The 215,275-nt window shown below is 39.9% G+C and overlaps 1 protein-coding gene across 4 annotated transcripts; it reads left to right on the forward strand.

Moving 5' to 3' along the window:
• The first annotated feature begins 31,365 nt into the window (after positions 1-31,365).
• Positions 31,366-183,346, forward strand: ELOVL6 (ELOVL fatty acid elongase 6). 4 transcript variants are annotated; one of them, XM_017676120.3, is made up of 4 exons: positions 31,374-31,872; positions 135,927-136,058; positions 171,456-171,607; positions 178,036-183,345. In XM_017676120.3, exons 1-4 carry the CDS (start codon positions 31,784-31,786, stop codon positions 178,458-178,460), a joined length of 798 nt encoding a protein of 265 aa, XP_017531609.1. In that variant the 5' UTR covers positions 31,374-31,783; the 3' UTR covers positions 178,461-183,345. The 4 variants fall into 4 exon arrangements, with proteins under 4 accessions (XP_073093277.1, XP_017531609.1, XP_017531610.1 ...); XM_017676121.3 differs by lacking the exon at positions 31,374-31,872 and adding an exon at positions 31,904-33,139; XM_017676122.3 differs by lacking the exon at positions 31,374-31,872 and adding an exon at positions 33,421-33,926.
• The last annotated feature ends 31,929 nt before the right edge of the window (positions 183,347-215,275 follow it).

The raw sequence follows: 215,275 nt of genomic DNA on the forward strand, positions 1-215,275 counted from the left end.
CTTGGTCTTGGACTATACTAGGGTTTCATATCTCCTACCTGAACCCACAGCTCCCACAAAGGCACTTTTGTCCATAGATGGATGCCAAATTATTGTTTAGGAGATACAAGCATGAAGATATCTTCTTTAGCCACCTTGACCACACCATAATTCTTGATAGTTCGTCCCATGAAGGCACATAGAAGAAAGGAAAGCTGAGACGAAATGCAATATAACCAGTTAATATTGACAGTTGCACACTCTTAGGGCCAGAACAACTATGGAGAAGAATGTGTGGCCCAAATACTGGGCTTTTTAAAAGAGAAAACTGAGAACAAGGAAAAGTTATATTTGTATAGGATTTAAGAATCCTTTAATCATTTTAACATTCCTTTGTTGATTGCAGAATGTCCCTGCTTCCATAGCACAGAAACTACCCTTTGTTGGTAAGAATGGGATAAAGAGGTAAAGAAAGAGGAAGTATGAACTGTTTTATTATCAAACATAGATGTCTATTGGTAAGGGGAAAATATGCGATGGAGTTCTGAATGATCATTATTATTTTCTGTATACTTTGCCACAGATTTTTTTATATGTGAAAATTCTTTTTACACTAAAGAGAGGAAACAAAGACTTAATAAATTAATTTTTAATTACTGATTATTTATTCCTCAAAGTTTATCACCAATTTTTTATTACAATAATATACATCTTTGCAAAGTAAAAAGCCTGATGAACTAAAGTAACTTCAATGTGATACATGTGAGTTCCTTTTCTTTCTTTCTGCTTCTCTGTGTTTCCCAAGTTTTCTATAATAATATGCATTTTTTATACAAAAAAAGCCATTATTTTAAAAGAAAAAATCCTAAATGCATATTCTGAAATATACAGATGACAATGTCTATTTGCCCTAGCAAAATTCTCAAAATAGGGTGGGGGGAGCAGGTGTTGTACTATATGAATAGGATAAAAAACTGGGTAAGAATAAACATACCATTTTTTTTCAAGTAAATAAAAATACAGAACCCATGTTCTTGTGACTCCGATGTAGTATAGAGCATCAAGATCAAGTCATAATCTGAGAGTAATCAATAACCTGAGGCTTTCTAACCCATCCTTCCCTTCCACGGAGAAGTCACTTTCTGCTCAAAACCTCTGTTTCCTTGTCTTTCTTTACGAGGAAACTGAGGCTTGGGAGAAGTTAAGTGACCTGCCTAAGATCATCACAGCCACTAAGCTTCCAAAGGAGGAAAAAACCTCAGCTGGCCTAACTCTAACATCTGACCAGGCTCTTTCTAGTGTACCCCGGGGACCTCAACAAGGCAGAAGAGTTAACAATGATACTTTCTTTTGACATTCTGTGATCTTGTCTTTAAAGACGTTGATAACCCCTTAAAATTAAAATGATTATAGCTCTGAAAATAACCTATTCATGGTACCATAAAGGAAACAATTTACACAGGGCTGTTAACATGGGGCAGCATTGCCTTTCAAGTGGGGAACACAGGTATGAAATATAAGCTTTGACAGCAGATGTAAAAAAAAAAAGTGGTTTGGAACAACATCCACTTCTTTTTTTATATCAACCAATTAAACTCTGCCCTCTGTATCTGCCCATGCTATCAAAGTGACATCAAATCTTGTACATACCTCTCATGCCTCAAGAAACATTCCGAAGATAACCGATCTTCAAACGTAGGAGCTAAATCACCTCACTCGCATGAAATAAGAAGTTCGAGATCTCCTTTGTCAATCAAAGGTGATATAGAGAGGCCCTTTTTCATTTCCCAACCAGCCCCTGATAATTCCTTGCCAAAGGCTGTTTCTTTCACCTAAAGTAGTCTGCTGTGAGGAAACCCATTCAAAGGCATTAGAAAACTGGGATGGAGGCCAGTATTGGTTTTAGAAAGGGACATTTGAACCTAACAAAAAAATAGCAGAGTAAACATTTCTGGTACTAATATTGATATTCCTCCCCTGGCCTCTATTTCATCTTTTTGTTTAATATGATTTTTTAAGGTATAAAATAATGCTATTATAGTCTACCATATTGTGAATCCAGAGAAGAAAGAACATTACATAATTTCAACACCATTACACAAGATTTTGAAATGTTGAGGGTGAAATCTTTAACTATATATGAAAGAACACTTCATGGAGATGACTCACTGTTGTAAAACTCACCACCTCTTTAGATTTATTCATCTCATTTTAATGCAGATGAGATGAAAAATCTGCATTAGGAGAATTTTAAGAAAGGGCCTCAGTATTGAAAGAGAAAACTTTAATGAGATATGGGATATCGCAAAAAGAAGTCCAATCTCAAGTTTCCCAGTTGCAACGGACTAGATTAATCCTACTGGACTTAATTATGATATTTTATTGTTCGAAGGAAATAGGAAAATAATCTAGTTCAAATTTGCAAACCTAAAAGTTAACAAACATTACCTGTCCCAGGTCTGAGCATATAGAACTCCTAAGTCCATAGATCGAAAGAAAGGAGAGATACTTACAACTGTGAATGGTGTGCAATTTGCTGTCCAGGCATGTTAGGGGGCAGTTGACTTTATCATCATCAACTGACAAGAAAATGTGGTTATTTCTGTAATGTGTCACAGTTTAATAATCTGAAGCTTAGTTTTATTCATTTGACAATGCTTCCCAAGTAATTATATATTAAATGTATAAGCCAAGTTAGCTAAAATGTTCTCCTGTATGAGGAGAAAATCTTCTGACATGTTTCAGGGGCCCTCTGTAAAATCTCAGAGTTAGCTAGTGGTAAAAGTACCTTTTGAATTTGATTTTGAGAAGTTGTCAAAAGAAAGGTTTTAAAGCACTTGCCTAAATGGATTACAGGTCACCATGAAATAATACTTATTATTTTAACTAGAATGACAACAGAGATTTTAAAGTTAGATACAGGAGGTTAGTTACATAGTTATTAGCAAACCATAGCTCTTGTAATATTAAGATTTTGTTTTCTTAAGTATGCAAACACCTTACTGAGACATTAACACAATGAATTGATAAAACAACTAGGAAAACCTTTTACAATCTCTTAATATTAAGAACAGACTAATAGCTTATGAAAACTTCATCTTCTTAACAAAAAGAAAATAAAAATTCTAATTTTATGGTGTACTTGATATTAAACCTTAGAAACCTTAATTTTCAGTGAAAACTAAGAAGCAATTGTGAAATTTTCCATTAGCATTCTTTAGACCTGCCTTTATGCACAGAAAGAAGAGGTTTCTTTCCCCCAGAGCATCTTTATTCTTTGAATTTCAGTTGGGGCCTACTGAGGGAACAGCAGTCTCTCTAATGGGAAACTTAGTATCAGACAAGTGAAGGCTGCTAGTAAACTTACAAACCTGTTTAATAACTTTTTGCTCAGCTAAGGTCAGTTTCAAGTTGACACTGGGACAGAGGTAAAGTAGGATAGGAACAGAGAGGGCTATATCAAGTTTGCAAGCTTGGCAGAGTTCTTTCTGGTTTCTGAAACAGAAAAAAAACTAAACGTAAGGGACCTCTGTCCAACTGCCCACCTGCTTACAGTTTGAGTCTCAGGGTCAAACTGGGTTTAATGGGAGAGAATGCAGCCCAATGATGTGGCCCACCTGTGAAGGAATGTGTTAGAGGTCTTGGAGTCCTGAGACCTGAAACTTAACTCTTCCAATCCCTGACGTCTCAGAGAGCAGCACAGAAGACTGTAGTCCTGAGGGATAGCATCCCAGGGCCTATCCCAGAGGCCTTGGCACAGCTGGCTGCCCAGGACCTTAACGTATCCCCCCGCAGATATCTCTAAGTGGGATGCAGAGGACTAGAGTCTTGTGGCTTCCTAGTGAATGGTTGAAGGGTACTTACCACAGGTGGTCCCATGCAACGTGGTGGGTGAGACAGGCTAACAGGGAGGTCCTTATGGGAGCCTGTAGGAGGCTCACTCAAGCCAGGCACATAGCTAGAGAGCTGAAAGGCATGATAAACTTAAGACTCCCAGGATACTGGCTTCTATTAAAAGCATCTCAGAAGTTTAGAAATTCCTTTTCCAGTTCTGTCTCAGTGGCCAGAAGTGTGTGTGCCATGGAGATACAGCAAAGGAGAAAGAGCGGAGTCACAGGCAATGGAGCCTTGGTCTGGGATGAAAAGGGAGATAAGCATCGAAGGATGAAAAGACCTTAAGTGGACTTGTAATAAGCAGGCAAGGAGGAAAGGCTTATGAGAAGGGGGCAGTTAAGGAGGTGCAAGTACAGAGGAAATGAGAGAATAGGATCCTAGGGGAGTGATCTTCAAGGAAACTCTGTGCTCTCTGTACTTGCCAGGTCTCAATTGGTCAAGGTTTCATCAGTAACTACAGATGCCAGGTGTGGGTAAAATTGTAATATTTCCAGAATATCTTGCCTGGCTTTAGTGCATTTGCATGTCCTCAGGGATGGAGAGAAGTTCATCTCTATATCAACGGGTAATTACCTGGTCAACCGAGTGTGTGTCTGAACCTGAAAGTTTAAAGGGAGGGGCTGGCTGGCTTGCTGGCTTGCTTCTTCTGGAGCAGAGGAGAGAGATGGCTCTGGACTGCAGTTTGTAGGTGAAGGGGAGGGCTGGTTTTGCTTCTGCTGGAGCAGGAAAGAGAGAAGGCCCATGACTGCAGTTTGTAAGCAGTAAATGGATTTTAAACTTTATTTCTCCCTTTGACTGATCTGGGTTTTTATAGGTATTTTGCCCCAGGATTTCCTCTCCCTGGACTTACACCAGGGTAAAGGTGGAAGAAGGGGAGGGAGGCAGCTCTCAACTGAGCTCTTAAGAGTCAGCAAAAGGCATAAGGGAAGCGTTGTGGCCAGGAAAGCCTCCCAGAGATCCAAGAGCCTCATCAGGAAAAACAGGAAGTCAAGGTCCCTGGAGAGACAACCAAACTACTTAGGAAAGATCATCTCCAGTTGACTGAGCTGAAGCAGACAGTTGTGAGGGGAAAAAATACTGCTGTGTTGAAGAAGTGGTTCTGACCCTAGGCTGTGTTACTCTTGCAGGCTACATGCTAGGCAAGGGAGGTGGGTTCTCAATGGGAGGTCAGAGTTAAGAGGAAACTGCAGATCCCATCATAGTAAAAGTCTATGTTTCCCTCTAAATGGAAAATAGACCAAATAGAGCAGACATGCCCATAGAAAAAACTCAGTGCAAAAGGGAAAAAGGGTTATAGAATCAAGGTGAGTGAGAAGGCTCTTAACTCCTATAGGGAGCCACTGGAGAAGAGAGTAAAGGGAGAAATCTCCAAGCTGCTCTGGGTTACATTCTCTAGGACCCAGCCATGACCTGCCTCCTAGGGAGGAGTTCCCTGCAAGGTGAAAACAAGAGCGTACTGCCTCTGGCCTGATCTGGTGGACATCTCATGGCCAAGGAGATCATGAGATGGGGGTACCTAGGAGTTGCCCCAATTAGCTGTCCAGCAGATAACACAAAAAGCTTGGAGGAGGGAAGAAAAGAAATGCAGCAGTAGGAGAAATCTGAGAACACAGGAAAGGAAGTCACTGCGTGGACATATTTAACACTGTTTTGGGATTTGCTGTCGAGTTGGAACTGGGTGCTTTTACAGTGTGCCCTTATTGCACAGACATTGTCTTGCAGTCAGCGGGGTGCCTAATGCAAACTCCCCCAGTCCATGACCAAATTATCCTATCGTGGGAGTCTTCTGGCAAGCACCTTGTGGTCTTTACTGCTGAACTTGTGCCCAGGGTGCAGCTTTTTTTTTTTAAGTATCATTGATATACACTATTATGAAGGTTTCACATGAAAAACATTGTGGTTACTATATTCACCCCTATTATCAAGTCCCCCCATACCCCACTGAAGTCCCCATCCATCACTGTAGTAAGATGCCACAGAGTCACTACTTGTCTTCTCTGTGCTACACAGTCTTCCCTGTGACTCCCCCTATACCATGTGTACTAATCATAATACCCCTCAATCCACTTCTCCCTCCCTCCACACCCTCCCTCCCCTTTGGTAACCACTAGTCCCTTAGAGTCTGTGAGTCTGCTGTTGTTTTGTTCCTCCAGTTTTTTTTCACTGTTAAACTCCACAAATGAGTGAAATTATTTGGTACTTGTCTTTCTCTGCCTGGCTTATTTCACTGAGTATAATACCCTCTAGCTCCATGCATGTTGTTGCAAATGATAGGATTTGTTTTCTTCTTACGGCTGAATAATATTCCATTGTGTATATGTACCACCTCTTCTTTATCCATTCATCTACTGATGAACACTTAGGTTGCTTCCATTTCTTGACTACTGTAAATAGGGCAGTGATAAACATAGGGGTGCATATGTCTTTTTGAATCTTTGAACTTGTTTTCTTTGGGTAAATTCCTAGGAGTGGAATGGCTGGGTCAAATGGTATTCTATTATCAGTTTTTTGAGGAACCTCCATATTGCTTTCCACAATGGTTAAACTAATTCACATTCCCACCAGCAGTGTAGGAGGTTTACCCTTTCTCCACATCATCACCAACATTTGTTGTTCCTAGTCTTTTCAATGTTGGCCATCCTAACCAGTGTGAGGCTATATCTCACTGTGGTTTTAATTTGCATTTCCCTGATAATTAGTGATGTTGAGAATCTTTTCATGTGCCTGTTGGCCATCTGAATTTCTTCTTTGGAGAAGTGTCTGTTCAGATCCTCTGCCCATGTTTTAATAGGGTTATTTGCTTTTTGAGTGTTGAGATGTGAATTCTTTTTATATTTTGGATGTTAACCCCTTGTCAGAGATGTCATTTGCAAATATATTCTCATACACTGTAGGATGCTTTTTTGTTCTACTGATGGTGTCCTTTGCTGTACAGAAGCTTTTTATCTTGATGTAATCCCATTTCTTCATTTTTGCTTTTTTTCCCTTGCCCAAGGAAATGCATTCAGGAAAAAGTTGCTCATGTTTATGTGCAAGAGATTTTTGCCTATGTTTTCTTCTAATAGTTTTATGGTTTCATGACTTACATTCAGATCTTTTATCCATTTTCAGTTTACTTTTGTGTTTGGAGTTAGACAGTAATCCAGTTTCATTATCTTACATGTAGCTGTCCAGTTTTGCCAACACTAGTTGTTGAAGAGGCTGTCATTTCCTGATTGTATATCCATGGCTCCTTTATCATATATTATTTTACCATATATGCTTGGGTTTATATCTGGGCTCTCTATTCTGTTCCATTGATCTATGGGTCTGTTCTTGTGCCAGTTCCAAATTGTCTTGATTACTGTGGCTTTGTAGTGGAGCTTGAAGTTGGGAAGCATAATCCCCCCCAGCTTTTTTCTTCCTTCTCAGGATTGCTTTGGCTATTCTGAGTCTTTTGTGCTTCCATATGAATTTTAGAACTATTTGCTCTAGTTTGTGGAAGAATGCCATTGGTATTTTGATAGGGATTGCATTGGATCTTTAGATTGCTTTAGACAAAATGGCCATTTTGACCATATTAATTCTTCCTATCCATGAGCACAGGATATATTTCTACTTACTAATATCTTCTCTAATGTCTCTCATGAGTGTCTTGTAGTTTTCAGGGTATAGGTCTTTCACTTCATTGGTTAGATTTATTCCTAGGTATTGTATTCTTTTTGTTGCAGTTGTGAAGGGAGTTGTTTTCCTGATTTCTCTTTCTGCTAGTTCATCATTAGTGTATAGGAATGCAACAGATTTCTGTGTATTAATTTTGTATCCTGCAACTTTGCTGAATTCAGTTATTAGTTCTTGTAGTTTTGGGGTGGATTCTTTAGGGTTTTCTATGTGCATTATCATGTCATCTGCAAACAGTGACAGTTTAACTTCTTCCTTACCAATGTGGATGCCTTTTATTTCTTTGTGTTGTCTGATTACCGTGGCTAGGACCTTCAGAACTATGTTGAATAAAAGTGGGGAGAGGGCACATCCTTGTCTTGTTCCTGATCTTAAAGGAAAAGCTTTCAGCTTCTCACTGTTAAGTACTATGCTGGCTGTAGGTTTGTCATATATGGCCTTTATTATGTTGAGGTACTTGCCCTCTATACCCATTTTGTTGAGAGTTTTTATCATGAATGGATGCTGAATTTTGTCAAATTATTTTTCAGCATCTATGGAGATGATCATGTGGTTTTTGTCTGTTTTGTTGATGTGGTGGATGATGTTGATGGATTTTCGAATATTGCACCATCCTTGCATCTCTGGAATATATCCTACTTGATCAGGATGGATGATCTTTCTGATGTATTTCTGAATTTGGTTTGCTAATATTTTGTTGAATATTTTTGCATACATGTTTATCAGTGATATTGGTCTGAAATTTTCTTTTTTTGTTGTTTTTGCCTGGTTTTTGGTATTAGAGTGATGCTGACCTCCTAGAATGAATTTGGAAGTATTCCCTCCTCTTCTACTTTTTGAAAAACTTTAAGGAGGATTGGTATTAGGTCTTCACTAACTGTTTGATAAAATTCAGTGGTGAAGCCATCTGGCCCAGGGGTTTTGTTCTTAGGTAGTTTTTTGATTACCAATTCGATTTCATTGCTAGTAACTGGTCTGTTCAGATTTTCTGTTTCTTCCTGGGTCAGTCTTGGAAGGTTGTATTTTTCTAGAAGATTTTTCATTTCTTCTATGTTATCCAATTTGTTGCATACAATTTTTCTAAAACTCTCTAATAATTTTTTTATATTTCTGTGGTGCCTGTAGTGATTTTTCCTTTCTCATTTCTGTTTCTGTTTATGTGTGCACACTCTCTTTTTCTCTTAATAAGTCTGGCTAGGGGCTTATCAATTTTGTTTATTTTCTCGAAGAACCAGCTTCAGCTTTCATTGATTCTTTTGGGTGCAGCTTTTTTGGTTTTCCTGAGACAGAAAAGGAAGGGAAGGATTCCTGGATAAGAGGTAGATACTGAGTTAGTGCCTCCAGCCACGGGGTGAGGCACATGCAGCTTACCAGGAGTGGAAATCCAAGCCATGGCAGTAAATATGTTCGGGGGCAGTTGAGTTTATTTTCCTTGGTTCTTGTCCCCACTGCAACAAAGAATTGAAAGGCAGAGACACTGTAGTGAAGCAGAGTAAAAGTCATATTTGAAGTTATGCACTTAAAGAGAGGAAAAGTATGGGTGTCCTCAGAGAGGAGGCACACTGAAAGGTTGGGAGTTTCTTCTTCTAAGGAGTTTTTAAAGGGCCAGTGTATATAAACTTGTAGAGTGGTCTCAAAGTGCTTATTCTGGTGATAGACACTAAGTCTTCCCTCCTCTATTATCAGTCCTCCAGGTAATTCTGCAAAATTAACACAAGCAATTTGCTGATCCAGTTCCTCCCCAGGATAGCAGATTCCCTCTGCGAACATATGATCAAGACCACACCTTGCTCACAAGATGGGCTGAGTTACTGTCTGTTTGCTAAAGAATATGTTAGGAATCTTACTTCCTAACTTCCTGGCTTTTAAAACCGAATCTTAGCTTTAAGATGGAATCTTTCCTGTTTTTACTATACTGTTTATCTCTGGGCTTTTTTCATTATAAGCAGGAAAAGTTAACCATGATGCTTGTCTCCCACCCTGGTTACAAATTATTTCATGAGTGGCTGGATGAGGAGGGAAAAAACAGCATATAAATTAAGTTAAAGAATCAGCTGGGTCTTTTAGCAGGCTGAAGTAAATTGTGCAATGGCATGATCTAATTGACACATGAAGACATGGGCTGTGCTCAGACACTTTTCTTTATCTGGGGAATATCCGAACGTTCCAAGTTACTCCTGGCTTTTGGAGCTTCAACTCATTAACTCATTAACTCTGTGAGTCTTTTCTGGCTCTCTAGTTTTATCTGGTTAACTCTTTGAGTCCCTTCCAGTGGGCTTTATTGGCCTTATTCTCTCTCTACCCCGCTCATCTCTCTTTTTCTGCCTAACAGTCATATTTTGCACATCAACAAAAACCCAAAAATAGACATAACGCAATCTCCAGTTTACAGATGAGGAAACTGAGGTAGAAAAGAGCAAATGGAGAAATTAACCGGCCAGCTCAAATATCTCTTCTTTATTTATTTATTTATTTTTAGATTATACCACACTTTTTGTTTACTCTACTTTAAGCATGTTGACTGCTACAGGCCAAACAGGATTTGTTCACATTTCACTTGAATTAAGGTAAAAAGCTAAATTTAAATTTGATTAAATATATAATCTTCTCTAAACTATTCGGTTTGTAACAGTTCAAAAATTTACTTATCAGAAATCCCAAGGACTGCATTAGTTATATAAATGGATATATTTGAGTAACATTACTTTGTTCCAAGTAACGTAAATACTTCCCTAACATATTTTCAGTCCCTTTTCTTACCATAATGCAGCTCATGATAACTCACAGTCCCAGGGCCCTGAGATTTGCAAAGGGGTTCACCAGCACAGATCTGAGCTCAACATCACCTTTATAATTTCCACCTAAATGTGTTCATCTATCTTTGGAGACTTTGTGTCTTTTTCTTTTTCTCACCTGTGAAATTAATGTACAAGGCATTATTCGTTCCAGCAGGATTGATAACTTGTTTTGCAGTATGACCTCCTTCACCAATGGCTTTCCACAGTCCACTGGAGAGGACCACCATGGCCTCAGTGTCAGCTCTGGTCTTACTACCATGCAGGCTGCTCTAGTTCTTACTTCTCTCAAACCATTTCAACTTGCTGTAAAACAGTCCCTTCACCTCGCTTGTGATAGATGGCCTCAATGGGCCCAAGTTTTCAGTCCTCCCAGTTTTCACACCTTTTGTCATGGGACTTTACAGTTCCTCTCCTCACTAATGCAAAGTATATTTCTCTCCTGACTTTGGGGTCAGCATGTGACTTGCTTAGGCCTATGTGATGTTAGTGGATGGGACACGTCCACAGGCATGAAAGTCATATGAGTGAATTGGCTTGCCCTCTTGCACCTAAGATAAAAACATACCTGGAGTAGCCTGCTGGTCTGGGGGGAGAAGGAGAAAGACGCAAGGCAGACTCCTAGCTTAGCCCAGCTGCAAAAGCAAGCTTCACTGAGACGAACAGATCTAGTTGAGCCCAGCCCAGATCAACTGAACTCCAGTTGGCCCCAAATAAATGCTAATGTGCATGCCACTGAGATTTTGTAATTGTTACACAGCATTATGGTGGCTATATTTAACTGGTACATCAGTCTTATAACATTGTATTTGTTTTCTATTGCTGTGTAACAAATTATCCCTAAACTTAACAGCTTAAAATGACAACTATTTATTATCTTGTAATTTTGATGGTTCAGGATTTGAAGAGGCTTAGCTGGGTGGTTCTAACTCAAGATCCTTCATGTGGCAGCAGTAAGGATGCTGTCCAAGGGCTGCAGTAAGAAGGCTTGAAGACCTGCTCCATAGACGGCACTCACAGTGGTACTGGCAGAGGGCGCCAGCTCCTCACATGCTGTCTACAGGATGCCTCAGTGCCTAACCACATGGACCTTTCAACAGGCCGCCTGAGTATCCTCACGGCCTTGCAGCTAACTGCCCTCTGAGGGAGACAGAGCACAAAGGAAGCCTCAGTGCCTTTATGACCTCAACTCCAAACTGAACACTGTCACTTCTGCTTTATCATATTTATTAGAGGAGAGCTGCTGAGTCCAGACCATTCAAGAAGGAAATTAAGCTCTACTCTTGAAAGGAGGAGTAGCTAAGACTTTGTGAACGTATTTTAAAACCACCACAGAATACCTTCTAACGTATACAATTTTTCCTATATTTAACATGCACTCACTCCTTCCCAAGGCTTCTAGAAGTCTCATCCCATTATAACATCAACTCAAAGTCCTAAATCTTTTCATTTAAATCAGGTCCAGGTGCACAAGAGGCACTTCCATTCGAGGGTGTTTTGCACAGCTGCTGGAGGCCTGTTCCTTTCCACCCACCTTTGGTGCACTAATGAGAGTTAACCTGCTCCCACACCCACACCCAACATAAGATGGTGGCACAGGCATAGGAAAAAGACATAATCATCCTCAGATTTTCAAAAATATTTAGCAGCATAACTTTTACAGTTTTTTTCCTCATAAAAGCTCTAGGAGAGTTATTGTTCCTCTTTAACAAAAGAGTAAATAGATTTATGATTTCATATTTAGTGATGAAAGATAACCTCCAGTGAAAGGACAAAATGATCATAAAGAAAAATAAATAATCAAGTCACTGGAAAGTTGGATAAAATTATTAGTTAATAGTGATGGTGGGAAACCCAGGATGATTAGATTCTAAAAGGCTTAATTAGTCTTATATCACCATTACTAAAAAGACCTTCCAGATAAACAGCTGTGAGCTATAAGAATATATCTATTTCTACTTTACTGGTATTACCTACTAGAACAATGTTTTTACAGTATAGAATTTCTGCGTGGAATTCTGCGGGATTCAAAACCATCAACAGGCCAGGTGTGAAACCAAGTATCATATTTTTAAATCATGTAGAAAGATATACCATCGTATATCCACTCACAGTGAAAAAATGGTATGCAGGTAGAAAGGAACTGGAGAAGAACTTTTATTAAATAAAAGTATATTTATATGACTTATAAATACATTAAATAAGTGCTGACATATTAAATAAGTACTCTATTTACACTGGGAGATAAAAAGGCAGAATAGTATACATTTTATGTGTTTAAAATTCTCCAGGTACAGAAATTCTTCTGAATCATATACATAACATTGAATATGTCTGAATTGATAAAAGCAAATTATCAAGTCAAGTATACTCATAGAAATGGATCTTTCATGTAAGCCAACAAAACAGGTTTATTTTTCCATTGCTTTTGGATTTTTCTCCTATATGGAGAGCAATTCCTGTATTTAATTAAAAAGAACCAACACAGCCTAAAAACAGCTTAGTGAAAGTTAAGGTGATGATAACTAGGAAAATGTTTGTACTATATATGACCAAAAGTGGTTAATACTCAATACATAAAGATCTCTTCTATAAATAAGAAAAAGACATAAGCTCGAAAATCTGTAATACTGTTTTACATCAGTTCCACTTCACTTTTTTATCCCACATAAGTGTTTCTTTTTTGCATGCATCTATCCATGTAGTCAACAGTGTTCGTCTGTAGAATTCCTATCCAACCTTTCCTATGGGAGGAGATGCTATTATTGCCCCACCTACATCCCTCAGCACCTTATGACTGTTGGACCACAGAAGTGTGCCCAGCGTGAGGGCAGGCCAGATGTATGAGTTAATACTTCCAGAAGCAACCCTCAGTCAATGATGAACAGAGCTGGTGAATGAATGCCACGACTCTGATGAAGGCCTATGTGAGGACTGGGGGGGTACCTGGTTCAGTCTCTCACTACTCCCCTGTGGAGCTGGGCCCTTCTACACACTGCTCCTTATACATGTCTTACTGGCTTCCCCCATTCTCTGACTCTTTTCCCATTCCCCTACCAGTGCTTCCTAACATTCCTCCTCAAATCCTTGATTCAGTCTGCTGTGGGGAAAGCCCAGCCTTAGGAAAAGTTTAACTCAGCTTTTCCCCCACAAATGAGGGACTGCTCTCCCCTCTGTGCTCTCAGAGGACATTTCATTTGTCGACTTGTATTTTAAAGGCTCTTTTCTCTCTACGATTTTAGATAATAAACTTCTTGAGAACAAGAATTCTTGTTTATCCCTCACTGAATGGCATATTTTTCTATAAAATTTTTCTATTTCTTTTGGAGGTTTTCTATAGGCTATAGGATGTCTATTTTTTTAAATAAATTATTGTGTCGACCTTGTCATCTTTCCTTGAACATATTCTTCTTCATGTCCTTCATGTCCTCCTGAGTATTCCTTGGAAGCCTAATATGCTCTGTGACTTTGTTATGGGGATTTGTAATTCTCTAGTTTCAATATCTATCAATCAAATCCACATTACTGATATATTTAAGTATTTTATATCCTTACTTATTTTTGGCCTAATTGTTGTTTTGAACTGAGAGAGGCTAATTAACATCTATCATCGTTAACATATTTCTGTCCTGTTCTTTCTTCCCCATAACATGGCTTAGTGAGTATTGTGCCTCTTCTGTTATATGCATAGATACTCAGACCTTATGTATCTCCATTAAACTCCTTAGCATTATAAAGTCCACTACTTGTTTCTTAATCTCAATTGTATTGCCTGACATTAAGCTCACAGCCTCCATTCTCTTTTTGTTCACATTTCTATATTAGAATTTTACACATTCTTTTATTTTTAATCTTTCAAAATTATTCTGTGGTAGTTACATTCATTGTATACAGCATTTAGTTGTGTTTGATTTTTGTGATCCAGTCCATTTTTAAGTGGTATAATATATTATTGTTATGTCTTCTTAATGAATTGACCCTTCTATCATTATGGAATCTCCTTCTTTATTTCAGATTATACTCTTCACCTTGAAGCCTATCATAGCCAATATTAATATAATCATTCCATGAATGGTGTACCTTTTTCTGTGCATTTAATTTCAACTTATCTGTATCTTTATATTTACAGTGTATCTGTAGAAAGCAGCACACAGTTGGGTTCTTGCTTTTTAATCTATTCAGAAAATTTCTACTTTTTAATTGGATTGTTTGCACTATTAACACTTAATATAATTCTTAACATGGTTGAATTTAGGAAGACCATTTTATTGTTTTCTGTTTTTGTTTTTTTTGTTGTTTGTTTCCTGCCTTCTTTCGAATTCTTTGACTATTTTTTAGAAGTCCACCTATGGGCTTATAAAGTATATCTTTGCATTTTTAGTGGTTATGGTTAGCACATACTACTATTTAAGATGTCCACCTACCTCTAGAACTCTTGCTCTGCTTTGACAGTTAGCTTTTGCATCCAACCTTAGTTTCAATTAGATACAGAATCATATTAGTTATTAGTTCTGAGTTTAGTCTTACCTGAACTGAACAATTACTAGCATCTGAACATAAGTCTACAAAATTACCCATTCTGCTACCTTGCCCCATATTCCAGCATGATTCCTAAAGCCTAAGGCTTAGCATAAAGTAATTAATTATTAATGGTGATGTTTCTGCAAAATTTTAATGAAGAATATTGTAGTAGAGAAAACTTTCTAGAAGCACGCCACATATTTCAAAGCCAATTCTGATTAAAATCAGGTTTTAAAGTCTTCTGCTTGTTTATTAGGCTATAGAATATTTTTAATATTTGATCAAATGATCTACTATATCCTAGCACAATCAGAAAATTATAACATTTTTATTAGTAAACACATATAATTAAGGCCAGCCATTACTATTTCAAGCATCAGATGGTACTTTAAATCAAATTACTGAACAAGCTATCTTAGCTTTATTAAACTGAACATTTGGCGAAACTTTAACACATAAAACCACATGGAATACATAATAACCGTAATACACATTTTCTTCTTTATTGTGTACTTTCTTTTTTCTTGAGAATTCTTTTACTCTATGTTTTGGAGAAGGACCACCAAGGATTTTACTCTTGGGAAGTTAGCAATTATATATCACATACTTACAACTTGCATTTTAACTGAAGGTTTGTAAATAAAAAGAAAATGGGGGACATACTATGGGAGGGAATGAAACCATGTTTCCCAAAAATTAGAATTAGGTTTGCAGAATCCTGTAGTAAGATTGATCTCTGTCCATTTCCACATCCTTTGCCAACTGTATCAGTTAGTGTTCAGTGGAACACATTCAAACCACTGTAGGTATTTTAAGCAGAAAAGAGTTGAATACAGGGAATTAGGTCCTGACAAAATTTTTGGAATGGCACTGACAGAGGGCTCTAGGCCTTCCTAAGAATGAGTCCTAGAACATTAGAGAATGAATCTGCTGGAGGAGCTATTGTCTCTGAGCCCACCACTGGAATAACAGATCCAAGAACACACCACTAACAGCTGAGACCCAGGCACAGAGACACTGGAATCAAGTCGCCGCTGCCACAGATGGGAACACACCCTAGAAGCCAAAGACTAGACCCTGGAAAATTGCTGCAGAAAAATCTACAAGTTATAAGAAAAGAGCAGGAAAATGGCTTTCAACTACCTTTGCAATATTACAAAGTGATTTATAAGAAAATTTATAATAAGAAATACGTGGTTTTGGTCCTCATTCCTTGTTCACAGCTCCTATAACCTAGGAATTTCCTTAGTGATAAAGGTATCTTCATTGCTCGTAACAAACCTCTTTCAATCATGACGGAGTTTATATTAATGTGACTTTTTATGAGGGCTGGTTGCGGTGGGGTGGGGGGAATCCACCACGTGACTAGAGAGCGGGAACTTTCCGCCCCACCCCCACCCCAACCTCTGGGAGGCTCAGTACCCTTCCCCATCCCTTGCCCTGTGTATTTCTTCCACCCTACTGAGTTGAATTCTTAATCAGAAAGCAGTGATCTAGTAAGTAAACTGCTTCTTCAGTTCTATGAGCCTCTTCAACATACTGTTGAACCTAAGGAGGGGGTTGTGGTGACCTCCAATTTACAGCTGTTAGGTCAGCCCAGGTGATAACCTGGACTTAACTGGCATCCAAACTTGGGGGTGGGAGGTAGTGTTGTGGGACTGAGCCTGTGGGATCTGACACTTTCTCCAGGTAGGCACTGTGTCAAAGTTGAGTTAAATTTTAGGACACCCAGTAGGTGTCTACAAAATTGGAAAATTGCTCAGTATAGAAAAACCCACACATCTGGTATCAGACCTACTGAGAATTAAAGTGTAGAGTAGGGAGAAACAATTTTTCTTGACAACATCCTCCTTCCAAATGTGTCATAACTGTATCTACTAGAAGCTAATTTACACCTAGATTATAGATGCAAAGGAGAGTGGCCAATGTAGTTTTCAGCTTTCCAGCCTCAAGTTTACATAAAGTAGTCTAAACAGAGAGCCAGCTGAAACTGAGCAGGCCATTCACTCCCCCATCACAGATACTGTGTCACAGTCTTAATAAATTTTTCTGTACCTCCTGAAATTATACAGTGCCATGATAGAAGTTAACCCCTTTGGGAAATAAGCTATTTTAAGGAAAGCTTTTCTATTGAAAGGAGAGGAAATGCAATGTTACCTGGCAACTTTGCATATCAATGAAATGATTAACCAGAGTTTTCATTTATTCATGAGCTATGGCTACACAATGCCAAATTTCCAACTGCTTGATACAGGGAAGGAAAAGAAAAAAGAAATCTGGCATGTGGTACCATTTGGGGTCTGCTCCCCCAATCTGCCTTTCCCACGTCCTGCTCTTGGACACCACAACGTAGTGAAAAGGCTTGTCAGCCTGTTCATAACTTTAGTTAATGGCACCATGCAGAAAAGAAATCTGGATTTCTCACCCTCCTTTCTTTTAAAGAGTCACAAGTCAAAATTTTACCTCAGATTTTTCCATTAAGTTCATACTCTCCTTTCCAAATTGTCATGAACTCGTTTGCCTTTCAGCATTTTTCTCTTCAACTATATAGACCCTGTCCGGCCAGTCTCTAATCTGTGGTCTCTGTGCTTCTTCAGAAAAGCAAATCTGGTCCTGCGACTGCCCCCCTCAAGCTGTGTCAGTTACTTCTGTCCACTGCACACGGGTTGCAAACCGCTGGCCCTTGCAATCTGGACCAGACAGGTTTTGTTTTGCATGAACAATGATTTGTTAAAAGGGGAAAATTAATTTCTGGCCAATGCTTAAAAACCTCAGCATGTTGCACACAATTCATATTTTAGTTTTTCTTAAGAAATTAAAGATCTGGCAACACTGGGTGTGCATTCAAACAAGGCCACCGTTGGCCACCACTGCTGCCTTTTTTAGATGGGACCTACTTCTCCAGTTCAGCATAATCCCCGCAACCCGACCGCTGCCCCCACCCCCACCCCCGTGCTTCTCTGTCTTTCCACACGGAGGCCAAGTGTTGCCTTTTATTACTACTTCTGTGGTGTTGTCATACTGTTTTCGCTGTGTTATTGCCCAGCAGGAGGAAGGAGGATTTCTGCCTTCCACGTGCCTGGAACAGCCCAGCCAATGACAGAGGGTCGCAACTACGCAGATGAGAAGCCGCTACAGAAGAACTACATTTGGATCCGGATGAAGCCGCTCACAGCTGCTTAATGCTGACAGATTACCTTTTGATTCCCTGTGACAATTTAAAGGAAACTTCCCCAACCAATGCAGATAGTTCATGGTTTACTGATGATTTTTAATTTAAAAGATGAAAATGGTAGTATCGTGTTGGGTATGCGGTTGCAACTACTTTTGAAATCATGGAGGCAGCACCTCTCCCTTTGGACACTTTGGCCCAATAAACTGAATTATACACCCTTACTTGAGCTTGCACCTTAAGCCGAGGGCAAAACTGCAAACATTTTTACCGACAGTTGATATGCCTTTGGTGATGCTCATGATTTTGGAATATTATCAGGATTCTAAGTTTGCCTCTTTCAATCTCTATCCTTTTTGACACTGGAGCTACATTTCCTGCAGCAATTCTCTGCTATTCCCGGGTAAACCCATCTTTGCAGGCAAAATAATTTTCATTTTTGAGGTTAACAATCCCCTATTACAGCTGCGGACAGTGAATCAAGAGGAGTTTAAGAATTCCAGGGATAACATGGTTAGTGAGAGGCTCAATCAAGAATTGAATTTACGTTTATTTTATACCAACCCTGACCTCAGTTCCTCCCCCAAAGCATCCTTCCGTCTACAGTGAACATCTCTGCCATTATTTACATTAAACTTTTACCAGTTCTCAGTGATTCAGTTCAAGTATCCTCTTCTACATAAAGTCATCCATGAATCTCCCTCCAGTTCAAATACAAAATTCATATTTCCCCAAATACTTCTCAGTATTTATTGAGTTCCTGAGGTAATATGGGTAAAGAGATTAGAGGCTGGCACATAGTAAGTGAAGGAGCAATCTTTGTTAACCCCTACCCATTATTGCTGCCTTGTAATTATTTCACCTCTGATGGCATTCATAATATGGAAGGAAAGAAGTGTGATCAATCAAAGAACTCTGAGCAACAGAAAGTTATTTCACAAACTGTAAGAAAATGAGCAAACCAAAACTTTTTTTAGCAGAGTATCGGAGGGTTTCATCTAGCTTTGAACACTAAAGTCTGAATGAATATATTGAAATTCTTTGAATGGAGTAATGCCCTAGAAAAGAGCCTGCAGTCACCACTGAAAACATCTACTAGTTAGAATAGGAACAGAAAAGAGCAATAAATAAGAACCTAACAGAGGATTTCAAAAACGAAAGAAAAAAAACAAAAGATCCTCCATAGGAAGGATCCACTTGGAGGCATTATGTTGCAGAAAATGCCCAGGGCAAAGGTTTTGAAACCACAATGAGCCAATCTGTACTTTCATGAACTGAAGTTTTTAAAAAATAGTATTGAAATTCCATTTAACTGCATGAAAATGGAATTAAACTAAATGAGATAACCTATGTGAAAAGGCTTATTCTCTGCCTGTCATTTAATGAGTCCGTCCAAAATGTTTATTACCTGCTTCTCAATACCCCATAGCCCCCTTATGAATGCTGGTAACCAGCTTGTCTGTTTTTTATTTCTTTTTTTTGTAATAGCTTTATTGAGATATAATTCACATACATTACAACTCACTCACTTAAAAGTGTACAATGCAGTGGTTTTTAATTTATCACAGAGTTGTATAACCATCACTACAATCAATAGGACATTTCCATCACCCCCAAAAAGAAACCCCTTATCTTTTAGCTATTACCCTGACATGTATGCTTCCTAGCACTAGGCAACCGTCAGTCCAGTTTCTGCCTCTACAGATTTGCCCATTGTGGACATGTAATAGAGATAGAATCATATAATATGAGATCTTTTGTGACTAGCTTCTTGTAGTTAGCCTAGTGTTTTCAAAATTCACCCATGTTGTAGCACATATCAGTACTTCATTCCTCTTTCTGACTGAATAATATTCCATCCCATGGAATTTGTTTACACATTCATCAGTCAATGGACATTTGGGGTGTTTCCACCTTTGCGCTATTGTGAATAGTGCTGCTACAAATATTTATGTACAAATTTTTGTTTGGACGCTTTTCATTTCATTACTATTGGTTTAATTGGTGGAATTGTTCAGTCAAACAAGCCTATTGTTTTAAAAACCCATTATCCATGATGCATTCTTGACTTTATAATTGTTCAAAAATGCAAAACTTTTCTTGCTCATAAGTGGAAAAATTCCTTAGTAGCTCCTTGTTACATAAAAAATGAGGTCCACTCCCTTAAATCAAAATGACCCACCTTCTAGTTTATCTGCCTCCTGCACCCAAGGCTTAAAAGAAACAAATTCTCCAACCATGGGAAAAATCTTTAGTCAGCTTTGAATTGCATGCCTGCTTCTGACTCACCATTTTATCTGATCCTCAGCTTCCTTAACTATATTATGAGATAATAAAGCCTACATTACAGAGTTGTTGACAAAGTTAAATGAGATCCAGTACATAAAGGGTGTGGTACATTGTCTACATTTAATAGATGGTTATTTATCATCATCATCATACTCTCCACATCTTTGAAAGTGATTTTCCTTCCAAATAGAAACTGGAATGTCTTCCCACCTTTTTTGCAAAATTAATTTCTTCAAGTCTCAGCTGTAATGCCACTCTACATTAGAAAGTTGGTGCATTTTATTTTTCTTTATTTAACAACCATATATATGATGCTTCCTATATTTCTGGTCCCTAGCACTTTCATAAATATTAGTTCATTTAATCCTCATAACAATCCTATGAAATACCTATTGTTACTCACTTTATAGGAGGAGAACACTGAGGTACAGAGAGATAAATAACTTCCCAAATCACCCAGCTAGTAAGTGGCAAATGCAGACTCTGTTAGTAGGGAGACCTTACTAGAGGTATCCTCAGCCATTTTTTTTTTTACATTTTCTTTAATAATGTTATCTTGTTTTACAGTAAAATCAGAGTGGGAGGGGGGTCTTTTTTTTTTTAAAGAATGTGATGTTTGTGGAGCTCATGGATCTAAATATACTGAATGGCTCCTGAGGCCATGAAAGTTGAGAGGGTGGCAGTTGCTCTCCCAGATCATAGGTGAAGCTCAATCTACTGTTCTCTTGGTGGAAACTTCACTGAGTCACCAGCACCAGTGATACCCAGGTTGGGCTTGCAGCATTTCTAAATGACAGGCTCTGAGAACAAATGCCTTTGCAAAAGCCACTCAACTGTCTAGGCCTCAATATTTTCTTCATTTCTAGCATGGGGGTGGGTGGCATGGATCATCTTTTGTCCCAGGCACTGTGCTAGTCACATACATAAATTTTCCATTTAAGCCTTTTACTATATTTCATCCTCATCTCCAGAGAAGAAAACAGAGGTAAGAGAATTGTTTGTTGGTTAACAGTATCATCTCTTATCACAGATTACCTGTGTTCCTCATCCCAAACACTCCCCTTACTAACTGCAAGCATTGGAAGACATCTTTTCCTCTTGCTGCTCCTTATATGTAAACTGGGAATATGCTAACAGAACCTAGACTGCTGGGTTGTTGCAAGGATTGAAAAAGACCATGCGTGCAAGGCATTAAGCCCAAGTTGGGGATATAGTAAACTATTATCTGAAGAAACAGTATCAGAAAGTGGTGCCACCAGGATAAAGCTTGAAGCCCCAAATCATGTTCTTTCCATGGCATCATATACCTCCCTGAAAAGGGGTTTCTGAACCAAGGGCTGTTACTTGCCCTTCACATCTCAACAATGTTACTTTCTCTGGGAACCTTTCCCAAAGCTCACAGCCTGTCCTAGACCCCTACTCTGCCCTCAAGTAAAGGCCACAATAACAACTCTCAGAGACCTTCCTTCACTATGTTATATTAGTCGAGTAAACTGTCCATCTCTCCACCAAAGACTGGGTCTTTGAGAGAATCTTTAGCATTTCACCCAGTGTCTGGTATGAATGAATGAATGAGTGAGTTTATGAATGAATGAATGGTGATGTTAAGTGGAAAGACAATAATGATGTTACTCCTTTTTAAGACCAATTCTAGTAGCACAAAAAGACAGGACGTTGTCTGATAGGGAACTATGAGGTTCTTAAGCCTAGGAGCTATAGATACAGGGGGCAAAATAAGAAATGATATCACTTATTTGTTTCTCAAATTGCACATTTTAAAATGGAAATCATAGTGCAGAAGAAATTTATGTAAGTTGTCATTTCACACTATCAACCATCTTTACAGCACACTTTTTTATTTGTGATTAGATTAATCCATATTTTCCCCTTCTTTCAACATGGCAGATCTTTGAAGGAAAGATCGAGGAAATGGTGATAATTAAACTAAAGGAGAAGTCAGACTAATGGAGAGAGAGAAGCTCCCTCAGGAAACAGGAGCCTTCTCCTTTGGGAGCAGCTCAGGCTCAGGCAAGTTCTAGCTGCTACTTCACTGATTCTGCTTGTCCCTCTCTCATTTCATCCAATGTTGGGAATGAGGTGATTTCTCAAGCAATTTGTGACAATAGTTTCATATTCAGGTGCCCTGAAGAGAGAATCTTAGGAGAAGTTAGGGTATCGCTCCTAACCAGTCTATAATTTGATCATCAATATTTTGAAAAAACTTCTTTTGTGTTTGGCAACATTTTTCTTTCATAGGCAGTAACTCTTTGCCCTTCACTTTCTCTCTAATGCATACATCTTACCCCTTTTCCTTTTTCAAAGCTCTCCTAAGTCTAAGAAAACTGAATGGTCCCTGAGAGTTATGTCGGAGGGCCTGTAGCCTGACTTAAAAACTATGGGGTCATTTAACTTAGCTTTGAGCATCAGACTGGCTATTTAGGAACTAATACCCAGTGAATGGCTGTATGTCCAACAGAAATGAGTCATTCATCATGTACAGGTCAGCAGGGCTAGGCCAACTCGATCTTATCTTTAAAGAGTAGTCATGAAGGTCACTGATGCTCACTGGATCAGTTATAATGCAACACCAAGGAAAACTCTGATTGTTCTGTTTGGGTCACGTATCCACCTCTAAAACAAAAACTAGGCCCAGGGACTGGGCACTGTGATTGCCCCAGCCTGGGTCGAAAGCTGACTCTGTCCCTGGTTGAAGAGGAGAGGGACAGAGGGAAGGCTGCCCCTTGACTGACAGGTCCACGTGGAATTCAGGGCTTTCCCAAAGTTCCCCCAGGTAGCAGTGAGATGTAGTCACCAGAAGAAAGGCAAAAACAGTAAATGCCCATGTCAATATAGGAAGAAATAATTCTAAGCTGTTTTTCTGAAACTTTTCCTACTGATGCTGCAAACTAAAAACTAAATCCTTTGCTATCACTGATTTTCTGACCTCCTCAAATCTTTCTCTGGCTTTGGAAAGTTTTACTTTCGGTGGCATTTATGTTCAAATCTCTTTTCAAGCCAATGTTGCATCTCTTGCTTATATCGACTCTTATGCTTATTGTCTTATCGCCAATAATTTCATTTTTTCCTTTCTCACATCCTGATTGAAATGTCAATTTTGAAAACTCAAAGAATGATGAAAAAGTGCACTCAAATTCACGATGCCTCATTAATCATTAGACTTTATAACAGGTATTAGATGGTATTAATAAAAGAAAAAGTATGGTTCACAGGTTCAAAAGCCTGAAGTATAACACTTCAAACAGAGTCAGACATTAACACAGCAGCATGATTTGGGAAAACCCGTGTTTTGAGAACTCTTACTCCTTTGGCTCTTTGGGAACTCTTTTGTTTTGTGGATGGTATTTTTTCAAGGTCAACTTAAACACCCTCTAACCTCTTGTAAGGTTTTTTTCAAGATCCTTGAGTAAGTGTAAGACATGGTCTACTTGACAAAGGCTCCAGGCTCCACCCTGAACTGGCTGAAAAGAATCTGCTCCTAGGAGTGCCTGCTGCACTCAGAGCACAGGAGCTGCAGGCAGACAGGCCAGCTGTGGCGTGGTGCCAGTCTGCAGGGTGGCCGCTTTGCCAGTCATCTTTTCCCCTCCTCCTTTGCCAGCTAAGAACCATAAAACATTAGAACTGGAGGACATCTCACTGACCACATTGTCCCCTTTCCTCACTTCACACAGGTCCAGAAAAGTGAAGGGACCTGCCCAGGACTACCCCGTGTGTTAATGGCAGGGTTGGGGAAGACTTCAGGCTTTCCGACAGCAGATCTAGCATTCTCCACTGTGCCACAACCCCTTTCAAGATACCCTTCGCCTAACAGGCAGCAGAAATGACTTCTCTAGTCAAGTATTGCCATGTCTTCTTCTGCCTTCATTTGAGGTTGGAAAATCTCTCTTCTTCTCATCTTCCCTGTGCCCTTCTCTCCCTCCCTCTTCCTCCTTTCTTTCTCTCCTTCTTTTCCTACCCTGTTGTATACAGAATACAGCAAAAGGATGCATAAAATACCTTAAGATCATAAAATGAGTGAAAGAAGAAAAAATAAGGGTAAGATTATAAGAAAGAGAGGGAATGAGGTTTAAACTGTGTATTCTATTAAGCTAAATACTCGCTACCAGGACAAGTCCAATATTTGCCTCCCAGTGTTCTAATAGTGAAGACACGATTCACAGTGTAATAGATCAGCCAATTAAGAGGACACAATGATTCTTAGTACTGAGACGAGATGAAAATATTCTTCAGAAGTTCCTTGTAATACAAATATTTGAAACATTTTTTTTTCCTTAAGGTTATCTGGCCTGAAACAGGCGAAACGGAAAGTCTTTATGAGTGTAATTGGTATTCATTGTCTTAAGTCCCAGCCCAAGTCCCCATGTCATGAAAGGCCCTCCTAAACCCTGCATGGGAGTAACCTCCCCACTCATGTGAAGACCCAGTCACGGCCTGCTGCTCTGCCAGCATGTCTCCAACAGGTGAAGACTGGGGCGAGGTGGGAACAGGACCACTGAGACATGTGCCTTTCTTGAGGTGTGGCTCAGTTTATAGCAGAGGGCTAGCAGGAGAGGTTCTAAATATTTCTCTGTAATTCAAGGAAGTTTATCATCATTAGATACTTTTCATTTATCTTCTCTTTTCTACTAACACAGGTAATAAGTAAATGCAAATTCCTAACAGCCAGGTCATTAATACATATATATTCATAGAGAGAGAGAAAGATCTTAACTTAAAACTCACTCTCTAGGTTTCTCTTCACATGCAGGTTGTCCAATTTTCCTCCAGGGATGCTATGATCTAAACAGCAATGATGAGACATCCTCTTTCATTATCAAACAGTCCTCTTTAAGTTTTCATTTATATCTCAAATATATTTTATACTACTGAAAAATTCTGTGTGTTGAACGTATATAGAGGAAGTGTATCAGTGTATCTAAAATAAAGAAAGTATAAGAGAGGTGGAAGCTCATCACCTCATTGATCTCCTTTCTCAGAGAGGCCCTGAGTCCCCGAGGCCCTGAGTCCCCGAGGGCTGAAACAAACCCATTCCTTGAACCTGCTATGCGCCACCAAAGGGTGAAGTCTTGACTTGCAAACTCAGAGGGTTGCAGTCAGAAACTATCATCAGTGTGGAAACTCCAGGGTAAAAGTGAACTTGAGCAGCTATCCCGTTCTCTAATCACATTTTCTTCCATCAAATAGCTTTCTCTGAACGCTATGAGCAAGTGGTTAACTACACTTTTGTAGATAGTATTTTGGACTGTGAGTTTATTTTTACATAATTATTTGCACTTCCCTTATTTACATAAAACATTTTATGTCTTTTTTATATTTACCTCAATCCTCTCCAACATCAATGGGGAATGCTTGTCAGTATGATGAGATCTTTTCGGACAGGTCTGTTTGGAATGGGGGTCTGAGGTGGCCACCCAAACTGGGGAGCCGAGGGAAGGAGATATTCCAGAACTCTAGCTGGGCACTGTGATGGGGGAGATCAGAGATACCACCCTGGGTATCCCGGAGTGTCACAGGAGGGCAGTGGGTAGCAGGAGCAGAAGGGGGGTGTCCAGCTCAGCCTGCTTCTCCCAGTGCCTAGAGGAAGGCTCTACCCTGCCAGAGTCTTTAAGGAGTTCCTAAGTTCCAACTTCCTTCACTGTTTGTTCCAACACAAAACCTTGTGTGAGGAGGTGGAAAGCCATCTCTGTTCTGTCAGTTTTTGCTCAGGAAGGGGTTGGGGTAGTCTAAAAGCCTCTTTGGTTTGTAAATAAACTGTGTCATTGAGAAAAAAAAATTCTTCCTAGAATTGATAATTTTCATAGAGGCCTAAAGTGAAAATGGTCAGGAAGTGAATATTGATTCTTCTTCTCTGTGGCAGTTATTAGTTTGTGGATGAGTTTTTATTTGCAAAATCAAGAATGTGAAAAAGCATTTCTTTTTTACAAAACAACAGTGTCCAATTTTTGAAAATATCTCTACTTAGGTGAGGAGCAAAGTTCAGTGAGAGAAAAGAAAAACAGATGTGGTCCATGTATTGCCAACCCCTGTAGGTGGGGCCAGAATGAAACTGAGACTTGCAACTGCATTCAGATAAAGGCGTTCCCTTTCCACCTGTGCCCTTTGCCCAGAGGTAACATCAGCTTTGGCATAGAAGAAGGTACATGAAGAAACTGTCATTTGGATCGCTGCATTTCCCAAAGGGTATAATGGAGCAGCTGAATCAGAATACAGGGAAAAAAGGGTTACCTGCCCGAGGCTATTTTGCAGTTTAGAAACCTCTAGATCTGTCACAGGACTATGCAATTCTGGGGTGATGTATGGTAATTTGTTACAGCAGTCATAAGAAATTAATATACTCAATAAACATTGTCCCTGACCTTAAGGACATTTGTAATTTACCTGTGAAAGGATTGCTAAGGGCCTTATAAACTGTATTAATAAGCACTTCAAGAGATTAGGAGGCAAGAAAGCAAACGATCATCTGATTATCTCTATGAACAAAAAAGGCCTCAAGTAAGGGGTAGTTTGTGAATACCCAGAGTAGACTGAATTTAACAGATAGAAATTGGGGGTTGGGAGGTTTGGGGAGAGAAGGGTATTCCAGGCAATGGAATTATGGGAGAAAAGAAGCCAAATCTTAAGATGCTCAGAGAATGTCAAATGGTTCAGCTTGGCTAAACTCCACCTATGAAATAGAGATCTAGAAAAACAGGTTTGTGTTAGAAGGGCCCAGAAACAATGTGTGTATTTTAACATATTTCTATGCCAAAGAAATTGTGAGCTGGTATCAAGATTATCCAGCCTCGTATTTTATATATAGAAAAGGAAGTGAAAGGATCGATTTACTTTCCCTAAGATCGGATAGGCAGATCTGGAGAAGAGTCAGGACTAAAATCCAGATCTTTGTTTAGGAATCAAGTTATCTTTGCAGTATATTTCTGTCTTTTAAATGCTCCTTACTCTCTGGCCTAATTTTTAAAAATATGACTACTAAATATCAATTAACTTAATTTTTCAGCCCCAGTTATTTGTATTCAATATTAACTACCTATCTGGTTATGGATTAGAAACACACAACAAATCTTTTCATAAAAATTCCTAGTGGTGTTGCTGGGCACCCTCTGAAAATCCCTCTCCATTTTCCTAGCCTTCTATGCCTCTCTGCAGAATATCTAAGCGCAGAGCTGGGACTTATGTAATACTTCATAATTTAAATCTAGAAAAATCGCCATTTAAAATGTTCTATTGCTATGCTACATATTAAGTTTTTTTATATAGAAAACTAAAATAGAAAAGTAACCTATTATCTTACTACTCAGCTAACTCCTGCTGACATTTTTTTTAATGAAGTACAAGAAAATTCAAATACTGCAGAGAAATAAACAGTGTAAATAGTAAGTAGGAACTTGTCTTAGTTCGCTCCCAGGTGTTTCCCTTAATACACGTCACCTATAAATTCTTGTCAGTCTTGCCCAGAAAAAAAATCTGTACAATTGTAGATGTGTTTCTTAGTGTAACACTATACACAATGTTCTGTGCCTTGCTTTTTTATTTTCCTTAAAAATCTGGAAGCTCTTTTGATATTATAACCCACAGAACCATTTCTTATTAAAAGGCTAAATAATATTTCTTTATAAAGGTGTGCCTTCATTTAGTTAACCAGCCCCCTATTATTTCCAGTGTTTTCTTATTACAAATAGTGCAAACAATATAGTACACATATATCTAGATTGTTTGTGTGAGTACATCCATGGAGTAAGTTTCTAGTAATGGAATTACTGGGAATTATGCTGTTCCCCAGCTAAAAACTCTTTAATATTCCCCACCCCAATGCAGTTAGAATCAAATCCAGATATCTTGTCTTGACTTACTAGGCTGCCAAGATCTGAACCCTGCAGACCTTTTCAACCTGTGAGTTTACTCAGAATGTATAAACATTTGCCTTTTGCCCTTAATCCTACAATTTTTTCCCTTACCTCAGGGCCTTTGTACTTCCTTACTTCTAGTGACATCAGCAAGAGGCTGCCAGTTCTTTACTATTGTGGTTTCAAATCAGTCACCTTCTCAGTGACGCCTAAAGGGTTTAAGCAAGCACTCCTACCCATTCAATTCATGCTGTTAAATTTTAATCTCAGCACTTCCTTATATGAAATTGTTTTGTCTTCCTCTCTGGAATGTGAGCTCCAAAAGAGCAGGAGTACGGTCTTGTCTTCTTCTCTACTGAATCCCAAGAGCCTAGAAGAGCACAGGCTCAAGGAATATCTGGTGAATGAATGGACAAAGGATAGGTGGATTTAAAATGACCAAATAGGCAGCCAAATTGCTTTCCAAATAGTCATGAGTTCTCACTGCAACCAACAGTGTCTGTTCTTAACAACCTGGGCTGCACTTAGTGTCACCAAGTATTTATCATTTTTGTAATTGTCTACTTTAAAGATCAAGAATAGGGATTTGGAGAATTTGATTAAGAGAAAATCAACCTGCTCAAGTGATTACCTGACTTTGAGTTTCATTTTTCTTTTTATCTTAAAAATAAACATTAGAAAGGTTCATTGGGAAACCTGTTTGTTTTACGCAGTTCGGCACATCTTTTGGGTGGAATTCCTCAAAGGATAAAAATTTCACATACCGAAAAGAGAAGAAGACTCTTTCAGGGTCACATTATACTTGTTACAACTCTATGTTGTAAGCAGGAGAGGAAAGCATGTTCAAGATTTGTCTTAAATATAGTATTGTGTTAAAAAGGACAATGATCATATTGATTTGTTTGACATATTTTCATAAGGCCATACTCAACATTCAATTAATTATCACAGTATAGTGCAAAGGACATGGATTTGTGCTCCTCAGGCACCTGGATTATAATTCTGGTTCTTTTGCCACCTACTAGCTGGGTGATTTTGAACAATTTACTGACTTCACTGAGCCTCAGTTTCCTCATTTCTAAGCTAGAGTTAATACCTCTGCAAAAGGTTGGTGTATGTGTGGGGGACAACAGGTAAAGCACTTTAGTAATATCTGAAAGGTATTCAATGTTAGTCTCCCCTTTCCCTTCCAGTATCCACTCTAAACATTATCTTACAAGCCAGTGAATCATAAAATTTTCTTGAGCCAACTGGTATTCTTTCCTCTCTACATCAAAGCATAGACCCTTATAGGAGAATTACTGGGTTCTCTGTGAGTATCAGGAAAGAAATTCAATGAAGTATCCACATTTATTCTTGGAGTTCCTTGGGTTACTGTTAGTTTGTTTCTCCACTAGTCATGTTTTATGTAAAAAAAAATTGTAATGTTCTCGGTAGAGATGTCATGCATTAAGTAAGAAAGAAAGAGGGTAAGAAGGAAAGAAGGGAAGGAAGGAAGGGAGGAAGGGAGGGGGAGGGACGGAGGAAGGAAGGAAGGAAAGTTGGACTTATCTCCCATTTTGGAGTAATTTTTCCTCAGACACTGTTAACAGATCAGATGTTCACTTTTAACATAACCCCAAATCCATCTTCAGAAAATAAATGGAATAATAGACATTATTTGCATATGAAATAAAATAAATAAATGAGAATTTCTCATACGAGTTTGAAATTGATGTAAGAATACAGAATTTAAAAATAAAATCCTTTTAAGACAAAAGTAGTACTTTACAACATACAGTAAAATGCTTGCTGGATTTTCTCACACGTGATTCCTTTCTCACTTCCCTCCCATCTTTCATTTACTTAATCACTCATTCACTTTACAAATATTTATTGATTGCTCACAGGTCTAGGTGTTGTGCTAAAACCCTTCTCCCCCATCTGGCCATATCCACCTTCCAGCCCAATCCGACAAATCTTTTGGCCTGGGCTTTTCCTTCAAATTCACTTCCACTTGCACTGCAGTAGTCTCTAGAATGATAACCCTTAAATGGAGAAATGAGGAAAGTCCACACATGGACTTTTGGGGAATACAAATTTACACATTAATTTGTTAATCTTCAACCAGTCTATCCTTTTGATTTATATAATGTTGTATTGGATATTTCATATCCTTTCTTACTTCCTTATTATACCTTCCTCCTTTACAGAGGTCTTTTCCCGAACCTTTTTAATGGTTCCTGGCACCTGACTTTGAATGAAAATACTCTCTCTTTGGGCTACCAGGGTGGTGGGGAGAGGCACCCAAGAGGAAGGGAATTTTCTTCTGGTCCTAATGTCCACCTAATTTTTAAAGAATAGGTTCCTTATTATTATTGTATTTTAAACTTACAGTTACATCCATAGATTAGATTATTAAATGCATCCATGTCTCACTTTTAATTTTCCCTAACGTGGGTAAATGAGTGGAGCGTCAAACAGAGCCGAAAATACTTCTACCTCTAGAGAAACGGGTGTAGAGAGAAGCTGAGGTTAAAATGTTGCTGTGAGACTGGGGGTTCAGCAGGGTTCAACATTACATTTAGCTCTCTCCTCAAATATAATTCTGTTCCACCTCCCCGTACAATATATTAAGCGAGATTTCTCATGTATACAAATAAGGTTCTTGCATTGGACCAGTTGGTTCAGTACTCCTATCTGCAAACTCCCTTTCCCTCTTTGTCCCAGTTCAGTACCTATCCCCATACCCAAACCCACCATCTAGCCTCTCCCCTCTGCCGGCTACCAGTCACTCGATTTTCCACCATCCTCATCTTCAGCATCTCCAGCCAGCATGGGATTAAGGAGCTGTGCGGGCCATCGACCCCAGGTTTCCGTAAATCAAAGACATACCTCTGGGGAGAGGGCCCCGGAGGGTACAGCGGGAGCAAGCAGGTGGGAAAACGTGTTCCCTTCACATGCGATCTCAGCGCAAATTTGCCTGGAGTTCTTGAGAGGGAGAGAGCGAGCAGGTAGGTTTTACTACTTCCCTATAGCCTACCCGCCAAAATCGCGGGTCCACGCGCCTAGGAATTGCGCCCCGCACGCCGAAACTACTTTCAAAGGCAAAGCTAGATGGCCCATGAGGTTGGGATTGGTAGTTGTGGATGACCTCGAGGCCACTTCCTCCTTCTCCGCGCCCTTCCTCCACTCCTCTAGTCGCCTTCGCGTAAGCTAAACTGACCCCCAGGGCTAGAGAGGTCTCGCGCTCTCTGGCTCTCCCACGCAAAGGGTTAATTTTTCCGATCGCACGAGGGGGAGGAGATTTCCCTATAGACGAGTAAAGAGGGTGATGGACAAACGTGCGGGCACTAAGACCGCAAGGCATTCATTTCCTCCTACGGTGGATGCGGACGCCGGGAGGAGGAGAGCCCCAGAGCGAGGAGCTGGGAGCCGAGGCACAGGCAATGCTCAGCCCTGGATGTAGCTGAGAGGCTGGGAGAGACCCACCGCCGGAGACCGAGCGGCGAGGGGAAGACCTAGGGGGGGTGGGTGGGGGAAGCGGACCCGAGAGCACTCGAAAACGAGCGCTTTACAGATTATTTATATTTCGTGTAGAAAACACGTAGCGACACCGAAGACCAGCCCCAATGAACATGTCAGTGTTGACTTTACAAGAATATGAATTCGAAAAGCAGTTCAACGAGAATGAAGCCATCCAGTGGATGCAGGAAAACTGGTAGGTGATGCTTTCGCCCGATACTCCTCCCAGGAGCCCTGTGCGGCTTCCCGGTGTGCCTTAATGTCGGTGTTCGCTTTCTGGGGCGTGAATGGAGCGATGAATTGCGGGCAGCAGGGTGCCGGTCGCTGAGTTCCAGGGTCTACCGGGTGCAGGAGACACTAGGGCTGCATGAAGCGCGTGGGTCGGTGTGCCCCTGAGTGAACCGCGGCTACACATGCATCTTTAACACAGATTATATAACGTGGAACATAGATATGTACGTGGAGTAGATGTCTGCGCGACAGGGAAGGCGGGAGAGATGCCCCAGCCCAGATCCTACCTGTGCTACCTTCTGTTTGGCATCTAGATTTGTTTTTTTTCGCTTGGTCTCCCGCAAGCGTAGTGTGAAAGGCAGTGAAGGGAGGACCCAGTCTCTTGCTGCGTTTAACCCTCTCTCCCCCGCCGTCCTGGGCTCTTTGGTCCTTGCCCTGTCCCCATCCCTCGCGTCCTTCCTTTCTCCTTGCAGCTCGCCTACTTCGCTGCTTTCCTCTGCCGCTCCCCAGCCCGATTCCTCCTTTACTGGACCCCTTTCCCCACGCGGTTCCCTTTCCGGTTTCATAAAGAGGCGGGGGCCGGGAGGGGAGAGGAGGGGACAATGAAAACAGGAATAAAAATGAATGAACCCAAGCGGTGGAGCCACGCCGTAAGTTTCTGTTTTACGGAAACGCCTTTTGGACACACTGTTCTAATTCAGTGGGAAGCAGCTGATTGGAGTTGAGACAGATTAAAGAACCCTCGGACTGCAGGGTCCTTGGGGGCTCTTTTCCAGACAAACTTCTAAAGGGGAACGCATCTTTTCTTGTTTATTGCGCCCCTCCGCCAGTCCTTTTGAAAATCCCTGTGTAGGAGGCGATCCTGTATCACCTTGCAATATTTAACAGCGAAGGGTGTGCTCATTTTGCTTCTTGCTTGTGGTCCGCTGTGGCAGGCATTCACTTCCTCCCCTCAACCCCGGGTCTGGCAGTCAGTAAACTGCAAGCCCAATGCATCCCCGAGCCGGGTGGCGGCCCCCAGCCTCCCCGGGGCCCGAAGGCAGAGTCAGGCCGAAGGGACTCGCGGGCCTGCTAAGGGGTCCTGCCTGCCGCGTGTGCGAGCGCGCGTGCTCCCGCACGGTCACGACTGGCCTTCCCTCCCCCATCTCATCACTGGGAAACTAGAGACGCTAGCACGCCGGGGACTCTGGCTGGTTGGTGCCGTAGGAGGGGTGCCCTGGGCCGGAGCGGAGGTAGGAGGTTCAACTTCCCTTCCTCCAGCTCTCACGAGTCGCGACTAGCCTCGGTTGATTCGGCCGCCGCTCCCGCCTGCTGCTGCCCTGGGCCCGCCTGGCGCCCGCTGGCCATTTGCGGCTGCAGCCGGGCCGAGCCCGCCCCCAGCGCCGCGCGCCGGCTGGGCCCGGCGCCCGGCGCGCTGGGGCGGGCGCGGCCGGTTTGGCGCGCTCCCACCCGCTGCGGCGAGGCTGTAGACCGGAGGGTGTGGGGCGCGGAGGGGTTCGAGCCGGAAACTAGGAGGGGAGCGCAACTGCCTGGAAGGCCGGGAAGTGCGGCCGGCACTTGGGGCGTGGGGCTGGGCACCTCCAGCGCCGCCCAGGCCCAGCGCACCGAGGGCGGGTCGGGAAGGTAGTGGTACACCGCGAGTCTTCATCCCGTAGTTTAGACCAGGAAAGGCGTCGGGGCGCCGCCGCTGGGGACCTTCTGCGGGTGCGCTTCCTCCACCTCCTACGGGGTGGGGTGGCGGGCGCGGCGCGGCGGGCCCGCCGAGGGCTCTGGTCTCTGCAGCTGTTTGTCAAATCCTCTAGCCACACAATACGAACCCATCTTCCTCCACCATTAGCCGCGTGCTCTTTTCTAAGGTCAGCCGTGTCGCCAACTTGCTGCACGCTTGTGGAACCTGCCTCTCTGGAGCCGTCTTCCGCGCCCGCCGGCGGCCCCCATTCCCTGTCTGCCAGCCTTTCCTTTCTCTCCCGCGGTCGGTACTGCCTCTTGATGCCATTTCTCTGAGGCAGTCTCCTCCAGGTACTGTTTCCCGCCTGTTTTCTCCGTTCAAGTGCACACTGAGCCAGACAGGGCCTACCCCACACGGGACTGAAATGGTAAAAATGGGCCAACCTATCTCGGCCTTTGGGCTCTGTCCACTGTTTCTTCCTAGTTTTTTATGTGTACCTTTCTTCTGGCAATAATTTTGCTGGCTTTTATTCATATACATGAATACTTATTCATGCCTCTTAACAGACCCTCAGCTTTTTAGGACGTGATTCTTGACTCATTCCACTCCTGAGTACTCTTAGCACCTGGGAGAACACTTCATGGTAGATGCTGGGGGAAATGGTTGTGCAGTGAGTTAAAGTAATGATTGGTGCCAGGTTGATGGCCAGTACTACCTGTTAACACCCGGAGCTTCACATACTTGGCTCCCTCCTTCGTTTTGAATACTATTTTGTTGTCACATACTAGGATTTTCCCCTTCCTAGATTTTTCTCTCTGTTGACCTTATGTTCTTGGCTTGCATGTTGTAGGTAAAAAAAACCCCGCTGGCTGTTACCCCTTCCCTGCAAGTCTTTCTGACCCTAATTGCCTTGCTTGCTTATTTTATCCCAGAGTGTGTCCCTTTCTCCCAATTTCCTGGTGGACCCCATTTTGTAAACCTTACCCTGAAATCCCAACAGCCAAAAGTCTAGAACCAGATGTCTAAGAAAATTAAGATTTTTATTTCTCTTGTTAACAGGAGATGGGGAGTTCGCAGAACTAAGGCCTAGACCCTCATGGGGACAAGGGAAGTTGAGGAAACCAAAGGGTCTTACCTTTCCGAAACTCATTAACTTAAAATGATTTGAAATAGCTGCTGGAGGAATAACACCATAGAAGTTGTAGAGCTTCTATCCTTTCTTTGGAGAAATAATTTACAGTTATCCTTAAAAATATCTTAGACATAGCCTCAAACAAAACTTCCTAATTTAGAGATTCTTCCCTTGAAGAATTGTAAGGAAGGCCGGGAGTCCTGTTTCATCAGGATGCTGGCCGCACTACCTAATGTCATTTTTAAGAGGACCTTAAGTAAGGGTAGTTTATTAAACATACCCTGTAATCCATGTTCATGACCTTATTACATATTAATAAATGGGACTTCTTTTGGAGTGGTGTTTATATAAACACTATAAAGTGTTCGACAAAGGCAAGTTTATCAAGTTTCTTGCTGCTTTAAAGAATGATTGACCCTATATTCACTGTCTTAGACTCAGGATAAATTCTCTAGACCTTTTTACTTTTCTAGTGAACAGCTTCATGTAAAATAGGTTAGAAAAGCAGTTGAAATGCAAATTTCATCCTGAGGCTCATCTTGAAACTACATGTCAAGTTGAAAATATCCTGGCTAGTATTATCTGGTAAATGAGAGTTTATTATGTGAGGTAGAGGAAAATGCCTGCTTTTAGCTCAATGACATTTCGAGTTTCAATTTAACACTGAAAAGCCTGTGTGGTTTTACAACATTGAAAAGAGAGGCATGTTGTTCTTTTATGAGATCTGTGGCCTTTACCTGTTATTCTCACTAATAGCTGACTTAATTTTAGAAGCGCTGCTAGCAAGGGAGCGGAATCGCCTGGTGGTTGAGAAGCTGACATAAAATTCACTGAGTGAGCAGAGGCAAACGGGCCCCGCCTTCTTTCAGCTGCCTGCCGTATCCGTGCTAACAGCGGCAGATCGTAGTTGCTCCGGTTGTAATTGTCTGCCCAATGATGATTATCTTCTGATGTCGGCTGACACGGTGTTCACCAATGGGAAAGCAGGAGGCCTGTGCTGACTGCTGTAACATTATGTATGTGAGGTGGCGTCATCAAAGGGCTTGCCTAGAACCTCCTGAAACCCTTCCCCCTCCCTCTGGCATCCTCCACATGCCCAGCGTTTCAATGTTTTGTATATTTTTCTGACTTTTTCCCCTCCCTCCTCCACGTGGTAATGGTTACAAGGGTTTTATTATTTTTATATTCTGTGTTCTGTACCACAGAATCTATAAAACAGTGTAGTTTTTGGAATTACTGTCTGCTAAGGAAACCTTTTTATCCATCAATTTGTTTTTACTAAGGAAAAAAACACCATTTAAAAGGAATTGTACATCTATGTATTTCTCATAGGTGTGGTTTAGAACCACACAGATATTAAACACATAAAAGCATTTATATGCCTGTATTAGTATTTCATTCAAAATCAGCATCATAATGTCTGTCATACTTTTCAAATTCAGGCATAGTGTTATTTAGGCTGTTGACCCCTAAAATCTACCTTGTAACTTGCTGTGTCTATTTGTAAGAAAAGTGGCTGGAAAAATAGTTCAGTCTGTGGTCATGAAACAGAAAAGGCCTCAGAGTCTCACTTAATCAATGACACTACAGCAAATACAGATTTGGTCAGCTCTCTAGGAAATACTCTGTGTACATTATACTCATTATGTCACTTGCCACTTATTTTAGGGACTCACAGCACATTAGCCTTAGGATTGAAAAGTCCCAAGTATGAGGAATTTAACATGTCATTCAGCAAACTTTAGAAAGCACTGAGACATGGGCCTAATGTGCACCAAGTGTGATCTATGTTACGATCCTAGAAAATAGTGAAAAGTGGGAAACTGATCTGAACTTTCACGTATCTTTTAAAACATGGTGTACAGTCATGCAATCCTTTTTTAGGATTTACAGGGAAAATACAAATTATTTTATGATCATACTTTCCATATATATTTGCATTAGTTGTAAATAGTATCTGATGGTAAAATTTTTACAAAAGGCCTCTTTTTTTTAAATTGGAAGTTAAAATTGTGCTGTTTAAAGAAAGCTTCTGTTGCTTTTAATGTTAGATGATGATAATTCTAAAGGAGTTAGGATCACATTGAATTGAGCTCCAAAGTCAACCCATTCCAGGTCTAGGTTCCTTTGCATACTTCCTTGAAAGAAGGATCTTTCAAGTTAGCAGAAAGCTAGGAAGGGAATGGGGACTTAGAAATACTTAGGAGGTTATAAAATAAAACACTGAGTCAGTCTTTAGGCAACAAAATAAAAGGAAGGAGCATAGCATTATTCAGGCAATTCAAGAATTCATGCTTGCTTCAGTGATCTGGATATTTTAAGTTTAAGTGTTTTCTGAGATGAGTTATTTAAAAATTGTCTCAGTGATCCACTTAATTTTTCATGAATGGGCAGAGGTGAGCTAAACTGCCCTTTATTAATAGGAACCAGACAACAGTCCACAAAATTTGCCTAACCTCTTTACCTTTACTCTATCTACCTTTTCTAGTCTCAGCCTCAAATCCATCTGTTCCCATTTAATTTCCATTTATCTTTGTTAAGAGAGGACCAGCATTTACCTAGGAAAGTTACCTATACCAGAGATACTATTTCTATTGATAGGTTTAGGAAATCTAAATGAAAGTCTAACATGGCTTTATTGAAATGTTAAGGCTCTTCTTAACTTCATCTTTTATCTGTATTCTGATTGTGTTGTGTATATACAGGCTGGTATAAATGTGCAATGTTGACGTAGTTACTCCGAACTTTAAAAGAATAGCATCCCCGATTATATTTAACTTTGAGTAATTTTATTTTAGAGATAGATTAGTCCTTTTAAAGAAAATCATTGCCGTAGAGTCAAAAATGAATTTATAATTTTAAATCGATTGAGCAAAACCATCCCAAAACATGAGTCCATATAAGTCATCTAGTTCAAGGTTATGTATTTATCATGGTTTATTTCTGTATTGAAAACTCATAATTTTTAGTTTTAAGGTTCTTTGTGCTAGTATATTGGAATGACAAATACTTTTCGGAAACACGTTCAGGTAGTCAACCACCGTGAACCTTCTAAAATTTAACTTTCAGTCTGTCAGTGCCCCCTAAAAAAAGTACAAGTGAAAAAGATTCACACTTACCTTTGTGGAGACAAAATGACATGTTGATTAGAAACAGTTTTGCTTAATAGATACTCATAGTTTTGGTACCTTTATTCTATTTCCTATAGGATTTTATATTTTAGTGTTTTTCTTTCTAAACCTTTTTTAAAAGAGTTACTAATTACAATGTGATGAGAATATGATTGATACAATGTATTTTGGGGAGGGGAATCCCTCTTGTTTATAATTGGTTTATGATCACTTAGTGTAAGTGAAATAAGTATAACTCTGTTTTCCAAAATTTCAGATGTTTTAGTTCAAATCAGCCCTCAGTTTGATTAACAGTTACCTTTGGAGCTAGTTTTGTTTTTTTATATATCTTTTAAGTTCTGAGGCTGAAGTTTGAATTGACTTAACTCTTAATGGGCAGTCTATAAGATCATTCTTGGAGACTGAGAAGATCAATGAAATGCATGTTTGTTATTCATCTTTGGTGGCAGAGTACAGGCATTTACGTAGAAAAGTATATGCATAGATACATATAGGCATTTACCTAGAAAAGTATATACACATACATGTACACATACATAAACATATGGTAATGCAACTTTAAAAAAAAATGAAAATTGATATGCATTATTGACTGTTTCTTCTTGCTATTTAAAGTATTTTGTTGAGCTGAACATACTTTTCTAAAACTTGCTGCAAAATAAGTGCTGAATTAATGGACTTTTTTGTCAACGTGTGTTTTAACTAGTTAAATAATATGATTTAAAAATGTGTTTTAAAACTGCAAATTTGAACATTTAGTATTTGGATTTATCCCAATTACTAATACATTTTTAAAGTCTTATTTATGTTTATGTATAATAGTATGTTTAACAGTAGCTGAAATCCTCAAGTTTTACTGTCTTTTAGACTGGGTTGCTTACCCCCTTCGCTTCATAAAGGTGGTGTTAATACAATGTAAAAGTTTTTAATGTATTTGGCCCACTTTAACTGGCCTACCTGACTTTTCAGTTGAAGGGAGTTGAATGCTTTGAAACTGAGTATTTCATGACCTTGTTTTAGAAGGCTCAATGGAAAAAAAGAAGGAAAAGCCCTGATGAAAAGGTTTACTTCTGATTGTTTTTTTTTAATGTGTTAGACTTCTATTGAAGTGTATGGATGCCTTAAGCATTTAAAAGCTGGACTAGCCATGGTTATCCTTATAAGAGGGTAGGAAGCTCTCAATAAAAGTTACTCTAAATATCAAGGTCTACAGTTTACTCTCAATTTTATGACTTTTTGACATAGACTGAAAGATCTTGAACGTAGGGTAGATCTTCATTCTGGAGTAGTGATACCTATAGTCAATACTTAAACGTAGTTGCTTACTGTTGCAGGCATTCTTTTAAAATGTTTTACATGTGTTAACAGTTAAATCCTCCCAACTCTCCTTTGATCTATTGTCTTTTCTGTTTTGCACAACAGAAAATGAGAGGGCAGTGTGGTTAAATAATTTGGGATTTACACGTAGGAATAAAAAGAGAAGAAATGGGCTCTGGCTTAAGTGTTTGTCATTCGTATCTTATTTGAATAGAAATAAACATTCAATCAGTAAAACAAGGCACTTGAAAAGTTGACAATGCTGTAAACAAGTCAGATACCTGTCGTTTTCAGTCAGATTTCACAGGTGACTCTACGTAGATCCTAAATACCTAACCCCAGAATAACTGCAAAAGGAACCTGAACGTTTTACCGAACATTAAACTGTATAGGTAAATACTTAATGGCTCAGAAATATTTTCTGAATATTATTTGTTCAATATCAACGCTTTGATAATTGAAAGAAGCCATGCCACGTCTGTTGGTGCTTCTGTCATAAAAGATTCCAGTTTCGTCCCAGACCACAACACACAGATTTGGAACATTTCTTTTAAAGCATCCTATCTGTGTGCTTCTCCCTGCTATTAAATGCCTGATGCACTCAGCGGGGGTCTAGACTTGGAGTTGGGTTTCACCCAGCGCTTCCTGTAGTGAGGCTTTCTTTTCCTCCAGGCAGGTTCTAGTAGCTCCTGGTAAATAGCCACCCCTTGCTAACAGAAAAAAAGCAAATGTGTGGGTCAGGGATGTCCTGTTCTTCGAGGTGAGTTCCTACAATGTGAACAATTAAGAGTACTTGTGTTTGTATGGTTTATTAGTTTTAAATTCTTTCCCTCATTCTAAAGAAGTATTTATATAATAAAGAAATGAAAACATTAAAAAATAGAAAGCTGCAGGAAAGAAAACACCTTTAATTCTTATCCAGAGGCAATCACTATTATTTTGCCACATTTCCTTCAGCCTTGTTTCCAAGTTTTTTATATACTGTAGATCATTCAGTACACATAACCAACAGACTGCGTTCCCTGTTACGTGCCAGGGATTTCACTGGGCACTTTACATTCTGTCTCATTACAACTTCCTATGTTCCTTTTTTCCTTTTTACATTATAAGGGCTTTTCACGTCACTAAAACTTCCCCATAAGTATAATTTTCAATGGCTACTTTTATTGTTTGGGCTTAAATTAATTTAGGTAACCATTCCCTTACTGTTGAACATGTTGTTTCTAATATTTTGTTATTAAAACTAGTTCTCTGGACAGTTTTGTATATAAATTTCTTCACTTATCTGATAATTTCCTTTGGATAAACATAAACTATCACATATAGGGAAATGACTTTAAGGTTTATGATGTCTAGAAAAGGTCAGGTTGATGTCTAGAAGAGTTGAACCAGTTTATACTCCATCAAGAAAAGAGTGTTTCATAACCCTTCTTAGCATTGAAGATCACATTTTAAAAATCTTTGGTTAACTTAATGTAGAAAGTGATATCTCATTGCTTTAATTTGTATTTAATTTCTAGTGAAATTCAAAACATTTACTTTCATTTCTCATTTGCTCTTGTGAATCATCTGTATGTGGCCTTTTCCTAACTAATTTGCTTACACTTGGGATATGTGAAATATATTAGCCTTTAGTCCTGCATGATGACCTGTTGCAAATAATTTCTACGCCAGTGATTTCTGTGACTCCTGTTTGCTAACTTTCCATAGTTGGGAGCAGATTGGTATATAAAATAGAAATGTATTTTCCATCACCATCTAAATTAAGAGAACCAACTGTCTTTAAAATAATCTAGGTCAGCCTCAGAGAAGAAGGGAGGGAGAAGAAAAGGCAGGGAGGCTGGGCTCCTGTTTAGTGTGGGGTTAGGGGTTAGTCTCTGACTCCCTCAGTTTTTGGACTCTTATTTGCATTTATTTTTCAGTTTTTCACAGGTGTGGTGATGAGTGATCACTGTGATACTGTAATGTGGTTGAGCGCATGTACTCTGGAGCCAGTGTGGCTGGATTCAAGCCCTGTCCATCATGTCAGAGCTGAGTGATGTCCTCATTTGCAAATTAATTAGCACCTCTCACCTTTATTCAGTTCTCCTATCCCTCAATTGGGAGATGCTGTTAATAATAGTATTGGGGATTATAATGATGATGATGAAATCTACTTCAGCAAATTGTGAGGATCAGACAATTTATTAGACATTAAGCCCTTAGCACATACATTTTATTACAGCCTTGTTGTTGTTTGCACCATAGACTCTGTGAGATCAAGGGCGAAAGGCAGGCTGTATTGAATCATCCTGAGGTATCCCAAAGTGGCCTGACAATCAGTCCTCCAAATAGGACATAAAGAGCCCCATTGCTTAGGATCCACTTCCAAGGTGTAGACACAGAGAAAAGAAAAGGATCAAGTAGGACATCAACTCCGCTTTGAAGCAGCCTATAATTAACTTTGAAAGATCCTGGCAAGAGAAAACATTGTTGTTATACATATGGTTTAATAACAAGTATGGGGCCAGCTCTACTGTGCACACTTTGGAAACATTTGCAGAATCTATGCTCTATCTTCAGTTACATGAAATAAACACAGTGTGAAGTACAGGTAGTAGGCCCTGATTACTAATTTATTTCCTAGAAACACCTGAGATTATCTTATTTAAAAATTTATTCAGCAAAAGTGTGATAGTGTCTGTATGTGTTACACACACTAAAGGTAAAATCACTATATCAATAAGGGAAATGATAGAAGCTGAAAACTTTGGATTTATGAGCTTGCAAGTTTATCCCTCAAAGAAGTCTTTAGTCATTCTTTAAAGATATTTTAAGTTTCAAATAAAGAAGCATGGCTGTTTGGTTTCTTAGTGAAGTAAAATTAGAGACATCACACCTCAGGGTTGTTTTATGTTCCTGTATGGTGGTAAGCCTGTGGTGGAGAAATTATTGAAGTTCTTTCTTTAAGATGCCCAACTTTCTCATTCTAGAGACAGGAAACCTGCTAGGGCCTCACAGGGTGGGAGACTTTCTTCCATGTGCTTTTTCATTCATCTTGGCTACTCTTGGAGGAGATCATTGAGAGGACATGACTGCCAGTTGACCTACAAAGTGGAAGAAAAGTCAGAGGGCTCACCCCATACCCTGTCCTTGGAATAAATGTCCCTCCCACTATTCCCATACAAGGGAACCACTTCAAGAATGCAGCCTTGAGAGAATAATATATTCTTGAGACTATTTGGGGTGCATACGTGGCTGAACCTCATCAAGGCCACTACAAACTCTCAAGATACTGACAGGTAGGTGCAGACATCTACTCACCTTGCAGCCACTCAAAATAAGCCTCATAAGAAGTTGTTAAACCTGCCTCTACCAATCTGGAGAGGCCTGCCTCTTTCTTTGGTCTCCATGTATGGCAGGAAGCACTTTCCACTTGGGTGGCCCTGATTGAGGGCTCTTCTGCATATTGACCTGAAGTCCTGTTCCTCCATTATCCCTGCATTAGTCCTGGTTCTGACTACCTGTGTTTATTCCCACTTACACATGACCATCTTGTATACATTTGAAAATGGCTTTGTTGTCCTCCATAAGCTTTTTTTCTAAGCCATTTCTCATATCATTTGCAGTCCACTGTTAATCCATATGGATACCTCTGGAAAATCAAAAATTAGCACTCCCATGCTTTTGGTTTGAACAATTAAATATTACCTATTGGAAACTACTAATTGGTTAAACATTACTAAAATTTGATACATATAAATTAAAAATGAGCAACTGTGTATTAGAGAAAAATGGCAAGGAGGGGGAATTACAACTTTAAGAAGTCGCCACATAGTCCTTGGGAATATTACAGATCTCTGATTGTACATGACATTCTGGAAATTTCAAGGACTCTGCTGTCAGTGAACCCCCAGGGTTGTCTTCAGTTGAGTTGGTTTCCAGTTACTGGCAGACAGACTTCTGAGCCTGTATTCGGTGGCTGCAGATAGTTGTGATGGCACCACTTTGGTTGGCACTTGGTTTTTCTGCAGTTCTTTGTAATTACTGAGTTCTTTTTCTACTAGCAAGAGGGTAGTTTTGGGTAAAAAATTTTGAGAGCCATGCTCCATGTCCTCAATTTTTAACCAGGTATTTGGGCCAGACTCACCTGGAAAGTTTGTTTCGCCCCTGAATATACATGCACAGGCCTCATCTCAGAGATTCAGAATTACCAGGTCCACGGAGGGGCCCAGGTACTGAGAAGAGGCTTCCTAGGTGAGGAGCACATCTCTGGATGATGCTGGTTCCATCCTATGTTCTTTGGGTCTGTCTACTCAGACCATTAATTTCACAAACTGAACTCTTTGTTTTCCAATCTGTTCTCCCTCCTGTCATTTCCATGGGGCCAGGCCATAACTCTGCCCAGTACCCCTATCTGCCTCCTCTCCCTCATTACCTCCAATTCACAGCCAAGTCTTATGTGATCTGACCCTCAGTTCCATTGCTTTTGGTTCTTTCCCACTGCCATTGGCCTTCCTCTTGCCTCAACACTGCTTTTTGTTTCCTCACTCACTTTCCTATCTCTACTACTTGTAGGCTTTCAGCATTGTCTGAGTCACAGATCTGGTCTTGGCACTCCTGTGGTAAAAGCTGGCGGTGGTTTCCCATTGTATACAGGGCAAATCCAAACACTGACTGGTTTGAAAAGCCACTCAAAATTTGGCTCTAAATTCCCTTCCCAGTGTTACCTTTTCAAGTAGCCCTCACACCACGCCTGCCTATTCAAATGCAAATTCCAAGTCCTTTCTCCTCCCCACTCATCAAAATCCATTGTTCCTTTGTGGTTTGCTGGCACTTGCCTCTTAGATTAGTATTTTTTCTTCTAGCTTTGAAAGCAGTGCCTGTCACAGAAATTGGAATTAAGTTGCACTCAGTTGTATTGAATAAATGATTGTATATATGGATATGCAAGGCTGTTCATTTGCTTTCAAATGTATGATATATTCAGTATATCTTTATAACCTCCTTACATGAGTCATGGGAGACTGCCCAGTGCCTTACTGAAACAATAATAAAAATACTTTTTATTCTTCAAATTTTATTTTTAAGAGGAAAAGGTGTTAATATAGCATAACTAGTTCTTAGCAAACCGATGCCAGTTGTTGGGGATTATTAGTCCTTTTCTAGGCACTGAAACCATCTACTCTAACCAAAAAGAAGTCAAAAGACTTCTCTAAAGAGAAGGTTTGCATGCATAAGGAAAAAAATGAGGAGGAAAACAATACCATTATGGCAAAGTGTAGTTGTATTAAGTTGATAAAATGGTTATTTCTCCTTTTGCTTTTCCAGTTTTCTATAATCTTTTATATTACATTCTGGGATAAATGGGTGGTAGGATTATGCACGTGGTCTGGTTTTTCTCTTTTTGCAATAACTGTAATTGTGAGAAACACACTCACTGGTCCAAATTCAATAAGTGGACACGGAGACAAAGAGAACAGCGGAGCGAGGTTTTAATGACGGTCTTGCAAGATCGGGTGTCTGGTGGGCAAGCACACCTGGGGAGTTTGGCGCCAATAATTTATCTCCTAGTACACGAGTCCCTCCCTGGTTCCTCATTGGCTGAGTACTAGGGTTCACAGTCTTCCCCGGACGTCACCTAAGCCCGTTATATCTTTCTTTTACATTTGTCTTATTCTTATTGGTAGGTTTAAAAAATTCAAACAGGTATCGCCAGGCCCTTATCAATTCCCCCATCCCCACTCTCAGCCCTAGCAGCTTCCACCACGTGGCCCTTTGTTAATACCTTACTGTTAAAATGTTTAAACATCCTAGTGGGAATAAATCACATTTAGGTTTTATACTCTTTCCTAACAATTCCCCCCTCTTTTTATTTAAGACTTTCTGATTTTATTCCCAGTAATGTATTTTAATTTATGCTTGGTCCTTTCTCAAATTTCTCTAATAGCTTTTTACTCTCATCCTCATAGTTCAAATTTTCTTCTGATAAGATTATTTTGGGCTGCCTTGATAAGCTTTTGAGTCAAGCCTCTCACACAAGGGATGATACAGCATCCTACAGCAGTTAAGTCTCGCCACTATAACAAGGGATGTTAAAACAGAGGCAACTATACCTATTTTCTAAACCATCTTTCCAACCTGTCTATAAAAGGGTCACTGGTGCCAGTTTTTAGCTAATTCATTAGCTAAAGTGGTGCCTTGTAATGATCTACAACTTCTATGAAAATATTTTTTTTCATTGGGTGTGGAGAGAAATGCCAGGGTAAATGAAATGGCCAATTGGACTAAAGCACAAGTCCTAGTCCAGGTGGGTGGCAACAAGTAGCGCAGGTTCCCGTTTCTGCAGTACCACCAAACATCCACTCGGGGGATGCGTAATTTCGAGAAGTTGCCCTCTTTAGAGACATTTAGGACATGGGTACAAGTCAGTACTTCCCCACAGGAGTTCTGAAACCTTCCCCTTGCCTAGAGAGGCACAAGGAGTGATTCATCTTCCCTATAGAAAAAGAGGGGATTGCCCTTGGGTCTGACTTCTTTAGTGCATGAAAGAGTAAAGACAAGCCCTTGCAAGTCTCATTTCCCCAAGCGTCCTTGTCCTGGTACAGGGCCAACATGCAGTTCATCCCAGTGGGATCTGGGTCCCAGCAGAGAGGGAATGGGACCACCTGTGCCTGTGGACATCCAGCAGCACATGCATAACAATCGCTTTTATTTAAAGCAAGTACTGAAAATTTAACCCACTCTACCCAGGCATTGGTGTCTCCATAACCTATCTCTACTTCAAGAGTCTGTTTTAGGTCTTTTATTTCTGTTACAGTAACTAGTCTAGGGTCATTTTGGGGAAGCTCTGGCTCAATATTTCCCTCAGGATTGGGGGTGGCCACTATGGGTGAAGTTTTGCCTTTGATTAAATTAAGACCAAACTTTCCCACAGGATCTACTCCAGTGACATCAGCACCAAGTCCGTCTTGAGGTTTATGTATAGTTAATAAAAGGGGGTTACACTGTCTGTCCTGGCAATTGTCAGGAGGAATTCCTTTAGCTAAGTAGAGCTTTCTTTTTAAAGATTTTTCTACTGCATGAGGGGCTGTCTACCTTTGAAACTGGGTAGTCCACCAAACACTGCTCCACCTTGGACATGGGGGCCTACTTGCCTTTTTTTTATTCTATTAAGATTTGTCCATTCAGGACAGAGATACTTATTATCTCCAGAAAGCTGTCTTTGGTCATTTAGGTCACCACAAGAGAGAACCTGACAAGTCTCAAACCTAATGGTTTGGGGCTTGATGTTTTAGGTTCTTTTTAGTTTCAGCCTTAGGGTTGGTTAGCCACCTGGGACACTTGCCAATTCTGTTTTGTCCCCAGATCCCCCAGTCAGTTTCTTTACTCCGGTGTAATGAGTCCCACCCTTTTCAGCCGTCCTCTCCGTGAGCAGGAGCACTTGGGAGGGGCCTTCCCAGCTGGGCTGGAGTGCATCTTCTTTCCAGGATTTTACTAACACCAGGTCTCTAGGCTGGAAGCAGTGGGCGAAGAACTCAAGCGGGGGAGTCTGGGTGAGGAGTCCTTTCAGCTTAAGAGACGCTAAGTTAGAAGGCATGACCAGCACATATTCCCATAAAAATTAATCTTTTGTTTCCATAGTGGGCAAGTCTGTTGCCCTTCCCAGATATGGTAGCTCAGCAATGGTGTAAATGCTAATACACTCATAAATCTTTAACAAAGCATCACACATCACTTGAGGACCTCAATGGCTCCCTCTATGTAACATGCTCATCAGCTCTCTCATAATAGACTGGCCGATCATTTCTCTCCCATCTGGTAAAGTCTACCTCCCTTTCTCATCTCGAGATGCCCCCACCTCCTGTAGCGTCTTAATCTTCTCAGAAAACTTTGGGATCCATGAGATTTTAGGAATATTTGGAATGAGGTTCAAAAATCTAATTTCATCTTCAGATTTGATCTTTAGCAGCTATATCAGCAATCCTGTTACCCGTTGCTTCATAAGAACTTCCTTTCTGGTGACCACTCACATGTGTTATAGAAATCTCAACTGGAAGTACAAGATTTTCCAGAACCTCCTTAATTAATTCTCCATGAATTAATTCCTTTCCTTTACTGTGTATGAGGCCTCTTTCTGTCCAAATTTTTCGAAAGGTATGGACTACTCCAAGTCTGATATTCTATGAGGGCTATGTAACTATGGCTCAATTCTGATTGGCCTTCAGCTTCCCCTGCACATAAGCAGCTGGTCAGATTGAGACAGGTGTCTGTGGTTAAGATCAGGTCATCTTTTTCAAGTAGAATCTATTAGCGCCCAGCCCACTGATTAAGTATGACCCGAACCTGGTGAGGACTACTGACCATGAGGGTTCCTCCAAGTTAATTTCCTGCTCTCTTCCACCAGTAAGGCCGTGGCTACGATGGCCTGAACACATTCAGTCCATCCTCAAGAGACAGGGTTCAATAGTTTAGACATAAAGGCTACTGGTTGTTTCTTTCCTCCCCAGGCTTGGGTCAAAACCTCTGTAGGGAACCTTGTTCAACAGTAACAAACCAGTGAAACGGCTTCTCTAAAAATGGGAGTGCCAGGACTGGGGTGGTGACTAAAGATTGCTTTCAATTCCTCTAGAATTTGCAGTTCTGTTGGGTCCATTGGAGAGGGTCTGGCTCTCCCTCTAACAATTTGAAATACAAGCTTCTAGCCTCTCTTCTAACACTTTTGAGCTTCTCTCAGTAATTCCTCCATAGGTTTCTCATTCCATCCATCTAAATTCTGTAATTTCTTAGCAATATCTGGCCAATTTTTGGTTACAAAAGACCCTGTCCTACCTGAGCTTCTGGGCCAAGTCCTGAATACTTTCTCATCTGGTCCCTGAGTCTCTATGAAAATGCAGTTGGGGTTTCTTCCTTTTCCCATTGGACTTCAAACACCTTAGAAACATTTTGAGATCTTGGGGCCAATTCTCTAATTCCCTTTATAATTAACCCTTGAAGATCCTGCATTTTAGTTCTATTCCCTAGATTATTACTCCATCTAGGATCTACATTTGGGAACTTTTGTTCCCCTGACTGGACACCCTGGCCCGGTGGGTGTTTTTGTTCCCAAATGGACACAGTAGCTCTCTTGATCACCCCCCCTCTCACCACCAGGGACTAGAATATTCATGATGAACATCAGTTCAACTTGTGTATATATTAGGTCCCAGCAATTGATCTAGTTGGTCTACTAGGCCAAGGGGATCTTCTAGCACTGCTTAAAATTTCTCACCTCAGTACCCATGAGGGGAGCATTAACAAATTTCCCCTTGTCCTAGTGGGACCTCTCTCAATGGAAACATTTTGGGATTCCTGGTGGACTCCCCAGAAGCCAAGGGGAAACTCTAAGTCCTTCTTACATTGTTAAGTCTAGGGAGAGGAAATTCTGGGGCAAAATACCTCTAAAAACTGAAATCAGTCAAAGGGAGAAATCTGGGGCTGTTTCTCTCTTTTAGGCTCCAGCATCAGCCAAAAACCGCCCCTCCCCTCACCTCTCGGGTACAGATAAGCCCTCTGTTGCCCAGGTAATTACCCATAGATATGGAGATTACTTCTCCACCCCTGAGGAAAGATGCACATGCACTAAAGCCATACTTCTCTCCACATCTGAACGCCTTTTGATATGAGATATGAGAGGGGTGGAAAGAGAAAAAAGCCAGGAAAGTTCACTGAAAATACCCAGAGTTAATTAATTAAAGCTCAAAAAGACAGGAGCAACTTGGCCTGGAATGTTTGAATATTCCTCAGATAAAGAGGGTACCTCAGCATAGCCTGTCTTTATTATGTTAATCATAGAGGCCCAGCCTCTTTTCTTTTTTAACTTTACTTATATGCTATTTTTTTTCTTTCTGACCCCAAATAGACTGTAACCCAGGAAATCAATTTAGCGTGCAGGCGCAGCCGTAAACAACATAGAAAAGGCAGAAAGGATTTCATCTCAGACTGCATTTTAATACCCAGGAGGATAAAGAAGCAAGATTCTCAACTTACTCATTAGCAAACAGACAATAACTCTGACTCCCCTTGGAAGAAGAGTAGCCAGGCTTGATATGCTCCCAAACCAGGAAGCTGCCATCCTGGGAGGGGACTAAAAGCGGTAAATTTCTTGTGTTAAGCTAATTTTGCAGAATTACCCAGAGGACTGATAAGAAATATAATGTCTCATCAAAGATACTTGAGACCACCTAACAAGTCTACACTTTCAGGTGCCAGCCACACTCCTAAAGAATCCTTAAAGAGGGAACCCCCAACCCCTGGGGCACTCCTCTGAGGCCGCCAGCACCCTCAAAGTGCACAACCTTTTAACTTAAAACTTTCTTTCTCCAACCTCCCAGGGTGCCCCTCCCTCCTGAGGCAGCCTCACTTTCTCTCTCCAGGAGTAACTCCAAACAAAACTTTCACTGCGCCTCACCGCCATGTCCTCACCTCTCAACTCTCGGCTGCGGCTGCTATGGGGAAAGGGACTGAGGAAAACACACAACACTTTCTCAACATCAGGGGATGTCCTGGGCAGTCTCTTGTATTTCCTCCTCCCTAGCTTTCCCTTCCCTGGTGTTGAGGGGTAATAGGGAAAGCGCCCTTGGTAACCAACAGATTCCTCAGGTGAACTGGAGGCTTTATTACCATCAAAAAATAACTCAAAACTGGCAAAGCCAGTTTTCATTTGATCTAACTTTAATCCAGACAAAACAGCAAAATTTGATCATCTACTGTTTGTCCTTAACCTGATACAGGAGGCATCCCCCCAGTACCATAACCTTCACCCCAGCAGGCTATCTGGGGGGAATTCCAAGGGAGCTCATCTGGTTCCTTTTCTCTTTTTCCCTAGGCCTAGAATTTGTATTTCCCATCCTTCAAGAGGTCCCTGTGTCTGAGTTCCCTGTGTACTCAACCCCCCATAATGGAAGTTTCTTGCACACACCCCGAGATTACACACCTCAGCCACACACACTCGACCTCTGAAAAATGCTCAACCACCAAGGCAGTACTTATAGCCCAATTTTCCCACCTTGGCTTGTGCATGAGGTTGCCTGGTTGCTGCCGTGCCTGCGTTTTCTCCCCTGCGTCGGTCACACTGTCTCCGCACAACAGTCTAGGGTCTCCCCTTGGCTTCTGTGCGAAGGTGAGACGCCCAGACACAGCGGGCCGCCCAAAGCCGGGCGGGACACTTCTTCCCACTTCGCTTGGGCCCCCACCTTGCACAGGCAAGAGGATCCCGCATGAGCCCCCAAATTGTGAGAAACACACTCACTGGTCCAAATTCAATAAGTGGACACGGAGACAAAGAGAACAGCGGAGCAAGGCTTTAATGACGATCTTGCAAGATCGGGTGTCTGGTGGGCAGGCACACCTGGGGAGTTTGGCGCCAATAATTTATCTCCTAGTATGCGAGTCCCTCCCCTGGTTCCTCATTGGCTGAGTACTAGGGTTCACAGTCTTCCCCGGACGTCACCTAAGCCAGTTCGTTATATCTTTCTTTTACATTTGTCTTGTTCTTATTGGTAGGTTTAAAACATTCAAACAGGTATCGCCAGGCCCTTATCAATTCCCCCATCCCCACTCTCAGCCTGAGCAGCTTCCACCACGTGGCCCTTTGTTAATACCTTACTGTTAAAATGTTTAAACATCCTAGTGGGAATAAATCACATTTAGGTTTTATACTCTTTCCTAACATAATGAATTTACAGTCTTTACAGTAAAAAGTTCCATTTTACAATGGTAAATTATCTTATCAGGTAACAAACACTTTTTTTAAAAGAATGCATTTAAAAATAAACATTAAAAGAAGAAATATAGTTAACATATAGACAGTTTGTGAGGACATTGAACTGCACATTATTTCAAATGAATGTGCTTTCACAGATTAAGGTAGAGATGAGCCTACTATTCATGTCACAGTAAAGTTCTTTCTCTTTCTCCAATTATAAATTGTATACTTTGATTATTTTTTTCAGAGGAAAGGGTCGTACTCCTTTAAGGCAAGGTGATAAAAGACATTAATATGACTTTACCATTACAGCTTTTACTCATGAGTTTTAGGAATGTATCTAATAGGGCAAAGGTTCCCTTGGGACAATAGTCATCTAATCTAATAGAGATAAAAGATTAAACATAAACCTGTCCCTAGAGAGGAGAAAATGAATAGCATAATTGGCTCAGGGACCTTGTGGCACCTGGAAACAGATGCTGCCTGTGTACCTGGAATACATCATTAGCAAGTATATCCATTACTGCAGAATGCCTGGGAGTACTCTCTGCTGTAGAGGAGCTCGAATGGTTTTGTCACTGCGAAATGAAGGTATTGACGGCCAGTCTAGACCAGAGGCCAGGCTGGGTGGATCTGTAGACCCTTGTGTGTCTGATCTAGTAAGACATGCCAGAGGATTTGCTTGGGACTATGTGACAGAGCTTTTTCACAGGACTGCTTTGCACAGATCTTATCAGTCCTGGACATTGCTTGAACTCTTGCTTCTTCTGGACTTCCTCTTAGAAGAGAGAGAGATGGGGGATTGCCATTCAAGTAAACGAAAAGTTGTGTTGTGTTTTGTTTTTATGTTACCTGTATCTGTACCTAGAAAGGCTTGCCATTCCACACTTGTCTTTTCCTCTCCATTGTCTCAGTCAAGAAATAAAAGGGCACAGGAGAGGAGAAAAGGAGGTTGGAAGAGAATGTTTCAAATTATATGGCATACAGATTTAAAAATATTTGCAAATTAATCTTTTCGTTCTATCCTTTCTATAGATAAAAAGTTCTGCTTTTAAGCTATAAGCAACTTAAGGTTTCTTTCTGGATGCAAGAATGACAGGTTAGAAACATCCTAGAGGAGCAAAAAAGAAAAAATTAAATGCTAAGGAAAATACTGCACACTTAATAATGTTTTATGTATATTAGATTCGATTTTTCTAAGAGTTAAAAATACTGTTTCCTCAGAAGATAACTTTTCTTGAAGTAAATTAAAAAATTTAATCTGAAAACATTTGTGACTTTCTTCATACATTTATTTCCTTTTAGGTAACTTTTTAAGGGAAGCTTTTTCCTATTATAGAAATTTATTTAAAAAACCTTTTGAAACCTACCCCAAAATAAAGCATAAGAAATTATACATACTTTTATATCCTAAAGCAGCATGTTCATATTAGTCTAATGTCAAAATTACCACTTACTAAGCATAAGATGTTGTGACTGACACAATCTATGTGGATATGTAGATGTAGTTCTGTCGCGTGCCCTGTCCTCGCCGGCAAGAACAGCATGCAACAACAGCAGGATTCTTCTGCAGAAAGCTTTATTCTTCAGCTCTTTGTGAAACAAATGAGTTGGGCAGGACCCAGAGGGGAAGGAGAGGCTTGCTTATATAGTTCTCATGCTCTGACCTGGTTGGTGCGGCTCCATATGCCTTATTAGCATAACCATTTGGTGGGTCTCATTGGTCCTTATGCCAAGGCGCAATTAGCATGTAGTTTAGTGGTGTGGGATGATTTGTCATTAGGAAGTTCGGGGCCTTCCGGCTGCCCTGCATTGGGCGCTATTTTCTGAGCGCGGCTGCCAACATCTCCCCCTTTTTTGTCTAACAGAAGCTCAAGGCGGAACTTGCCAGCAGAGGCGGAGACAGAGGCCTGACCTCCATCATACTTCCTGATGCCCCCTTTTTGGAGAGGGGTTCTGGGCATCTACCCCTATGCAGTCAGGCATGCCTCTCAGAGGGGTCCAAGACCTCTTGCAGTGCTTTGCCTCGCATCCTCTGGCTGGCGTTGGGACCGCTTGGTACAAAGGGTTTGGACCCTTTTTCTCAACCCTCTTGCACCATGAGCTTCTTAAAGAAAGCTGTGATTAAGCATTGAGGTACTCGGGCCTGGTGCAGTGCCACATGGGCTCAGGGTGCAAGAGCTACCTCAAGCTAAAGCCGAGCTTCCTTCTTAAGCATGTTGAGCCACACTTGGGGAGAGGCGCCAACGTCTATCGCCATTAGGGCTTGAGCAAGGATCACCTTGTCCTGCTTATGTTGGTTGCGGAGTCTGCATAACAACCAGAGTAAGAGCATGAGACCTCCAAGCAGGAACACGCCCATCCCAGCCATGCCCGCCCACTCCTTGACGTGGGAGAGAGCTCTGAGGAACCAGGAAGAGAGTCCTTCCGCTACGGAGATATCTAGACGGGTGGAGTTGATGTGGATAATTTCTCGCCGCAGCTCTTCTAGTGTCCCATCGAAGTCTTGGGACCAGTTTCCTGAAAGATACTGGGACAGGTCTCGTGACAGATTAGCTGCCCGTGTAAAATTTTTATATTGAATGCTAGTGATGCAGAGGGCACGATATTTCCGCTCACATCCCAATTGGGCCATTTGCCAGAGCACCTCCATTTGTTCCTCCACGAGATCTATGCGTTGATTGAGGATCATTATTCCTCCTTTCAGTTTGCCATCAAGTGTGGACTGTTGGTCCAGGGCAGAAGCTACTGAGGCTGCAAGGTTATTGAGCTCTGTAGCCGATTTGATGGAGGTGTCTAAAGCTATACCAGCGGCGGTGGCTGCGACCGCGGTCGCGGAGATCAGGAGCACTATGGCGGCTGTAACACCGAAATCGCGCCTTTCTCGAAACAGAGTCATGGTGTTAGGGGCGTCTACGGGAACAGGGACCCAACGGGGGATGCGGACTACCAAAGCATTGGTAAAGTTACGCGCATCCCAACACTGAGACAGAAAGCAGGTTTCATTGGAGCAGGAGTCAAAGCTACTATTGGATAAGATAAACAGAAATGGGGGGTATACGCATACTGGAGAAGGTGGAAAAAGGGAATTAGGTGACTCTGGACCTGATTTTGCTGAACACGTGTAGTTCTCGTTGTTATGGGTCATGATCATGTTCCAGTGTGCGCGCATGTGGTTATTCTCGCACCAAAAGGTGATATTTTTTACACCGATTCCCCCACCCTGGAGGGCGGAAAAGGGGGAGAGGTCGGTACACGAGCCATTGACCCCACACAGCATCCATTTATGGAAGGGGTTCATGCTCAGCTGCTGACGAAACTCGCCTTCGAGCACCTTTACTGGCCACCAAGCCTCATTGGCTGGCCGTCCCTCCATATCTGGGGAGATGGTAAACTCCTGCCTCTCAGTTGCCCACGTTACTACAGTTGACTGACAGTCAGTCCAGGGCCACAGCTCTCCCTCATAGTCGCCCACACAATGGGAGGCATATTTGGGTTGACGAGGCCTGTCGGTGGAATTGTTCCTGGGAGAGTGTACAAATGTGCCATTGATCCAGAGAACCATCTGGTGGATAGTCATGTTCTTATAGGACGGGCTCCCTTTCTTATTAGGCCCTTCAAATTTAGCTGACATAACGGGGAGGCTACTGGCCTCTAGAATTATGTCACTGAACCATCCGTATTTCCTCCGTTTCAGGGAGATACAGCCAGCTAGATTCTGAGTGGTGAAGCATAATGACCCATTAGTTACGAAGGATCGGTTTTCTCCCAGGGGAGCTACTAGGGTGTCTTTAACTAAGTAGGGCAAGTTCATACTAGTATTGGTAGTGAAAAAGCGCGGAAAAACGGCTGCATTGAAACGGACAGGCATAGGCTTAGGAAAGGCAGACAGGATTCCCCATCTCAATACTCCCTGAGTCGGGGTCTCCAGTGTCAGGAGCAGGGTCAGGAGGTACAGCGAAGTCATCTCCTTTGTTTAGGACTTTCCTCGTTAGGCGCTCCGGGATCCAGAAGGGATTTTCTTCACCCTGGGGGAAAACACACACAGCTCCCCTGGATCTGATTATGATTGGATCCGGGCCCTTCCATTGGTTAGATAACACGTCCTTCCATTTTACTAGTTCTTGTGGGTCTTTTGGCCACTGATTATGGCGATCCGCTGCTGTATGGCTTTGAGCATCCAGATTCAAAAAATTTATAGTGAAAAGTGCTAGGGCTATGGCAGTTTTTGGTGTGGGGGGTATATCTTCAATTCCCCCTTTTTGTTTAAGTAAATAGGATTTGAGCGTGCGGTTCGCGCGTTCCACAATCCCTTGACCCTGTGGGTTGTAGGGAAGGCCAGTGATATGTTTTATCCCCATGTGATGACAAAATTGAGCAAATTTTGTAGAGGTATAGGCTGGGCCATTGTCTGTTTTCAGAATCTGTGGTAACCCCCATGCGCTCCAAGCTTCAAGGCAGTGCTGGATGACATGGGAAGCTTTCTCTCCTGACAATGGGGAGGCAAAGATGACTCCTGAACAAGTATCCACGGATACATGTACATATTTCAGTTTCCCAAAAGACGAAATATGCGTCACATCCATTTGCCAAACTTGTAAAGGCTTAATACCTCTGGGGTTGATCCCAACATGAGGTGTGGGAAGGAAGCTGCAGCAATGTTGGCAGCTAAGGACAATGTTCCTAGCTTCGGCCCTGGTTATGCTAAACCGCTTGCGCAGTGTTTCGGCAGTGACATGAAATTGTGTATGGAATTTTGAAGCTGTGGTGATAGGGTCTAGCAGGGGAAAAGCTATATTTCTGGTTGCGAGGTCTGCCAGGTGGTTGCCTTGGGTCATAGGCCCGGGAAGGCCTGAATGTGCTCTGATATGAGTTATATACAAAGGAGATTGCCTATGAAGTAGTGCTGATTGTATCTGTTTGAACAAAGTGGCTACTGGGCTGGACGCTTTGATTAGCCCGGCCACTTCTAGAGATTTGACTGCATTAACTACATAACAGGAGTCAGACACAATATTTAAAGGTTCAGGAAAGATTTGTAGGACCTCTAAGACTATGCGACATTCCACTATTTGTGGAGTGTCAGGCGTGTAGCCTTTTGTCACAACTTTGCCATCATGGACATAGGCACCTGTGCCTGTCTTAGACCCGTCCGTGTAAACTGTTTTTCCATGAGGCAGCGGGGTTAGGCTAGTGACCCGAGGAAATACTAGGAGATGATTTTTGGCGAAGTTGATGAGGGGATGTTTAGGGAAATGATTATCAAAGGTTCCTGAGAAACTGTAAGCAAGTATGGCCCAATCATCATTCATAGCACATAATACTTGTATCTGTTCTATGCTGTAAGGGGTTATAATTTTAGCTGGAGCCTCTCCGAAATGTGTCATGGAGGTTTTTACTCCTCTCAAAGCAAGTTTGGCCACGGCTGCTGGATAGTACTCTATTGTCCTAGCCTGAGAGGCTTGGGGATGAATCCAGATCAGTGGGCCGTGCTGCCATAAGACTGCTGTTGGCAGCTCTGGGGTGGGAAGGACACACAACTCAAAGGGTTCATTCGATTGCACTCTATTTAATTGTGCTGTCATCAAAGCCTGTTCTACTTTGCGAATGGCTTGTAATGCCTCAGGTGTGAGGGAGCGCGGTGACGTTAGTTGTGGGTCTCCTTCTAGGGTTTTAAATAGTGGAGTCAATTCAGTGGTGGGTATCTTTAAGTATGGGCGCAACCAATTAATATCCCCTAGGAGTTTTTGGAAGTCATTCAAATTTCGCAATTGATTATGTCTTATCTCAAGCTTTTGGGGGCAAATTACATCTGTGTAAATGGTTGCTCCTAGGAATTTGCTAACACTAGATTTTTGGACCTTCTCGCTTGCTATATTCAGTCTCCAATCTTCTAGGGATCTAGTGAGATCTATATATGCTTCTTCTATTTCCGCTGGTTGTGGGGAGCAAAGAAGGATGTCATCCATGTAATGGATGATCTTTAGCGTGGGATAGGTCTTACGAATTGGGTCTAGCGCTCGCTGAACGTACAGTTGACATATGGTGGGGCTATTTGCCATTCCTTGAGGGAGGACCTTCCACTGAAATCTGGCATCGGGTTGTTCATGGTTAATAGCTGGCAAAGTAAAAGCAAATCTTTCCCTGTCCTTGGAGCTTAGAGGTATAGAAAAGAAACAATCTTTAATATCTATTATGAGCACTTTCCATTCTTTGGGTAAGGCAGAGAGGAGTGACAGTCCCCGTTGTACGGGTCCAAGCATTCTCATTTGAGCATTTACTGCTCTCAGATCATGAAGCAACCTCCATGATCCTGACCTTTTCCTGATTACAAATATGGGTGTGTTCCATGGGGACACAGAGGGTTCTAGGTGTCCCACTTGGAGCTGCTCTTGCACTAAGCAATGAGCTGCTTCTAATTTTTCAGAGGATAGGGGCCACTGAGGAACCCATACGGCCTCCTCTGTGAGCCAAGGTATGGGCATGGCATCTTCAATGGCCCCTATGAAAAACCCAGGCCGTGACGGTCATTCTTTACTTTGGGCAGGATGGGCTCTATGTGTCCCTGTTGGTGTTTCCCCAGCCCCTTGCCAGGGATGTATCCCATGTCCATCATCATGCCTTGGGCGGGGGTGGAGTATTCATTAATGAGTTTGAGGCCTAAGTCTCTCATGACATCCCTCCCCCATAAATTGACCGGTAGAGGGAGTACATAAGGGGTGACTGTACCCTCTTGTCCTTCAGGGGCTCGCCATTTCAATGGTTTGGCACTAATTGAAGGGCTTGACTCATATCCTAAACCTTGTAATGAATGTGAGGATTGGGTCACAGGCCACTTGGAGGGCCACCAGGTTGCAGAGATAATACTTTTATCTGCTCCAGTGTCTAGGATTCCCTCAAAGCTCTTTCCCTCTATTTGAAGAGTTAATTTTGGTCTGTCTGCTAAATCTAATACTATGAAGGCTGAATCCCAGTCAGAGGAGCCGAAGCCCCTTTCTCCCCTCTCCGTGTTGGTAGCAGGATAATTGGCGTGGAGACTAGGTAAAACTAAGAGCTGGGCTATGCGGTCTCCCGGGGATATAGGATAGATTCCTCTGGGAGCCGAACACATGATTTTTACCTGTCCTTCATAATCTTGATCTATGACTCCGGGATGAACTACCAGGCCTTTCAATGCAGCAGAAGAGCGCCCTAGGAGTAACCCAATGGTATTTGGTGGTAGGGGGCCTTTAAAGTCTGAAGGGATAGGCTGAACTCCCATCTGTGGAGTCAACACTATTCTGGTGGTGGCACGGATGTCCAATCCCGCGGAACCTGAAGTGGCTCTCCTTGGGGGGCCTGGTTGTTCCCGAATGACACTTGCGTGCTGGTTGCCCCATATATTTGCGGGCCCTGGTGACGGGGGCCCCTCTGGGCGTTTTTTGGCAACTCTAAGGGTTTCCCTTCTATATCTTTAATAGACCGGCACTCATTAGCCCAATGCCTGCCTTTCTTACACTTAGGGCACAACTCAGGGGTCTTTTGGGTTGTTTGTTCTGAAGCTGGGCTCCTACACTCTCTCTTTATATGTCCTAATTTCCCGCATTGAAAGCATTTGATACTTCTGTTAGTGATCCTGGCTTGTTTGTGGCTCTGTAATATGGCCGCGGCTAGGCCCGCATTGGTGAGTGGCCCTCCTATTTCTCTACAGGCTTTCAACCAGGCATGTATCCCTTTTTGTTTCCAGGGTGTTATCGCCTGTCTGCATTCCTTGGTACATTGTTCAAACACTAATTGCTCCACTAGGGGCATTGCTTGTTCCTGATCTCCAAATATTCTGCCTGCGGCCTCTATCATACGAGCGACAAAGTCAGAAAATGGCTCACTCAGCCCCTGAATAATTTTTGTCAAATTGCCTGATACTTCTCCTTTGTTGGTGAGGGCTTTCCATGCCTTGGCGGCGCACGTGTTTATTTGTGCATATACCTGTAAGGGGAAGGCGGTCTGGTCGGCTACCCACTGTCCTTGGCCCGTCAGCATATCATATGACCATGCAGGCTGTCCTTCGGCCGCGTTTGCGCGTGCCTGGGTCATGCTGATATCATGCCACAATGCCTTCCATTCTATGTATTGCCCCATACTAGAAAGGCATGCCTTAGTTACATATTGCCAGTCTGCGGGTGTCATGGCTGTCTCTGTTAATCTCTCAACTTGTGCTATGGTATAGTTAGCACTGACTCCATAAGCCCGAACGGATTCTGCTAACTCCTTAACTTGTTTATGGCTCAGGGGCTGGTGAGAGCGTACACCGTTATCCTCAAATACAGGAAACATTTGTCTAATTGCCTGAAGAGTATCTGGGTGGCAAAAGGAGAGTGCGCCACTCACGTAAGGTGGCGGGGCAAAGGGCGTCGGGGGACACCCTGCTTTCATTTTTTCCTTGGTCCGCTTTTCAACTTTGCTGGTTCCCTTACTTCTACACTCTGCGGTTTTATTTTCTTCCCCTTCCTCTGCGGACGTTAATTCCTCCTCAGATTCCCTATTGGAGAGTTGGAGGTCCCTCAACTCTTTCCAGGGGTATTTACTATTTTCTCCGAGGCGATTGTCACTCGCTTCTCGGGGCTCTTTCGCTTTTGCCCTAGGCGGGCTTTCTCCCTCACTCTGAGGTTTCTTTACCTTCGTTTTTGTGGCCTTTTTTCGGCCGCGCGCGCTCTCTGTTTCCCGTTCCGTTTCTGACATGCTCTCTTGGATATCTGTCAATGCTCTCTGACCTTCTTTTATTACCTTTTCACATCTCTCATCTTGCAGACAAGCTCTAATCAGTTTCCAGAGGGGCCTGGTGCCTCCCCTCAGGCTACCCTCCTCCTCCTCTCTATCAAGATCTTTCCCCAGTTTGTCCCAGCTCGGGATTGAGAGGGACCCTGAACAAATGAACCAGGGGGCCACACGGTCTATCTCCTTCACAAAAGATCCTAAGACTTTGCTGGAGACCTTCAAGTTTCGCTCTTTGAGAGCTGTCTGCAGCGCCGTGACTAATGACGGTGCATTCCCCATGGTGCCTCCTTATTTACAGAGAACCATCAACCATCATCCTAAAAAGCAGGGGCCTCTCGGAACTTACCCCTCCGGGCTTTCTTCTGACCTGCAGTTCTGAATCCTCTCCAGATGTCTGAAGGGTCCTCCCTGTGCCGGTGATGTTCTGGTTCCCGGGATTCGGCACCACTTGTCGCGTGCCCTGTCCTCGCCGGCAAGAACAGCATGCAACAACAGCAGGATTCTTCTGCAGAAAGCTTTATTCTTCAGCTCTTTGTGAAACAAATGAGTTGGGCAGGACCCAGAGGGGAAGGAGAGGCTTGCTTATATAGTTCTCATGCTCTGACCTGGTTGGTGCGGCTCCATATGCCTTATTAGCATAACCATTTGGTGGGTCTCATTGGTCCTTATGCCAAGGCGCAATTAGCATGTAGTTTAGTGGTGTGGGATGATTTGTCATTAGGAAGTTCGGGGCCTTCCGGCTGCCCTGCATTGGGCGCTATTTTCTGAGCGCGGCTGCCAACATAGTTCCAGTAAAGAGAGAGCTTAGGATTGAATTTGGCTTTTTTAAAACATCAGAACAAGAGTTTTCACATTATAAACTTTTGAAAAACTTAAGTTTTCACATACTATAAACACTTGATAAATATTTATATTTAATCTGTTTGAAAATAAGCTTCAATGTTAATGTATAATGTGAATATTGTGGTAATCTAAAACATAAGCCATTATTAATTATTGTTTTTTTTCTTTTTCTTTTCTTATTTATTTATTTAATTTGATAATTGGATTGGTTTTAATATCCATTGTTGGCAAAATGTTGGCAACCCTGTCAGCCCTCTGAGTTTTTGCTAGTCAAAAAAATTTTTTTTTTGAGAGGGCATCTCTCATATTTATTGATCAAATGGTTGTTATTTTGTTTTCTTTTTAATTGAACAAATGTTGAAGTTAATCTCTTTATTTCTGCCATGACAAGACGTGGTGAATACATTAACTGCTGTCTGGATTCAGACTGTGGTTATTTCATGGGGATGATTCAGGCAAATCAGTTTTTTTGAACTTGCATTATTACATAGATGAAATAATGTATGATGGGAAAATATATGGAAGAAACTAAGACTATACCATAGTTTTGAGAATTATATCATGGCTAAGGAATAGAAAGCTCTGCCTCAGAGATGTATGAGTTCATCATCTGACTAAGCTTTTTGTGGGGAATATTTCTTCCCCACAAAGCATGTGTCCAGAAGCTCCCTTTTTCCCCAGCAATGCTGGAGGGACAAGGTATAGGGCCTCTAAAGCTTAAAAATTATGCTTGCCCTACCTTCTCACAATGGATTACCGAAGATAACAATAATCTGTGCACCTGGATTCCTTTCAGGATTAAATTTTACTTAGCAGAAAGAATACATAGGCTCTTGATGTGCTGTAATAGATTGAAACTGTTTTCCTTAGGTAATTACAGTACAACAGCTCCAAATGTCTTGTTTATATGCAAAGTCTAGGAAATTTGGAATGTAGTAGATTTCTGAAGCCTCATTACAAATTACGTTTTCATTGATCTTGGGCCAGACCATTAATAGCTTGCCAATTGGCTTCAGTAGTTAACAAAATTTTTTTTTTTATCATGAAAATGGAGAGCAGTACTTTTGATTTCTCATGACTTCAGCTTGGCTTAGAAAATAAAATCACTACACAATTTTCTGAAGTTTGTGTATAGTTTTACTTCATATATTATATGCACCTAGAGACCTAGAATTGTGGTTAAACTTTCTTGCCATCTGTCCATCTCTTATGTTTTTCTTTTTATAAAAAATAGAGTGTTCATACCATATTTTTCTGTAACCTGACTTTTTTCTTCAGAGAGAATGGACATTTTTTACATGTTGTTGAATATTTCTTCACCAAATTGTAAATGGAAGAATTATATTTTGTTAATGTAATGTTCCAGCTAACATGTGAAAAGCTTGAGGAGACAGATTACTTTTCATTCTGCATATTATTTTCTAGCATTCTTAGAAGAAAGAAGAAAATGAGTAGCTGAAAGGAGCAAAAGAGTATATTAATTCTAAAACAGTTTTAACTTTGACCAGTGAAATAAAAATGAAACAAATTTCACTTTTTTTCCTTTATAGTTGTTTCCTCTTTGGGTAATATTCATCAGTTTGCTGTGAAGATATACCTTCCAATCAGGGAACTCTGTTGAGATGCTTTCAACCACAATAACAGAACATAACTGTGCTTTAAAACATAAAACGTAATTATTTCATATAAGAGTAAGTGTGATTGGAGGCTTCTGTAGTGGTTCAGTGGTTTAATATCATTAATGTTCTAGGTTCTACAGAGTTTTTGTCTTGCCATCCTTAATGCATCAGCAGTGCTTTCTTTGTGGTCACAATAAGGCTGCCATATCACCAAACATCTTTCTTCACTCCAGCATCCCAGGCAGAAGGGAAGGGGCAGCAGCAAAGAAGCCTTCTTTTAGTTTCATTTCTCAAGGTGAACCCTCCAAGCCAACTTGCTCTTAATGAGTTCATATATGGATTTGCTTCCATTATTGCTGTAACTTCATTTCATTGTCCTGGCCTCAGTCACATGGCTTAGTCACATGAACCATGCACTGGCAAAGAGAACTGGGATTGCTTTACTCACACATAGACTGCTGGCAAAGAGACTGATTGCCTTGAGATGATTCTACCAGTCTTGCTTTGCCTCTCAGGGCCAGGCCTATTGCCCTCCAAATATTATCAGCTAAGTTTTCTGTTATCACAAGAGGAAAGTGGGTTGGCTGTTAGATTATCCTCCACTGTGCTACAAGAACGTACACTCTGAGAAAAGATTGAAGGCTGCAATAAAACTCATTTTGGTACTTTTTACATGACTCCTCACAAACAGAATGGTCTTATTAAAAAGTGGAAACATTGACTTATTCATGGTGATGTTAAATGTAAATTATTGTGGAAATTACTCCTTAATCTCTGAAGAAAGGGCTCAAAATACTAACCTTCTAGTGGAAGTAGAAGTATGATTCCTAAGCAAAGTACCTACAAATAATCATACACATTTCATGACATGAGATTCCTAAAACTTGACCTAACATTGACCAAGTATTGGGGTCACTGATGTCAGAATGTATCATTCATCTTCAGTTACTTAATACATAAACTCAATGCAGATCTTACCTGACCTTTCAAAGCAAGGCACTGCTTTGGAGTAAGTGGCCATTATTGTTTCTTTTGGGTCACATATATTGTATGCTAGTAATATCATAATGAAGGGATGGCATAGTAGAATTCTAGGGCCAGACTGACTGGGTTTGAATCCTTGTTCAGCCACTTACTAAATCTGTATCTTTGGGGAGGCTACATATCCTCTCTAAACCTTGGCTTTCTTTTATGTAAAATGTGGAAAATAATGATACTGACCCATTAGAGTTGTTGCATTGATTAAATAATGTATATAAAGCATTCACTGATACTGTATAGGTTTTAGTTATGTTGTTATCATTGATGTTAGTTGTGTCGTTATTTAACATTTTAAATAATACATTCACATTTCATGGTCCCCTCACTACAACTCTGCAGGCTAGGAATATTCATCCCCATTTTATAGGCAAGAATATTAAACTTTTATGTCCCAATCATGTATGAGCCCAGCAGTGATTCTCTTTGTCTTTTGTAGTTTTGCTTTTTGTGTAAACAAATTATAATATATATGGAATTTATACATTTTTAGATTATATGGAAAATTATATAGATTACATTAGAAAGTACAAAGAAGAGAAAGAAATGATTAGTTAATAGACAGTAAGTATCCTAGGGGTTAATTACATTCAATAGAAATAATTATGTTCATTCACTGCATCAATTCTTGGGGTTGATTTAGGTATATAGATGTGCCAGATCTTGAGTAAGGGTAAAAATATAGGTAAAGATCATGGTGTATTATGTATATAGTTTCCTGGGCTTTATATATATATTCTATACCTGTGGATTTTGCATCTGTGACTTAGCTCTAATAGATGAAAAGCAGATCCAGTCTGGTGAATATGTGTGGACCGTAGAAAGATCAAGCTCAGTGCAGGGGAACTAAAGGTCAGTAGAACACTCTTTAGTGAGTCCAGTCTGATTCATCTGGGCCATAGGCAAAAAGAGATCACATCTCAAGTTTTCATTTTTGCTTTTGATTCATGTTCAAAATTACTAACATCAGCTTTCATCGTTTTGAAGATTCATAATTTAAAATGGCCAAATGGCTTTACATAGTGATATCTGAGTAGGTTTTCTTTGGTTTTGTTTTGTTTAGTTTGCATTGAAGGTAATGTCATTTCACCTGATGTTTTGCCAAAGCATCTTGCAGGAGGACCAATCAGTTAAGGAATTTTTGTTACAGTCTGGGAACTTGCTTTGGCAGAATGCAGCCATAAGCTGTGTGACATTACTGTTTAATAACAGGGTGAGTTCCATTGTGATGGCCTCCTGCAGATCTAGAGATCAGGTAAAGAATCCTTTCTCATCAAGTCTCATAAAGTGTTAGATGATCGTCAGGAGTCTTCTGAAATGTTTCAGATGTGGGTGCTCTAGGATGAGGTTGGGGGTATCACCAGGGGCATTAAGGGAACTTGGAGCAGTTATTTGCCATTCTGGGGTTAGCACTCAGAGAGCAAATTGGTCTGCTGGGATCACATTCTGCCTGCTCCTATTACTGCCGCCTGCTCCTGGGGCCTTGACAGCCTGAGTTCATGTTTCCCTGTTTGTGTTCATTGTCATACTTGATTAAGTCACACCCAGCAATTTGTGTTGTCTAGGTGGAGAAGCAGGTCAGAGGTGCTATTTGAATACATACATAGGCAGATAAATTGGATTGAATAGTATTGGATGAAATAGTATGTTATTATGGTGTTTCATGTTGCAATTTTTATACTTTCTTATACAGACCTACAGTTTCACTGTTGTATACAGTCGATTCTCATTATTACTTCCAGTAGTTATGTTGTATCAAGTCACTGAGAACCCTGAATTAGCAAATTCTCAACCATTGCTCCCAGGGGAAATACAGAGTTAAGTACCTTCAAGCATCTGGTCACATTTTCATCAGCCACTCAGTACATAATTCCAGTCAGCAGTGGGCTGATTGGAAGCTGTCACCCAAATATATGCATTGTGAAAAGTCAGTTTGTTCTCAAATTCTACTTTCTTGTCTAGTACCTAAGATCTGAAGAAAAGTGACTTTGGGAGATCTGGGGAGTGGTGTTGATTTTCATGTATTTTGTCTGTGCTATATAATATAAGGCTCAGATGAAAAGCTCCTATATTACAGGGGATTTTGTCCATTTTGTGTTTCACTAAAAGAAGATTCAAAAGCCCTTAGCAGAATTCAGTTAAAAAAAATATTGGCAAGAATTAAATACTTTGGGATAATACAAGTATTTAATTTTGCAAGCATTTATTTTAAGCTATGTGAAGTCAGATCACATTTCTCAAGAATAAAGGTAATCACTCACCTAAGCATCCAGTATCAAATATGGTTTCTATTCTAGAAAGCTCTTCCTTCCTAGAGTTAAATCCATTAGTTGGATAGATTTTCATCAGCCACTCAACATGTAACCTTGTTTTATGTGTTTCTCTTTAAAGATACCTTATGTAATATATATTGTTAATTCATTAACTATAAACTCACAACCAGCAGCACCATAACTCATGCCTGATGAAATTTCTCTACCATGTATTTCTCTGTAAGGCATATCACAACCTTCTTATACTTACAGGCAGCATTTCAGCATTGCTCCCATTCTAATCAATGAAATACCAACAAAAGCACAGGAATGCAAAAAATGTGGTTCTAAGTACATTGAGAAAAGGACATTTGTTTACAGTATGAGAGTTGAAACAGAAGGCAGAGAGAGCATGGCTTTGTTTGACCTCAGCTGGGAACGTGGGCATTGGCAACTCAAATTATTCACCCTTCTGTGCGTGACTGTGAGTGACAGTGAAAGTACTGTGAGTGAGTGCTAGATTTTTGGGGTGAGAAATAAAGTTCAGTGAGTAGGTGAATTTGCAATAATGAGGGTCAACTGTATTCAGTTGTAGGAAGTAACATCCCAACTTCAAGCCTTCATACTGTCCTGGGTAACCCCACTTAATAATGGCACAGGTGCTCACCTGTGCTTAGCAGTGAATATACTTTTTCATAGAATGCTGGGAAGGCAAGGGCCTCTTTATGTAGAGAACTTGTCTTTTCAGATTTACACCACAAAACATGCCTTTAAAGCTCGAGATTTTTTAAATTTTATTAAAGGAGATAAGAATTTTTTTAAAAATGTTGTGTTCTCCTGGAGGAGAGTCCAGAGAGAACTGCGGAGTAGTGAATAGTTGCAAACACACATACATACACACAATACACAGTGAATACTTTGCTATTGCATTTATGAATGTGGAAGGTGATTGAAATGTGCTTGCTGGAAATAGTGAGTAATGCTTATTTAAAGACTTATATTGGGCATTTAATAAATATATTAGCTAACAGTTATTGAGAGCCTGTCTTGGGTCTCCAAAGGGCTTTATGAACATTGACTCACTTAACCCTCCATTTTACGAAATATGCTTCGTGACTGGGCATTCTTTGCAGATGAGGAACCTCAGGCACAGACCGGATGAAAAACTTTGTAAAAGGTCACAGAGCTGGTAATCAGCAGAGATGGGCTTCAAACCCGGCCAGGCTGGGACCTCCTGTGTGCTCTGCTCCTCTCACACTTTGCCTTATGACCTCAACTGAGGTCAGAGAAACCATTTTCAAAGATGATATTTTCAAAGAGTAGCGATGGGTGGGAGAGTGGGCTTCATTTTGTTAACGTAGGCCCAGATCAGCGGAAGGCATACCAAATGAAATAGCAGTTTTTGAAAAAGTTTTGATTGTACCTTTTAAATTGGAGTTTTATCCTAATAATCTATAACAATATAGTGTTCACATAACAAGCCAAAAATATAGCTGGAAAATGCTTATTTACTCTCGAAGAGTTTCCGTTTTTTCTTTGAGTAATTTCTTTTGTGTTCTGTTATATTTTGGGCTCTACTCATGAAGTGATAAGAAGGCAAAATTTCTACTGAAGTGTCAATACTGATAAACGCTCCCTAACTAGACCTACCAATTCAAGTGCTAAATCTAGGATTTGTTCCAAAAGTACAAGAGAACTTCTTTAATTGGCCCTTGTCAGCACGTAAAATCTCAAAAAGTTTTATACGAATCATTGGAACAGCCTTAAACATCGAAGTAGCCCTCTGTTCTTCTGCCTTTAAAAAGAACTCTATTTTTTTAAGGGTGATGTTCTTGACAAAAAAGAACTTGTGTGTTCTTGACAAAGATCAATTGTAGTCAGGAATATTCTGATAGAAAGGTTCTCTCTCTACCTAAAAACCTTTACCTCTGTCCACAAAAAAAAAAAAAAAAAGACAACTAGCAAACCTTTATGTGCCCATTAATATTACATGATTGAAAAGTCTATCTTAACAGAAAATGTACATTGTATTTTGCTAAGGGGAAAAAAACACCTGCCTATGAAAACAGCATGGCCAACTTGTAAAACATGCACATATTATATTCACACACATACATACAAACACAGATACAGTTAATAATACAGTTTTAAGCGTGTTTGTGTCAAAATTCTAGTCATGATTATTTTTTGAAGATGGTATTAAGTTTTTTTTTTTTACCTCCAGGGAACCAAAGGTATGTTTCAGTGCCTAATATTTTTGCTAGTGGAGAGACTTTGAGACGTCTTGGTGTTCAGTTGAGCGCATCCATGCTGTTCATTTTGTTCTGGGGTCAGACCAGCTGGTAGTTACTAAAATATCAGTGTGCCCCTGACAAGCAGGAGACAGGTGAGAAGACAAAGAAGGCAGTGTCCTACCATTGGGAGACAGAGCCTCTGTAAATTTCTCAATATATTTGAATTACCATCCACTCAAGAAGGCAAATGTACATGCAAAATACAAGTAGGGTGAGGATTAAAGATGGTGGCGTGAGAGGAGAGACAGAGGCTTCCTCCTAAAACTGGATACAATTAGAAAATTTAATTGGCACAACTAATCCTGAGAGAGCAACAGGAAAGAGGACGTCAGACTGCACACACCTGGAGAAAAGAGCAGACCTCACTTAACAGGGTAACGTACCAGAGCTGTGGCTCCTGGGATCTGAGCCCCTCCCCCACCCCAGCTCACAGGCAGGAGGAAGAGAAATGGAGCAGGGAGAGAGTGGAAGGCTTGAGACTGCTGAATACCTAGCTCCAGAGATCTGCACTGGGAGCACAAACCTACATTTCATGGTGTTCATGAGACTTGCATGACCACTGGGTTGGAAAGTTAATACAGGCGGAGTTCCTGGGGAGACTGGGATTCCAGCTGCTTGTGGAAAGCAGGGATCCATATCTGGCTGCTCTGGGACAAAAACTTATACCCGTGTGCCTGGCCCACTGGCTCAGGCAGTGGAGAGAGGCACAGGAGCCAGGAGACGGGGAACAGCTCTTTCCTACCCCCAGTACTGCTCCCCTGCGACCCCTGACATTGCTTCAGGGGCTCAGCAGCTCCAGAGACCACAGCTTCTGGACACTAGAGGGCACCATATACAAATATGAAATGCCAAAGGAATCTTGTCCAGAGTAAAATTGTTAATACAACTCCCGAGAAAGATTTAAATGATATGGACCTCATGACTCTTCCTGAAAGGGAGTTCAAAATAAAAATAATCAACATCCTAATGGAGGTAAGGAAAGACATCCAAGAACTCAGGAATGAATTCAGGTCAGAAATCCAGTTGTTAAAGAACATGATGGAGGGTATTAAAAGCAGGTTGGATACGGTGGAGGAGACAATAAATGAAATAGAAACTAGAGAAGAGAAATACAAAAAAGCTGAGGCACAGAGAGAAAAAAGGATCTCTAAAAATGAAAGAATATTGAGAGAACTGTGTGACCAATCCAAGCAGAACAATACTCACATAATAGGGATACCAGAAGAAGAGAGAGAGAGAGGGATAGAAAGTGTCTTTGAGGAGGTAGTTGCTGAAAACTTCCCCAATCTGGGGAAGGACATAGTCTCTCAGGCCATGGAGATCCACAGATCCCCCTTCACAAGGAACCCAAGGAAGACAACAGTAAGACACATAGTAATTAAAATGGGAAAGATCAAGGATAAGGACAGACTGTTAAAAGCAGCCAGAGGCAGAAATAAGATCACATACAAAGGAAAACCCATCAGACTAACAACAAACTTCTCAGCAGAAACCTTACAGGCCAGAAGGGAGTGGCATGATGTATTTAATGCCATGAAGCAGAAGGGCCTGGAACCAAGATTACTTTATCCGGCGAGATTATCATTTAAATTTGAAGGAGGGATTAAACAATTTCCAGAAAAGCAAAAGCTGAGAGAGTTTGCCTCCCACAAACCATCTCTACAGTCTATTTTGGAGGGACTGCTATAGATGGAAGTGTTCCTAGGGTTGGATAGCTGTCACCAGAGGTAGTAAAATCATGGTAGGGAGGGTGGAGCAGCTGATTGCAAGGCAAATGCAAAATAAAATTGACTATCCCCAAAGCCAATCAAGGGATAGAGAAAAAGTATAGAATCCGATACCTAATATACAAAGAATGAAGGAGGAAGAAAAAGGAGAAATAGAAAAGAACCTTTAGATTGTGTTTGTAACAGCGTACTAAGTGAGTTAAGTAAGACTCTTAGATAGTAAGGAAAGTAACCTGGAACCTTTGGTAACCACGAATCTAAAGCCTGAAATGGCAATAAGTACATACCTATCTATAATCACCCTAAATGTAAATGGACTGAATGCACCAATCAAAAGACATAGAGTCACTGAATGGATAAAAAAATAAGACCCATCTATATGCTGCTTACAACAGACTCACCTCAAACCCAAAGACATGCACAGACTAAAAGTTAAGGGATGGAAAAAGATATTTCATGCAAACAATAGGGAGAAAAAAGCAGGAGTTGCAGTACTAGTATCAGACAAAATAGACTTCAAAAGAAAGAAAGTAACGAGATAAAGAAGGACATTACATAATGATAAAGGGCTCAGTCCAACAAGAGGAAATAACCATTATAAATATATGTGCACCCAATACAGGAGCACCAGCATATGTGAAACAAATACTAACAGCACTAAAGGAGGAAATAGACTGCAATGCATTCATTTTAGGAGACTTCAACACACCATTCACTCCAAAGGACAGATCCACCAGACAGAAAATAAGTAAGGACACAGAGGCACTGAACAACACACTAGAACAGATAGATGGACCTAATAGACATCTATAGAACTCTACACCCAAAAGCAACAGGATATACATTCTTCTCAAGTGCACATGGAGCATTCTCCAGAATAGACCACATACTAGGCCACGAAAAGAGCCTCAGTAAATTCCAAAAGATTGAAATCCTACCAACCAACTTTTCAGACCGCAAAGGTATAAAACTAGAAATAAATTGTACCAAGAAAGCAAAAAGGCTCACAAACACATGGAGGCTTAACAACACATTTCGAAATAGTCAATGGATCAACGACCAAATTAAAATATATGGAAATAAATGACAACAACACAAAGCCCCAACTTCTGTGGGATGCAGCAAAAGCAGTCTTAAGAGGAAAGTATATAGCAATCCAGGCATATTTAAAGAAGGAAGAACAGACCCAAATGAATAGTCTAATGTCACAGTTATCAAAATTGGAAAAAGAACAAATGAGGCCTAAAGTCAGCAGAAGGAGGGACATAATAAAGATCAGAGAAGAAATAAATAAAATTTAGAAGAATAAAACAATAGAAAAAATCAATGAAACCAAGAGCTGGTTCTTTGAGAAAATAAACAAAATAGATAAGCCTCTAGCCAGACCTATTAAGAGAAAAAGAGAATCAACACACATCAACAGAATCAGAAATGAGAAAGGAAACATCACGACGGACCCAACAGAAATACAAAGAATTATTAGAGACTACTATGAAAACCTATATGCTAAGAAGCTGGAAAACCTAGAAGAAATGGAAAACTTCCTAGAAAAATATAACCTTCCAAGACTGACCAAGGAAGAAACACAAAATCTAAACAAACCAATTACCAGCAAAGAAATTGAAGTGGTAATCAATAAACTACCCAAGAGTAGGTTCGCAAGCACCGCGAGGAGGAGCTACTCCTGCGGCTCAGTCCATGCTCTGGTCCGTCATCCGTGTCCGGGCGCCTCTGGCCTGCATCCCGTCCGCGCAGCGAGGACAGTGGAGCCCTGATGGTGGACTGGCGCTGGGCTCAGCTGCTCCTTCCTCCCGGCGTGCAGGCCCCGGCGTCACCAGCAATCGGCCCGGACTTGGAGCCGCTGCCCCGGCTGGACCTGCACTCGTCCAGCTCTGCCGCCTCCAGCCTTCCACCATTGTACCTGCTGCAGAGCATCCAGAGCGGGCCCCACTTCAGGGGTGAAGGCGACAGCGATGGCTCTGTGGACCGCAAGGAAACAAATGAGAACACAAGGAGAGTGAAGATCAGCATCAAAACCAGGGTGGAAAACTAAGAAGTCCTGTTATGACAGAGAGGATCTGTGAGAGAAATGAGGGTAGTCAATATGAAGAAAACTTCAGCCTTAGTCCAAGTCTCAATCGCAAAAAGAAAATGGTTAGTGGAGTAAAACCATGGGAACACAGTGCATGTGGAAGAGGCTTCAAGCATCCTTCATCTCTTAATAGGCTCATAAGATGTCACATTGGACAGAAGCCATGTGAGTATCAGCAATCAGGAAAGAAGCCACATAAATGTAACGTATGTGGGAGAACATTCTGCTACCTCCAATTTCTTGAGAAACACCAAAGAAGTCACAGTGGAGGGACAAAGTACACATGTAAAGAATGTGGGAAATCCTTCACGTGGCTCAAAAGCCTTCAAAGACACACGAGAACACATACTGCAGAATCTCCTGATAAGTTCAAAAAATGTGGGAAAACCATTAGTTCTTCAACTTTACTTGAAATACGTGAAAACACTCACACTAGAGTGAAACCTTATAAGTGTAAGAAATGTGGAAAAGGCTGTGGGTGTTATAAAAGTTTTCAAATACATGAAAGGATTCACACAGGACCTGAGAAACCCTATGAATGTAAAACATGTAGTAAAACATTCAGCTATCTTAGTTCTCTTCAAAAACATAAAAAATTCACCATGAGGAGAAACCCTATATATGTAAAAAATGTAGTAAAGCGTTCAGTTGTCCTAGTTCTCTTGAAATACATGAAAGAACTCACACTGGAGAGAGACCCCATGAATGTAAAAAATGTTGGAAAGCACTCAGTTCTGCCTCTTATCTTCGAATACATGAAATAACTCACACTGGAGAGAAACACAATGAATGCAAAATGTGTAGTAAAGCGTTCTATCATCCAAGTTCACTCTGAACACATGAAGAAATTCACACTGGACAGAAGACCAGTTCACTCCAAAGACATGAAAAAATTCACACTGGACAAAAGATGTATGAATGTAAGGAACGTGGAAAAACTGTCAAGTACTGTGAAAGTTTTCAAATACATGAAAAAACATACTGAAAGAAATCCCATAAGTGTAAGGAATGTGGAAATTTTTTCAAATGGTATAAGCGTTGTCAGTCACATGGAAGGACTCACACAGGAGTGAAACTATGAATATAAAAAGTGTAGTGAAACATTTCATTTTGCAAGTTCTCTTCAAAACCATGAAAGAATTCACAGCAGAGAGAAAGCCTATAATTGTAAGACATGTGGAAAAGCCTTTAGAAGTTATAAAGGTTTTAAAACACCTGAAAGGACTCACACAGGAGAGAAACCCTATGAATGTAGAAAGTGTAATAAAGCACTCTCTTGTGCCTGTTCTCTTCAAAGTCACAAAAGAACTCACAGTGGAGAGAAACGCTACCAATGTAAGGAATGTCAAAAAACCTTGAAGTATATAACTTTTCAAGTACATGGAAGAACTCATACTGGAGAGAAAACCTATGAATGCAAAAAGTGTAATAAAGTGTTCAGTTATCCTACTTCTCTTCGGAGACATGAAATAACTCAGCATGGAGAGAAACCCTGTGAATGTAAAAAATGTAGTAAAATGTTCTGTTATCCTAGTTTTCTTGAAATACGTGAAAGATCTCACACTGGAGAGAAACCCTATGAATGTAAAAAATGTAGCAAAACATTCAGTTCTGCCCCTTATCTTCAAGTACGTGAAATAATTCATACAGGAGAGAAGCGCTATGAATGTAAAACGTGTAGCAAAGCATTCACTTCTGCTTATCTTCAAATACATGAAAAAACTCACACTGGGGAGAAATCCTGTGAATGTAAACAGTGTAGCAAAGCATTCGATATCTTCGAGTACATGAAAGAACTCACACTGGAGAAAAACCCTAAGAAAAAAAAAATGTAGCAAAGCATTCATTTCTGCTGCTTATCTTCAAGTGCATGATAGAACTCATCCTGGGGAGAAATCCTATGAGTGTAAGAAAATGTAGTGATGCATTCAGTTATTCCTCTTCAAAGACATAACTTACCCTGAAAAGAATACATGTGTATATATTAGAAATGTGGAAAAGCCTTTATTTTTAATGTAAACTATCAAAGGTATGTGTGAATGCACACTGGAGTGATACAATATTACTGTGAAGAAGTGGGAAAGACTTCATCCATCCCAGTTCCTTCTGAGGGCCTTGAACAAGGGACTCACTGGATAAAACCTTGAATGTAAACAGCTTGGGAAAGACTATAGTTGGTCCACATCCTGAATTGTGAAAAGTTTCATGGAAAAGTAAGAAAAATGTAAGTAACATGAGAGACTTGTGGAAGTTAATTTGTATATAATGTTCCAGAAAACTTCCAACATGAAAGTTTATTTTTTTTCTTTAAGGTATTATTGATATACACTCTTTGAAGGTTTCACATGAAAAAAACAATGTGGTTACAAGTCCCCACCCATACCCCAATGCAGTCACTGTCCATCAGTGCAGCAAGATGCCACAGATCCACTATGTGCCTTCTCTGTGCTACACTGTTCTCCCTGTGACCCCCCACACCATGTGTACTAAACATTATACCCCTCAATCCCCTTCTCCCTCCCTCCCCACCTGCCCCCCCACACCCCTCCTCTTTGGTAACCACTAGTTCATTCTTGGAATCTCTGAGTCTGCTGCTATTTTGTTCCTTCAGTTTTGCTTCATTGTTATACTCCACAAATGAGGGAAATAATTTGGCATTTGTCTTTCTCTACCTGGCTTATTTCACTGAGCATAGTGTCCTCCAGCTCCATCCATGTTGTTACAAATGGTAGGATTTGTTTCTTGTGGCTGAATAGCATTCCATTGTGTATATGTACCACCTTTTCTTTGTCCATTCATCTACTGATGGACGCTTAGGTTGCTTCCATATCTTGGCTATTGTGAAGAGTGCTGTGATAAGCATAGGGATGCATATGTCTTTTTGAATATGGGAAGTTGTATTCTTTGGGTAAATTCCAAGGAGTGGGATTCCCAGGTCAAATGGTATTTCTATTTTTAGTTTCTTGAGGAACCTCCATATTGCTTTCCACAATGGTTGAACTAATTTACATTCCCACCAGCAGTGTAGGAGAGTTCCCCTTTCTCCACATCCTCGCCAGCATTTGTTGTTCTTAGTCTTTTCGATGCTGGCCATCCTTACTGGTGTGAGGTGATATCTCATTGTGGTTTTAATTTGCATTTCTCTGATGACAAGTGATGTGGAGCATCTTTTCCTGTGTCTGTTGGCCATCTGAATTTCTTCTTTAGAGAACTGTCTATTCAGCTCCTCTGCCCATTGTTTAATCGAGTTATTTGCTTTTTGGGTGTTGAGGCATGTAAGTTCTTTATATATTTTGGATGTTAACCCCTTGTCGGATGTGTCATTTACAAATATATTCTCCCATACTGTAGGATGCCTGTTTGTTCTATTGATGGTGTCCTTTGCTGTACAGAAACTTTTTAGTTTGATGTAGTCCCATGAGTTCGTTTTTGCTTTTGTTTCCCTTGCTCGAGGAGATGTGTTCAGGAAGAAGTTGCTCATGCTTATATTTAGGAGATTTTTGCCTATGTTGCCTTCTAAGAGTTTATGGTTTCATGACTTACATTCAGGTCTTTAATCCATTTTGAGTTTACTTTTGTATATGGGGTTAAACAGTAATCCAGTTTCATTCTCTTGCACCAACATGAAAGAGTTTTATTAAAGTTGTAAGTATATTTATCAAGCCTCTTTCTGAATGTACATCATTGAAATGTAGAATTGCACTGATTGTTTTCAGAAATGAATATTGAGTTGAAATAATTCTGCAAGTTGCCTTTGAGCAATAATACAGAAGATTAATACATAGTGGCTTTCCTTTAATTAAAATATCTTCTTTTTCTGTTTTGAAAAAAAAACAAACAAAAAACTACCCAAGATAAAAACCCCTGGGCCAGATGGATTTACCTCGGAATTTTATCCGACATACAGAAAAGACATAATACCCATTCTCCTTAAAGTTTTCCAAAAAATAGAGGAGGAGGGAATACTCCCAAACTCATTCTATGAAGCCAACATCACCCTAATACCAAAACCAGGCAAAGACCCCACCAAAAAAGAAAATTACAGACCAATATCCCTGATGAATGTAGATGCAAAAATACTCAATAAAATATTAGCAGACCGAATTCAAAAATATATCAAAAGGATCATACACCATGACAAAGAGGGATTCATCCCAGGGATGCAAGGATGGTACAACATTCAAAAATCCATCAACATCATCCACCACATCAACAAAAAGAAAGACAAAAACCACATGATCATCTCCATAGATGCTGAAAAAGCGTTTGAAAAAATTCAACATCTATTCATGATAAAAAGTCTCAGCAAAATGGGAATAGACGGCAATTACCTCAACATAATAAAGGCCATATATGATAAACCCACAGCCAATATCATACTGAACAGCGAGAAGCTGAAAGCTTTTCCTCTGAGATTGGGAACAAGACAGGGATGCCCACTCTTCTCCCCACTGTTATTTAATATAGTACTGGAGGTCCTAGCCATGGCAATGAGACAAAACAAAGAAATACAAGGAATCCAGATTGGTAAAGAAGAAATTAAACTGTCACTATTTGCAGATGACATGATACTGTACATAAAAAACCCTAAAGACTCCACTCCAAAACTACTGGAACTGATATCGGAATACAGCAAAGTCGCAGGATACAAAATTAACACACAGAAATCTGTGGCTTTCCTATACACTAACAATGAACCAGTAGAAAGAGAAATCAGGAAAACAACTCCATTCACAATTGCATCAAAAAGAATAAAATGCCTAGGAATAAACCTAACCAAAGAAGTGAAAGACCTATACCCTGAAAACTATAAGACACTCTTAAGAGAAGTTAAAGAGGACACTAACAAATGGAAACTCATCCCATGCTCTTGGCTAGGAAGAATTAATATCATCAAAATGGCCATCCTGCCCAAAGCAATATACAGATTTGGTGCAATCCCTATCAAATTACCAACAACATTCTTCAATGAACTGGAACAAATAGTTCAAAAATTCATATGGAAACACCAAAGACCCCGAATAGCCAAAGCAATCCTGAGGAAGAAGAATAAAGTGGTGGGGATCTCACTCCCGAACTTCAAGCTCTACTACAAAGCCATAGTAATCAAGACAATTTGGTACTGGCACAAGAATAGAGCCACAGACCAGTGGAACAGAATAGAGACTCCAGACATTAACCCAAACATATATGGTCAATTAATATTCGATAAAGGAGCCATGGACATACAATGGGGAAATGACAGTCTCTTCAACAGATGGTGCTGGCAGAACTGGACAGCTGCATGTAAGAGAATGAAACTGGATCACTGTCTAACCCCATACACAAAAGTAGATTTGAAATGGATCAAAGATCTGAATGTAAGTTATGAAACCATAAAACTCTTAGAAAAAAACATAGGCAAAAATCTCTTGGATGTGAACATTAGCGACTTCTTCATGAATATATCTCCCCGGGCAAGGAAAACAAAAGCAAAAATGAACAAGTGGGACTATATCAAGCTGAAAAGCTTCTGTACAGCAAAGGACACCATCAATAGAACAAAAAGGTACCCTACAGTATGGGAGAATATTTTCATAAATGATAGATCCGATAAAGGCTTGACATCCAACATATATAAAGAGCTCACGCTCCTCAACAAACAAAAAGCAAATAACTCGATTAAACAATGGGCAGAGGAGCTGAATAGACAGTTCTCTAAAGAAGAAATTCAGATGGCCAACAGACACAGGAAAAGATGCTCCACATCACTTGTCATCAGAGAAATGCAAATTAAAACCACAATGAGATACCACCTCACACCAGTAAGGATGGCCAGCATCGAAAAGACTAAGAACAACAAATGCTGGCGAGGATGTGGAGAAAGGGGAACCCTCCTACACTGCTGGTGGGAATGTAAATTAGTTCAACCATTGTGGAAAGCAATATGGAGGTTCCTCAAGAAACTAAAAATAGAAATACCATTTGACCTGGGAATTCCACTTCTAGGAATTTACCCTAAGAATGCAGCACTCCAGTTTGAAAAAGACAGATGCACCCTTACGTTTATCGCAGCACTATTTACAATAGCCACGAAATGGAAGCAACCTAAGTGTCTATCAGTAGATGAATGGATAAAGAAGGTGTGGTACATATACACAATGGAATATTATTCAGTCATAAGAAGAAAACAAATCCTACCATTTGTTACAACATGGGTGGAGCTAGAGGGTATTATGCTCAGTGAAATAAGCCAAGCAGAGAAAAACAAATACCAAATGATTTCACTCATCTGTGGAGTATAAGAACAAAAGAGAAACTGAAGGAACAAAACAGCAGCAAATCACAGACGTCAAGAATGGACTAACAGTTACCAAAGGGAAAGAGACTGGGGAGAATGGGAGGGTAGGGAGGGATAAGAGCGGGGAAGAAGAAAGGGGGTATTATGATTAGAATGTATAATGTTGGGGGTGGGGGAAAGGGGAGGGTTTTGCAACACAGAGAAGACATGTAGTGAGTCTACAACATCTTACTATGCTGATGGACTGTGACTGTAATGGGGTTTGTGGGGGGAACTTGGGGTAGGGGAGAGCCTAGTAAACATAAAAAGAAATACAAGTAGGGTACCTTACGGCAGATCAGGTACTCAAGTTCTGGAATATAGGAATTACAGTAACTCAGAAAGGAACGTCACTGTGTCATCAGATGTTGAGAAGACTGCATTAGGAGACAGGGGCCTTGGGAGCTTAACAAAAATCAGTTTGACACAAAGGAGAAGGGAGAGTTAACTTTTAAGGTGGTAGCAATAGAATACTGTATGTTATCCAATTTGCTGACCATGGCAGTTTACAGGGTGCAGAGATTACGAGGCCGTGTTATTTTCTGTCAAGCAAAAGTAGAAATACAAGATCTTAAGAGAGTTCTTGTCATCCAAAGAAATAGGTGAGCTTCTAACCACTCAACAAAACTAGATGATTTTTCTGGCAGAATGTTAAAGAAACCAAGGTCTTAGACCAAAGACTTACAGCAGCCTTTGGGGTAAAGTCAGTGATGTGATGTCCAAGACCTCTGTAGTGTGGGAGTTGAGTTAACGTGGCCCAGGCCCCTTTCCAGGGATGTCACCTGATGGCGGTTTGGGATCCACAGCACCACGGAACTGATAATGCTGACACTGTCTTCCCTGAAGATTGGCTCTGAGCTGGGCTTTTGTTCATAAGCTGCCCCAGGAGTGCCTGGGGCCCCGTGTCACTGACAGAAGAGGCAGCCGGGTGTATTGAAAACAGGTTGATATTTTGTTAGAAATATAAAGAGACCACCCCTTCTTCCCACCTTTCCTTTGATGGGCCAGAGGGTGCAGGCAGAGGATGTGGGGCTGTCGTTGGGAATTCCTCTTGCATTCTCTCCAGTGCAGGGGTTAATGTTTGTTTTTTCAAAGCAGTTGTTACCTGGCAACCTCCACATACCTGGTTTCTTGAATCCTTGATAATCCTGACAGGAATGCATTATAATTGTTGTTCTATAGTCGAGGAAACTGAGTCTCAAAGAGATGATTAACTCATCTCAACCCCACAGCAAGTGTGTGACTCACTTGGATTAGAACTTGAGCATTCTCAGCTTCGGAGCCCAGAGCCCACCAGAGTTCCTCCAGCCCAGCGCTGTGCTGTGAAGTAGAGACCAGGGAGATCGCGGCCCCACTGGGCCTCTGAGCCCGGCCGGCTGAGCTCGTCCCTACCCACCGCATGCGGACCTACCGGAAACGGGTTGGTCAGCTTAGTCCCAGAGAGGAGACTCGGCCGCCCTGACCGGGCCTTACACAGGGTGTTGGGGGAAGTGTGCCGGCATAGGTGAGGGTAGATTGGCAGCTTGGAAGTGAGACTGCGGAGGTGGACTCCCCCGAAGCAGGAAGGAATCACATAATCAGGTACGAGCATCATGGCGACCATGTCCTGTTCTTTCACAAGCCTAAGTAATACCTAGGATGAACGATATATGAAGCTGACATACTTAAATATTTTGACCAATGCAATGGCAGTATCACATGGTTCAACTAAAATAGATTCCCTGGTATTGTTTTAATCTCATAGGTATTTCACACCCACATTCACCTGAGAGGATATTGTAAAGGGTTGTCATTTATTGAGTTTATTATTGTTTGCACACACCAAGCAAATAGTCTATTTCTTGTCCAACTAGTTAGCAGCCAGTTCTCTTTTTTGCAGAGTAAAGGTCAAACCTGCTGCACAAGCTTGTATGTTTGCCACATTTGGATGAACATTATTAAGATTAAATGCACAGAAAGGCCACATACTGCACTGCTTTGTGGAACTCCTTCCTTTCTTCAGTAAGGAGCAGTCTGCCTGCCTGCCTGCCTTCCATCCTGTTTTCTTTTTTTCATCAAATCTTCGAGGCGTCTCTGTGGCAGTCTTGGTGATGGTTGTGTTCTGTGAAATGCAGTTATCTAGTGCTGGGGTCGTAATACTCATGCTATTTTCCGTTTTTCTAAACTGTGACCTCAAACTTTCCTTACCTAATCTTGTCATCAGACAAAGCCTGGAACTTGTGGATTCAGACACACTGAGTTCAGGTCCACTTTCCCCTCTATTTCTACGTGTGAAATTGGGATAATCAAATTGGGCTGTAGGCAGAATTAAACTAGATAAGGTGTGTAAATTGCTTACAGAATGTCCTGCACTTTATAAGCCTTCCATAAAGGGTAACTTTTACTGGCGTAATTATGCACAGCCATTTTAGTTTTGCCTTGCCTTTGACGTAAAAACAGAGTTCCTAATCAGTATTTTTTAACTTCTTGTTAAGAAGTTACAACTCTGCCTAAAAACTTTTGACTGCTCCCAAATTGCCTATCACATTCACTCACATTTCCCAACTTGATACACAAGGTTCTTCGCAGTATGACCTCACCTCACCATTCTGGTCTGGGAGTTACTTCTGCCTTTTTCGTATGTAGAATTTAGAACCCGGCAGATTGAACAACTTTCTGTTTCCCATGTGTTTCCATCCCATCCTTTTCCTTTGTTTTCTCTCACCTGTATTAACTGTCTCCTTTACCTATTTTAAATCTTAACCAGAAAGCCCAATTTGATGCTACCACCTTCATAACACCTTTAAAGGTTTTCTAAATGGTTTTAATACTTACATTTGAAACTCCTAGCTCTTGTTTAGCTCTGGCAGATTTCCTCTTAATAAAGTTAGTTGTGACTTGTATTATCACCCCTATAGCATATTTTATACTCATTGATGATAAGGCTTGATTTTCAATCAAGCCTGCAATAATATATAGTAGGTTCAATAACTATTTGCAGAATTTTGATTACTCAGTTCAGTGACTGTTTCTTGAGGGCTTGGTATCTTGCTAGACACTGTTTCAAGGCAAGCTTCTGCTCTCATAGACCATACATGCCACTGGGACAAAAAGCATTTAACATGTAAATGAATATGTAAGCAGAAAAACTTTAGATGTGGGTTAGTGCTATAATGAAAATAAAATAACGTTGTGAAAGGAGGGTGATTGATGCCAGAAGGAGCCTTTAGAGGGAAGGCCACTCTAAAGGTACCATCTGAGATGGTACCACTTAGAAAGACTATGCGATTCCTGGGAACATGGGAGAGAGGGTCCCAGACAGTACACAACAAATAGAAAGCCCTCATCAGATACTACAGCTTTGTACCAGTATAGGCTTTTGCTTTGTGTTTTGTTTCTGAATACCTCTCATATACTGATTGTATATTTGAGTTATATCTGATAGTTTGAAGTTCATTATATTCTCAGTGTGGTTCTGCATTACTTTTATCTAGATGATTTGGTTCGTATTTGTTCACAGGGAGGCAGCTTTTCTCTGTGAAGCCTTGGACACAGAACACTTCATTCAAATTCCAGCTCTGCACTTAACTGCCTGGGTGACCTTAAGTAAATTATTCACCCCTTGAAGACTCATGTGCCTTATCTTGAATGAGTGTCACAGGAACTGCTTTTTAGAGATGTGAGGATCTAAGCAAATAATGTATATCAAGTACAGTAAAGAGTAGAATCTGTCTATGCTATACATTGTGTTTTGGGTACCTTAAAGTAATGTTATTAATATGGTAGTATAAAACTAGATCCTAAGCGTGTGTTTCTATAGCATTGCAGTTAATTCCAGCTGTTAAGTCTTAATTACTGTGGTGCTTTCATTGTAAAGCACATTCACCCCTGCTAAAAGTGAGCATGGCAAATCCCACACAGCTGCTTGGGTAAAGGAACTAAGGTATCTGGCAATAGAAATTATGTGTTCAGTGAGCTGAAGAAACTGCCAGTAGATATTTTTTTAGCCAAAATATGACTTGATCTGTCTTTAGTCTGGAGTTCAGATAACAGTGTTTCAGAATCTCCTATCTTATATTTGCCAATAGGAGGGAAAATGGCAAAAAAAAAAATGTCTGGGGAAAAAATTGCCCGAAATGACTGTATTCAGCAAAATGGTTCATCATCGCTCCTTAAAATAGCCATGTTACAACTTCACTGAGTCTGACTGAAACTAAGAGTTTTGATACTTGGTTGTCTATTATCTTTATAATTCCACTGTGGAGAGCCTCTAAAAACTGTTTCAGCATTCTACTGTTAGCATTCTTTTATTTTTTAACTTTATTCATTTAAAAATATAACTAAAAATAGGCATGATATAAAATTTAAAATGTCCACAGGGTATGAATGGAGAAGGGTGTTCCGTGTAAAGGAATGTCCCCTTCCTAAACCCTTTCATACCCTCCCAAGCATATCCAGTATACCCCTGTAGACATGTTCCCTGCATGTTAAAACAATTTCAGTTACAGTTGATTCTCATTAATCATGTCACTTATGATAGGAAGCTACCGTAAACATCAAATGAGTCATTCCAGAACCATTGTACTCAGGGGATCAACAGGTTTGGGTTCCTGAGTGACTCTGGTCACAGCACTTTTGACAACTGGTCAATATATAACTTGCTTTATGTGTATATCTGTTCAGAGACACCTTATTTAATCTATATTGTTCATTCATTAACATTGAACTTAGAGCCAACAGCACCGGAACTAATGTCTGCATGGCACTAATCCAACACCTGAAGCTATTCCATATGGCACGTCACAGCCCTAGCTTAGGAACACTAGACAGCACTGGGGTAATTTTAAACAGCAAAATTGCTAACAAAAAGCACAAAAATGCAAAAGCCTGGCACTAAGAAAGAGCGCTTCTGTACAGCATGAAAGCTGAACAAGGTAACACACTGTCTTATTCAACCTCAGCTGGGCACACGAGTGAATTGGGTGACTGAAATTTTTTGCTGCTCTGTGAATGCCCACAAATGACTTTGTGTTTTAAGTATTGATTTCGGGGTTAGAAATTTAGATAGTAAGAGAATTTGCCTAAACAGACTGCAAAAAATGGGGGTGGACTATATTACTTACTCTGATTTTAAACACAAGTGGTTGTATACAATGCATAATATTTATGTATTTTGATTTCTTTGCCTAACACTACATCTGAGACATATCTATATGCACATACATATTTCATTTCAGAAAAATGGAGCTTTTGTACTGTATATTGCTGTAGAAGCTGCATCTTGTTCCATTACATGGACATTTGTATTATTTCCAACCCTTTGTTATTAGAGACACTGTATATGTGTATCTGTAGATATACATGAATAAAACTGCACTGGAAATGTTGATAGATACTGTCCAGTTGTCCTTCGTGATAGCTATACACCAAACAGTCCTACTTCCCGTTACCAGAGAGCATGGAAGTCTTTCACATAGCAGCATCCTTTGCTGGTTGTAATGGATAATGACTTGAATTCTGTTTTAATGCTGACTTACTGTGTCAGAGGAACCATTTTACTTAGTTTTCCAGTAAGGCTCAAGAAACCACTGAATAGGGAAAAAAAGCCTCAAAGGAGTTGGTTTGTGAGAAAGTCAGTTCCTTCCCTCTCTATCTATTTTCTGACCTTTTTACTTGGTCCGTGACTATGCTCAGTATTTCACATGAGACAATTTGTTAGTTCACATTCTAGTTAAACTTTCTACACCTAAGGATGTTTCAAAAATCAGTGCACATTGTAGCAACACAAGGGCAACGGCATGTTTTTATTTTTTGTTACTGTTATTTGATTGTTACAACTAGCCTAGAGAGGAAAATTTGAATAAATTTTTGAAATATCTGAAGCTTTACTACCGTGAAGTTTGGTGTGGATCCAGCTTGTAAAATGGTACAGCTGTACAAATTATTTAATAAGATATCATTTTTAATCCCTTCCTTTGAAAGTTTACATTTTAGTAGTAAGAGATAGACCATAAACAAATATGTTAATCATATATATATGTTTATAGTTCATGTCTGATGTTTATAGTTTATGTCCGATGATATGTGCTATAGGGAAAGCAAAGCAGGAGTCGGGGGCAGTTGGAAGGTACGGTTTTGTAGGGATGTTAGGAAAGACAACATGTGAGCCAAGATTATAATATGCTCAGGGTGAGCTCTGCAGACTTTGAGCTATGCAAGTAGAGGGAAGGGCCTGTGAAGAAGCCCTATCTGTCAGAGGCCTATCTGACCAGGATAGCAGGAGCAGATAAGTGAGGAGGTTAGTAGGAGGAAAAGACTCTGGGTAAAGACTTGAGGAGGAGCTAGATTTTAAAATTTGATCAGTATCAGTGTATTGAGGGTATGGAAGTAGAGGCAGTCATATGCCTTACTCGTGGGATGATCAGTGGCTACATCTTGGAGAATTTTAGGCAATATCAAATTTTTGAATGTTTTCTTAGTTTTTATGTTTTATATGTGAAATAGGTTTTGCATATGTGTACTGGGAGACACATGTGTGAGAATGTTCTTTACAGTGTTGTTTGTAGTAGCCAATAATTAAAGCAGTTTAATGCCTTCCAATAGAGAATTGGTTAATAAAGTATGGTACTTTCAAACCATGGAGTATTATACAACTGTAAAAAGTATAAGGTCAAAGTGTAAGTGCTAGTATGGAAAACTCCTGAAGATACATTGTTAAAGTGAAAGAAGTCAAGGCATTCAAGTATGTGTCTTTGTGTGTGTGTGTGCTTTTATAAGTGGTGAACAAACTCTCACGTGTTCTTTCAGAAAACGACTTTAAACTTAGTTTTCTTTTAGGTGCCAATTTCCCAGTCTTACAAGAGATCTTACATATCAGTAAGAAAAATATAACTCAATAATCTGGTAGATAAAGGGCATAAATGGAAAGTTGATAATAAAGGAAATATTTCTTAGCCATTTCTTGGAGGAAACATGAAAAAATACATAAATGTGCTCCTAACTAAAGAAATTTAAAAATTAAACAGAAAAAGCAGGAGATACCATTTTCATCTTTTGATTATGAGAGATTAAAATTTTTGAGCACTCTCAGTCCTAAGGAGTGTAGGAAAATAGGTCCGTGAAAGTACAAATGCCTGTGCTTTTTGGAGTTGTTCTGGAGGGTGCTCTCATGTCCTCATTTAACTGTTAAAAAAACCTGAAGTAGAATTTGTGCTGATTTGAAAAGATCTCAAATACATATTATAAGTGAAAAACATCAAGATGTGCACAATTGCACTTCAAATATGATTTTTAAAAAGTATTTGTGCACATATTAACACACAAATATGCATAAAACATGAGGAGTGCCATTGAGAATCATTGGGAAAGGGAAGGAGACTTGGCTTTCATTTTGAACTCTTCCTATATAACTTTTTCTTTTTTACCATGTGCATGTATTACTTTTACAGTAAAGTACCAAATTTTACTAGTTTAAATTGAAAAGCATCTTTCTTCATATGATTAAACAGAATAACTTTAGTCATCAAATCATCTTTCTTGCCCTCACATGTATTATTGACCACAGTACCCCTGTATTAAAAATCCCAGGACAGCAAAGATTTTTCTCTCTTCTTCCTCCCCTGGATATGCCTTGGTAGCATGGCACATGGTAGGCATTCCATAAACACATGTTGACTAAAAAATAAAGGAATAGAATTTTTAAATAAAGTGTCCAGTATTCCAGTATCACCATTGTTCTGTCAGGTGCATTATTTTCTTAGTTTTATAGCTGAAGGAGAAAAAACTGCAAATCACAAAGTAAGTCTGGAAGTAATTAGAATAGATAACATAAAGCAACTATGAAAGTGAGTTGAGTATTTGAGCTAAGGCTAGATTTTGTGAGTCATGACTGTTCTTGGGAGAATAGTTGTCACATTTTATCCTGGTTGTGGACAGATAGTGCCCCTGAGATATAGAAAAATGTGAATGAATGTGGAGTTCTCTTCCTAGGAGCTGTGTTCCTGTCTCAGTGAGCACACTGCATACAGCTAGAGGAAATGTATAGGGTTGACACCATGCGTGGTGCAAAATAAGTCACATGATGTTTAAAGTTTTTGTGATATTCAAAAGGGAGTTAAATTATGGACTGTCCCATCCTCATAATGTTTAATTTTGTAGCATTACATTATTTCCCTGAAGATTGGTGACAGTGTATTGACATGGAAGGAGGCACCCTTATCTAATACAAAGTAAAATAGGAATGTGCACTATGATTGGATTTTCATAAGTTATACATTGTTAAATGCACCAAATTGTAAATAAGTGTGAGAAAATAATGTAATGATCTTCATAAACATCACATTAAAGCTTATTAACTGACTTGGCAAACTTAGTTTTCAGTGAACTACATCCAGGAACTTTGTTGGTTTACCTTTGTGTTTATATAAAGTAATTGAGTATTTAAGTACTATTGAAATGTATTTATTTAATCCTTCCTGTTTCTAGAAAAGAATTTTCAATAAGATGTCAAAATATTAAACACTGACCTCTAGTCTACTTATTACCTTCATGGATATATATTTCCTACTTGCTTTCCTTTTAAAAATGTACTTAACAATATAATGAAACAAAGCATCATTTAGGCTAATTCAGCATATATAACTCCTTGAGGGTGTTTGTATATCCTCCATAGCGAATATGTAATTCCCTCAGGTAGCTGGCACTCAGTAAATGTTTATTGAATTACTGTTGGTTCTCTTTTTAGAGAAAGATAACATATTTTTAAGAAATATTTTATAGATTATTCATTCATCCCCCCCACTTCATCCACCATTGTAATACTACTTGGCATCTGTCCTGCTCCAAGTAGAAGAACCAGATGTTTTTACTTCACATTGTTCCTATTATGCTTCAGTTAACAATAACTTGTGGAGGGAACAAGTAAAGTTGGGGGCTATTTGACAACAGCGGTGAATAAGGTATTTGAGCCTTTCTCTCACTCACCTCTAACTTCTCTTAATTAAGCTCTGGACTTGTTGCAAGAAGACCAACCATAGAGGTTCTGCCTTTTACTCTTGGCTTGTCCTTTCCAAATCTGCCAAAAAACAGGTCTGAATGATGGTTAGCTAGTTTGCATAGGTTGTTACAAACCAATCGAGTGAGTGAGGCAAAGCCATCTTTAAACAGTTTGCCATGGGTTCTTTAGCCACAAATACCCAGCCATGGGGTGCCAGAAGAAAGGTTGTGTTTTTAAGGGATAATTTTGTGCTTTCAGTGTGAATGCTGTTTTTAGTTTCATGATATGTTCTGTTCCAAGGCAGATGTTCATTCATCAAACATTTACTTACTTAAGCAAGGAAGTACAAACCATCAGCTTCAAGAAACTAATTCAATTCTCCTGTCCCTTCTTTCCTGAAGAAGAAGCCTGTGTTTCATCACACACGGAGCCCTTTCCTTGCAGTTCGTGGACATTTGTAAGATATTCGAGGGAACACAGTCAGGCATAGAAGCTCCTGGGAAAATCCGTGACTTACGTAACAAGGTGAATCACATCCTAATTTGAGGTCCTTGTTACCTAAGCCTCTTTCCTGAGGCACCTCCCACTCTTAGCTTCTTGAATATTTAGATTTTACCAGTCAAGGCAGGATCAGTGACTACCAGTCTCTTGCATTTTCAGTGGCTCTGATGGAACCTTACTTTTCCAGCAGGTTCTGGTTTTCTTTTGTCTTCCTTTTCTTTGTCTCTTGAATAGGTAATTAAAGAAAAAAAAAACCCAGGCATATTGGCGGTATGCCCACTAAGGCACTCTTCCTAAGGGAATGTTTGCTCAGTGTCTTTTTTAAGTGGCTGTGTGCTTTATTATTCCCACACTACACAGTAGCAGGTCTCATTATTTAGGATACTGGTTCTTAACATGACTTGCACATCCCATGTTGTAATCACCTGGGAAGATTATACAATCACCTTAGCCTCTCTGGATCTGTGGGAATTAGGAGGTTTGAAAACTTCCCCAGGAGATGAGGTAATGAGAACCTGTGGTTTAGGAAGATATTAGAAGCAACAGGTCTGTTTATCTGCCCAAGTGATTCTGATTATTTTAAATATAGCCTTGAAACATAGCCATTCTGTCATGGCATATTGAGCTATTTCTGGGTCCAGATAGGAATATCTGAGCCAGGGCAAATTGGGTCTCTCTTTACTCCCTGGAAAGAATGAAACTGTTAGAGTAAAAAAGAAATATTCCGACAAACCTCTATAGCATAGTTAAACCTTGCTGTTTGTTGGATGGATTTTTAAGCTTTGATTTGTAAAATAATCCAATTTGTAATAAAGCTCATTTAAATATTTTGGGTAGCTTTTATAGTTAATTTTTTTTTCATAACATTTTGTGTTATAAACAGTATAGTTTCCTATACTCTCAGTTCTCATAACTAATCATTTCTGGCACCTATATTTTTATTTTTATTTATTTCATTTTATTTTGGTATCATTCATCTACAATTACATAAGGAACATTATGTTTACTAGACTCCCCCATCACCAAGTCCCCCCCACAAACCCCATTATAGTCACTGTCCATCAGCATAGTAAGATGCCATAGAATCACTACTTGTCTTCTCTGTGTTGCACAGCCTTCCCTGTGCCCCCCTATGATTATATATGCTAATCATAATGCCCCCTTTCTTTTTCCACCCCCTTATCCCTCCCTTCCCACCCATCCTCCCCAGTCCCTTTCCCTTTGGTAACTGTTAGTCCATTTTTGGGTTCTATGAGTCTGCTGCTGCTTTGTTCCTTCAGTTTTTTCTTTGTTCTTATGCTCCACATGAGTGAAATCATTTGGTACTTGTCTCTCTCCGCCTGGCTTATTTCACTGAGCATAATACCCTCTAGCTCCATCCATGTTGTTGCAAATGGTAGGATTTGTTTTCTTCTTATGGCTGAATAATATTGCATTGTGTATATGTACATCTTCTTCTTTATCCATTCATCTACTAATGGCCACTTCAGTTGCTTCCATTTCTTAGCTATTGTAAATAGTGCTGTGATAAACATAGGGGTGCATCTGTCTTTTTCAAACTGGGCTGTTGCATTCTTAGGGTAAATTCCTAGGAATGGAATTCCTGGGTCAAATGGTATTTCTATTTTGAGCTTTTTGAGGAACCTCCATACTGCTTTCCACAATGGTTGAACTAGTTTACATTCCCACCAGCAGTGTAGGAGGGTTCCCCTTTCTCCACATCCTCCCCAACATTTGTTGTTGTTTGTCTTTTTGATGGTGGCGATCCTTACTGGTGTAAGGTGATATCTCATTGTGGTTTTAATTTGCATTTCTCTGTTGACTAGCGATGTGGAGTATCTTTTCATGTGTCTGTTGGCCATCTGAATTTCTTCTTTGGAGAAGGGTCTGTTCAGATCCTCTGCCCATTTTTTAATTGGATTATTTGCTTTTGGTTTGTTGAGGTGCATGAGCTCTTTATATATTTTGGATGCCAACCCTTTATCAGATCTGTCATTTATGAATATATTCTCCTGTACTGTAGGATACCTTTTTGTTCTATTGGTGGTGTCCTTTGCTGTACAGAAGCTTTTCAGCTTGATATAGTCCCACTTGTTCATTTTTGCTTTTGTTTCCCTTGCCTGAGGAGATATATTCATGAAGAAGTTGCTCATGTTTATGTCCAAGAGATTTTTGCCTATGTTTTTTTCTAAGCGTTTTATGGTTTCATGACTTACATTCAGGTCTTTGATCCATTTCAAATTTACTTTTGTGTATGAGGTTAGACAGTGATCCAGTTTCATTCTCTTACATGTAGCTGTCCAGTTTTGCCAACACCACATGTTGAAGAGGCTGTCATTTCCCCATTGTATGTCCATCGCTCCTTTATCATATATTAATTGATTATATATGTTTGGGTTAATATCTGGACTCTGTTCCATTCCACTGGTCTGTTGCTCTGTTCTTGTGCCTTCTGGCACCTATATTTTTAGATACATTTTTTATGATATGTTAATAAAATTAGTATAATAATAAATACTGTGTGATGAAATATAAGAGGATTTCTAAAACTATAGGGATTAATAAATATATTAGGATTATTCAATTCTAAACAAGCAATTATAATTACCTGAAAACTTAAGTAAAAGTTGATTTTTTGTGTAAACATTGTCAATATGTACTTTGAAATTGTATTTTCATGGACTATTTAAAATGTTACCAGTGATGCTCTAAATTTGCTAAACATTTATTGGGTTAATAAAATATATTAAGTGCCTATTATGTGCTTAAAATATATCTCTCATTTGTTCTCAGAATGCTGCAAAGATACTATCTCCATTTTACAGGTGAGGAAGCTAAGGCTCAGTCACAGAATTAGTAACCATCAAAAGGATTCGACTAAGATCTCTTTCTGGAAAGTCCTTATCATTTCTACTTCTACCACATTTGTGGCTTACAGCAGCCAGAATAGCATTTCTTCTCCAAGTTGCAAATAAGAGATGGAGTTTCATAGTTAGACAATGACAGTGATACATGGTTCTGTATCGCAGTCATTATGTGGCGGCAGCATTGAGCCATCTCCACCCAGCAGGGACACTGTATGCTGGCTGGCTGTTGACAAGAAATTCTGATGGCATTTGGGTTTGATGACAGAGATTGCTTTAAAAATAACGGAAGGGAGGGAGGCAAATCAGATGTGAAACTTTAAGAAATTAATATTGAGGATACAATGCCTGGTACTTTTTATTCTTTTCTAAATAAAAGACTTCATATTTTTAATAACAAAGTCTGTGCCTTGGTATGAAATCGTGGTTGGAGAAAAAACAAATTCTGTTTCATTGCAAATGAGGTAAAGAATGCTATTAGGTCAGTGGAGACAGCTAAGCCCTGGAAAGCTGCTTACTTTGCATTAAGAAACTACAAAGTAAGAAACAGCCCATTATTCCATCTCCAGAGTTATTTCAGGAATGGCATTGGAAAGTTCAGTGGACCCCATTTTAAACAAAGATCTGTCAGCTTTGTTTAAATCTATGAAACTAGCGTTAAAGTTTTTAAGATTGTAATACTTTTCACTTATTTACATGCAAGCATAAGGTTTAAAGTTTTAATGTTCAAAACACAAAAAGAACACTATTTTAAGAATAAGGATTACATGGAGAGTTAAAGTATGTCAACAGTAAGGAATCTTAAAAGACCATTTACTACATTTTATTTTCTTTACATCTCACTTTTCACCTGACCACCCTTGGGGATTTTATATCAATGAATGAATGAATGAAGAATTGCCACACTGTAACAGGGTATTTCTCATCCTAGTCCACTGTTGGTTAAGTTTTATTCCACTAATAACTATCTATTAAGTTATCTCACTACCTATTAAAGTATAAGGCACTCAAGAGCAAGGGAGGTGGCAAATGTGGTCATTCTATGTAAAAGATATATATTTTGTATAAGGGAAGCAATATAAAAGGTCTCATAAGTGACACTGGCCACCTACTTTCTACAGAATAGTATGCTTACCACAATTTTAGTTACTATTATTACTACTACTACCACTAAACTTGAAAAGTCTTATCCATGACACCAGGAATTTTTCCTAATATACATTCTGTTTATTACTGTTACTTCATATCTGTCAGTGTTCTGGCTATCTATTTACAAGCTGACAGGCTGATCATGACATTAAAAAGTAACTAAGGGTATATCAGAGAACTAGCTCATCAACTACTGTGTCATTCCTGCATTCTGACAGACCAGTATCTATTCATGGAAGGGTCATGTAGATTTGACATCTTCATTTTGAAAGACAAAAAGTTGTATTCACCAATTTGACAGAAGCAAATGTTCATTTAGAAATAAGGTTTCTAGGACAATGCAGTAAGGTGCTTCCCCCTCCATTTAAAATTTTCTGAAATATTTTTAGCTGTCTAACATACACACACAGGCTTTAGTGACCTACTTGTCTTAATCCTCATTGCTTCCAAGTGATCTGTGTGTGGCACCCAGCAGCACCACGGGGAGATTTGCTAGAAATGCAAAATCTCAGGTCTCACCCAGACCCACTGAGTCAAAATCTGCATGTTAGCAAGATCTCTAAGTGTTTCATTTGTTGAAACGTATCCCAATTTGAGAAGCAAGTATCAGCTTCTCACTCACTGCCTGGCAGAAACGTCAAGCGTAAGCACTATTGGTATTTTCACTGAATAAATTCTCATTCTCTGCTTGAGAGAATCCTTCACTCTTTTCTGAATAAAGTAGATACTGATTCTGGGTGGTAGAGAGGAGAGGTTTGGGCAGATAAAGGTTTTATGACTGTACACATGTAATGATAGCAGCTGTAAAATAATGCTGGTGAAAGAACTGAGGAGGATCCATTATGACAGATGAGTGTTTTCTCAACACTTTGCTCTTTGTGTCTTGAGTTAAGGATCTGCAAAGAGAAGGGTACATGATAGGGACTGGATGAGTTAAGGTGTGATCATTCAGGTGTCTCTAAAGAAAGCTGTTTCTTGTTATAGTGTGACCCAACCAGTGTTAAACTTTAAAAATATTTTGGGGATGTGGGCGTGCCAGGAGCCAAATCATTAGGAGTCAACTATATAAAATTGAATAGCTTTCCTATGAATATTCATTTTCCTGTTATCCTGTACTTGATATCTCCCTTTTACTGCTAGTTTTCCCCTGCAGTTTAGAATTTAAAGATGTTCATGTTTTTAAGTTATGACTGCTTCTTGTTAACTGCTCCATCTTCTCTACTAAGATTAATATTCACTGGCTAATTACTAGACATGTTCTGCACAAGCCACCGAGTTATTCTTCATAAGACTCCTGGGCAACAACTCTTACTATCTCCTTTTTACTGATGAGGAAGTTGAGAAGCCAAGAGATTAAGTAATTTGCTAAAAATTACACAGCTAGTAATGGTGGAGGCAGGCATTAAACCCAAGATCTCTCATTCCAAAGTCCCACCTCTTATATTTGATTGCCTTCTATGTATTTCCTTATGTCCCAGGAATACTAGCCCTTATTCATAGGCATATCAGATCTCATCATTATTGTTCTAATTAGTAAAAATCCTTTGATAATACTTACATATAATTCTTGTATCCTCTTGGTCAGACCCAAAAACAGTTCTTATTGGTGACTTATTAATATAATAATGGTATTAAAAAGACCACAAAATCTCTGTCATGTGGAACTTACACAATTAAGAGGCATGGAAATTCAGTTAAGAATTTTGAAGTTTAATATATTTAATATTTTTATTTTTAAAATACCTATATATGTTATTACCAAATAATAAGATTAAAATATAGAAATGAGATTATATAATGAATATGAAAAGTTGCTTAATGTCAAGAATAGTGTTTTAAGTGTCCCCCCTTTAAAATCTTTAAACATTTTTAGCTTTCAAAAATGCAAATTGGAGGACTTTTGAAAATATTTACTTAATTTTCCTTAATTGTTGGGGAATGCTCTCTGTTTTTGAAATTGGCTATTGACAGGTGATAATGAGCTTGAGATTCCCTTTTGCCAGACAAAATTGTAGTAACATAAAAATAAATGTGGAAATTACCAGTATGTTTAGGTATTTATAGGGATCCATCAAAAACAAATCTAGACATATCTGTAAGCAAAGAATCTAAAACTTGTAAGAGTTTAACTCTTCCTCCTTGTATGTTCAAATGTGGCAGTTCAGGCAATGAGAGTGTTTTATGAACTTAAGTGAATGAATTTTCCAGGTAATTTTGGAGTATAATGCAGACAAGAAGAAAAAGTTACCACTCAGATTTCTACTTTTCAACAGCAAAATTGCTCACTACAGCTTCATGAATGCTGTTTTAAAGAGAAAATAAAAACTATGAATATAACTAGGATGTAGTAAGCTCTCTAAAATTTGTAAGATTTAGTCTTCAAAAATCATTTATCAATTTTGGGGGTGCATGTAACATAATCTGTGTAGGTCTTATTTTAAAAGGCGATTTTTCTGTGTAGGCAGGTAAATAACAGTATTAAGAAGAAAGACCCTTTTACAGGAAAGTAATGGAAAGTGGTCCAGATAGAATTCCAACTTATATCTGTTTTATTCCCAAATCTTTTGTCTCTAATGTCTACTTCTACTCATTGTTGTCCTGATTTATGGTGACCTAGAGGTGGATAAACTGATTCATCTCTTTTCCAGAATAAAATCATAAGCCCTTATGATAGTGAACTCCGTTTGGGAATGGCCTTGGTGACACTCTTCCCATCAGTGTCCTGAGTAGGATGTTTCTGGCCAGGATCCCTTCTGCCTGGACATCCTGTATATTTGGAGTTTCTCATATTGTGGAGTGGTGGTTGGGAATGAGTGGCTGGAAACCAATCCTTTTTTGTCTCAGGAGGCTGGCTGGGGTTTTGTTTTCTCTCTTTATTCCTGCCAGTCCTTTTAGCTAGGTACTGCATTCTCTTTTGATCTTCCCTGGTTCGAACCACCTTTGTCAGAGCCTCCCTCTGTATCTTCCCTACTAAACTTCTGGCTGCCTGGTCAGCTCTCCCCCTCAAGCTGCCCTGAAGTCATCTTCTGGCTGACATGGATGCTCTTGCACTGCAGCGTGCTGGACTCCAGCTTTTCAGACGAGGAGTTTAATGTGGAGGCTTAGCTGAAACTGAGCATGCGAGTCAGACCAAAGGGAGACAGTGACTGCCTAATGACGAGTTGAGGGAAGAAGGTTCAGCGATCTTTGGACTCTGGCATCTAAAATTAGATCCTCGGAAATGCTGGAATTTCCATCTTTAGATAATGTATTTCTTGGCAGACTCTCTCTTCATGGTGATTATAGTTGTTCCATTTGGAATTAGTTAGTTCTTCAAAGCAAGGGGAGTCTGTTTAAAGAGTTAGCTACAAATTGTATTTTGATCAGTCACCTTCACTCCTGTGCAACACTCAAGCAGGGAGGCACTGACTGTATCCATCTCAGCTTATTCTACTATCACTAGGATGCTTTCTGCAGATCAGGTACCAGTGTGAGTTTGGAAAAGGCATGTCACCCTTGGCCACTGAGGAAGGACCTCGTGAGTCACCTGTACTCAGGGGTTCATCACCTCACTGATGGTTGGTTACTCAGATTCTGTTATGGTGCTTACATAAAATGTTCGTGTTTATCATCAAAAAAGTCAGAAATGGATGTAAGCAAATACGATTTTAATGCCAGTATAGTCTTACATTTTATGAATATATTGTAAGCATTGTGCAAGTTCACTGATTTACAGTGGAAGATGACTTTTCCAGCATCTAAAATATTCGTCACCACTCCCTATGGCTCTCCATTTCTTGTAAAAGTACCTACTGAAGGATTATGGATTGGGGTCGAATCAAAATGCAGGGACTACCTAATTTTGTGGGTTGTTTCATCTGTAACAGAAACCTCAGACTGTGTATTACTAGTATTTAATGGGTCACAGAGAAGGCCCCTGTGTGGCAGATTTAGAATATGTTTTCTCACTTGCTTGACTTAAATTTTCCTCAAGACCACTCATGTTATGAAAGTGACTTATGTTCCTATTGTTAGTGTTTTCTTGATGGGAAGTTGAACTTTGTAATTTTGAACTTTCTAAAGCTGAACTTTGCAATGTTGCTAAAGCTTTAGTGTGCACCCAGATCTCCTGGGGAATCCTGATGAATGCTGACTCTTTCTTCTTCGGGAAGTCAGTGTGTAGAAATATAGATTACTAGTCTTAGATGATGTTTCTGATGCTGACTGTCACTGCCTTTTGAGTAACAAAGCTGTAGTCATCCTGAGAAATGGCCGACATTGCTTGGCCTGGGTATTTCTGTACAACCTAATAACTCTTCTCTTCTGTGTCTGAAAACGTGAAATCAGAGCATAAAATGTTTTGACCTCATCTATCGCGTCCAGCCATCTAGGGCGACGGCAGGAGAACGATCACCGAAGGCCTGGTTCATTAGGAATCTTTATTATGGGCGTCCGAGCATCCATCTAGCGAAAGGCAAAAGCAAAAAACAACAACCACAACCACAACCACCTCCAGGGCAGCAGCTTATATAGCATATCCCAACCAATCAGCTGACTGATCACGCGCCAGGTTCAGTCTTATTGGAAGCATGTGAAAAGCATGCTATGAGCACAAGCACGGAAATGGGAACAAGCCAATCATGGAGACTTCCTTATGTGCTGAGCTGTAGGGCCAGGAAGGGTGGTTTCTAGGAAGCAAGCGCCATCTTTAGGGCGTTGTCCAGCTAGAGTGAGGCTCAGCCTCGGCCGTAGGCCGGGCTCCCACATCTTCCCCTTTATTGTTTTATAACCAAAGGGCTGTCGGGATCATGCCTGTCTTAGGTCGTCTGGAGTCTGTGGCATTCTTACCCGTCCTCAGGCAACAGACATCTTAGGTCTGCGCCCTGTCTTAGGTTGATGTGCGCAGCTCCCGATCTTACCCGTCCTTGACTACTGATCCAGCATATTAAGCCATACTCTAGGGGAGATGCCTCCCTCTAGAGCTGCCATGGCCTGCAACAGGACCTTCTGTTAACAGACTTTCCTCCCAAGCAGGAGGAGGGCCACAATTAGCAATATTCCTATGACACCTACACCTGACCAGGCTTTGGTGGTGTTTAACACAGCTTCAGCTATTTGAGCTACGGAGAGCATCTCTACCTTCTTGGAGCTAACATTCAAAATTTCTAACAGTAGCTGAGTGGTGAGCTCGTCAAGCTCACTGGACCAATTTGTGGTTAACATCTTGTCTAACTGTCTGGACAAGTTGGCAGCTTTAGAATAATTATGAAAAGGAATACCAGTAATACACCCCCATATAAGAATGGACGCAGCCCACAGACAAAACCTCCCCAAGAGGTCCAGTTGTTCTTGAAGAAGGTTCATGCATTGGTTGACCAAGGCCATCCCATTCTTAAAATGGCCGTTGATGACGTTCTGCGTTGTCATTGCCAAGGCAGTGGCCTGGGACAGACCATTCAGCGTCTCTGCCGTAGGAATGGTGATAGCGCGGCGGTGGCTGCAGCTGCAGCTCAGGTCCGCTGTCGCCAGCTGTAGGATCCACAGCAGGAGCAGAAGCAGTGCGATCATCTTGTACCTCCGCTCCGGGGTTTTCCACTCTGCGTATCAGACGTTCAGGCACCCAAACGGGGTTCTGCTGGTCCTGTGGAAAAAGACAAACCAAGCCTCGGGTCCAGACTGGGTCCGGGCCTTTCCATGTTCTTTCCAACACATCCTTCCACAAAACTTTAGGCATGTGTTTTGGATTGGATTGTTGGCCGTGCCACTCTGCTGCACTGCGGCCATTTTTGTCCAGTGTTAAAAAGTTTAAAATGAATAATATGATGTTTAATTTGTCTCTGGGGGATCTAAAGTCTTCTCCTATTCCCCCTTTTTGTTTATATAAGGCATTCTTGAGGGTGAGGTGGGTGCGTTCCACCATACCCTGACCCTGAGGGTTGTCTCTAGCTCCCTGCTGCTCTCATGACACAAAAGGATGTCATCCATATAATGATAGATGCCTTAAGCAGGGCCATGGGCAGTGGCAAACCCAGTTGTATTGAGCCCATAAGCACCATCTGCTTATTTACAGCCCTAAGGTCATGTAAAAGCCTCCACTTCCCTGTTTTCTTTCTTATCACAAAAATAGGTGTGTTCCAGGGGGAGGTAGAGGCCTGAATATGCTTGGCAGCAAGCTGCTCCTGTACTAAAGTGTGTGCTGCTTCCTTCTTCTCTTTAGTAAAGGGCCACTGAGGAACCCACACAGGATTCTCAGATCGCCACTGAATCTTTATTTGCTGTTCTCCTTCAGTGGCCCCGAGGAAAAACCCAGCCCGGTCCCTCCAAATCGACTGGGCGTAATGTTAGACAAAGGAATGGGCTTTTCTCGACCTGACAAGTTCTTCCCAAGTCCACCTGTCCCAGGGTAGCCCTGTCTTTTCAGCAAATGACCCATTTGTTCGCAGTAGAAACAGGCCCCAGGAGTGGTTGACCTGCCACGAGCATCTCTCAATCCCTGAGTTATGGCTGCGGCCATAACCTGTCCTTGCACCATGCTGTCATTAACGTCCCTACAAACCTTAATATAAGTACTCAGATCTTTGTTCTTCCAGGGTCTTATGGCCTCCCTACACCATTTGTTGGCCTGCTCATAGGCCAGCTGCTTCACAAGGGGCATAGAAGTATCAACATCACCAAATATGCGACCGGCTGTTTGCATCAGTCTGGCTAGAAAGTCTGCATATGGCTCATTAGATCCTTGCAACACCTTTGACAGCTGACCCTGTAGGTCACCTGTGCCTTGCAGCATCTTCCAGGCCCTCACTGCTGCCGCGAGGTTACGTGTGCCCATGCTCGTACCCCTGAATTGAGTCTCCTTACAGCCTGAGAGTCCTCGCTAACTGGTTTTCGTCGCTTCCCGCGAACTTTAGTCTACGTCGCTTTACCTGCGAACTTTCCACAGCGCTCTTATTCTTTTGTGAGGAAACGCAGAAACATACAGACTAAGACAGAACAAGACAACACAAAGGCTAAACACACACACCACAACTGCTTGCATTCGCACGACCTGATGTTGCTTTCACTTTGTCCCTGACCATACTCACCACTCTCCAAAATGTCAGTCACTTGTGTAACTCTTCCAAAGGGTGTCCACTTGGATCGCCGCAGGGTGAGAAGTTCCACTCCATCCTCGGACGCCAGATTTTCATCCCGGGTTTCGGCACCAGCTATCGCGTCCCGCCATCTAGGGCGATGGCAGGAGAACGATCACCGAACGCCTGGTTCGTTAGGAATCTTTATTATGGCCGTCCGAGCATCCATCTAGTGAAAGGCAAAAGCAAAAAACAACAACCACAACCACCTCCAGGGCAGCAGCTTATATAGCATATCCCAACCAGTCAGCTGACTGATCACGCGCCAGGTTCAGTCTTATTGGAAGCACGTGAAAAGCATGCTATGAGCATGAGCACGGAAATGGGAACAAGCCAATCATGGAGACTTCCTTATGCGCTGAGCTGTAGGGCCAGGAAGGGTGGTGTCTAGGAAGCAGGCGCCATCTTTAGGGCGTTGTCCAGCTAGAGTGGGGCTCAGCGTCAGCCGTAGGCCGGGCCCCCACACTCATCCACATCCCAGACTGACGTTAAAGAATAATTAACTAGTGAAGTAATGGAAAGACTTGTATATTGTGTATATATAATACAATATGATGCATTATGTCTTAGAAAAATACTTATTGTAAAGATAAATGAAAACAGCACTAGAGTCTAGTTTGTATGAAAATCTCACTTCTGTTTATTTGAACAGATATTATATTGATGAGATGCGCCACAGCTGGCAATGTCAGATGAGGTAGATTCAGCAAGCATAACACTATGGTTTAGAAGATTTAGCACTGGCATGATGAACAACTTCTTCAAAAGGCAAAAACACAATTTAAAGATGGATTGTGTTGTCAAATCAGTATGTTGCAGGATTGACAATAACTGGAAAAACTGGCAATACAGCCAACAAAGCTCCCAGTTAAGTGACAGGCAAAGGAATTAACTAGAAGTCAGTAACTATGTAGTCTTTCTATTCAGTGTGAATGAGGAAATGCCATGATCTACCCGAAGGAGAAGGACCAATTTGATTATCAAGAGAGCAAAAGTTCATTCTTAGTGTTGGAGATTTGAATTTCCTGGTTATTACATTAATTCACTTAACTCTTTGCACCAGAATTCCTTAGGCAAACTAAATGAGTAGACTGATTACATCAAATGTCAGTAATTCTACAGTTCAGACGGGCATAGATGGGAATATAAGCAGTGTTCGTAAATTCTTGTTAGAATGGGAGCAAGATTAACCCCTGTTAAATCCTGTTAAACCAGTCAAGCAAATTCCTATAACCTTATGACATTACTCATGTCCAAGGGATGTCCAAGATAAAGTTCCCTGGGCTGTAAAGATTCCAGAAAACGCACGACATTTGGCTGAGCTACACCTGGAAGACAGGCTGGCAGTCAGACAGACATTAAACCACTGTGCCTCAGTTCATTTTCAAGTTCCTGTTTCTGAAAAGAGTGGGATGTCAATCATGTGCTGCCCAGTTGGCAGGACCACTATTTTCACAGTGAGAGCCACCGGTAGAATTTACTAAATGATCTGCATGACAGAAGATTTTCTTTAAAAAAAAAAAGAAAAAAAGTAAATGTGAAACAAAATACAGACATTTTTAAACTGGAATAAAAATCAGGAATGCAGTGAATACCTTTAAAATATACAGTTGGGAATTGACATTTTTGATTTGGAAGTCCAGGCCCATGCTGTTAAGCAAACATAGGCCTGGGAAGGAGTAAGATGAGGAGGAAACCCAGCAGTGAAGAGTCCTGCAAGTTCTCGCACCTTCACCTACAACATAGACCTCATGAGTCACAGAAGCTCCACGCCTGTTTCCTCATCTGTCAGCCTGCTATAATAACATCTGATTGTTGTGTTTTTAATATGGTAAATTAAAACAAAGTACTTTGAATTGTAATAACAAATTTTTTAAAAATATAGTATATATACAAGAAATTTGCAGATCTAACATTCACAGTTTAAATTGTTTGTGTACAGCAGCTTACACTCTGGGGATGGAAATTCTCAGGACTGAGTAACCTACTATCCAGGTCAGTGCGCTGCACCTGTTGCTCTGCAGCACCTGTTTGGAACCCACTGAGAAATGAGTCCTCACTTGCCTTGGCAGAAACAGTGACTCTGGGAATGAGGTAACTTAACTTTGTGGTGAAAGTAAAACAATAACAAAAAACATGGGCAATTCAGTCAGGAGATTCTGTCTATTTCTATTAGAATAACTCTTCATCTCAGAATCAGTAATTTTATGATACCTGAATGAAAAAGGCCTCCCACCAGTGAGGAAGAACTTGGATAAGAAGCCAAGACGTTTCTCTGATCTTATCAGGTTTCCTCTTTGGTTGTCATTCTGCCCCTTCCACTGGGCTGTGTACCACTAAGGGCTCTGGCATTTGTGAATAGCTGGAAAGAGACCATGGTACCAAGTACCATAGCACCAAGACTAAGTGGACAGACAAGGATGGGTGACAGTCATGGCATAGAGAGCACTTGCCCATAGTCCCAGCCTCTGCCACTGCTGGTATTTGAGCCACTGAAAAAAAGAAACGGCAGGCGATTTGGGGGCATGTTGCTGGGTCAGAACTAGGCAAAGGAGAGATGACCAGAAAAGCATGAGCAGCTTAGGGAGAAGTTGCGAACTGAAGCCACTAACGCAGGGCTCGGTTTATCTACATGGCAGTCATTCTGTTTCAAGGTATATTCTCCCACACCAGCAGAGTTTCTTGTGTTTTTAAGAATTGTGCCTAAAATTCCAAGGCACTGCAAGGATCTCTTACACTCATAAAACACTGAACTAGAAAAGTTTGAATGCTTCTGTAGAGTAAGGACTTACTAGAGATGGGCATTGCTTTCATGCCCCTCTACCCCAGCTTTTCTCATGCACCCTTTTCTGATTATGTGGCCCCAGAAAACACTGTTTCTTTTGTATTCTTAAGGTGCATAGTGAGTATTCTTCAGATGTGTTGGAATTCTTAGAGATACCTTAGCAGCTTTTTAAAAATACCAATGTCCCTGAAACTAAAATAATGTTATATGTCAATTACACCTCAGAAAAAATACCTATGTCCTGGGCTTTATCCCAGACTAATCAGTTCTCTAGGTGGCAGCTCTCTGTATTTTTGAAAACTCTTAAGGTGAACCAGATGTGCCTCCAGGGCTCAGAAACTTGCAGCTTTAAAGGTTAAAAATGAAAACTGTCATTCGTACCTCAGGATGACTCAATTCCTATGGACTGGTTTTTTCCAAAACCAAGTGTTAGGAAAATGAGTGAATGAGAAATTTTAATACTGGTCACAATTTTGTTCAGACTAAATTGTGAGCTTTTCAACTGGGTTGCAAACCACTTGCAGAAAGAGGCTAAGGCTTTGAATTCTTTACAAGGCCAAGAGCAGGATATTACTGTAACATGCTCTCTGCAAGTTGTTGTTATTAAATGTCTCTTTACATATTATCTATTAAGATCACAATAAAAATTATCTAAAAAGCTTTAGAAAAACTAGTCATTCTGGAAGAATTTAGTATTGCATTTTTATGGTGCACAAGAGGTGCTCTTTATGGGTGATAAAAGGATACACAGTGTTACTCATATTTCATTAAACTTAGGTACTTCTTAAAGAGTTTAATATATTCATTTAAAAATACCCTTGGTTGCAATTAAGAAATATTCAGTGAAGGCAGTTGGGCAATAAGGATACAGATAATCACTTAGATATTAGTAAAACTTTGAGTATCCATTGGTCATGTTAAGAATCCATAAAATATATTGTCTTCTGGTTGCAATTAAGAAGTGCTCTGAATTAAAGGCAGAAAACCATCAGAAAAGGTAAAAAGAACTGGAGCCTCATAGTTAACATTTGTTCTTTTTGGCAGAGTAAGTGATCGAGATTGGTCAGGGTTTGATACATGAATGCACAGAAATGGAAGTGAAGAGCAGGAAGCAGCTGATCACTGCAATTACAGAAATAAAGACTGAGTACAGGCTTCTTCTGGCTTTATCTTAAGACAAGAAAAGGATATAAGAAAAAATCAGTGTTTTCATCTTTCTGTGAAACAGAAAGTCAAGTTTGGAGCTTACAGAAAGGTGCTAGCACGGTGCATCTCCAAAGTGGACTGGGGAATAAAGGATGCGTGAGTCAGCCCAGCACGCACTGCATGAGTGAGCAAGTGAGTCAGCTCCACCTGCCACACAGGGATTAGGGAAATTACAGGTCATCACCACATGCCAGGAGTGTAGGGAATACCAAACAAAAGGGGGTGATAGCCATCCAAAGGTGCTTTAATTACTAGTTGAAGGGGGAAGCTACAGGATACAGCGAACACTTAGATATTACCAGTTTATAACCAATTCCAAAGTTTGAGTTTCTTTGCTGTGAAAATTCAGCATTACTAGAGGTGTTTAAGAGTCTGAAAAAACTGTTAGACAAATAAAGCTCACTTCTACTTAAAAACTGTAAGTTTAAGCACTCTTGAAAGAGTTAGGGCTGATTACATAGTTGTTCCCTTCTTTGCTTCCAAATTTCTTCTATAAAGAGACAGAGTAACATGTAAGAGAAAAAGTCCAGGTTCAGCAGGGCAAGGGGAATGAATGTTTTTTAACATGCATGATTATTCCCTGAAAATGTATCTGAGCCCCCATGTCCCAAATCATCTTTAACAGCCAGTCAAAAATACTGCTGAAGGGAAAATAGATTTGAATAAGAAAAGGAGTGTTGCTGAGGTCACTGTGACTATTGACATGTGTCTCCCTATCTCTGAATAGTAAAATGCTGACAGCCCAGAGCCCCAAGGGGATAAAACGGTATATGGAATTCTCACTCAAATCAAAATATATCAGGCTTTCTTTCAGAGAATATTCTTAGATTTGATTTTTTTTAGCTCACTATATTTAATCAGCTGAAATGGTTTCTTAGAACCAGATTTTCATAAAACCTTTTTTTCATATTGTTCATTTTCTTGATTTAAAAAATACACATTCACAACAGTGTAGCACAGAGAAGACAAGTAGTGACTCTGTGGCATCTTACTACACTGATAGACAGTGACTGCAATGGGGTATGGGGGGCCTTGATAATATAGGTGAATATAGTAACCTTAATGTTTTTCATGTGGAACCTTCATAAGAGTATATATCCGTGACACTTTAATTAAAAAAAATACACATTCACAAAAAAGTAGTCTCTGTAATCTTGTTTATTAAATTTTAGACTTAATTTTTTAATTTTAAAAATTGAAATGTAGTTCATATACAATATTATATTGGTTTCAGGTATACAACATAGTGATTCACCTATAAACTCTTTTTTCCTTTTTTTTACAAGAAGTGAAAGTTCCACTACCCTCCAACCTGGGAGATAATGCTGTTTTCCAGAACACTAAAAATAATGTGTTCTGTATCTATCCATTGATGTAGCTGTATCAGTATGTATAATTTGATATAACTTAATGCAAACCTTACTTAAAAGATGGAAACACTGTGTCCTTGGTTTAGATAGTCTATTGATATTAGTGTATTTTTAGCTTTTTTTTTGTATCATTAATATACAATTACGTGAACAATATTGTGATTACTAGATTCCCCCCATTATCAAGTCCCCCCCACATACCCCATTACAGTCACTGTCCATCAGCATAGTAAGATGCTATAGAATCACCACTTGTCTTCTCCATGCTATACTGCCTTCCCCGTATGACCCCCCCATGTGTGCTAACCATAATGCCCCTTTTTCTCCTTATCCCTCCCTTCCCACCCATCCTCCCCTGTCCCTTTCCCTTTGGTAACTGTTAGTCCATTCTTGGGTTCTGTGAGTCTGTTGCTGTTTTATTCCTTCAGTTGTTGCTTTCTTGCTATACTCCACAGATGAGTGAAATCATTTAATACTTGTCTTTCTCCGCCTGGCTTATTTCACTGAGCATAATACCCTCTAGCTCCATCCATGTTGTTGTAAATGGTAGGGTTTGTTTTCTTCTTATGGCTGAATATTTCATTGTATATATGTACCACATCTTCTTTATCCAGTCATCTACTGATGGACACTTAGGTTGCTTCCATTTCTTGGCTATTGTAAATAGTTCTGTGATAAACACAGGGGTGCATATGTCTTTTTCAAACTGGGCTCCTGCATTCTTTGGGTAAACTAGGAGTGGAATTCCTGGATCAAATGGTATTTCTATTTTTAATTTTTTGAGGAACCTCCATACTGCTTTCCACAATAGTTGAACTAATTTAAGTTCCCACGAGCAGTGTAGGAGGGTTCCCCTTTTTCCACATCCTTGCCAACATTTGTTGTTGTTTGTCTTTTGGATGGTGGCCATCCTTACATGGTGTGAGGTGATATCTCCTTGTGGTTTTAATTTGTATTTCTCTGATGATTAGGGATGTGGAGCATCTTTTCATGTATCTATTGGCCATCTGAATTTCTTCTTTGGAGAAGTGTCTGTTCAGATCCTCTGCCCATTTTTTAATTGGATTATTTGCTTTTTGTTTGTTGAGGCATGTGAGCTCTTAGTATATTTTAGATGTCAACCCCTTATCAGATTTGTCATTTATGAATATATTCTCCCATGCTGTAGGATGCCTTTTTGTTCTACTGATGGTGTCCTTTGCTGTACAGAAGCTTTTTACTTTGATATAGTTCCACTTGTTCATTTTTGCTTTTGTTTCCCTTGCCCATGGAGATATGTTCATGAAGAAGTTGCTCATGTTTATGTTCAAGAGAGTTTTGCCTATGTTTTCTACTAAGAGTTTTATGTTTTCTTGACTTACATTCAGGTCTTTGATCCATTTCGAGTTTACTTTTGTGTATGTGGTTAAACAGTAATCCAGTTTCATTCTCTTACATGTAGCTGTCCAGTTTTGCCAACACCAGCTGTTGAAGAGGCTGTTATTTCCCCATTGTATATCCATGGCTCCTTTATCATATATTCATTGACCATATATGCTTGTGTATGCTTTTAGTTTTATATGCTTAATCTCTAACAGTTTCTGGAATACAACACAATTACTTAAGTCCTGGCTGACTGAAGACACTGAAATGGGGAGCAGGAAGGGAGTGGCATATTACCTTAAAGCTGCTTCGGACTCATTCTTATCTCTTACCATCCCGCCCTGACTATCTCACCCACACGGTGACCATTTCCCAGCTCCTCACACAACCAGACTTCACTTTTCAGGCTTTCTGGAATGCCATTCCCTCTCTCTGGAATGTTCTTTGACTTTTCTCAGGGCTGGCTTTTTCTCATTGTTGTGATCTCCATTTCTGTGTGTGCTGTTTAGGAAGATGTTCTCATCCTCCCATCTATAAGAGCTCTCACCGGCAAACATGTCCTATTTTAGTTTTCCTTCAAAACACATCATAGTGGATTATTTTCGTTTGTAGGTTAGTTTCTATCTCTCCCCTACTCAAGCTCTGTGAGCTCACATTGGTGCCCATCCTCTTTAATACCACGTGTCCAGCACCTAGCATAGAGCCTGGCAGGTCATAGATGTCCAGTAGTTGTGGAATTAGTTATGTATGTGTATGTATATGTGCGTGTGTATATACACACACACATGCACATATATATATATATGAATGGTTTTTACTAGTCATGTTTTAGCCTATTAAAAATTACTAGTGAAGTGAATTCCCTAGTGAAGTCGTTCCATTGGTAATAAATTACAGAGCATGCTATGTTGCTAAAATGGGTTCCTGCTCTTGAGAAACTTAAGCAGTAGAGGAAGGATTTGTCTGTGCATTTCTATAATGACTTGAGCAGAAGCTATGGGGTGGAAGAAAGAATTGGGGTCTCTTTGATCCTAGGTCTGCTATTTATTAGTCATTTATTAGTTAAGTTCTTGAATGCCTCTAAGAGCCTCAGTTTTCTTATCTGTAATAGAAATAATTTCACCTCATAGGAATAATCTAGGTGATACAGGAGCTACAGGTAAACCCTGCCAAAACGATGTAAGTGGATGTACACAGTCGTGTTACTTTGAATTAATGAAAGGGGGAGCCCATGCAGCTAGCTGCCTGGGAACTGTGGGCTTCTGTGAGCCCACTGCCATTTGTGTTATTTCCACAGAATTATTGCTGCCTTAGAGTGGGTTGTTGAGCAATTTGTGTAATGTTTGTGAAAACATTTTGTGAATTGCAAAGGGCCATAGAGCTTTATGGTCTTGTTATACTAATATTACTATTATATGGCTGGAAAAACAATAGACTGTTAATAAATAAATCTGTTAATGGTGACTGTTAGCCTTTACATTTTTAATTTAGATAGACTTAATAAAAGTATAATCTCAACTGACATGAATAGAATATCTACAGTAAAGTCAAAATAGGTTATGAAACCTTGGACAACACTAAATGCTTCATAGGAAAATGTCCCCTTCACCAGGTAATGGAGAGTGGTTTGCTCCATTTCTGATCGATTTTGACCTCTGCTTTCCAATGTTGTCCCAAAGAAAGTTAGTCACAATGGTGAACTTCTTAAGAGGAAGCAGCCATCAAGTAGAAAATCACTAAGGCAACTAGCCAGTAATCCTGGTTTGTACTCAACCAAGGTAGATTTAATCTCAGCTCAGAGAGCCAAAAAATCCCTGAATTCTAGTGGAGAGAACAAAAATTTACTCGAATCAATCCAAAAGTCTAGCCCAAAGTTCTTTTTGTTTGCATAAATAAGTTCTATTTATAAAGTTCTATTTATTTAAAGAAACCAGAGAAATTAGGTTTATTGTTTTCTTCATATAAATACAATACCAAACTGCAAAATTTTTAAAGGTGCCATTTTCCCTGCCAAGCTTTGATATGTGTACGTGGTGCCCTTAGCCTTCCAGCCATGAGGGAAGGGAGTAATTCTGCATTTATATGAGCTCCACAGCTCTTGGATTGACAATCCCAGAACACTTCTGTGATAATGTTTTTTCTCAGCCCTCTATTTCTTCTCCATTTCCACTTCTCTTACCCTTCCCCCAACTTCTGTCTGTGCTGTGTTCCATCTATTAAGATATAGGTAACATGGTATGCCTGTCAGCTGCAAATGCGAATCCAGCCTCAAACAGCAGCTTTACAAATCAATTAACATTTGAGGACCTGAAATACAAAGGTGATATGAAACTCAGAAAACCACAGCTGACCTTGAGCCTAATATTCAGAGGACAAAATTATGTTTCTCAGAGGGTAAAATAATGTTGTTCAGTGTGGATATTGGGTGCAGCTGGTATAATTAGAGGTTGCTGGCAGATCCGACAGAATTAGCTATTCTGGGTAAATAAGAAAATATTCTTAAACTGATGTAAAGACTATATCTCCAGTTTTTAATTCTGTTTATGAGGAAGTGCTGATTGCTCCTAATTTAGGTGCTAGTATCTGTCAGTCAGTGGAAACAGTCAGTCCTAGCTGTGTTTATATAGCAGGGCAAACTTGAAGACTGTTTTACATTTCTGAGGTCTTCAATAAGGCATTCACTGTAGAGTGACATTTTATTAAAGACAAAAATATAGTTGTGGGAATTCTACCCAGAACCATCAGCTTTTAACCTTACAGCTAATTGGACTTAAAGATGAAATTTAAAGTATTACATGTATGTGTCTGTTCTTAATGCAGAATTCTCAGCCCCATTTGAGGACAGACATCCATGGTATGTCAAAAAATGAAATGGGAATTTGAGACACTTACCTATAAAATTGAGACCAAAAGGACACTCAGAATATCAAATATCTAGAATCCTATGAAACAACATCCATAGAAAAACAAGAACATGTTGTGTAAATTCCCTGAAGCGATACATCTCGGTTTGTGAGTGCAGTCTCCATGATCAATGCTTTTAAGGAGCCCATATAGCCATCTTTTTTATTAACCCAGACTTAATTATTTATATTACATTCATTCATTTAGCATTTTAACCACACACCAAAATCTAGAGGAAAAATTCATCTTTCTTCTAGACCTTCAGGTTTAACATCTAATTGACATTCTTGTGATGTTAATGAAGATAAGAGGTTGATTCTTTGGAAACCTGATACTAAATGATGACCAGCCTTTTCTCTTCCTTGTTCTCTTTGATATTTCTTCATAGATCTAACATTTTGACCCTTCACTGAGGATCTTCTCGGAACACAAAGTTGGCTCTGGGGCCTGGTGTGGATCAGATTTGCACTGAAAATAGACTACCTAATCGTTCTTCTAAGGGGATCTTGATTGAGGCCAGTCACCAGAGGCGAGAGAGAGCAGGTGGCAGGCAGGGAAGGGCGGCGCTGTCCTGCAGGCCCTCAGGTGCTTGGCCGCTTTGCCACTGGGCCTTTAGTTGTTGCCAAGCCTACCCATTTGTAAATTGGTGACACCTTCCCTTGGCTACTACTTACTTCCTTACTACTGTCCGTACTGAGCTCATTGCATGTGTTTCTGCTCCTTCCACACTAATTCATTTACAATTTTTGTCCTCCATGGTGTTGATCGCGGCTTGGAGTAAGGACAGTCTGAATCCAGCACATCACCTCTTTGTAGTGATGCAACCATGGACAAGTTATTTTAACCTCACTGCATTTCCCCATCTGGAACTGAGGATGGTGCACACACCAGGGGAGTTGGTGTGAATACTGAAGAAGAAATTGGCATCAAGTTCTTAACACAGTGCCTGAAAAGTCCTAAGTACCACTGGACTCTGGTACAAGTTAAAACAAGTCATTTGTTAGGAATCCTCAGATTATTTTCAATGACTTCGTTAAGAGTCTTAAGGTGATTTCATCTCTCCCAGTCGTACAGCCACATAATCAATTAACTTTTTCTTTCCCATTTTAATTTTCTTCTTTTGATACCAAAAGAACATACTGGGCAATAATTACTTACCTTTAGCCTAGGACCTTGCTCCCTAAACAGATGCGGCAGTGAGAGGGTTAAGCAGGATAAAGGGCAGAGAAGAAGGCCGAGACGGAGGGCAGCTGCTGCCTTTTCCCCCCTCCTTGCTCTCCTGGGCACCTGTGGTCCTCTAAGCTGCTTTCTCCCACCGCGTCTCACCCCGCCTCCTCCCCTTTCCCCAAGTGCGCTATCAAGAGCTTTGCATCCTGACAGTTCCTGTTCACATCTGACACAGTGCAACATGGCTTCTGCTATGCTGTCAGAGTAGGATGAGACCATCCATCCGTCCCTGAGGCCTGGGTTTTATCTGCCCAGTACCTGGTACTCAGGGGACTTCCGTAAATATTTGTTGAACTGAACAAACCATTCACAGAGGAGGCATGATAGGCCATTGTGGGTCACAATGAAACATTCTCCTTATGAGTACTTAACTGACTGGATTGCTCTGTGACACCTGGCCCTCTCTTTGCCTTAACCCTTTCTTCTCAGCTTGCCTTGGATTTCTTCTTATCTTTTGGTTGCCTCTTATTCTTTCCTGCTCTTTTCATTTTCACCTCCCCATCAAATGGTGATGGCTCCCTTCCGGTTAGGCTCCGCCTTGACCTGCAGAGTATTCCCCTTTGCCGTACATCGGTGACTTCAACCTCCACACCCCAGACGTGGATGACTTCCAAGTAGTTAGCTTCATTTAGCCCAGATATTCTAAGTCCAACACCCTGCAGATCTCTTTCAATCCTATCAGTAAATCCTATAGTCCTGTTAACCGTCTTTATTAGTAAATAGTAAAATGCCACTTTACTCCTCACCCACCAACTACCAACTCAGACAAACCAGAAACCCAAGGACCATCACCTACCCCCGCCTTTGCCTTTCTTCTAACATTACATTAATGGCTAAGAGTTCTACCTCTTTTGAATTCAATTTCAATAAACATACCAAATGATTACTTTGATAAGTTATCAACTTCCAGATAACATGCATCTATCTCTCTTCACCAGTACAGGCATTTTCTCTCTCTTTTTTTAATTGCAATATATACAAAATAAATGCACAAATCTCAGTGCACAGCCTGATGAATTTTGACATGTGTATGCACTCAGTGTAAGCTCCTCCAGATCAATGTACCAAACATTCTCACTAATTTTTCCCCCTTCAGCTATTTCACCCATGCCCACCCACCTCCTCTGGGGCAACCACCAATCTGTTCTCTGAATCTGTGAGTCTGTTTCTGTTTTGTTTGTTTGTTCATTGGTTTTGTTTTTTTGGTTCTACATATAAGTGAATTCATATAGTATCTGTCTTTCTCCACCTGGCTTATTTCATTTAGCAAAGTACCTTCGAGGTCCATCCATGTTGTTGTATATGGGAAGATTTTTTTTAATGACTAAGTAGTAATTCCATTGTGTATATGTACCACGTTTTTTTATCCATTCAATGGGGCCTTTAGATCGCTTCTATATTTTGGCTATTGTAAATAACACTGCAGTAAACATGGGTGTGTCTTTATCTTTTGAATTGGTGGTTTTGTTTTTTTCAGGTAAATTCCTAGGAGTAGAATTGCTGGGTCAAATGGTATTTCTATGTTTAGTTTCTTTAGGAACCTCCATACTGCTTTCCACACTGGCTGTACCAATTGACAATCCCATCAGCACTGTGTAAGGGCTTTTCTCCACTTCTTTGTCAACACTTGTTATTTCCTGTCCTGATGATATTAGCCACTCTGACTGGTAGTCCCTTATGGTTTTGATTGGCATTTCTCTGATGATTGGTGATGCTGAGCATCTTTTCATGTGTCTGCTGGCCATCTGAATGTGTTCTTTGGAAAAACAACTATTCAGGTCCTCCAGGCATCTTCTCTTGAACTGCAGTTCTCATCAAGGTCACATTCCTCCCAGACGTCCTCCATGTTACTGCTGCCCGAAAAATGGCATCTAACACCACCTTTCCTGCCTCAACCCTCAGAGGCCCACTTTTGCCATCAGGATAAAAAGTTCAAAGTAGCCCCACCCAGGCTTAAACATCATTCGGAATACTGCCTCATCTTACCTCTCTGACTTCCCTTCCTACTCCTGCATCTGCTGCCCTGGCCATTGCATATTCTTCATTCAAGCCCCTGCCGCCCTGATGAATTGTCTCTGCTGTGTGCCCTCCCCAGAGACCTTGTCTCCCGTTCTTTTCTGTTTGTTGTACTACTCCTTTAAAACTGGTCATTTCTGCAGGGGAATTTCACTTCTGCCCTCCGTTCTAATGCCTTCCCTTTTTCTGTTCATACCTCTCTGGATGTTTAGAATGTGTTGTAAAGCTGTTGTTTGCTTGCCTATCTCCCTAGACTGAGCAATTTAAGATTTTTATCTAGGTAGACCAGTGTTTCTCAAAGTGGGATCTGCAGGCCTTCCTACTGCAGAGTCAATTGTTAACATTCATATTCTTGGGCCCTGCTGAATGCCATAGGACCTAGAGAATCAGAATTTATGGCTTTTCAAGTAGACTCCCCAGGTGATTTTTATGAATACATGTATTCAAGAAAAATTTTTGATAAATCATTTGGAGCCTTTGATCCTATTTTTTTTATGCACATACACTGTAGTAATTGGATTTGTAGCTGTTAATTCTATAAATACTGTGTTTATAAAAGAGGTAATTTTCTAGAGAAAAAATTGCCATGTCATAAAGTGAACTGGGGATTTGGAAATCATGTGGTCAGTTTTAATCAGTATAAACAATTTGAACAATTCGGATTAAAAAATAGTCTACACAAGTCTAGATTTAAGAAGCCCAAACTATTCTCCTAATTATTCTGGTGAGCATGGTATCTGCTATTTCTGGAACTTGATTTCTCTTCATGCAAATTAGAGTCAGTAGTGCATAGTACCAGGCTGTTTACAGTGATTTAAAAATTGTTGTAGCAGGTATTTTATAAGTGTTTGTTTATTTTCAATGTCCACAGTGCAGGCACTACATGTAATATAAGAATGAATGATTTAGGAAGCTTCCTTAACTGTCAAATACTCTCTTATATACAAAGAAAACTAAAAAAAAAACCAAGTGTAATCAGAACATTTAATGCCAGTGGGAATGAGAAGTCTCTAATGATCTTTATACTGTGTTAAACTCACATACTATTTCCTTATCTCCTTAAACAGAAATATGTACTTACCTATGTTTATATGCATTTAAATGCCAATATAAATACACATTCACAAATACAAATTTTCTCTCTGATATCTTAAAGTGACTCTAGTCATGTGGATGAAAACTAATCTGAAAATCTGGGAGCCAGCTAGATAGGTTGCACCTTTGAATAACTATAGGTGTTGTAACCTGCAGCTCATGTTAATGAAGTGAACTATCCCACCCCTGATAGCTGACATTTTTTGCTAGTTTGTGTAGTTCTCACGTTGGGTAACTTTAATTTACCTAAAATTGCCCACAGAACATTTTTTCCTTCTGTTTTTCTGGAAAGTTACTTTCCCTCAGTGCACTGTATGGCTTCTGCTTTAGCATCCAGGGCTCAGTCATTTTTAATACTCAACTAGTCAAGCACAACTAAATGAGAATAACTGTGGAGAGAATGCCCAGGAAGTGTGTGAAGAGTTTTTGTTTTCCTGTTGTGTTTTGATAGCAACGCAAGCTCCCATAGGCAGCTCAGCGTCTTTATAAAAGGAGATTATAGCAGTGTCAGTACAAAAGCTTTGGAGGCAGTGGCTTGCTGGTGCTCACCATGGTATTAAATTGCCAGAAAATTCACATGCTGTCAGTAGCATCAAAACTTGGTATGTTATATTCAGAGAAGTTTCAATGGAATTCAAGGTATTGATGAAGAAATCCCCTGGAAATAACAGAAAAGTCAGCATAAAGAACCTAATTTGTATGGGGATTTTCGTGTTTCCCACAACAAAGCCCAGAGCACACAATCCAGAGCTGATAAAGCAGCTCAGTTATGCCATCAGGAAACCAAGCTCATGTCATCTTTCTACATCTCTGTCTTTCTTGTGGCTACAAGTTGGCTGCTACCCGGCATCAGGTCTATGACTAAGCAGAAAACAAAAGTGCAAAGAAGTAAAACTAAACGAGTGTGTCAGCCAAGTCAATCAAGCTTTCCCAGAAGTCCCGTCTGACCACCTGTACTTAATATATCATTGCCAGGACTCCATCACATGGCTATCCCCAGACCAACCGCAGGAAGGGAGCTAGGGAGATGGGTATTGTAGTTGGCAGTTCAGTCCTACCACAATTCTTAGCCAGCTTCACTGAAGGTCCAGTCCACTGAAACTAGGGTTCCAGTCAAAGGACATGATGGAGCACATTCCTTAATAGGATGTTTGCCCTCATGTTTTGGCATCTCTTAAGAGACTCAAGGACTTGCCAAGAGATGACACTGGGAACATCGTCTATGCTGGTAAGGAGAGAGAGTGACCCAGTATAAATCTACCTCACTTGAGTAAATATGTAATGCAATAACAAGATTTGACCTTTACATATAATCATTACATTTCTCTTTGGTAGGGAAGCTCCCCAAATGTTTTCAAAATACATTTCAGTTAAAAAAATTATTCACCATTTTCCTTAAGTAAATCAGTTGCAAAAGCAAGGTAAACCTGTACTTTAAAAAGGTTTATTGTCCCTTTGAGGCATGGATATAAAATCTTGGTTAACTCAGTCACACTTATTTATCCTCATGAGAACAGCCTTTCATGGATCTTCAAACGTGTCCCATGTGAGGTGAGAACTTGTCTTTACAAGTTCAGTCTTGTTGGTTGGGAACATGGATGAATGTTTTCTTAGCCCTGAAACTGACATTATTGCATATCAGTGGTTGATGTAGGATGGGAGGAAGCATAATTTTAGATCTAACAACATCATAAGTACCAAGACTAATGAGGGAATACTACACTTTGCTGTGTGCCTGCTTTCACAGATTAGTGATTGAATGAAATCATTTGCAGGAGGCACCTGACTGCCATCATACACCCATGCATTTAACATTTGACTATATGATCTGTTGCTATGAATTGTCTCCCATCTGGAAATGTGTGGACTTGGAAACTCTCTGTAACCACATTGCCCATGCTTGTCTTATCCTCAGCTCCAGGGCCTGACCTTATCTACAGCTTGTGCCACCCACTTACTCAGCACTCATTCAAGCTCCCACTTTGATTTTATCAGTGAGCAATCTTTATATATCACAAATAAAAGCATGTTGACCTCATTTCATTTAACCTCTTCAATGGCTTCCCATTGCTCTTAGGATTAAAAAGAAACTTTTTAACGTGGTCTGTAAAAGTCCTTATGGTCTTGCTTCTACCTATTTCTTGGACCCTCAGCTCACTACTCTCCAACCTAGTCTGCATTTCAAAGTCAAACACCCTACATTTCTCATGGTTGTTGCAGTGTGCTTTCTTTTCCTTGCTTTGGCTCTTTGCCCACCTACTAGTTTTGTTTAAATCTGGGCGCAAGTGCATTCTTATCATTATTGGAGTATTTCCTTATTATTAGTCCCCCTCTTTTCCCATTGTCTATTACCCCAAAAGACTTTAAAGTCTCCACAGGGGCAGAAAATGTTTCTGTGTTGTTAACTCTCCTCAATCCTGGGAATATCTTTAGCACTTAATCATATTTGTTGAACAGAATGTGAAAGAATGAATCAATTCTTACTCTCAACTAGATAAACTGTCATTACACTAATTCAGCAAAATTTTATACATTAAGCCAAAAGGCTTTGCAAAATTGTGTTAATTAGGAGGTAAGTAAATATCTTTGATCTCTGTTATTAAACTAAACTATCACCCTTAAAGCAATTCCTGGAAAATTACATGTTTCACCTGAAATAGCTCATTACTTATGAAGAAAAGTAAATATGTTATTCCTAGGTTTCAATTTTCTGTTTAAAAGGGCAAGGAATTTTAGGTTGACTTAATGTTTTTTGTTAAGTTATCATAAAAGTGAGAAGCTTTAGAAGCTTAGGGAGACAGGCTCATCTCATAGTCATGGTACTGGGGCAACTACAGTACATCTATGTCTCAGTTGCTAACACAGAGTACAAGAGGGTGTCCACACTTTTCCTTTTCTTTAGCTTTCCTCTCTTGTCAAAGTCTTTGCTAGTCATAATGCACGGATTTTATTTGTAAATATGGTATATTAGCCAGAAGTTTTTCATTTGATTGTAGGAGATAATCAATTTTGATGTGCATTATAGTTGTGTTTCCTTGAAGTAGGAAATCAAAGAATCCAGAGGGCTTGGGCATGATGGTGGCAGACAGCATGGAGCTAAGTCATCATGATGATCTTGAAGTCCCAGCTCAAGTCTAAACATCTCCTAAGAGTCACATATAAGTACAGACTTTGAGGGTTACTCTTTGTTCTCACCATGGACTGAGTAAGGAAAAGAAATTTTCCTTACAGTTCTGGAGGCTGGGAAGTCCAAGATCAAGGCAGCAGCATTTTTGGTATCTGGGAGGACCTGCTTCCTATTCCTAGATGGCCCCCTTTTCTCTTTAATGTCACAAGCAGCCTTCTTGAACCTCATTTTTAAGGGTACTAATTCCATGCAGGTAAACTCTGCCCTCATGACCTAATCACATTTCCAAAGGCCCCACATTGGAGGTTAGGGTAATTTCAACATGAACTTTGAGGGGGGCACAAACATTCAGACATTCAGACAGTGGCATTCTTCTAGGCTCAGGCAGTCTGAGGGGGAAATCTGCAGACTTAACAGGCATCCCAGGAGGTTCCATGCAGGTGGTCGGTGGACCATATTGAGAAACACTTAAAGATTAGCTGGTTAAAGTGCTTAGTTAGAAAATGCAGACTTGGGTATAGATGGCACTTTCGAGCCCTCTTAAATTCTTATCTGTAGCACCTGGAGCAAGTTAGAAGATTGGAGAAAATTGGCATCTCACCTCCCACCGCCACGCACACATAACACTTCCTTGGCAGACCTCCAGAGAGCCATGAATAGGGGGCAAAACAGAGTAGCTGGTTTGCCAGTACTGAGAATTCCAAGCTTTGTTCCTTTTTGGACTGGGCCCCTTCTCCCTTTCAACTCACACTAGGGTCTGACATTCTTTGTTTAAGACTGTCACTGGGACCAGTTTTCCTCAGTGTCTAATTCTCCAATCTCTATTGCTCTTCTCTCACTCAAATTAAAATTTACATTGTTCTTACTTTTAACTGTAAAAGTAATAAATATATCCTCTTTTTAAATGTATAAGTTGCAAAACACAAGTAGAAAATAAAAACGACCCATAAGCAACCATCTCAGTATATCTTTTAATAAAAATGTTAGTTTTTATCCACCCCTTTCTTTATCTATATTGATAGAGTTTGGGCCTTTCACTCACAGCGATATGTGAGTCTGTAAGAATGTGAAGATATTTTTTCTAACATCAGAAGGGACTAACTAGGAAAATATGGAAAGGGTTTTGTTTGTTTGTTTGTTTGTTTTGTTTTTCTAAGTATTTTGAGTTAACGCTACCTCAACTCACTTAAGCCCTGGAGTAAAAGACCTAATTTTTTTAGGTAGTTACAGCAGTACATTTTAAAAGAAATTCACTTAGTTCCTTTTTTAGTTCAAAAGTCACGTTTTATTCATTTGCAGTTGCATTTTTTTCTAAATTTCTGGTTTCCACAGTACCATTAGGTTTTGCTTAATAGGTACTTTCAGAAAAATAAACATTAAAAGTCACTTGTGTCCTACACCCCCCTGCTGACTCAGGAAGAAAACTGAAAACCTATTTCCTTGTCCCTGTCAGGAATTACTACCTTTTTTTTTTTACAATTTGGACCTAAAGCTAGTTTGCAGTGAAGTAGAATTAATGTGCTTATAGAAAATCAAATTCTGTCTCTAGTTGGGTAATAATCCTGGCAATTTCTTAAAGAACCAGCCTTTGCTTTTGTATATTCAAGTTTGAGCTTGCGAGAGGAAATCTTGAAAAAGGATGCACACCTTTTATGAGAAAGATTAAATAAATGCATCTCGAGCATCAAGCTACTTGAGATCTGTCTTAATTAAAGACTATACCATGGCACCTTACTAATCTTTTGTCTGCAGATTCTGACTTCATTCACAGGAAGTGGTATCAGAAAGTCAAAAGTTCTGGGATTTCTTCGATTTATAGTTATCCCCTAACCAATGGTTACTTATGCAAATTAATAAACTTTCTTTACCATAGTCTAGATATTTTCATGCTCATTCTTCCTGAATGATATTTACAACTGTGCAGAAATCGCTGTATTGCATGAAAGCTATGGAAAGAATCAGATTTATTGCTCAGAAACACTCTTAACAGATACAGCAGCCTCTCCGGCCTTTTCTGAGCAGGTTACCTTCCAAGACCCCCAGTCGATGCCTGAAACTGTGGACAGTACTGAACACTATATAACATACTATGTTTTTTCCTATACCTATACCTATGATAAAGCTTAATTTATAAATTAGGCACAGGAAGAAATTAACAACAATAATAAAAAAGCACAATTGTAACAATATGTTATAATAAAATTACATGAATGTGGCCTCTCTCCCTCTCTCTCAAAATATCTTACTGTACTGTACTTCTTGTGAGAATGTGAGATGAGATGATTACATGATAAGATGAAGTGAGGTAAATAACGTAGGCATTGTGACAGGGCGTTGGGCTACATCAGAGCGTATTTCAGGAGATCAGCTGCTTCCGGACGGCAGTTAGCTCTGGTAATCAAAACCACAGAGACCGCGCATAAGGGGAGCCTGCTGTACCTGCTGAAAGGATGACTCAATATACTGAATTTTCCAAGGACAAAATTCAAAGAATCTAGTAAATTTAAACATTGCAGATAGTTCTTCCCCTGGCTATTTCTTTCTGCCTTATACGCTTTTTGCCAGAGTGGGTCACTCCCTCACTTCCTTCAAGTTTTTTGCCCAACGTCTCCTTCTTGATGTACCTGCCCTGGCTGCCTATTTTAAACTGCACTCTTTCCCTCGCTCCCCATCTCATTTTTGCTTAACACTGCTTTACTGTTTCTTCTCTCCATAGCAGTTACAATCTTCTAACATGCCATAGTATTTATTAATTTTCTTACTAATTGTCTGTGTCTACACTCATAACCTCCGTGAGAAGCACGCTTTTTTGTCCGTATAGTTTGGTGATGTATTCCCAGAGCCTAGGACTGTGCTTGGCACACAGCAGGTTCTCAGTTAATACTTTCTGAATGATTTGTCACATGTTCCAACGAGTTGGGAAAGAATACTGAAAATTTATTTTTCTTTGTGGTTACTTGTGCTGTTAAATGTACAACCTTTCTTCTTTGTGGCAGCTACAGAAACTAGTCATGTTTTCAGTGGACACATACCATGTACATTTCAGTGACTCTCTGGTAAATTGTTGAATTCAGTCAACAATTCAGTGAATATCTGGTAAATTGTTGAATTCAGTCAATCTACCCCCCAAAATTCATCCCTTTACACAAGAGGAAGAATCCTCATTTCAGTGTCATTTAGGTAAGCCCCTGCTTTTGTTTTATCACATGCAGGTATGGATAGGGATTCTTGACCATGCTGCCCACATGCCAGGCCAGGCTGTCTCTGCCCATCATCACAGCCCCCTGCATCTTTAACAGACTGATCATATCTCATAGCAGACTTAGTCAAAGAGTTCGTAACTGGGAAAATGATTTAACTCTAAAAATAGTGATTAGATTTTTTTCATCACATGCCACTCTTGAGATTAAAACTTTCCTTATTGGAGCTACATCATACTGAGAACTGCCATGCAGGTTTCTGCCCCTTCACTGTTGAGGTGAGTGGGGCTCTAGTTCAGCTGCAAAGCTGGCTCTGGCTCTAGCTCCTGCTGCGCTGCATGTCTGTGCCCCAGGCAGCCAATAGGAGCCAGTTGCAGATATCAACAAGAAGAGGAACCTCCCAACGCCCTTTCATAATTTCAGCCCCTTATAACTTGGCAATGGAAGTTCCCTTTTCATGTAGTGATCTAAGCGAAGACATGGGCAAAAAGCAGGACGAGAAGTGGAAAACCAGTTATCTAAGATCATTAGCTGTTGTCAGCCCAAAGAGAAAGGTGCATGTCCTGTCAAGGAACTGGTGAATATTTGCTCATAATCAGTCAAGTTCACCCCATGCCAGGCATGTAAAATTGCACGGGCAGATTCTCTGCCAGCAGCTGGCTTGGAATAATCAGATAGTGCCATATCTGTTTCCTGCAGATAACCTTTGAATGCCTGCTGACATCAAAGAAATGATGCCAGCTTTACAAGCCTAGGTTAGATCAGATGTTCACGTTGTGGTCCAGGTTCCTTCCATCTCTCACCCCCAAGGCAGAGCTGGAATCCCACAGTACAGCACTGTTATCTGCACCCACAGGGCTGCACAGCCAACCTGATCTCAGCTCAGAATTGCCACAGTAAACATTTTTTATTGTAAAAATATGTAAGTTATGAAAAGAATGAGCAGTATACAATATCAGTGTCATAACATTCCACAGTCTTTTTAACTGCAGCATTATCAGCCTAATGGTTAAATTTAATCCTTTTCTCTACTGCTACCCGAGTAATTAAATGACTGTAAAAGGGACTCTTTTTTCCCCACTGAAAATAAATCAGAAAAAAAAACTTTCCCCATAACAATTTTGTTTTCATATTATTTTAGAAATAATCTAATTTGGAAGGCTTATTTATAGCCATTTTTTAAATTGGTACTAATCATAAACATACTGCCTTTAGATGGGCAAGTACTTTTCAGCTCAATTCAGTGATCACCTGCATATGTCATCTAAGAAACTTAGGTCCTGCCCTACATCTTGTCTAGGAATTTTTTTAACAGTAAAGAGTTCAGATTCTCATTTCACATGTTCCGTCTCTCCATATTCAAGCTGAGACAGCAAAATGATTTGCTTTCGTGAAAGCTCTTGTTTCTTTATATACTTGTTTATTGCTTTCTAAAGTACTCACGAAAGGTCAATATCAAATTCACAAGAGTTGTGGTATCATGTACACCTTTAAAATGACTAATCAGGACTTGAAATGCCTTTGGCCATAAAAACCCAAATAGCCTGACTTTTGCATTTGGTTCTATTCTTTAATGCCTTTTTTTATTTCTGCTGATAATAAGTAATAGGGGTAAAATACCACATACTGAGTATTTACAATATGTCAGATGCCTCCAGGTTCAATATTTTGATGATTTACAACAAGCCTGAGAAGTTGGTGTTATTTTCCCAGTTTTTTCACTGGGATCACAGAGGCAGTATGTGACAGCCAGGATTGAAACTCAGGTCTTGTGACTCAAGTAGGTATGATGGTGAGTGACCGCTAAAGTACTTCCCAATAAGACAGATGCAAAAGTATATGGATGAAAGTTTGTGTAATTTTATATGATGTACATGCTACCACCAGAATGCTTCATGTATTGGTTAGCATCTGTTCTCTTAAAAACATTTTATCATTTAATGTTATTACATAAAATGTTCATTTTTCATTATCAAACTAATAGGAAAAACTTTTCAGTATTTAAAGTAAATTGGAGAAAAGTAACATGCAAAATCCTGTCCCCCCAGTAATAACTACTGTAAATTTGGAATGTGAGGGTTCTTTCTTTTTCTAGTTTGTAATTACACTGCATCCTCCTTTTTTCTCTCATTTATTAAAATCGTGTATGTTTTACATAACTCTAATGGCTGTGTAATAGACTTTTGAGTGACTATGCTATAGTATAGGCCTGACTCTTAGAGACTGAGTCTACCTTCTCCCTGTTGTCCTACATCATACCCTTTTGTGAACAAAATTATCTTGTTCTTGTCATATTTAAGATGGTTTATTTTAGACAGATTCCTTGAAGTGGAATTGAAGGATTACAAGTTATAAATTTTTTAAAGTTCTTGATAAATTGTTTTTCCAATCTACCAGCAAAACTCATGAGTCACTGTGTCCACACTTGAATCAGGTATTACCACTTTTCTCTTTGCCTACTGATAGATGCCAAATGGGATCTTAATTATTTTTGATTATATAAAGACCCTGATCAAAACAAAGATGTTTCATTTAGAATTGTAAAATTATGACATGGTTGTTGTCATTGTTTTTATTTCAGATAAAACTTGGCCCTGCATATAATCTGCCTGGAAATGAATGACTGAATAACAGAGATTCTGTTGAGTGCAGATGAGGGCACAGTTATCAGGCAGTAAGGGATCCTGTCACAGCACTAGCTTCACTTTATACCTGTCTATTGTGTCTTTTGCTTATGTAATGCAAGCAGTTACATGGAGAGAGCAATACGCTGGTCTCTGGCCAGCAAGAGCTAAAGAAACATTTCCTGAGCAGTACTGGATAATAGGATGCTACCCAGGGGCAGCATGCCTCAGTAGAAACATAATCATATTTCCAAAAAGGTTTTAAAAGAGTCAGTAGAATTGAATTCAGATTTATTTGTAGAATTCTTTCAGCTTCCAGGGCTGTAATAAAATAAAATTTTTACTGTTTGGATGCAGAATGAAATGGATTTGAAGCATACATTCATAGATGACTTGAGCTTTGGTTATCCTGTTTAGTCTCCTAGTTATATATTTACATATATTTTATTTTCCCTGAAGTATTTCCAAAGTGCAAGATTTAAAAAATATCCAGTATGTCATTCATCTACTCCTATGTCAGGAGCCCACTAAAGGCCAGCACTGTGGTATAAGGCTTTGGGCATACAAAGTTGAGTAAGACACAGTTCTTACACGTAAGGAGTACAGACCTGTGAACTTACGTGTGACATATAAAGAGATGAGTGTAATGATGATAGGCATGCAAAAGGTACATGGAAACCATAGTGGTGATGGGGAACGGTAGTCAGCTTGACCTAGAAACATCTTCACAGAGACCAACAAAATGACAAGGGTAGGTGGGAAGGGCATTCAAGGTATTGAGAGTGGAATGTGCAGAGGCACCATGGGACAAAGGGGTGTGATGGCTTTTGAGAATCACAGTATGGCTGTAACATTCTCCAGGAGAAGTTATAAGGCATGATTTCAGAGTAGAGAGGTAAAATAATTTGAATTATGTAAAAGCATTCGGTGATAGTCTGAGAGATGTCAAATCTGTTAAAATTCCTGAAGAACCTATAACACACCTTATGACATAAATGACATTCCTATCTAAATAAGCACAGTAGATAAGAAAAGTAGAAAAGAGGAGTGAAAGCAAAGGCTTGGGTTTTCTGTCAGAGTGGTTGCTGTCTATTGATATAACATAGGTGCATCCCTATAAGCAATCTAAGGACACACTCACACGGAATGTGGGTCCCAAAAGGAAGGCAGTTGGTAATATGGAAAGACAATTATCCTTCTGGCTTTCAAAGAAACCATGAGTCAGGTACACACTCTTCTGTCTCTAAGCATTTTTACTTGCTTCTGAATCTGTCTTGTTAAAGAAAATCCATGAGCATTGTTACTTTGAGACTCTTTTCTTGGAACCTGTGCTTGATAAATCCTAGCTGTAACTTAGTCATATCTCAGGATTCATCTGACAAACAAGTAAAGAAGAAATTATTCTTGTCTCCTAACCTAGTAGTAAAAAGAGACTTTTAAAAATAAAACAGATTCCCTTTCACTCTCTGAAGAAGTGGGCTGTGCTTTTTTCATGTTTTGTGATAGATCTTTAGATTTTCCTATTAGACGTTTTCCTCCAAAAAGTTCTTTTAACCACTTTTCCTAGCTTTGAACCTGTGAATAAAGAAACGAAGAAGCCAAGTGAAGGTCTTTGTGGGAAATGCTGTGAACAGATACAGAAATAAAAGGCTCCTAAACCAGCTTTGGACACTGTTGGGTTTTACCCTAGTTCCCCTGTAAAAACTGATGACGCGCACGTTAGTGCAGCTTCTCATTCACCTCATTCAGTTTTGTACACGATCATAAAAGGAGAATCAGTGTCTTGCAACATGGCAGAAAGGTCGGGGTGCAAAGGCCTGAGAGTAGCTAATAAAAATCATCAATTTGTTCTAAGACTTAGAAACCAGAGCAGTTGACTTTGTTCATTACAATTGGTATACCTTATCAGAGTGCCTATTTTCCTTATACAAATTTGAGATTTACGAAATAGAGCTATTCCTACTCTTAATTTTAAAAACCTTGTGCTATAGAAACCTTAATTGTTATCAAATTGTCATACTTCAATGCTTTAGAAGGAATTGGGTATGAACATATAAGATCTATACAATAGTAGTAAGTTCTGATGGTCTAATGTGTTTTTACAACATTGCCGCATCTGGGGCTAAGTTAGGATTGACTACCAGGGATTTGCCACATACCATAGGATTGGTGAGTACAGGAATGATGGAAATAACTGGACATCTACTTCAAGAAGAATCTGAACTCTGCATGTGGGGTAGGGGGTGGTCTTGGCTGTGAGTGTCCTTCATCTCAGGTTATTTCTTCCTCTTGTCTGGAGAGAGATTGTAAAATGCAGTTCTGGTGACCTTCATGGCAAGGGAAGCGTTGTGACAGATGTATAGTTTGTAGGAACCGATCACACCAAGAAGCTTCACCAGACTGGACCATGTTTCCGCTGCAGGCAAAGGTAAACCTACTGCTAGAGTAGTGAAGGGAAAAATGGACCCAGATTGGTTGTTTTTTCTTGTTTCCAATTTTAAAAATTGAATTGCTGATTTGAAACAAGAAAAGCTTACTCTGTGCTTGGAATCAGTCCAAAGCAGTTCCGCCTGAGTGTATCTGAAGCGTGAGTGAAATCATCCCGACCAGTCAACATGCTTTTTGAAGCTGAATGACATTTCAACATACACGCTCTGGAGTTTTCTGATTTCTCCTTTCTTAATCTCTCTCTTTATATTTCTTATCCAGGGTTTCTCCACCTTAGCACTATTGACATTTAGGGCCAGGTAATTCTTTGTTGTGGAGAACTGTCCTGCACACCATCCAGGCCTCTACACACTAAATACTACTGGCCAACCCCCCTAGAGTTTTAAAAACCAAAAATGCCTGCAGACATTGCCAGATACCCTTGAAGGGTCAAAAATCACTGACCCCTATTGAGAACTAGTGTAAATGAAAAAAGAAGAGGTCCTCAGATTGAGCCCTGGGAGTCCTCCAAAGTTTAAAGATTGGGGTGCTGAAGAGGGAACCAGCAAAGGAATATGAAAGAAGAGCAGATAGTGAAGGTGAAGAAGAAATAAGAAAAAAATAGCCTCTCAGAAACAGAAAGAAGTTATCATCTGTGTCAAATGCTGCAGCTCATTAGGCCACCTGAGAAGAAGATGCATTCTTTATGGATTTAACAGTAAGGGTGATGAAGTATAAAACAACTGCATTGCTGCAAATGGGAAATGTACTTGCTGTAGCCTGTAACAGATATTTTAAGATAGAAATGTAGAGGGTGGTCACAAGTCAAAATAATCTTTGTTTTGAAAAGAGTATAAACTGGCAATTTAGAACTTGTGATACTTGAATACATATTGATCATTTCTAATGAACTGTATATTTTATTAGAAATTTAAGCTTTGGTGCTTTGTTATAAGGTATATGATGAGTCATATGTAACTAAGAGTTCAAGTACTGATATTTGTGAGTTTATCCATTTATCAGGGGCTTCAGGACCATTCATGACAGTATGGCTCTCAGCCCCTTGTTCTAAAGCACTTTCTTATGGGGAAAGAAGGCTAGTTTTAGGTCTAACAAACCAAGAATAGAGATGAAAGGTTGACCATTTATAGGGCATTCCTCTGTGTATTGCAGTAGAGAAATGGTTTTACACCTCACTGTTATTCAGGTTAATCCATGTGATAAAATGAGTATTAGTCCCCTAAAGATGTCCATGTCTTAGTCCCTGGAATTTGTGAATATGTTATCTTGCATAGCAAAAGAGACTTTGCAAATGTGATTAGGTTAAGAAATTTGAGATGAGAGTATTCTGGAATATCTGGATAGACCCAATCTGATTTAAAATTGAAGAACCTTCCTTGGCTGTGGTCCAGGATTATCTGTGGAGCCCAATGTAATCATAAGTGTCCTTAAGAAGGAGGTAAGAAGATCAGAGTCAGAGAAGTGATATGATGACAGAGCAGAGTTAGAAAAGGCAATGATGATGGAAACAAAGGTTGGAGATGAGTTTTGAATGTGGAGAAAGGCCACGAGCCAGGGAAAGCAGTTGGCCGCTCCTTGCCGGAAAAGGCCAGGAAACAGATTTTCCCTCAGAACCTCCACAAGGAACCAGCCCTGGGAACATCTTGGGTTTAGCCCCATAGACTCGTTTCAGACTGCTGACCTCCAGAACTGTTAAGAGAATAAATTCATGTTGTTTTAAGCCACAAAATCTGTGGGAATTTGTTACAGCAGCAGTGGGAAGGTAATATAATCCAATCCGTAAGGCACATTTTCCTCGTTGCCAGAGTTCTCAAAATTAATTTCTGTGGGTCTTACTTTGAGTCACTGAGGGAGCATTCCAAATTTAAGGGGCCAGTGTGAATACCGTAGTCGAAATTTCACTGCATTTTTAGTTTCAAGAGCAAAATGAAATTGATGGTCCTTTCTTGGGTAATTGGGTATTTGTCATTTTCACTACCTTACTAATAATTCTTGTCCTTGCTAGTTTTTTCTGAGGCTTACCTTCCTATGTACATTTCAATCTTGATGACAGAAAAGTATCTGAGCTATACCATGAAGTAACCATCATCTCTGCTGAGCTGTGTTCTCTCTAATCCAGAAGTAGCCTATGGGGCAGGTTTTCTCATTGCTTCCCCAACCCCCTTCGAAATTTATATCCAGGGGAGAGTTAGAGCAGCATTGTATTTTGTCATGTAATAGTTCACATGAAAATGCAGCTTTTTTCTTAATATTGTTTTCTAGCTTCTTTTACAGTTGTCGGAAGCAAAGAGTATAAACTAAAGCTATAAGTAGAAGGTGGTGGTAGACTGCAGCTGAAAGGTTGGGTCATTTTCAGCCCAAACGTTTGGCCCTTGAATGTAGAGAAAGTACTGTACTAGAGATTTGGATATGTTTATGCTTGTTTATGTAGTTATCTGTGCAGCTGTCGTTTTGATTTAAATCTGAGAAAATTCACATAATCTTGTAAACCTGAAGCCCAGTTCCTGTTCCATTTGAATAATCATACTTTTTATAGTATTTTATCACTTGTAGTTTTAGTCTCCAACTCTCAGATAAATCTACTGTCTACAGAGCAATCAAACTTCTTCAGGATGAAGATGAGCAGGAAACAGATATTTTTATTTATTTTTTATTTTTATTATTTAAATTAATTTTTATTGTATATTTTAATGTCTTATATTTTATAAATTCATCTTTTATTTTAAGTTCTATGGTCAGTAGTCCATGAGAGTGGATGACAAGACTTTTTAAAATTTTGCAGCCTTGCAATTATACATTGTACAACTTCTGGTCCAAGACAATTTCATATTCAGGAAAAAAAATCACTAGTACCTTATCTTTTTTTTTTTCCATTTCATTCATTCATTCATTTATTCACTCATTTATTTTTATTTTGGTATCATGAATCTACAATTACATGAGCAACATTATGCTTACTGGACTCCCCCCATCATCATATCCCCCCCACATTACCCATTACAGTCACTGTCCATCAGCGTAGTAAGATGTTATAGAGTCACAACTTGTCTTCTCTGTGTTGAACAGCCCTCCCCATGCCACCCCCCTACATTATGTCTGCTAATAGTAATGCCCCCTTTTTTCCCCTTATCCCTCCCTTCCCACCCATCCTCCCCAGTCTCTTTCCCTTTGGTAACTGTTAGTCCATTCTTGGGTTCTGTGAGTCTGCTGCTGTTTTGTTCCTTCAGTTTTTTTCTTTGTTCTTATACTCCACAGATGAGTGAAATCATTTAATACTTGTCTTTCTCCACCTGGCTTATTTCACTGAGCATAATACCCTCTAGCTCCATCCATGTTGTTGCAAATGGTAGGATTTGTTTTCTTCTTATGGCTGAATAATATTCCATTGTGTATATGTACCACATTTTCTTTATACATTCATCTACTGATGGACTCTTCACTAGTACCTCATCTTATATTTTAAATTCTATGGTCAGTAGTCCATGAGAGTGGATGACAAGACTTTATTTTAAAATTTTGCAGCCTTGTAATTATACATTGTACAACTTCTGGTCCAAGAAAATTTCATATTCAGGAAAAAAATCACTAATACCTAATTTATATTACATAATATACTTTAAGACTGTAAGAGGTAACATTTCACCTGGTGGCACAGAGTTACCCAAGTATTCTTATTTAATAGGAGCCATTTCAGAATTTTAGTATATTTTCTATATTATTATTATTACCATGTTCATTGTATTTATTATCATAATCTTAACAGGTGAACAATTCTTTGTTGGAAATTCAGATGAAAGCTTCCTTTTTTTCTTAGAACAAAGGGCATTTCTTTAAGGGAATTAGCACAGTGAAACTGAATTGCTGATAGAACCATTTTCTGGCTGTTTCTGCATGTTGTCTCCTATCCAGAACGTACTGTTTTTAAACTGATCACTAGAGTTTAATGTTTTGCCATGACTGGTATCAGTAGCTGATGTATTATACAAGACAGTTACTCGGAAATTCTAACCTGAAGTGACATTCAAAATCAAAGTGAGAATAATAATGAGAGCAATACTCCCAAACAAAACAAACTGTAAATTATTTTGTCAATGCAGAGCTCATTCTTAGTTTGCTTTGAGATGGAGAAAATTTGTCTAATAAAACCATTGATACGGTTTTAGCAGGATTTTTATTTGGCAGTTGTGGCAAGCTTTATTCTTTCTGAAGGGATAAGAAACTGTCACTTTCAACAAAGAAAATGGAATTTAATTCTTTGATTTAGTGTCCTCTAAAATCTTTGATTCTAACTTTAAATTTGATTCTTTCTGATCAGTTTTACTAAAGCATTTTTTCTAAAACAAAGAAAAATATCCTTGCATCTCTCTAAGGTGTAATACTTCAGGATTGAAACTGTCATTACTGTATCACAGTTTAAGACATTGAATCAAACATCAGCTTTACTGAAATTATGCCGTGAGCAGTTTAGCAATTTGCTTTTCTTATCTCAGAACAGGAAAATATTTGTTTTTAAATGAACGAAACTTCAAGGTGGTTCCATGAGTAATTCTTGTGAAGAACAGCAATTCACCAAAGATGTTCCTTCAGTTCATGCACGTGTACTTAATAACTCCTGCAGCTACAGATACTGGCAGTAGGGGCTGTGGGGAATATGCCAGAGTGCACTGAGTTAGAGGTATGGAATCAAACTTCAGCCTCATCTGCACCCTGGAATAGTAGTACTTAATGTTAGGTTTCTCTATAAACTTTTTTTTTTATTCTGCCTCTTCCAACTTAAGTGCTCTCTGTAACTTAAACCAGCAGTTCTCCATCCACCTTCCTAGGGGGCCACTCTTTCCCCTTCAGTCTTTCAAGGCACATGATATACACGTGAGTGAATCTATTCTTATTTATTTAAAAAGAAGCAAGGAAAAGAAAATTAAGCCACAAGTTTCAGTAATGTATGGGGCAGTAGTAACAAATTAATGACCACATACATCACAACTTACTGCAACGCTGCGGTAAAGATATACAGCCCTGACGCTGCTGCAGTTTTCAGAGCTCCACACAATCTGACTTTAACCTGCATTTCCAAACTGACTGCCAGCTGCACCCCAAAGCATCCTGTCTGCTAAACTCTGGGTGTAGTTCTTGCCTAACGCTAGCTGCCACTTCCCACCCAAAATTCCCACTTGCCTCTGTCCCTTCTCTCAAACTCCACCTTCCACACATCATTTGCTCATGACCATCCCATCTCCTTCCTCAGAATTTTTATCAGAATTACTGTCTACAACACACTTTTCCTGTCTTCCTGACTGTACTTACTCTTATGTAGGGACTGATTTACTATTTGTTCATTCAATGGTACATTTAGCCACATGGCAAATGAAAATGATGAAAGTTCATTTAAATTGGCATAATGGATGGATGCCAGCCTTTTTCCTCAGCAATTGAAAATACTAAGGAAACAAAGGTAATTTAATGGGTATTTGGCCAATTTAAGTTAGAGAGATGGCATTTTTATGGGGCTGTGTGTGTGTGTTTAACATTTTGGAAGTCTTTTCTCCCCAAGGATCCTATTTCCAATTGTAAAAAGAAAGCCAAGAAAACAGAATTGATGAAAAATTTTTTTTAGGTGACAAGAGGGAAAAATCATATGTTGACATTTATGTATAAGTGACTTTCTAAAACAGTCTCTTGTAAGAGGAGTTGACTTTCTTATAAAGAGATAGTATTCATGTTACTGAATCCATTGTACCGAGTGAAGCTGTGCTTTGACATGGCCTCCTTCAACTACTAGTAGGAAGACTGACTTAACAAAAGAATGGTTTTCTTGCATTTTTAAAAAAACAAATAGGGAGAACGTGTGATCTTTAAATTTGCATTTGATAGGAAAGCAGAATGAGAGAGAGGTATTGGCAACCCAAAGCTCAGAAATCACACGTGATTAGGTTTCCTGTGTCAGACGTAACAGATTAGAATAACACCCTTTTTCTTCAGTCATGGCTTTGTCTTTCAATTATAAAGTCACTATTCATTTGTATATATTATGAGTATATTTCCATTATTCAAAAAATTATTCTTTGTCAGAATTTCTGGGCACAGAGATTAGTGTCCAGCTATAATTTACTTGTGTATAAAAACTGCTGAAATATTCCAGTGATTTTTGATACAGAAAAATGTCTGTATGCAACTTTGGGGAAAATTCTCAAGGATGTAATAAAATCTCAACCTGGCTAGAAATCCAAGAGCACAGCTTCAGGATCCCTCTACTTCAGGATCCCTCTCAAGAAAACTTTCCTTTACAGTCTTATCAAAGTATAACCACCACTGACAACCACAGAATGTCTTGCTGATTAAAGGCAGTGTGTTATTTCTCCCGTCTCTGGGTCTCCAGTGTGTTTGTGGCCTTCGTAATATTACTTTCAGAACTTTGAATTGTTTCCTGACTTGAATCAGCAACTGAACTAAAAGAGAAATTTTCAGAGATGTCGTCTCCACCTATCAGCACTTTTTCTCAGCTTCAGACACTAGGACTTAGATGGTGAAAACTTCCTATGCCCTCAGTAGCTGTCAGTCAAAGTGGGAGATGCTTCTAGGGCTCCTTTTCTTTTCTCTTCTCCCTCACAGCGGAATTTCCACTTTCACTACTCGTTGTGCCTTTCATGTGTAGGGGAACCACAAAAACAAGGTCACCTAGACGTGAAGGTGCTCAGCACATCTCCCTAAGGTGTTTATCAGCAATTACTCTATGCTGACATTCTGCTCACATGAAAGTTTCACCATTCTCAAGGAGTACACGTCAGCTGGCAGAGGTCTTGATGTGAATGTTAAAGAGGCTCAAGCTAAGTACTGGTTTCAGTGGACTCTTAGGAATTAAAAAAAAAAACATGTGAATGTACACATTCAATGCTTGGAAAGAACATTAAATTGGGAAGAACAATTGGAAAGAACAGTAAATACAAACCACAAGCAGCTACTCTGGTAAGAATAGAAAAACATCTCCTAGGAATGTTTAGGAACAGGGTAGCATGATAGAGAAATCCAGCTAAGGATAAAGCCATTATTTTTTATTTTTTTATTTTTTTATTATTGTCTCAGCATGAAAAGACCCTGTGTGTTTCTGTTTTGCTTGCCTTTCGGCTATCTGCTCGACTACAGAGGGAGCTTCATGGGGATGGGGCCCTGGCCTCGTTCACCCCTGCTCCTTTCTCTGGAGCAGCGCCTGGACAATGCCCCATCAATATCTGCTCAATGGATGGCCATTCCTCATCAGCCCTAGGAGCTCAGAGCCATGCCCCCATCTCACAGATGAGACAGGTAAAGCCCAAGGAGTAAAGGCACATGCAGCATGCCACAGCCTAGAGAGGGCAGAGCCAGTCTCTTCCTCCTTGCCCCTGACCAGCTGGTCACTTTCCTAGGGAACAGCTGAGGACAGGCTGAGGTCCTGCCGTCACTGGGCCAAGTGCCTCGGGAGTGCTCAGCTTCCTGAGGGAGGCAGGTGCACAGGCAGAACCCAGCATAGTAGCAGGAGACCAGTGAGTCAGGCTTGACTCAGCCACTTCACTCTCTGTGGCCTTGGACAGACACCCGCCACTTCTGTGGGCCTCAGTTTCCCCATTTTAGCAATACGGTGCTAGCTTGACTTCACACATCACTGTCTTCTCCCCCTGATACCAACTCCAAGTCCCAGAGAACACAGTAGATTCCCAGCAGGAGGAAATGAGAGGAATCTGCCCCCACCAGCCCCATCCTCAACTGTTCCTTCTCTTCCCAGAGCTGTTCCTTTGCTCTGTCTGGGATCCAAGAACCAAGCCCATAAAGCCATTATTTTTATAAATTATGGACTAATTCCCATTATTCACATTTATGACAGAAATGGAAGGGGGGAAAAGGGTAAATAAAAGCATAAGCTCCAAGCACATCAGTATTTCATTTGGGTGACCTTTATTTGTTTGGTTCCTTCATAATTTTAGCTATAGAATCACCATCCTGAAAAGTATTAAGCTCCTACAGTTAACAGTTGTTAACTGTAGCTCTATAATGTGTATTTAAGAGTTATTAAACAAGGGGGGTCCATACCATCTAGAACTTGCTAGTTATCTGAAAGTAACACAATGTAGTGTTACCATTATACCCAGCTATGGAGCCCTGCCAGAATATGAAGTATTATTGGATTACCATTAGCATTAGGGACATCATCTATCTACATTAAATAATAAGTAGGCCAGCAGCAGGTTATTATTCATTTTGACTATAATTGAACCTTTACCAGATGTCAGAACCTAAAGGCAATTTTACCCAGTTAAATTTTGCAGTTGCTAAAGAAAATCTTACCTTCTAAGGAGCAAAACAGAAAAATCATACCACATTCAAACTATAAATGATACCTTTTGGTTATTCAGTTAAAGAAGTAAGAGTTAATGCTTCCTAAGATGACTCTTTCTTACAGAGGAAGCCTAAGCTTATTTCTACATTAACCCAAAGCATTATTTGAATGTCACCACAGTAGAAAATTTATGTAGTATACAAGAAGCAATTTTTTTCATTATGGCATTTATACTTAAACAAATATTGATTCCCATTATTGGCCACCTGTGCCCCAGATAATAACCTAGACAATTAATTTGTTTGCCTACTTGCTTGATCACAGCCATAACAATTGGTAGTTTTGACCAACATGCAGTATATGTAGCTATGTGACCATGTGCAACTAATGTCATGAGCACCCCACTCTATACCCTCTGCTCCTTTCCGTAGAACAAGGAAATTGGGCTCCATCTCTAAGGGCCTAACAGTTTTCAAATTCTGTGTGTCTATATTAATTGACTTGGTTGTCCAGCTGTAGAATTGAACATTTGTAAAGAGATCTTGGAAAACATGTGGAAAAGAGAATGGTCCATGCCAGGAAATTAGCATGAATTAGGACTAATTCTCATTCTGTAACTGAAGAAATTAGAAAAAAAGATACAAGGGAAGATTTTTATTCTTCTGCTTTTTGGGGGCATATTATTCTCCTTTTAATGGCTAGAATGGTAGGATCATGTAAAGACATCCATTTAACTTGGTTCCTAATAGAAGTAATAATTTAACCATAACCAAAATCTGAATTAAATTAGATAAGCAAAAGAAATAATGATAAATAATTTTAAGGAAACGTTCTCAGTTAATTTCAGTGTTCTGTAGGAGGTGAAGAGGGTTTGGATCAAAGTGTTTCCACACCCACAAAATATGACAGTTGTAACGTAAAGCTATTGAGATCTCTCCCATCTTTTCATGGTTATTAAACAAGGGGGGTCCCTTTAATAATTTTTCACGGTTAAATAGGTAGTCACTAGGCAGTTAAGCAATGACAAAGCAATTCAGTAGCAGGGCTTAAGGAGTTCTTATACACCGATAGATACTAAGTACATCAGGCACACCCTTAGTTCTCCCAAAAGTTTACTGCAAGAGAGCAGGATGATCTGAGGCTGACCTCTGAGCCTGGTTGCCTGTCTATAAATGATGATAATACTTTACCTACATTAGAGATGATTAGGAGGATTAAAGGAAAGTTTTTCAGCACTATTTCTATCCATAGGAACCACTCCTTAAATCATACTATGAATATTGTCACTTGTCACTACCTTTATAATTTAGCAAAGAATATATGCTATTGCATATTAATTGTTGCCTACATTAACTTGGTAGACTTCCATTTCTCTTTACAGATTCCTTCCTTACATGAGTGTAAGTGCAGATAGTAATTCTAACTCAGAATAATTTAATGTCATACACTTGCAAAATTCAAAGGAGAAGTAAAGTGATTAATATATATTTACGACCCAAAGTACTTTCTTGAAGTTTTCAATAGTTCAAGTTTCCATAAAATTGTCTCAGTTTTCCACTTCTCTTTGTAGTATAGAAATAATCTCTCTCTGGAGGGACAAAATGGATCCTAAGTTTTTTTCTGAATATTTTATTATTTAGTTATTATATTATTGGGAAAGTACAACTATTCATTCATTCAGTGTTTGCTGAGCACCTCTGTACACAGGTGCAAAATACTTTTCCCTATCAGGAAATTTGATATAACAAGACCACAATCATTCAAGGACTATTTGCTAAGCACTTACTTTCTACCAGATCTTATGTTTTAAAAAGCATAGTTTGCAAGCCTCAGTGAAATTGATTATTCCACCCTTATTCATGGGTTAATTTCTGCAGTCACTGCTTTATTGGGTGGTGTTCACCAAGTAGGTCACTTGCAGTCACTGAAGTAGGAGTCTTCCTTGTGTAAATAAGATCCTTCATGAGTCAGCAATACATGTCAACAGCCAGGGAAAAAAATGCGAAGCATTTTACAAGTAATGCTGTTTAGGTGAATGCATTTTGCTTTTTGCTTTATGTCTTACAACTTTTCAACCCTTTTCTTCTTAATCTAACTGAGTGGGGAATACTCACTTTAAGAGAAACGTTGCTTTTTTTAGGAGTTATGCTCAGATGTTTATTTACAAGGCCTCTTACTTTCTATTGAATCCTAGCTCTGTAGAAGTTTGTTTTTGTTCTTGTTTTTGTTGGCATTGTCAGTTCTGTTGTTCACTTATTGTTGGCATAGTAGTAAACCAACAGGTTCTGTTTGCTGTTGCTTATACGCTTCTAAGAGTCCCACCTTGTCCCTTATCACTACCTTTATAATTTAGCAAAGAATGTATGCAATTGCATAATCCTGACTACCAGAAAGAGAGAGAATAAATGAGCCCCTGTGGTCCATCATCCCTTTTGCTCATCCTGTTTCATCTCTCCACCCTCAATGCTACTTCAATTTTGCTTGTTTCCTGAGATATTTTAAAACAACTCCAAGACATATAATTTCATCCATAAATATTAATTGATAAGGATTTTTAAAATTATGACTAACAACTTTATTTCATTAAAAATATCTTTTTACAATTTGTTCAAGTAAGGAACCAGAAAGTTCTGTGTGTTGTATTTGGTTGTTACATCTTGAGAGTAGCTTTTTAATCTAGAAAAGTCCTAGATTTGGATTCTATACTACCAAATTATTGAAGAAATAAGTTCAGTTGTCCTACAGAAGGTCCCACAGTTTGGATTTATCCTCTATTTCTCCTACATAGAGGTAGACAATCAGATTTTAATTACATTAAAGGTTTCAGACCAAGTACAGTTTAGGTGGTCCTGTGTGTCTCCTATTGCAGTATATGACGTAGACAGGTATGCCTATTATTAACGATAATGTTGAAACTTAATACCTCCTTCTTTTGTGGAGGGGATCTCAGCAATTCATGTTGGAGGTGCCCTGATTCATGTAGCTTGATTTGAGTGTTTTAAATCATCATGTATTTTCCAAATTATCTTTTAGTATCATTAGCCTGCTAAGATGAAGTTTTAAAGAACTTTTCTTATCCCAAGTACAACCCTGTCACCAAGTATGCAATAAAAATAATTTTTTTTAATTCATCTAAATTGTCTAAACAAACTGAAAAATTAATTTCTTGGGTGAAAAGTTTTCTTCATTGTACCTCCACGCTATTTTGTTGAAGTTTTTAGACTCATCACACATGAAAAGAAAATATAGTTGACCTTGAACACCAAGGATTTGAACTGCATGTGTCCACATATGTATGGATTTTTTTCAGTAACTATATTGGAATATTTTTTGGAGATTTGCAACAGTTTGAAGAAAAAAATCTTTTCTCTAGCTTACTTTATTGTAAGAATACAGTACATAATACATATAACATTAAAAAATATGGGTTAGTTGACTGTTTATGTTGGTAAGGCTTCCAGTCAGCAGTAGGCTATTAGTAGTTCAGTTTTTAGGGAGTCAAAAATTATTCATGGATTTTCAACTGTGTGGGGGGCTGGCACCCCTAATACACATGATGTTCAGGGGCAGCTGCATATCTAGTCTGACTTATGTCAGTTAATCTGGATGACCTAATAATTTGCCAAGGAGGCTTCAGCAGAATGCTGTGTCACCAATTGGACTAAACATTCTCTCTTCAGAGAAGCGGGCACATTCCCAAGAATATGGTTCTAGCATTTGCACAAAGGGAACAGGTGTAGAAGCTGATGAATAATGAATAAATATTAATTCTAATAAATAAAAGTAAATTGCTTAAATATTTTTATTTCATAAGATTTTGGGTTTTGTTTGTTAATAGGAAGAAATCTTTCCTGTTTTCTGCTCTGTATGCTGCCTTTATCTTTGGTGGTCGGCACCTAATGAACAAACGGGCGAAGTTTGAACTGAGGAAGCCATTAGTGCTCTGGTCTCTGACCCTTGCAGTCTTCAGGTAGGTTTTTTCATTTCCCTAATACACTCCATCCATGTCACCAGACCTGGGTAACAGAAGCAACAATTGAACATTTTACATTCTCTTTTACATCCCATGTTTTTGATTTTTGAGTACATTGAGGACATAAAATAAAGCCAGGTCTAGAGAGAAAGCCTTCATTGCAACCATATTTGCCACAGTATACTCAGTCTTTTATTTTGAGTTTTTGGACCATCTCTTTGCCAAACTGGACATGCTGTAATTCACTTATCTCTTAGGACTAGAAGTAGTGTGTCAATTCCATTATTTTTGTTGCCGAAATATAGATGAAGGGCTAGATGGAAAGCCACCCCAGAAAATTGTTGAAGTCTGTGTCAGAGTAGGGGTCAAATGTGATTGGCATGTTCTTACTAATACTTAATTTAAATGGCACTTGGACATATGACCAGATACTGGACACACCTGTCTATATCAAGAGAATGTTTTTGTTCTGCATACCCAAAAGCTCTCTCCACTGCCTTTGCCTAATTTGACTCTCAGGCATATGTTTATGCAACCAGTTCTTGCTTTGTATGCAGTAGAACCGTTATAGAGGCTGTCAGGACCAGGCCTGGTCTCTCCAGTGGCATCTGCTGGCCAACATTCAGACACGCTCCTAAAGCCTGAAGGAGCATTTCTAGTTCTGTAATTTGTGATAATCTAGGCAATCACAAGACTAATGAGCACCCAGTTGGTGTCCAAACAGGTGCCAGAATTTATGTACAGTGCTAACAAAGGCACCTGTTCTATTTGTGTTCTGCTTGTCAAAACCAGCCAGAACTAGGCTTGCATTGGGTTGGGGGTGGGGGGTGGGGGAACAGAAGGAGCAGATGTAGGTATACTACAAAATAAAAAATGATTAATTACAATATTTATGAATATTTGTTTTTATTTTTTCATATTATATAGTAACTTTACCACTATGCAGAAATAAATAATACCATTACAAGCCTCATTAGTCACATAAGTCAGGAAGAGGATTTTCACAAGACTCTTGATGATCTGTATGTTTCCTTTGTGTGTGTCAGATCCCTGCATCCACTCGTCTGCTTGCTACTACTGAATATTCTGTTTGGATGCATTTTGCAAGGCACTGTGTTTAAGGTGGTTTGAATCTGTAATTAAAGACTTCCTCCTTTTCAGTCTCCCTTCAGCATGATTCTCTACACTGCAAAGTAGCATTTTCATTTTTATTTACATTTAAGGTTCACAGCGTATGGCTTACCTAAAATATTTTGAAATGTGAAGAAAAAGTTATCTTCATGATGCCTTTCAGCATTTTAGAATTCTCAACATCCTGTGAACCTTCCTCTCTTATTTTTATGAAACTTGATCACATGTAAGCAGAGAAGAGAAGGCAAGGACCCATGTGCAGCCATTACTCTGCTTAAACAGTCACCAACACTGGGTGAATTTTCTTTCATTCATATTCCTATTCACTTCCTCTTTTTCCCCAAATTATTTAGAAGTAATGCCAGCTGAAATATTTCTGAATGAAATGATTCCATTTCCGAAATTTAAGTACTCCATTTAAAAAGCAGACCATGCTATCATTATCTCACCTGTTAGTACTAAATCTTTTTTCTAAAGTGTTCAAATTTCCCCATTTGTCTCATAAGTGATTTTGTTTTACCGTTTATTTTTAAGAATGTGGATCAAAGTAAGAGCCATACGTTCGCACTGGCTGATTTCTTTTAACTTAAAGGTTTCACTTCCTCTCCCTGTGTCCCTTCCCACTTCATCTGTCCTTTGAAGAAACCAGGTCATTTGTCCCATAGTTTCCTGCAGACTATAGTTGGCTGACTGCATTTCTTCTGTCCCCTGTATTCCTTATTAGTCGGTAGGTAGATCTAGAAGTTTTATTATATTCAGTTTTAACATTTGACATTTGACAAAACTTTCTGTAAGAAGAAATTTGCCTTCATCAACTAACTATTCAGTAATCCTGAAGTATATGTAGTTATAGCAAAGGTGGGGTAAATGCTTGATTCTTTGGTCATATTTAATAGTGTCAAAAAAGAATATGATTACCTAACACGTGAATAACGTTTTTTTCCTTAAATATCATTATGAACCCATGGATTTATCTTTATGTGTCAGTGATTTTTAGATTCATTTGATTTCGATGTATGTTAGTCCATTAGCTATTGTTTTTGTTTTAATGCTAAATTACCCCATCTCTTTGGCCAGTGGGAGTTTCTTCAAGTTGGCTTCTGAATCTTGTTCACATGTACAGAGTAGTGCTAATAGCTTGATTGTTTTCGTGTGTGGAGGATGACAAGATGTTCCAGGGCAGGCATATTGTATATTCCGTATGCAGAACTGGAATCAGCCATTTCTCCAAGGAGCCCTAGTTCCTTTGGAGCCGTGGACATAGTATTTAGAAATCACTGTCTGAGTAATAGGGGTGATTGTTAAGCTAAGTCAGTTCTTATTTCTATGCCTTTCCAAAGCCTGAAATAGAAAACTATTTTAAGAAATGTATCCAGAGTTGGTACTGATACTTCTAATTCACCTTTATCACTTCAGAGTTTTTACCTAATTAACTTCTCATTTTTCCTCCTTCCCATGCCAAAATCTAAATGTGGGAAGTACCTGATGTTAGCCAGTAACCGCACATTTACCTTATCCTACAGTGAATATACACTAGACATTACCAATACTTTTATCTCTTTTAGATTGACACATTCTTGTTTCCTCTTCCATTTCCTTAATTCTGTTAGTTACCTTACTTCCTTCAGAGCCATGTTTTGTATAAAATTTTAAAAACAAGAATTACACAGAGAAGCACAAATGTGGAAAGTCTAGGGTCTTGTAAAAATTGATCATAATATTCTAATCAGGAGTTTGGGAAACATTGATAGTGGAATTCTGTGGTCGTATTACCTGAACATGCTTCCACGTTAGGAAGAGTATACTCAGTTTCTTTTGGGCAAAGGATTCTGGACAACAATGCACTGAATGAGAAAGGCTAAATACAGAATAGCATTTTTTATATAGCGTTTGTGTACATTTTATTCCCAGATACAGAACATCTGTATGTTGTTCATTAATATATTCCAGTATGTATGTGTAAAAGTATCTAAAAAGATACCAGAAGAAAATTAATTTACTCATTCTTGTCTGTTGAAAGGCAGAGGAGACATGCTTTTATTGAATTCCTGATATTTACATGAAAATAAAACAAAAAATGTCGATGCTTATTAGAGCTTGGTTCTAGTGTACAGGCAGTTTATAAAAAGGATTTAAGTTTCTTTTGTGGTGTGTTATCTTATTCAAAATAAATGGAGCAAATATAATGTTGACAAATCTCAGTTTTGGGTATTCAGGTGTTTATGATTCTTTGTGCTTTTCTGCTTTAAAACATTTCTAAAATCTACACAGACACATATTTATATGATCTCACACAATTCTAGAGAATTTCAAGTGATAGTTGCCATTTTTATTATGGAATCCAAGTATCTTTTGAATGAAGTTGATAGATACAAAGCACCAAAAACAAGCTCTAGTCACAACAGATATTGTGGTGAGTATTAATAAGAATTTACCTATATTGGTCATATAGAATGACTTCATTATTACAAGGTTATGTTTTTGTAGGAAATTTTAAATGCTCTTACTGTAATTCACAAATTTTCAAATCCATCTTTAAATAGTGTCCAGTATAGAAGTTTAGAAAGTCCTTGCTCAGGAGACGGTCTTGTTTCAAACAGCCTACATCTACTCCACTTTCCACCCTTTGCCACTGTAGGACGAGGTATTGATTTGGAAAAAGAAGGAAGGAAAACAGAACCAAACTTTTCAGTTAAAGGAATTGTAAGTGGGGAAAGGGAAGGAAAGTTTCTGACAAGGCAATTTTTTGTGTATTTTGCTGCTTTCGGAATAATTTCTTTCCTTAGCTTCTCAAGTTTTCCTGTTAGTTTTTTATAATAGCCGGAGATCCAGCTTGACTAATGTCCAGCTGCCAGAGACTGTGTTCACCCATGAACTAAGACAACTGACATGGGGGTTGATTTGGATTGGAAGAGTTAAAAACTCTATCTTCATACCAATTTGCTTCAGAAAGTGGGGTGCGGAGGGGGTTGTATAGTTTGGTAATAATTACCTGTAGAATATTTTTCTTGCCCCCCTTTTGGCTGTTGATTGAATATGATAGCCATCTTCATACAGGATATACACAGTGTAATTTATAGAATGCTATCATAAGTGTTGATGGAGTAGATAGAATATGATTAACTTGAATTTTCACCCAGGCTGGAATGGATTCATTCCATTTGAGAATGATTGCTCAGTTTTTTTTTTTACTGTTTTCCCCATTGCCTGCACCACACACCCCTCTTTTCAGATCTGAAGCATTGGCTTCTGGCATCAATTAGTCTTTACAAATATTGCTGGGATGGGTCAAGCATTTCCTTATTTGAGAGAAATTCCATGTTGCATTTGGCCCTAGTATTTGAACATTTCCTTAGGATAAATACTGAGTAAAATTCTCGTAATTAAAATTAGCAAATCCTTTAGATGAGATTGTTCGTCATGACAAACAGCATTAAACACTTCAAGGTACCTAGACACTGCTGAGTCATTACATCATATTGTTGTGACATCTCAGCTGGGGTTACTACGGTTGACTTGTAAAGGCGTTTCTGTGTATTTAATAACTCCAAATTCTTCTAGTTTAGGTACAGATGTGTGTGCTTCTGACTCAAGCAACCTTTACCCATGATCTGTCTGTCAGGGTTTTCTTCTCTTTTCAGCATGTGGAGTTCCAAGGAGCTTTCCTCCAGGTCTCTGACCCAGAACAGGTCAAAGCAGGGTGTCTCGTCAGTGCACATTAGAACAGCATAATTACTTTGTGCTGCATATTTATAGGTACCAGTATCACACTTGCTTCAAATTTGCTTACTCCTGTTTCACAGTGATTCACTCTGGCCTCAATTGTTTTATGCTTTATTTGCACGAAGCCAGGTGTTTCGTACTTTTTAGTCTGACTTCTTGCTTCATTATTAAACTGCGATTTTCCCTGTTGAAAGTTGTTTTTATATCTCCTGGTCATATTAAATCTTGTCAATAAGTTTTATCCTATTTTTGTCAATAAATAAAGTATAAAATAGACTCAAGTTAATAGAAAATTACTCTTTTTTCTTTCTTTAGCAAGGTTTCCATAAACAGAGTGTTTAAGTAGAGCCCAGGAAATATACCGAAGAGTATGTGTAACAGTGCATAGCAGCAGGTGAATGGTATTTATACAAGTCTACTCATGGTTTTATTCACATACATCAGTATTTAGTATCTGAAAAATTATTAGCAAGTGTCTTAATATTTTGAAGACAACAAATACATAACAAAACCAACTAAAATTGTTTAGATGAGAAAAATAAGACTTTCTAAATACCCGTATCAAAAGTGGTGCATCATTAACTTGTAAAATGATGAAACATTGAAAATGACACGTTTCAGACAACTTAATCAGTTTACACTCAAGCCCCTTGTGTCTAGTATTTTGTTTGGTGGTTGCCAAAAGTGTGCCTTCCCTCTTGACCCACAAAGAACAACAGAGAGTGGGTCCACTGATATTAATGTTACAAAAGAAATGTAGGAGAAAAGCTCCTAATTTATCAATAGCAGGTTATAAATCGCACATTTTTAAATGTAGTATCAAAAAAGGGCAAAAGTAACAAGCAAAAAAGTAAAAAACAAAACACTTTTTAAAGTGTTTATTTAAAAAGCAAGCTACAGAATTAACTTAGATACAGAGTATGAAACCTTTAATAACTCATAAATTAACATTTTCTTGATTTAAAAATTTATTTATAAATGGCATTGTACTTATTAACATATATATGTAGTAAAAACACTGTTTGAAAAATTTGGGTGGGTGATTATCTCTGTTTTGGAGGAGGCAGCAAGAGCAATGGCATCAGAGAGGGTCCAAAGGAGGCTTCAACTCCTTTTGTGTAGGATTTTGTGTCATTATAAATAAATCAAACAAGAAAAAGGTAACTGTCTGATACAAAGTATGGGTGGTAACTTTTTAAGTTGAAAGCAATTAATGAAAAGGTCCAGTTTTGCAAAGAAAGCTAGCAATTGTAGTTACAAGATTCTGGTGAGGTGTTGGTATGCATTAAATAAAGTGAGCTTATATCAGAACACAGACTCTGCGCCCTGTTGATCCTCACACACCCTCTTGGCCCCATGATGGCAGATTTACAGTTAGAATTAAGAATGTTTCTTGTTTTCTCTTTTCTGATGCTAAGTTAAGAATATGCATAGTGGAAAGGGTAACATTGGGACTTCTCTTCTCCGTCCATTCGTTGTTCAACTCTTGAAGGCTATCATTTTCAGTATTTCTATCTTATGAACAGATTTACTGTCTGGTAGACAGAAGGAAGTCAGATATTGCTCATTTAAACATTTGTTAATCATCTCATTTCATCAAAATATTTTTATATATAGTCTACTTGAAAATGTACATTATAACTTTATATCAATACTTTGTGTCTTTCTTCCTCTCTCTCTGGCTTTTGTGGGATTTTATCAAAGAACCATGGAAATCGTTGACTGCTTTCATTCTGATGCCTTATTTATAAATTACAGTTTCTGTCTCATTTTTTTAAACTGTAACTAATAGATACATAGAAAAATCTTCCTTTCTGAAGGCAGGGTGTATAAACTTTGTCTTTGCAGAATCAAATCAGTTTTCTCAAAAATAAATTGCTGAAACATTTGTTTATTGAGACATAAAATAACTGAGACTAGAAATAACACAACTACCAGATGACATGGTTATTTCAAAGGTTAGGTCAAAGAATGATAGCAAAACACATTTTGTTTCCCTTTGTACCAAGAGAAATGTGAAGCATCTACACTGAATTAAAAAAACCCAATAAACTATTTAGACAAAAAGCCTAATACACAGTAAAGGCAAAAAGTCCACTGCCATAGGAAAAATTATCCCTGCGTGGACGCAGTACTTCCAAAGTTGGATTCCTTCTTTGATGAAGGAAACCATCAGTGTAAGTGGAGGTGACAATGTCTGTGCATTCTGAGTTGTATTTGAATCCCTTTCCAGTTGAGAGCCACCAGGATACCCTCCACACTTTTGAGCAGTTTGATACCAGGTTTGGTACTCTCTTCACCTGCACGTGCAGCAGAGGAACCACCAAACGAATCACAGTTACAGCTACAGAGAAACCAGTCTTTCCCTGCCTGCCCCTCCCAATATGTGTGTACATAATATATACACGTACACACTTTAGGCACTCTCCCAGCTCCCCAGGAATTTATTTGAACCCCCTGTTTTCAGATAGAACTCAAGCAGAATGCTTCCTCAGCTGGGACTTTACACTAGAGGTGCCAGTGGCAACCCAGACTCTCCATGATTCTCTGCCCTGCACTTTGTTAGCCCTGCCAAGCTCATCAGTAGAAGGTAACAGAGAGGAGTCGTACTCACAGGCCACTTCTTCAGCATTGTGTTTGTTCTTTAGATGTCTGGATTCCTTGCCAGAATGGGTTCTAGTCTCAAATCACAAGAAAGTGACACTAATTGAATCACTTGACTTGTTTTAAAAAAACATGAGCAATAATAAAGAAGAAATGGCAACCATCCATCCTTTAAAAGTCAAGTAGAGCTTGTAAACTGGGATCCATACATTATAATTTGCTCTGAACATTCTTACTTTTATCCCTACTGTCTCGATGTAATTACTAATAGCTCCCCTTTCACTGGCAAAAATGTCCCAATTTGAATGTAAATGACACGGCTCTTCTATTTATAACCCACTGAGAAATTGTGTTGGATCAGTGAAGCAGAAAAAGGAAAAATATCAACAAGCATTTGCCAGTTTAGCCCTAACAAATCTTTTAGTGTTGACCTCTCCTCTGAAACTCACTGTCCTTTCTGTAACATTTCCAAACATTTGGACATATCATCACTTAAACCTAAAATATTCTAACGCAATCCCCTTTGGTTATTCCTTTAAAAATCTCAAAATTTACCACAGTTTTCCTAGCAAAAATCTTTGAAGTCATTCAAAATATACAAATAATTCTTTCAATTGCTCACCAAGTTGTAAAATTATTAAACACCTGGAGTAGCTGCCCACACCTCTGCATGTCCATGCTGGACACTCTAGTCACTATCTTCATCACTTCACATCATAAATACTGGAACCACTAGTGGCTGACTCTCAAATGTTTTCTCTATCCAAGCTACTCTATGTACCATAGCATTTTCCTGTGTAAACCTTAACTGAAACTCCTTTGGTGTAGGTTAAAACTTCAATCTGTGCATAAAAAGTTATAATCTTTCCTTGAACCACCTTTCACCACTGCCTTGTACAAACTTTCCATTTCAGCCAACATGTTCTGATCATTGCTCACAAAACAAATGTGTTCTGCCCATCCTCATTTCATGTCTTTGAACACACAGTCCCTTCTCTTTCTCCATTCTTCTTCCGTATTTTTTTCCTTTAAATCTCGGCTGTTACTTATGCTTAGAATGCCATCTCTGTAAAGCCTTCTCTGATCAGGAACCAAACTATCGCTTTGTCATTTAACCAGCTTACATACTGCCTTATCTGTTTACCTCCTGATAGACCATATGAGACCCTTGAGGCTAGCATTGGGTCTGGCTGTTCCTGGAACACCTTAACATCACACACAGTTCCTGAATTAATTAAGTCTCACACTTGGTTACATCTTTAGTGACATGTAATTGGCTTTTTTAGTCATTTCACTTGATCACACTTTATATATATCTTGTGTGAGTTGCCTCAGACATACGCCAGTCCACTATTTGGTGTCATCAGGCTTTTCCTGCGAAAGTACAGACATGATGTAAGAAATCTGGAAAAGAAAAAAATAAGTGCCGGCAAAGATGTAGAGAAAGGGAACTCTCATGCTCTGTTGGTGGGAAAATGATGTAAATTGATACAGCCACCATGGAAAACAGTATGGAGGTTCCTCAAAAAATTAAAAGAACCAGATGATCCAGGAATTCCACTTCTGGGTATTTGTGCAGAAGAAGCAAAAACATTAACTGAAAAAGATAAATGCACCCTCATATTCACTGCAGCATTATTTACAATAGCCAAGATATGGAAGCAACCTAAGTGTCTATCAATAGACGAATGGATAGAGGAAACATGGTATATGTATATGAAATTGAGAATTATTCAGCCATAAAAAGAATAAAATCATGTTTTGCAACAACTTGTATGGCCGTTGAAGGCATTTTACTAAGTGAAATAAGTCAGACAGAGGAAGACAAATACCAAATGATCTTACTTATGTATGGTATCTTAAAACAAAAACAAAAATCCAGACTCATAAGTACAGAGAACAGATGGGTGGTTGCCAGAGGTGGGGTCAGGGGCTGAGCAAAATAGGTGAAGGAGGTCAATCAAAAGGTACAAACTTCCAGGCATAAAATAAGTCATGGGGGTGGAATATACAGAATTGTAACTATAGTTAATAATACTGTATTGTATATTTGACAGTTGCTAAGAAATAGAAGTAAAAGTCCTTAGGTCAGGAAAAAAAATTACTATGTGTGCTGATGGATATTAACAAGACTTACTGTGTTGATCATTTCACAATATATAGAAATATTGAATCATTTTGTTGTATATGTGAAACTGAAGTAATGCTACGGGTCAATTATATCTCAATGAAAAGACAAATGAAATCTAGGATGTATGTGATGTAATTGCATTCACCTTCTCCTCAAATATACTAGTAAGGCTGCTCCTTCAGGGCCCTCGCACCTGCCCTCCCTTTTCCCAGAAGACTCCTCGCCCAGATACTCTAACAGCTTGTCCCCTCACCTCCTTAAGACTTCCTTCACGTTCCACCTTCTCAGCAAGGACTTCCCCATCCTCCCTTTCTTAAGTCACAATATGCCCCACCCACACTCCTTATCACCCTTGCCTGATTAATTTTTCTCCTAGTCACTTACCACCTTCTAGCCTACTCTATATTTTACTAATCTTGTTTATTCTATCTCTCCTCCTACTGGACTCTGAGCTCCATGAGGAAAGGAATTTTTGTCTGATTTCACTGTGTCTCTAGGGTCCGAGTAGGTGCTTAATAAACAAGCAAGCAAATAAATAAATAAATAAATGTTTTTTAAATTAAAAAGGGAAATGAACAGAGGAGGTTTGTAGATAGTCATTAGTAACTCTACTTTGCTTTTTTAGAAGACTTTCTTTCCAAAGTGGAAAATAGCAAAATTTTTCTGCTTGTCCCCTGAATCCAGGAACTACCAATAAGTGTTTCCAAAAAAGCAATCATTAGGTTAAGTAGATACGTGATATTTTGCTTGTTTTTTTAAATAAAAATGTCCATTAAGAGGAGAATTCTGAGAGCTGCTGTAAAAGGGGCTTCCTGAGAAGAAGCCAGGGAAGCCCAGGTCACGCTGCTTGGCAGGTGGCCCTTTGAGCGCTGGTCAGCCTGGGTAGGCTGGCCCCTCCTTACTTTAAGCTCAGCGCCGAGTTGTAGCGCCTCACTGCTCCAGACTTACTTAATGGAACTATTCCTTTCCAAATCCACTCATCGTGTAATGACCTAGTCCACTGTAACTCCAGGGGGGAACATCCCGGGGCAGAATACCTTTGAAACTGAAATCAGTCAAAGAGAGAAAGTAGGAGAAACCCATTTATTTTTCTTACAAGCAGTCATCCCATGCCTCTTTCGACCTGGCTGCCGAAGAAGAGGCCCCACCCAGCCTCTCTGGTCCAGATATGCCCTGGCTCGCCCTTGTAATTATCTATTGATATGGATGGACTACTTTTCTCCAACCCTTGGAAACACATGTTGATATGGAGATGCACTAAAGCCAGACGAGAGAGTCTGAAGATATTGCAGTTGTACCCACATCCACATAGGACAAAAGTTCACAGTTTGTGACAGTTCTAAATGTAATAAGCCCATGGAGAATCCAGACCACTACCAATGGGATGTATGAAGAGACCTGCAGGTTCATGTAAGCACGGACCACAAATGGCCTCACCTTCTTCCAAAATTGCCATCTCCCTGACAACCTTTGCTTATTTACACTTGGAAATGCTATCCGGTAGTTTTTCTTAAATAATTTCTTTTTTGACTTATAAAAACAAGATTTCTCTGCATATAACTGAAAACCATAGAAAAGCATACATACAAAGCCTTTTACTCTTACTGGCCACAGACATTTATTGTAAATATTTTGGTACATGCCCTTTCAGTAGTTTAATGTTAAGTTTGAGATTTCTTTTTTTTTAAAATTTTTTATTAAGGTATTATTGATATACACTCGTATGAAGGTTTCACATGAAAAAAAACAATGTGGTTACTACATTTACCCATATTATCAAGTCCCCACCCATACCCCAGTGCAGTCACTATCCATCAGTGTAGTAAGATGCCACAGATTTACTCTTTCCCTTCTCTGTGCTACACTGTATTCCCCATGACCCCCCACATCATGTATACTAAACATAATACCCCTCAATCCCCATCTCCCTCCCTCCCTCCCTCCTGACCCGCCCTCTCACACCCCTCCCCTTTGGTGACCACTAGTCCCTTCTTGGAGTCTGTGAGTATACCACTATTTTGTTCCTTCAGTTTTGCTTCGTTGTTATACTCCACAAATGAGGGAAATCATTTGGCACTTGTCTTTCTCCACTTGGCTTATTTCACTGAACATTATATCCTCCAGCTCCACATTGTTGCAATAGTAGAATTTGTTTCTTTCTTATGGCTAAATAATATTCCATTGTGTACATGTACCACATCTTTATCCATTCATCTACTGATAGACACTTAGGTTGCTTCCATATCTTGGCTATTGTAAATAGTGCTGCAATAAACATAGGGGTGCATATGTCTTTTTGAGTCTGAGAAGTTGTGTTCTTTGGGTCAATTCCAAGGAATGGGATTCCAGGGTCAAATGGTACTTCTATTTTTAGTTTCTTGAGGAACCTCCATATTGCTTTCCACAATGGTTGAACTAGCTTACATTCCCACCAGCAGAGTAGGAGGGTTCCCCTTTCTCCACATCCTTGCTAGCATTTGTTGTTCTTAGTCTTTCTGATGCTGGCCATCTTTACTGGTGTGAGGTGATATCTTACTGTGGTTTTAATTTGCATTTCCCTGATGACTAGTGATGTGGAGCATCTTTTCATGTGTCTGTTGGCCATCTGAATTTCTTCTTTGAAGAACTGTCTCTTCATATCCTCTGCCCATTTTTTAATCAGGTTATTTGGTTTTTGGGTGTTGAGGCATGCGAGTTCTTTATATATTTTAGATGTTAACCACTTGTTGGATATGTCATTTACAAATATATTCCCCATACTGTAGGATGCCTTTTTGTTCTGTTGATGGTGTCCTTTGCTGTACAGAAACTTTTTACTTTATGTAGTCCCATGTGTTCATTTTTGCTTTTGTTTGCCTTGCTCAAGGAGATGCATTCAGGAAGAAGTTGCTCGTGCTTATATTCAGGAGATTTTTGCCTATGTTGTCTTCTAAGAGTTTTATGGTTTCATGACTTACATTAAGGTCTTTGATCCAGTTCGAGTTTACTTTTGTGTAAGGGTTAAACAATAATCCGGTTTCATTCTCTTGCATGTAGCTGTTCAGTTTTGCCAACACCAGTTGTTGAAGTTGCTGTCATTTCCCCATTGTATGTCCATGGCTCCTTTATCGTATATTAAGTGACCTTATATAGTTGGGTTTATATCAGTGTTGTCCAGTCTGTTCCATTGGTCTATGGGTCTGTTCTTGTGCCAGTACCAAATTGTCTTGATTACTGTGGCTTTGTAGTAGAGCTTGAAGTTGGGGAGCATAATCCCCCCAGCTTTATTCTTCTCAGGATTGCTTTGGCTATTTGGGGTCTTTTGTGGTTCTATATGAATTTTAGAACTATTTGCTCTAGTTCATTAAAGAATGCTATTGGTATTTTGATAGGAATTGCACTGAATCTGTAGATTGCTTTAGGCAGGATGGCCATTTTGACAATATTAATTCTTCCTATCCATGAGCATGGGATGTGTTTCCATTTATTGGTATCTTCTTTAATTTCTCTCATGAGTGTCTTGTAGTTTTCAGAGTATAGGTCTTTCACTTGCTTGGTTAGGTTTATTCCTAGGTATTTTATTCTTTTTGATGCAACTGTGAATGGAATTGTTTTCCTGATTTCTCTTTCTGCTAGTTCATCATTAGTATATAGGAATGCAACAGATTTCTGTGTACTAATTCTGTATTCTGCAACTTTGCTGAATTCAGATATTAGATCTAGTAGTTTTGGAGTGGATTCTTTAGGGTTTTTTATGTACAAAGTTTGAGATTCTTTCATCATAATTTTAATTCTCTGTAATCCAATTAATATATTTGAGTTGAAGAAAGAAATGACTAAAGGAAAATGTTTGTATTACCGGTGCTATGAGAACTTGAAACAGCTAACATGTCAGACATTTTACCAAAATTAAATTTGTATTTAAATAGTGGAATACTATATAGCCTTTCTGAAACTTGGGTGAGAAACCTGAGCATTCTCAAAGAGGATGCATCATAATTTAGAGTGTAAGTGTAGTAACCCCTGAGGCATTTTGAGTTAAGACTAAGTTAAGAATTACAGTGTTCATATCCTTACCCCACAAATCCTTAAACAGTCCTTTTTTGTTTAGTAGGGCTTAATAAAAGAGTATAAGATTTTGAATTAAAAAATGAATCCTTAACAAAAGTCTTCATACTTTTATGAAATTGCTTAGCTGCATAATCTGGAAAGCATGAGATGATGCTGACATACATTATTAAGTGGAGGTAACCTCAGTTGTAGATTGGCTGGAGAAAACGTAAAGATGAGTAACATGGAAAAGTACTACAAGATTATTGGGAGAGGTCTTTTAGTGAGCAGAGAACTAACTGTAATGCTGAGAGATGAATCGGCCATCCATTCATAGTCCACATGTTCTTGAGGCATGGGCATGAGGGAAGGACTGCAGAAAAGGCCTTAGACCAGGGTTCAGCAAAGAAGCATTGATTTCTTACAGTAGGGTATCTGATGCTGTTGGACAAACTAAAGACATTCTCCTAAATATAATGCCTTTCCCATATGGAGCAACTGTTGCAAGCTTCTTACCTCAGTATTGAAGATACTGGCAGTTCTTTCATGGAAGCTATCAATTTTTATTCTCTGTATTTCAACCAAGAACTCCCAAGTAGTAACTGCTCATCTTTTTTTTGATGGTGGTGTGGAATTGACAGGTTACCTAGATCTCACTTGATTTTGCATGTGAAATAGGGGTCTGGTTTTCTCCCTTACACCCTGCAATTCTTTTATCCGGTGCCAGCAGTAAGTGAATTACTTTAATGGAGAGTTAGCTCTTGGATTCTTTTCCTACCATTTGTTTGAAAAAATTTTAGAAGGGAAAATTGGTAAGAACTCTGATTCTTTCTGATCATCATCACTTAAACTAGATAGTCATGCATGCAAGAGGCTGCAGTACCCCAGCCATCCTCACTACATTCTTTGTTATCCACGGGAGTTTGCTTACAGTTTTCAGAGCCCTGGGATTTAGAATCAAATCTATGCAGTATAGGTAAAATGATTGATTTTTATACTACTTCACTGCTTACACCTTGCATTTCCCTAACAACATAAGAAAGCAATGGTTTGCTTTTCCTCCCTTGCATTTCATTACTAATGGTACAGGGGTGGACAGAGAGATGGCTTTTTGTATTTTTTTGTTCTGAAAAAGTAGATAAGCATAATTGAGTTAGCAGTGGATGTGCAGAGTGACTAAAGTACCCAGGAAAGATTGTTCACTGATTCTGGGTATGTGTGTGAACCCAGAGCTGGAGCAGAAATCTTCAGTACAGTTTTATAGAATTGTCTAAAGTTTGAAGAAATTACGAATCATTAGCTATGCTGAGTTCTCTTATGCAGGAGGTAGGGATTTGGGTTCTTTAAAAGGGTTTAGCTTTAAGTTGTAATTTATACTAGGTTGGTCCCAAAAAAAATTCAAAAGCGTTCAGGACTAGGCAGAAACAACTGAGACAAAAAGTTGAAGTTTTGCCTTTCAGAAAGAACATATTTAGAACTAGAACTTTTCCAATCTTGAACAAGCAGCCTAGCTCAGAAATTTTATCTTAACTTCTCAAAATGCTTCTTTCCACCTCATACGTTTTTGCCAAAATGAGTGTAGACCACTAACTGGAGTGTTCTCTGATGTGCTGACTGACCCCTCTAGGATGTATATGCAATTTTCTGTGCTCCATAAGGTCTTTGATCCTTAAATTCATAGAGTAGACATTGGTTAAAGTTTGAAGTCATTAAAAATAAAGGCAGGTTCTGGTTCAAGATGGTGATAAAAGAAGATTCACCTCCTTCCACAAACACACCAAATTTACATATGGAACAATTCCCTCTGAAATAATCAGCCTAAAAATTAGCTGAGAGACTCCTACACGTCAGGCAAATGAGAAAAAAACTACATTGTACTGGGTAGGAGCTGCTGAGACACATAAATCCTACCATATCACACCTCACATGATGACCCATAGTCAGCAGGGAACCCAGAACCTGAAGCTTCTCCCTGAGGAGCAAAGGGTTTGACCCTTACACCTGGCACCCCAGCTTTTAAGACCTGCATCTGAGAGACAAAGCCCAAGAGCATCCATCTTTGATAACCAGTGGGGCTCCTGCACACCAGACCCACAAAGGCTGTATCACACGGAGAAATGGCTTTTATAGGGCTCTCGCACTTGGACTTACTCACCCCAGGGCCCAGCACAGAAACTTTTGCTTATTTTAAAGCAGTGGTCAAGGGGCAGGCATCTAATTTGACACATACCTAGGGGCCTGCAGAAGTGGTCCCTGAGGATGGAGGCTGGCGGGCATCTTTGTGTCTCCCTCTGCCTTGCTCCCTCTCTGGTGTCTCCCAGAAAGAAGTCAATATCCTAGTCTGGTGTCCTGATTTCTGCAGCTTCTGCCTGGGGGAAACCTCCCAGTCAGCTGGCTCTGGTGGCTGAGGGGCTTATAATCCTGGTCCCACAGAATTATATGTGTATGCATGCATTAAAAGCTGCTACTTGAGGGTCTGGATTCCAATCAGCCTGGCAATCCATTCCCTCTTGTTTCCTGAAGCACTTCTGGGCAAAACCTGTGAGATGTTCTGAATCCTAAATAAATTTATAATTTAAAACAATTCAAACATTTAATAAAACCATGTATTTTTGTACCTTTATTCAAAAAAGATAGAAATGTGGAAAAAGGAAAGGATAGAACAAAGTGATTCTAATTGTTGAGGACAATATGAGCAATCTTTTGACTAAACAGACTACCAGAAATCACTTTGATACAAGTATCTTATAATGAAAACTAACCAGAATATAGGTGATATCTTAAAAATATTAACTTCTCCTTCATCCCACCATAAGTTTTGAATCATTATATTTTGATGCAGTTTAAGTAACTATACAAAGAAGGAAAGGGTGAGTTTCTCTGTTGTGGAATTATTGACAGGTGCACACGAAGAAGCTCATTCAAGTATTTTTGCAGAATGAGGAGTGTCAGACAGCTGGGCTTGCAAACCTCCTGGAAGCCTTTTATTGTTTCCTGTTTTGGATCAAGTCCAAAAGTGAGAATAATTACCCTTTACACTGCCAAGTTTTCAGGCTGTAGATAACCCTGATCTTGTAGTAGGAAAGAAATGGGAGCTGAAGTGCAGAATAGTGACTGAATTTTGTAAATAATGTTTCTGAAAGCTGTTTTCTCATAAGTGATCCATTTGCTGGTCCCACAGAATTATAGAGAACCATCTGACCAAAACTACAAAATAAAGGAGAGAAAATCAGACACATTATCCACTGCTAGGCTTGTCATGGTAGTAATACAGGAGCCAAGGATTTCAACCAGCCTTCTTCGGGACTTCAGGTAATTAGTGGAAGCTATTGTGGGGGAGGGAAACAGGAAATAGTTCTTAATATTGAATGGGAAATTTTTATTGTTCTGAAAACTCTCCCTGTTCAAAATTAAGATAACTCTGCTTTACAGCAGGTAAGTCCCTTCTATTGAAAATAGAGAAAAAATTACAGATTTTCCTCTAAATTTCCAACCCTAATAACCAACTCCTATGGTATACTCTGTGTGCATTATCTACACTGTCTTACTCCTTCTCCCAACAGACCTAAGAGGAAAATACTACTCCCTATGGAGTTCACAGTTTTTGAGATGAATGAGTTCCTTGAATATTTCAGAATATTCATATACTTCAGAACTTTCAGAATTCAAAACCAGTTTCCCTTTGTTATGTTTAAACATAACAAAGAAGTATGTACCTAATAGTAACTTTTCATGAGGTCTAACTTTCATTTCTCCACCCCGAAGTTCTTGGTTTCTGACACAAGCTCTACCACTAGCACCTCCAGGAATACGTGGATGGCATTGTTATAATGTACCAACAGTGATTATTAAAGCAACAGCCCAGTGATCACCAAAAATCTCACTTAAGACTTATGAGGCCCTAAACAAGAGTGATTCAGAAGATACTGATCAGAGTTTGGGTCTTTCTGTTTCCTGTGAATATGGTGTTCCCATGTGGTAATATAATAACTACAGTTTAAATCCACTGGGCCACCAGTTTTGAAATTAAGTGATTTTGCTTTTATTTGATTCCTGAGTATATTTTAGGTGTGGGGGAGTTCATATTCCTTCAGCTTTTACATCCTTACTAATATTGTATATACCAGTATTTCAAAATGTCATGATCCAAATCAATATAAAATGCAACCAAGTCCTTGTTTTGCAGAGGAAGGAACTGATACTTAGAGCCACAGACACACAGCTCATAGGTAACAGGATCAAGATTCGTTTGTCTGACTCAAAAGCCCATGCTCTTTCGTCACTGCCATGCTGCTTACATAACTGAGAAGGTTAGAATTAAAGGAGCTAAACTCAGACTTTGTGAGTAACCTATTTAAGAGGGGAATATAGTTTTACGAGCCAGGGAGGAAGGAGAAACTTTGCTGAGTTTATCAAACTGTAATCTGTGGACCATTTGCATCAAAATATCTGGAATGCACTAAAAATCCACATTTCTGGGTCTTCCACCAGAACTACTAAATTGGAGCCTAGAAGTAAACATTTTTACCAACCTCCATGGTTTACTGTAAATAAATTTGCCTTTATACCTCTTAGCTGTCACCACCTTTCCCACTCCCACTCTAGGGACCCCCCTACACTGACAATCCTTACTGAACAGCTAAAGACTTTTTGGAGATACCCAGTAGCTAAGAAGTCCAGTGTATGTGAACTGTCATAGGTTTCAGACTGTAGCTCTGTCCAGTTACGGCATGCCTGATCTTTACCCATGCATTTCTTACTGTGCCCTGACCTTTCTACAGCCATTTCCTGCACACCATTATCCACTAGCTGGGTGCTCGCCCCTGAGATAACATCAGTGTTCAGGGAAGCTTTCACGAGGGTGTTGTATCTCAGTCAGCTTCCTGGGCAGTCGCTTCCCAGTTGGACTGATGCCATCCCCGCAGAGCCACGAGAGGCAAAGCAAGCTCCAAACCCCCATATCCTACTTCTGCTATGACTGCCTGTGAGTGAAGGGTCTTCGTGACTCTTGCTTCTCCCACCCCACATTGCTCCACTCACATGCACATATGATTTGCCAAATCTCAAGTCCCTGTTTCATGTCACTAGAATGCATGTTCTTTCCTGGATGTCCCGTCTTGCCTCAAACTCAACACAGTCTGAAACAGAGTTTTATGAAAAATGCTCTTAGGCAGTCTTTTAACTCTATAATTCTACTACTGGGAATCTGTCCCAAGAAAATAACCCAAAACAACATGTTTTTTTTGTTGTTGTTTGTTTTTAACATAGTCATGCATTCATGTAATCCCTGCCCAGATCAAAATAAAGAATATTACGAGCACCTCAGAACCTTCTCTCTGTGCCCTTTACCAATTATTGTCCCCCCAAAAGTAACTGTTGGTCTGACTTCTATCATCAGATTAATTTGACCTATATTTGAACTTCATTTGAACAGAATATACAATGTATACTCTGTGAGTCTACATTCTTCCATTCAGGATTATATCTGTGAGAATTGTCCATGTTTCTGCAGGTAGCTCTGTAGTTCCTTTATTCTCGTTACTGTATAGTACTTGTCAATGCATTTTATATCACTCTGTTGTAGGTACACATTTGGGTTGATTCTACTTTGAAGATACTATGTATAATGTTACTCTGAACACTTTTATGCCTGTCTTTAGGGCACACCATGTTCACAAATCTGTTGGGCATATACCTAGGAGAGGAATTCCTTGGTCAGAGGGTTTAGCTTTAGTAGATTCTGCTGAATGTTCCCACCAACATGTGAAAATTCACCAGCATGTAAAAACTCCTGTTGCTCCCCATTCTCACCAATACTTGGTACTGTCAGTTTTTCTTAATTTTAGCAATTCTGGTAGGTGGCTTAGTAGTTTCTAACCTGCTGCTGGGATGCATTAATTATCTGAGAACATCTTTTTTCCCTCCTGCTGGTATGCATTTGTCAGCAGAACACAGGAACATCCAAAACTAAGGAATAAAGGGGTAGCCATAGGTGGAATAAAATCTTTAAATGAATAAACCAGATAGAAACAATCTGATGAAATTAGGATTTTCTGTGCTGATTTTGCTCATGTTGGGCACCAGTTCTTGTCTCAGTGTTCAGGAAAGGTTGACTAGTTCTGATATTCAAACGTAACAACACCTAAAGGGTTCCTTAATTTCAGATTTTTATGGAGCTGCTAAAGAGGTTTGTGGTTGATGGTTGAGTCTATTATGTTTCCATAATGAACCCTTGATACAGCTTATCATACAGTTATAAATAATAAATTGTAGAGAATAGTTCTGATTTCATTCATATTCATCCTCTCATGCTTCATAATCTTCTTGTCCCAACACCTTTGTAGTAGTGTTTCTCTTTTTAGCACTCATCACTGATGCTGTATTTTTACTTAGAAAAAATTCAGTTTGTTGCTGACTCTGTCTGGCATTGATGCTGGCAGGGACTGGGTTCTGGTGCTCACTTTGCCAATATTACCATCCCTGTGCCATAATACTTCCAGGCAAACAACACCATACCTACAGTAATTTTGATCAAGTTGGGTTTTAGTCTTTCATTTCTTCGTTATTGGAAACTTTGATCTATTTCAGCAAGGAATTTTAGCATTTTTATGAAAGGTACATGTCATCCACCGGTGGATTTTTTGTCCTTGGTTCCAATATCTTAAAAGTCATTAACTGAAAATCCACCTAATCAGTGTATTGAAGTGATTGCCCAAAGTATAGGAGTTTGGATTGGAAGACATCTAAGGCCATTTCTAGACTTCAGCACATTTGTATCCAGAGTAATAAAGATTGAACAATATGAGATTTTGGCTTGGATCTACTTCTGTGGTTCTGTCCCAGCCCACTGAGACAGAACTCATGAACATAAAGCTTTGATGCCATAAGAGACCTAGTGGGTCAGTCACAGTTCATCCCTAGGAGACCCAGGAATAGGGCACAGTATAACATAGGGACGGCCAGGATCACAGGCTGGAAGACAACCCTGGGGCTCCCTCCATCGCTTCTTTCAGGTCTTTGCTCGATGTCACTGTATTGGTGGGGTTTCGTATGTGTGTATTTCATAAAACAGCAAGCTACCCACCCCTGTCCAACACTCTCTATCCCTTAGCATCATCTGGCATGTTACTTCTGACATACTATTTCTCTGTGTTTTAAAGTGTAAGCTCCAAGGAATGCGAGGCTTACCTGTTGAGTTTACTGCTTTATCTCCATTACCTAATGTATCTCCAACCTTTCTAAATTTCTCTAGGTCCTAACATTTTAGGTCTTTACTTCACCCAAAATAATGCCTGGCATATATAAAACATTCCAGAAATAATTGGTTGAATGAATGAATGATTCAAAACTCCTACCCCTCCCCTGTCTGAAATTCTTTAGAGCCCTGGACTGCATGCAGTTCTATCAGTTTAAAAAGTTACTGAATACCCCATAAAGAGTAAGGGAGCTTCAGCCATTCCCTGTGTAGAGATGGAGAAGCAGAAGAATCTATATTTTTGAAATCCAAAGTTTGAAGGGCTTTGCGTTATGGGCAAGGAAAGTAAGGTTGGAAATGCACACAAACCATGCTTCTGTCCTCAGCTATATCTTTACATTTTCCCTCTTAAACATCAGATGGAAACAAGCTTCTCCTCCATAAGAGAGAAAAAAAAGCCCTAAAGCCTCAAGGAACCCACTCTGTTTGCTCGGATGGTTGGGAAGTCTGGCAGCAGTGGTGGGAATTCCCCTTACTCCCCCGTGCTCACATTTGATAATTAAGTGAGATCTTCACCCCTGAGGAAATGTTCAGAGGCCTGGAGAATTCAACTTTGCATAATAAGGTCATCTGGAAAATTCAATAACCTGGGGATCCATGAAACAAGAGAAAGCGAATAGGTCCGGGCTTTTTGAAGCCTTTGTTTTTTGGGTAATTCACAGGCACAGCAGCTGTGAGTCTCAAAGACCTGTAAGATAATTTGTGAATGCACACTTAATGATGCAAGAAGCTTTTTCCACATTGAGGGTTAAAAAAGTTCCTCTATGGAAGAAAAGAATACTCATGGAGTAGGATCAACAGAATGCCACGCCAGGCCAGACACAAACTGTACCGACTGTCGGCTCCCGTGAGCTTGGTGGCTCATGTGTGGGAACCTAAGAGATAGAGATCTCCATGGACTTATGATCCCAAGCAAGTGACTGAATGGGCTTGAAATTTTTCCAGCATTAAAACAAGGGCTCAGAGCTTTAATGCCCTCTAAGTTTTTGTTGGTTAGTGTCACTGTTTTCAACTGTTAGTGTCTTAGCAGCCAGATATAATTTCATACAGAGAGACAGATGTATGCATGGATGTCTTTTCTTGAAAGTTGCCAGAACATTGTCATTGAAATCTAACAGAGTGACCTTAATTTTTTTTGTTCTGTGAGTTAGAAAGAAAAGCACAAAACTAAGCAGACAAGTTAAGCATGTCCCTAGCTCTTTTACAAATGCACAGAGCACAGGTCTATGACCGTGTTTGCTTAGACAGAAATTAAAGAGACTACAAAGGAAAATGATGTAGTCAGGAAAAGATTTGTCGATGAAAGAGAGATTGCAATGGTAAATTATCGATAATAATTTGTTACCGTTGTTGAGTGAATAATTTTAATCTCCATCACTTTTTGTGATCCTCATGAAAGCTTGTCATGTAGGCAGAATATTAGACAATGCCATCTCCATTTTACCAAGCAAAGTAAAAAGATTTTTAAGACAGGTCCTCAAGTAAGTGAAGGAGATGAGATTATGCATTAGGTTGGCACATTTTCTTTGCCTAACAAGGTTGCCTCTTTGGTTAATACCTTAAACTTTTAGAGGATGCTGTAGTTACTAGAAATTTTTTCACATATATTATCTCATTGGGTGTTAATATATTTTACCAGAGATTAAAATTTTATTAAACCCTTCCTACACAAAGTCTTATTGAGAGAGACACATGTCTTGTTTAATTTGGTCAGTAGATGAAATTTTATGTATAAAACTCTCACAAGCATAGTAATTAAAAGCAGCCATTTTGAGACCTTCGGAGCTAGAGGGTATTATGCTCAGTGAAGTAAGCCAGGCGGAGAAAGACAAGTATCAAAGTATCCATTTTTTGCTACTAGTAGACAACAAACTTGTGCTATTTGAATTCTTTGCCTAAAATTTAGGATTAGTAATGGAAACAATAAGCAAGCCAAGATCTGTAGAAGAATGAAGGAACAAGAATTAAGAATTAAATGTTTCTAATTTAACTAGACCTGGTATACACAACTATATACAAATATGCTTATCTATGCTATGTTTTCTGTTACCAAAATCACTTTGTGATGAAATTGGGGCAATGAGTTCCTGTTGTCTCATTGTGCACATCTCTGGGAGGATTTGATTTGTGTGCTGGGGTGCAGGAGAGTGAAAATTCTCAGGCTTCCTTTAAGCAAAAGAAAGGTCTTGAAATGGAGATGAGAGGATTACAGAGCAGACCTTTGGATATTCACAAAAGTCAGAGTAGGGATACCAGCATATGGACAATTTTAAAAATAGGAAATTCTGTTTACCCTAAGAATGCAGGAGCCCAGTTTGAAAAAGACAGATGCACCCCTGTGTTTATCACAGCACTATTTACAATAGCCAAGAAATGGAAGCAACCAAAGTGTCCATCAGTAGATGAATGGATAAAGAAGATGTGGTACATATACACAATGGAATATTATTCAGCCATAAGAAGAAAACAAATCCTACCATTTGCAACAACATGAATGGAGCTAGAGGGTATTATGCTCAGTGAAATAAGCCAGGCAGAGAAAGCAAGTATCAAATGATTTCACTCACCTGTGGAGTACAAGAACAAAGCAAAAAGTGAAGGAACAAAACAGCAGCAGACTCACAGAATCCAAGAATGAACTAACCGTTACCAAAGGGAAAGGGATTGGGGAGGATGGGTGGAAAGGGAGGGATAAGGGGGAAAAAGGGGCATTACGATTACCACATATAATGTAGAGGGGGGCGACACAGGAAGGCAGTATAACACAGAGAAGACAAGTAGTAATTCTATGGCATCTTACTATGCTGATGGACAGTGACTAATGGGGTATGTGGTGGGGACTTGATGATGGGGGGAGTCTAGTAACCATAATGTTGGTCATGTAATTGTATATTAGTGATAGCAAAAAAAAAAACAAGGGTAAAAAAAGGAAATTCTGAATGGGCCACAAGTTCAGGGATTGTAAGGGCTGCCTAGGGTTTTTGGCTGTAATTTCTTTTGGAGAAGCAGGTGAACTCTGCAACATAGTCACTGCCAACTGCTGCCAGTATGACACATTTGATGGGCACCATCTATAAACATTTAGCAGTTAAGTGTTTCACCTGGAAGATAAATTTGCAGGGATTCCTAGAAATAGTACAAAGGGTTTTTACAGCTGCTGCTATTTAGCCTAAAGACCCAATGTTCTGCGGTCACTGGTCAGCTGCTCAGTTACTCTCTAGAAGTCTGTAGTTACCACTGAAAGCCTTAGCCGATGTCTTTCTGTCTTTCCACCCCCTAACTTCATGATAGTAGTGGTGAATTTATTTCTTTTGGGAGCTACTCTATTTCTCATACAAATGGCCTGGGTGATGGGTAAAGTGACTCTCTCCTTATCACATAAAGTTCACCTGTCAAAGAGTTCACCAGATATTTTGGGCCCTGTAATCCTTTGGAAAATCCTCCAGAAACTTCCTGGAGGTCTTTATATCCCTATCTTTAAAAAAATATTCACAGAAGATGTGATTTAGGAAAGAATATCTTTTTGTTTCCTACCATCCCTTTCAGTGGTTGTATTTGAGTGATCTCTCTAAAAACTGAGCTTTTCCCAGTAGAGGTGAGATGTGGCACAGGGCTATCACTTACTAGGCATTTATACTTAATATATACTTGTGAAATGAATGTTGTTTAATTTTACTTATTTGGTATATCTTGTGATTGTATTAATTCAGTTACTATAAACAACTATAAAAATTTCAGAAAAAATAATGTGGAGCTTAAAAAGGTTGTAAAAATATATCTAATGTATTTTCAGATTTATAAATCAAAGAAAGGAATGGAGCATATAAAGAGCAGAACCTTAGGATTTATAAGGTTTATAACCTGAGCATATAGAAGTTTAGGGCTGGAGTCCTAAAGGGCATCCCCAATCCCCAGTTTTAAGGGTGTGGAAAACTGAGGATCATAATGACTTTTTCTTCTTTCTTTCTTTCCTTCCTTCCTTCCACCCACCTTCCCTCCTTTTTATTTTGTTTCAGTTTTTTTGTCTGGTTGGGTGCTGTTGTGGAAGGACTTTATAAAGAGTTGACCTTAGAAAAACAAAAGAGCCAGCCAGCTATTTTACCAGCAAAATGTGTTTATTCAAGAATAGCAGAGAATTGCAATTCAGAACATGTAAACTATGGCAAGCCATAGGCAAATCTCAGAGAACTGAGAAGAGGGATTTACTTTTATTCGGGCAAGGAGGAAGCTGGGAGGGGCTCTTCTGGCTTTTTAGTGGCTGAGCCTGGTGGTTTCTCATTGGTTGGGATGTTGCTGGGCAAGTAGAAAGGCTTCCTTCCTCCTCTTGGGTCTACAAAGTGAGTTTTTCCGACTGGGAATGCAAGGTATTCTTCTCACAGGGTGGTAGTGCTTTAGTGTTCCCCATTCAGGGCTTCCCGACTCCATTCACAACAGGTAATGTCATATATCATGGTTCAGGCACTCTCCCAGTGAAATTTTCATTAACCACACCTCAGGAAAAAAAGTTTGGTTTCTTCATGCAACTGTGAAACCTAGTTAAAGCTATGCAGTGGAGTCAACAGGGCAATGTTATTGGTCCTGGCACTGGAATTGTCATAATATTCCTAATAATTTCATAATATCTCAAAAGAAAGAGTTTCCACGAAGGTACTAACCACTGTTGTGATTGTGGTGCTTTTTTTGGCTTCAACATTCATTAATCTTTACTACTACCCACGTTTATTTTCAGGTTCTTTTTAGTTTGTACAGCTCCCCTATTTTAATTATCTGCTGTACTTAATTGTGGTCACTAATAGTAGTACTTTATCTCTTTGTTCCCATCATAAAAGTCCAGAAACCAGCACATTGTTCTTTCCATGTGCAGTTGAAGCCAGTACGCCTTAGTCACGGTCAAGTCTCCACTTGCTCAGGAACGCATCAGATGGCATCCTATCAGTGCTTGAATAAAGAAGATAACACAAAGCAAGAAAGCACACCAAGCCTAAGACATTAATTTTGTAAAATTTAGCAGAATTCTGAGGCTTAAAATTCAGGGACAAGGGTTCACATCAAGGACAGCAACAGGGCATAAATAGGCAACTTTCTTCATCAGTTAACCAGAGCAGCTTCATCCAAAGGTTCATGGAAGAGGGGTGTGCTGGGTGCGTGGGAGAGGAGCAGGCAGGAAGGCATTTTAAAGGGAGAAGTCTCCAGGGTGTCCCTAACCCAGAGCTAGAACCATAGGTTCTTACATATCTGAGTTTCTGAGTCAACTGGTATGAGATGGGTCCTAAGCATTGGGATTGTTTTAGGGCTTCCTGGTGACTGTAATGAGCAGTCAGTTGGGAACCACTGTCCTAAATGAAAGCCTGTTGGGAAGCTGGGGATCAATGCTGGGTAAAAAACAAAAGTACTGGCGTGTTAATTAGAAGATGTGGCCTTGGCCAGTCCCCTGCCCTGCCCGTGCCTATTGCTTTGTCTGTAGGACCAGGATAATAATGCCCCATGAAGTTGTCGTGAGAATCAGATTTCATAATGTAGGAGCTCAGTCAAGTTCTTTAAATGTGAAATACCATGCCCAGCGTCAGGCACAATGCTTGCACGGAGTCAAGGACTTGTCAGCCACAACCAAAGCTGCCATTGTGCAGTCTGAGTCAGGATGAAGTAAACAGTGACTGCCTTCCACTCTGGCCCTGATGGGACTGAGGCTATGGGTCGGGCCAAGGAGATGAAACTCCTGTATCTCAAATTAAAACATAACAGCAGTAGAAGCTCAAGTTAAAGAAAAGTAAAAGAAAATCCTGTTTTACAAAATAGTGTGCAATGTTAATCAAAATTTCAACTTAAAATTATAGCAAGTTCTGTAGCTAGGTGTTAACATTTCTTTTGGGAAATTCTAACTGAGATTTATTATGGTACCAGCTGGCATTCTTCTTCTTATTTTTGGTCTCCTTACTCCCCACCCTGCCAGGCTACTTTTTATCAAGTTAGTTTCTGAAGCTTGACCTAGCATTCCTTTCTTTGCCTTGTCAGATACCAGGAGCAAGTGTGCTATATCCAAGTTGCAAGCTCCGGATGCAAGGATTGTGCCCTGCAACATTATCTAAGCAACATACAAACTTTCAAGCTTTCTTCTTTTTTAGAGTTTAGATTTACAAGTTAAGGGAATAAACTGATGGATCAGAAAGTGAATTGAAGCCAGTCCATCCTATCAAACATTTAACAAGAACATCTGTTGCAGACTGAAGTTTTCTGACTTACCAAGGGATCTGTGGTGAGTGGACAGAGCAGTCCTGGAGTGCATGCCCACCTTCAGTTTGTCTGCCAGGAAACCGTATTATCCAGTGACAGACCTTCTCTGTGCTGTAACTTTCCTCACTTACAGCTTCTTCCTTGAAGCCTCCACCTCTGGTAGATTACACACTGCAACACGCAGCATTTAGTTGGAAGTTCATAACGATCACTACATGATATTATTTAACAGTTAAGACAGCATTACAAGAAATGCACTGGAAGCTACTCTGTGCTTCAAGGCTTAAATGGTTATTTCTCCAAAGAGGCCTTATTTTTCCTCCCCTTCCTCTTCTTTACCATTATCAGTCTTTACTTATTTAATTCTGTTCTTTCTTATGGTTGTTTTTGGCTCTCGTATTCCCCTCCAGACTAAAAGGTCCATCTAACGTGACTGATCTCTGAGAAGCAAACAAGTTATTATCTAAGTGATACTCAGACTTTTAAAACAACTTTTTAAAAATCAAAGTATAGTTGACATAATGTTATAATAGTTTCAGGTGTCCAACACAGTAATTTGGCATCAATATGCATTACAAAGTGCTCACATGAGACATGTACTTCCCATCTGTCACTATACCAAGTGATTACAACATTATTGACCTTACAGCCCGTACTGTGCTTTTCATCCCTGTAACTGAATTATTTTGTAAGTGGAGGTTTATCACCTTCACTTATATTACCTATCACCCCAACCCTTCTCCTCTGGTACTCATTTGTTTTTTGTATTTATGAGTATGTTTTGGAGTTGTTTGTTTAGATTTCATTTGGCATAATACCTTCTAGGTCCATCCAAGTTGTTTCAAATGGCAACATGTCATTCTTTTTTATGGCTGAGTAATATTCCATTGTATGCATGTACCACATCTTCTTTGTCCATGTATCTATCGATGGACACCTAGGTTGCCTCCAGATCTTGACTATTGTTAGTAATGCTGCAGTGAACATATGGTACATATATCTTTTTGAATCAGGGATTTTGTTTTCTTGGGGTAAATTCCCAGACATTAAGTTACTGGATGGTATGGTGTTTTTAATTTATGAGGAACCTCTATACTCTTTCCCATAGTGGCTGCACCAATTTACATTCCCACCAGAAGTACACAAGGATTTCCTTTTCTCCACATCCTCACCAACACTGTTATTTCTGGTCTTTTTGACCCTAGCTAATCTGACAGGTATGAGCTGATACCTCATTGTGTTTAGATTTGCATTTGCCTTATGACTGGTGATATTGGGCATCTTTTCATGTGTCTGTTGGCCATCTATATGTCTTTAGGAAAATGTATATTCATTTCCTCTGCCCATTTTTTTAATCATTATTATTTTGATTTTCCTTATGTATTTTTCATGTCAATCCCTTATTGAATATATTATCTGTGAATGTACTCTCCTATTCAGAAGGTCGCCTTTCCATTTGTTGAGGGTTTCCTTTGCTATGCAGAAACTTTTTAGTTCAATATAGTCCCACTTGTTTTTTTTTTGCTTTTGTTTCCATTCCCTGGGGAGATGTATCTATAAAAAATTGGTAAGGCCAGTATGTATCATTTCTTCATTAACAAAAAAGTCCCAAGGATTATTTGACACTAGATGATAAACATTAGGGATGAAAGTTTTAAATTAGGTTTCTAACAACTTCTGGGGGAAAAAAAGGATATTATAAAACAGAACTCTAATAGGAATCATTAGAATCAATAGAAACATTGAAGAGTTTTCCTCCTAAATATTTTTATATCCATCAGTACAGTATGCACAACCTTACAACCCTCTTAAAATGTACACAGATTGGATCAAACCACACAGAATGTTCTATTACTTATATTTTTCACTTAATCATCATGTATCTTCCATGTCGGCACTTTTAAGGCAGATATACTTGATACATGTTACAGGTATACTGTGCTTCATTATAATTGATTTAACCTTTCTCATATCAATGGACTATAGATTATGTCCTAACCATCTTTTGGATACTACAAAAGATACAATTTGTTATACTTTTGCAAATATACCTAAAGGGTATGTTGCTTTTCCAACAGTGGAATTACTAGGTTAAAGACGTGTATGTTTTCAATTTTGATACAAATAATATGCACTTTTAGCCTCACATGTCTTGATCCACCAGGTATTTGGGGGACTTTCAAACTCTATAATGGAGATATGATTTAAAAACTCTAATCAAGATGAATGAGTGAGACGTAGAAATGATCAGTGAGTAAAAAGTGAAATTATACACTGAATTGTTAGTGGAGATGTAGGAAATACATCTTATCTAAAAACTACAATGTATGTCCCCATTTAACTGTTGATTGATTTATTGGACAAAAAATTACACTCTGATGACTTGTTATATTATTATTGAATAATATGTTGTTAGCAAAAGCTAAATACTGAGCCATACTGAAGTAGATGTTTTTTTATTAGGGATGCTCATCATCAGGTGGGGGAAGGTTTTAGAAGCTGGGTTGCATGTTGTCAATAGAGACCTGATACTGATGTGCAGGTGCCTTTATTCCATATTGTAAGCACCATAATCCTGTATTACCTCCCACGTCTAATGGCATTACAGTGGCTATTTTGGTTGTCAATTTGCTTTAACCTTTTCTGGGATCACTGAGTATTCTTCCTACTCTGGAAAACTGCCAGCCTAAGACAAGTGGCAGTTCAAGTTTTGTTATCAGGAAGATCGGCGACCTCTCCTTTGTTTATAGAGTTGCTACTGTTGGATCAACTGTTGTCATGTTTTGACAACTGGCAAAATCTCAGATCATTTTTTCTTCTTCACATCATAATGTACAGGTATAATAAAACATGTTCATGGTCCAATCCTAGAAGTAACGTATCTTTGATTATTGAGTTATCAGGGTCGGGGTCCAGGGGTGGTTGGCACTTCAGAATGAAAGATCCTTCAGAAACCTTCTTTTAGTTCCAAAATACCTTGCATTTAAGTTAAGGGCTAATAAGGGAACAATGTAAACATGGTATTATCAACCACTGGTGTTCATGTTGAAATAATTGAAAGTTCTATTGATGATTTATACCCAGGGCTCTTTCTTCACAGGGCAAAATTCTGCAATTTTTGTAGTCATTACTGAGATATTTCACTTTGACTTCCAGATGGCCATAAAATTGGAAGACTAGAAGTTGATAAATGGTCAGATGTAAGAGCCTGGCTTGAAAGAAGATTAGCCATGTCTCTCACACTTCTTTAGAAAGGACCCCTTTTAGAAGGGGAACAAAGAACTAAAAATGAATACAACCTGAAAATAATAACTTGTTTTCCAAACTTTTTCTCTGAATGTTCCAACGTCTGTTTATGTAGTGCATGATGTATCTGAAAAAAGAATTCCCAACCACATAGACACAAATACTCTCCCGTCTCTTTCCACCAGCCCCAAAGCAAGTATGTTATCCATGGGCTGATCTGGGATTAGTGTTGCATCTCAACTTCATACTTAAAAGTTCACTAGTAAAGCCTTGCAAGCTAGTACCATTGCAGTTGTTTATTCAATGTATCAACAGTAGCTAGGCACCTATTTAAAAATATATTTTTATAATTTTCAATCTAATATATATATATGCTTGCTTTAAAATAATCAAACAGTGCAGAAATGAATATAGTACAAAAGAGAAGTTTCTCTTCCCCACTCCAAGAGTCTCACAATTAACATTCCAGGGGGCATTCTTGGCACCTCCTTGAGGGCATGGTGTGACAAATGGCTAATGATGAAGAAACAGCCTTCTTCCTGCCAAGGAATCCAGAACATTCATTTGAGAAGTGGCATGTTGGCTACTCAGGGCTGTGATTTCCTCCAGATTTCCTTGCTGCATTGTACCTAATGTAACATCACAGCTTCCTCCCACGGAGCTCTCTCCTGTTCCGTGGACTGTTACAATCAAAACTAGACTTAGACAAGAAAAGTGATATATTTCTTAAAAAAAAAAAAGATGCCTGTGTGACCTTACAGCTGGGAAAAGGCATGTGATGTATTAGTCATCTGCCCTCATTAAACGCAGTGGCCCAGACTCTCAGCTTCTTTGAGGCCCTGGACTTAGAATGATCTTTATCCTATGATCAAAAGATAGATTTCACATGAACCAGATGCTTTTCAATACCAATAAGCTCTCCAAAAGATTCTGTGAAAATGCTCATTTCACATCGTATTGGGAATTTGCTAGCTCAGTTTTGTAAACAGTTGGCTCAGGAAATAAAGCAGTTAACAATACACACTCAACAATGAAACACTTAATAACATGAACAACCATTAGTGGAAATCAAATTCTGTGTATCAGTTTCCTTGACTTTTGATTGGGGTACTTAACCTTAACCTCTCTGACCTGACAGAATAGAGATAAAAGTGACTTTCAATTTTGAAGGATAGACCAAGTAAAGTAGAAATAATAACAAAAGTAAGTAATAAAAGAAGAAGAATAAAAAATTTGTTTTATTCAGCACCTATATATTAGGCTCTATGCTAATAATTACTTACATTGTCTTATAAAATTCATAGAATTAGTCTGCAAGTCAGTATTACTATCATTTCAGATGAATAAAGTCAGGGAGTTGTTTGCCAGGTCCTGAAACCAGTAAGTGAGAGCAGTGGTTGCATCCTGCAGCTCCAACCTCCTGGCAGTGGCTCAGGGTGGTTGAGGACATTGATGCTGTATCCAGTTGTGGCCACAAAGAGTGTCAGGTTCGATTAGCAATGTCTGCCATGGGAACTCGGGGGGTGCAGCACATACGCTGCATGTTTGTCTCAAAGTGATACAAGTTAGGGAGGAAAAAAATGCCTCCTCCATTCAAGTATATTTTGGTAATGTATCACACAGCCTAAGGGGCCCTGTGCCCAGCTATATTAAAAAGCCACATGGTTCCACAGTGTGCAGTGGCTGAGATACACCTGGACAGAATACTGGCTTCCCACAACAGTCATCCCACCAGCCAAGCAGCTCCGGACAGCTCCCGGCAGGAGCATCACCACATCACAACAAAGCGCCTTTGCCCACAGGCTCGCAGGCCCATGACTGGCACTACCGGTTTCCCTGAAAACTGTACTGTCCTCTGCTCTGAGTCAGCCTTATTGTTTAAAGTGTGGGGAGTGAGGCTTATGTCCAGATATGGGACAATAATACGTGCCTTACACTTAGCTGCCAGCAATATTGAGGGTCACCATGATATCTAAGTTTTCAATTCTATCATGCTCTGAAAAGTCCTCCTTGTACCCCTGTCCTCCAGGTTTGAATGCCTATTTATCCCTCACATAAATACCACTTCCTCTCAAGTCTTCTAGGACCAGCATCACCACCAGGCAGAGTAGGCCTGTTAACTCTTGTCACCCCAGCATCTAGAATCTAGAGCATTGCCAATAAATATTTAACAATTGAAAGAATAAATTAAACAGTGCCGATACTTAAAGAAATGGGGTATAGTTAAACTACAGTGATTTTTGAGAGGTGCTTTCCCTGGGTCCACTCTCATGTGAAGCAACAGTCCAGCAGCAAAGCAAAGTAGACAAAGGGCTCTGCTTCCTGCTCTGGTGGGCTGGGGTCAGCAGGGAGGCGCCTGCTGTGCACAGTGTGCTGATCGCCCAGAGAAGTCAGATCTATGGCTAATGAGCGGAGAGCCTAATTCATACTGAAAGTGTCATTTGTGTGTTTCTTTGCTGTTGGCTTGTACAAAAGCCACTGGCGTATCTCCCAATGGTCTCTGGAAAGCAGATAACTGATGTAGTAAGTGGCTCACCAGTAATAGCTATGATGAGATATATTTTATAGCCAGAAAATGTTAACAAGTATAAAAGTCTACTGAAAATCAGGTCTTGTAGGTTACATCCACTGGATACTTTGGGCGCAAGTAACGAAAAGCAAAACTCGAAGTGGCTTATACCATAGGTGGCTTATACCATAACAAGTTTTATCTCAAAAACAAAAGGTCTTCTTCACAGTCACTGAAAGATTGGTTCATTCAGCAACTCAGTCACATCTTGAAAGAATACTTTGCCATCCTCTCTGAGTTAGCTCTGTCCTCAAGGTAGCTCCCTCCTGGTTGTGACAAGACTGCTGCATGTCCAAGCAGTATGTGGTAAAGAGTAAGGAAACCTTCCCCCAAAGCCACCAGCATCCTTCTCCTCACATCACGCTAGCTAGAATTGAGTTACTGTCCACCCTATCAAATTGCTGTAAGAGAAATAGGATTGCTAAAACTTGCTTAGGAAATTAGGATTTACTCCTAAATTGAAGATAAGGTCGACCTTCCTTGGGGAATCATGAAAGAGGCAACCTGGACAAAATCAGGATTCTCTTAATATGGAGGAGGAGAAAGGGACTTGACTCTTAAACAGGCAACCAACAGTGTCTGCTACATATGCTTGGTGGAAGTGCCTCGTCCATGTTTCTGTATTACCTTCCATAGCAGCAAATCAAAGTGCCTCATATTCTTATGGCCTTAATTTGGTGATGATGGCAACTTTTCATACTAAAATTTAGTAAAGACAACACATAAAAAATCAAATCAGATAACAGATCATTCTCTATTACTTGACTTTACCAGTGCAATCCAAGTCCCCATTCCCAAATTAAGACAGTTTATTGACTAGAAAGGCTTAGGTCATTCCACTAGGAGGGGACATTTCCTTGGGATAAGAAAGTGAGAAGAAGCAGCCTTGGATTGCACAGGGTGGAAAGCTCCCCAAGAATAGGAAATGTCATATGCAAATGTCCTAAGGCCAAACACCGGAGAGTGCTGGAATGATTGGCGCTCAGGAGCAGAAAGAGAATGGAGGGGGTAAGGTGGGGATGAGGCAGCAAAGGGCCATTCAGGGCCTTGTAGGTCCTGTTGAGGAGTTGGGGCATTCATTCTAAGTGCAGCGGGAAACGACTGAAGGATAAAATAGGATCTACAACTACAAAATGACACCAATAATCCTATGCATGATTGTTTTATACACTGGAAAGAATAACTTCATTTAATGTAGGCCGTATACATTAGAGAAGCTGCTTACCAAGTCCCAACTTAACAGACAGTTGCCAGAAATTCAACTTCATTACCTTACATGCAAAGTTGACCTATAGCTCTAGTTGGTGGACACTTGTTTATGGACAGGGTAACCCAGTGGAAGGACTTATTCTGGAGCAACTCCTGAGACATTTTAAATTAAAGATAGTGCCTCTGAAGAGAAAGGAACCCTTCTATCCCTGGTTTGGTGAGGCTGCTGCTCATTTCCACAGTTGTTCACTCGTCTCTCTTCTCACTGACTTAGAACCTATAAGGGGGTGCTGCCAGAAAAGGCATGGGTAAGCACACCTCCCCACACGATCAGCCAGTTCACTGTTCAGGCACATGTGTTCGCTGGGTCTAGGGCGCATGCCTGAGGACTCACCCCATGATGGAGGCTGCTCGCTCAGTCGCCATGACCGTTCATGCTTCAGGGGTGCACCATTCTTGTGTTCCAGAGCTCTCTTGTTCCCTTAGCAGCTCCCTGACAAAAATTTCTTGTCGGTTTATTTTTCAACAGTCTTTGAGCACCTATGCCTATGTGGGGGCAAATGTATTACAGGGCATTGAAGAACAGGGTTTGAGCAGGGTTAGTATGAAGTTATGGGGAACTCAAAGGAGTGAGCCTGGATAGGCTTCCTGGAGGAGGTGGCATTAGGGCTAAGACTTCTCCTTCTGGCCTCTGTGAGGAAGGTAGGTAAGAGAGTGGAAAGGGGTGACCAAGCAGAGTGATTCAGAGTCTGCCACAGGAGCCTGAGGAGAGGGCAAGCATGTCTGGACTGATAGGGCCCATCAAGTACAGAGGAAGAGTTGGCTGAAAACCAGATATTCAGGGAATAGAGTGGTGGTGAGGGCAACTTGAAGAATGATAGGATGTAGGGACAGAATTGAGATAATTCCAAGAGTTTTCAGCCAACCCCATCTCATTCTTAAGAGGCAGTTGTCAAGCTGAAACACAAAGGTTGCCAGAGTTCTTAATAAGATCCTTCCCGGGGTCCATTCCCCTTTTCCATGACCTCCTTTTGGAACATTGATGAAGAAGAAGTGGCGTTGTGTGTGGTCTTCAGAATAAAGCTCTGAGAAGTTTTCTTGCTCCTGTTTACAGAACATTTTTAAAATGCTTCTGGGTAAATGCAAATTATTATGATTCATCTGTACCTATTTCCCGCCAATTGCAGGCAGTCTTCTAAGTATGGTGAATGTCAGAATTGGAATTATTTTCCTGAATGTTGTTTCTTTTCTCTTTTCATTATGAAGTATATTCGGTGCTCTTCGAACTGGTGCTTATATGGTGTACATTTTGATGACCAAGGGCCTGAAGCAGTCAGTCTGTGACCAGAGTTTTTACAATGGACCTGTCAGCAAGTTCTGGGCTTATGCGTTTGTGCTAAGCAAAGCACCCGAGCTAGGTGAGTGTCTTCTCTTCCGTTTCCACCTCCCGTTCCCCACTTTGTAGTTACCCACTCACAGTATTTAGTTAAAATACACAAAGAAACAAACAACTTGAAGGTCCTGTTTTGTTGCTTGCATGAAAGTTACAATTGATGAGTCTGAGGTCTTGGTGAACTTCCACTCTCTTTTTCTCTCTCCCCTCCTTGTCTCCTTTTAAATAGCTACATGTTGTGCCTATGAAGAGCAAAATTGTTTACATAGAACATGCAGATTTCCAAGCACAACTCAAAATAGCCTTCTAGGGGCTTATAAAATTTACATAGCCCTTTCTCTCAGGCCCATTAACAGCTCAGCCAACATTAGAATATGGGGGAAAATAACATAGCCATTTCCCAGTTCCGTAGCAAAGCATATTTTCTGGAGTTAGGATTCAGACTAGGAAATTAAGCTTTTCATTTGGGTATCCTCATGTTCTCATTAACAAGTATTAAGAGTTGATGTCTAGTGTTGTGTAATTTGGAGCCTTGGAGAAGAGGAAAGTAATTCACCTTCTAGAACTTAATCCAAAATACTGGCTTATATGTGTAGATTCCTAAGGATTTTATTTCAACTCTTAATGGTTTTAAATATAAGTGTGGCATAGATTAGCAGAAATAGTGAAAAATTAAGTGGCAAGGATTTGACATGGACATAGTCCCCTAGAAAATACCTCTATTGCCGGAGAAAGGGATCCACTGGTGACAGTAAAGCTCTGAGCTTATCCATGAGCAGTGCTGGCTTTCATCTTGCAAACTGGCATAGATCCTTAGGGAACACCTATCCATCCTGTGGTAAAAATTAAGAATTATATTATTCTTAATGATTCCTAATCAGTACAATTAATTCCATCTTTATTTGGAATTAAAAATTATATTTAGTTCAAAATACTTAATTATAGATTGTGTTCTGTCTCCCATTTCTCCTAAAAAGGGGTTTAGGGGTTGTAAGTTCATTATAAGCCACCTGCAAGATAAGCTATCAATAGTCTTTCCATAAGGTGCCCCTTAGTTCACGTCCTATGTCTGTGCACAAAGGATATGAGGTCTCCAATGTGTCAGCAACCTATCCATTTCTTACTAGGTGCTATACAGCTGCTGCCTGCAAAGAGCTGGCAGTTGGTATGAACTGTTGGTTTGACCATTGTGTTCCCAAGTCAAAGATAAGGGAGGAACAGTGGAAGGAAACTTCTTCTGAAAACCTTCCTGAGAGGGGCCAGGGGTATGCAGACGGGTACTCTACATGGTCCAGCATTACTACATCATTATTGTGCATGTGCACGCCCACATTAAGCCTTTGAAAAACAGTCTTAAAGTGAAATGCCTTAGTGTGAATTTACTCATCCTTTTATTATATTTATATTAAGCACCCACCATGAGCCAGGCATTTAACAGGAGCTGAAATGGAATGGCTACTTCTTATCAAAAAATTAATAATACAAATTTTATGAACCAGGTCCCAAGAGGCTGTTTTATATTTGAATTGGGACCTCTGGTTACAAAATCTTAGGCCAGAGAAGTGCTTTTTAAACTCAGAGTTACAGACAATGCCTAAGTCTATAGATGTATTTTGAGGAATGTCAAAATTGTATGAAGATGACTTAATTTTGTGTTTTCATTTATAGATAAAAGATTGTGTTGCAGATATATTTCATTTGTAGTGATTCTTTTTTTACTTAGATTCATAGCTTTTCTAAGTCATATTACTTTTTCTCAAACTGGAATTGATATGAGAATGTGAGCATGTGTTCTTTCTCCTGGGATATTGTGGTGTTTTCCTTTAAAATAAATTCATATATTATTAAAGTTAAAGAATTATTTAAGTTGACAAATGTCATGTTCCCCTGGCTTTTAATTTATGCAGTATAACAAGTATCCTTATTAATCCCCTCTATTGTTTTTGCTAAAGAACAGCTACAGATATATGAATACAGAATGCATGAAACACATGACTGCCCTACATGCCACCCCCAACACTTTCACAGTTTCCACCTTACTACTCTCTACAATTAAAAAAAAAAATGGTGCCTTTATGCTTCTGGCCCTTAAGCCTCAAATTGCAAAGGAGCAACCCCAGCCTTTGTTTCTAGAACTGCCTTTTCCCTACAAGGGCTACTTGTCAGTGCTCTGAGTTATATCCAGTTGTATTGGGGCACTTAAAAATTAAAATAGTTTCTTCTATGTTTTGAAGGAATCATTTATTGAAGAACCATCCCAGCCTATCCATAGAGGCCGTTTTCCTTCAGAGACATAAGTAGACCTGTGCTGTCTGTCTTCCTGACTTATATTTCCAGATTGAAATTGAGTTTAAGATGCAAACAGTTAGGATTCCTAGGCAAGAACCATCAGTGCAAGACTCAGAGGCATTTGTCAAAGCTCTCATCCTCTGTCTTGTTAGGGTGATGGTCCTGATGATGCTACTTAATCATCTGTCATCAGATGATTTCATCTAGGCCCAAACAGGCCACTTCCTACAGTCACAGTGCAGACTTTATAACTGACACAATTTGTCCCTCTTGAGCCCAGAAGGATCTGTGCTCTAGCCCCTTATGTCACTGGATGGATAATCCCTTTCCTTGGAGAAGCCTTATTCACAGTAGTTTGTGGGTTGGCTGTCAACTAATCCATTTCTTCACAAGTAAAACATGAGATTGAAGTGTTGACAAGGGGCTGAAGTGCAGAAAAAAATAAAATCCTAACTTGACAAAGTTCTTTAATGAGGCTACTCAGTAACACAAATAATTCATGCAGTTTCAGATTCATTATACAGATATTTTCATGGTCTTTTACAATTTTAAAATGTGACTGTTGTTCTTCCAAATATTCTGGAGCTCATTTGGCACTGGCCTTCCCAAGGTAAACTGCTAAATCAAGATAGACCCAGAAATCAGTGCCAGTGGAGAGTGTGGATAGGCAGACCCTAGCCCTAATTTAGTGAACATACTTGCTTGGATGTCTTTTTGTTCATTTTGGAAGCTAAATTCCTTTTAAAGGAAGATTATCCATTTGGATTACTTAGAACTTTCCTATTTTTAGGTCCCAAGTTCTGCTTCTCAATTCTAAGATTCTAGACTCCCTTATGTGCAGCAGAAAGAAACGGTCTTGTGAGAAAGAATAGTTGTTCCATATTTAGTACTGAAATTTTTATTCCCCACCCCCAAAACCCACATGCTTGGAGTTTCACTAACTTTTTTAATTGTGGCAAAATATACATAACATAAAATGTACCATTTCTAAGTATACAGGGCTGTGGCATTAAGCATATTTGCATTGCTATGCAATCATCACCTCCATCCTTTCCAACACTTTCTCATCTTCTCAGCAGAAACTCTCTACCCAACAAACACTTAACTCCAGTTCTCCCCTTCACAAAAGTCTTTAGCAGAAAACGATCTCGTTCTAGTGAATTATAGGGTTACAATGTACTAGAACAAGTGAGAAGAGAGCCTCCAACCTGCTTTGTGTGCCAAAAATCTTTGAGCACCTACTCTTTGAGTTTATCAAAACCTGCTGAGATGGGTTTTGTTAAAACTTGGAAACATCTGCTCCGAGTCTAGGTCCTTGCTCAGTTGAGCTTGTCATTATCTTTGAAACTCTGACTCAGCAGAGCTCCAGCTAACTCTGCAGAGGGGCGCAGCCATCCGTGATAAACCACACACACAGTGGGCTCTCTGCCTTTTGGCGGCTGGAGGCACCCTGGGGCTTGAAAATGCTGACCGACTTCTCCATGGCTGCACAGAGACCAACAGACACATGGGCAGAAAGGTACAACAGGAGGGACACTGAGGTAGGAAAACACCAGGCCCCGCCTGTAAGCGAGTTCTTGTAAGACAGCATGAGCCAGGGGTAGCTAGAGTATGTGACGTGAAACATTCAAGAGTCAGAAGCCCCACTGCTTACACTTGGCCGACATCCTGTCCGTAATGCCAGCTGAACCTTTGGCCAAGAACGATTGGTTGGCCAACATCCCCCACACAGTTCCTATCTTTATTTTGCATTTTTAGGTTACTGTAGCTTTTGGCAGGACTGTAAATACAGTATCTTGACATGATTGGCTCATGACAAATCAAGTGTGATACTTTGTGGTTTCTGCAGAGGAAAAATAATTCCTAACAGCCAGAGTGGCTTGACTGACCCATCTCAGCTACAATATCAAAAGAACCATGGGAAGTCTTGGGGGCCCTTCTGGAGCTCCACCCGTTTCCCCTCGCACCAAAGAAACTGACATTCTCCGGGTCTGTGGTCCCCCTCGCAACTCTAACCTTGACACGGCATTGAAGTGGCAGTCCTGAGAGGTTCCAGGGCCATTACTGGAAGATACTGATCTTCATTACTCCATCTACCATCCTGCATGTCTATTCCGAAAAAAATTAAGTGAATTCAAATTAATTTGGTTTTGAAGATTTCATGATATGTCCCTTGCCCCCACTTGCCCATAGTAAGTGGAAACGTATAGTGTGTCTCGAGGCTCATACCCCACTCAGACAGGAATAACACAAAGCCATTCTCAGTTCTAAAATTGTGGGTTCCACTCCATTTAGTCCCTTCTAATGAGGTCTGACTTTTGTCCCACATTACTCTCCTCACACTGAAATTGTTCTTTAGACAGTAAAGTTTTAATATAAAAGTGATGATAGAATTAAAATTAAATCTAAAGAATTAAAAAGGATGAAATGCTTATTTATAGCAAATAACTTTTATTACAGTGTGTCTGGATATTGTATGGGACATTTTAGTTCATGCTTAGAGACTCATAAAAAACATCTCAATTATGAATGACTAAGTATTTTTTTAACATACAATTCTTGGGCTTTTATCTTATTTCTACTGTGAACAAAGGTGGGCTGTAATTATTGTGTCTACATTATATTCTACAGAGGGGAGAGAAGCACAGAGTATAAATTACACAGCAATAGTGGATGTTTGACTGGCACAGAAAAATAGCACAGTTTAACACTAAGATGTCAACCCTGGTCTCCTGGAATCAGTTTTGTCCCTGAGGTATACAACTGAGAGTTACCGTCACCACAGATCATAATCAGTCTGCCTGCCAATTATAGCTATAGTATGCCAGGCATCTCATAAGAAAAAAAAGGGCTTCAAATTTTATAATATGTTCAGAAATACAGCTAATGGCAAGTTTCCTTTTCTGTTCTAAACAAATATGAAATAGTAATGTTTAACAATTCAGCAGGGAAATAAACTAATAGCTCCTGCTGAATTAAATGGGGCACCCACCTCTGTTAGTCCAACCATGGCCATCAGAACCTTTAAAGTTTTTCCAAGGCCCAGCATTCTTTGACCTTAGTGCCAAATTTGTAGGGCTTCCATAAAGTGGGAAGGATAAGACAAGGATAAGTACTAATTCCCCTCGTGCTTAATTACATTTCACAATAAGAAGAGGGACCTCCCAGTTCCATCCCACAACCCAGTGTCTCTTCCCCTTTTTCCATACTTGTTAATGGAAATAGAGGTATTTGTTACTGGGCTTGCTCCTCAGACAGTTTTGCGTAAGTGTTCTGTAGTGTTATTTTTCAGAGTCCCTAAGGTAGCATCTATCTACCTGAGCATAATTCTAGCTAATACAAATTCCACACCTTAGGAACAGTAGTCATTTTCTTCAAAGGGATATTAGCAAAGTTTGTGATAGATCCTGAGAAGCTTCTTCATAGGAAATTCCAAAAGAAAATGGGTGTCATTCTCAGTTTTTATCACTTGATTCATTGGTATAAAATATTTCAATTACCATCTTCAGCACATATGGTAGAAGATGACTCTTGTTCTCTTTTCTGTTTATTCCCTTTTGTTTAAATTTTAGTTTTCTGACTGCCGTATGTAAAGGTTTCACATCTTTTTGCAGGGAGCTTACAAAGATAAGTTTTTAAGGAATACCTGTTGTCATCACTGCCCCCCAAAAATGGCTTTACTACTCTGAAGAGGCCTTTATTTTGCTAGGCACTTGAATTCTAGACACGCCATCTGGCTTCCAACTGATATATCCTAAATGTATGGCTGAGTTAGAAATCAGGCAAAGTGGTTGCTAATGTCCCTCACAGATCAAAAATTAATTAAAATTTTGTGTAAAACATCTTTTTGAAAGTAACATCTGTGGAGTGTTTACCATGTGCCAAGAGGGCATGTTGATCGTTCTATTTAATCTTCATACAATTCCAAGCTACTGTTGTTACTACCATTCTTATCCCCACTTTACTGATCAGGAAACGGGAAGACAGTGAGCATAAGTAACTTGCCCAGGGTCACAGAGCAGGTACACGTCAGTGCAGGATTCTAACCCAGTGCATCTCACTCTCAAGTACTAAATCAGGATGCTTACTTACCTCCTTGCAAAAATCATCACTGTGTCATGGCTGAGGGGTTCATGTCCATGCTTTCCCTTCTTTGTCTTTCAGGAGATACAATATTCATTATTCTGAGGAAGCAAAAGCTGATCTTCCTGCACTGGTACCACCACATCACTGTGCTCCTGTACTCCTGGTACTCCTACAAGGACATGGTTGCCGGGGGGGGTTGGTTCATGACTATGAACTATGGCGTGCACGCCGTGATGTACTCTTACTATGCCTTGCGAGCGGCAGGTTTCCGAGTGTCCCGGAAGTTTGCCATGTTCATCACCTTGTCCCAGATCACTCAGATGCTGGTGGGCTGTGTCATTAACTATCTGGTCTTCTCCTGGATGCAGCAGGACCAGTGTTACTCTCACTTTCAGAACATCTTCTGGTCCTCACTCATGTACCTCAGCTACCTTGTGCTCTTCTGCCACTTCTTCTTTGAGGCCTACATCGGCAAGATGAGGAAAACCACAAAGGCTGAGTAGTGTTGGAACTGAGGAGGAAGCCATAGCTCAGGGTCATCAAGAAAAATAATAGACAAAAGAAAAATGGCACAAGGAATCACATATGGTGCAGCTACAACAAAACACATGAGCAAACACAAAACCCAAGGCAGCTTAGGGAAAATTAGGTTGACTTGACCCAGTAAGTTTATGATCCTTTATGGGTGAGGACTCACTGAGTGCACCTCCATCTCAAAGGACTGCTGCTGGAAGACCCCGATCCCTCTTTATCTGACAACTCTAGGACACATGAGAAGGAAAGGAGCCAGAGGCAGAGAGAGAGAAATTGAAGGCAAACAAAGGCTATTAACACTAAGCGGAAAGAAAAAATAGTTAAGTGTTATATTTCTCTAAGGATGAACGTTTACGTGAGAAACTGCGTGCGCACACACACGATACTTCTAATATTTTCTGACACTAAACTGGAGCCAACAGAGCAGATACCAGTGGAAGAGACACAGGACATATAGACATATACCTTGGACAGTAATGCTTTTGCAAAAATTAAAGCCTTTTTAAGAAGTGTTAAGCTGCAGCCCCATGAGAAAAGATGTCTTAATCACCTCTTATGAAACTGGATATAAACAACTATTATTTCCACTGAGAGAAAGGCGTATTTTCCCCTTCACCGCACAGCCTCAGGCTGGTGAATGTGCCAAACCAAAGGGGCACAATGTTTTTTCCCCAGGGTTCTTCCTGGAAGGATGGAAACAATGCAGCCAGTTGCTAAAGGGGTAGCTCCATCTCGGAGCAGCTCTGATAGGTGAACTATAATTTCTGATCCTAAATTAGATAAGAAGCATTTTCCTTGGTTCTGTCGCTCCAGGCTTTTGAACAGAGTAAATACAGAATAGAAAAAGTAAAATTTAAAAATTATTTTTAAAATGGATTCTGTGCTCCCTGTACAAAAAGGTTCAGCCCAATACCATTCTGGAGCTGGGAAAGGGAACGGTCAGAAAAGCGAGCTGGGAGATCAATACAATAGACAAACAGTATGCATACCCCTCCCTGAGTGAGTTCACACATACTCAAAACTTTCCAAATGCAACCCTGTGGTACAGTCCATGTTTTCTATATTTTTGTGAATTTTGAAAATCTGCAGGGCTCTTCCTGATGATTGGATGAACACTGTGTTTCTACACCATCTGCATTTGCTCCCTAAGCAATGTAGAGGTGTGTAAAGTGCCCTCTGCTGGTAAAGTGGAGATACTTCAACAAACACTTCATGGCAAGTTTGACTGGAATAGTTGACCACAAAGGGCCCTCTATAGACTTATCCTTCAAATTTTAAGTGATGTAAAATACTTGTCATATTTTTGGCCAAATCAGAAGATGTTCTGCCCGCTTCAAGTCAGCTTCAGAAATCTTTTAAAAGGGACTTTCACTCTGGAACTCAGAAAATCAATTTATTAAGAGCCATATTCTTTAAAAAAAAACTAGAATATAATACTATCTGTAATATTTCAGTCCTTTACAAGCCAAATAAGTGTGTAAACATTCCTAGTATTTCAAAGAACCAATTATGTAAAGTTGTTCAATGTGATATAATAGTATTCTAATTGGTTAGGTAGCTTAATGATTAGACACACTAGATGAAAAGATTAGTGGCTAGTACACTGAGTAGTTTATACACACGTAACTACACATATATGCACACAGATGTGGGGTACACTGGACATCAAAGCCTAAATGAATAGAAACATTTTCTGGCTAGCAGGAAAAAAAAACTATTGTTTATCTTCCTTCCTTTATTTGAGAGTGTACAGAAAAAGGGATTTTTTCAAATTATTTTTATATTATTTTAGCTTTAATTGTGCTGTCATTCATGAAACAGAGCTGCTCTGCTTCTCTGTCAGAGATGACAAGGGCTTTCTCAGCATCTTGCTTGTGTGTGGAATTTAAAAGAATAAAGTTTTATTCCATTCCATGTGAATGGTTTTAACAATGAACAAAGAATCCATGCAAACTAAGTGATGACTGATAGACCGGGTCGGGGGTAAGGGGGTGCCACAGAGGAAAGCTGTTACATCTGTGTTTAATAATTGTGAACGGTCTGTGATGTTTTGACACTGGTTCATAGATGAGAAACAACGGGAAGAATGTATTCTTTTTAGGGAAAAAATTGATATGAGCTCTAACAGCTAACAGATTTTTAGGATGCAAATAATGTTATTTTGAGCTTTGAAAATACTTGATTCTGTGCAATAAGCTTTTTTTTCTTATAACAAAATGAGCAGAATAATTAAAATGGGGAAAAGGCCAAAAATCAGCTGACTTGAGTTTAATTGAAGGACCAGTTAGGGCTTATCTGGTTGATTTAATTATTTAATCCATTGGTTCATCATTGATTCTTTATTGCAGGTTAGAATAAGGAAATGAACATAGACCATACTTGTGTTCACTTGTAAGATAATTTGGAACTTTGGTTTACAGGCTGAATGTCTAATAGTTCTTAAATTAGGTAAATATTTTTGAGGCATTTCCAACATTTATCATGGAAGGAAAAAAAAAACCCCACACATTTGAAAAAACAAAATTCTGGTATTTCAGGTTCAGTACAATGTTTGTTAACATCTTAGCTTTAACTACTTAACAATATCAAGATATGAGGCTGAACCACTATCTCAAAGCAAATCTGAAACCTACCAGAGAATTGACTGCCACACAGATAATCCTGTCAGTTAACATTCCAGAAAAACTCAGGCAGGTATGTTTTTATAGCTGCCCCACTATGCTGCAATAGATTACCTTTCTGTTGAAGATTTAACACAGCATTCCAATTCTACTATGGCAAAAACATTCCTGGATTGAAAAAGAAAAAGAAAAAAAATCCTTCATTTCATATATGAGTACATGCAAACAGATAAATGAGGCCTAAACAGCTGCAAGTGTATGAGTTTGCAGTGAAAAGCATTCCAGTGAGAGATGCTCTATTCATAGATCGGCAGGCTTTATCTGCACCTTTTAGTTTTGCTAATGAAACAAGAGCAACTACTTTATTATCCATAGTCAATGCCAGACCAAAGTACCAAATTAACATCATGTACTGAAGTTACCATCCCAGCTAATTGGTTCCCATCGTGATCACACTCCTGTACAAAAGCAAGTGGGGAGGGAAAATGCGTAACAGGTTGCTTAAGAGGAAAGAAAGGATGGGTTATAGCCCCCTCACTTCACCTCTCTACTAACGTAGCTCTGGACTGAGTCAGAAACTTCATTTGTGAGGGGCTTTTGTAGAACTGAACAGAACAACCCTTCTAGGGAAAGGGAGTTTTTTTCCCTAGAATTTTTTAAAAATCACATGTGGCGTCATGAGAAGATAAGACCTGTCACATAAGAGTAACAAAGCACCTGGAGTCAACTACACTGGAGTAGAATGCTCCAGAAGTCTGGCCTCATTCCCAGACTGCTGAATTTACCTGTGAGAGAGAACACGCTTGGGTTGCTATCTTGTCTTTATTTGACTAAAAGAGCCTTTCCCTAGAGTCTGTATGTGTCACAAAACTAAGTCACCTCCAGCACATTGTGAGGGATTTTTTCTGGCTTGGTCAATGATTCCTTAACACAGTTGCCTTGGTTCCGGAGAGCTGTTAGAGTGGAAGAGGTCAGATAGGCTTTGCCTCGCACAGTTCAGGGCTTGAGTCATATGTGCATGGTCCGTGACTGTCTCTTCTAGACACTTCTTTCCCTGAAAAAGTTTCCATCCTAAAAAGGACAGTTGCGTGACTATTTCATGATGAAGGTTCAGAACTTTCCATCAGTCCAGTCTTTTTTGGTTTTGGTGATACTTTGCCATCAGTTCGGGATGGTGGTAGAGCACTGTGAGCCACTGTGCCCTGCGGCTTTCTCCAGTTGTTCTTGGGGCCCTTCTATGTTTATATGCAAGACCTCATTCTTTGTGCCTCAGACCCATTACCATCAAGAAGAGATTTTGCTAAGAATATACTACAGGGTTTGGCCTGTAGGATACACATGTTAACATGAGAGCTGATAAAGCAACGTACTCCCTTTTTGCTGACAATCAGTATGAAGTGTTAGGTCCCAGTTTTCCAGTGAACCAACGGCCTCTATACTGGTACCTGATAACTTAAGCAAAACAAGCATCAGTGTAGTTCCAGCATTTTCTTGAGAGCCAGTTGTGACAGACTGTAACTATGAGCACCTGTAGCTAAAGAGGCTGGGTAAGTGCACCTGTGCAGAGCCTAGAATCCTGGTGAGTTACTCAGTTACTCTCCTCATCTATAGAAAGGGGGGACTAATCCTCAGGATTCTCTTCCTCCTGAATTACACTTTCTTAAAAGAGTAAAACAAGTTGTTCTAGCACTAAAGAGACAGTGGGAGCATCCCCGTGTATAGGTTTGGGGGGCTCTCAATAAGGGCGTCTTGGTTTTACATTGGGCAGTCACTGGAAATCCAAACTCAAATCTACATTTCAGTAAACTCCTGATACAAAAAAAACTGGGTCTTATTTTGAACCCATTTTGGCCAGGATTGAGGGATTCTAACTCATGGTATCGAATACTGTTATTTTCCACTGCATGGTGGCACTTGAGGCTGCTTCTCCCAGTGGACACAAGTCAAGAACACTCCAGAAGTAGCCTAATGGTGTGGCCCATGCACATCTGTTTCAGTCCGGGCATGTTCAGGCAGGAGTTTGTGCCTCTCTTGGGAACTGCTAGAAGATTCAGCCTTTTAGGGCCCCCAGAGCCTACGTTCAGGTAGAAGCCCACCCACGTAAGCCTCAGCAAATCACAGCAGTGTTGGAATTGTTATTTCAAGTGCTTATTTCACATTAAAAGAACTATTTTTTCCTGGTATATTAAAAATAAAATAACTTTTGATTTAAAACCAACCTATGTTTCTGGTTTTCTTTTTTATCTCTTGTTCTGGGCAGTTGAGGGGGGGCATCCAGAATCTGTAGGGCCACTCAGTCCCAGAAAGGCTGTTCCACACTTGACACCAATGTACGCAAGGAATGTAAGCAGGTTCCAGTTCTCGAGCGGAGCCTGAACTGATATAGTCCCCAAACACTACTGACCCAAATCCCCAAGATGTCCAGCCCTTTGATGGTGTTTCATGGGTGTAACATTGGACAGTTCACATGTTTTCCAGACCTATTAACTCACCAGAGGTGTCCACATGGGGAAGAACGTCAAAGTTGGATCCCCATTTTACAGATGAGTAACGTTTGCTCCTTAGATGAAGTGTCATAGAAGTAGAAGGAATGAGATTTGAACATAATCTCAACTTCAGTTTCATCGTGGCCATTCAAATCTTTTGAGAAGTAGAATATAAATGAATAAAATTCCAATACTCAGCAATGAACTAGGAAACACTTTACCATGTCATCAGAGTACTTAAGGGCAAAATATATTTTGCAGAAAATATTAGAAAACACAGCACCTCCTTCTGGGGAAGGTACTTAGATACCTGCCAGCTGTTAGCAAGGGTGGTCCCAAGTCGTCTGTCCCCTGCTCCTAAAATTCGACCTTGAACTCCTGGTGTTTCTGGATGTTCTCATGTATCCCTTTTAGGTTAAATTGTTAAAGGCATTCTTCATGGCCTTGGGGCATCCATGCTATGTAGACATAGCATTTATATTTAAAATGACAGCATTTCTATTTAAAGCCAAGAACATGCTCTTTGTGGAGGTTTTCCACAGTCAGATTACTATGAATATGCCTCTTTTCACATCATCTCAAAACAAATTAAGATGGAATTTTCTATTCCTTTTGTAATCTATTTAATGTACATTCTCAACTCAGGACACAATGGAGGCAAAGAAGCCCATACTGCACACAAAGTATTTTTATTCACCAAAAGAAAAACAGATGCAGAAGCAAACTGTTTTTCAGAGCTGTCTCAGCCAGTACGAATGACAGTGCCATCATGGAGCTTCTAGGAACGGCTTCATAAAGTGCAAGCTTCAGGAATGAAGAAAGCAACATGCACACTTTTTACCACTGCCTAGTTAACGAGAGCTCTACTTACATACTTCAAGACCAAGAGGTACTATAGCAGCTTCCTAGGAATTAAAAAGTACGAACGGCATCAAAATATCAATATTTCAGCAACATGAGCACTCTTGGCTGTTGTTTTTCAAAAAGAGCGAAATTAATTGGAGCCACAGTGAGTGTCCTAAATCAATGCTCAGAACACTTAAACAAAACTAAAAGGCCTCCCTGCTGACTGGTCTGTAGCTAATGGATTGATCTCCAGCCCGGATAGGTCTTTAGCAGGGTCTCAGATGCCTCTCCCGAGACTAAAGGGGAAGGTCCTGCTGAGAAGTAGTGGGGACCACAGGGGTTTCCATGCAGCTGGGGGTGGGCACTACACAGAGTATCTCCCCACCCACAAAACTGGACACACACCTACGATTTGCATGTAGGCCCTAGGCCTCAGTCCATGATGTCCTGCGGCATCATATATGGATCAATAAAAGACTCCAGACAAGGCAAGAAGCTCTGGGTTAGGAAAAAATCAGATCCCACTGACCTAAAAGGGACTGCTATCTAATTCACTCTCCCAATATATGCTGTAACTTCCCATTTTCTCCTGCTTTTCATTGTTCTTCATCTATATAATAAAGGAAGTAGCCATTGGTGTTTCACCTTATTTATACATGCCTTATAGGGCATGTATTTATGCAGAAAAGATCAGACACATACACACTATGCAAACAGTGCTGCAGCCTAAGGGTTAATTAAGATCAGGTGACAGCCGCTCCCTGACATAGCCCTTGCATCTCACTACTGGATTCTGCAATCTGGTATTTCAGGCCCCCAGGGTAAAAACTGTGCTGCACTCTGGGGTTTCCTACACTGCTTCCTTTTCTATCGACTACACTAATTCCTTTCAGACTAGAGGGGAAAACTGCTGGGTGTTTCTCTGCTATTTTATTTATGAAAACTCCAATGGGTGTTTCTTAAAGCAGCCAATATCTCCATGAAGAGAAGGCAAACAGTGTTTGCCATTCCTGCATCAACCACAGCTCATAGTGATATGTGAGCTTCTATAAAATGCCAGAGCATTTTTGCAAAACAAGCACTTTGTCTTCAAATTAGCAGCAGTTCTAATATCAACTTACTTTTAGAATAATTAAATCAATGCACTTTAAATAGACTTGGCGAGCTTCCAAACTGACTTAGGTGGTCCTGCCAACTCATTTGTTCATTTACATGTAGCCCAAATTTCCCTGTGCCCCACCAGCCTGTACAGGTAAATTGCTGGTTTGTAGCTCCCACTGAAGGAAGACCTCTGACTTCCTGCCAAGTTCCTTGCATCTAATTCTGGAAATTGCCAAGGGGTGTCTCACAGCCTCATCAAACATTTCTGTTATGTGATCACCCCACCCTACCTGCTCTGCCCCCACCCTCCTTCCCCACCAAGCCCAGCTTCTCCTGCATCTCTCCACTGGGCCCTGAAATCTCTTTGTGCAGGGCCAGCTCAGCAGGTGCCACCACCTCTCTGCAAGGCAGACCTCTCTTCTGTGGAGGGGCAACGTCTTTCCCCTTATTAGATGTTCTGTGTGAGAAAGCTGGCCCCCTTCTCTACTCAGGAGCCAGAAATGCATCCAGGCAGCCAGGGGACTGACTGGGGAACCAGCCATCTCACTGCATCAGAATGTCTTCCATCCCCTGTGCTGGACAAAGCTTTCCCTGGAGTTAAACTCAATGGACCCAGTTTCTTCTTGCACTTGCATAAGTACCCTTTCTGTAGGGTCCTCAGCCCCACAATAAATGGATCCCTTCGGCCACCACATCTGCTCCCCAGACTTGCCCAGACACATCTGCACCTAGCAAAGGACATAGGTGGAGTTCTTTTCCTAGAACCCCCACCCCAGCTCTCCTGCAGACTCCCCATTACCTGCCCACCACCATAGGTCCAGACATCTCTGAGACTCACTTAAATTCAGCCAGGCACCCTGCCACCAGCATAAATTAATAATGAAATGCAAACATATTTAAAACAAGTCCATTCCTTTCCAGTAAAAATTGACTTTTGAATTAAGTGGACAAACTGCAAGAAGTCCCCATCATTTTCCAGGGTTGCTCTGTTTTTTCTCACTCCCAGCCCTGCCTGGCACCCACTTACTCCACCCGGGAAGTGCATTCACACAACTCTGCACTTCTACTTTGTAGGGCTTATCACCACAGTAAAGAAATAACTAGTTATTTGTGAGCTGCTTAAAGTCTATTTTCTTCAATAGATTATAGGACAGGAACCAAGTTTGCCTGTTCTCCCTGACAGCTCAGGGCCTGGCAGTGGCTAAATATTTGTTGAAAGGATGAATAAATGTGAGTAGGTAGTGACAGAATCTGTACCAATTTCAATCTTTCTCCTCTGTGTGTTTCATATGTAGGTTTGTAAAGTGTGTGTGTGTGTGTGTGTGTGTGTGTGTGTGTGTGTGCACGCATGTGCATTGGGAAGTCCATGTACTTTTTCATTGTATCCTTATAAGTGGGCAGAACCATCTTTTGAGCTATTGAATTATTTACTTATTTGCTGAGTATTTGCTTATTCCACAGAAAATTTGAAAATTCTATGTAATAGAGTGGTTGTGATTAGCAAAATTCTTTTCTGGGAACATTGGCTCTGGAATCCAGCTGCCCGCTTCTGCCGTCTACTTGGGCACTGTTACTTGATGACCCTGTACCTCAGTTTCCTCATCTGTGCAAAGAGTAAAGAATGGTAGCTACTGCATAGAGTTATTGTGAGGATTAAGTGAGACAGTAGCCCTGAGCCTAGTGTTTGGTACATAGTAATTGCTCAGTAAGTGTTAACTAGTATTACTACTACTATTGTTATCTCTTACTTTCCTGGGTGATATGTGCACATGAAATTCTGTTTATTCTTCACCACCTTTCTCCAGAAATTTGTCTGTAGAACTTCATTGTCTTTTTATTATAACACATTCTATAAACAAAGAAAATATCATTTCTAGGCTCATAGAGAATGAGAGGTTAGGTCAAAAAAAATTATTTCAATTAGGACAAATGGGAAGTTCTTTTTGACATTTTGTTTGTTGTTTTGTATTCATTCATGATTAGCAAAGACCCTTGAGAGTAGTTAAAAATCTTTCACCTGAGCATTTCCTATTTGGGCCCAGATATTATTCTAACTTAATAGATCCTAAGAGATCCTTTTTCACCAAAGGTCTGCTTCTAGCATGAATATTATAACTTAAAAAAATCTTAAGGGGATAGAGATTAATTCCACACCGTATAGCTTAAATGTATGTTTTTTGGCATAATGCAATTTGAAATTGCCAGGGCTACTACAATACAAACATCAGAATGAAAAATAGAATGGACTTTCTGTGTCATGGTTCTGATGGACAAGTCTGTCAAGAGCATGTGTGTCTTGTTAATGAGGTTTTCTGTAAAAAAAACTTGACTCCAGAAACATAGACAACTCCTAAATGATTATTATATTCAAAATACCCAAAAACTCCATAGTCAATGTATAAAATTCTAAGCTTATTAAATATGCACTTGTCATCCAAAAGTAACAAAGGAAACACCAGTCACTAGAAGCCTCATTAGATGTAGACCTAGTCAATTACCCTCAAACTCACATATAAACCTTTAATTTGAAAATGTCTGTAGTGAGATCATGGGAAGAATGTAGGAATTGTCAAAAGCTGTACCTGTACTGAGGAAGCATATTTGCATGTCTGTCTGTTCAAACAAGGTTAACTACATTTTGTGATTTAGATTATGGATTTTGCTTTAACTATGGGAATTATATAAACCCCATTAATTTAGTTGTAATGCCACTAAAAAGGACTCTCCTTGTCTAGCACTTTGGTGTCCTTCACACTTCTGTATTACTTTGCAGTTATGTTACAGTAACTGCAGGTTAATTATGACAGGACATTTCCTTGAAAATTGCAGTTCTAGCTAGTGGATTTATATAAAGTCCAGCTCTGACACTATAATAAAGCTAGTATCCCCAGTAAAAAGAATGTTTGAGCCTGTTTATCTCTCCTTTTTTTATTTTATTACACAAAGATCGTTTACCAAGAAAAATTCTTATTGTATCCAAAAAGCTATTATAGTTCTTATCAAAATGTCCCACATTTACATATATATGTGTATTTTAAAAAACAACTTGAAGTTTTATCTATATTTTGAACTGCTCCTCAGAGCCTAATTCATAAGTAATTATATTGCATCTAACCACTGATTAAGCTTTTTATTATGAGAACTTTGAAACATCATAAAAAAGAACAGTATAATGAGTCCCTATATTCCCAGCACAAGGCTTTAACATTTATTAACATATTGTTATATTTACCATATTGATTTTAATGCAAATCCCAGGCATTAAGATATTTCATTCTTAAATATTTCAAGAAACATTGCTGAAAAAAGAAAAGACATTTTCTTGCATAAGCATAGGGCTGATATTATGACAGCTAGCAAAATTAACAATCGTTTCTTATTACCATCTAATATCCTTGCCATTTTTCAGACTTCCCTGGTTATCTCCAAAATGTCTTCCTACAGAGCTCCTCCTGCTTTTTTCCCATGCGAAGTGATTTTTTTAAAGAAACAGGGTTAATGGTTCTCTGAAATGTCCCATATTTTGGACTCTTCTGATGGTTGGCTTTTTTTTTTCTTTCCGATTTTAACATATTCCTGTCTCTGTTATCGCCTGTAAGTGAGAATTTAGATCTAAAGCCCGGTTAGACTGAAGGCTAACATTTTTGGCACACATTTTCAGTGCGCTGTGCATTTCATATGGCTTCTAAGGGAGGCCCATGATACTCAGCTGTCACACTTTTTAGACTGGCCAGGTGGCTCGCATGGCAATCCCCCCATGAGGTCAGCTTCCCCCCATTATCCTATAGGCTGGTGCTGTGCCAACTTTCAAATATCCAGTTCCCTAGAAACACTTCCCCTCATCATTTTGCCACCCATTTTAATAATAGTTGTCTGAGTCATTTGTTTCACTGGGGGTTGGAAAATCAAGATGTTTACAAATCTGTTGTTTTCTTCCACATTTATTAACTAGAATTCTTTTGTTTAATTCTCTCCTTAAATGGCAATTTTCAGAGTATCAGTTTGGTGCACCATCCACCTCCAGTGAAGACAGCTGAGTCTTGAGATATCTTTTTCCTTTTGCTTCCTTCTGCTTTTCATCATCTTTATGAACTCATGGATTTTTATATATTCAGTCTGTTTCAACCAATCTCAGTCATTCCTTTTTTGTTTTGGCTGTTCAAGTTATCCCATCTTTGGGCAGTGGGGAGCCCTTTAGGATGGCTGCTATGCTCTTTTGCATGTCCTCAGAAGTCTTGGACAGCTTCCCTTCCTGTCGGCACAATGGATCCTCCTTTTAATGGGGAAATCACCAGTTTTTCTGACTCAGAAATACTTACATTTCAAAATAAATCTGAATTTCACTGCATTGTCAGGCTGAAAACTCAACTGACTTCAAAGACTAAAAACCCACTTGTGTGCTGCTCATAAAAGACATTTTAATTAATAATAATCACCAGGTACACACAAGAAAGATTACCAAAGCACTGTGGGCATTTCCTCACTGGTTCTGCAATATTCCCATGAAGTCACTACAACATAGTTTTATCACCATCTGACAAGGTGAGCTGAAGAGAAAGGCAGAAATTTAATTGGACAGAATATTAGATGCATGTAAACCTAAAGGCGTCCTTCATGTACTCTCACTATTAACAGAAAGCTGGTCAAGGCTTTAAAGAAATTGTACAAAGCAGTCCAAAAAAATTATGCAAGTGAGACTGGCAGTTATTTAATTAAATTTTAGTCAATTTGAAAGAAGTGTTTTGATCATAAGTTTGAAAATTCATTCCACATAAAAATAAGTGAAGATTGACCAGGGATATAATGTCCTGGCTAGAGAAAACATTTATTTGTTCAGTCAGTAAATATTTATATGCCTAGAAATACAAGACATTTAGTCCTTACAGCTGTGATGTTTCAAATGGAATTTCTAGAGATAAGACACACTTTCTGTGACTTTAAATCAATTGCAATCAAACTGTTCCACAACTGTCAAAGGTAGGATTACAGTATTGTGATATATTCAAAAGACTTAGACATATGAAGAAGAAATTGGCCTTATTTCCCGAGATACCAAATCCCCAGAGGCCCCTGCACTTGGCAGTTGATAGCCTGTTTTTCACTGTGGTCGGGGTTAGGTTTTCAAGCCGTAAATCTGCCGCATTCTCATTTTGGTTGCCAGCTTGTCATTATCACCATCCTGGCCAGCCCCGGCCACCTCATTGTCAGGCATCCTCTGTACCACAGAATAAACTTGAGCCAAATGAATTCTTCCCCAGGGAACTCTCTGTGGCTGAATGGCCCAGGAGACTTCCAATAGGGGAGTTTTTCCATTTGGTTTTTGCCTCTTTGTCAGCAAACGCCTTGTCACTGGAGCTGATACTTTTCACTGTTACTTTTCAAGCATTGCCTGACAGTTGGCTCCTCAACTCACAGGGCACCATTGTGGAAAGAGCTCTGTTTTAGGAAGTGAATATTCTAGGCTCCCTGTAGGCCTCTCTCTGAGTGAACTATTGCCTGTGATCTGGCTCAAGCCACCGCCCTGTAGCATTGGTCGGTTTCCTCATGTCCAGATGAGGGTCATGATGACCCCAGCTGTCTCCCCAACTACAATCAGGTATGTCTCTCCAGACTCCTCCTCCAATCCCCCTTGGCAGGAGAAACACGCTCAAGGCCAGACCCGGGCTACTTTCGTCACTTGCATCACTGCGCTGCGGTTCTTTCCAGCTGGTTTCAACTCAAAAATTAAGTGGGGAATTGAGGAAAATGAGTGAAAAAACTTACTGAGAACTTAGAAACCACCATCCACAATTTGGTGTTTCCAAAAGAGACAGACTGCCAAATAGGATTGACTAAATTTATCAGAAAATAATCCAGCTCCTCACGTAGCGTTTTGCGGGTTCACTGCCCTGCTTCAAAGTTACTTCAATGATGTAAGCCTCCAGGTTCCTTCTCCTGGTTATGATTATACTCCTGAAGGCTGTGTAACAAAGTAATGAAGAGCATGGGCTCTTGAGGCAAACTACCCAGGTTTAAATCTTACTCTATCACTAACTAATGGTGTAACTTCAAGCAAGTTACTTAACCTCTCTTCGCCTTCATTTCTGTATCCATGAAACACAAATTATTAACAGTATCTCCCCCATAAATAAATACACTAAAGTTCTTAGATAGTACCTGGTACATCCTTAACCTTCAATAAATGTTAGTGAACATGCATCAAAGCAAGCTGTTTTTCCTGACCAAAAAAGAGAATTTTGATTTTTTTCAACAAATCACCATCACCCTTCAACACCTACCACCAAAAGCTCATGAGTCACTACATTTTTTTACCAATCAGACAACACCTGCAGGGACAGTTAAAATTTCAAGGCAGTCCAACAGAGAAACCGTAACTTCCAAGTATTTCTAGAACACTTTCTCCAGGTTAATTCCTATCCAGTTGCAAATCAATCAAACCCTTGCTGGGCCATTATTGGTCCCCTGAGAGCTGCTCAGATTTTTCTGTCTCCTGGCAAGGGAAGCAATCTACCTCTTTGGGCATTTTTTTTCCTGAAAGGTCATATCTACTTGTGGTGTTAGAAATGTATATGGATATTGAAATGTGTCTTTCCCTTTTAACAAGACACTTCAGCCCACTACTCCAATACCACAGACCTCAGAAGCTCATAACCAGTGACTTGAACAAGGATCAAGCACTTCCTTTCCCATGACTGCTTCAATGGTTATAATATTTTCATAAGAAAAAAATTATAAATAGGTTTAACTAAATGCAAAATTTCTCCAAATTCCTTCACGTACGCTGAATGTGGGAAGAAAATTAGAGCTATCTTCAGAAAAATCCTTTTTTACTTTGTGTTGTGAGGACTACCCAGAGTAGCTTGAAACTCTAGGAACAAGCCTGAGGTTTATTTGCTTGTAAATTACAAATAGATTCACATTTATAGTTCAATAGATCACTCCAGACATTTCCCAGCGATTTTCAGAAAAACCATTTCTCAGATGCTTACATGAAATGATTGAGGCAAAATGGATTTTTCTGTATAAAATGTTAATTCTGGTTCACATATTAAGGCATGTATTTTTGTGACTGTATAATGTGATACTGTATCCTTCTTAGCTATTTGTGAGTAGGAGACAGTGGATTAATTCACCAACTTGGAAAACTAAGCCTGGATTACAGCTGACCAAAAAAAGGTGTTCTTACCCCGGAAGCCAACAGACAGACATTCTTAGGGAAGTAGTGGGCGGGGAGGGGGGAAATTTGTTATGGGGCCTTGTGGGGAGTGCTAAGAGAAAATTACTACACTCCACCTTTTTTATGAATACCCTATTTAATAAACTCACTTGCTTTTTCCCTTCAAATTCAAAGGCTCTTCCACTTAGACACAGTTTAACATTAAGGAAAACATAATCTCTTATGGAAGGAAAAATAATAACATCAGCTTCATAACAACCATTAAAGGGAAACTTTTCCCATTTGTAAACTACACACTGCTCTTCAATAACATTACCCACGATGCTAGTGACAAAGAGGGCTGTAGGGCTGGCTATTGGTGCCCCACTCTCTTTATCACCAAGAACTCCCATCGCCCAGCTGCTGTGGGCATTGGCTGTGCTAGACAATGACTAAGGAAGACAGTGCAAGTGACACACACTTTACCCAACACTTCATGAAGCAGTCTCCCCTTGGAGACCTGAAAATTGGGGCTGAAGGCAGGAAGCCCTCAGGGTAAAGAAAAAGGAAGAGAAAAATAGAAAATATCTGATTGGCTGGAGCCACATAGTCAACTTTGTTTCAAGTGAGAAGAAACAAGAAAATAAATACAGAGCCCAGAGCTGGCTTTGCATTAGGGGATTGACTGACTAGATACTGTGTTTCTGGTGTCTTGCCAGTGGGTTTCAGTCCCTGGCAAGGTCACTATGGATTCAGTGTGACCAAAGAAATTGACAGCAAAACGTTCTTGGGGTGAAAGGGTTTATTACCCAGCTTGTTCTCCAGTGGTAGGTCAAGCACTAGCGTCTCTGCCTCCGCCCAGAGCACCTAAAGGTGTGGAAGCAGTGGCCTAGCAACAGGCCAGTTACATCAGCAGGTGGTTTAAGTTCAGTCACAATCCTGGCCGTAGGAACCCCAACTTGCTCACACTGGTCATATGGGGCATTTATAGGGACAACTTTCAGTTTGCGCACATGGTGCCCTGGGCAGAAGTGGCTCCATCTTGGGCCTAGAAATTCTATCAAGAGTGGATGACAACTCAGTGGAGAATTTCCCACTCCTTATGTATACATGTTGGGGTTGGGAAGAAGGGTGGTGCAGGGTGCCAGACAATGCAGGCCTCAATCAACTACTGATGGATGTGGATACAAAAACTGGCCCTCTTACTTCAGGTGGGGCCAGTTCTGCAGTACAGTTCCTTCTCCAGATCTCCTAGACAGAAAGCCTGTCTCCAGCTCACTGCAGGCCCTTGTTTAGTTTTCCTCCCTGTCCTATCTCTCTGACTGTCTTGCCATCAGGTTTCAGCCCCTGGCAAGTTCACTATGGATTCAATGAGACCAAAAAATGACAATGGAATGTTCTTGGAGTGAAAAGGTTTATACCCACTTTATTCCCACTGTGGCAGGTCAATCACTAGAATCCCATCCACTCAGAGGGAGTCTGCATGCAGCAAACCAGTCTTGGCCTCTGGGCCTCTCTGCCCCTGCAGGCGTCTCAGTCTCTGTCCTCGGTGCTGCCACCACTCCAGTTTCTGCTCTCCTGCAGCCATGCAGCCATGCCACTGTGTCGCCCAGAGCACTGGGCGGTGCTCTTTATGTAGAGTCAACAGCAATGTACTGCCCACATGTGTGTGGTGAGCTAGCCGACCAGGGCCAGGTAAGGATCCTGGCCACAGGAACCTTCACTTTTTCCTCACCAACTCACTCCCATATCCCAGAGAGCACTCCCCAAATAAGTAACTGGAACCAGAAGCCCCACATCAGGTCCGTTCTAGGGAATGCAAACTAACAGAGTTGGTGTTGCCTGTGGTTGTAGGAAGCCACACTGAGGATGATGGCACCACTAGCCGGCTAGGTGGAAAGGGGCCGCATGGCTGGGAGGAAGTGGAGTGCTGCGAGTCCTCGCAAAGTGATCGATTGCTAAGGCCTTCATCTGTGGGCAACTCCAGTGGGATACAGGTGGGAAGAGATGCATTAACTAGTGCAATGAGATAGGCACTTAGGTGTGTGGGAAATACTAACCACAAGGTTTGTAGGGTTTAGTAAAGGAGAAAATGACTGGCAGATCTATTAATCAAAAATGTAAAGCAAAGTATGAGAGTTAAAAAGAAGAAAACTCTTTGGCGGTTTTTAGTGACCCTTATCTCCTACAGCTGGAAAACTTAATTATAAGAATGCCAGAAACTGAGGGCCAGTTGGATTCCAAGCCAAAGCCCAAGTCAGGGTCTTGATGGGAAGAAATGGGAACTGAGAACCAGGGTGGGGATATCTGGGTAGATGCACTTGAGTACCTTTCCCTTGCTGTCCCCCAGATTGCCTGGAGCTCCCGGGGTCTGCAGTGGAGGCCCACTCCCCACTGCTGCAGAGTACACTTCCCTGCCTCACCTGGAGGGGGTTCACTGTGCTCAGTGCCTCCCTGGACAACACTCGTCCTCATGATCTGCCCCTGACAGCCCCCAATCCCCGGCCCTCACACTCAAAATCATTAGGGCCAAATCCCAGCATGACCTGACTACCTGCTGTATAAGCCTAGCACAGGGAGGGAAACAACCACCAACGGCTTCCCAAACAGCCTCAGGACCCAGCTAACGTGGATCAGCAGGAGCCAGGTGGTTACCCAGGAGACTGGGACACAGGCAGTGACTTAACCATAGAAAGGATTCGTTTAGGTTTTCCATTGCTGCTATTTTCTGTTAATTTGGGGATTTATCATTTTGCTCCTGAGATCGAGAACTATTTGGTTAGCATGATTTTTCTTGTATTTTATATATATTTAAATTATTTTACTTGTAAAATGTATGAAACTTCACATATATATATGTGTGTGTGTGTGTATATATATATACACACACACCAGTTTGTATGTAGTTTTTTACGTCAGTGCTTTCGTGCAGAGCCCCCATTGCCCTCCTCTGTCATGGGCGGCGGCCTTGTATGTCTACACAGCTTCCCAGGCCCTTGAACATACTCGGTAGTCATCCTGCTCTTCTCTCAGCCCCATTGCTTTCAAACACCAATTAAAATTCTTTTTATTGCTTTTGGAACCCTCTGAAAAGACATCTTACCTTTTCTTTCTAACATCTCTATTATGTACCCATTTAAACTTGGCTGTTTGTTTTTTTGTATTTAAATTCTATCATAGTTTAATTAATCTTTTACTTACACTACCCAAGCCTCTACTACTTTAGATTGCCTTCCAAAATGTATATGTCACCTACTGTTTGTGCATGTGAACTTGGTTTTCTGTTATTTGTCACATAGGTATTTAGAAAATAGAGTATATAGTACAATAAACATGGATCTATTTTAGTGAAAAAATATAATTTCCCATTAAAATTGTTAGGTATTAATTTAATGATTGGTTGATTGATAATATGCCATTTTATTTACCAGATAAAATAAAATGCATTATTTCACAATCCTCTAAAGTAGTTAATATTATTGTCTCCATTTTGCAAATAAGAGAAAATGAGAGATTAAACAACATATTCAATGTCATACATCTAGTAACTGAAAAGCTGATTGAACTTGGTTAACCTGAGCCCATAGGTAATGTTCTTAATTACCAGATTGCTCTAAAATTCCAGTTACTAACTTATAAATATCAGTGGATTCTAGAATAGACTCTTAAATTTCACAGGCAGTTCTAGTCTTAAAAATTTAAGAGTTTAGAAAGACACCTACTTCACAAAATGGTTTGACAGCTTTTGTTTACTATTTTCCAAAACACACAAATAGGAGGAAAAAAACCTAAAATGGTATAATGGAACAAAGGGAAACTCCAACACCATTCTTTCAAGTTCATCTTTGTTGACCTAGTTATTAAGCTTTTTGCCACTTACAAATTCCTCTGCCTCACTTTTATTTACAGTGCTTAAAACCACAAAATAAAAGGGAAAGAATCTCATATCTAAATCCTGTATCTAAAGCTAAGTGCCAGACATAACATAATTTACAATTTCCTGTTAAGCCAGTCAGTATGTGGCACTGCCATCTTCTAGGCAAAGGCCAGCCTCCCATACACGAAGGAGGAAGTCTCACGTGACCCAGCCCAGCCCACATCTCCAGCCACACCTGCCTTGCCCACCTTCCCCCAACCATTCAAATGCTTTTTCAGTTCTTCTGAGGGTCCAGCTGCTGCTCATCTCCGGACCTTCACATTCAAATATCAAAGTGCTCTTTCTACTGCTCACTCTAACTCCTGATCTAATTCCTCCCTCTTCTTGTCCAAGCTTCCCTAGTAGGTCCTCAGAGTGGTCCGTCCTGACCCCTGCAGAGTAGCTGAGATTCCAACATCTCATGTGGCATCTCTGCTCTGAAATAATCATCAGCATCCTCCTTAACACCTGTTTTCCCAGATGGACTGCATGCCCTGTGAGGACAGCCACATTTATCCCCAGTACTTTGTACAGTCCCTGCAACACACGTAAAATCTCAGTACTTGTTTTTTTGAATGAATGAATTGAACATGGAAATAAAAGAAGTGAGAAGAGAATAGACCATAACCCACAAATTCATGCTAATCATCCCAGGTTTTGTTTGCTATTTTCCTGCCTTCTTTCCTCCTTCCTCCTCAGGCCCACTTATTCCCTAGTGCCACTTCTCTTCATTTTCCTGAGTGGCTAGGGCCCCATGATTTCGTCCTGTGTGGAGTTACCGTGGCTGCATACCGTGGAAGAGCTCATGCTGCTGCTCTTCAGCTGCCCATGAGCTGGTAGTTTGAGCCCTTAGTGATTAACCCCTCTGACAACATTCAAGCACCCTCCATTCACCATTCCATAATCAACACAACCCTTTGAACCTAAACTTTTTCATCTTGTGTAATTACTCTTTGAGGCACATGAGATGTTAACAAGAATAAGTACAATTATCTAGCTTTGCAATAAGAAGCCATATTTATTGATACTGTGATTAGGAAGTCACTAAATATAAATGTGGTAATCTTGGACTTAGTCCTAGTGCAACCAGATGATTGAGTCACTGTGGATAAAATGAGAGTTCCTGTGGCCAGGATTCTCACCTGGCCATGGCTGACTAGCTCACTGCACACCTGTGGGCAATACGTGGTTGTGGACTCTATAAAAAGAGCTCCGCCCAGTGCTCTGGGCATGACATGGTGGCAGGGCTGCAAGACTGCAGGAGAGCAGAGCAGAGGCTGGAGTGGTGGTAGCGCCAAGGATAGAGGCCCAGAGGACAGCTGTGTGGGACGGCTGTGCGGACAGAGGGGCCCAGAGGCAGAGACCGGCTTGCTGCATGCAGGCTGGTTCTGAGTGAACAGAATTTTAGTGACTGACCTGCCACCTGGAAATAAAGTTGGGTATGACCCTTTCACCCAAGAATATTTTGCTGTCGTTTTCTTTGGTCACATTGAATCCATAGCGAACTTGCCTGGGGCTAAAACCCATTGACATGACAGTCACCTTTTCAAGATTGCTAGGACCATTGAAACCAAAGAATTACATCATGTTTTTTAGTCCACGGATGTAGGGTAGGATTACTATCAGAGATGCTATCAGAAAGTATTGAGACCTGGAGGCAGAGGTTCTGGTAGTCTCAGCAGCAACAACTGAGAAAGGCAGACTGGGAAAAAAGGAAGGAAAAGAAGCAGCAGATCTCTTATATCCCAGTCACATTTGCAGTGCCAGGAGGTATCTACAGAGTCCAGATGTGCCCAGCTATCTTACCCACTTCCCCATCCACTCCGTTCCTTCTCACAAGGACTGTGGAATCTAGATGAACTGGATATGAGCCTCCCCCTGGTTCCCAGGCTGCTACACAATAAACTGACATCAAGTCTTCAAAACTTCCCCCAGGCTGTTGAGGAATTTCATAAACCTGGCTCTGCCAGTGTCTCCACGTAATCTACACAAACCACCTACAAATGTTTCAGTGGAGACATTTACATAAATACAGCACAGCTCTCCTAACTCCCTGAAAGTAAAGTGTAAAATGTGCTCTTGATTATAAAAGATGCATTCATTGGGACAGTCATTTGTAAGTGACATTCATCACTTAGAAATGACAGAAACCAAATTCAAACTGGCTTAGGCAAAAAAGGTACTGTATTCGTCTACAGCTGATAAGGACAGATCAATACAGCTGGAGCCAGTTACTCAAATGATGTCAGTAATTCATGTTCTGTCTCTCCTCTCACACGGTCTCACTCTCCCTCTAGCTCTGCATTTCTCTCTGGGGGGTTCAGTCCCAGGCAGGCTCTCCCCCAAGGATGGCAAAATGACTCCCAGCAGCATCATTAAAATGTCTTACTAGCTTAGGAACTCAGAGAAAGAGAGTTACTCTTTCTCAATAGCACCAGCAGAAATCCCACAATCTAATATTATTATTCTGACTGAGATAAGTGTCCATTCTCTGGATCAAGCACTGTACACAGAGGGATGAGAAATGTTGACTGGCTAGGTCACAGTAACAATGCCAAGAAATGGGGTCAGCCTCACATATACTTAGAACTGGGAAAGGCTATTGTCCAAAGGAAGAGCAGGTTACTAAGACAGAAGATGAGGAAATGAATGCCAGGCTGACAAGAAATGCCCGTTCCAGAAGCTACAGGACACGCCTTTCTGCTTTCTAGCGGCATCGACTCACACGCCTCATTCCTCAGTTGACTATGTGGCTTACAGAGTCGTTCCCCTCGCTGGGCAGATGGGGTCCCCACCATAACTGCAATCATGGTAGCTCACTGCTTCCATGGTACCTACGATGTGCTATTTACATGTTTTTACCTCGTATATGCCTCACAACTCCTATGCATTTTGTTACTATTATTTCCCGTGTTTTATAGATGAATAGAGAGAAATAAGGTAATTTTCTAAGGTGTCTTGCCAATGGGTTTCAGCCCAGGCAAGTTCACTCTGGATTCAGTGAGACCAAAGAATAACAGTGGAAAGTTCTTGGGGTGAAAGGGTTTATACCCAACTTCATTCCCACCATGGCTGGTCAGTCACTACAATTCCATCCACTCAGAGGGAGTCTGTATGCAGCAAGCCGATCTCTGCCTCTGGGCCTCTCTGCCCCTGCAGCCGTCTCAGTCTGTCCTAGGTGCTGCCACCAGTCTCTGCTCTCCTGCAGCCAGGCAGCCATGCGACCATGTCGCGGTCACCCAGAGCACTGGGTGGAGCTCTTTATATAGAGTCAGTAACAATGTATTGCCTACATGTGTGTAATGAGCTAGCCAACCAGGGCCAAGTGAGAATCCTGGCCACAGGAACCTGCTCTTTATCCACACAAGGTCACACAGCTGATAAGTGGCACAACTGAGGTGCAAACTCAGCAGGCTGGCTCCTCTGAGGACTACTACCTACCTTGTTATGTCAGCTTTGTAATAGTTTTCTTTTGTTTCCATTTTGTACAGTTAATACTGTTTAAAGCATGGTCTCAAATATGAAGATAGCTTTCACCCCAAGACCGTTTTGCTGTGAATTTCTTTGGTCACATTGAATCCATAGCAAACTTGCCCAGGGCTGAAACCCATTGGCAAGACAATTGGCAAAAGTTGGCAGGGTTCACTGTTGAGCAAAGAAAAAGACAGGCTGCCCTTATGGGAGGGGTGCTTCAGCAGGCTGCCTCTGAGAATGGGGAAACAGTGGATCGTCCCCCAATGGGTATGTGGTCTGAGGTGGCTTGCCTCCTAGAGAACTGGACCCCACCCCAGGACTGGAGGCAAGTGGAGGTGACACCTAAGGCAGTAGGGATGCCTCTTGGTATAGTAAGCAGATCCTTTGAGAAGCAGAGTGCCCAGGAGGCAGTGGGGACTGTGGGTTGGCTGCTTCTCACAGTCTTAAAAAGGTCTACAGAGGAGACCCAAGAAATGGCAGCATGAGAACGCGAGCTGCAAACCTCTGTGGATGCCCTGAGGAAGGAGATGGCATTGATGCAGGAGGAGGCAGCACGAGAGCGCCAGGAGCAAGATGCCATTGGAAACGAGACGGCAGCGCTGCCAGGTGTTCTGAAGGAGGAAGAGGCCATCAAGGAAAAGGACGAAGTCCTGAGGGAAGCACAGGGGAAGGTGGCACGAGAACGTCAGCTGCAAAGCATTGAGCTGAAGGTAAGAGACCTTCTGAAGACTGAGCTGGCATTGCTGCGAGGCACAGTAGAAAAGGTAAAGGTTGTGGCAGAGGAGGCACTCAGGGGAGGGGAGAGAAAGTTGCCATCAGCCCCAGAAATGGAGGAGCTGGGGAAGGATGAAGGGGTGGTGCCAGAGGCACTGGCGCCTCCTATATTGAAAGCATGCCCAGTGGTTGTAAAGAAAATAAAGACCCAGCAGCTGAAGTTTCCCCAAAGAGAAGAGCAGCCCCCTCCCCAGGTCGTGGAGCACGCTATGGTCCACCCCTATACTCAGGCTGAGCCAGGGGCTGTGGGACTTAGGGGTGGATGGAATTGTTCTGTTGGGATCAGAGATGGGAAAGCTGTCTTCCCTGACAGTGCAGCCTGCCTTGAGGCAGCGATTACAAAATGCACATCAGACCCCAGGGAGTTAATCCCTCCTCAATTGGCTTATGGTTGCACTTCACACTGTGTGGCCCAATCTGGGTGATCTGCCATCCTCTCCTGTTAGATGCAGACATATGCTGAGCTCCAACAGGTGCTACAAGAGCTAGGCATAAGAAATGCCATCTATAGTCCAGACAATTATGGCCCAGATGAAGAGATTTTCACTACTGGGATGAGAAATATTGTACTTCAAACAGCTCCTACATCGCTCTTTGGGTCTCTAGTGGCCATTCTTTCCCCTCACTTAGGGCAGCCCATAAGTGAAGTGACAAGAACAGTAGCAGACTTAGGAGAGGCAGAAGCAACTAGAATCCGTTACTTACAAGAAGAATTTACAGGGCCACATGAAGGTCACAAGGACCCAGATGTGGCTTGATTTAAAACAGGCAGTCAAGGCCATGTAGGCCTTGAGTGTGATAGATCCATCAAGGCCCTGTGAGCTGGATGTTCATGTCACTGAAGACGGTTATGGCTGGGGTCTCTGGCAGTGGCTTGAACGAACTCACCAACCCATTGGATTCTGTTCATAACTCTGGAAAGGGGCAGAGGTATGATACACTTTCATAGAAAAACAGCTGGCTGCTGTGTATCACGCCCTGCTGGCTACAGAACCCATCACTGGAATGGCCCTGATAAAGGTAATAACCACCTATCCCGATGGAGTGAAGAACTCCAATGCTTGTTGGGGCTGGTGACATATACTAGTGAAAATGGTGGGTATGAGACTGGACCCAAAAGCCAAGCAGTGGTGTGGCACAAACACCCACACTAGCCAAGTGGGGTACTTACCTACAGCAGCATCATGTCCTCTCTACTAGCCCCTTGAGTGAAGAACTCCAATGATTGTTGGGGCCGGTGACATACACTAGTGAAAAGCAGGAAGAACTTGCTTTTGAACCATTAGTAGCAGAGAGTCCCCATCAGGAGGCAAGAGCCCCAATACCCAAAGATGCATGGTACACAGATGGCTCCAGCCATGGGCAACCCCCAAAATGGAGGGCCATAGCTTTCCATCCTAAGACTGAGACAATATGGATGGAAGATGGTGAGGGGAAGAGCAGTTAATGGGCAGAGTTGGGGGCCGTGTGGCTTGTGATCAGCCAGGAGCCCTCCCCTATAGTTGTCTGCACTGACAGCTGGGCTGTCTATTGGGGCTTGACCCTGTGGCTGCCAACCTGGTGCCATGCCAACTGGCTGGTTGGTCACCAGCCCCTTTGTGGGCAAGAATTGTGGCAAGACTTATGGGCCTGTGGTCAGACTAAAATAAATTACAGTATACCATGTGACAGGTCATTTGCCACTGGCATCCCCAGGAAATGATGAGGCAGATAAATTGGCCCAGATACGTTGGTTTGAAGGAAAGCCTGCCTCTGATGTAGCCCAATGGCTACATCAGCATTTGTTGCATGCAGGGCAAAAGACAATGTGGGCTGTAGCCCATTGGTGGGGCTTTCCTTTGACCTTCGAGGAAGTTAGTAGAGCCCAGCAGGAATGTGTCGTGTGCTCCAAAAGGGGCTTAACACCGAGTTCCACAGCAACATGGGACAATGGCTAAGGGGCCTATACCCCTCGTCAGGTGGCAGATAGACTATATTGGGCCTCTACCTGTGTCAGAAGGATATCAGTATGCGATGACTTGTGTGGACACAGCTACTGGACTTCTGGTTGCTTTTCCTATCCGTTGTGCAGACCTGCAGGTGACCAAAAGAGGCCTGGAGCATCTCTTTGCTGCCTATGGCCAACCACAGGTAATTGAGAGTGATCAGGGCACCCATTTTACTGGACATACACTGCAAGAATGGGTGCGACTACTGGGAATCAAATGGAAGTTTCATGTCCCATACAACCCTACCGCAGCAGGCATGATAGAGAGGCACAATGGCTTGTTAAAATCAGGACTAAAGTCAGATATCAATAGTCTGCGGGGATGGTCAGCCCGCTTATGGACCATGCTACGGCGTTTGAATGAGAGACCCCTAAAAGCAGCCCTGAGCCCTGTAGACATGTTAACACAGATGTCTGCCTCCCCTATACAACTGCAAGTACAAACCAAGGAAGAATCACTGAAGCCGAGGTTCGGCCACCAGAATAACATCTTGCTGCCAGCACCAACTGCACTGAACCCCGGAGACTCCATTGAGTGGATGTGTCCTTGGACCTTTCAACAATGGCTGGCTCTCCTGGCACCTTGGGGACAAGGCCTGGAAGCTGGCCTCCTGTGTTTTCCTGGAATAACAGCAGAGTGGCCGCCAAAGATCACAGTAGAATATCCTGAATGGCCAGAAGGTAGGAGCCTCTTACTGGGGAGTTTTGTTTTATCATTATGGCCAGTGCATGCACCTCTAGTAGCACTATATATAGGCCTTTCAGAAAGGAGTAAAAGTATGGTATTCTAGACCTGGAAGGAACCCCCTTCCTGCTAGTCCTATCACAGGACGACTCTCTTGCATGCTTCCTACCTATGGACAAGATTTGCCTATGTTGGTGGCATTAAAACATGTGTCTTATCACGCCTGAAGTCTTTGTGAATTGGGAACTTCCTCTGGTTTGAGGATTATTATAATTTTTGTTATTAGGAACCTCCTCTGGCTTGAAGATTATTATAACTTTTGTTACCTGTATCAAAATCTTGCTGTATCTTAATTTTTATTATCTCTAAGTTGTTGTTATCCTCTGTTGCTATTGTGGAACCTGGTTAAAGTTCTCCAGCTTTCTCACACAGGGACCATTGTGGAAGATTGAAAGCATATAGATTGTAAGGCGACAATCCTGGAGGGGTGGAGTGTGGGGAAGTTGGGGTTCTTATGGCCAGGATCCTCACTGAAATTAAACCACCTGATGATGTAACTGGCCTGCTGCTAGGCTACCGCTTCCACACCTTTAGGCAATAAGCTATTATTGTGCTATATAGAGAGCTCGGCCCAGTGCTCTGGGCGGAGGCAGAGACGGTAGTGCTGGACCTACTGCCAGGAGAACAAGCGGATAATAAACGCTTTCTCCCCAAAGAACGTTTTGCTTTCAATTTCTTTGGTCACACTGAATCCATAGTGAACTTGCCCAGGGCTGAAACCCATTGGCATGACAACAGGCTTGCATAGAATTCTAGCCTCAGAGCTCAACAGCTCTGTAGTGGGTGATGGCAACTGGCACTTCGTTTTTTATTTGAGGAATAATTGATATATAAAACTAGTTTCAGGTGTATGATATAATGATTTGATATTTGTATATATTGTGAAATGGTCACCCTAATAAGTCTGGTTAACATCCATTATTATCAATGGTTACCGACTTTTTTCTTGTGATGAGAATTTTAAGATCTTTTCTCTTAGCAACTTTCAAATAAGCAGTAAAGTATTATTCACAATATTAATAATACAATACTGGTTGTCACCATGTTATACATGACATCCCCATGATTTATTTATTTTATAAAAGGAACTTTGTACCTTTTGACCCCCTTTACCCATTTGCTAACCCCTCTGACAACCACCTATCTGTTCTCTGTATCTACGATTTTATTTTATTTTATTGGTTGTTTTTCTTTTTTTTAGACTCCACATGTAGATGACATTATCCAGCATTTGTCTTTCGCTGACTTGTTTCACTTAGTATGATGCCCTCAAGGTCCATCCCTGTTGTCACAAATGGCAATATTTCTTTCTTTTTTATGGCTGTACATTGTTCTACATAGTGTATGTATATCCATTTATCATTCATCCACATATTCTTTATTTTCTTTATCCAGTCACCCATCGATGAATACTTGGGTTGTTTCTGTATCTTGGCTATTGTAAATAATGTTGCAGTGAACATAGGGGTGCAGATATCTTTTTGAGTTAGTGTTATCCCTTTCTTCAGATACCTACCCAGGAGTGGAGTTGCCGGGTCACCTGGTAGTTCTATTTTTAATTTTTTGAGGAACCTCTGTTTTTCCACAGTGGCACCAATTGACATTCCCACCAACAGTGCACCCTCTTCTCCACATCCTCACCAACACTTATTTTATTTCTTTTTAGTAATAGCTATTCAAACAAGTAGGAGGTGATATCTTATTGGGGCTTTGATTTGATTTCCCTGATAATTAGCAAGATTGATCACCTTTTCATGTTACCATTACTGCCCACATTTCATAGATGAGGAAACTGAAGCACAGAGAGGTAAGATAATTTGCCAAAGTCACACAGCTAATAACTGGTGGGAGGAAGGGACAAACTGTTGGCCATCTGTATGTCTTCTATGGGAAAACAGCTAGAATTTCTTAAAGATTCTTATATGTCGATATTTTGACCCAATCAAAAAAAGCCATGGAAATAGATGAAGGCTGAAACATGACCTCTTTTGTAACAGAATTTCTCAAACTTCACTTACTAACAAACCACAATTTTGCTATATCTGTATACTACCTCAAATATTATTTGCCTGCTATTTATATTTAACTTTATCTTAAGTTGACTCACTTTTTATTTGGCACTGACTCCAGCCTGATATGCTTGAAATGATGGACTTTTTCCTACAATATACTAAAGATAAACACCTGGGAGATCAAATTAAGATCACAAGATACCATTCATATTGCCACAAAGGGTAAAATTTAAAAGACTGACTATAGGACAGTCTTTGCTGTCCTATAACTGAACTGCATTACTGATGGGAATATAAAATGGTACTACCGTTTGGGGAAAAATTCTCTAAATTTCTTGTAAAACTAAAAAACTAAAAAAAGCTAAAAAAATACAACCACCACAATCCCACCCTAGAGAAATGAAAATGTCTTTACATGAAAAGATATGAATAAGAATGTTCATAGCAGCTTTATTAGGAATGGGTAAAACTGAAAACAGACAAGAGGATGGGTAAAGACACCATGATGCAGTCACATAATAGAATATTGTTCAGTGATATAAAGGAATGAACTCTGCTGTGTAGAACAACAGGGATGAAGAGAAGGAGCCTTATTGAAGCCCGAGTGAAAGAAGCCTTCCACAAAAGTGTACATACCATGATTCCATTTTTATTTGAGGTCCCAGAATAGGTAAATTTATTTATGGTGAAATAAATCTGAAGGGTGGTTGCCTGTGGATTGGGGTAGGGACAGGGATTAAGGAGAAATAGGCGTAAGGGACTTTTCTAGGGTGATGGTATTGTTTTATATTTTCATAGAAATTCGGGTTGCACAGGTGTATATATGCATTTTGTCAAAGTCAGCGAGTTTTACTCACACAGAAATAAACTATAAACAAATACTGAACTCTCATTAATGATCTGCAGGCTGAAGGGTTTTAGAGGAAATGTACTGGCATCTGCAATACATTAAAAATAATATGCTTAAAATACATTAAAAATAAGATGAGTTGATGGGTCAAGAGATAACCTCAAGGATGGAGAGAAGCTTAAATATGTGACAAAACAAGTAGAATAAGCTGTCAATGAGGGAATCTCAGTAGAGGCTTTATGAGTGCTGTTCACTGTAAAATTCTTTCCACTTGGTTATATTTTGAAAGTTTTGGTAATAAAACATTGGGTGAAAAGAAAACATCCAATCATGACAATCAACCGTTCACATAGGCACCACTTGAAAGCACTTCATCTTCCTCCAGTAGCACAATTCATAGCCTGCAAATGCTGCTGTAGCAAAAGTTTTATTTCCTTGGTGTCTAGACTTGCCAAAGAGCATTGTTTCAGCTCTTTGTAAGCCTATAAAGCTGAGTGAAAAATTTATGGTTTAGGTTCACATCCATCTCTCCACTTCTCATGTCAAAAATTACACATTTCCTCCAATTTGTCTCAGTTCCAAGCTTTTTGGAAACAAAGGAACAACTGACTAATATTTGTCAATGAACTCTACTCTCCTTCAGGAAAGTTATTCTTTAGGAAAAGAGGGATTTGGCTTCTGGAAGTCTTGCTCACTGCACAAATATGTCTTTAATTTAAAAGCATGATGGGAAAAAAATTGAAGCTGACAATTGTGGAGCTTAGTAAACGTGCCTCCACTTAAACCAGCCTGAGATGCTATTAAAGTTCATCACGAAAGTGTCAATTGTAGTAGGCAATTATCAAATATTTGCATCTAATGAAACCCTACATCAATAGTTATCTGGACTGAAATATTTTTTTCTGACAAATTAATGACTGTCATTCACCAGCTTTGAACAATAGTCCTTAACTGGTAGAAACTGGAAAAATCTAGAACAGCAGAGCAAGCAACATAAAAAGAATTAGAATAGGAGATTTGGAGCATTGACAAAATAAACACAGTTTTTATTCTTTTGGGAATGGCAATCACTATATTGGTCAAGGGGAAATAATGACAGATATCCAACAATCTGAAAGAGTTTGGGTATCTGTTAGCATAGATTACTTCTGTGGAAGAAAAGAAAAATGGCATCCGGGCTCTCTACTTGCTATGATATCCAAAAATTCATGCCCATGAAATGCAGAAATGATTCTAATTAGGCAGTTATAACAACTGTGTTTATTGGAGCTGTAATTCAAATGCAAGCTTCCATTTTACAAAGTCTAGCAATAAATTTATAAATTTATTGTTATTAGGGGAAAAAATCCACAATGCTGATTGCTTCATGTCTGTGTATACATGTGTAAACTAACAGAAAGTAGGAATCAAATCTATGTCTTTTTCTTCTTATAACATCTACATTAAGTTATATGTATTAACTACCTAGATGAGATCTACTTTCAGATGGACTAATTATAATAAGCTTATCTGAAAATTATTTTTAAATGACAGGATGCAGAAAGGAAAATTATTGAGTAAATACAAAAATTAGGGAAATGTCTATAAGCCTTCAAAACTTCCCCCTAAGAGAAGAGGCCAAACCTCTGCGGCTATACCAAAGATAAATCACAGATAGCTACAGAGAGGACAAGCGAGGCTCCTGCCAAGAAAACCAGAGTGAGGAAACTATGGATTTAGCCTACCTACCACTTGGCAGAAATGAAATACCTTTGTTGAAACAGTGTGATGAATAAACGGGCCATGGACTTGGCCAGGATCATGCTTAATGCAGCAGTACAGATGCTAACAGACTCAAACAAGGACACTTCCATTTATTTTTCATGGACTTTGAAAATTGATCTCTAAAGTGGTCCCAGGAGAATGTCTCCTTGGCCCAACAACTTTCTGAGAGTACTTTGATTTTCTTTGCATCCCAAATGAATCTATCCATTGTGGCTCTGCCCCTTAATTGACAAAATGAAGAGATGGAAAAGAAGCCAAGTCTCTGATTAAGTTAATGTGCCAGTTCTCTGAATTATGGAAGCTCTTTTGCAAACCCCAGATGAGTCATAAGATTTTTCTAGGGCTGGTTTTTAAAAAAACGAATGAACAATAAGGCTAAGTCTGGCAATCCAGTACGGAAATGAATGGCAATAGGATTTCTCCATAAGCTCAACAAGCTAGAATAATTTCTTAACACTCCCCAGTCTCATCCTGTCTCATCCATTATCCTATCTCATCCATCCCTGTCATCCCCTCTCCATCACATACTCCTTGAAGTGCGTCAGTCTCTAGACACTACCTATTGTACTTGAAGCTAAAAAATTCTTTGAAGTCAACTGGGATGAGAAGCCATACAGTGCCACTAACAAGGAGTGAGCATCTAACAAACAAAAAGCAAATAATCCAATTAAAAAATGGGCAGAGGAGCTGAACAGACACTTCTCCAAAGAAGAAATTCAGATGGCCAACAGGCACATGGAAAGATGCTCCACATCACTAATCATCAGAGAAATGCAAATTAAAACTACAATGAGATATCACCTCACACCAGTAAGGATCACCACCATCCAAAAGACAAACAACAACAAATGTTGGCAAGGATGTGGAGAAAGGGGAACCCTCCTACACTGCTGGTGGGAGTGTAAATTAGTTCAACCATTGTGGAAAGCAGTATGGAGGTTCCTCAAAAAACTAAAAATAGAAATACCATTTGACTCAGGAATTCCACTCCTAGGAATTTACCCTAAGAATGCAGGAGCCCAGTTTGAAAAAGACAGATGCACCCCTATGTTTATCGCAGCACTATTTACAATAGCCAAGAAATGGAAGCAACCTAAGCATCCATCAGTAGATGAATGGATAAAGAAGATGTGGTACATATACACAATGGAATATTATTCAGCCATAAGAAGAAAACAAATCCTATCATTTGCAACAACATGGATGGAGCTAGAGGGTATTATGCTCAGTGAAATAAGCCAGGCGGAAAAAGACAAGTACCAAATGATTTCCCTCATATGTGGAGTATAAGAACAAAGAAAAAACTGAAGGAATAAAACAGCAGGAGACTTACAGAACCCAAGAATGGACTAATAGTTACCAAAGGAAAAGGGACTGGGGAGGATGGGTGGGAAGGGAGGGACAAGTGGGAAAAAGGGACATTATGATTAGCAGACATAATGTAGGGGGGCACAGGGAAGGCAGTATATACAGAGAAGACAAGTAGTGATTCTACAGTATCTTACTACACTGATGGAGAGTGACTGTAATGGGGTATGTGGTAGGGACTTGATGATGGGGGGAGTCTAGTAACCATAATGTTGCTCATGTAGTTGTAGATTAACGATACCAAAAAAAAAAAGCAGTGAGCATCTAGATTAGACAGTAAAAGTAAATTGCTGACATTCTTCCCAGTGTCCAGCGCAGTGGGAATGTCAGCATCCTGCATGGTCTGTGTGCACTGAGTGTAGTAGGGTGTGGGTTTTAGTTCTGAGCTAGTGTTTCCCTCTAGACACCAATCACACAATTTGCAAATCACACTCACAGACGCCTGGAAGGGCCATCCAGGTCCCCCTGGAGAAGCTATTGAAAAGGGACCTGTGACCATTACAATGGCAAGTTTGTTTCCAGTTCAGTGAAGGCACACAAGTAAAAGAAGACAGTATAAAGGTCTCCTTCATCAGGACGGCTGACTGAAAGCAAGTCTTTCCTTGCTTCCAAAATCTCACTGAAACAACAGAAAAGAATCTAAAACATGAAAACCTATTGTAAGAGGACAATTCATAATTTTTTCTTTTCTGGAATATTTTAATTTTGCAGGCATAAGCCTTAGACAAACATCATAAACAATTTTAACTTGAGAGTGTGGACAGGGGTTAAAGGAAATCAGAACCATGCCAATTATGTTGGGAAATGACAGTCTTTCTTGTCAGAAAATTTGCACAAGTGCAAGATATGCAGGATTTGGTCTAGTGAGACGTTTATATAAAAATGATCTGGGGGTTTTAGTTGACCCCTGCTGCAGATGTAGTTTAGTGTTTTGAAAACACCCTGTTTACCCATGGCTCCTGCTGAAGGGCTGACCAAGGTGGCCATGTTTGTATCATGGCCATGTATTCTCCTGCCAATGGCTAACTCAAGCAGTATGACCCAAGGTGAAGGAACCCGGAAGTCATACTAAGATAATCATAGCCCTTCTCCCAGGGATTTGGAATTGGGTTCTAGGAAGGGACTCAGCTACATCCTGATTCACTCGCTACTCAAAGGGTGATCTGTTGGACCTGCAGCATCCATGTCAACTGGGAACTTGTTAAAAATGTACACTCCCTACCTTAGACCTACTGAGCCATTATTTGCATTTTTAATAAGATTGCTGAGATTTGTGGACATTAAAGTTTGAGAGACAGTGAACCAGATGCTAGAGAGGAGGGCAGTTGATGAGAAGTCGATGGTATTGGGCTAGGCTGGATTCGTGACACACTAGAGCACAGGCAAGCCAAGGTTACAAAGAAACATAAAAGACTTGAAAAGCCTTGCTGTCAAGAGAAGAGGTAGAGCAGAGCAGACCTGAGGAGAGAAGACAAGACAAGAGACCCTGGGGTAAGGAACTGAGAGAGTTATCCCAGTTCCTGTGGTCCTGCCCAGGCCTAGGACCCAGAGATGCTCCACTTGAAATCATGGAGCCCTGGGACCTGTGGCAGTGCTACATTTAATGCTTTGGGGCAGGTAGCTTGAGTGGGAGTCTGACGCTAATCCCTGATTATTTCTGCATGAGCTTCCTGTGTGATGCAGTTTCTATCAAAACCAACAAAATTTGGAAAATATAATGTAAAAGGGGAAATTAATCACTTAGAACTCCACCTGAACCAACGTCTGAACTATGGTTCTCAGTCTGGACATCTCACTTTTAAAAGGACACTGACATCCTAGGGTCAGACCTTCAGATAAAGGCACCAGCATAGTCTGATACTGTGTGTGAGGGTCTGAAAGTGTAATTGATAGAGGAATGGGCAAGAAAAACAGGGATGTTTAACTGATGGAAAAGAAGATTCTCAGGATACATGTCTTGAAGAAGGAGATACTCTTTTCTAAGATTTTAAGGATCAAATGAAGAATTGATCTCCTAGGTGTCAGAGCCAGCCCGGGAGATGGCTGTTGGAGCTCACTCTGAGGAAGAATATTCTTACAGCTCCAGTGGCATAACAGCTGTCCTTCAAAGTGCCAAGATCCTTGTGACAAGTGTTAAGTCAAAAGCTGAAGGCAAAAAACCCTCTTAAGAGACTTGGGAGAGTAAATTCTACTTTGAGCATGGAACAAGATGATCCTGAGGATATGTTGTTTCTCTAAGATTATCCAGTTGCAGTCAAGGATTATAAAGACTTCTTTTCTCTCTTCTGATCAAGAGTAGATAGTGACCGCTTTAGGGATCTGAGTGATCACTGGCATCCAGATTTTTCCATTGTCTTATTCTCTGAGAACTCTGCTGAGTTTCATGACAGTTTTTAAATAAGAAGATGGTAACAATTGTGCAGGGATAAGAAGTTGTTTGGAGTCCAGGAGACAAATCGAAAGAAAGCTGAGTTTGGAATGAGAAAGGAGCAAAGCTGGTTCCAAAATTTCTAATGTGGCAGAGTTAAAAAAGCTGTAAGAGGCAGAGGACATTAGTGATCTTGAGTTCCTCTCTATTTTAATTACTTAGAAACTTGGCCCTATCCATTATCTCATGAATGCAGGAAGTCCAGACAGTTTCATTATCATTTCCAGGTCAGGACAAACTTATGCACTGCTGTATGAGTCCATTGAACAATTTAGCAAACACAGAAGGTTGCACAAGGATTTGAAAAGCAAAAGTTAAAACTGAAAGGGGAAAACCTAAACCATGGATTGCTAAAGATCAGATTTGTTAATAGAAGAGAAGATCTAAGCAGATCAAAATCAGCAGAATTTGAATGTCCCTTTTCATCATAATTATAAACACTGTTTTTAACAATCCCCAACCAGATAATTTCCTATGAGATTCCAAATGCCAATTTTTAATTTGTCTGTATATTGCCTCCTAGCTTGTACATGGTCTTTGTTTCCTCATAACCTCCATTACCTCATTTCTCCTTTTTATCCCTCTATTTGCCAGAAGTGTTCAAAGTGTATGTGGTGAACAGCTTTTTCTGCCTCTCTTCAGGCTCTTGCAATTGTGGAGGAAAATTCCTAGCTCAGAAGCATGTTAGCCTAGTATGCATGCTCCATGGCTTGAGGGAGCCAGAGTCCAGAAAACCCAGCCCATACAAATGCAAGGAATGTGAATCATTCTGCTTTGGAATCCATGAAGCACTCAACAGAATTTAGGTACAATTTCTTTTGTGTTCTTTTTGCATTTTTTTGCTGGTGGGGTGGTGCAGGGGGTGGGGATTGTGAAATACACATTTTCTCCCACTTTTTTTGGTATGATATGTAGGCAGTTTACAGAAAAATAATAGCAATGAAAATACATATGTGGCTACCACTGAGACTTAGGACATTACCAGGAGCTCAGAAGCCCTGATACCCACTACTGAAGTCATCCTCTCCAAGTGCCAAAGATAACTGCCCTTCAGAATTATTTGTCAATAATTCCCTTTTCTTCACAATTTCAAACTTAAGCCTGCATCCACAAACAATATATTATATAGTTTTACCTGCTTATAAACTTTATGTAATAGAATTATTTAGTATGCATATCTTCTTTCCTGTTTATGGATTAATTCAGATTAAACACTGTTTTCATATAAATCCATTTTTAAAACATGAGCTTTTATTAAAATTTTATGGAATGTAAATATCTGAAAAGAATTGACAACTTTATAATATTAAGACTTCTTATCCATGAACATGGAACATCTTCTTTTAGGTCATCTTTCATATTATCTAGTTAATTTTCATCATAATAGGCCTGGACCCTGATAGATGTATTAATGGTTACTTCATATTCGTATTACTATTATAGTTGATAAATGTTTTCATTATATTTTCTAGTTAGTGTCATTAAAATATAATGATTTTGTGTTACTTCTTGTAATTTACTGTAGATCCTTTTGTTTTCTATGAATAATTCTGTCATCTAAAAATAATGAGATTTTAATAACCTTATTTTCAATCCTTACATATTTTTAAAATTTAATTGTATTGTTTATGGAATATTACTGTACTGTCAAATTATTGTCTACAACTCTAGTACAATGTTGATTGAAAGTGATGATATTAGGGCATCCTTGCCTTGATCCTGATCTTTAACTTTTCACCATTAAATATAATGTTTGCTGTGAGATTTTGGTAGATTTCTCTTCATCTACTTAAGAAATTTCATTCTTCTTATTTTGCTAAGATTTTTGTCATGAATGGATGTTTAATTTTATTGAAAACTTTTTCTGCATCTATTAAAATGCTTTTTCCTTTTTGATTTGTTACTGTTATAATGATTTTGTATATTTAACCAATTTTCACCTATTATATAATTGCCACTTGATGATGATATGTTATCTTTTTAATATATTGCTGAAATTCATTTGTTAATCTTTTATTCAAATATGTTGCATCTATATTCATAATTGAGTTTAGCTGTAGCCTACCTTTCTTATGCTATACTTGTCTACTTTAGAATTAAGGGTTATATTAACCCCATAAAATGAGGTAGGGAGTTTTCCTTAAAGAAAAAAAAGACATTTTTTTTTAGAACAGTTTTAGTTTCACAGAAAAATTAGAGGAAGGTACAGAGATTTCCTATACACCTTTTGCCCCAATACATGTATAGCCTCTCCCATTATTGACATCCCACACTAGAATGACATGTATTTACAATTGATGAACCTACATTGATACATCATAATCACCCAAAGTCCATAGTTAACCTTAGGGTTCACTCTTGGTGCTGTACATTCTATGGATTTAGACAAATGCATGACATGTATCCATCATTACAGTATCATACAGATTTTTGTGTCATATAGAATTATAGTATCATACAGAACTATAATAGTATACAGAATATTTTCACTGCCCTAAAAGTCCTCCCTGCTCCACCTATTCATCCCTCCCCTTAACTCCTGGTAACCACCAATGTTTTTATTGTCTCCATGATTTTGCCTTTTCCAGAAAGTCAAAAAGTTGGAATCATACAATATTTCATCTTTCAGGTTGGCTTCTTTCACTTGGGCATAGGCATTTTAGGTTCCACCATGTCTTTTCATGGCTTGACATCTCATTTGCATTATCTGGATGTACCACAATTTATTTATCCATTTACCTACTGAAGAATATTTTGGTTGTCTCCAGATTTTGACAGTCATGAATGAAGTGGCTATAAACATCTATGTGCAGGTTTTTTGTGTGGACATAAGCCTTCAACTCCTTTGGGTAAATACCAGGAAGTCGACTGCTGGATCATATGGAAAGAGAATGTTTAGTTTTGTAAGAAATTGCCAAACTGTCTTTCAAAGGGACTGTTCCTACCAGCATCAGTTTGCATTCCTACCAGCATGAAAGTTCACATTGCTCCACATCCTTGCCAGCATTTTATGTTATCAGTATTCCAGATTTTGTGTACTGGTATCTCATTGTTGTTTTAAAATGCAAATTAGAGATGCTGTGGAGCGTCTTTTCATTTCCTTATTTGCCTTCTGTATATCTTCTTGTTTTTCTTTATTCTATGGGAAGATTTGTATAATATGAGAATTAGCTGTATCCTGAATATTTGGTTGAATTTTCCTGTTATATCAGTTAGGATTCAATCAAGGAAGCATACCACTGGGTATTATGAAATG

The sequence above is a fragment of the Manis javanica genome, chromosome 5, assembly GCF_040802235.1.
Source record: "Manis javanica isolate MJ-LG chromosome 5, MJ_LKY, whole genome shotgun sequence".
Taxonomy (NCBI): domain Eukaryota; kingdom Metazoa; phylum Chordata; class Mammalia; order Pholidota; family Manidae; genus Manis; species Manis javanica.

Bases quoted from the DNA above. Each gene is read 5' to 3' on its own strand.
- ELOVL6 (XM_017676120.3), top strand. From the start codon at position 31,784: ATGAACATGTCAGTGTTGACTTTACAAGAATATGAATTCGAAAAGCAG. The intron at 31,873-135,926 runs GTAGGTGATGCT...GTTTGTTAATAG, and splicing joins CAGTGGATGCAGGAAAACTG to GAAGAAATCTTTCCTGTTTT. The intron at 171,608-178,035 runs GTGAGTGTCTTC...TTTGTCTTTCAG, and splicing joins AAGCAAAGCACCCGAGCTAG to GAGATACAATATTCATTATT.